The sequence below is a fragment of the Dermacentor albipictus genome, chromosome 2 (assembly GCF_038994185.2).
Source record: "Dermacentor albipictus isolate Rhodes 1998 colony chromosome 2, USDA_Dalb.pri_finalv2, whole genome shotgun sequence".
Classification (NCBI taxonomy): domain Eukaryota; kingdom Metazoa; phylum Arthropoda; class Arachnida; order Ixodida; family Ixodidae; genus Dermacentor; species Dermacentor albipictus.
This window is the reverse complement of record NC_091822.1, coordinates 128,368,096-128,613,711: the sequence shown is the minus strand read 5'-3', so window position 1 is coordinate 128,613,711 and position 245,616 is coordinate 128,368,096. Positions and strand designations below refer to the sequence as shown.

Below are 245,616 nucleotides of genomic sequence, written 5' to 3'. Positions count from 1 at the left end.
ACTTGTTTGTGCAAGGTGGCCGCTTACATTGTTTCTTCTCGTCAAATTCTGGCCAGTGGCCGACTTCGTCAGATCGGTCGTCTTTGGGTGGCATTGCGGCCGCTGGTCCCTGTGCTTTTTTGACTTGAACCTGGAATTCGATGTCCTGACTAGAAGTCCTTCCTGGTCGCTAGTTGGGTAGGCACTTGTTATGCGAGGTAAGGCATTCTGCAATTTCTGCTTTTAAATGAGCCAGCGGTAGTACTTGTCTCCTCCTAAGCTGCTCCTGCACCCTCCTGTACAAGACCCATGCTGTTACTACCAATAAGTCTAGCATAGGCGTAAAAATTCGAAAGTGCCATTTCTTCGACCTCTGATATGTATGCAGTAAAGTCCAAACAGTGAGTGCAGCAGGTCAACACCACCCATGTGCCTGTTATGGACCTTTACTACACTGGGGCAATCAATTTCGCGAAACACCTTGGCGGAGGTAAACCAGCGCTTAGTCTTTTGGACTGGATCTCTCCCAACAAAGCTCGGCAGAAATGTCACTGCGCAGTTATCGTATCAACGCACACACGATAACTCCACGTCATGTATCGCGTTTGTGAGTGCCTCTGAAGCACCACGTCCTTTACATTTCAGTTCCTTTTCGCTTTTCAGGCGGCTGTTTGGTAGACAATTCGCCCTTACCGTACCGATCGTCAAAATTCCATCTTGTGATAGAGTGACCTGCAACTTCGGGCTATTGAACAGATGGCAGCACGTTACCATATTTTGTATTTCAGTTTCATACTGTGCCAAATATGGCACACACCGATTTCGGTTTCTCTGCTGTAGTTGCAGGCAAAATTGAGAAAACTAGTAACTGCCTTGAATTGACGAGACCAAAAAATATGCCAAAATAATTTTTCTATGCTTCTGCAGTCGAAATTTTCAGAGAAAAAAAAACCAATTGCTCGTGTTTGCCCCCTCCAAGTTTCACGTTGCATCCCAAAATCTACTTCACCTCTGTTTTGCGTATCGCTCAAGAGATGGCAGCACTTGCCCATAATAAGTGCGCATAACTATGAGATTTACTCTGATGGTATCACATTCTCAACTGGGAATCTCACACACGCGAAAAAGAATGGTAACTGGTATGTGCCAAATATGGGACGCCATGCAATAGAAGGTTAAAAGCGACGCTTTCCGCTACTCTTTCTATGTTCGTACTATAAGAGATTGAAATACTCTACCACCTGACACTGTCTGTATTTGTTCAAATGATGATTTCTTCCATGCTTTATGAATGTAATTTTGAGTGTTCATTTATATGAGTTGTACCCTCCCTGCTGTAATGCCTTAATGGCGAAGCAGGTACCCAGTGAATAAAATAAAGAAATGTTTCATTGTCATGATTTTCTTTATATTGTGTTATAGCGTAGTTGCACCTTGTTAAGCAGCAATTACGAGCATTATGTGAAATCATGCGTGCAAGAAATGCAATGTTGAAGCAACAAAGCAGTAGTAAGCATGAGTGTCTGCTATGTAAAGAAATCCTGCTCCAAAAAGTGCTTGGCATGTCTCGTTTGTTGCTATACGTTTCAATATGTGCTATACAGATTGCTTTGAACGACATTTCAGTTGCTGTGCAACTTGTGCTGTGCTTGTGTGTCACACATGAACAGACGCCTTCAGCTTTGGAACAATGCATACTGCACAGTAAAATAGGCATCGCAAAGCAATATTCAACTATGCAAGATTGGTTGCCATTCACCTTGGAAATAACCTTTATTTAAAGAAAATTCCCTGGCAAGACAGTATTCAAAAGCACAGTGAACAAAGCAAAGGAGTAACATAATGGCACATGACTATTTGTCACTGCATGTGTATCTGTCATGCTCAACATAGACAAATCATGTGCTTTTCACTACCGCAGTATGCAGCATACTACGATTAGCCACATGTGAGCACACGCAATGTGTTATGTTGAAGTGCACGGCCTATTTACTTCATGAAAAGAAAAATAAAACATGTTCCACCAGCACATGTCTCCGCCTCATTTGCCAGCGAATGCGCCGGCGCACACTTTGCAGGTAGGCAATGCGCAAATTTCTGGGCAGCCGAAACACACCAACTATGGATTCGCGCACCGCACGGCCTCATTGAAACAAAGCTCGAGAAGGCTGTACAGGGTGCGCCTGCGGTGGCACCTGTACTTGAAGCGGCACTTGTGCCTGGGCTGGCCGCTGTGCGCTGTCGTCATGTGCACCGTCATCATCTGGGTCGTCTGGCAGAGGCACGCCTGCTGCAAGGCAGAGGTTATGCAGCGCTGCACAAGCTGCAACAATAGTGGCTGCTTTCTGAGGCGAGTAGTGGAGCACCCGATACATCTGCAGGCATCGGAAGCGGCTCTTGACGACTCCTATGCACCGCTCAACGGCATTTCGCATTGATGCGTGTGCCTCATTATAGCGCCCCTCTGCCGTGAGGCGATTTGGGTGACCAGGCACAGGAGTCATGATCCATGGCGCTAGCCGGTACCCAGAGTCCCCTGTAAAGTGTTGCATGTTAGTGAACGAAATGGATACATTAAGGCGCAATGCAAGAACACAGTCTACGCCAGGGCCCTTTTACAACAGGAGCGGGCCTTGGATTTATTGTTGCAATATCTATCAAACATTGACCTTCCCGGAAAGTTGTAAAGAAAGTTCAACTCATTTTAAAGAAAAGCCCTATTTCACCTGTTGTCTTGGCTGCAAATCTCTATCTCAGGTTAAGTTGGACATGTAATATTTATTTCATACTCGTGGTTTTCTGCTCCGTTCATCCCATTTGCCCCTCCCTAAATGTACATCTTCCACTAAAACTTATTAGCTCTTCTCTCTTCAGAAGTGTTATTTTATAAAACACTTCTAAGGTCTACTCTCGAATATGCTGCCAGTATCTGGGATCCTTGCTCTACCTTTCGTACCTCTTCTCATGAAGGTACCCAAAATCGAGCTACCCATTTGATCCTTTCTAATCACTCCAGCACCACATGTCGCTGCAACAAAAAAAATCACACACATTGCGACACAAAGCAAAATAGCGCAACTTGCACCATTCTACAATATATACTACACCGATCACTAACGTCGATGCCGAAAGTTTCACGCACACGCTTATTCCTTTGTTCCAAGGACAGTGACCAGGGACCAGGTCCCCGAGTCCATTGTCACCAACCCTTTTCCACCATGCTTGAAAACTGCCATTTCGACGTGTTCTGTAGAATTCCACCCCTGCCTGTAGCGCTCCACTTGGCATTCAGTGTATTGAAATTAATAAATAAACAGCATAACATGTCAGCTGTTGTATACATGCTGGTACAAATATCTGCCTTTTAAGAGAGACTTGTTTCTCTCGATAGTCGCTGCAGGTTCATTAGGTACCGCTGCATTCACAACACATTTCTAGCAAATCACGCTTTCTTAAAGTTTGCTAGGATGCAAAACTATTTGACTGTGTATGTTTTACATGTGGAAGAAGCACTGCTACTTCAGGTGCACTTACCAAGCAAGACTTCTCCATGAAGTAACAGCCCACGAGTGAGGCGGCGGCGAAATGTAGAATGCCTCCAGACGAATGAATCGTGGCACGATCCCGGAAACCGTGGGTCAATTTCCAGGATATTCAGCTTCGCGTCGCACACCTCATAAGGGAAAGCAAAGAGAAGGTGTCAGTGCCACTGCAACAAATATGTGGCACAACCTTTTGCTTACAACACTACTTGCCAAACAGTTACTGTTCAGTCAGTGAACACAATTACAGAAAAGGAGATATCAACATACGCAGTAGGCAGTTGAACTAATGATCAGCATGATAACAGTGTCATCTTAACCTACAAATGCAATGTTGGCATGTGTTCACATGCTCATGTATGGCGTGCAGTAAAAACACAATGCGCAAAATAATTCCTTTGGTTTCTTCCGTCCATATTGTATAAGATTCTGCTAAGGAGTGAACCTATGTTTTTTTTTTCAGACAAAGGGCCTATTACAAGCGAAAGAACGCGGAAACAGCATGTGCCGTATTGACAGCTAGAGCAAATGGGTGTCCACACATTCTCATTCTCCCTCACACCATTTTCATTGATGGGATGCTCCTTTTCGCGTTTACAGTCTGTTGGCCACAATGCTTTAGTTTTACGTCGAATAAGAATCACAAGGGCTCGTCTTCTGTTAGGATCGCTCGCAGACGAAGACTCCCTTCACTGCTACGGCGTCTATTCCGGTTTAAGTCGCGCGTAATGTGTTTACATGGTAGCATCGAAAAGGCTATTCAACTGTGATTGGAGAGCACTGAAAAAGTGCGGCCGTGTTCTATGCAAAGATCAAAGTCGTCATTACACATACAACACAAACGCTACTTTCTCTAATAGGAACGCAAGTATTGCCGGCAATTGATGAAAAATAACGAAACGAAGTTTTTTACAACGTGCATTCGCGCAAACACATATCGAAAATATTTGTCAATGAACAATACTCACGACTATGCAGTTGAGGGTGTAATACCCTTTACGGCTCCAGTACGATTCCGTTTCGCCGGGGCCGAGCTTCTTAGGGCGAACGATGGCTATCAGACTCCCGTCCACACATCCTAGAACTCCCGGAATTTTTCCACGGCTAAGAAAGCCTTCCTTGACGGCGGCTTTCTGTTGCGCCGTGGATGGGAATCTAACCCATCCTTTTTCCTTGCCCACAACCGTAATGACCTTGGCGACGGCTGTAATGATCCGGCTGACCGAAGGCTACGACAGTGCAATCGCTTCTTCATTCCCGACGCACTGTTGAAAGCTCCCGGTGGCAAAAAACCGCAGCGCGCACAGCACTTTCATCGTAGTGTCGACACCACGCAATCTTTGAGGTCCGAGATGTCCTTCCAGCTCATCTCAAAGACGTCGCACTATGTCTTTGGAGAGACTAAAATGCCTTCGAAACTCTTCTTCGGCCATGCCGAACGCGTCGCGTCGTTGTCTTTCGGCACTCGCCAGCAGCACAACCAAGGGAGCCGCCATTGCCGTCTCTGTCTCGTCTCGTCTAGGTGCCGGCTCGTCAGCTGGCGCGAGATTAGCCGGCAGCCGCGGTTGCCCTAGCAACACTCGACATCATGCTCGCCCCCGCGCGCGACTCTCAAACGAACCACTTCTCCGCGGTTCCGCTCCTAGCAGGGAACCGGTTCCTTTCCAGAAGAAGGAAGGAAGGAAATCAACTTTATTCAGGTCCTGCAGGCCACGAGAGCTTTGGGCTCTCATGGAGTGGGCGTCTCCCACGACGGAACCGGGAGGTTGAGTTTCCTGGCTGCGTCATGGACCTGCTGGACGGCCCAGAGTTGGAGAGCGAGTTCTTCACTCCGGATTGCCTCTTCAAACTTGCGCTTGTCCTGGTCGTAGTTTACGTGAGCTTGCGAGCACGGCCAGAGTAAATGATGTACGTTAAGGGATGTATTGCAATTGGTGCAATGAGACTTGTCGTAGAGCTCAGGCATGTAATGGTGTAATCTGTTTTGAGTGGGGTATGTGTCTGTCTGTAGCATTCTGAGTGTAACCCCTTGAGCTCGAGTGAGCGTGCGGTGTGGCGTGCTGTACTGTCTGCGTTGTAGGTAGTAGTGCTTAGTGATTTCATTGTATGTAGTGGGCGCGTCCTTATTCTCCGAGTGGTTGGGTGAAGCCGCGCGGTCTGTAAGCGCGCGCGCAGCCTCGTGTGCCGCCTCGTTAAGGTTGGGGACGTCGCCGATCTTTGGTCCTAAGTGTGCCGGGAACCAGTATATGAAGTGGTTCTTAATCTCTTTCTTTGAAACAATCCTGAGAGCCTGTGCGCAGACCGTGCCCTTTTGGAATGCTCTGATAGCGGCTATTGAGTCGCTGTAGATATGAGAAAGATTGTCGTCGGTGAGCGCAACAGCGATCGCAACCTGTTCGGCCTGCTCAGGCTTCCTTGCAATTACCGTGGCTGCATATCTTGTGGATCCACGGCCGTCCACAACCGCCACTGCGAAAGCTTTGTTTCCCGTGTATGCCGCCGCGTCCACAAAAGCTGAGCGTTCACGGTTCGCCAAGGCTTGGTTAAGAAGAAATTGTCCTCTCGCTTGTCGTCTGCCCCTGTTGTTTTCGGGGTGCACGTTTCTGGGTATAGGGCGGACCATGATCTTGGCGCGGATGTCCCGTGGGAGGTCCGCAAAGTCTTTTTCTATGTCTCCTTGCGCAAAGCCTAGCTTCTCTAGGATCGTGCGCCCCGGAGGCGTCGTCGAAAGCCTAGCAAGCTGGGCGCGCTGCTGGGCTTCGGCAATTTCTTCCAGAAGATTGGCAACCTGTGTGACGTCATCAAAATTTGTCGTCCCGCCCACCAGGGATGACGACATCGAAGCGCCGACCAATGGCAACAGCCGAAAGGAACCGGTTCCCAAAGGAACCGCTACAGAATACGGCCCCAGCGTGCTACGCTCTCAAACGGCGGCGCCGACTGGCGACTGCCGCCACTGACGTCACAGCGGCTCCCACCAATCACGGGCAACAGCGGCGTTCGCGCGATACCCTGAGGCGCTGGTGCGCGTTTTCATGAAAAAACAGCCGCTTGCGCTTGTTTCCGCCCTTTTTGAACGTGATATTCGTGTTCAGGGGACTCAAAACTGTAGAATGCCGCAGAGAACTCACTTTTTTCGAAAAGTGTTTCAGCTTCCCTTTAACAGGCCTCTCCCACACTTCTCCAACTACCCCGGTCATGTACTAATTGTGGCCATGTTGTCCATGCAAACTTCCTAATCTCATCCGCCCACTTAACTTTCTGCCGCCCCTGCTACGCTTCCCTTCCCTTGGAATCCAGTCCGTAACCCTTAATGACCATCGGTTATGTTCCCTCCTCATGACATGACCTGTCCATGCCCATTTCTTGTTCTTGATTTCCACTAAGATGTCATTAAGTCGCGTTTGTTCCCTCACCCAATCTGCTCTTTCCTTGTCCTTTAACGTTGCACCCATCATTCTTCTTTCCATAACTCGTTGCGTCGTCCTCAATTTAGGTAGAACCCTTTTCGTAAGCCTCCAAGTTTCTACCCCGTACGTGAGTACTGGTAAGACACAGCTGTTATACCCTTTTTTCTTGAGGGATAATGGCAACCTGCTGTTCATGATCAGAGAAAGCCTGCCAAACGCACCCCAGCCCATTCCTATTCTTCTGATTATTTTAGTCTCATGATCCGGATCCGCGGTCACTACCTGCCCTAAGTAGATGTATTCTCTTACCACTTCCAGTGCCTCGATACCTATCGTAAACAACTGTGCACTTCCGAGGCTGTTATCCGAGAACATCGGGCACTTGTTATCGGGCACCTGTTATCGGGCACTTCCGAGAACGTTATCTAGTGAGGCGAGTCTAGCAGTGCTATTGGAGCAATTAGAGGGCAGTAAATGGGATATGATAGGGCTCAGAGACGATAGGCGGACAAATGAAGCATATGCAGTGCTAAAAAGCGGGCACGTCCTGTGCTACCGGGGCTTAGCGGAGAGACGAGAACTAGGAGTCGGATTCCTTATTAATTAGTCTATAGCTGGTAAAATACAGGAATTCTATAGCATTAACGCGAGGGTGGCAGGCCTTGTTGTGAAACCCAATAAGAGGTACAGATTGAAGGTCGTACAGGACTACGCCCCTACATCCAGTCATGATGATCAGGAAGTCGAAAGCTTCTATGAAGATGTGGAATCGGCGATGGGTAAAGTCAAAACAAAATGCACATTACTGATGGGCGACTTCAATGTCAAGGTAGGCAAGAAGCAGGCAGAAGACGAGTCAGTTGGGGAATATGGCATAGGCACTAGGAATAGCAGGGGAGATTTATTACAGAACAGACTTTACAGAACAGAATAATATGCGGATAATGAATACCTTCTTCCGCAAGTGGGATAGACGGAAGTGGACGTGGATGAGCCGGAATGACGAGACTAGAAATGAAATAGACTTTATACTCTGCGCTAACCCAATCATCATAAATGATGTGGACGTGCTCGGCAATGTGCGCTGCAGTGACCATAGGATGCTAAGGACCCGAATTAGCTTAGACTTGAAGAGGGAACTGAAAAAACTGGTACATAAGCAGCCGATCAATGAGTTAGCGGCAAGAGGGGAAAATAGAGGAATTACGGATGAAGCTACACTACAGGTATTCGGCCTTAACTCAGGAAGAGGACCTTAGTATTGAAACAATGAACGATAGTCTTATGGACATCATTAAGGAGTGTACAATAGAAGTCAGTGGTAACTCCGTGAGACAGGATACTGGTAAACTATCGCAGGATACGAAAGATCTGATGAAGAAACGCCAATGTACGAAAGCCTCTAACTCTACAGCTAGAATAGAACTGGCAGAACTTTCGAAGTTAATCAACAAGCATAAGACTGCTGACGTAAGGTAGTATAATATGAATAGAATTGAACATGCTCTCAGGAACGGAGGAAGCCTAAAAGAAGTGAAGAAGAAACTTGCAATTGGCAAGAATCAGCTGTATGCGTGAAGAGACAACGCCGGCAATATCATTACTAATATGGATGAGATAGTTCAAGTGGCTGAGGAGTTCTATAAAGATTTATACAGTATCAGTGGCACCCACGACGATAATGGAAGAGAGAATGGTCTAGAGGAACTTGAAATCTCACAAGTAACGCCGAAAGAAGTAGAAAGCCTTGGCAGCTATGCAAAGGGGTAAGGCAGCTGGGGAGGATCAGGTAACAGCAGATTTATTGAAGAATGGTGGGCAGATTGTTCAAGAAAAACTGGCCACCCTGTATACGAAATGCCTCATGACGTTGAGCGTACGGGAATCTTGGAAGAACGATAACATAATCCTAATCCATAAGAAAGGGGACGCCAAGAACTTGAAAAATTATAGACCGATCAGCTTACTGTCCTTTACGTATACAAATTATTTACTAAGGTAATCGCAAATAGAATTAGGGACACCTTAGACGTCTGTCAAGCAAAGGACAATGCAGGATTCCGTAAAGGCTACACAACAATAGACCATATTGACACTATGAATCAGGTGATAGAGAAATGTGCGAAATGTGCAATGCCGGGCCGACCCGCGGCGGAAGTGAAGGAGGCGTTAAGCACGACCCATACGCGGGCCGATCCCGAAGGTTGTGCAATGCCGGGCCGACCCGCGGCAAAGGTGAAGCAGGCATTAAGCACTCCCCATACGTGGGTCAATCCCTAACATATTGCAACGCCGGGCCGACCCGCGGCGAAGTGAAGCAGGCGTTAAGCACGACCCATACGCTGGCCGATCCCGAAGGTTGTGCAATGCCGGGGCGACCCACGGCAAAGGTTAAGCAGGCATTAAGCACTCCCCATACGTGGGCGGATCCCAAAGATAGTGCAATGCCGGGCCGATCGGCAGTGGAGGTGAAGCAGGCGTTAAGCACTCCCCATATGTAGGTCGATACCGAAGATAGTGCAATACCGTCCCAAACCGCGGTGAAGCTGAAGTAAGCGTTAAGCAGTACTCCCCGAAGATAGTGTAATGCCGGGCCGACCCGCGGCAAAGGTGAAGCAGGTATTAAGCACTCCCCATGCATGGGCTGATCCCAAAGATAGTGCAATGTCGGGCCGACCCGCGGTGGAGGTGAAGCAGGCGTTAAGCACTCCCCATACGTGGGCCGATCCCGAAGATAGTGCAATGGCGGCCAACCCGTGGCAAAGATGAAGAAGGCGTTAAGCACTACCCATATGTGGGCCGATCCCGAAGATAGTGCAATACCGGCCCGTCCCGCGGCGAAGCTGACGTAGGGGTTAAGCACTGCACATACGTGGGCCGACCTATAAATAGTGCAATGCCTCACCGATCCGCGGCGGAGGAGCAGTTCCCCATTAAGGGGCCCACATACACAGTTTCGCTGGTCATCCTTCTTCACAGAATGGAAGGGCACTCAGATTTCTTTTTCGATGAGGTGTTGCTGTACTGACACTGACGTCAGTAAATGCGCAATAATCAATGGTGCCTAATAAGTTACCTATAAAACGCTGACTAACCTTTAAGATTATTTGTGTCTTGCTCGGGGCACGTATTGCAATTGCAGCACCTGAGCCAGTTGGCCCTTCACCTTTTCTGGTCCGGTGATTCTTTGGGGAGTCACAATGCCTCTTAAGGTATCTCTGAATGGGAGAAACACCCTAATAAGAAATAATGGGGAAAAATTAGTTTCATCATCTATAGTAACACAAGACCGCTAGCACTTCCTGAAATTGTGAATTTGGACTCTACACAAACCAAACCCTGCTACAACATTTGGGGGACACGGGAACTGCTTTCGAATAATTTGTGACTATAATTTACACACTCAGGACTACGAAGTTAGCAGTTTGAGATGTCTCAAACTGACTGAAAATATGTTACTAATGAACAGACTTCAGCATAGGAGATTCCGACATTTTACGAAAGACTACAATGGCATTTTCTTTCCTATCTTTTTGTTCTTATTTCCTCCGTCAAATTGCCACAATTTCCGTTCGTGACGCCAAAATTAATATTCAGACCAATAATGCTTATAGCTTGTCGAGGTTACTAGGAATACTAAGGTTAGTGGCCAGTAACGAAGTATATCTTCTGAAGCTTCGGGAAATGAGCTGGGCGGAGCGAAGTGGAATATCAATTAAATTTGCCACAGTTACTTGAGGGCGAATGTCTCTGAAGCTGGTCCTATAGCTTCAGAACTCGTGTAACTATTGCCATAGCCAGGAAGTAGCGCACTGGGCACGTGACTCGGTAAAATGTGCCGCCAGTGTCATATTGTTCGACCCCCCCCCTCCCCCGCAGCTCACCCATAAGCACCTTAGAACCCGGAGAAGTCGCCAAAAATGAAAATCACAGGTAGGGACTCAGTCTCTGGTCTGCGACGACTAAGCCATCGTACCGTAGTCACACAGTATCCGAGTGTCGTAGCGTATAATGTTCGAGGTTCAGACTCCAACCACCCTGATTAAATTGGTGCCTGTGGCAGTGTGGGCTATACGAGCATAGTTCTGATTTGTGACCCGAAGGACTATGGCTAGAAAATTCTTGGTCAGGAAGGGCGCAGGAATTATTTAATTCATTCAAACATTCAGTCGCTCGTTCATTCAAAGTACCTTAGAAGTTGATAGATACATGGTTTAAGGAAAGGGGGTGTACGGCAAATGTGCGGCAAATGTACAGCAAAAAGAAACTTGACGAATGAAGCTGAAAAGACGACAAACAAAGAAAACTATAAGCAACTATAAAATCAAAATAAACCGTGCGTCTTCAATAACAAGAGCTACAGGCAGTAGCAGTATGAGATGTAATACAGAAATTGCTTTTAAGCGTAGATTGCACGTTATGCATCTAATTGAATGTGACGTGTTTATGTCCAACAAGCAGCGTTGTAGTTGAACTACTAGTCTCACTGAGCAGGGCATGCGTGTTTAGCCATTAGAGCCTTCTTGTCCGGGATAATGTAACGAGTCTATTCCATTGTTATCGGTGACGTTCAAATATTACTGCCAGCGATCAAGAGTCAATGTGGAAGGCCATGCTTTTCTTTAATGAGGGCACCCGTAAGTGATTGCAGAAGTCCAGTACGCGTCATGGCCGCCATGTATTGAACCTGTTGTACTTCTATTAACTTTCTTTAGTGGTTTTGAATGGTACTCCGCTTAAGTTGCTACCTGAATGGCCAGTTTTTATTACCAGACTGGTTAAGCTTTTCAAGTGTTGCATGATAGAAAATCAGTAAAATTGATTGAAAGGAATATTTATATTCTACTGGCCCTGAAAGCGATACACAGAAGGTACAATGCTCAACGAGTCAAGTTATGCACTTCTAAACTTCCCAATTTACAAAAGGAGGAAGTGTAGACCAATCGTCAAATTACAGACCGATTTCTGTTCTCACTGAATCTTCAAAACTTCTTGAAAATGTTATCTATGCAGCACTCAATTTTTTTTCATGAATCACAATGTCATTGCACAATGCGAATACAGCTTTCAAAAAGATATGTCAACTGTGAAAGCTTTTCTGGGCATTAAAGATGGACTAATTACAAAAATCGAACAGAAAACTTTAACGCTTGGCCTGTCTTTGGACCTGAGAAACGCGATTGGTTCGATTGACCACAATATTAAAACTGAAAGATTAGAAAGGTACGGAGTGCGAGGGCTTGCTAATAATTTGAGAAAACGTTGCGTATGCAATAGAAAACAGGTTGTTCAGCTAGGAAGTACTGCGCCTGACATGCTTACGCGAAGCAAGATGTCCCACAAGGTTCAAAGTTTGGTCCATTAATATTTCTAATTTAGGCGAATGATGTTACGGATTCACCAGGTTCCCACAAGATGGCGGTGTACGCAGGGGATACAAATATGCCTTTTTACAGCCAATAATACAACAGAATTGCGGCAATATGTAAATGAATATACAACTTCGTTATCTGACTGGCTCATGAATAACAAACTTCAGCTGAGCGCAACCAAAGCAACGTACAATATATTTAGGGCACTGAATTAAAGAATTGAAGGAATAATGTGAGTAAATTTAACGACTTCCTTATTACCCGCCGTGGTTGCCTAGTGGCTATGGTGTTGGGCTGCTAAGCACGAGGTCGCCGCATCGGATCCCGGCCATGGCGGCCACATTTCGATGAGGGCGAAATGGGAAAACCCGCGATTGCTTAGATTTAGGCGCACGATAAAGAACCTTACGTGGTCCAAGTTGTTCCGGACTCCCCCACTATACGGCGTGCCTCATAATAAGATTGTGGTTTTCACACGTGCAACCCCAGAAATTCTTTATGAATTCTTTATTAAACAGGTCGACCAACAAACGTTCCTGAGAATTATTTTAGTTTGCAATTATCATGGGGTACCCATGTAAATTTCATTCGCCGTTAATTATACATAAAAACACCGGCGTAATCTATAGAATTGCCCACCTGATCCCTCTATGACTGAAAAAGCAGCTGTGTAGCGCACATATTTATTCATAACTTAGCTACCGAATGGTGGTTCAAACCAGAATTAAATTAAACTATTTATTACATGACAGAAATGAGTTATTCTCTCATATGTTAATGACTATGGCGGTTTTCTTATCTAAGAACAGCGCCACTATTCCAAAAACGTTACATGCTGTGTGCGGACAGGGTTTGCCATATATATGCCAATAGTTTTCGAAATCGGAAAGATAAACCAGGGCGCACAATGTGATGAGCGTAACCTCTCCGGATACTTCTTGCGACACAGTGCACAACACGCACCAAAAGCAAGGACCAATTACGGGAAACATACATTTGTGTCTCAGTCCACAAAAATACTGAACAGATTCAGTGATTGTGCATCCTTAATTATTCATAAGACCTTTAAAAATGAACTGATAGCTTGATTATATAGAGAAGACATACACTTTAAAATTGAATAAGTTAGCCTACAAAATACAGAATGCTGGCTCTACCGCAATCGACAGTAGACGTAAGCATGAAATGGCTACCGGGAAAGCAGATTGGTTGGTGGTGATACTAGTCACAATGTTAAAAAAATCAAGAATAGGGCTGACAGATGGTATAACACACTGTGGTATGAAGGGTATAAACAAGGATTAGGTGCCTCAGAAAGGCTGGCCAGCGTTTCTATAGGAAGACCATAAAATTGGTACAGTGCATTCTCGCGACGGCACGCTCCACCACACCCCGCCGCACCAAGCCCAACTGTGCACCGATCCATATGGATGCAATAGTTTCCTGTCGCAGACAGAACCTCACTGCAAGTCGCGTCTCAGTCAAACAGCCACCAGGGGGAGCGCCGGACGCTACCGGCACTGCCAGCGCGCCAGACGCGCCGCGGAACTCACGGACCGCTGGCGTTGAGAAGAGCACTGAGCGCGAAAGATGACCATCAAGGGCATATGCCTCTGTATCTGTCTTTTAAACGTCTCTACTAGAAAGGACGAATTAAATTTCAGCGTCCTGGAAATTGCAGGTTGAGTGATATTGTGAGCAAACATTACAAACTGGGAAACTATATATATATGTATATTTTTACCTTGTTAGGGGAGTAATTAGCATATGTCACGCGGTCTTGACCGGTTACCCAGAATATCTCGTTTCGTCCTCGCAACTTGCCCGGATGTTCTTGTTGAGCGCCCAGATAACGGCTATGGCTTTTGGCTCAAGGACGCTTGAAGGCCACTGGCGATGGGAGCTAAAAGCATTTCATGCTTAAATATGTTTCTGCCACGAAGTGCATATATTTTCTATTCAGTGTCCTCATAATCTAATTTCATTAAATATTATTGTTTTTACATTTTTGCATTTATTTAAATTGTAAATATATTTGAATGCATCTATGTCTTGTTTCGAATTTTATTTCACTTTATTTTGTATTATTTTAGCACGCAATTAAGATATGAAGGATTTTTTTCTTTTTGTTTGCATGCTGTTACTGTATAATGCGATGTATTTAAAGAGGTCATTTAGTGTAATTTTAGCACACCATTAGGATGTGACATGTTTCGTTGTACTAGGATATTGCGGTGTATTGCTCAGTGACATTCAATACACTTGAATGTAACAATAAGAGACATCGTTACGATGATTGCTCACAATAATAAACTCTGTCGTAACTTAGAAAATAGTGCATATGTATGTAATTTGCTGTCAAACCTGCCGTTTTCTGGTGCCGAGAGCTTTGTCAGGCTTTAGTCTCAGCTTACCATCGTTGCAATGAACGAGAAATAAAAATTGAATTCAACACGTGATGCTCGAAGCACATAGTCGGTGCTTCTTGCACCAACCATGGGAACTGGGTACAGCGAGGGAATGCATTGTGGTATATAGGATGAAGGCGATAGCCTTTGTGACACCTTGTGACTGCACTGACAATTGCCGCCGTACTCTACGCGTCCGTGACCTGTCCATAACTAGATGTCTTCAAGAGGAATTGATCATTGACAAGCTGTCATCATCATCAGCAGCAGCAACAGATGTCCAACCCTCGCCACGCCACATTAAGTAAGTACTAGTGCGTGTGCGTCCTTGTGTGTGTTGAAAAAAAAAAGGAAACAGCGATATCAACGAAGCTGTAACGAATTGTGCAAGGAGTTCAAAATGCTGCCCCAGCACGTTACTCTAAGGCTCGTGCGCAATTTTTATTTCCACCAACAGCCTGTGCAGGCGGGGCTTCGTATATTACGGCCGTCGTTCGTCGGCACACGTTTTGACAATTGCGTCTTCTTACGCCGGCGTGCCCTAGTAGGCCGGCGTCACCGTCGCGCCGGTCGACAGCTTTGCTTCCGCGCGATCTGCCGAGGTGTTGGAGCGCCAGAAGACGACGAGCACGCTGAGCGCTGCCACTGCCAACACAGTGACGAAGCCTGCAACGAAGGGCAGCCAGAAATCTGCACCAGTGCCCGGACGTCCATCATGCGCTCCGTCACTGTAGTCGGCCTTAGGAATGCCTCCGCTGCCGCGAAAGTCATTCTCCACACAGGCCGGCTGCCCAGGCTCTCCTGGCTTGTAACCCTTTACGCCTTTGCAACCAGGCAGTCCACCGCCGAGCCGCGAGTCGTAGGGTAACGGGTAAGGCCTCGGCACCGGATCCTGTGCATACGGCGGGTCCCGCCTCTGTGTGGCGTGCGGTGACGGATAGCGCTGCAGCATAGAGCGTAGGCACGGACAGGGTGGACAGTCCGGAGGTCGTCGAGACGGAGTCGGTGTGGGCCGTGGGGAGGTGCGACCGACCGGCGGGCGCCTGTTGTACGGCGGCCTCCCCGAACTTGGGGGAGGCCGTGGGGAGGAGCGACCGACCGGCGGGCGCCTGTTGTACGGCGGCCTCCCCGAACTTGGGGGAGGCCGTGGGGAGGTGCGACCGACCGACGGACGCCTGTTGTACGGCGGCCTCCCCGAACTTGGGGGAGGCCGTGGGGGGGTGCGACCGCCCGGCGAACCGCTGCACAGACCTGTGGCTTTGTCGCACTGAGTGGAGTTCGGGCAGGCACTGCACGTCGGGCCTTCCTGGTAGATGGGCTGCCCTATGTAGTTCCCAGCAGGGGCATAGTTGCAGGTGCATTGCTTCATGTGCGGGTAACGAGCCCCGTCGACATTGTAGTAGACGTAGCCGCAACCCACGTAGCGCGTCTTTGCCCAGATTATCTGGGTGAAGTGGCCTATCTTGACGCCTTCCACGGGAGCGAACTTGGGTACGTTGCGCGGCGGGTAGAGTTTGTACTCTTGCGTGAACCAGCCGTCCATAGCCCAGGTCCAGTTGGATCCCTCATGGTAGTTGGATCGGCCTATCCAGGCCGTGTTTTGACCGGTCTCTTCGAAGCGACTCGTAAAGCGGTCCTTAGCATCATCATGCTTCAGGTCCCCGTCTGGCGTCGTGCAGAGACTGGCGTGAGCCTGCAGAAAAAGGGAGGGGTGTGTTCGAATTTCAATGCTCATCTCATCTACCCCCGCCCACCTTGTCAGGATGATCGTGTTCGTTCGTAAGAAGGAATTTGTGCTTTCCCAGGAAAATAAAGATAAATATAAATTCAGTATAGAACGCAGCTGAAGTATTCGAGATTTTGTACAGCACATTTAGAGTAACTGCGCGCTTGGCGATGAAAACAATGCGTGTGGCCTGACTAACGCTGACTAAGCGCAAGAAGGAATAGCACTGGAATAGAATTGTTACGTTCTGCTAGCCGACTGCACGCCCACACAACAATCACGCTTGCGCCGAGCCCCATAGAAGCCGCTAACGGTGACAAACTGTAGCTGCAAAATACGAGTAGTAGAGACGCACGGTTTCGAACCGTAGTCGCCAGCATAATGGCACCCTCAGCCGCACATGCTGTGGGCGCGAGGGCAAGGAATGGTTGCTTGAGGCACGCTGTCTCGTCACGCACGCAAAGTAGGCGCTGAGCCAGACAGGCCACAAGGTCTGACCCATTTTTCGACGCGCTTGCGCATTGTAGTTCGTACCGACCGTGAAAGTACTTGGTCTGCATGAGCGTATCATTATATACGTTTCGGTGCAAGCCTCGGTGATATAACAACAGCGTCTCTCGGTTCATTCCTGCTGACAGTGACTCGTAGCACTTGGTTCTGGGAATGCATGCTTGTAATGTTGGGCCTGAGTTCGTATTAATCGAGCTAAACATTGTTTATTTTCTTCATAATTTGCTTTGTACACCGATATTTTCAGCACTAAAATAGGTAAAGGAACAAAATAACACGTTCAACTTATTTTGTCGAGTTTTACGAATAGTGAAGACGAAATCACGCTCAAACGTATTTATTAGCTAATTTTTCGTCAGCCGCTCCTGCGACATTCATGCAAATATAAGCAAGCCTTACCCGCCGTGGTTGCTCAGTGGCTATGGTGTTGGGCTGCTGAGCACGAGGTCGCGGGATCGAATCCCGGCCACGGCGGCCGCATTTCGATGGGGGCGAAATGCGAAAACACCCGTGTGCTTAGATTTAGGTGCACGTTAAAGAACCCCAGGTAGTCAAAATTTCCGGAGTCCTCCACTACGGCGTGCCTCATAATCAGAAAGTGGTTTTGGCACGTCAAACCCCAAATATTATTATTAAGCAAGCCTTTTTACCAAACTTCGTGTCGCCGACGACTGCAGATGTCGTCATAAGAAAAATAACTTGAGCGGAAGTTGCGCGTTGTCACGTAGCCGATTACAGAGACTCGAAAACGGATAGAAATATTACAGCATCAGTCGGGACATTTTGACACCGTTGTTCGCTTCAAACGCATGAACTGAAGTGTTAAACGAAAATCGCTTATTTGTTTTGACGTTTCCACCTTGTTTCGAATCATCTTACTGTACTAAACGTGTGAATTAAAATCAAGACGTTCATGAACTCTCGACTTAGTGCACGTTTCACTGACCGAGCAATCGGTAATCTTTTATCACTCCTGTTATAAATGCATTATGCTGCGCGAATCAAGGTGCTACGGAGTGCATTTAATGCTGACACAAGCACAGATTTATTGTTTTATCACAACGGAAATAAATTAAGCCTGCGGAAGCAGGAACAGACAATAAAAAACTTGAAATTCGTAAAACACGACGCATTGTCCGTGCGTTCGTGATGGCGCGTGGCCGCACCTCTCGTGAGAACGTCCGCACGAACCACGCTTGCTTGTCATGTCAAAGAGCGGCTTGACAGCATATCATGTGAGTGAACGCCGCTCCATGACGTCGTGTTACCTTGCCCGAATGTCATATTATCTAATGGGGACTAGATTCGAGAGCAGGTCGCAGTGTTTTGACGTCTTTCATCATGCCAGGCTTGGGAACGGAAATTTCTGTCCAAGTAGCACGACATCATGGAGCAGTGTGCACAGGACAGGTATCTATAGTCGGATACAACTTTAGAAAAAAGGGTAGGCCCCGCCCAGATGACCGAAGCGGCGAAGTCACCGGCCGTCCGGCGCATGACGTCGGTCCAGAGTGCGCGCCCATTGGTGGATGCTCGTGTGCATCCGCCTCGGAGGAGTAAACGCCCCCTTTGTGGAAACTTCACCAGTGACGTCTTGAATTCGTGCTTTTTTGCGATTTGTTTGGAGTAGGATGTAGGAAACATGAATTGCGTGACGACGATTGAATTGCGTGATGCGACGATTTAACGGAGTGCATAAAACCAACAAAACGTGGAGGACACTTTGGCTTCGCCTTTAAGAGCGGAACATGGTAGCATTCAAATATACCTGACTGACTGCTATGTTTGCCGGCAGCTGCATCTTATGTAAACGTTTACGGCGAAACGCTGGCGGCAAACGCTATATGCGCGAAGGCGAGCTTTCTGGTAGAAACGCGGCCTCATGCGTGAGACGATACCGGAGGTTTCGAAGAGCTGCGCGAAAAGGTTTACCTAATTTTCAGGTCCATATTATTGTTTCGCACATTAAATATTCAAGTCTGAGAAGATTTAACACAAGAGACATGCGCTGTCGGTGTTTCGTTCCACGACAATTGTTTGTAGGCTGTGATTCTCAAATTTCGGAGGTATAACTTTGTCAAGAAGATGAGACTAAGTATGTGCAACTTCAGTGATAGAATGGCGTGGCAGTATAATCCACCTATACCGCTTGTCATTTAGCAAGCCGTGGCCCACACATACACTTAAACATATACGGTAATTTTCACTCACAGACAACGACGCCGACGCCGCATTTCCTGCGACACGGGGTCTATAACGTTATCGCGTTAAAGTCAGTCCTTGCTAGCGATACGATACACTCGTACAGCCGTCTATCTTAGCTGGAGCAACGCGGTAAGAACTTATATAAGGAAAATGCCAATAACTCTTACGCTCTACTACGAGACAAATCGAACCAATACGTGGGTAGACTGCGATCGACTTCGACGCTTGCCCATGCAAAGGGATCGAGTACAACCATCAACGAGTTAAGAACGCGTGATAAGTTTCCCGCTGAGCGGCCGCGCTCCATTGCTGCCGCTGCTCCCGATCATGAGGCCTCGTGGGGGAAAGATGAGGAAAGGTGTCGCCGGCACGCTCTTGCGGGTGTTTGAGCACTTCAACGCGCAGCCGTTGTTCTTCGACATGCCTCGAAGCTTTAATTGGCCGCCACACGTGTGCGAAAGGCGTTGCTTATTTCGCGCCCAAAACGTGCATCAAAACACAGAAACACGAGCAATGACGCAGAATACTATGCGGCGGATGGCTGCCTCCTTTTCCTATTTTAAGGTTCGGTTCACCTTGCGCCCTGGAGAAAACTCACTTTCGTTTCCGCAGTTAGTCGTGAGACCGCGTCATATACACGCAGGCACTTTTCTTCATTGTACGTTGGAGCACAATACGCGCACAAGATTACAAATAGCGCTTCTGTTTATTTGCATTCGAATCTCTTTTCATTCCTGCATAGTCATACCACCATATGGCGTAGTGCCCTTGTTCGACTGCTTTTCTAATATTGTTTTCTGTATTGGATGTATTCAACACTGTATAATAGAGTACTGAATAGCAGTATCTCAAGCTGTAAAGCTTCTTTCAGTGTAAGCAAAATTGGTGAGCTAGATGTTCTCGAATATGAACCTTCCGGTAAGCTCCGCGAAATAAATCATGAACATTGACACGCCCAAAAAAAAGAAAGAAGACCAAAGTTTATCAGGAGAAGTATATGCAAAAAAGTGAACAAATTTTTTTTTCGGTGGAAATAAGAACCTATGAAATACATCGCATTTTGGAAAAATATCCGTAAACGCGGAACCGCAAGCATAGTGCAACACTTTACAATCATAAGGTATCGCATACATGTCAGCACGGATACTATAGCAGCAAGACGCATCCGCCTAGTGCTGGAATTGATTTGGCGAAGTCGTTTTCATGAAATTGGTCAGAAATGAATTGCGAATTGATCAAGCGAGAGATAGCTAAAGGTCTACATGTCGTCTGTTTTCCTCAACATGCAGACGATCACTCATTTGGGATGCCGGCACGCAAAGGTTAACGGTGACAAGTTATCTGAAAGGTTACGAGCTGTATGAAGCACAATGTGCCACCGTCGCAGTCATGTAAACGTAGATGATGGCCGCTGGAAAGCGTGGTGTCCTGGTTTGTACCAGTGTCGGTTTCAGATGTTTGATGATAATGACTATTAGTATTTCATTTGCAACGGAGTGGCGGACAGAAAGGTTGCTAGCCTGCTAGACCTAATCGATGTCTGTTACATCTATTGCAGTCTGGCATTTTTCTTACGTCCAATTATCATTCACCTCATTAACATATCATATTCACATTAAAACATATATCTATGTACTGTAAGCCTGTAGCGACCGTGGTGCCTCCACCTCTTCCTTGCGTCTCTTCCACAAATACCCTAAACGTCTCTTAAGTCGACCGCTGAAGAGTTAATGCTCTCGTCAGCTTTGGACTCCGCGGTGATCCCGCAAGGTGAACGTTCCCTACAGTCCTGGTTGGGTGAATATATCGTGGCTCCTACAGTGACCAATTTCAGAGGAACACGATGACGTCACCCAGGCTAAGAATGTAGCAGTATCTCGTAAGAAAAAGTTATTCTCCCTTTCCTCGTTAGCGCCTGAATCAGTCCCGCATTAGCCCGCTTGGCGCGCTCCTCCGTTAAGCCAGTAAGGTTCAAAGTTGGCCCCGTCGTCGCCGCTACAACGCGGAAGTCTAAACGCGACATTGTATTGAAACACTGAGCGCCATAGCCGATACACGGGGCGGGGCGCCTCGGCGTATAGCGAAAGGCGAGACGACGTGATTAACCGGCTTCAGCTTTACGGCCCTCACCTGCGCTACGGTTGCCAACTCGTCGTCCCAAAGCAGCTCCTGCATGTCAGCTGCCGTTGAGAAACCCGGTAGGTTTCCCAGTGCGGTTTGGCTCCGGAAATCGTTGTGCAGCTTCAAGATGAATTCGCGCTCTGTGGCGTTCACACCGGAGGCCTTTATCTTGCACCACATGTTCCGCTGCTTGCACGCCGTGTGCTGCGGGTTCTTCTGGCGGTATGACGGCGGGCAGAACTGAGCCGAGGCAGGCGACTGGATGGCCGCCGTACTCAGCAGTAACAGCAAGCCAACGGCGGTTGCTACCATCTTGCTGCTTCGAACGAGCTCCTGCTTCTCGTCGCTCGCACTCGTGTGGGCGCGAGGTCACCCGCGTTCGGACTGATGATGATAACGATGACCTCATGCAGTCGTACGTATCCACTATTATGTATGATGATGAAGATTATTATTCTTTTCAGATTTTGGCACGTACCCACATCGGGCAATTGACCAAGACGCGGACGATCCATTCACTATAAAGTGTAGAGGTGTTTTTTTTTCCCTCACCAGCGTTTGGAACCGACCGTTAGAGCTGGGCACAGAGTCCCAGCATGAGCGGCGTTCCCCCAGCAAAAGTGCTGGAGAGATTGACAAACTAGAAATAGCTGAAGAGGTTGACGCACTATAGCGTCCCTCTTCTTCACTGCAATTAACCCCGGGAACGAAAAGGGAGCCATCCGGTGATCTAACAGCTCCTCAGTACCAGTGGATCATAGTATGGCTTGAAGCGCTTGACGTTGAGAATGTTTCGTCTATGACGGGGCATATTCGAAGATGGTTCAACGGGTTCGATCACGATGTTGGTCGGGGATGCGCGTTCGACGACACAGTAAGGCCCTTCATACTTGGGCAGTAGCTTTGGAGAGAGACCAGGTACTGCCGAATGAACCGATAGCCACACAAGTGCTCCTGGAAGGAAGGTGGGCGTGGAAGTGGTGTCATCGCAAGTGCTCTTCTGGTGCACTTGGTTATTGGAGGTAAAGGCCTGAGCGAGGTTGTGGCACTCATCAGCATGTCTTGCCGCGGGAAATGGGAGCACATGGTAGAATTGTGTCGATGGTGAGATATGTGCGCCGACCGTACAGCAAGAAAAAGGGTGAAAAGCCGGTTGGTTCTCCGAGTATCGGTGTTGTACGAGTAGGTCAGGAAGGACAGAATGACGTCCCAATTTGTGCGGTCGGAGGCGGCGAACATGGCAAGCATATCGCCAAGCGTAAGGTGGAAGTGTTCCATAATGCCATTAGTTTCAGGACTGTACGCCATGGTTGTACGATAAACAACATGGAATCCTTTAAGAATAGCTTTACTATTTCGGACAAGAAAACACGTCCGCGATCACTGAGCAGTTCCTGAGGTAGCCTATAACGCAGGATGAATCGATGAATAAGGAAGGAGGCAACATCGCTCGCAGTAGCTGCCCGGAGGACGGCAGTTTCTGTTTATCGTGTGGGATGGTCGACTACTACAATGGTCCAGCGGTTTCCAGCCGATGGCAGGGGAAGGAGCCCATATAAGTCGATGCCGACGCGCCCAAAGGGCTGGGTAGGGCAAGGTAAAGGTTCCAGACCGGTTGGCGAAGGATGGGGATTTCCGGCGCTGACAATAGGGGAAAGAGCGAACAAACTAGTGAACGTAGCTGGACGTCCCGCACCAGCAATACCGCTGTAGAAGGCGCTGGGACGTTGTGAAAACTCCCGGGTGTGCAAGCTGTGAATCGGCGGGGAAAGCTGCGCATATCTCAGAACGCAGACTGCGAGGTACTACTAACAGCCACTGGCGCCCGTTGGGGTTATAATTGCGTCGATGAAACAGGTTGTTGCGAATTGCGAAATGGTGAGCTTGAGGACGCAACGTGCGAGGGGTTGGTTGTGCTGATGAACCAGAAAGCAAGTCTATAAGGGAAGCAATCCCATGGCCCTTGCACTGCTCAGAAGCGATAGTCGTAAGGTCGAGCGAAGAAACGGTAAACTGGGATATTAAGCAGCAGACGTTGTCATCAGGTACGGGAGAACACTGGCATCTTTGTGCACTTCGGTATGCACCTCGGTAGGGGCGGTAGGGTAGTAATGGCGGAAAATTGGCGGAGACGTTAGCGAACGACGTAGCTTTTTGGAGGTCTCGTCTCACTCGGACGACTACGAAGTGAGGGGTCCGTTGCTTCTAAGTAGCTGCGTCAGAAGCGATACGATGGCGGTGAAACTGCGAATGAAGCGTTGAAGTAAGAGCAGAGACCTATGAAACTGCGCAATTCTTTGACGGACGTTGGCTTAGGGAATCCGGTTATGGCCCAAAATTTGGCGGGATCGGGGAGTATTTCATCGTTGGACACGACGTAACCTAGAGTTTTCAGCTGCCGAGCTGCGAATCAGAACTTCTCTAAGTTTAGTTGTAGGCGAGCGTTTGTTAAACTCGTCAAAACGCACCGGAGCCGTTGAAGGTGGGTGGTGAAGTCAGGAGCAAAAGCTAGAACGTCATCATGATTGTACAAGCACGTGTGCCTCTTCAAGTCGCGTAGAGCTGTGTCGATGATGCACTCGAGTGTTGCCTGCACATTACAAACTCCAAAAGGCATTACGTCAAAATCGTATAAGCCGTTGGTTGTGACAAACGCTGTCTTCTCTTCGGCCGATCGGCGTCTGCCATGGCTACTTGCCAATACCCGGAGCGCTAATCTAGAGATGAAAAGAGTTAATTCTGCACCTTGTAGACTGTCAATCGCGTCGTCTATGCGCGGGAGAGGATGGACGTCCTTGCGAGTGATCTTGTTGAGGTGCCAGTAGTCCACACAGAACCGCACAGAACCATCTTTCTTCGTAACGACGACGACAGGGGATGACCTTGGACTATCGGTAGGTCAAATCACCTCTCGACGAAGCATGTTGTCGACTTGTTCGTTGATCGCACGACGTTTTGCAGGAGATACATGATACGGAGGTTCCCGCAATAGTGGTAGCGAGCCAGTGTCAATCCGATGAGTAACAGTTGACGTAACAATTGCCTCAGGGAAGATTGTCCTACATCGAAAGAAGAACGAAATTCTAAGAGGCACAAAAGCTTCTTAACTTCTTAACGGATAGAGAGGCGAAAATCACGGAAGGAGATCTGACGTCTGAGAAAGCGCCTATTAGCAGTGCATGCACACGGCAGGGATCGGTTATATCGCCTATACTCTTTAACCTAGCTATGATTGGTCTTCCTAGCAAATTAAAAAGAAACGAAGGACTTAACCACACAATCTATGGAGACGACACCACTATATAGATAAACGATGGCAGTGATGGATCGATTGAGCAAAGACTAAAAGAAGCTGTTGAAACAGTCGAGAAATACCTAGAAGGCACCGGTCTAACATGTTTGGCCGAAAAATCTGAGCTGTTGCTGTACAGACCAACGTTAAAGGGGAGACCTCCCCATAAGTACAACACACAAACCTACAAAGACATACAACTCATGACGCAAGATGGACAACCCATACCCAAAGTCGAGAAGATAAAGGTGTTGGGAATGACCATGGAAGCCAAGGGCACCAACAGAGAAACCCTTCGCAAAATCGAAGCCAAAGTTTCTCAGAAGATGCGATTGATCAAGAGAATAACCAACAGGCGCGAGTGAACGAAAGAAGCAAGCGTCACGAGAATCATCTAGGCGTTCGTCATAAGTCAGATCACTTATGTGGTGGAATACCACGGATTGGGCGCCGCAGAAAAGAAGAAGCTAGACGGCCTGATTTGGAGGATATATAAACAAGCGATTAGACTCATGCTAAGCACGAGCACGACGAAACTCCTAGAGCTGGGACTGCACAACACGCTAGAGGAACGCTAGAGGAACGCTACAGGAACGTGTTTGTAACGCTGCACGTTACAAACACAAAGGCAGCTTTGTCGCAGCAGTACTTAACCACAACAGACAATGCTGCACAAGCTTGACTATCAACACGACATGCATCGAAACGGCGGAGGAAGCGGCTATAGCGTTAGCCATAGCACAAACCAACGCATACTATATAGTCCGCGATTCCCAGACGGCAGTACTCAACTTCGCGAACGGCCGGATCTCAGCTGAGGCGCTAAACAAACTCATAAAAGGCAAACCAACAAGGGAAGACAGGTGCGTCCCAATCCTATGGATACCACCCCACACCAACGACTCAACGGCAGAGAACAACGCTAACGCGGCGGCACACAACGTAGCGCTCGAGGACTAACTTTCCAAGCTGCGATGAACATAGACCCCTCGACAGGGCTCTCCGAAGTAAGGGAATGGGAAGACATATTGACCAGGTTCAACTATATCACCAACCATTACAAGATGCAAAGATGTACTTATCCACCACCCCATCCCCAACTCACTAGATCGCAAGCTGTCCAGTGGCAACAACTACAAACCAAATCCTACAAGAGCCCGATACTAATGCACACTATTTATTAAGACATATACACAACAGATAGATGCAGAGTGTGTGGCACCAGAGCCACGCTGCAACACATGCTATGGGAATGCCAGCAACTAATAAAGGACAATGCGAGCGAAGCCTCCATCGACAGCCTCCGCGCGCGATGTCTAGCCCCGCTGCTCAGCTCGAACTTGGAGACCAACTCTGGGAAGTCCAGCAGGCCAAGGAAGCCGCCGAGAGGCAAGAACTCTTGGCCGTAACCTAGGCGGGTGCCCCAGCCCACTAATTTGGGGGACGCGAATCCTTCTGATTCGAAATAATGTTTTCTCACTCACTCACTCACTCACTCACTCGCTCGCTCACTCGCTCACTCACTCGCTCACTCACTCACTCACTCACTCGCTCGCTCGCTCGCTCGCTCACTCACTCACTCACTCACTCACTCACTCACTCACTCACTCACTCACTCACTCACTCACTCACTCACTCACTCACTCACTCACTCACTCACTCACTCACTCACTCACTCACTCACTCACTCACTCACTCACTCACTCACAAAAGTTGAGACCGCTGGACCGGTGTGAGGTCATCGGCAGTAGAAGAACCGGACACATCACTGGGCGATAGGTCACACGTAGGAACAGCACTAAGCGCCCTCGAACTACTGCAGCAATGGCCATTGCGCACGTCCATAACTTGCATGTCCTGGATCACTTCGACATTGCCAAGAAATTCCCCTCGGAGCAGCATCACAGGGTATGGGAACGGATTTCAAACGAAAATGGTGCTGAAGCCCTGTATGACGTCGACTGTCGCAAAAGGTAGCAGCAGACCTTTCCAAGTGAGAAAGCAGTCAGATGGAGACAGTAACGCAACAGCGTCTGAGATTCCGCTGCAGTACGTGGGCACGACCGCTGACGCGTTCTGAGGAACTTAGGAGTCGACTTGGACAAGTAGTTTCCACGAAAAAGAAATATAGGCGAGCGACAAATCTAACGGCGGCGACAGTTCTATTTCGGCCAGTGCACAATGAATAACGGCATTGCGGCACGAGCGAAAATCCCAGCCGAGGATAACGTCATGAGAGCACGAGGAAGGGATTATGAATTATATGGCGCACGGAATGTCAGCAATAACAACCCGAGCAGTGCAAACCGCTACAGGGTGAATATTCTGAGCACTGGCTCTGCGGAGGGACAGCCCAGAAAAAGGCGTCGTAACTTCGGAAGCATGCGGGAAAGCTTAGCGTCCATAACACATACGGTGGCACCTGAGTCCACGAGGGCAGCGGTGCGAATACCGTCACCAAACACTTCGATTACGTTCGAGGGACTGCGTTGAGGTCTTTCACAGATTAAATGAATAAATAAAAGCCCATCAAAATAGCTTAAGAAGAGAAACAAACATAAATCACGCATGGTGACTGCTTGAATAAGAATAAAGTAGGACTCGGACTTGGCATGTCGATATTGAACAAAGAAGGAGGATAATATAAAAAAAAAACCGGTTCTTGGCCAATTCCCAAGAGTGGGCAGGTGCCACTAACGTCTAGGCTCTACATCTACATATATCGCAGCCATATCTTCGTGTTGCTAATGAAATTGCACATTTCAAGGCAAACAGTCCTGTGGCAGAAGTCAAGATCCGAGGCCCCCGGAAAGGATTATTGCGGAAGTCAGTGGACATCAAAGCTGGCGAAATGGAGCCTCCAAGAGTCGTTTGCTTCATATTCGAGAATTGATAACAGGGCAAAGATAATTGATCGATTGTCGCAGGCTCATTACAAAAATGACAGAGAAGGGAATGCGTTAGACCGGCTCAGCACATATTGATATGTAGCTGCAGAACGTCGGCATTGCAATCGCGTAAAAGCAACTTCATAATGGCTTTTGACGGGTTCCATTAAATATTTCAGGGGAGCTGTAGGTTTTGGATGTCAAAATTCAATACTGTGGCTTGTCTTGTAGAAGCTTCCTTTAGGCAGAATTTTTCCGTACCTTGCTGAAGAGAAATATGCTATGCAAACGGCAAAATTGAGACTACGGGGCCATCCAGGGAAGTATCGGTTAGAGAAACTGCCATTTAGTTTAAAGATAGTCTACATCTAGCAGGAACAAAAATTAGAGGACTGCCTGTTATTATGGATGGACCAACGAACGAAACATTGGCAGTGTAATCGAGTCTGTTTTCCGAGCAAGCGGTGATCGCACGTATAGAGAATCTGTTAAAGATAACAGATGTCGACGCGTTTTATGGCAGCTGGCGTAGGGCTAGAATGGTGGATTGCCAAGCAGGTTTGCCAAGTGGCTGTAGTGGCGTCTTAGTCCGGGGGGCAGGCTTCCTCGGTTCCAAGAATGAGAAGTGGGGATGACTCGCAAGGCAGTGAGCACCGGCTTTCCAAGAAGCGACGACAACTGTTGTGCCATTACCACAAGCCCGGATTCCGAATCTGCAAGATGCGGAATCTATCCTGCGAGCGCCATAATTCTCCCTTCACAAGACAAGATGCTGCGCCTTCGTGCTGGAGAAGCCTCGGCGAAGCAGCGTGTTTAAACGTGTCCGCGTGAGCCCGACAGCCCGGCGCCGCACCTCCCTTGCCTGGAGGTCACCGCGCGCGCGAACTTTGAACCGGGTGGCCAGCGCGGTCGCTGGTTGGACCCCTCGGACGACCGTCGTGTGCTGACTTTGTATTGGGCCGTTTCAGTGACAATGGTGCTCGGGGATTATAAAAGCAGCACCGCGCTGCCTGAGAAACAGGATCTGCCGACCCCACCGGGAGAGAGTGTCGTCCCGACTGGGGTGAGATGTGTAACGCGTTTTCGCCGGACGTCGTCGTGCGAGAACAGTCGCGTTTGTTGTGAGCACTCGGCCCCAGTGCCGACCCGTTCATGTCCTGTATGATAACCTGTATATAATGTATAAAGTCCCTTTTGTTATTCTCATCGACGCCAGGCTCGGAGTCATCGCTACCAACGCTCTGTCACGAAACGGGTGACGAGCGCTACGGGACCACAAAGCCGTAATCGTGGTGCAGCGGTACAAGTTCGTAACACTGGTGGCACCGGTTGGGTGTCGTAACACTGGTGGCACCGGTTGGAGTTCGTAACACTGGATGGCAGCTACGGGATTGACCGGCATCAGCTACCTCGGCGCGGTGAGTGCCTGAAGTTTACCTCGAACACCAGACTTTCTCTGACACAGGTTATAGTAGCTTAGGGAAGGATTTGGTGTTGCATTGTGATAACCTTGTGTGTTTCAAGCCTAGTAAGAGTGTTTTGAAAACCAGGGGATGCTGAGGGGGTAAACAGGGCAGTGTGTGAAATACTTGCATATGTCTTACTAGTAGTGTTATAGTAGCGTACGGCAGGTATATTCAAAAAGGGTAAACAGCAGGAGGACAGTGTGAACGATGGAGAAGTACAAGGTGAAGGAACTTCTCGAAATTTGTGAGGAGTTGGGCATTGAGTTGGGCTCAACCAAAAGAAAGAATGCGATCCTTGAGGTCATGAGGACTGGGGACGTAACGGCTGAGGAGGCCGCTGAGGCCTGGGCGGATATCAATGAACGACGGGAAAGGGAGGAAAGGAGAGAACAGGAACGTCGCGAAGAGGAGGAAAGGAGAGAACAGCAACAGGAGGAAAAGAGGGAGAAGGAACGTTGCATGGAGGAAAGGAGAGAGATTCGTGAGCACGAGCTTAAAATGAAAGAGTTGGAGACCCGAAATAGCTCGCCAGCGCCTAGTCTCACTTCTAACGTTCCAAGAATACGCGATCAACTTCCACCCTTTGTCGTCGGAGAGGATATGGCCAAATACCTCGTGAAATTTGAGCACGTGTGCGAACGGAATAGCATTGAGCGATCCCTCTGGGCACAGAATCTGTTAGCGTTGCTTCCTGGGGAGGCATCAGACGTAATAACTTGCTTATCGAAAGAGGCGTTTGAGAGCTACAGTGATGTGAAGGAAGCGCTACTGCGGAAGTACAAATTGTCGCCCGAAGCCTTCCGGCAGAGGTTCCGGTACGCAAAAAAGGGTAAGGAGTCGAATGTTGACTTCGCGTTTCGTCTAAAAGCCGACCTGGTGGAATGGCTGAAGGGCGAAGAGGTTTACGACGACCGCGACAAAATTGTCGAATGCATCGCGTTGGAGCAGTTCTACCGTTGCATTGATGAGGATGTCCGGCTCTGGCTGCAAGATAGGCTAAAGGAGGTTAAGCTAAACAAGGCAGCAGAGTTAGCGGAAGAGTATTACACCCGCCGCAGCTTGCACAGCAAGGCAGTGCGTGTAGAAAAAGCAGATAGAAGAGATGTGTTTTCCGGGAAGTCCGACGAACGGAAGCAAATCACGCGTCGCGAGTTTCGGAAAGATGAGTCTCTTACCAAAGAAACTGTAAGGGAAGGACAGAATGCATCTCAGAATGATGACGATGGTCCGAAACAGCGAAACGAAATGACGCGTTCTTTTGAAAAACGGAGACCGTTAACCTGCTACAATTGCAAAAAGCAAGGGCACATCGCTGCAAGCTGCCCAGAGAGAATTGCTTTTGCAACGATACGGGAAACTCACAAGAACATACGTCTATTGGAGCCCTATGTGCAGGAAATTAAGGTAAACGGCAAGAAGTGCCGAGCACTGCGGGACTCTGCAGCAACTATGGACGTTGTTCACCCGTCTTTCGTCTCCTCGAGTGATTTTACGGGAGAGTGCGTTAGGATACGGCAAGTGGCCGAGAAGGAGAGTGTCTGTTTACCGATCGCAACGGTTAGCATTGAAGGAGAATTTGGGAAACTTAACACCGAAGCCGCTGTGTCAGCCGCCCTCCCGGAGCAATTTTCCTACCTCTTCTCAAATAGCTCGGAGCAGCTGCTGAGGGATCAGGGCAAATCATTCTTTGCCGACGTGGCGTACATGGCCCCCACGCGATCCAAAGCGCGCCCGCTGTCGAAGGAACTTGACTTAGCGACGGGAGGCGAAAGGCGGTGCGGCACACGGACCGATCACGGTAACTTGAGTGGCGAGCAGTCACGGGAGAGGCAGAGCTCGGAGGCTGGCCTAGACGAGCGGGTCCTGGAAGTGAGTGGGAGTGACGCGTGCAGTGCTAGCCGCGATATAGACTCGACGCCGCAATTAGGCGACGCGGGCTCCGCACTCGCTCCGGTTTCCGCCAGCCGGCAGGAGCAGGCTGCAGTTGAAAGAAAAAGTCTGATTCGCGAGCAACAGGAAGCTTGTTCATTAGCCGATCTGAGGAAGAGCGTCAAACGGGGAGTGGAAAAAAAGGGGGTTTCATTTGGCAAGGAATCTGGCTTATTGTACCGCCGCTACACGGATAAGCAGGGTCGCAAATATAAGCAGCTTCGGATTCCGCGAAAATATCGCCGGGAAAAATGAATGACCTCATTTGCTTCCTCAGAAGTATGTTTTCGGTCCAAAGCGATTTCAAGGGGACCATTCTATTTGTAATTATTATTGCTGATTAATAATTGTTTCTAGTTTGGTGTGTTGTTGATTTGAAAACTGATTGTTTGAGCCTTGTGTGCTAGATCGTACACCTGCCTCTTGTTGCAGCGGGAGAAAAATGGGATAGCGAATAATTAGGTTGATTTGAATTATGGCTTTGTCTGGTGTTTGACGGGAGACAGAGGGCACTTGTTCGTGTTGGGTGTTGCCTTTTGCCGGTCGATTTTGCAAGCTGCAGAACGACCAAGCGGGACCAGTGGCGAGAAGCAAGGTCTTAGGAACGACCCGAGCGGAGCTGGTCAAGGTGCCTTGGCGACGACGTGGTGAGCAGAGCTCCTGTCCTGGCGAGTCGGACCTGGGCACGTGATGTTACCTGGCGTCCCGACACTGGACGTGAACTTGGACGAGCCGGACGAACGTGCGCGCCTGGCATCCGAGCCACGTGGAGGCAGCTCGTCTTCCCGGCGCCTTATCTGAGGGCGGGGATGCTGTTGTGCCATTACCACAAGCCCGGATTCCGAATCTGCAAGATGCGGAATCTATCCTGCGAGCGCCATAATTCTCCCTTCACAAGACAAGATGCTGCGCCTTCGTGCTGGAGAAGCCTCGGCGAAGCAGCGTGTTTAAACGTGTCCGCGTGAGCCCGACAGCCCGGCGCCGCACCTCCCTTGCCTGGAGGTCACCGCGCGCGCGAACTTTGAACCGGGTGGCCAGCGCGGTCGCTGGTTGGACCCCTCGGACGACCGTCGTGTGCTGACTTTGTATTGGGCCGTTTCAGTGACAATGGTGCTCGGGGATTATAAAAGCAGCACCGCGCTGCCTGAGAAACAGGATCTGCCGACCCCACCGGGAGAGAGTGTCGTCCCGACTGGGGTGAGATGTGTAACGCGTTTTCGCCGGACGTCGTCGTGCGAGAACAGTCGCGTTTGTTGTGAGCACTCGGCCCCAGTGCCGACCCGTTCATGTCCTGTATGATAACCTGTATATAATGTATAAAGTCCCTTTTGTTATTCTCATCGACGCCAGGCTCGGAGTCATCGCTACCAACGCTCTGTCACGAAACGGGTGACGAGCGCTACGGGACCACAAAGCCGTAATCGTGGTGCAGCGGTACAAGTTCGTAACACTGGTGGCACCGGTTGGGTGTCGTAACACTGGTGGCACCGGTTGGAGTTCGTAACACAACGCAGGCACGGACGCTCGCTACAAGAACTCACGCACCTCCACCCCCCACCCCCCTATAGAATGCCGGATGCTTAGCGATGAACGGAGGAAGGAGTGAAAAGTTCGTGTATATATATATATATATATATATATATATATATATATATATATATATATATATATATATATATATATATATATATATATATATATATATATATATCTTGCACTTGAACAAACTTCGTGTGACCTCGAAAAATTGTTCACTGAAGTGATGGTCTTACATAGGATGAGAATTAACAAGACCCCATCGTAGGAGACAGTTCAGTTTCACAGCCGGGGTTCTCTCCCACCACCGGGAATATGGCGTCTCTCGGTGCTGTAACCTTGCTTGGTGTAATTGTCGTATACTTCGCTATCACTACCATCGCTCCGACTTTCCGGCGAAACTGCAGCCTCTCTCTGTTTTTTTTTTCTGTGAGTCCGAGTATAAGCGCTCCTGCGCATAACTGCTGTTGATACTGATTTGGAGTGAATCCGCCTTGGCCATATTTCTGTTAATGAGTGAATTATACAGGGTGGGCCTACTATCATCCACCAATACTTAAAAAAAGAGCAGTGGGGTTACTCGGACAAAACCTATAGTGCATATTGTTTCCAGTACAATGGAGTAGCCACCAGTAATTATTTCGTTCCAGAAATTTAATTCCACCATTGCAATTAATTATATAATTCAATAAGTGCTGTCCTAATTATCGAAGTATCAGTGAGGCACTTGTAGGCACCCCCATGCATCCCCAAATGACATCTAACTGGTCTGTTTTCAGCGAAGTACTAATTGCGTGCATTTTTTTTCCATTAGCAAACAAACATCAAGAATTATGAAAAATACCACGTGACTGCGCTGCCACCCGAATCATAAAGCAGTGCCCTCAAATAAGCAGTTTAAACGCAACTGCTTTGCAGGTCCCAAGCCCGAAGAGACAGCGCCTCACCTTGATAATGATACGGAAGGAGCACGAACAGCTGCTTTCTCGGCTTCGCAGCCATTCCATCCTCTCATTTTTACGTCACACTTATCATCCGTATCTCAAGGCCGACTAATCACATTCATAGCAAAAGACCCTTGATAACGGTGCCGAAGCGCCGCTCTGACCACGCACGATACGCAAAACGCAGTCTAATAGGCATGCCATGTTTCAAAATCCCGGCGTTGCTCGCACCACATCGACAGAGTGCGCGCGCAGCTATATTTCGCGTCAGAAGCTTGCTTCCGACCAAAGTAGTATAAAGTGACAGTTTTAGCTTTCATTAGAGTGCATACGTGCTGCAAAAAGGGGTTCGTGGCATCAAATAAAAGCGAGATAAACATACCGGGCAGCGACCCACCTGCTGAGAAAAAGCAACACCGATGCGTTCAAGAAAGTAAATAACAACTAGCATTTATTTATTTATTTATTTATTTATTTATTTATTTATTGTAATACCCTCAGGGCCAAAAAGGCATTACAGAGTAGGTGTGTACGCTGCGTTTATAGAGTTGTAATAACAGAAACAACATCGTTATATATGAAATAAGATAAAAAAATATAATTGATTGAGCAGGTTATTCTAACAGAGGTCAATAATAGAGACCTTCAATGACAATATTGTAAGCAACGCTTTTGGACAAGTATAACAGGAAACGGAATTAAAAAATACCAGCGCTAGGTTAATCTGAGCAGTTGTTCAACAACAGCGGCCTTGAATAACTCTGCATCTTCAATGCTGGCGATGGTGCTGGGAAAGTGGTTCCATTCTGAACTGGTATTAGGCATAAATGAATCCTGGAACAGGTTATTATGACAAAAAGGAATGGCCACTTTATACTGGTGATCAGTGCCGGATGACAAATACGATGGTTGCGATAAAAGTTCGCGTTTGAATGGCTGATTCAAGGAAAGATTAGTTGAATTGACAATCGGGACGCCTGCACAAGAAACAAACAAAAGATACATCAGATTTCAGTGTACCTTTATTATCTGTGAATTCGTAAGCGCCGTTGAAGATCAGGTGCTGCCTAGAGGACGCGTTCGAATAGGTCTCCTGCAGTTACGCAGTGTACTGAGTACGCTTCATCACATCTTCATTGGCTTTCTTGATGACGGACGGTCGAATTCTACGGTAGACATTTGTTGTCCTTGCCTTGAGCTAATCTGACATCTGTCTCGACCATGTAAGCACGATCTTTCGCATAATCTCAAAGAAAGAAATCAAGTGGAGAGAGGTCAGGCGACCTAGCCGGCCAATTTACAGGCCCGTGCTTTCCAGCCTATTGCGTAGGACAAGCCACATCCAGCCAGTTTCGTGCTCGGCTGCTGGTGTGTGCTGGTGCTCCATTTTGCTGATACCACAGAAGTGGATGACGCTACAGCGGGACTTCGCTGAGAAACTCATCCACCACTTCTTCAAGGATTTCCTCCATGTAACGTTGTCCAGTCAGCGTGTGATCGAAGGAGATGGGACTGATTATAGCACCGGCGTAAATTCCGCACCCGACAATGAACGACCACAGGTATACTGGCGCCGATTGCGCTTTACCCAGTGTGAATTGTAATCACACCAATAGGGTGCATTATGCAAATTTACCTGGGCGTTTCTGTGAATAATAATATTTGGGGTTTTACGTGCCAAAACCACTTTCTGATTATGAGGCACGCCGTAGTGGAGGACTCCGGAAATTTTGACCACCTGGGGTTCTTTAAGGTACACCTAAATCTAAGTACACGGGTGTTTTCGCATTTCGCCCCCATCGAAATGCGGCCGCCGTGGCCGGGATTCGATCCCGCGACCTCGTGCTCAGCAGCCCAACACCATAGCCACTGAGTAACCACGGCGGGTGTTTCTGTGAAAATTGGCTTCATCAGTGCAGGTGATGTTGCTCAAAGAAGCCGGCGACTCACCTTCTTTTGTGAGGACACAATTCAAGAAATCTAGACGATTATGCAGGTCAAAAACATGGGCAGCCACTATCTTCCAAGCATTGGTGCTGGTTAAGGTGGTACGGGTGAAAGACCGTTGTTTTGAATCCTCCGAACTGATGACTTGAAGATTGGTACGTGGGCAGTCACGTCATGCACGCTGGCATGAGGAATAGAGGCCATAAATGCTATAAATTCGTGCGTGGCTGGGACTCAAAGATTGAGTCCTCCGCCGATGTTTCTGGCAGCTGCCGGTTTTTCTCACGTTTTCATAATTTCATATGATAGTCCATGCATTTGGTCTACCGCCACACTTTCATGACTGATATATATTTGCAGCCTTCCTCTTATTGCCATTCGTAGCTCCCAAGGCAAAGATAATGTTTTCCTTCTGCTCATTAGACATATCATAAGAAGCCAACAAACACTGACACCGAATACAACATAGGGGATATTACTTTGCTTACTTGTGCTCTGCTCGTTAGAGAAAGACACGGCGACTGGAACGAAACAAAACGCACCTTTAAAGCTTTGTCAATTCGCTTTTGTGGTGATAGGCTTTGCGGCAAAAAAAGAAAAACCATCCGTGCGCTTCATCTACACTAAGACAACAGCGTGTTTCCAACTAACACCAGACGCGACGTGTTACTTGGGTGGAGGCGCGGCAGATAAGGCACTAGCTCGATCACGATGTTTTACAGCAAAGCTGTATACGGCTAGCCGATTCGTCCGTCCGTGCCTCTGTCGCCTGTAAGCCGAAAACTCCTCCGGTGCAACCCCATGAGAATGCACTAAAAAAAAGGGAAAATGAGGCGCGCGATTGGGTGCGCCTGTAGTGACGTCGTTGCTCACCGTCGCAGGCGAGAGGGCGCGCAGCAGTTTTTTCCGGCTCCGAAATGGGTAGGCTATGCGTCATACGTACTCCTGAGGAGCAGGCAGCTTTCGATCAGTAACGTCGCGAGCAGAACCGGGAACGAGCTCGTCTACGCCGTCCCGATGCTGCAGCCCGGGCACAACAGGCTGGTGCAGCCGAGCGCAAGCAGCAACTGCGTACCGAGGATCCGGCAGCCTACAAAGCCGTCGTTAAATGAGCCATCGGGACTAATCCAGTGATAAACACCACCGCTACACGTATCACCTTCGCTGGACAACCATCTGTACGGAGTGCTTGGGCGGTGATTTTTTTCCCTTATTTCTTTTATTTCGTTCTGGCCAACTCAGAAGGAGCTTGTTCGAGGGCGCTGCTTCATGATGCGAGTGGCAGCGCAGTCACGTAGTATTAGCCATATTTCGGAGGGTGCACTTATCAGTTGGAAAAAATCTGTACGCAGTTAGTACGTTGCTGAAAATACCGCAGTTGGATGTCCCTTGGCTGAGCATACAAATTCCACATTCACACTTTGATAATTATGATAGCACGTCCCGACTTAGATAATTATTTACAATTACCTAATTAAACTTCCGTAACGAGAAAACTACTGGTAGCTACTCCACTGTACTGGGAACAATATGCACTAAGTTTTCTTCGAGTAACACATTGCTTTTTTTTAAGCTTGTTGCATGGTAGGTAATTGGGACACCCTGTATATATTTATGATCTCTGCATGCAAGTGACGATGTTTCCATTGCTAACAAATGTTGTAAATTATTAGAAGTGTTTTTAATGAGTCGTTAGCTTTGCTTACTGGAAAGAGAAGCGACACTGAGACACATATCATTCACTGACAAAACAGACAAAATAATCTGCCGAAGGGGTCACTAAAATCTACAGATTTTTTTTCAAGGTCAAAAAAGAAGCAAAGCTATTTGAAACGAGGTGAACATACAGCAACATATTCATTCGCTAGGCATAAGCTATCCCCACCTTTAGAAATAATTGTTAATTGGCTACCGCCTTGTCATTAAAGATATGATAAACTTTGTGCTGTGTATATATTTAAGCGTATTGTTTATGTGCATGCTGTTTGCAGTGGAAATTGAAAACAATGTTGAAGTGAGAAAATATGGATGAGGCAGCCACTGCTGGTACTCCTAATGCGCTTGTTTTCCTGTTGACAGGATTCGAAGAAATAAAGCAAAGTATGAATTACAACCCGTGCACGTCCGCGCCAACAGTGATGCAGTAAGCTATCGGCCACAATAAAAGTATAAGTGAAAAGGTTAGACAAGTCAAAAGAAACCTCAAATGACACGGGGGACAAAACTCTAGCAATGACACGTTGGGGGGGGGGGGGGGGGAGGGAGGGGCAGGCTTCGGCATCGCCGCAGGGGACTCAGCCTTCCCCTCCCCCCCCCCCTGGAAAACTACGGAGGGGGCTCGGGCCCCGGAACCCGTCGTAGTCGGCGCCTATGGCTGCACAGATGCACGAGGCGTGGCACAGTGTATGTTTGCTATCGTTTGCAAAGCGCGGACGCTCTCCTATTGTTTACATATGAAGATCACCCCTCCGGACCTGGTTTCCCTGTTCGGAGGCTTTCTTCCTTGAGCGGGACACTCCACCAGAATCTGCAAGATCCTGCGTTCCGAGTGGAACCACCAAGCGCGACTCTACAGCCAGTACCTTTCGGTATAACTTCAGAGCGATGCAGGGCGTCCCACAGCTAATTGTCGGCATCGCGAGTACTTTCGGTTGGCGGACCCGACAACTGAATTCCTATGGCAGCAACAACTACGCAGATTACGAGAACAACAGCCACAAAAGAAGCGGTCGGCCCCGCAGAACCTCGTCCATGTTCCAGAATCTGTTGCTTGCCTGAAAATATTCGAGAGGTCCTATCTTTTGGGTCGAAGTTTGCTGTCCAAACCAAAAGGCCCATCAGCGAACTTCTGTCCTACGTTCGAGATGTCTCAAAGCTTGTCCCAGACCACGAGATAGGCCGTGTCGTATCGGAAGGTGTCGATGTACTACAAAGGTGCAAGCAACCGAAGCCGAAGATTTGGGTGAATCGGGTGGCCTCTTCACTCGTTGATAATTCGCTGTGTGTAATTCCTGCCGATAAAGAAGGCGGCTTTTCTGTTACCTGCTCAAGACTTTAACGCCAAGGCTCTAGAAGCTATCACTTCCACGTTTAACTGTCATAGGGAGGTGTCGCTGGCTAAGGTAAAGGCTGTGACAAAGCGTATGTGCAACAGACTTAATCTACAAAAATTAACCAAGGCCTTTGAAAACAGCAAGCGAGATCATCTACAAGTTTTCTTCAGTGCCAAAACGCATAAACCCGGTGTCCCGTTACGGGTTGTTGTGTCAGAAATTGATATTTGGCAAAAGCCGTTGGGGGTGTTTCTACAACAAAAGTTGGGCCTTCGGCCTGTCAGCGACCCTTTCCTCGTTAGGAGCTCAGATACTGTGATTGATTTTTTGAAATCACATTCTGACCGTGTTCTTCAGGCGTTTCCTATCGATGTAAAGGCTCTTTATTATTCTTTGCCGCATAGAAGCGTACTGTTCTGAGTTGAGCAATCTATTGCTTGGTACGGTGCTGTTTCCTTCCAGAGTGAGGCCGGCATGTCTTGCAGTCAGTTTTTAAAGCTTTTACAGCGTTATCCTAATTCCACCTTCATCACTTGGGATAACTAATGTTTTTTGCAGAAGAGCGGTGTTTGTTTTGGCTCTTGCATTGCTCCCATTCTTAGTGACTTGTTTTTATCCTGTTTAGACCATGCATTTCATTACAAGTGCAAGGCACTGCAGTTTTTTAAATACTCAGATACGTTGATCACTTTTTAATTTTCATTGACTGTTCTTCTCATGCCTTCATTCTGTCTCTCCCCTCTTATTCCTCTTCCCACATCACTGCCCATCCCTTCCCATGTCTTCCCCCTCCTAACCGTTAATCCCCTCCCAAAAAATATGCATCCCGAACACCACCCCTCCCGTAGAGCAGCGCGAGCCTCCGCGCTCTGGCGTCAGTACGAACGGCAGGCCACCGTGACTTACGTAGATGCTGCCCCGTTCCGCCGCTACCCAGCACATGCCCTTGCCGTCACTGACAATTCTCTCTGACCCACTCTTACTGCCTCAGTCTACACTTCTACCTCTGTCGAGGCGGAGGAGGCAGCTATTGCCCTTGCCATATCACGCAAACCTCCGCGAAGTACATCTTCAGCGACTCCAAACCTGCGGTCTACAACTGCGCGGTTGGACGGGTGGCACACCCGGCCATCGGAATCTTGCGTTCCGATACCGTTCCCTCTCGCCCCATCCAAATCATCTGGGTGCCCGCTCACGCGGCCCATCCTGGTAACGAGGCGGCCAATTCCATCGCTCGAGATTCGACTGACCGAGCAAGCCCGCCCCCACCGGGGATGAATACGCGCGACGCGCTCCTCACGTACCGCGATATCACGCAGCACTATCGCCTCTCTCGTCTCACCTTCCCCCCTCCGCACCAATCCCTTTCCCAACCCCACCAACACTTATGGCGCCACCTTCAGGCCCATACCTACCTTACTCCTGCACGTCTTGCCCTCTTCCACCCCGGGACGCACTCGCCGGCTTGCCGCTTATGTGACGGCTCCCGCGCCGATTACGATCACGTCCTATTCTCCTGCGCGGCACACTTGCCCCCTGCCTCTTGGCGCCTAAGCAATCCGCAGCAGTGGGAGGCTGCTTTGTCCAGCATCGAGCCGGATATCCAACTCCGGCTGGTGAACTGGGCGGAGGACGTCGCGACTAGGCATGGCCTTGACGCCACAACCGGCAGCCTGAAGGCCGCCCACAACGCTGCTTTTTAATTTTTTAATTTCTTTTTGCTTTTGGTCTTCTCATCAACAAAAGTTTTTCACCACCACCACCACCACCTTCATTCTGGAAACTAAGAAAGCATTACAAACGTTTCATAAGTGCTTAGTTCCCCTTCAAACTACTCATGAGATGCCGGTAGATAGGTCTCTGTTTTCTTGATCTTCGCCTGGGCTTTCAGGACAGCCACACGTGTTGGTCGTATGAGCCGAGAGCCAACAAGCCACTTCTACCGTATACGTCCGCACATTCTAAGCTTGTTAAGCCGGCCATTATCACTTTGTGCTTCAAGAATGCCCTTAGCAAGTCTTGCTGTCATGTAGCGGACGTAAGCTTTGAAAAGCAAACTTGACGTTTGTCCTTGGCTGGACATCCTAGGGTGGTGCTAGTGTCTGTCGCGGAACGCATTTTAAGAGAAGCGCGTTCCAGCACGCAGAAGTCAGTTGCCGATGCCCCTCCTGTCATACGCCCTAAAGTAAATGTCATACCTTACATGCACGGGATATCCCACAACTTGAAAAAGATTGCCCAAAGGGCGAATGTAAGAGTTGTTTTTTCTGCTCCCGACAAGCTCGGCAGGCTTTGCAGGATGACGGATCCAAATGCCGCCCTTGCCATAAGTGCAGAAAGCATCACCGAAAAAAGTTTGTCGAGTGTGTACACCGGGTGGTGTACAACCTCCCGCTTTCATGTGGGAAGCAATATATCGGACAAACTGGGCGTTGCCTCAACGATCGGCTCCGCGAACCCAGCAACAATGTAAAAAATGGCTCCGGTGGTTTCTTGGCGATTCATTGTGGCGATCATGGCTGCAAACCTCTTGAGGACCAATGCACGATTGTTTCCCGTGGCAGCACGCAGTTCATCCGTGAAATATCTGAAGCGCAGATGATCGGAAAATTGCGTGATAAGTGTGTTAGCTTCCCTTCTCTGGCTCTCACCAAAAAAGAACTAAGTTTCTTGGAAGCGGCATCACATGACTCGTAACTATGTTACATGAATGCGCAGTTCATTTTCATGTAGCCCATGCGCGGTCTACACTGCTTCACATGTATAAAATCGGTTTCGGTGGTGCAATAAACTTAGTTAACAGTTTGTGCTTGGTGTGTCGTCCTCTCTCACGTCCGTGTCGTTTTTTGTTGCGCAATATCATTTGACTAATAGATATTTGTTGATACTTGCTCATTTACAGAAGGCTACACGTGGGTCGCCATTTCTGAACTTTAGAAGAAAATGACTCAGACTTTGCAGGGCAGCGTCCAGAATAGATCGGTGTAAAGAGGAAAGTTTGACATACCACCCCAGAGCTCAGGTTGCGTCGGAGGGGGGCGGGGGGGGGGGGTAAGAGAAAGAGAGAGGAAGTTACTTAATGAAAGCGCAGAAATTTTACTTTATTAAGTCTAATAAACTTGCAATGGAGAAAGGGATTGGGGACAGAAGGGCCCTAGGAGGAATGTACAGGCTAGAGATAAAATAACGGTATGTAGAGGTGAGACAAACACGATCATGTTGATGTAAGTAGATTAGATCTAGAGTTAAGCCAATTAAGATAACTTATTGAAGGACTGAGAAAGGACATTTAGTACTTGACGTTGCTTTGCAGAGGGAGAAGGCAAAGCACACGGTACGTTTCCTAGGTGTAGTGGTTCACGGAAAGCAAAGCCCTTTCTACTCAGTCATAATAAGTCATACTTTTTCGTCTCTGTAAACTGCAGTATAAATTTGATGCATCTTGGTGTACGGGCGGTTCAGTGTGGCCTATCCTCAGACCGTAGTTCCATGCGCGTGAAGTACAGCATGCACAGATCGTGCTCGCCTCGTACACTGAGAGAAATGTTGGTTTGTATATGAGTATTAAGTGTCCCGCGGACACTATTATAACTAAGTTTGCCGCCATCGTGTCTATTTCATAGACATCTGGAGCTTCTGGATGCCTCTATTGGTGGCGGGAACATAACGTAGTCTCCATCTGTTGGAAACGCCTCACTTGCGTAGTATGAGAGACGACGCAGCGCGCTTCTCCTAGGTTTGTTGGCTGTCGGCGCTGAATGAAAAAACAACGCGGGAGCCCCCCTGGGCATTTCTGTAAGTACTCTCGAAACTACAGACGTTTTTGCTGCCAAAATAATAGTCTTGGCCAAACAGAAAGCACAGAATGGTTTACAGACGCCATCCCTTTGCCGAATACATACAGTGAACGCCCACTGCGCGTGGTCCCCGCGATAGAGACTCCCGAACCGGCTTCTTGCGTGGAAGGTTTAGGCAGTCACTGAAAGCAAACTATGTGAAATATGCCCTTATATATAACCAAACGGTTATATATAACCGTATAACCAAACGTACGCTCATTGGGGAATATATATCCAGCCAAGGCCGGGATTGGTTCCTGTCTAATTCATATAGTTCGTTTAGAATGTAGCGACAAGACCCGGCCTCTGCAAAGGTAAAGTGATCGGTAATTTTGTGAAAGCTTGAATGGGTTAAAGATCCTTCCTCAAAATTTGGATGTCCGTATGTTAATTTGTCGCCAAAGAATGTTAGCGTTCAAGTCGCGGCCATATTTCAGATGGCGATAACATTTCTCGCAGTGAGAAAGAAAGTGCTTGATTTGGTTTTGTATCGCCAGCGCAAATAAAGATGTCCTCGACTACTACATGATGCAAGCAGGAGATAAAATTACGTAGACACTACAGTATACAAAACAAAAGTATCAATAGTATCCTACTATTTGCGTAGTGTTCATTCTGCGTGCCACAGAAAGGTCGCCTTCTACTGAGTGCTGAAGATAGTGCAATGATGAAGAGTCGAGAAGGAAAGCGGCGATAATGGTGGTTCAGTCTAACCGTAATGGCGGAACACCAGAACATCGGGCACACACATGACGACAGCAGCTCTGATTCAGTACGCTTTGTTCATTTCCGAGAGCGTTCATGTGTTGCACATGTATCCATGCCAGAAGTGTAAGAAAAAAAAAAGCACTGCACGTTAACAATCGTTCCTACCGACCGCTTTACACCAGCCGCCAAGCAGAACTGTCCCAGCAATTTTACTTCGGCTGGCTTAGTCACCTTCTCCGGCGGGGTGAGGCTTGGCTCGTGGGCAAATTTTGGGCCAAGACCAAGTCTTCTTTTATGCTCTTCTGGTAGAGTCTCATCGCCAAGAACCAACACTTTTGCTTCGGGCATCTTCTTCTTTTGTGGTTTTTGAAGGGTAGACCAAGCGGTGTTCCATTTCCACTCGGCTATATCATAGAATGTCTTACGCCACTCCAGGAAATCCCTTATGCTCTTGCAGAATGGATAAATCAAGCCCGATACCTCCAAGATTGTATTCGTACAGCCTGCTGGCAGGAAAAAGACAAAGGCAAGAGCAGAAGGAATTTCCTGGAATGGCGTAAAACATCCTATATAGTCGAGTGGATGTGGAACACCGCTTGGCCGACCCTTCCAAAACCACAAAAGAAGATGCTCGAAGCAAACCAAAGCCCGAAGCAAAAGTGTTGGTTCTTGGCGATGAGACTTTACCAGAAGAGCACAGAAGAACCCTTGGTCTTGGCCCAAAATTTGTCCACGAGCCAAGCCTCATCCCACCGGAGCAAGTGATTATGGCTAGGAGAGTCACCAACCGGGGGACCGAAGAAAGAAAGACCACGCATCATAGCAGAGTGTGTTGATGTGCTGGGAAGATCAGGAGAGAGGCGCTCGAAGAATAAGACTGTAAACGATTGTGCGTAGAATATGCTGCGAGTAGTAACCTTCACATTTTGACCTCTGATAAGGAAGGTTTCTTTGTTGTAGTGCCAGAGAGTATCTTCTGCAAAACAGCGTTAGATGCAATAGGAAAGAACTTCAGAGCAGTAGATCTGAAGCCCGCTAAAGTTAAGGAGCGCGCAGTGTCGCTGCTCCACAGCCACAACCTTGAGCAGCTAGCTTCATTAGTAAAAAAGGCAAAAAGTTTTAATTTGGAGAGTTTCTTCGCAGCAAAGACCCGCAAGCCTGACAATACATTTCGAGCAATGGTCGCGGAAAATGATAAGTGGCAGTGGGTTGTCTCGGGTTACTTACAAAGGCATTTGCAATCATTGGTGATCAGAGATCCTTTTGTGGTAAAAAACTCGGATGATCTCATCAGCTTCCTCGATCAATCTAATCCTGGTGATCGTAATATTTCTAGCATCGATGTTCAAGATCCATACTACAAAATTCCACATGACGATCTAATGACAAGTGTTATACTTAGTGTCACCGAGGACAATGATGAGCTCAAATTTTCTAGCAGCTGTGGGGTATGTGTTAGTAGTTTTCTCGAAATTCTCTCTTTTTACTTAGCTTCATCTGTTGTTGAATGGAAAGGAAATTTATACTGACAATAATCTGGCATTTGCATTGGCTCCAAGGTTGCTCCGATACTAACATTTTTCTAGGTAGGGTTGATAGAAACATAAAAATTAACCTAGATGACCGAGCAATCAAAGTGCTAAGGTAGGTTGATGATTTTCTGACCTTTGTGAAGAGTACTAATTTTCAAAAAAAATGTTCATGATGTACTTCAAGTATTGCACAAATGTGGCTCAGGGTTATACTTTACACATGAAGTGCCAGATAAGAACGAGCTACAATTTTTAGCTACAAGGCTTAAACTGATACTAACTGATAAGCATGTGTGCTGGATGTGTTGCCCAAGGTCAGAAAAACCAATTTTAAATTTTCACTCCGCACATTCGAAAGTGGTAAAAACTGGCATTACTTTTTCGGTTCTATTTTCCTCACTTTCGAAAACGTGCTTTCACCAGACTTCTGAGAGTTTCCTAAAACAACCGGAGCGATCGAGAGCGGCAGGTTTTCGAGGGAATACTATCCGCATGACCGTACAGAAGCTTGTAAAGCGTGTAAAATTAGGAGCAAACACAATAATGAACAATCCAGAGCCTGCCGACAAGAAGAAAAAACGGGTTGCAATTCCATATGTAGATAAGCTATGACGCAGCCTCAGGAAGGTAGCAGGCAGGTTTGGTATAAAGGTTGTTTTGTTCTGCCCCTAAAAAGATGATAAAAATCTGCGGTAGGATTGATAGGAAGTTGGCCCAGGCTGCCTCCACTCATGCTGGGAAAGGCTGCATTGTTAAGCACACGTCCCTCCTTGTGCACTGTAGAATGGGAGTTGTCTTCGATCTTACTTTTTCCTGCGGACACGTCTATATCGGCCAAACAGATCGTTGCCTGAAAATTAGATTTTCTGAGCATAGGCGCTCGCTAACGGGTAATGCCTATTCACATGTCGCGCGGCATTGCTCTCAGCGCGGGTGCATTCCAATCTATAAAAACACCACAATACTTTCCGCATAAACAAAGACATACCCCTATAGACCAACCAGACAGTTTTGCTACGTATGCGGCACGCAAGGACACCGCTCGGATGTCTGCCCAACGCCGGGAGCGAGAACCTGCAGGCAGTGCGGAGCAAACAACCCAATTGAAGGACACCAGTGCCAACCAAAATGCCTGGTATGTGGAGGCGAACACGCCGCCGGTACCAGGGACTGTCGGATGCGCCTCAAGAATATGGACGAGCTGCGAGGACGAGCCCCGCAGAAAAGCCGAGGGCGGAGCCGGAGCCGTAGGCGCCGTCCCAGGTGGCTGAGCTCGGAAGGAGAGCAGAGCCGCTCGCGGAGCCGGGGCCGCAGCCAAACGCGGAGCCGGGACCGGAGCCAGTCCAGGGACAGCTCCTTCCCACCGCTGAGGCCACCACCTGCAGCCCAAGGGCAGTGGAAACAGCAGCCAAAACCACCACAAGAACAACAACAACAACAAAAGAAGGGCGGAGTTAAGGTAAGCTGGGGGGCAGGCCCTCCCAAATCACTGTTTCCGCACTCGGATAATAACAATAACGACAACGAACTTAAACAACTAAGGGAAGAAAATAAGGCTCTAAGGCGAGAACTAGAGCAGAGTACGAAGAAAACAGAACAACTAGAGGAGAGAATCAAAGAACTAATCAGGGAACTGCGAGAGCAAAGGGTGGGTAGCCTGCCGCGACAGCAGACTCCACCTTTAGCTATGGAGCAACAGCCACAGCAGCCGGAAAAGGGAACCGTAGAAATGCAAATGCAATCCTTTATGCAAAAAATGCAGGAGCAAATGAATTTGATACAACAAAAAATCGCAATGCAAGATCAAAGTTTTCGCAACTACATAAAAAATCAAAATACGCAAAAGATAACAAATGAGGCTAGAGATAGACTCTATCACGAAAAAAGATTCGGCACCGAAAACCAAAGTATAACAACAACCAACGATAAACCAACATGGCTAGACACAACACATTAGATATATGGCACTGGAACTGCAGAGGCTACCGCAAAAAGCAAGGCCCGCTGCAGCAATTCATAAATTCACAGTTAAATCCTCCTGACATAATCGCGCTGCAGGAGACAAACACCGTGCCGACACTCAAGGGATACACGTGCCAAGAAAAAGATCGCACAGCCACCTTAATTAGTAAAAATCTAGTCGCCATAGCACACGATGAAATTCCGGACACGCGGATAGAACACATCGTGACAGAGATAATTCCAAAGAAAAAGGGAAAACAAAAAAGCACTTTTATCATAAACTTATACAGTCCACCACGACAAAATGATGGGGATTTTCAGAAACTTTTCATAGGAGCCAGCAAGCTAGCGAAATCCAACACTCTGCTTATAATGGGCGACTTTAATGCCAGGGGACAGAGCTGGGGATATAAAAAAGACACTAAGAAGGGTACGCAAGTTAGCGACGCAGCAGAAATCACAACCTGCACCCTCTTAACGGACGCAAACCAACCAACGCGCCTAGGCAACAGCGTTAGTCCCGACACATGCCCAGACCTGACATACGTCAGGGGAGCTAGGCAAGCCACGTGGGAGAACCTGCTGGAGAACCTGGGTAGCGACCATTTCATTATAAGAACGCAAGTGTCAGCAGAGAACGTCAAGCGCAAGATAGGAACAGCCAAAATAACGGACTGGAACGCTTTTCGCAAAGAATGCAAGCACATGGAGGGTGGGATAACTTCCATAGAAGAATGGTGCAAACAACTTAAGGAAATACAACAACATTACACCCAGGAGGTCGAAAGGTCAGAGCAAACACCGGAGGTGGACTCGCGACTCCTCAGGTTATGGGAGGCAAGGCGTGGACTAACCAAACGGTGGAAAAAAACAACGGCTAAATAAGAAGCTAAAGAAGAAGATAGCAGAGGTTACCAAGGAGGCAGAGGAATACGCAGCCCAACTCACACGACAAAGTTGGCAAAAGTTTAGCGACTCGCTGAATAGAACCCTCAGCACCGCAAAGACCTGGCGTATCCTCAAGGCTCTAATGGACCCAACCAAGACCAAGTCAGAAAGTAACAAGGCCATCCAAAGACTAGTACACCAATTTGAAGGGACAGAAGAAGAGCTACTAGAAAAAGTCCGTGTAAAGTGCTACGGACAAGATAAACCCGAAGCGTACACGGAGAGATACCGAGGCGAAGAAAACCCCGACCTAGACAGACCCATCACCAAAGAGGAAGTTTTCGCAGCAGTTAAGGCATCGACCCGGAACACAGCAGCAGGCGCGGACAAGATTAGAAACGCCCTAATCCGAAACCTAAGTGATGAGGCGGTCATACAGCTGACGAACTTCCTCAATACACATTGGGAAGCGGGGACACTGCCAGAGGAATGGAAACATGCAGAAGTAGTTATGATCCCCAAGCCAGGGAAAAAGCTACTAGTAGAAAACCTACGGCCGATATCACTCACTTCGTGCCTTGGCAAGTTGTACGAGCGAATCGTGACAAGGAGGCTACAACAATACATGGAAGATGAAGATCTGTATCCCCACAGTATGTTCGGCTTTCGCACCAAATTATCAACCCAAGACGTCCTACTACAAATTAAAGAGGGGGTTCTAAGCAACATCCCCTACAACGGCGAAAACATAATAATGGCACTCGATGTCAAAGGGGCGTTCGACAACGTCAGCCACGCGTCCATCCTCAAGGGACTGGATGATCTCAACAGCGGAAGAAGAATCCACGGCTACGTGACAGCGTTCCTATCAAACAGAACAGCCACGGTGGGGTTAGGAGACCTGCGGACAGACAAGTTCCACACGCCTAACAAAGGAACCCCGCAGGGATCCGTGATCTCACCGATCCTTTTCAACATTGCCATGATAGGGATAGCCCGGAAGCTGGAAGAAATCGACGGCATACATCACGCCATTTATGCCGACGATATCACCATCTGGACTAACCAAGGCTCGCTCAGCCAAAAAGAAGAACGACTACAAGCCGCAGCAACATGCGTGGAAGAATGTGTTAGGGAAAGAGGCCTCGCCTGCTCCACGGAGAAATCAGAGCTCCTGAGAGTCAGAAGAGGAAAACGCTCGGAAGAGCAAATCAGCGTCACCCTACAAGGACAAAAGATACCAGAAAAAGAAACCGTCAGGATTCTGGGAATGTGGGTGCAGAGCAATCAACGCTGCACACACACCATAAACCTACTCAAGCAAGCGACGGCACAGGTGGCACGTATGATCACCCGCGTCTCGCAAAAAAGAAGCGGCATGAAGGAGGATGATACAGTCAAGCTGGTTAAGAGCCTCATAATCAGCCGGATTACGTACGCCCTCCCATATTACAACACAAACAAAGGCGAACGGGATCAGGCCGACGCCATCATAAGGAAAGCATTCAAAACAGCGCTTCACCTGCCGGCCAACACCTCGACAGAGAAGCTCCTGGCCCTCGGACTCCACAACACGTTCGAGGAGCTCAGAGAAGCACAATTAGGGTCGCAGCTACTCAGACTCCAGCAGACTACCACGGGCAGAAAGCTCCTAAAAAAACTGGGGCACAAAGAAATTGAAAGGCAAGAACAAAGAACGGCAAACCTACCCGATGTGTATCGCAGCACCATCAAGGTAGGGTCCCTACCAAGAAACATGGACCCAAATTTACACACAGCCAGGCGGAACGCTAGGGCAGAATATGTGGAAAAATACCTAGCAACAAAAGCGAACACGGTATACACGGACGCCGCGGTGTATCCTCGAGAACGACGGGAAACACAACAAAGAGTTGTCGCGGCAGTAATAGACTCGGACTATAGGGAAATTGCTTGCGCGTCGGCACGGGATTGTACGGTAACCGAGGGAGAGGAAATGGCTGTTGCTCTAGCAGCTGTGGAGGGCTACCGCACAAATAGATCCCTTATAATTCTAACCGACTGCAAGGAAGCATGCCGAAACTACATTAATGGCAGAATCGGTCAAAAAGCGCTCCAAATCTTCCTCCGCGCTGGCCAACAGAATAAACGCATGAGACACACCATCTTTTGGGTACCTGGGCACACTGAGATTGAGGGCAACCAAAGGGTTGATAGGATCGCTCGCGAGCATGCAAACCGAGCGGACCTAAATAGAGATCCTGAGGATTTCATCACGGTGATCCCAACGTACTCTGACATACTAAATTACCATAGAGGGACGAGAATCAGATATCCCCCGCCCCACAATACACTCACTCAACAACAGGCAGTTTACTGGCGACAGCTGCAGACAGGAACTTTCCCAAATTTACATATACTATGCAAAATGTTCCCAAGTCAATACAGGGACACATGCCCGTGGTGTGGTGCAATACCCACACTTTATCACATCACATGGGAGTGCAATACAAATAAGGAATTCCACAAAATAGATAATCCGAGTGCGGAGCAGTGGGAGAGCGTGCTCTCCAGCGGCGACCCTAGCCTCCAACGGAAGCTGGTGGATCATGCCCGACGAGCAGCCACGCTCAGTGGTGCCCTGGAATAGGGGCGCCAACCATGCAGGCCGGAGATCTTCATCAACCAATAGAAGATCAAGACATCCGGCACGACCGCTGAATTACTCTTTCTAGAGTAATAAAGTTTACTTCCTCCTCCTCCTCCTCCGCACATAGAAATCAGACCAGAAGGGAGATTAGTGAGGCCTACTATATCAGGAAAAAAGTGTCGCGTTGTGTAAGCATGTCATCGTTAAATTTGTAAATTTGTATGACAGTGAATTTGAATTTTTAAGCCGCCTCATAGTGTAGCATTAGAATACAGGATTTTGCGTTTATGCCTGCGCACTGATAATGACGCCATCGATGGGAGAGCACGTGGCTATGGGTTGTGTACATAAGTTTGTGTATGCTTTCGTATAAAGTTAGTTGGAGTTCAGCGCTGTCCCGTGTGTTCCTGCCTTCTGCCTTCGTCATATCGCGCTGCCCCTTCAATATGGTCTTCTGTATTCAAACCGGTATTATACGTAGCTACACGGTCGCTGAATGAGCCTAACGACGCTTGCGGACTAACATTCTCGAGGCTTGCGAGTGGAATGAAAGTGGGCATTGAGAAGCACGTGTTGATGATGAAGAATTGTCAACTATAGGCCACTGTAGAATTCCTGGCATACTAGAAACTGCTTGTGCCTGCATAATACGCAGGTTGATTAAACCACCGGAGGAAGTAACAAGCTATCTAACAGGGACAATTCAAAACAGCAAGCGACAATTTATGTATCGTGGTTTTAGTATGGTGGTTTAGTGTTTAGCCTTCCAGGGCCTAATGAAAAGCTGTGTGTGTGTGTGCGTGTGCGTGTGCGTGTGTGCGTGCGCGCGAGTGTGTGTGTGTGTGCGTGCGTGTGCGTGTGTGTGTGTGTGTGTGTGCGTGTGTGTGTGTGTGTGTGTGTGTGTGTGTGTGTGTGTGTGTGTGTGTGTGTGTGTGTGTGTGTGTGTGTGCGTGTGTGTGTGTGTGTGTGTGTGGCTGCGAATATGCGGAGCGCCTCTTATAGAAAAATAGTTACGTGAGAACAGACAAGCCGAAATGAAAAGTAGCGCGGATATATCGCATACCTGCCTGTGCGTTCGGTGTTCGGAGCGGTACAACAAGGTGGAGGGCAGACGTAGCGGGGAGTGTCAATCGGCTGTTTCAATATTTATTAGAATGAAACAAAAGTAATCGGGTCTAACTTAGATTGTGATCGGTAAAGAATTTAGACTGCGACACACTTGGCAGCAAAGAAGACCTTCTTGGATCAGTGATGAAACTGGCCTCGTTACGCGTCGACCAGATTACTCTGTTACTGATACGCTGCAACTAATCTTACAAATTTCGGAGCATATGCGGTATATACGTTCAATTAGCTTCGTTATCACTTCACTGAAACGCGGCGAGCGACGTTAGGACGTTGTATACTCTGAGCGCGTGTTTTTATGATCCCATTCGTGCGGCAACATCGAGTCGTGGTTCTGCGTGTGTGTCACATATACACGCAAGCGTGTATCGCAGCGCTTAAACGGCTGCATTAACAAGAAAAACGAACAATATACATAAGACATAGAGAAGGGCTCTCGTAATGTAACATCCAAGTAGGCTAACAGTCTTTTAATTACACATGCAAGTCTATGTAATACCCAAGCGAAGATTAAGTACATCGCGCAAGACTAGCTGCGCACGGCGCATGCCGGTTCGCTTTGGGACAAAGGGACGCCTCATCCCCGGACAGCCTTTGGAAACTGGCCGCGCTGACCTAGAACGCCGCCGTCGACTGCTGGGTCTCCATCCCTCCGGGTGCCGCCTGCTCTTGCGGTTGGTCTCCCTTTTTCTGCGCGAAAGCAATGTAGAGGCAGCACGTCAGCGCCATCGCCCCCACGACTAAGCCTGCAATCAAGGGTAGCCAGATGGACGGCTTGTCTTCCTCCGCAGAGCTTCCGGAACTGCTGCTGCTTTCCGGGCTGTCCCCACTTTGCCCGCCTGTGTCTCCACCTCCGCCGCCACCTCCGCCGCCACCTCCGCCGCCAGGCTGAGTCGTCGCTGGATGAGGCTTTGGCTGCGGATGGGGAACATCGTCAGCCGGGGGAGGCGGTGGAGGCGGTGGCCGAGGAGCGCGCCCCGCGCCGCCGCACAGACCCGTGGCCTGGTTGCAGCGAGCTTTGGCCGGGCAGGCGCTGCACGTGGGGCCCTCCTCGTAGATGGGCAGCTTCGCCCTCACGTTGACAACGTTTCCGGTCGGGCCGTAGTTGCAGGCGTACAACTCCATGTACGGGGGAGTGGCGCTCGGGTCGGCGAAGCTGTAGTTGACGTAGCCGCAGCCGACGTGGTGAGTCTTGGCCCAGATGATCTGGGTGAAGTGCTTCGTCTGCCGCGCCGTGTAAGGGTTGAACGCGCGGACGTCTCTCGGGGAGTAGTACTGGTACTCGTTGAACCACGAGTCGAGGATGAACGTCCAGTTGGGCGTCGGAGGAGACCAGTGTCGCCCCGCCCAGGCTAGGTTCTGGCCGGTCAGGTTGAAGCGCGACGTAGAGCGGTCGAGGTGGTCGTCGTGGTAGATCGCGGCGCCGGGCTCTGTACACTGGTTGGAGTGTGCCTGTCGCACGCATAAAAAAACAGGAAAAGAAGATTCGATGTACTTGTAAGCACATTGTCCTATCTTGAAAATATTCTCGGTATGTCCTGTCGCGTTCAATATGAGCTGCAACACCGTGCCTGTGGTCGAAGGGGCTTCAGTAGAGCACGGCGGCGTCGACGCATAGGAAAAATTGGGCAACACGGTTTGAAATACTGGCAATTACTAAATAGATTTTTCGTGCGCTAACTCTCGGAGCACCTTCGACGACAGGCACCTTGTTGCAGCTCATATTAAACGCGACTGTACGTGTTGCGAGGACAATGTTTAACACCGGGAAGTCCAAACACAGTTGCACGTGAAAAAAAAAATACAACAACTTGTTCACCGTTATTAGTGACTATGAAAAGAACGTTCGTATAAAAAATATGAAATTTTATTCAGGTAACCACCTAACAGATATAGTCAGTTAATTATTAATTGGTTTGCTGAGCCAACCACACCTGAAAGCTCGTTCAAGCGTGTCAGCAACCTTAATATACACTATATGGTTCCGCTGCACCCTCTTCCTCCATGCACTTGCCTCCTCGCGTTCTCTTCGCTATCGCCGTCTTTCCCCTTCCGATGCGCTCGGCGTTGGCTTTTATCCTTAGCTGTGTTCGTTAGCTCGGTTACGAGGGGCAACGCCGACACTAAAAAAAAAAAAAAAGTGCATCCCACGCCTGCGGGAATCGATGCAAACGAAGCTTTCTGTGCTGTTTGCTTTGATTGACGATAATTTGCGCTGACGTGCACAATAAATATGAAATTTATTCAGCGTTCTGTACAAAATGAGATTGGTGAATTGATGGTAAACGTTACTTTGTGTGCGGCACTGTTGTTAGTCTACGTAGTGCACGGAACACACAGCGTTGTTGCGCGTCATTTTTCATAACCTCCGAGATAGTTACCATTGTCACTGCCTCACGTGGCACATGGCATCATGGCCGAAGTGTTACACGTAATTGAATTACGGGCTGTGCGTTCCGAAACCACAATCAGTTTATCAGGCGCGCCGTAGTGACGGACTCCAGATTAAGTTTGACCCCCTGGAGTTGTTTAACATGCACCTTTGACGTACACGAACGTTTTTTCTGATTCGCCCCCGCCGAAATGCGGCTGCCGTGGTAGGAATCGAACCGACCACCTCGAGCAACGCCAAAGCCGTAAAGCTACAGCGGTGGGCGCAGACTTGTTGATTTGATGTGCGGCCGCTTCCGTGGTGTCAAGACGCTACGGTGCTTTAATGTGGCTTTGCGTGTGTACACGCCCTCCGTCCGTCGTCCGCAATACAAATTTGCACGGCGCTTATTTTTCGGAAGTGGTAGAAACGTACCGCACTGTCCCTTGAACTTAAATCTATTCGGTCTGTCGGCAACCGGCTGTCGTTTCCTTTCCTTCTTGCGTCGCTTTTTCCCTATCCTGGCCTCGCCGCACGCATGCAAGCTGTGATCGAAGAGTTGCAAGGCACCGTTTCGTAACTGCGTGAGTTCTACCCCATTCTTCGCCTCCACTCCCTACCTGCTCTCTACCTTTCTATCTACTTCCCCTCTGAACTGTTGCACGTTTGTACAAAGGCGAGCGATGCATTTTCTGCAATGCTATTGCGGGAGATCGCGGATAATTACGCTGTCAGGAGGGTTCTGTGGTGACGCCCAGGGAGCTCCAGGGAGCATTGTGCACATATGACGCTATGGAGAGGTCCAAAAGGGTTTCTGGCATCACCTTTCGCCTCTGCCGCGCTCTTATTATGTATACACACGCTCTGAGCCCCCTTCCGACGCAGCGTGCAAGACAGCAGCAGCAATGGAAAAATCGAAGGAAGAGGGAAGCTTCCTTTCAAAAGGTATCCGGTCAGCAGGGATATTATTTTACAAGCAAGGTATGTATAGACGCCAGCGGAATAAGTTTTCGGCGTCGGTTACACCAAATGTTTCTTACATAAAAGCAGCTCCGGGCCTTCGTGTTCAGATGGCGAGCCATTATTTCTGGCTGAAATATCTAGTTTGGACAAAGCAGCAGGAATAAGGTCGCGTACGTGGCTGGCTCAGTGCGTATCGCATGATCAGATCTTTAGATCACACGGGTGAGATTTCGTTTGAAATGCGATGCAATGCATGAATTTTGCGTTCCAAGACAAAAGGCGATGAAAACCGACGGTATACGGTACTTCAGGGAGAACGTTGCACAGATTTATATAAAAAGCTCGCTTACGACGCGCCGATGTGCACATCTGCTGGCGTACTGTTTTCTTCTGCGGTCCGTAATGCTCAGTTAGATTAAATATTGTTACAGCACTCAACGAGGCTGATGTCACAGGGCCTTCGAAATTTCCGCAAGAAAACACTCATGATCGATATTGCGCTTTACTTTACGACGTGTTTCTGTCAGCGTCCTTATTAAAGCCTTTATTTGAGAAGCCAACTACGGCAGTTCAGCTCTAGGAACAATGCAATTTTTAAGACGAGGTGGCCTGCTTTTTAGAAACTGCAAGGTCGATGAAAACGGCACGTCTGCTTGACTGTTCATCTTTGCGTGAGCTTGAGTGATCGAGGGAAAGCCAGAGAGGGGTGCACTCTAATAGGGACAAAGTTCATAAACGTGTTCATTTTCCCACTATAAATTCAACAGGCGCTTTAAGTTAAGGTATCTCACCTTGACCTTAACTAATGGCAATAGCCGCGAGAATTAGAATGCTCGGAATGTGTTGATCAGGCCTAGAGCGCACTAAAATTACTTAAGTGCAGTATTTGCAGATGCGAATCATACGTAATCGGCGGCGTCATGCGTCGCTCGGCGGCATGTTTAACAAGCCGTCCGGTGTTTAAGGCGAACGTACACAAGTTTATTAACGTCTGCGCTAAAATCAGTTAAGAAGATATAAACACAACGTGGAAGCGCTTCCGGCTCTTGCCTTTACTTAAGAGCGCATCAGTTTCATTTACAGTGCGAAAAATGCGTTCTTGTATTATTGGGACATCCACGTTTAATGTACAGAGTGTGCTATGAATGTTCCCATGTTATGACGGCGGATCTCATAGCAACACCTATAGCTACCGATGCTGATGCAGCGGCCCCGCTCTCATCTGGAAAATCCTAACTGTAACTGATACTGGCCGGAAGCGCCTCGTGATCCTTTACTGCGCGCGATGTCGAGCTTGCTTCTGTCCCTGCTTTCTCTCTCTTCTCGTTTTTACTTTTCTTGCTGAGCATGGTTTGCGACTGGAGCGTGAATCTTTCCAGGCCATGTCACGTGGTGACGAGCGTGAGATCTGTCTGTCCGCATCACCCAGCTTTCTTCCTTTTTTGTTTCTATGCCGCAACGAACAGAGTTTCACGTTTCGGTGGTTCGTACTGCGTTACGACGCGTTTCGCCGGCGTGCATGCGACGCTAAGTGAGGCGCGACGCCACGTGACATGTCTGGTCGGCATCCCAAGGACAACGCCGGCTGACCGACCTGTACTGGATACCATGATACCAGGAATATCGTAGCTCGCCCGACTGATGGGCTCTACATGCCGCCGGCTACGCGGATCACGGAAATAAATGTCCCTCACCCTTATGTTCGCTTGCTTTTTCAGGTTCATTTATACAATTTGATTGGTTGCTTTTATTTCTCTCTTTCAATCTTTTTTTGTGTTCTTTTCCGCTCTCAGCTGCCGCTGAGTTGCGAGCACCTGCAGCCTATGATAAAGCTAACATTTCATTGTCAACCACTCCTACCTTGGCTTTCAAAGAGCAGCGATCAGTAGTATTTATTTATTTATTTATTTATTTATTTATTTATTTATTTATTTATTTATTCGGTTAGTCTTCTTTGATATTTCACACACTTTCCGGGGCTATCTATCTGTCTATCTGTGTCTCTGACCGCTTTCCCTCAAAGCTGCGTCTTTGGGTAGTCCATGGTCGAATGTGTAGCACATTGAGTTACTGTGCTGAGGGAGCAGGGTTCGAGACCAACCTTTCTAACAATTTGGGTCACTGGGTATGTAGCGCTGTGTTTGTGCCGTTGTTCACTGACAAAAAAAAAAATTGGCAGTAGCTTAGCTCGGCTATGCCAGGATATACGTAGCGAAAGCTAAGGCATAGCATGGTTAGCCTTGGTTAACCTTGATTGCAAGTCCAGGTTAGTCTGGTTGTCTAGCTAGGTTGCGGCGTTTAGCCAGTCATTCGGCGCGCTGTTCATCTGTTTCCTGGGCGATTCGTTTCCTCTTCATCTCGTTCCGATATCGATTCCAGGCCTCCTCCTGCTTATCAGAATTGTCGCCGTCCATACTGCCGCCTCAACTGTGGTTGCGGCACACGCGAGCTGTCCTTTTCAATCCTTCGACATGTTATCAGTCATGCGACGCAGTTGGCGAAGCGAGCGGAGGCGAGCGCTACGACGAGGAACGCGTGTGACGTCATACCAAACAGCGCCATACCAAACCAAACCATACCATACCAAACCGCCCGACTGCCGGAACATGGACGAGCGTGTGCAATATTATACGGAGATTGTCGAAAATTATCGGCTACGCAGGAGACTGGTGCCACCACCGGATAAAAGTCTAAACAATAGAGAGGCAGTCGCATGGCGGCGCCTGCAAGCTGGGAACTTCGTAAACCCGGTCTGGGCATACCATGTTATGCATGACAGAGAAACCGATAAGTGCAAACACTGTGGGGCGAGAGGGACCCTCGATCACATAATCTGGGAATGCGCTAGCTCACCAGGGGCTAAAGCAAACATAAATTGTAGAGAGGCCTGGGAAGCCCTGCTGCGGAGCGAGGACCCTACTCCACAGCAACACGCCATCCGCCTGGCGGAAGAAGCCGCGAAGAGTCAAGACCTCTTTGCTTGCTTCTAATCGCGGAGGTTCCGGCCCCCGTCCCCAAGGCCTGTGTGCCGGGGACGGGGAGTAGGGGCCTCCTTATCCGGCGGTACAATAAAGTTGCTATCATCATCATCATCGGCGGCGGAAAGGCGCGGCGCAGTGGTAGAACACCTGTGGCTCGGTGCTACTAGTGGCGCGTGCGCAGTAGTGACTAGGGAGCCAGAGAGAGAGAAATATCCGCAGCGAGGCACGCGTTGTGATTTCATGTGCCTCCTCGGAGCACCGACACGGTGAACTCGCAAGTTCGCGGCCAGTAAAGCTTTCGCTTTAAAGACTTTGAACTATGTCTAGTGTTAGGCGTAACCGAACGCGTACGTCATATATATTCAGGCACACTTCTCTAATTATATATTTACACACGCGCCAAACGAGGGCTTCGTGATGGCGCCGCCAGGTGGCACAGCGTGTCAAGACAAGAAGCGCGAAAGGAGAGCCAGGCTTCCTGTATACGCGCGCCATACATGACAAGCTTCGGCGGTGTTGCTACGGTGTGTCATCAGACTGCTTCAGTGCTAATCCCATTAACGTCAGACTCCATCGCGAGATGGCTTCTGCTGGAATTTTAACTGCGTCAACATTCTTCGTACGCTGCACGGACTTCCCAGAGGCTATGTATGCCATGTATGCAACCGTTTTTCCACCAACCTGTGTCACTGTGTAGTTCATGGTCAAGTGGTTAGAGCATCGAGCTGGCTGCTGCGCTGAGGGTTCGAAACCAACCGTCGTACCAACTTGAGTCACTGAGTATGCCGCAATGTGTGCACATGTGCCGTTATTCAACGAACTTTTTTTTCCCGCAGACATGGGTTACTGTATATAGATGTGGGATTGGGTACTAGCGATCTTCAATGAAACTCTTTGACACCGACTTGGAGAAGCGGGTGCGTGCCAATCGGTCTGCCCTGGCTCTGAATTAACCACTTTGATGCCAACTAGGGTCACTGGGTATATGCCAGTAGGTGCGTGGCGCTCTACTACAATGACAAAGAAATTACGGAGAAACCATTTCCCGATGACTGTCGACGGTATGCTGCGATCTGCATTCAAGCACTGTGGCGACACGCCGTATTGCTGAAGTTACGTTTATTTAAAATCTGTAGTAGTCTTTCTGAGACTTTTTTTGCTTCGGCTATGTACGGCATACACTGACTCTAGCATCGATCCACTTCGAAATGGCACTCGCTTTCCAAGGTCTCCATACAACGTGAAGGCATGACTGAAATGATGACGATGGTATAACGACGGCAGCGTCAGGACAGCGGAATGAGGACACTGGTATAACGACATGCGTTAGCTATCTTTGAATACCTCACGCACTTTCCAAAGGCTATGTATGTATGTATGTATGTATGTATGTATGTATGTATGTATGTATGTATGTATGTATGTATGTATGTATGTATGTATGTATGTATGTATGTATGTGTGTGTATGTATGTATGTATGTATGTATGTATGTATGTATGTATGTATGTATGTATGTATGTATGTATGTATGTATGTATGTATGTATGTATGTATGTATGTATGTATGTATGTATGTATGTATGTATGTATGTATGTATGTATGTATGTGTACCAACATTCTATACCAGGCATCTGTATAGAAGATTCCGAAATAAAAGCTGATCTATGGCTAACGGAACTATCAATCTATTTAGATGCAAATGAGTTACAGCTACAAAGAAGTAAAACAAAATACGTAAACGTCAGAGGTCGAAACTCGCAGATAAATAATTGTCTGAACCTGAGTTTTCCCGATGCAGTGCTCGAAAGGACGAGCAGTTTAAAGTTCCTAGTTGTGTTTTTTCAGGAATATTTATCGTGGAATGACCACACATCCCACCTTAAAAACAAGCTACCTCGAACAACTGGCGCACTATGAAAAATAAGCTCTTTTATTTCAAACAAACTAAAACCGGTTATATGTCATGATTTAACTCAGTCCCATTTACGATACCCCTTACTGAGCTGGGACTCCACAACAACCGATTTAAGTAAACTGGAGCTCTGACAAAAGAGCTGTTAGTGTTCTTGAACGCATCCGCTCCAATGAGACCACATCTCCATATAAATTTAGGTATAATTTAGTTACATATAATTTTCGTTATACAGAGAATATCTTATTTATGCAAATTAAAGAAAACTAGGAAAATTTTGAGTCTGTCGTGAAACGACCACAGACGGAAACTTTCGTGTACTCAGCTACCTAAGATTAGAGGTACCTTAGATTAGAACTAATTAGAACTTAACTACCTAAAATTAGAATTATGGCATGCAAAGCTTGAGGTATAAAATTCCTAGAACAAGAAACTGTTACACTTAATAAAACATTCCTCTTCAGTAATATGTAAAAAACCAAATTGATTAGATAACTGAAAATAGTTCGTTGGTGTGATGTGCGAATTTCATGCAAATTCTGTGTTTTTACGTTGGACATGCTTATTCCTGCCAGTTTGAACACAATCAATGCTGTAGCGTTTTGATATGTAAGGCGTAGTAATTAACTATATCTGCTTTTCTTTCCTGAATCCTATGCTTGCTCCCGAATACGTACTTTTCCAAACAGTTACGTTAAAAACTGGAATAGGTGTACTTCAAATATGGTGCCATTACGATTTTTCATTCTTCACCCAAACTGTGTTGCTTAAGTGTGTGCTCATGCTGTTTTTCTAGTTGTACATCGTTGTGCTTGATTTTCCTCGATCGCAGTGTATCATTTTTTTTCGTCCATCATGCCTTGTGGAACCCTTGTTGTCCAAATCCAACCCTTCCTTTTTTACCTTTTCACTTTATTCTTTTCCGCTGTCCTAATGTTTGCTTTGCTAGAACACAGATTCTGCAGCGGTCAGGTCCTCAGAGAGGCGCATGCTAGCACCTTTATACTCCGTTCGCTACATAGCAGTCAACGCTGCGCAGGCTAGGGAGGCTTCTTGCAGTTCGTTCGAAATTGGATATAGTTCCATCTATTTTGACCGCAAATGTGCGCAACTGTTCTTTATACGGAGGCTCAGTATAGAATGAAACAAGTTTTAATCCTTCGAAACAAAAACACTGTGGTACACGGCTGCTGATGCGTTTCTTACATCTTTTTATTTTACGTTATTCTTTGCAGGTTCTTTATTTGCAAGCCCTCGCGAGGAGCCTCAAGTGCATGCTCGCGCGAGCGAACGCTGCTGGCGCTGTTACGTTTCACCTGCTGAGGCTGGCGATCTTCGGAAAAGCGACAGTCCCCAACCTAACGGTGCTACCATGTCTACTGCGGCGACTCGCTTTGAAAACAACAGTACGTCAGTCCCCAGCCCATTGGCGCCACAATGTCTGCTGCGACGACTCGCTTTCTAGGGACCACAATGCGCCGCGTCCTCAACCAAACGACGCCGGGATGTATACACGCAGTCGGCGGACTGCGTGTATACATTATATATTGTTATACTGCGTGTTATAGGTATTGTTAGTGGATTCGTCGCTACCGTCACGGTTTGTTTGAAGCGGTGGAACACCTGGAAGAAGGGCTTTTGCGACGCCGTCTCACGGGTCTTAGAAGTCGTCAGTCAACGGACAGACGTAACGGCCACTGATTGCAGGGTGAACTCTGGGATAAAGAGGCGCCTGCTCACGTCAAGACCTCTGTCCGCGAGAACCCTCTCATCTTGGTGTGGTCAATGCAACCTGTGCGGAAGTGAGTGCATAAACCCTCCCCCTCAAAGGCGGGTCGGCTACGATGACTTTGGACGCTGCGTTTGGTCGAACGGCCGTTTTCCCTCACCTAAACATCTAGGGAGGACAGAGTGTTTATAATCAGCCGTGGCGTGGCTGCTGATAGCGCATTCTTCTTTAAGTCATGTTAGACTGATTAACTGTAACGTTCTCATGTAGATACTGTAAATAAATCCCGTATTCCTCGTTCTCGATGAGAACAAGTCTCTCCCTTCAACAACGTCCTCAGCGTGGATAAGTTGGACGACAGCATGGGCCAGCTACCATCTATTCCATGCGCGACCCCAAGCATTACAGCGCGCAACGAAGCATGGGTGGAACGCGCGGAGTGATAACAGGGGCGGCACCGGGGGGGGGGGGGGGGGTAGGGGGTCGGTGCACGGGGGCCGCCTCCCCCCCGATATATTTGCCTACCTCTCCTCCGCCCCCCCCCTAAGAAAGTCGGAAAGCTCACCCAAGGTAGACGAAATGAAACAAAATATCAATTTGGATGTCTTTTAATCTGGAGGCAGCGCTGCTTACAATGGACGGCCTTGTTTGAGCATGACAATTTGTTATAGAAAATTTCTCGTCACAAACAATTACTCTCGTGCTCGTGATAGAGTGGATGCTTGAAATACAGCGCGAACTGCCGCGATAAGATAAACATGGTTCCAACGGTTCTAAACAGATTTAAAAATGGGCTAGACTTTTTCGTTGTTCGGTATGCTTGCGTGGCCCGGAAAGTTCGTGCCTTGGATGTAATGGCCGCTTTTTCAGGTGCCTTCCGCTCACAGGCCTCTTCGGCAGAGAACACTCTGCAGAGATCGCATAAGCACGAGTGCTGTGTAACTGAAGGCAGCATACGTATACCGCACGAGATACAGGTGTCGTCTATATGCGGCGCATAAGCGGCAGAACGCGAGCACAGCAAACAGCGTCGGCTCGAAACCATAGATGTTCACATATGGAGCCGGTTTCAATACCTTTTCATGCGAACTCCGCTCGGCTTCTGGGCAGAGTTTCACCTTGGCCATGCGGAGGTCCCAGTCACGTCACTGAAGTACAGTATAACCTAACCCAGAACGCAGACAACGCAGAGCTAACAACGTTGCCGCTAATGTATATCTTCACATGGAGCGGCCGCTCTAAGCTACTCACAAATCGCGTCACGCGGTTAAGCGGCAACAGCCCACAGCTTCAAGAGCGTAGCAGGTTTTCGCTTGGACATCAGCTTCCACTTGTACAGCCGATGACAAAAAAAAAGAAGAAATGAAGCCTTTTTGCTGCGGGTATTCGTCAGGTTATTCAGAAAAGAATCTTCTTTGATGGCTGCGGCGCCTTTACATGTGTGCATTTCACATGCCTGCTACAGTAGCTCTGTAGCAGCATGCATCGTGAGTACAGCCTCGGCCACGCGCTTTGACTGTTGTCCAAGACCACACGTACGCTTGCGGACGCGCAAACGCATGCGCAGACAGAGCGGCATGGCTCGTACGCGTCGAAGCGCGGCGTGATCTCGGGGAACAGGTCCTCTCTGTTATCGTGTGCTTCGGTTGCCTCGCGTCGGCGCGCCTAGCTACGCAGTTACGTCATTTCTTTCTCTATGGTTACGTCGCGGAACATGGTTCAACTCTCACTGAGCAGATTTATATCATGCAAGAAAGTGCTTCTACTTTCCTTTTTGAGTTGATCTGACAGCTATAAAAATATAACAATTACGTTCATAGATATTGAAGCATCTTTAAATACTGTCCATAACAAAATACGAAGCGGCGCCTGCCAAGGCGTCTGTGTGTGAGTCCAGTGAGCTGAGCGCGCGCTTTCGCGCGTCTTTGTGGATACAAACCGCCATTACTCACGAGGCGCGGCAGGCGCTAGGCGCGCGTACGCGAGCTTGCGCGCGTCCGCAAGCGTACGTGTGGTCTCAGCTTTTGAGCCTGCTTCATCCCAAAAGCTGCCGCCATTCTACAATTACTGTAAGAGGCGCGTCGCCACTCATTCAGCAAAGGAGAGGCGTCGCGACCGTGGCGAAGGGTTTGCCAAGTTAAACACAACAGGGCCCGTGGCGGTCCAGACACATCCTGCCGACAAAAAAACCTGTCGGCGCAGAGTCAAAATGATATCATTTCATTTTTATTTCCTTAGCAGAAGCACTGCTGTCTGAATATGCTAAATTTTAGTTTATATCTTACTGCGTTGCTGGAATAGCTTATTCACACTGATGTCTAGAAGGCCCAGTCAAGCTGTTCTTAAAAGTTTTTAGCCATCGACCAATTGGTATCCGCATCGCAGCCTTGTTGTGCTCTCGAATGAGTGTGTCGACCAACGCACGATCGCCTTGGCTACGGTGAAGCAGTGTGTGCCCTCGGAGTGCGGTGGGATGCGTGTCTGTTATGCGTACCGGTATTCCTTAATAAAAGGTGTCGTGTCGCATTTTGCAACAATACATAGGTATGTATACCCCCGGTGCCCCATCATCTTCCGAGGCTCAACATCGTGGAGGAGTGACTATAGTTGCGCCTCGCCTTCCGTTTATGTGCAGACGGAGTATGACGCAGGGCAATGGCCAGTTCGCAATTAAGGGGCCCATATACACAGCTTCGCTGATCATCGATTTTCACAGAGTGGAATGGCACTGAATCTTTTTGACATCTTTCCATTGTTAAATGACGCAAAGAAGGCACACCAAATAACTACAAATTCCAGTTAGTTCAATTTAAAAGAAATAAAAATAAGAAACACGTTTCAATATAGTAGGATAAATAGAGGGAGAAAAAGCTTTCGGCTGAGCATTGATTGACATCTATTGAACATGCGCAGCATCGATATCTATTACGTTGCACTTACCTAAGGAGGACGCCGTGCATGTTTATTGAAGTTTTGAGCGACTGAGGGAAAGGTAGGCGCCATATAACAAGATTGATCTCGCACTTTCGATCGATTAATTTGAACACTTAAAAGATAAGAGAGGAAAGTGGGAGGGATTTAAACATAGCCAAACTACAACGCATAAGTTCCCCGCCTCCCTGCCCACCGGAAGGAACCCTCTTGTCGTGGCTGCCCCCACAGTAAAAAAAATGGCCAGGCTTAGCTCGGTTACGCCAAGAATGCGTTGCATATTGCGCGGCCGCGCAATATGCGGCCGCGCGCGACCGCGCCAGTTGGGGCCCAGCTTTTCCTCCGTGACGTCACGCGCCGGCGCAGCGCCCCTAGCGGGAGGAGCGGGTGTCAGGTGGTGAAACCACGCGAGTTGGGGCCCAGCTTTTCCTCCGGCTGTCATGACGTCACGTCACGTGGTTGCGCTCAAGGTCAATGGTGGCTGCCCGGCCGCGCCCAAGGGCTGAACTGAGTGATTGCAATATGCAAAGCATAAAAAAAATAACCTTGGCGCAGCTCCTGAGTGATACCCTTTCTTGACCGAACTTCTTGCGTAACTTCCACAGCATTGACTGCTATGTATGGAACGGAGTGTGCATCCTGATGTTTTTGGTATTTTGTAAGAAATCTGAAGAATTTGGGAATAAGAGAACGTATGTATGTATGTATGTATGTATGTATGTATGTATGTATGTATGTATGTATGTATGTATGTATGTATGTATGTATGTATGTGTAGATGGGGGACTTACTAGGTTCCGCTTTTCATCCATTTGGAGCTCCGGGTATGTGCCACTAGGCGTGCGCCGCTTTTCAATGAACGCCTCTGACGCAAACTTGGGTAACCAGTTGTGTGCCACTGGGAAATGTGCCTTAAATTTCCCCCCGATGCTCATCGAAATAAAACCCACGCTACAAGGGTTCCTCAAGGACAGCAACCCGACGCTTTAGCAGCCTGCGCCACCAGTGCACTGGCTATGTGCCGCTATTCAATGAACCTCACAACCTTGGATCACGGAGTGTGTACCACTGAGTGTGCGGCAAGCGAGGGAAGGATTCTCATCAGCAGGTACCTGTGCGCCACGCTTCTCGTCTCGGAGGTCACGCGCGGGCTTCCCGGCCGTGCCACTAGATGGCGCAGCGTGTCTTGAAAAGAAACGCGACAGAGGCGCCCCGGTTGCCGCATGACGCGTTTCTCAGCTTTCTAACGCACCGGCGGGACGTCCATTGCGGAGGCCACCCGCAGGCTTCGCGGCAGCGGCGCAAGATGGCGCCGACTGTTCTTCGGGAAGCACGAACGAGGAATTCCGCGGCAGTACGCGCCTCATACACTCGTTTTTACGGTGAGCATATATGTTGTGTCGCTTATATTGATTCGCTGCTTAAGACATCACCGTTGACAGGTATCGTGAGATATGTCCCGGAGAATTTTTCTTTATGCTTTATGTATTTAAGCGTACCACTATAACCGTTGTATGTGCTGCTCACGACAGGAAACGGGGCATTACACGACATCACATGTGCAATCTGCGTTCACGAGATTCACATAAGTAAACCGAATTACAGGCTCCTATAAAAACAAATAAACAAACAGTGTCATTGGCCGGGCAACTTCTCTGGAACAATGTGCATGCCGCAGCCCTATTAGACGGCGCCTGTTCTTGCAACCGTTTGAAACTTGAAGTTCTTTGCGTGTATATACAGGATACCGAGTGTTAATTAAACGATCCCCGCCGAGCGCCCACGTACCTGCGCCACGTCGGCCATCTCGTCGTCCCAGCGCAGTCGGTACATGTCGGCGGCCGTCGCGAATCCCCGCAGGCGGCCCTGCGCGACTTGGCTCCGGTACCTGTTGTGCAGCTGCAGGATGAGCGAGCGATCGGCCGCGCTCACGCCCCTGTTGCGAATTTTGCACCTCGGGTTCGGAGGCTTGCACAGCGTGTGCGTCGGTCTCGTACGGCGCAGCTCCGGAGTGCACTGGGCTTGGGCTACTGGGTGCTGGGGCTCTGGGTCTCGGGGCTCTGGGTCTGGGGGCAGTGAATGATCTTGGGGTACTGGGGCTGTGGGCACTGGCGTTCGGGGTACTGAAGAAAGAAAATAATTTACGACTACTTGATTTCCGCGCCAAATTAGGAAAAGAAATCTGGGATTTTACGACTTGCCAAAACTGCGATCTGATCATGAGGCACGCCGTAAAGAAGGGGAGGGGGGTCTTCGGAATAATTTTAACCAGGGCATGTTTGTCGTGCCCCCAATGCACGGTTAACGAGTGTTTTTTTTTTGTTCGTTTGTAGTTTTTTTGTCGCTGCAGGGCATTGAACCTGCTACCCCGTACTTAGCCGCGCAAAGACATAACCGCTAACCCAGTGTGGCGGGTGGAACCAAACTAAGTTACCGTAGAAGCTCCGGCCACCGCGGGGCCACGAAAACAGTCAAAATAGTCACAAAACTTTCAGTGGCGATTAAGCGGTAAATTCGAGACATATATGTTAGCGTTACGTCGCACCTTTTTTGAGCTATTGGATCCACGATATAAATCGCATTCACCACATAGCAAAGTGTTCTTCAGCAGAAGCTCACTCGACACGCGTTCTGCCTCTTCGAGGAACGAAGTGCAACTATACGTACGCGTATATATCCGTTGGCTACTTTGACCACCTCGCCTCGTACACGTACACTTTTATGCGAAGCATACTAGTCGCACAACCACGCTCTTCCTTGCTGCGCCGCGCGCGGCCGCGTAGCTACCATGTGACGTCATAACAGCTGCAAAAGCGGAGGCTCAACTCGTGCGCTCGCTTGCGGCCGCGTAGCTACATAGCCGGGTCTCAGCTCGTGCGCTCGCCTGCATGAGTTGTTTCTTCGTCTAGCCGAACCAAATATAGCCAAGCAACAGCAGTTCACCAGGCTAAACAGTGGTTCAACAACTAAAATAAAGGCTAGTATGCTTCGCATCCTGGGCTTAACCTTAGCTAAGCCACAGCCATTTTTTCTTACTGATTTCTAAGTACATCTTGTGTACTTGGCCGGTCGTGAATCAGCACAATTTCTCGACACTTGCCGAGTTGTTCAGCCTCAGGCTCCATTAGTATGCAACGCAGTCAAGTTATCAAGTTATACCGTTTGAAAAAGCAACTGTGCCTGTGCGGACACCATCAAAATGAGTGACTTCCCGGCGAGCAGGTGAGCGAATTCCGAGGCGGCGGCGCCACCCCATCTTTCGTTTTTTTTTGTCTTTTTTTTTCGTCGCTTCTAGTTTTTAAAATCTCCTTTCGCGGTAACAGTGGCATTTCTGGAATTGTGCAATCACAATTTGCTCGGTTCAACACAGGAACACAATCCCAACGCGGTTCAACTTGTGTTGCTCTTGAGTGTTAGTTCCTTCAAAAAACCGGGCCTCTCCGCATGAGGGCAATCGACTCTTTAAGCTACGTGAGGTAAACATTATAGCGGAGATGTACTACAACCATAAATTAAATCGAAAGGGGCTAGTATACTTTGTTGCATCTCCACGCTCGCGTACATGTGTTAAGATTCTTGCTTGTGTTAATTCTTGCACAAAGCATGAAGTTTGGATGGCACGATGCTTAGAAAGTACCTACGGAGCGACTGCCCATGTGATTCTCATTTGATTGCGCCTAACATGTTTTCTGATCAGTTATTTCTTCTTCGCGTTTCAATTCGTGCTGATGCTGCGTGTACGTTCACGAAGAGAAACAGATTGACTTCGGATTTTTTTTTCTTTTTTGCAAAATAAGTGCACAAATTGAAATATGAGTACTTAACATATAGCGTAGTGGGGAAAGTAGTCCTGACAGCACGCAAAATTCGTAGCACGTGTGCGCATGTACCTTTCTCCTTATCATGTTCCTTTATCACTTCTCCGCCTCCACTTTCCTTCTCCCCTGTCTAGAGTTATCAGAGCGGGCTAACCCAGGCTTCACCTTCCCGGTAATTGCGAATGGGCGAGTAGTAAATTTTGAGACCGAATCGAATATGAACCGAATAGTGCTAGAAGCGAAGGGAATCGAATATCAAAAATACTGTTCCCGGGGGACCGGAGGAGACGTCGAACGAGCTCTACAGGAGGCTCTGGATGTTACAGAGTCTTTCTTGGAAGGTACGGGTTAGGCACTCTCGCCTGGAAAGTGGGAACTCCTGCTGTACATACAGGCTAGACGAGGTGCTAGGGGACTCACCCCACTCGATCAGGTGCCAATTAGTGTTCGTACGAGAGATGGGCACACCATCCCTAGAGTACACTCTATCAAAATCCTGGGGTTTTCAATAGACTCAAATGGCTGCAACACTAAGACTACAGCGCATCTCACCACGAATACGGAGAACATTCTTAGATTAATTATGAGAGTGTCCAACAAGAAAGGCGGCGTAGGCGAGGATACACTCCTTAAGGCTCACCATGCTTTCCTCATGAGCCATGTCATTTACATAATCACGGCCCTCTCAATTGGACCAAAACGGAAAGAGATAAATTAGAAACGGTCATGCGCAAAAGAGCCAAAACGGCGCTCGGCGTGCCAACCACGGCTAGCGCAGAGAAACTCATGACGTTGGCAGTACAGAACACAATTTCGGAGTTAATAGAAGCCCAAAGATCGGCACAAATTATTAGATTATGCAACTCCAAAGCAGGCAGAAGACTGCTAGATGCGGCAGGCCTCCTTCCTAGCTTCGATCAGGGAGATACCACGCAACTTGATATTCAAACAAGGAACTCCTGTATTGTAGACCCTTTTCCAAGAAATGTCCACCCCAACACAATAAAGGTCGAAGGTTAGCGAGGGCTAGAGCTTTCTTAAAGAACATATCCGGAACGGAGACCTTTTTTGACGCGGCGCGACACGCCAGTGCCAGCCAGTTTTCCGTAGTAATAGTCAATCACAGGGAAGAACTCCTCTCGGCAGCCTCGCTGAATACCTCCTCGGTCGACGGGGGGGTGGAACAGGCTGCTATAGCTCTCGCATTACTTGACACAAAACGCACTACGGTGTACACGGACTCCCGAGCAGCCGTTAGAGCGTTCGCATTGGGATTGATAGCCAAAGAAGCAGCCAGGATTCTGAACGGCAAACCCACCTCTGACATTATTTATCACATAGCCTGGTTCCCAGCTCACACGGGACCAGACGTATTACCGGCTCACCTGAACCCCAATGAGATAGCCCATGACCTTCCGCGAGGTTTCATATGCCGCGACAGGATGGTGTCTCGGGTGAGTTCGGGAGAGCTCGTCCATAGTGATTCTCTAGTTACTTTTCACAACATCACATTTTGTTACAGAGGGCATAGGCAGAGTTTTCCCTTCCCCCATCATAGGCCCAACAGACCACAAGCTAGCACGATCCGCATGCTCCAGACGGAGTCCTACCCCTCTGGGAGCTTTCCGAATATGCTCCACCCGGACATTGATCCACTCTGCCCAGATTGTGGCACTGAATTTTGCTCATTAAGTCACATGCTCCTGCAGTACCCTGTGTTACAGGATTTTAACCGAGAAGACAGGACGAAGGCCATCACAGACCCGAAACAAGACGTCTAGCTCCTAGCTGTCCAGAGGGCCCGTGAATGAGCAGAGAGGCATGGCCTCTCTGTTCCGACATGGGACTAGCCAACAGCTGGGCAGGGACCTGCCTAGCAGGCCCCCTGCTAGGCAGGTGGCTAGGCTAGCAGGGGGCCCCCTAGCAGGCCCCCTGCTAGGCAGGGCCTGCTAGGCAGGGGACCTGCCTAGCAGGCCCCCTGCCTAGCTCCTCAGGACCCCAATAAAGTCGTTAACTACTACTACTACTACTGCTACTACTACTACTACTACTACTACTACTACTACTACTACTACTACTACTACTACTACTACTACTACTACTACTGCTGCTGCTGCTGCTACTACTACTACTACTACTACTATTACTATAACTACTACTACTACTACTACTACTACTACTACTACTACTACTACTACTACTACTACTACTACTACTACTACTACTACTTTTCGTTCTCGAATGAAGGGAAAGCAGTTTCCACCATTATTATAAAACGGTGTTCACAGCCTGGTGGTGATTAGCATGGTAACAAATTTTTGCCATTACACAGCGCGTTATCGAGCGTTCTTTATTAAACCCACTCCTAGCAGAGTGCGAATGATCGCAGTTTATAACAAAAGTATGGCTCCCTGAGTGATGCAGTAGTAAGCTATACACTACGCAGTTACTGCTAGTCTCCACTACGTAATGTGGAAGGTGCAGGTTCGGTTCCTAAACTTGCAGCGAGTTATCCTTCCGGCCACTTCAATTTTCCTTTATTTTACTGTTTCTACATTTCATCTATAACTATTTCAAATAATTTTTTTTATAATTTGCCTGGCTTCACTGTTTTGTTGTGATAAACAAAAGGCAGAGCCTCTCTATCCTCTTATTCTGCGTAACTTGGAGTACTTTATGTTTGCTGTGGCCGTTCTCACAAAAATTTAAACGCCTTTGCTCAATTTTTTCATTGTGCGATTTCTGAAGTCTCCGCGCTCATATTTCCCGATTTAGCAGACTTCCGCATAACTCATCGTATCGAAGTGAAACTCCTCTTGGTACATATGCACCTTTGAAAATGGTTGCCGTCGCAATGGCGTCTCCCTTAACGGCGCTGCGTGCAATCACGCCGCGAAGAGAAATTTTGCCAAGACGATAATTGAAAAATTTCATGTACACCACAATAATTTATAGCGTTATTCTATGATTAGTTTATTTCTTTTTGTGTGTGTATCGCAATCGTATCACTGCTTTCATTGTTTGCTGTATTCATAAACTCGACGTGTTTACTGTGTTTGATGTAGAAGTTTGTGCACTGTGGCAGCTATGCACGGGTAACTAATGCCCAGTCAGACTAGAGGCCTTCTGTCTAAGTTCCATTTTGTCTTTGAAAAGAAAATGAACACTTCAAACTTGAAAAAGTGCACTGCTGTAAAAAAACGAAATGACTGAACAGGTATGCAGTGTTGTTCTGTAGATTTTTCTCGTGAAATATTGCTTAGGGGCTTCTACTTGTGTACCTTTTATTGGGGCAGCCGGTATAGTGGCAGGCTGCTCGAAGTTTTGTACCATAGCCATGTCAAGTACAAGCAAAATTGATGTACGGTCAGAAATGTAGGACATATTTCGCAAGAGACGCCTAGTGTGTTCCCTTGGTGGGCGTCCGCTGGGTACCACAATTAAAAAAAACCGATTCTCTATAAAAACAAAGCTCCGAATCACGATTTTACTGATATGTTAAAAAGTACAAATTTAAGAACAATCTCGGAAAGTTTTAACTCTGTGGTAATAAAACTCTAGCTTCCTGGTAAGTTTAATGATTTCTGTGGGACCTGAAAAAACAACCAAACAAAATTTGAAAAAAAAATATAAATTATGCAGTTTTACGTGCCAAAACCACGAACTGATTATGAGGCACGTGGTAGTAGGGGACACCAGAAATTTTGATCATCTGGGGTTCGTTAACGTGCACCTAAATCTAAGTGCAGGGTGTTTTCGCATATCGCTCCCATATATGGGCGGCCGCCGTGGCCGGGGTTCGATTCCGCGACATCGTGGTTAGCAGCCCAACACCATAGCCACTAAGAAACCGTGGCGAGTAATAACCAAACAAGCTTAGGAACCTATAGTGAGCATGACGTCAACCTGTAGTCACGATGTCTAGGGGAAGAAAAAGAAAAAAGGAAATGCGAATATTTCTTTCAACGTAGTGTTTCCACAGCAATTTAGAGGTGTGCGAATATTTAATAAAAATTGGGATGACGAACAGAATAGTCACTATTCGTGAATGTGAAAGTTTTTGAATAATTTTCGAATATTTGAGGATCAAGTGAGTGCGATCAAGAACACCAGCTGAGAGAGGCCATAGTCGGCATAAGACCAACAAAAAAAGAAAGAAAAAGAAAGGTTCGCGCGACAGCATCGCTTACATGCAGGGTCCATGCTTTTGAAATGACACCACGATAACCATCTTTAAAAGTAGCTGCACCACCGTGATGACATGATTAATTATAAAAGCCAGCATCATCGTCAGCATCATTTATTGAAACCTTAAAGGGCCCCTTTTCGGGATATTGCATAACAAAGAAACATATATAAAGAATACAGGTCGCTGCCAGAATACTTCTAATAGTGCCGAAGTGAAAAGGAAAGTTTACATAATTATAAAAAATATATAAGCACAAAAATTTACATACGATAGTGCACTTACATAAAATTCAACGGGTAACTGGATGCTAACTGTTTACAAAGTGACAGATTGTGCTCACTGACAATGAATTGCGATAGTTCATCTCATCCTTTACCAGCGACAGGCATAAAGCACTAAACGCTGAATACTTGAAGTGTTGACAAGGATATGCGACGTACAGGGTCGGGGTAAAACTGTGTGACGTAAAGAAAAGTGGTTATAGTAAAGCTCGTGGCAACACGTATTCGCGCTATTTCTCGACGGCTTGGTAAATAAAACGGTGCGGTATCGGATTGCGTCTAGTGGGTTAGCTATTGCGCTACGGGGACCAAACAACTGAACTACATTCCAGTTTCGTGCGGATAAACGTTTAATAAGCTAACATCCACAGATTATTGGACAGAAGGAAATTGTTTGAGATAGTGAAATCACTGATTTCCATGGGAGCCGAGTTGCCGAATGTGATCAGTTCACGAAAAATCTCTTGTGACGCTTACGCCAAAGTTGAACCTGTGTTGACGGCGTTCAACTGACTGGATAAAATATGTGGACGTGAATGGCGCTTACGTGACACATGCACGCATTTACATTTTGTTAAGTTGCAATGAGACACTGTTATTCTATTTCTGCATTAGTCGTCCTGAACCATTCCTTGACCTTGGGCAGAAGATGTGCGGCGATAAAGGACGCTTTCGTCGGCAAAGCGACGGATTTAAGATTTAATGACATCAGAAATGTCGCTAATATAGATGAAAAGAACAGAAGAGAGACCGAAAATGGAAGCCCCTGTGGAACACCCGAAATGACTTAATTCGCCTCTGGTCTCGCAGAATGATAGCTCACGATACAGTTGCGCATTAAAAACGATCAGTAAATAACACCCAATCAAGGATAATATTAACGGAGGTCAATGTGAGGCTGAGGAGTTTTTAGTCATAAGATGTTGACGTGTCATGTATTTCAAAGGAACAGCGCAGTACGCCCATGCAACATATCGCTTTACGCGACACCTATACACGGTTCTAATCGGTGGGCCGTCCCGCGCATCAGTCCTCATGGGTTCGTCCTCGCGTTACCCGGCCGTCGTGCCACCGGTCGGGTCCGAAGGCGCGGTGCTCGACTGGGCTACGTATCTCTGGCGGAGGAAGTAAACACCCGCGCCCGCTAGCGCCAGCCCGAATACAACGGCGGCCACTACGAGAAGCCACGACAGCCAAGACGTGCCTTGCTCGCCCGACGACCCGCCGCCGCCGGAGCACAGGCCCGTCGACTGGTCGCACCGGGTGGAGGACGGGCAGGCGCTGCACGTGGCGCCGCTCTGGTACACGGGCAGCGTCACCACGTTTCCGGACGCGTAGTAGTTGCACGTGTACTTGCGCGTGTGCGGAAGGTGCGTGCCCGTGGCGACGAAGTAGGCGTAGCCGCAGCCCAGGTAGCGAGTCTTGGCCCAGACGACCTGGGTGAAGTGGCCCGTTGCCTTGCGCGTCGGCCTTCTCGGGAAACCGGAGACGAGGCTCGACGGGTAGTCCGCGTACTCGTTGAACCAGTTCTCGATGATCAGCTTCCAGTTGGGTCCCGTAGGGGCGTTCGTCGCGAACTGCAGTCCCAAGTTCTGGCCCGTGACGTCGAAGCGCGTCGTGAAGCGGTCATCGTGCTTGTCGTGGCTCAAGCGACCGCCGGGCGGGATGCAGAGGCTTGCGTGGGCCTGTCGCGATACGGAAACGGCGCCACACACTCGCTACTGCTTATGTGATATGGAACCTCTTTTAATGCGTGAGCATTAGGAATGTCAAAGCGAAAAAGAAAACCAGTAACGTGGTAGCGGTAGAGTGGAATAGGAGAGCGCGTACGTGTGTATGTGTATATGCACACGCACACTTTACATATATATATATATATATATATATATATATATATATATATATATATATATATATATATATATATATATATATATATATATATATATATCACAAGAGCCAAGAATCAAAGAAACCAAGGACAACACAGGGTAAATTGCTTGTACTTACTAATTCAATTAAATAAATGATAAATTAATGAAAATGAGAGTGGATGAAACAGAGTGGACAACTTGCCGCAGCTGGTGAACGATCCCACGTCTTCGCATTACGCGTGCGATGCACTACCAATTCAGCTACTTCGGCGCCGTTTTCCCATTCACTTTCTGCGTTATTTGTGTGTTATTACTAGAACTAACCCTGGGTGTGTTAGCCAGCGCCACCAGTCACAAATATTGGTGGCAGATGTGGAATACCCCCGAAAGTGGATGGGAAAACGGCATCGTGGATGGCGTCGTACCAATAGAGGGCGTTCGTTTAGCTGCACGAAATTTTTTAAATTAGAAAAATATAAATCACGGTGACGTTATGATTACCATTCGAGTGTACGGATTGGCAGTCTCTAGATACAGAGAAATGTGCGCAATTACGTGCGTAATTAGTGACGTTACGTTACTTAACTTTCTAATTATGAACAATAGGGGGCTACAGCTAATGAGTACTTCGAGGCCCGTCCTCGACACTACCTATCCCAACGATTGAATATTGAACAGCGGATTTCATGAGGAAGCTACGCGAACAATTAGTTCCCCTTGGCAGGTTCCTTGAAACCGAAACTGGCTGGAAAAACAGCGTCTAAGTCGTCAATGTCAACCCCCCCCCCACCCCGTCTTTCGTCACGTCTCCGAGGTCACCGCCGGTCCCGCTTGCGTTATCTCCTAGCTGTCCACGGCGTTCGCCTAGCGCTTCAATGCCGGCGGGCCACCAAATTTACTTCATCATTCCGTTGGGCCCTTGACACGCCGTTTCGTCGGTGGAAGTGGACACGTGGCGCCCAACGGAATGACGAAGTAAATTTGGCGGAATGCCGGCGTTGAAGCGCTAGGCCAACGCCGCCGACAGCTAGGAGATAACGCAAGCTGCTCGCTGGCGGGACTGGCGGTAACCTCGGAGACGTGACGAAATGCGAGGGGGGTGGTGAGGTGGCATCGACCACCCAGACTCTCTTTTTCCAGCCAGTTTCGGTTTGAAAAGACCGCCAAGGGGCACTAATTGTTCGCGTAGCTCCCACATGAAATCCGCTATTTAAAATTTAATCGTTTGGATAGGTAGTGTTGAGGACGGGCCCCAAAGTACTCATTTTCTGTAGCCACCTATTGTTGATAAGTAGAAAGTGAAGTACCGTAACCTCGCTAGTTTCTCTTTATCTGTGCACTTGAATGGTAAACATAACGTTACCGTGGTTTACATATTATACAATTTAAAAATTTGGTGCACTAAAAACACACACACACACTATATATATATATATATATATATATATATATATATATATATATATATATACACACACCTGGAGGTACACATGTTTGGGTGTGTACATACGCACATGCACGCACGTACACACACTTAGCTCCTCAAAGAAGCACGACGTGTGTAAAGTGAGCTTCTGAATTGTGCTCTGCAACGTAGTCAGCATGGTTTAAGTCATGAATCCGGGACCTGAAATACGTCCGAGGTAAGGCTGACGCATTTCTCTCGCATTTACCGCTGAGTAGTCACTGAATCTTTTCCCTTATCTAGTTTTCGCCGCACTGTTTCCGATGCGTACCGTAAGAGAAACACCTAAGCCTTTAATAATGCTGGCAAATACACGTGGGTATGCCGACCTCGAATAAGTTCTCACGTCTGCAACAGGCGCTATTTAGAGGTGACTTTTGGAAATTAAGAGGAGTCTCTTCGTGTATAGCACTATTCACGTGTGTAGCCACGAATGACAGCAGTAGTCTTCGCATCTGTGTAGTCGAAACAACGCTGTTTTATCTGGAACATACGCGGAACAAGGTTTCGGTGCTGTGGTACAACGTGAGACCTATGACCGGCTCATTCGTCGTCGTGCGCTGCAAGTTGCAGCACCGTGCCAGAACTTTTCACAACGTGAAAGCTTTCAGACCTACCCGAGACCAACAAAAAACCCTCTGCCCGCCACCAGCCGGCGGGTGTGTGTCAAGATCAACCCTTCATTTCAGCATGTGGTGCTGTGGTACGGAGCTCGGAAGCCAGCTACAAGTGGTGCAATCTATAGCCGCATCAGAATGGTTAGAGATAATTGGCCATAGGATAATGAGGAAAATGGACCTTTCTTATCTTCCTTTTAAGACTAATCACAGCGCATTCACCTTGACTTTGTTTTTAGCCAACAAGGGGCAAACAAAGGGCCCTATATTGTAAAACTATTCCAATCTCTTTTTACTCCAATCGCCTGACGTAACATTTACGTAATCACTGACGCAAGCATCAGGTGGTGATCCAGAGCGTTGTTCGAACAGGCCAATAAAACGCCCTCCACGTTTATAGGAGGTGACTTTCGTTTGCTTTCAAGCCAATAGCATTTCCTACGTTGACAGTTTTTTTTTAATGTTGTTCGCTGACCAGACGAGAGCACGAAGTGGAGAGAGTTTTGGCGGGCTGGTCTAGCACAGTAAAAGTAGATAACTGCGTGAGGAGGATAAGGGATGAGGAATGAGGCCAATCGCCGGCCTCGGCGATTGGTCCCCTTCTCTTTGCTTAGTTTTCCATGACGTGACAGTATAACGTTGTCGAGCCCTTTTGCGACGTACACGACATCGCTCTGCCATCTTTTCTTAGCCTATGATCCGTTTTAGCCGACGCTCTGCCGTGATTTTCTATCATACCAGTCACGGAAAACTAAGCAAAGAGAAGGGGACCAATCGCCGGCCTCGGCGATTGGTCCCCTTCTCTTTGCTTAGTTTTCCGTGACTGGTATGATAGAAAATCACGGCAGAGCGTCGGCTAAAACGGATCATAGGCTAAGAAAAGATGGCAGAGCGATGTCGTGTACGTCGCAAAAGGGCTCGACAATGTTATACTGTCACGGAAAAAATTTTGTTATGTAAAATAAATCCATTCAGTAACCAGTGCCAGAGCGTTCGGCGGGCAACAATCTTCTAAGCATTTCGAAACGGGTCAGCCTCCAACTATTATGAAAAACAAAATCAATTTGTTCGGCACAGTGATGCATCTTTAGTGCGTGCCCGTCACCTTACGGTGCTGAGCTTCCGCGGTTTTCTGACGCAGAGTGACAGAAAGGCGAAGTGGGCGCAGTCCGAAAACTTTTCACCAAATAGCAGATGGCTGATGGGGAAAAAAGTGTAGAATTGGAAATCTTTATTTTTCTTTTGTTTGTGCAATCGCCCATAATCAGCGTGCACGCGCCATATCAGATGAGGGGTATATTTTCTTGACTTCGCGTGACCGACACGCGAAGAGGGGGTGGCCTAAGCAATTTTTGACCAGTCGTGGACGGCTAATTGCAGAAATTTAATAGAAAAGTTTGGAATCACTTTACGTTAGAGCGTCCAAGAGCAACATAGGCAGTGCCTTTCACCGTTTTGATGAAAACGATGTTGAAGTAGGCTATCTATGCAAGGGAAAGTAAATCCTCATGTTGACCTGTTGACCACGCTGGCGCCGCTAAGCGACATGCAGTAAGCTTTCCCGATTACTCTTGTAGGAATCGCCCTTCCAACACTCCGCGTGTTGTATCGGACATGACGGGCGTTCCCTTTGTGCAGGAGTGGAAAAAACTTACAAGTAGTACGCTCCGGTCACATTCCTAAACATCTGGCGACGTTGTAACAGGGAGTCGTAAATGTGTAATGAATAATGGTTCAAGCGGTTCTTTAAATATTTCTCTTAAGGTATACATTCGACCGGGCGCTTTCCTGGCGCTTTGGCGGAGCGTGCTACAATTCAGCCGGTCAAAACGGAGTCCTCGCATAACGCTCGTACGGAGCATGCCAAGCACTGCGCTCCAGCTCAGAGAACTCGGAGGTGCTTTAACGTAGGTCCTCCTGAGCCGGCTTTGCGTTCCGAGTGGGCAATCGAGACCCGACCGAATTCCGGTCTCGTGGCTGGCGTGGCGTCTGCAGCACGGCAGCAGCTATGTGTCTGCACTCCCTCCTTTTTACAAGCTTTGCATCTACGTCTATAATGTCTGTCTACAACAGAAGCAGCGCTAACGTGTTGCCGCTTCCAACTTCCTATTCATGGGTCGAGCGGCTCCCCGTTCGGCTACTTGCAGGTTTTCTCTCGCACCGATCTGAAACTGAGGCGCCATCGCGGACACGGAAATTCCGCCATATTATCAAGTTCCTCTATATATTTGCGTTTTCGGCCAATCAGAGCTGGCGTAACTATCTTGCGAGCGAATCAGAGCTAACAATTAACGGTGGGTTTGAAAGTGTGGCATCCTTTAGAGTGTCCACAGTAGGAATCCCAGGCAATACTAGTATTTGCAATACTAGTCAGAATGTTCCATTAAAAAATCCTGCCACAGAGACTCCATGGCAATGCCAAGAAGCGACCAGTTTCCAAACAGTTCTAGCAAAGCGAACAGCAAGGAGAAGCAGCCAATTGAAATGATCACCTGCGCCACGTCGGCCATCTCGTCGTCCCAGATCAGCTCCTGCATGTCGGTTGCCGCCGGAAATCCCGGTAGTCGGCCCTGCGCGACCTGGCTGCGGTAGTCGTTGTGGATCTTCAGAATGAGGGTGCGCTCGGCCGCGCTCACGCCGCTAGTGACCACCTTGCACCAAGATGCGGGATGCTGGCAGGCGGTGTGAGTCGGTCTCTTGCGGTACTCGGGGCGGCAGACGGCCAGGACGGGCGTGGACGCGGACATCCACGCTGCCACCACCAGCAGGAGGGAAGCGGTGGCCGAGGTCGCCATGGTTCGTGGCGGAGCTCTTTTTTGGTTAGGCGATTTATCGTGCTCGTTCGGGCGTCACAGCTGCGCCGAACCTAACGTTGCACGCCCCGCTCGCAGCTTCGACCGTTTTCTTTGTGGGAGCACGCGCGGGAGCGTCTCGTGCTTGTTTTGTCCTTCTCCGGATAATGATAATGATCATGATGATCCCAGACAGTAGCACGTACCATGGATGGATGGAAACAACTTTATTCTGAATCCGGCAAATTTGACGACCCGGGCTCAGGTCTCCCATGAGGGGACTTCGAGGCCTTGCCTCGTCGCCGCCTCTCGGGCTTGCTGGACAGCCCACTCTTGTGTCTTGAGGTTGGAGCTGCGCAGAGCGGCGGCCCACTTCGACGCAAGAGCCTCCGGAGCTACTGCCATTGTAGCTGATGTAAACCGACACTCCCACAACATGTGTGACAGCGTCGCTCTAGTTTCCTGACATAAATTGCAAAGAGCAATCGGGTATTGCGCGGGGAAAATGTGCTGCAATCGCACCGGACTGGGGAAGGTTTGTGTTTGCAATTGTCGCCAGATGACTGCATGGCGACGTTTCAGCATGGGGTGAGGTGGGGGCAGCAACTGCCTGCCTAGCTGGTAGTGCTTGGTGATGTCATTGTACCTGACCAGGTGTTCTCGCGTGTTTTGAGCCAGCAGTTCTGAACTCGAAGAGGCGGTCTCCGTTTCTGCGCGGCGGGTCAGTTCTCGCGCAGAGCGGTGTGCTACCTCGTTCAAGTTAATGAGGCCCTCATCGTTGGGGGTGGCGACGTGCGCTGGAAACCATATGATGGCGGTGTTATCGAAGTGCTGTCGACCAGCTTTCCATAGAATCAGGAGAGCTTCGGAGGAAATGCGCCCCCGCGTGTAGTTGCGAACAGCGGATTGTGAGTCGCTAAAAACTACCTCGCAGAGGGGGTCGGTAAGCGCAAGCGCAATTGCTACCTGTTCTGCTGTTTCGGGGTGTTCTGTTGCGACACTACACGCGTGCGTAAGCCGGGAGCTAACGTCTACGACTACCGCCGTGAACCGGTGCTCTCGTGTGTATTCTGCGGCGTCTACATAGCGGGCAGTCCTCTTTCCACCCAAGGAGCGCAGCAGTGCCTTGGCACGGGCCTGGCGTCGGCCCCGATTAAATTCGGGGTGCATGTTTCGAGGTATAGGGGCGACAATCAGCGTGTCGCTGAGGTCAGGTGGAAAGACCTGTTTCTGACCGTGTTGGACGTGGTAGTTGAAGCCGAGTTTCTGCAGGATGTAGCGGCCCGTGGCTGTCATAGACATGCGTTCGAGTTGAGAGGTTCTTTGCGCATCCACAATTTCATCAAGCGTGTTGTATACCCCCAGCTGTAGCAGACGAGCAGTGCTTGTGGACTCCGGTAGGCCAAGGGCGATCTTGTAAGTCTTGCGTATAAGGGTGTTGATTTTCTCCCTTTCAGTGACATTCCAGTTGTGGAAGGCAGCCATATAAGTGATGTGACTGATTGCGAAAGAGTGTATGAGGCGCATGACACTGTCCTCCTTCATGCCCGTGTGCTTGTTTGTAATGCGTTTGATCAGGGGGGTAGCCGCTGTAACCTTGCCTTCGATTTTGCGAATAGCTTCTATGTTTGACCCGTTGACTGTTATATGCATGCCTAGGATGCGTATCTTCGGGACTCGGGGAATGCAGGAGCCGTCTTGCGTATAGAGGATTATGTCGTCACATTGGCGCGATTCGGCTGTAGGCTTGGGCCGGCGGCGCGAGCGGTAGACGAGCAGCTCCGATTTCAGAGGAGATAGTCGGAGACCTGTGTCTTGGAGGTAGGTTTCGACTGCAGCGACCGCTGCTTGTAAGGTGCATTCTATCTGACCATCACTGCCCTTGTTGACCCACAGGGTGATGTCATCTGCGTACAAGGCGTGATGGAGGCCATCGATCTCGTCGAGGTAGGCCGGGAGTCCCAACATCACGAGGTTGAAAAGGAGCGGGGATATGACCGATCCTTGAGGAGTGCCGGTGCTTCCTAGTGCATGTTCGTCGGATGTCATGCTGCCGACCGCGAGGGTGACTGTGCGGCGCGACAGGAAGTCTCTGACGTAGCACGTACCACAACGAGGAATTGGATAAGTGGGTTGGACAAAATAAAAAAGAAGTGGGGTAGGGGACTATAACAGTGTAATAATAACAATGATGATGATGATGATGACAATAATAGTAATAATAATAATAATAATAGAGTGAGAAACGACTTTATTAATCTAAGGGATAAGAGGCAAGGAAGGCTCAGCTACGTAGGCTGTATTACGACTTTGAGGTAGTCCCGTAGCACTCGCCACCCGTTTCGTGACAGAGCGTTGGTAGCGAAGACTTCGAGTCAGGCGTCGGTGAGAATAACGAAAGGGACTTTATACACTATATACAGGTCATTATACAGGACATGATCGGATCAGCACGGGGGCCGAGAGCTCACAGCAAACGCGACTGTTCCCGCACGGCGACGTCCGGCGAGACTGCAACGCGTGACACATCTCACTCCACTCGAGAGCGGCACTCGGCTCCCGGTGGGTCGGTGGATCCGGTTCTCCCGGCGGCGGCGTCGGGGCTTATAAAGCCCCGAGAAACCATTGTCACTCAAACGGCCCAATACAAAGCCAGCACTCGACGGTCGTCGAAGAGGTCCAACCAGCGACCGCGCTGGCCACCCGGTTCAAAGTTGTCGAGCGCGGTGACCTCCAGGCAAAAGGAAATAGAGCGCCGGGCTGTCTAGCACTTTGTTGCACGTTTGGACATGTCGCTTGCCGATGCTTCTCCTCAGGACGCCGCTGCCTGACGGCTCAGCATCTTGGCTTGTCAAGGGAGAGTTTAGGGCGCTGTGCCTTTCGGCGCAGCCCCGGGTTTGTCCAAAGGGCGTTCGCAGAATAAATTCTGCATCTTGTAGATTCGGAATCCGGGCTGGTGGTAATGGCACAACAGCTGCCAGGCTGTGCTTCTCGATGACGTCTTCAGCTCGTACCAGGACCCGTGTCTGGATGTCTCGGTCGGTGCTGGAAGTTAGAAATTGTGGACTTAATTATGCTGTATTGGTGTTTACCGGGCAGTGTGATGACGATGGTGTCATCAACCATTGTGGCCAATTAAGAGACTTAGATGGGCTAGTTGGTTGCTGGCTTGATCGAACATGGTTATAACGTTGTGTCTTGAGGACAGGACACAGAAAGAATGCACACGGGGTGGCGACTGCCCTGTGTGCATTCTTTCTGTGCCCTGTCCTCAAAACGAGCCGTTATAACCAAGTTCCATCAAAGCATTGTGGCGCAGCAATCTGTTTCCCACTTGAAAAATTCAAGTCATTTTCACTCGATTATTCGTTTGGAGGATACTTGTCTCAAACGCGGCATCGCCATAGAGCTGGTCCAGAGCTTTCCCACTTGTGCGAATTCTGTGGGGGCGCTGATACTATTGGTCTTTTAACGCGAGAGCGTTAACGGCCCTGTGGCGCAGGAAATCCGGCGTCGGCGTCCCGCATCCAGCGTCGACCGTTGTTTCGAACCACGTATGTTCAACGACGCAGGCCCTCCACGTGCAGCGGGAAGTTAGTGAAATAACTGAATTTATGTACGTAAGATATGTTAGAAAAATCGTGAGGTACGACTTAAACAGAACTTACCGGCATGATAGCGTCAAACTGTAATTTGAATATACGAGAAAACATAAGTCTGTTACGCGGAAACTTAAAACACAAACCCCTTTTCCGGCATTTCTACCAATCTTAGAGCGGCCATGGCCTCCGAGATTTGCGCACGCCGGCGCGCGCAAATCTCAAAGCTCATAAAGCGGCGCGCCCGGTTCCTTTCAACACCTCTACATGACGCTCGCCTCCGCCGCATCACTGCGCACGCAAGAGGTCGCGTTTCTACCAGAAAGCTCGCCTTCGTGCATAGCGTTCGCCGCCAGCGTTTCCCCGGTAAACATTACGGTTACATAAGCTGCAGCTGCCGAGAAGCGTGAGAAACGGTCAGGTATCTTTGAATGCTATCCCGTTCCACTCTTAAAGGCGAAGCTGAGGCGTCCTCCAATTTTTTTAATGCGATTGGCACACTTTCGGAATTTCACTGAATTTCCTGTCCGTCATCGGTATCTAACAGCTTTCACTCCTACTCGGCTCGCTAGTAGATAGTCTATCGAGTTGGTGTACTGAGGGAACAGAGTTCGAAACCAACGGTTGGCCCAGCGTAGTTGGCTGTGTATGTGACACTGGGCGTGCGCCGCTGTTCAACGAACCTCTTTGACGCCAACTTGAGCCACTGGGTAAGAGCTGTGCCACTGTATATGCGCCACTCTTCAATGACAAGAAGGAAAAAAAATCCTCCAAAAATTCTCCGTCGCTCGGCTCAATCGTAATTAGATACTCAAACAATCGCTATGAGTATATACTCGGACGCGCGCCACGCACGGATTTCGAGGCGGCGCCGGTAGATGTCGCGGCGTGTCCAGAAGAAAACGCGTCAGAGCATCCCACCTGCAGTAGACGCCTCATACGGGACGCGTTTCGGGGGCGGCAGTACAGTGTGTCGCTGCAATGCTTCGATGATAATAGCATTACCGTCGGCAGTTATCGTGAGATCGTTTCGGCCAGAGCTTTTCTCATTCTTTCGAGCTAGCTCACCTTTGAGCAGGAATATTTTAGAAGCACCGTGTGGGCAACTTGCGTTGATTTTTTTTTTCATTTGTCACGGTATTTCTCAGCGAACCTCCTCTTTTGGAAGCAGTCAAAGGGATGCGTGCTCAGCCGCCGAGAAAACCTAATCTTCTTGCTTCGCGATGACTCTTCTTTTTGCGACTTTCTTAGTAGGGTAAGTTATTTTTTTTTATTCCTTTGACTTCTCCACCCAATGATTTTGTTGTTTTCTAGACAGAACCAGATGGGGTTCCTCTTAATCTCTTCCGTTGATATCCGCCAGCATCGGTCAGCATGTCAATTATGGAACATACCGACAAACGGGGATTTACTAGAAGTTTGGCAGCACAGACAAAGTGCATTATATGAACGAACTTGCTCTCTAAAACATGCCTCAAATTCCGCCACATTTGTCACATTTATAAAGAGTGAATTTTTTTTTTTTATAATCACGATTGCTCATTGTGTACGAGAAGCCTGCTGAACGATATATATATATATATATATATATATATATATATATATATATATATATATATATATATATATATATATATATATATCGTTAAGCAAGGTGTTGTGCAATACAAACATGTACGAGAAGAGCACAAGGAAGGACGCGCGACTCGCGACTGGATTTGATTCAGAAGGACGCACATATTTATAACTTAATATTTGTAAAACCTTCGCCTACGCACATGCTAGAAATCCGCTTTCGTTCGGATAAAATCTGATCGACGTGTCACTCACACAATAATCACCCTTGTTGTTTATGAAGGAAGCCTCGGCAAGCCCGTGTACCATATGGTCACGAGTGCGTCTCAAAATTTTTGTTCGTGCCAGCTAAGGCCGACACGGATGATCACGTGCAGCCAAAAGGCATGCGCTGCAGTGCAAGGGCGGAATAGGCCCTTAACCTTCTGATCTCTATCGAAAGCTGGTGCTCTCTTAGTCGTTCATTTATACATCGGCCCGTTTGACCGAGGCCTTTCCAGAGGTCAGGGAGATTTCGTATACAACCGCAGTCGAGCATCCGACGAACTGAGAGAAGCGAGTCTTATGTAGTCCCGCACGTTCCTTTCTCCGGACGCAATCCGGGGACACAGTGAGGCCAGCTTGCGTGGGGCGGAAAGTACCACCGACAACGCGTAACGATTGTTCTTCACGTCGTGAGACACCCTACGAATATAGCGGAGAGCCGCCGGTCGGATATATTTTTTTTAAATTTCCTGACCATGACCTTCCTGGAATGCTCTAGCTTTTAATCTCTGCAGGAACTTCTGCGCCACAGCGACCCCGACTGAAGTAGGGAAACCAGCTTTCAACGATCTACTTGCCTCGTTGTTCAGGCTGGCATGTACCAGGTGAACACATGACTTGTCGAAGGCTCCTTTCAAACAGAACATACCAATGATCCGTTTTACCGTCTTGGAATGTGCATAATCATACAACAGGTTTTTTCGGGCTCGTGGCGTGTACATCCAGCACGTGTGATGTGAGTGAGTGAGTGAATAAACTTTTACTGGGTCCAGAAAAACGCGATAAATCGCGCACCCGGCTAATCTGGTGTTAAAGTCAGGTTACAATCTAAAAACTGAATTGTATTCTGGTCAAACCATTTCAGTCATGCATTTCGATTTATCGCGAAGATAATGTCCCCTGGTTTCGGCTATCCAGCTCAAGGGTTAGATTCTGCCATGTGCCACCGGAGATCATTACTTAATTTACTCATTCTTCGCAGAAACACTCGCTATAACTCCTTGTTTGAGGTAACCGACAAAGTAGTGCAAATAAGCACGCCTCTGTGAAACATGAGAACACCCATGTAAGCCATGAACTTATAATGTATGGCTTATGATCATTTTTAAGGCACATTAACCTCTTAATGTGAAAGCGCGTTACAATCAGCTGATTGTCTAATTTTAATTTATTCTCCGTGATTCGACTGTTCGGTACTGTGCATGTTAATGCGCATTCTTAGCCAGTTCTGCATAACGTGCATGTGCCGCTGCGGGACAAGAGGGAGAGAGGAAGAGGATAAATGAAAAGCAAGGGGATTAGCCGGGACTGAGCCCGGTTGGCTACCCTAAAGTGGGGGAAGTGAAAAGGGGAGGGAAAAATTAAGAGAACGTATAGAATCCTTAAATATATCTGGATTTGTGTCGTACATCTGTCCGCACCAGCTTATCATATCCCCGTTTTTTTTTCTTGTTCATACATCGACGTCACCCTCGTGACATCGCTGCGTGCGTGTCTGACACAATGCATACACCTGATTTGGTGTTTGTCTTTTGAGGTATTTTGTTTTAGTTGTAGTGTATAAACATAAACGAAAAAAAATTGCCTGGTATTTAAGGTCTCACCTTTGTCCTGGATAAACATATAGAATGATATGCGCGAGATTTCATGCTGCAACGGATGAACGCACATGCACTTGTATTTAAAATCAAATCCTAGGGGTTTTTTTTTCTTAAATGCCAATCCCAATTACCTGATTATGAAGCATGTCGTGGCAGGAGGCATTTGGAATAACATTTAACCACCTGGTTATTCTTCAACGGGCACCTAATACACGATGCACGAGCGGCCCTTTTTTCTTTCTTTTTTTTTTCTTGCACTTCGTCCACATTCCGGAATGCGCCCGCCGCGACCCAGTCCGGACCCGCGACCTCGAACTCGGCACCGCAGTGTCACAGCTGCTGTGCTGCCGTGGCAGGTTTACCGAAATTGTACGCACCGTCATTAGTTGTACAAGATTTATTGACAAAAAAATAAAAAATAAAATAAAGCTTCGCTTCACGTGGCATTCAGAATGTTCATTGGATCTGAATAACTTTCCTTTCTTTTTTTTTCTATTGTTCTGCCCAACTAATTTAAGGACCCGTTCCGAGTAGCCCGCAGGCACCTTTGTAGGATAAAAACACTCTTTCAGTGATGAGCATGAAAACATTTTTATAGGAACGTGGGATCCAAAGCACGTCTATAGGTTAGCTGGGAAAAGTGAGGCGCATTCATGGCCACCCTAGAAGCTTCGCATCCTTGACTAAAACCAAGAGCGAGTCCAGTGTTGATTTCTTGTACGTTATCGAAATCCTCCGTATCGTTAAATTCGTCATCTTCTCAGCGCTCATGGGCTTTAATTGTCAACGTAGGAACATTGTGTAATGTCCAGCATCCGAGGTGATGTCTATCACGCACCCCCCCCCCCCCCCCCCTCGAGGTATTGTAAAACAAATATACATAGACAACTTCAACAACACGGCGAAATATTGTCAGTGTCAAGGGGCGGTATCCTCGGACAATTACTGTCGATGGATGACTATGGCGCCGGACGACGTATCGGCGTGTGTACGGGCGACAGCATTTTCGGCACAACGCAATACAGTCCGTATTAGCACGGTGCCATAACGCTGTCGCCCGCAGGCGCCTGCGCATCTGGCGCCGGACCCGCCGCGGTAGCCGAGTGCATGACCGGCGCTTCGAAAACGTGATCTTGTTTCTAGTTGCCTTCATAACAGAGTGGCGTAGATGCAGTTAACTGTAGAGACTCCTGCTATAATTCCACGCTCACCTGGTGCCTCTTCCGTGCAACAAAGTATGTACTAGCGCGGCAACGACTGTTTAGACTGTATCGTCGTTCTGCCTTTCGAATCTACTTTTTATAGTTTGATGACCCATTTGGAGGGAAACAGCACTTCGAGGGAGCGCTCTCAGCTTCGTTGTCCCCTCGTAATCTTGTGAACCGCAGCAGTAATGTGAGGCAAGGCCGTTTCACACAGCCTTGAAATGCTCACGTTGTGGCCTGTTCCCTGCTGAGAACTGTGTTTCAGGCTTGCAAGCAAAGTAAAACTGGTAGGCGATCTTGTTAGTATGAAAACCGTGCAGGCCCTTACAGTTTGAACGAGCCAGTTTCGGACAAGCTTCGAGCTTTCGCTTCTGCTCTATACGAGGCCATGCGCCTCCTTGCTTGAAGCCGTGCCGAATACTTTTGCCACTTCGAATACCGGCAATTGGAAACCCCGAACCCCATCTTCCGCGAAGTTTTATGCCATCTTTCATGACGCAAGAAGTGCGTTGCTCCAGGGTGCATGTTGTCCTTGTTATGATACAGGGCTGGGTCCCAGATATGGGTGTGCGTGTTCACTGCTTCTGTTCTTAGAATTTTTTCCTTCTCCGTCTTGTTAGGAAGGAGCCACCGTACGTCTCATGCTACCCTGGATAATGGTCTGGCTTGGGTCTTTAATAAAGCGTTATCCATGCAACTGGGTAACTGTAGCAGAAGACCCAGCAAGCCCTGGAAATATTACTAGAAACGGTACTAGCATCAACTGATTTTTTCCGTTTCATCACTGAGGAATTACAGTGTAATTAAGTGCCTTGTAAAGGAAGACAGCGCTGCAATTAGAGTAGAGCGATATTGCTTATCTGTCGACTGTGTGTGAAGAGGCGTGGAACTGTCATCCTAAGAAGCTATAAGAAAATACACAAGTATTCAAGTATATCATACAACTCTTCCATTTCTTCAATATAAGCAAGTTCATGAAAGCCCGATTGACGAAATATTGAAATGTTGTTACGCAGAGGGCCTTGCAGAGGGCCTTGCAGAGGACCATTGCAGAGGGCCTTAAGGCCCTCTGCAATGGTCACTAAGCTACAATTGCAAAATAAGCCACAAAATACAAAAAAAGTCACAATTGTTGCTTATTTTTTCTGCTGTTCATGAAAATGGGTGACAATAAATAGGAACAAATTGGGTGCGTTCAGTATTTTTCAGAGTACTTCTAGAGCTCTTGAAATGATTGCCGTGAAGAAAAAAAAAACGTGTTTACACAGGGAAGATTTGGAAGGCAGAGTTGCAAATAGATAAAATAAGACTCGCATAAAGCGGTTGCCCGAAACATTTTCTTTGTTGTTTTTCTCATTTTTTCTTTGTCTATAACACCACGTGCCCACGTGTCCCAAGTACCCGTCTTTTAACTTCAGCGCATTCTTCTCAGCCTTGCCGTTGCAAGAGAAAAGACGTAGGCAGAAGCGCTTCTTAAGAATGCAGTTACTTCAATAGGAGAAATAGGGGCAAAAGAAACGCGAGCCGCGTGAAAAGCAAAGCCACACAAACAGTCAATGCAGAAGCAGTGCTTTTTACTGCATCCGCACAGTGGTTTTCTGCTGATAACCACGAATCGTAACGTCTCCGAGTAACTGGAAAACTTCCTTCGGCACCGGAACCAGTCGCGCGTGAAGAGCCAAGGGCTGCAGGATTCGTTGCTGCAGCACGTGGCTAGTCTTAGTCAACACTGTATGTTTTTTTTTTAAATTTATGGTATAGCAGGACAAAGGACACGTGGCCTGAAAGGAAGAACGCCAGGGCACACTCCTTTTTTTCTTTTTGTGTGCTGTTCTCTCTCTTTTGTGCTAAAAAAGCAAGCCTGTGCATTTTCTGCACCCGTGTTATTCATTCTCGCGGCCGATTAAAGAGACGCGTTCAATAAGGTAATGTCTCTTTTGCTGTAGTAAGCGAACCCTGACATTACGAGAGTGATGTGCGTTTTCCGCCGGATGCTCGAGCTTTCAGGCAAAGTGGCACTACGACCGGAGAATTAATGTTTGCGTTTTCGGTCCCGAGCGTGACGTCGTTACGATGGCCTCATCGTGTCCTCCCCAAATGCGTTGCCTTATTCCAGATAGCGAAATGAATGTACCCTTTGCAACGTTATCGCTCGATAAAACGCGGTATGGAACAATGCGGTGATCAATACGTATTTATTCTTCTTTCACTATACATCTTTTCTTTTTCTTTCACACGGTAAGCATGCGGCTTGTGGTATGGCATATCAACTTGAATTGTGAACTTGTGGTTTATGTGTCACGATCTGTTAACTACTCGTGAAAACTCATTCTTGGGTAGGCCTTCTGCAGGCCCTTTGGTCAGGTGACGACGCAGTCTCTGCACGTGGTTTGTCTTTCGCGTTCGATTAGCCTCTGACGCCTCTTCAACATGCACAGCTTCAACATGCATCAGCAGTACTTATACAAGCCGCCTACTGCTTCGCTTGCGATGTTACCAACTAAGGAAACTGCTACGCCAAGCGGCGCAGAAAGGCACAACGACGTCGACGAGAGAATCGTGATTTGGTCCGGCGAGAGACACTCCGGCGCGAAGCAGAACGCCTTCGCTGCCATTCGCATTCGTCAAGTTTGCTTGCGTCGCCACTCAACTGGCTGCCCAAGTCACTACGGAGCAGGACCGAAATGCTCGTACATTCGCCGAAGCGACTTTGCAGCAGGGGGGTATTCTGCAGGAGTCCACCTAGTGGACTGTCCATTTCGGCCACTGCTGATTGGCTAGAGCCGCTCACCGCCTCCTCTCACGTACAGCTGCATCCAATCAGCAGCGGCCGAAATGGACAGTCCACTGCTGATTGGCTGGAACCGCTCACCTCCTCCTCTCTCGTACAGCTGCATCCAATCAGCAGAGGCCGAAATGGACAGTCCACTAGGTGGACTCTTACAGAATACCAATACCATGGGGGGGGGGGTATTTTGTAAGAATCCACCTATTGGGCTGTCCATTTCGTCCTCTGCTGATTGGCTAGAGCCGCTCACCTCCTCCCCCCTCGTACAGCTGCATCCAATCAGCAGCGGTCGAAATGGACAGTCCACTAGGTGGGCTCTTACAGAATACCGCAGGACGCCGCTCGCCAACATGACGCCGCTTGCGAAGCAAACCCGCAACACGGTTGCCGACCCGCACATCGTGCGCCTTTCGCTGCAGCGGAGCGTGAGCTCCCCCAAGCAAACATGCAACAGCGTCTGTGAAAAGACGTTTCTCTTTCGTGTTCTGCCGATTCCTACGTAATAAGGGTCAACCATTCCTACTTTTTTTTTTACTGACTCGCAATGGTGTGGCGTATATCTGGGATCTGGCTATCTTGTAACCCTTTCCAGAAAAAAGTAAGGGTCGGTTGAGTAATTTGTAGACGTCGTATGAGGATGACAATGGTATCAAATAAGAGCGGGCCAGGCTGAGCACCCGCAGGAATAGTCCGCAACGAAGTATGTAAATATAAAATGAGTACAATTAATCGTAAACGTTTGTAGAGTGCGCGACACTTTATAACAAGCGTCATATTTAACCAGTATGCGCTAATTTTCACACAGAGTTCTTTCATCCGCCGCTGCGCCCCGCGTTCGCTCTCATCTTTCGCTGGGCTCGTTCGCTCGGTTACGAAGACGCTGACGCTCGCCGCATGAACGGGTGCTTGTAACCTGCGCTTTAAAAAAAGACTAGAAAGAAAGTCAGTATGTTGAGTCGCGCGAGCAATCCGATAAGTCAGGCTGTTTATCGTACAGAGGAGGCGACGGGCTATCACTCAGTTGTCGAGAGGACCTCTTCAGCAAAAAACGCACAGCAATGTCGTGTCTGTATGCTCCGTGTTCGTCGTCGTCGCGCAAGGACGGCCACGTGCACACGATAGCGGACGCGTGCAGGCACACAGACGTACGCACCGTGAGTGCACACGCACATACATAGACGCGCGCTCACAGAGACGCGTACACGCACGCACAACCGCGCGGAGACACTCGCAGTCACTTTAAGCGCGACCACGACACGTGCGCAGGCGGCACGGGCGGCATATCGCTTTACACGACACGTATACACGGTTCTAATCGGTGGGCCGTCCCGCGCATCGGTCCTCATGGGTTCGTCCTCGCGTTACCCGGCCGTCGTGCCACCGGTCGGGTCCGAAGGCGTGGTGCTCGAGTGGGCTACGTATCTCTGGCCGAGGAAGTAAACACCCGCGCCCGCTAGCGGCAGCCTGAATACAACGGCGGCCACTACGAGGAGCCACGACAGCCAAGACGTGCCTTGCTGGCCCGATGACCCGTGGGCGGCGCTATGGTGGCTAACGGCGCAGTGAGGCGACAGCGACGACTGGCAGTCGCACAGACCCGTCGACTGGTCGCACCGGGTGGAGGACGGGCAGGCGCTGCACGTGGCGCCGCTCTGGTACACGGGCCACGTCACCACGTTTCCGGACGCGTAGTAGTTGCACGTGTACTTGCGCGTGTGGGGAAGGTGCGTGCCCGTGGCGACGAAGTAGGCGTAGCCGCAGCCCAGGTAGCGACTCTTCGCCCAGACGACCTGGGTGAAGTGGCCCGTTGCCTTGCGCGTCGGCATTGTCGGGAAACCTGAGACGAGGCCCGGCGGGTAGTCCGCGGACTCGTTGAACCAGCTGTCGATGATCGGCTTCCAGTTGGGTCCCGTAGGGGCGTTCGTCGCGAACTGCAGTCCCAAGTTCTGGCCCGTGACGTCGAAGCGCGTCGTGAAGCGGTCCTCGTGCTTGTCGTGGCTCAAGCTACCGCCGGGCGGCACGCAGAGGCTTGCGTGGGCCTGTCGCGACACGGAAACGGCGCCACATACTTGCTACTGCTTATGTGATATGGAACCTCTTTTAATGCGTGAGCATAGGAATGTCAAAGTGGAAAAGAAAACCAGTAACGTGGTAGTGGTAGAGTGGATTAGGAGAGCGCGTATGTGTGTATATATGCACATGCACACAAACACTATATATATACATATAAATATATATATATATCACAAGAAGCCAACATTCAAAGAAACCAAGGCCAACACCGGGTAAATTCCTTGTACTTACTAATTGAATTAAAGAAAGAAATGATAAATTAACGGAAATGACAATGGACGAAAACACAACTTGCCACTGGTGGGGAAAGATCCGACGTCTTCGTAATACGCGTGCGATGCTCTACCAAATAAGCTGCCGCAGCGCCGTTTTCTCATCCACTTTCTGCGTTACTTGTGTGTTATTACTAGAACTAACCCTGGGTGTGTTAGGCAGCGCCACCAGTCACAAACATTGGTGGCAGATGTGGAATACCCCCGAAAGTGGATGGGAAACCGGCATAGTGGATGGCGTCGTATATACAGGGCGTATTTTCTTAGCTGCATGAAATTTTTTAAATTAGAAAAATATAAATCACGCTAACGTTATGTTTACCATTCGAGTGTACGGATTGGCAGTCTCTAGATACAGAGAAATGTCCGCAATTACGTGCGTAATTAGTGACGTTACGGTACTTAACTTTCCAATTATCAACAATAGGGGGCTACAGCAAATGTGTACTACGGGGCCCGTCCTCGACACTACCTATCCCAACGAATAAATATTGAATAGCGGATTTCATGAGGAAGCTACGCGAACAATTAATTCCCCTTGGCAGGTTCCTTGAAACCGAAACTGGCTGGAAAAACAGCGTCTAAGTCGTCAATGTCAACCCCCCCCCCCCACCCCGACTTTCGTCACGTCTCCGAGGTTACCGCCGGTCCCACTTGCGTTATCTCCTAGCTGTCCGCGGCGTTGGCCTAGCGCTTTCATGCCGGCGGGCCGCCATATTTACTTCGTCATTCAGTTGGGCCCTTGAAACGCCGTTTCATCGGTGGAAGCGGACATGTGGCGTCCAACGGAATGACGAAGTAAATTTGGCGGACTGCCGGCGTTGAAGCGCTAGGCCAACGCCGCAGACAGCTAGGAGATAACGCAAGCTGCTCGCTGGCGGGACCGGCGGTGACCTCGGCCGTTTCATCGGTGGAAGTGGACACGTGGCGTCCAACGGAATGACGAAGTAAATTTGGCGGACTGCCGGCGTTGAAGCGCTAGGCCAACGCCGCAGACAGCTAGGAGATAACGCAAGCTGCTCGCTGGCGGGACCGGCGGTGACCTCGGCCGTTTCATCGGTGGAAGTGGACACGTGGCGTCCAACGGAATGACGAAGTAAATTTGGCGGACTGCCGGCGTTGAAGCGCTAGGCCAACGCCGCAGACAGCTAGGAGATAACGCAAGCTGCTCGCTGGCGGGACCGGCGGTGACCTCGGCCGTTTCATCGGTGGAAGTGGACACGTGGCGTCCAACGGAATGACGAAGTAAATTTGGCGGACTGCCGGCGTTGAAGCGCTAGGCCAACGCCGCAGACAGCTAGGAGATAACGCAAGCTGCTCGCTGGCGGGACCGGCGGTGACCTCGGCCGTTTCATCGGTGGAAGTGGACACGTGGCGTCCAACGGAATGACGAAGTAAATTTGGCGGACTGCCGGCGTTGAAGCGCTAGGCCAACGCCGCAGACAGCTAGGAGATAACGCAAGCTGCTCGCTGGCGGGACCGGCGGTGACCTCGGAGACGTGACGAAGGGTGAGGGGGCTGAGGTGGCATCTGCTACCCAACGCTTTTTTTCCAGGCAGTTTCGGTTTCAAAAAAGACCGCCAAGGGGCACTAATTGTTCGCATAGCTCCCGCATGAAATCCGCTATTTAAAATTTAATCGTTTGGATAGATAGTGTTGAGGACGGGCCCCAAAGTACTCATTTGCTGTAGCCACCTATTGTTGACAATTAGAAAGTGTAGTACCGTAACCTCGCTAGTTTCTCTGTATCTAGAATCTGTACACTTGAATGGTAAACGTAACGTTACCGTGGTTTACATACTCTATAATTTAAAATTTTGGTGCAGCTAAAAAAATACACACACACTATATGTGTGTATATATATATATATATATATATATATATATATATATATATATATATATATATATATATATATATATATATATATACACCTGTAGGTACACATGTTTGGGTGTGTACATACGCACATGCACGCACGTACACACACTTAGCTCCTCAAAGAAGCACGACGTGTGTAAAGTGAGCTTCTGAATTGTGCTCTGCAACGTAGTCAGCACGGTTTAAGTCATGGATCCGGGACCTGAAATACGTCCGAGGTAAGGCTGACGCATTTCTCTCGCATTTACCGCTAAGCAGTCACTGAATCTTTTCCCTTATCTAGTTTTCACCGCACTGTTTCCGATGCGTGCCGTAAGAGAAACACCTAAGGTTAATAATGCTGGCAAATACACGGGGGTAAGCCGACCTCGAATCAATTCTCACGTCTGCAACAGGCGCTATTTAGAGGTGACTTTTGGAAATTAAGAGGAGTCTCTCCGTGTACAGCACTATTCACGTGTGTAGCCACGAATGACAGCAGTAGTCTTCGCATCTGTGTAGTCGAAACAACGCTGTTTTATCTGGAACATACGGGGAACAAAGTTTAAGGGCTGTGGTACAACGTGAGACCTATGACCGGCTCATTCGTCGTCGTGCGCTACAAGTTGCAGCACCGTGCCAGAAGTTTTCACAACGTGAAAGCTTTCAGAGCTACCCGAGACCAACAAAAAACCCTCTGCCCGCCACCAGCCGGCGGGTGTGTCAAGATCAACCCTTCATTTCAGCATGTGGTGCTGTGGTACCGAGCTCGGAAGCCAGCTACAAGTGGCGCAATCTATAGCCGCATCAGAATGGTTAGAGATAATTGACCATAGGATAATGAGGAAAATGGACCTTTCTGATCTTCATCTTAAGACTAATCACAGCGCATTGACCTTGACTTTGTTTTTAGCCATCAAGGCGCAAACAAAGGGCCCTATAATGTAAAACTATTCCAATCTCTTTTTACTCCTATCTCCTAACGTAAAATTCACGTAATCACTGACGCAAGCATCAGGTGGTGACCCACAGCGTTGTTTGAACAGGCCAATACAACGCCCTCCACGTTTATAGGAGCTGACTTTCGTTTGCTTTCAAGCCAATAGCATTTCCTACGTTGACAGTTTTTTTTTAATGTTGTTCGCTGACCAGAGGAGAGCACGAAGAAGTGGAGAGGGTTTTGGCGGGCTGGTCCAGCACAGTAAAAGTAGATAACTGCATGAGGAGGAAAAGGGATGAGGAAGGAGGCCAATCGCTGGCCTCGGCGATTGGTCCCCTCCTCTTTGCTTAGTTTTCCGTGACTGGTATGACAGAAAATCACGGCAGAGCGTCGGCCAAAACGGATCATCGGCTAAGAAAAGTTGGCAGAGCGATGTCGTGTACGTCGCAAAAGGGCTCGACAACGTTGTACTGTCACGGAAAAAATTTTGTTATGTAAAATAAATCCATTCAGTAACCAGTGCCAGAGCGTTCGGCGGGCAACAATCTTCTAAGCATTTCGAAACGGGTCAGCCTCCAGCTATTATGAAAAACAAAATTAGTTTCGTTCGGCATATTGATGCATCTTTAATGAGTGCCCGTCACATTACGGTGCTGAGCTTCCGCGGTTTTCTGACGCAGAGTGGCAGAAAGGCGAAGCGGGTGCAGCCCGAAAACTTTCTATCAAATAGCAGAGGTCTGATGGTGAAAAAAGGTGTAGAATTGGAAATAATTCATTTTCTTTTGTTTGGTGCAATCGCCCCTAATGAGCGTGCACACGCCATATCAGATGAGGGGTATATTTCCCTGACTTCGCGTACGTGGCCGACACGCGAAGTGGGGGGGGCCCGGACAATTTTTGACCAATCGTAGAGGGCTAATTGCAGAAATGAAACAGAAATGTTTGGAATCGCTTTACGTTATAGCGTCTAGGAGCAACATCGACAGCGCCTTCTACCGTTTTGATGGAAACGACGTTGAAGTGGGATATCTATGCAGGGGAAAGTAAATCCTCGTGTTGGGCCACGCTGGCGCCGTTAAGCCACATGTAGTAAGCCTTCTAGATAACCATTGCAGACATCGTCCTTCCAACGCTCCGCGTGTTGTTTCGGACACCGCATCGTGCCACGCGCGTTCCCATCGCGCGCGAGTGGAAGAAATTTACACAAGTAGAACGCTCTGGTGACATTCCTAAACATCTGGTGCCCCCTTGTACCGGAAGTCGTAAATGTGTTATAAACGATGCTTCAAGCGGTCCTTTGCATATTTCTCTTAAGGTACGTTCGACCGGTCCCTCTCCTAGCGCTTTGGCCGAGCGGGTTACAATTCAGCCGGTCAAAATGGAGCCCTCGCATGACATTCGCACGGACCATGCAAAGCACTGCGCTCCAGCTCAGAGAAATTGGGGGTGCTTTAACGAAGGTCCTCTTGAGCCGGCTTTGCGCCGGGAATGGGCGGTCGAGATCCGAGAGAATTCCGGTCTCGTGGCTGCCGCAACTTACGTGGCTGGGGTGGCGTCTGCTACACGGCAGGAGCTATGCATCTGCACTCCCTCTCTTTTACAAGCTTTGCTTCTGTGTCTATAATGTTTGTTTACAACATAAGCAGCGCTAACGTGTTTCCAATTCCAACCTCCTATTCATGGGTCGAGCGGCTCCCCGTTCGCCTGCATCCAGATTTTAATTCGCACCGATCTGAAACAAGGGCGCCATCGTGGACACCGAAATTCCGCCATATTGTCAAATTCCTCTATATATTTGCGTTTTCGGCCAATCAGAGAAGGCGTAATCGGCCATCTTGCGAGCAAACCAGAGCTGACAATTAACGGTGGATTTGAAAATGCGGGAGCTTTTAGAGTGTCCACAATAGGATCCCAGGCAATACTACAGTCCTTGCAATACTAGTCAAAATGTTCCATTAAAAAACCGCGCACAGCGATTCCACGACAATGCCAACGGAGTGGCCAGTTTCCACAGAGTTCTAGCAAAGCGAACAGCAAGGAGAAGCAGCCAATTGAAATGATCACCTGCGCCACGTCGGCCATCTCGTCGTCCCAGATCAGCTCCTGCATGTCGGTTGCCGCCGGAAATCCCGGTAGTCGGCCCTGCGCGACCTGGCTGCGGTAGTCGTTGTGGATCTTCAGAATGAGGGTGCGCTCGGCCGCGCTCACGCCGCTAGCGACCACCTTGCACCAAGATGCGGGATGCTGGCAGGCGGTGTGAGTCGGTCTCTTGCGGTACTCGGGGCGGCACACGGTCAGGACGGGCGCGAACGCGGACATCCACGCTGCCACCACCAGCAGGAGGGAAGCGGCGGCCGAGGTCACCATGGTTCGTGGCGGAGCTCTTTTTTGGTTAGGCGATTTATCGTGCTGGTTCGGGCGTCACAGCTGCGCCGAACCTAACGTTGCACGCCCCGCTCGCAGCTTCGACCGTTTTCTTTGTGGGAGCACGCGCGGGAGCGTCTCGTGCTTGTTTTGTCCTTCTCCGGACAATGATAATGATCATGATGATCCCAGACAGTAGCACATACCACAACGAGGAATTGGAGAAGTGGGTTGGACAAAATGAAAAAGAAGTGGGGTGGGGGACTATAATAATAATAATAACAATAATAATAATAATAATAATAATAATAATAATAATAATAATAATAATAATAATAATAATAATAATAATAATAATAATAGAGTGAGAAACGACTTTATTAATCGAAGGGCTAAGAGGTAAGGAAAGCTCAGCTACGTAGGCTGCCAGGCTGTGTTCTGGATGACGTCTTCAGCTCGTGCCAGGACCCGTGTCTGGATGTCTAGGTCGGTGCTGGAAGTTAGTAATTTTGGACTTAATTATGTTATATTGGTGTTTACCGGGTAGTGTGATGACGGTGGTGTCATCAACCATTGTGGCTAATTAAGAGACTTAGATGGGCTAGTTGGTTGCTGTCTTGATTGAACATGGTTATAACGCTGTGTCTTGAGGACAGGACACAGAAAGAATGCACACGGGGTGGAGACTCCCCTGGGTGCATTCTTTCTGTGCCCTGTCCTCAAAACGCGCTGTTATAACCATGCTCCACCAAAGCATTGTGGCGCAACAATCTGTTTCCCACTTGATAAATTGAAGTCATTTTCACTCGATTAATGTTTTGGAGGATACTTGTCTCAAACGCGGCATCGCCATAGAGCTGGTCCAGTGCTTTCCCACTTGTGCGAATTCTGTGGGGGCGCTGATACTATTGATCTTTAACGCGATAGCGTTAACGGCCCTGTGGCGCAGGAAATCCGGCGTCGCCGTCCCGCATCCAGCGTCGACCGTTGTTTCGAACCACCCATGCCCAACCACGCAGGCCCTCCTTGTGCCGTGGGAAGTTACTGAAATAATTGAATTTATGTATGTAAGATATGTTAGAAAATTCGTAAGGTACGACTTAAAGGGACACTAAAGGTTACTATTAAGTCAACGTGTACTGTTGAAATACCATCACAGAAACCTCGAAACGCTTGTTTCGTGGCAAGGAGAGACTTATTTTAAGAGAAAATGCGTTCTGAAGCGTCCGCGTACCTCTAGCGCAGTTCAAATCGCCCGCCCTCCGATCGAGGAGAATTGACATCATGGTCTCATAATGACGTTGCGCCATCGGTGAGTAGAACGGCGTCCGCAGACGGCGCTACGGCTTTTCTGCGCAAAACGCAAACGCGCGGCCAGAAACAGAGCCAAGACAGAGCCGACAGCAGAGCGAAAGCGGGAGTATGGTGGCTAGCGGAAGGAGAAACTAATTAAGGTAAGGGCCGGTTGGGTAATTTGTAGACGTCGTATGAGGATGACAATGGTATCAAATAAGAGCGGGCCAGGCTGAGAACCCCTAGCAATAGTCAGCAACGAAGTATGTAAATATAGAATAAGTATAATTAGTCGTAAACGTTTGTAGAGTGCGCGACACTTTATAACAAGCGTCATATTTAACCAGTATGCGCTAATTTTCACACAGACTTCTTTCATCCGCCGCTGCGCTCAGCGTTCGCTCTCAGCTTTCGCTGGGCTCGTTCGCTCGGTTACGAAGACGCTGACGCTCGCCGCATGAACGGGCGCTTATAACTTGCGCTTTAAAAAAGACTAGAAAGAAAGTCAGTATGTTGAGTCGCGCGAGCAATCCGATAAGTCAGGCTGTTTATCGTACAGAGGAGGCGACGGGCTATCACTCAGTTGTCGAGAGGACCTCTTCAACAAAAAACGCGTAGCAATCTCGTGTCGAAGAGGGCGGCAGGAAGTTAGGTGGGCGGATGAGATTAAGAAGTTTGCAGGGACTACATGACCACAATTAGTACATGACCGGGGTGGTTTGAGAAGTATGGGAGAGGCCTTTGCCCTGCAGTGGGCGTAACCAGACTGATGATGATGATGATGAATCTCGTGTCTGTATGCTCCGCGTTCGTCGTCGTCGCACAAGGACGGCCACTCGCACGCGCACTCGATAGCGGACGTGCACGTGCAGGCACACAGACGTACACGCACCGTGAGTGCACACGCACATACATAGACGCACCACGCTCACAGAGACGCGTACACGCACGCACAACCACGCGGAGACACTCGCACTCAGTTTAAGCGCGACCAGGACACGTGCGCAGGCGGCACGGGGACGCACGCCGCATTCCAAAACTGGATCCGCGAACGCTTTCGACTTCCTGGGAAATTTCGCGCGCGCGTAAAGTGAGTGACCGCGCCAGTTATTCCGACGAAGACGCGCCTCCTCTCCCGCGCGGCGATGCCATTTTGCCGTCCACTGTGTAGTGGTAATGGACGGGAGGTCGTTGTGAGGCTCCGCCACACGTTCCTGCGACGGCTTCCCCGAAGCGACGCACTTTTCTTGTCGAGGAAGCGCGGGAAGGAGAACCTTTTTTACGACGCTGGGAGTTGGTATTCGCTGTTTAAAATAGGGCTGCAAGGATTGCCAAGAATGGACGGTTTGCAAAAATACTGTTGCGCATGCGCGAACACGGCTCTCACGAGCGCCCTCTACATGGTTAGGTACGAGGAGCAGACGAACAACCAACGCAGCTATAGCGCGCCTTGAGACGACGGTTCGTGGTGGTTTTGATCGCGGTATTTTCGTGAAAAGGACGGCTCGTTGTGTTGCGCATTGTGCACAAAGTGTTTCACTAGCAAACGGAGCACGAGTTTATTTCGGTTTCTATCCGAGAAGAGCTATCCGGCGAGGAAAGCAGCATGGATAAGCGACGGCCGGAGATGCCACCACAGTACACAACTTGCTCGCTCCTCGCAGAGCCGGTTGTCATCGCGCTATTTGCTGCTGCTGAATTGTCACATGCCAGTGCTACGAGGTTATATCGGCCTGCAAGCTTCGAGACACCCTTAAACGCAGCAGCATGTTGCCGGAATAGGGAAAGTTCAAGATAAACGAGGACGGACAGCGCTTGCGAACGCGCCGTGGTGTCACTCAGTTGTCGCTAACATGTTATTATACTAAATATTGTAAAGTGATGTCGAAAGTGCGCCTCATATGACAATCAGAGCCTAGTACTACGCCACTAAAGTGATCGAAACACACCATTCGAGGGCAGTTGGTGCGACCGATGGGCGGTGCGGAGCGACCAGCGGGCGACGGAGTTCGGCTGGTTTGCTCTTTTCTGCCGACGGTGTACAGATAGCCAAATGTATTTCTCATTTAGCCTTTTAATATTGATGCATGAGTTAAAGAGCTAGAAAAAAACTATGCGTTCACTTCCTAGCAGAAGCTTCTTCGTAACCGGCGACACACACGGCCAGCGAGCGAGGCCTACCGTCTTCATCGATGGCAATTAGGCGCGTCGCTTGAGACACTCCCGTATTTGCCGCGCGCGAAAAAAGGACCGTCGTAACAAGTCAAACAGCTCCGTGAAGCTTTGCTTTGTTCCAGATGGGCCATATTAGTAGGATAAACTCTCCTAAGCGGAACATCACGCTCGGCGCGCTGACTTTGTCGGCAGCCGCCGATCGCTCGAGCCGGCAGGCCTAGCTGCCGGTTGTCGAAACAGCAGCAGCCGACGGCGCTTGTAATGGAAACGGAGCGGGCTATAAAGTATTTATTTTCGTGAGTATTTTAGCGTCTGGGCGATTACGTCGCGGTTAAATGAACGCAGGGCTGGTTCTCTCTGTACTCTGTCGGCAGCAAAGAGCAACTTTAAGGCTAGCCGCCTCGCACGGTGGTCGCTGCGCGCGGCCACTCAGCGAAACCAAGAGCGGACACTCGGCGACACATCAACAGCGTGTTTCGACGACGCGCACTCTGCTCTTTGTTGAAGGAGTGTATTTCGCTCGCATCAGTCCTGTGCTGGCTTCAGCAGCCCCAAATATACGATATTTTTAACGTGATCTTCCTTCAGTGCCGAGCCTCAATGAACCTGCAGCGAGTAGTGGCAGTTATATATAAAGCAGATATTGCCACACGCGATCAGTTTAAGTGGTACGCTTGGATAAGTCGGAGGTCTATGACATGTACGGGAACTGGAACGGAGTGACGGCGTCTTCAATTATTTTTTGGCGCCATGAACACACGGGGTTGCCGCGGCAGAGGCCAGGCAGCAGCCGAAAAACGAAACTCGCTCTCTAACCACATACTCTCGCACGCAGAGCACTGCAGCTTTGCCTGTTGTGCGCCAGATGGCGCTCACTATTTTGCAAACCGTCAATTCTGAAATGGCTAAATCGGTTCTGCGTCGAACAAAAAAAAAAAGCAGCATTACGGGGTTTTACGTGCGAGAACCTAATCTCATTATGAGGCACTCGGTAGTCGTCAACTCTGGATGAATCCTGAATAATTCTGGTTCTTGAAAGCGCACCTAAATCGAAGTACGTCAGCGTTTTCTCGTTTCGTTTTTTTTTTTTGCAAGTGGCTGCCGCAGCGGGGATCGAACCAGTGACCTGGATCTCATCAGCGCGACCGTGCCGAAGGTTCCGTGTGATGTAAGCGTGCCGCTTTAAATTTAAATTTAACACGCCTTAAATTGCGAGTTATTTGTGATCCTTACAGCACAAACACTTAGCATCGCGTAGTGTCTTTAAGTATTCTACCACTTCAATTGCAGAATCATATGTTGATTGCAGTAGTCAGTGTAGAAGCACGGCCACAACATACGGCAAATTACTCTAATAGCAGGGGTGCTGCCGCTGCGTAGCGTCTTGATTCCAGAAATCCTTGATCCGTGGAGGTTAAAAACAAGTCCAGAGTAAAATACAGCTACAGCTGTATGGCAAGCCGCTTCTTGCAAGCGGCTTCCCATTGCCCCGATTCACCCTGTGGACAGCCTGCTGGTAATGTAGTCCGCGTGTAGGCCATGCCGGATCACCGGGACGTTATCGAGGTGCAAGGGAAAACATATTAGGCCGATATTGAACAGGAGAGGGGTTAACAGTGCGAGCCGGTGGGTGGCCGCACCCACCCTGCAAAAAAGGGTTTTGTGGCTTGGTCCCTGACCTTACCAGGAAGGGGACCAAGGGAATCTGAGAGGAAATCTCTGATTTAGTAATACGTCCTAGTCCCACCGCCCAATACGTGTTAAGCCTCTGTAAGAATTATGTATGCTTGACGTTATGGGGAGTTGCACGTCGCTGTCACACACGCCTCTTTTTTCAGCTGAAAGAGGATGTCCTGTGTCGAGAGGTGTGAGCGGAATCGATCATCGATGTTGGAAGGTTCTCCGAGTCCTCCCGGAATGCTTGTTGCCGGTTGAGAACGATGTGCTCTAGGAGCTTTCCCACGCACGAAGTGATGGAGATGGGCCATAGGTTCTCAATGGCTGGACTTGCCTGGCTTGGGATGAGCGGTAAGCTCTAGTAGCGAGAGGTTGTCAAGATTGCAAGGAATGGAGATACTACAGCTCTCAAAAGCCAAAAAAGTACCGTGTGCAAAGGTCGCTGGAGAAGAAAATGGCAACAGTTCTTTTTGTTAGGATGACAAGGGAGTTCTGGTGGATTACTTTCAGTAGCCTCAGAGGTCTGACCATGGCGGCGGTCAGACCTGTGACGCAGCAGAGGGTGCTAACTCTGGGTCCGGACAGGCCGCCATTGGAATCTGAGCCTGGCATCGTTTAACGCTAGAACGTTATATAGTGAGGCGAGTCTAGCAGTGCTACTGGAGGAATTAGCGGGAATGGGATAAATAAGGCTCAGTGAGGTTAGGAGGACAAAAGAAGCATATACAGTGCAAAAAAGCGGGCACGCCTTGTGCTACCGGGGCTTAGCGGAGAGACGATAATTAGGAGTCGGATTCCTGATTAATAAGGATATAGTTGGGAACATACAGGAATTCTATAGCATTAAAGAGAGGGCGGCAGGTCTTGTTGGGAAACTTAAGAGGTACAAATTGACGGTCGTACAGGTCTACGCCCCTACATCCAGTCATGATGACTAGGAAGTCGAAAGCTTCTATGAAGACGTGGAATCGGCGATGGGTAAAGTCAAAACAAAATACACTACACTGATGGGCGACTTCAATGCCAAGGTAGGCAAGAAGCACGCTGGAGACAAGTCAGTGGGGGAATATGGCATAGGTTCTAGCAATAGCAGGGGAGAGTTATTAGTAGAGCCTTAATCCACAAGAAAGGGGACGCCAAGGACTTGAAAAATTATAGACCGATCATCTTACTGTCAGTTACCTACAAAGTATTTACTAAGGTAATCGCAAATAAAACAAGGAACACCTTAGAGGTCTGTCAACCAAAAGACCAAGCAGGATTTCGTAAAGGCTGCTCAACAATAAACCATATTCACACTATCAACCAGGCGATAGAGAAATGTGCGGAATATAACCATCCCTTATGATATGCTTGATATATGATGATATAACTTTCATCGATTACGAGAAAGCGTTTGATTCAGTCGAAACCTCAGCAGTCATGGAGGCATTTCGAAATCAGGGTGTAGACGAGCCATATGCAAAAATACTGAAATATATCTACAGCGGCTCCACAGCCGCCACCGTAGTCCTTCATAAAGAAAGCAACAAAATCCCAATAAAGAAAGGTGTCAGGCCGAGTTATACAATCTCTCCAATGCTCAAACAAACTCGAATTAATGACATCTTAGTTGAAATCAAGAAAAACGAAATGGGCATGGGCAGGACACGTAATGAGGAGGGAAGATAACCGATGGTTATTAAGGGTTACGGACTGGATTCCAAGAGAAGCGTAGCAGGGGGCGGCAGACAGCTAGGTGTGCGGATGAGATTAAGAAGTTTGCAGTGATAACATGGCCACAATTAGCACATGACCGGGGTAGTTGGAGAGCTATGGGGGAGGCCTTTGCCCTGCAGTGGGCGTAGCCAGGCCGATGATGATGATGACTTTCAATAGGGTGCAACGATAAATTCAGAATATCGTTATGTAGTAAGTCGTGCAGAGATAAAAAGACGGTGTGGAGAGAAGAGGAAGATGAAGTGAAGCTGGCAACGATGAACGGTATCACCCTGGCCAGCGTGTTATAGCGCTGCACACTCTCTCTGTATATATATGCACTGTATAAGTATGCTTCTCTGTAGCATTTGGTGGAGGAACGGGGTATCGATCCCCGTACCTCTTATTGTGCTTTACGGGACTTTGTTGACGAAGTTCAGGAAAGCTCTCAAAAGGTGTTATCCAGTTTCGTGACACTGCTTCGTTACACGCCGCGGGAGGAACCGTGGCAAAAGTAAGCTCTTTATTCTTGCAGGTGATGCTCCATACACCCTATTCTTCCATCCTGGCTCCTTCTGACCCTCATCTTTTGCCGAATCTCACAAAAAGAAACACCTACGGGGACAAATATTTTGAGTGCTCTGGAGGCAGCTAATGAAATGGGTGGTTGCACTTGCAGACGAAATAATCTTATTGGAAAGGACTTCTGGACAGACGTTGCAAGTGCATTAACTTTCTTAAGGAACATGTGGCAGATTATAGTGTGGCAGTAACAGCTTCCCAGCTAAATGTTTTTCTAGGTAAGGCTCAGTACTTATCAGCACCCCCTCGTAAGAGGGTTCCGGATTAATATTGGCACACTTCCAGTTCTAGGTTAATTTTGACAACCTAGGACATTTTTAACGTCCTAGGTTTTAACATTTTAACGTCCTAATCATACGAGCATTTTTGTACTTATTCCCCATCGAAAGGAGGCCTCTTCGGCCGAGAATGCTCAGTGATCGAATGCGACCTATAGTGCTCAGCAGCGCATCACCATAGCCACTTTCGGCGTCGTACTCTACGTAGTCTACACCGTACGCTACACCAATATGCCATAAATATACGAACATATATATGCAAGATAACATATAAGCAGACGCGGTGGGCATAGCGAAAGAATACGGGGGAGGGGGGGGGCTCCGGGGCCCGAGCCCCCTCCGGAGTATTCAGTAAGATACCCCCGGCGATGTCGAAGTCTACCGCCTCCCCGCCATAAAATGAGAATACTACAGTTTTGTCACCCGCATCTATTGAAGTTTCGTTTGCTTTGCTTCTACCTTTTCACTTAAAAGTTTTATTGTGGTTAATAGCTTACTGTGTCATTGTTGGCGCGGACGTGCATGGACATTAATTAATACTTTCGCTTTATTTCTGCAAATCCTGACAGTAGGAGGACAAGCACATTAGGAGCACCAGCTGTCTCGTCCGTATTTTCTCACTTCAACATTGCTCTAAATTTCCACTGTAAACACCATACACATATACGATATATTGAAATATATACAGAGGGGAAAGTTTATTATATTTTTGAAAGAGACGGAGGTAGCCCATTAGTAAGTATTTGTGAACTTGTGGATAGTCTTTGCCTAGAGAATGAATATGTTGCTGTATGTTCACCTCACTTCTAATTGCTTTGCAGGCTTTCTTGACCCTGAAAAAGAAAAACACCTTTAGCCTTCAATGATCCCTTCGGCACAGTATTTTATCAAGGACGTGTGAAATGCACGTGAATAATGTTTGTCTTAGTATTGTTTCTTTTTCCAGTAAGCAATGCTAACGACTAATGAAAAACAAGCTTCTAACAGTTTACGAAATGTATTAGGGATGGAAACATCATCATTTGCATGCAGAGGTCATAAATATATACAGGTTGTCCCAAGTACCTATCAAGCACGAAGCTTAAAATAATAAACAACAATGTATTACTCGAACAAAACCTAGTGCTTATTGTTTCCAGTACAGTGGAGTAGCTACCATTAATGATTTAGTTACTGAGATTTAATTCGGTAATTGTAATTAATTGTTCAACTCGAGGCGTACTATCTTAATGATCAAAGCGTCAATGAGGCATTCGAAGGGCCATCTAACTGCGGTGTTTTCAGCGATGTACTAATTGCGTACAAATTTTTTCCGACTGATAAGTAAACCCCGCGAAATATGAACAATACCACGTGAGTGCGCGCCCACCCGCACCATAAAGCAGCACCCCCGAACAAGCTACCTCCGAGTTAGCCAGAACGAAATCAAGGAAATAAAGAAAAACCTCGTGATCGAGCTAGTTCCTTATCTGCCGCGCCCTGGCCGAAGTAAAACGTCGCGTTTGGTGTTAGCTGGAGACAAGCTATGATGGCTGCTGTCTTAGCCTAGATAAAGTGCACGGATGTTTCCTTCTTTTTTTGCCACAGAAGCTATCGCCACAGAAGTGCATAGAGAACGTCAGTGCAAATATTTAAAGCCGCGTTTTGTTTTGTCCCAGTCGCCATGTCTTTCTCTAATGAGCAGAAGGAAAACATTATCTTTGCCTTGGGAGGTAGGAATAACAACAAGAGGAAGGCTGCAAATATATATCAGTCATGGAAGTGTGGCGGTAGACCAAACACGCCAACTATCATCAGAAATTATAAAAACCTGAGACAAACCGGCAGCTTCAAGAAACAGCGGCGGAGGACTCCATCTTTGAGTGCTAGCGTACGCAAGGACGTTCTAGTATTTATTTCATAAAACCCTCATGTTAGCGTGCGGGACGTGGCCGCCCAGGTACGAATTTCCGTGCCATTTATTTGGAGGATTCTAAATCAGTCGGCCTTTCACCCGTACCACCGTAACCTGCACCATTGCTTAGGAGATGGGGACCTGCAGAATCGCGTAGATTTCTCGAATTGGGTCCTCACAAAAGCCCATGAGTTACCGGACTTGTTGAGGAACATGATGTGCACAGATGAAGCCAAATTTTGAGAAACGGCCAGGTAAGCTTGCATAATGCGCACTATTGGAGTGACTCCAGCCCACACTGGGTAAAGCGCACTCGGCATCAGTACCTGTGGTTGTTCAATGTGTGGTTCCCAATTTACGCCGGTGCTATAATCGGTCTCAGCTTCTTCGATCACACACTGACCGGACAGCGTTATATGGATGAAATCCTTGAAGGAGTGAGCGGTGGATGAGTTTCTCAGCGAAGTCCCGCTGTCACGTCTTCCACTTCTGGGGTATCAGCAAGATGGGGCGCCAGCACGCAGCAGCAGCAGAACACGAAAGTGGCAGGATGCGACTTTTCGTGTGCAATAGGTTGAAAGGCACGGGCCAGTAAACTGGCTGGCTAGGTCACCTGACTTCTCTCCGCTCGATTTCTTTCTTTTGGGTTATGTTAGCACTATCGAGGCGGGAGACGGATAATAAGTGTGACGTAGAAATGAGAGGATGGAATGGCTGTGAAGCCGCGAAACCAGCTATTGGTGCTCCTTCCGTACCGGAGGCAAAGGAGTTTTCCTTTTTCATTCAAGTACCCAAAAGGCCCATACGGGCATCACATAGGGATGTTACGATAAATTAGTGATTTATACAGTATACGCATTTAAACAGATAATGCATGTTAAAATAAAAACACAAGCGGAAAAACAGGAAAACAAAAAAAAGACACTAACAGCAATACAACGAAACGTCTTAAATGTCGAACATACCTATAGAATTAAAATGGGTGTTACACAACATGAATATAACTTGGTCCCTTCATGCAAGGAAAAATTCTTGAAAAGAGGCACACATACCAGCAGATACTGCATGAATCAATGAAAATCACAACCAGAGAAGCTTTTATGCAGTATAAGTGATTCTAGGCTAACCTAGAACACTACCATGTGCGCTAAGACATCAAAATATGGTGAGAAAAGAAAAAGTAAAGTAAGAGTATAAAATAAGAAAAAGCGCGCAATCACAGAGTGATGATTATAAAATATGAGCAACAGAATACTACGTTAGTACTTTAAAATAGTGTTCTACTTTTGGTAGGAAATCATCATGACTTAGAGCTGATTCGATTTCATTTGGTGATATATTCCGTGATATATCGCGAGAAAGTGGGGCGAGTGACTCAAGAAGATAGTGCGCGTAAGAAAGGGCTGCACTTTAACGGGATGATCAAGGCGCGGGAAGATACGATGGGCGGGCCTGATGTGGCGTGCGCTGAAAGACGACCCGCAGTGATATAGCTTGTGAAAATGGGAAAGAAGTCCTATCAGAGTTCGATTTTCTAGCGAGGGGAGATTTAGAAATATTTTAATGTTAGTGATGCTAGGAGTTCGTGAGTAATTTTTCGTGATGAAGCGGGCTGCTTTGTTTTGGAATGACTCGAGCATGTTTGTGAGGTACGACTGGTGCGGATTCCAAATAAAGGACGCGTACTCCATTTTCGAACGAACCAGTGTCGTATAGGCTAACAATTTAGTGGTATTCTTCGCCGAGTAAAGGTTACGCTTTCAATCAGCTTATTTGAGGGCACTGCTTTATGATGCAGGTGGGAGCGTAGTCGCGTGGAATTGTTCATATTTCGTTGCGTTTCTTTACCAGTCGGAAAAAATTTGTACGCGATTACAGCGTCGCCGAAAACACCGCAGTTAGGCGTCCTTTGGCTGTGCCTACAAATGCCTCACTGATACCTTGATGATTAGGACAGTACTCCTCGATTCATCTTAAAACTTTTTGTGCGCAAACAAACAGGGACGAAGAATAGGGGCAACACAAGGACGAGCGCTTTCTAACAACTGGTGACCAATTGTTAGAAAGCGCTCGTCCTTGTGTTGCCTCTATTCTTCGTCCCTGCTTGTTTGCGCACAAAAAGTTTTAAGATGAATCTGTTCCAACTAGGCCGACTCGCAGTTATGCTTCAGTTGTACTCCTCGAATTACATAAGTAATATTTATCTAAATAAATCTCAGTAATCAAAAAGTTATTGGCGGTTGCTCCACTATACTGGAAACAATATGCACTAGGTTTTCTTCGAATAACGCAATTGGCTCTTTTTTAAAGTCTTGGTGCATGATAGTCGGGTCACCCTGTATAATTCACTCAGTAACCGAAATGAGACAAAACCGGATTCACTCGAAATCGGAATCAACAGCAGTCATGCTAGCAGTGCTTATACTCTGGCTCATAGCAAAAGAGAAGAATAAAGAGCGAGAGACAGAGGCTGCAGTTTCGCCGGAAAGGCGAAGCAGTTTTTACGATCGCGAAGTATACGACAATTACAGGAAGGAAGATTACACCACCGAGAGACGCCAGATGGTTGGTGGTGTGAGAGGACTGAGGCTGTAAAATTGAACTGTCTCCTACTATGAGGTCTTGTAAATTCTCATATAAGGCCGTCATTTCAGCGAACGATTGTTCGAGGTCACGCGACGTTCTCTTGAAGTGCGACATATATATATATATATATATATATATATATGTGTGTGTGTGTGTGTTGGGGGGGAGGGGTTCGGAAAGCTGGTCCCCCCCCCCCCCCCCCAGGACAATGAAAACTTTCCGCCTATGGCAATGGGTATGGAAATGCTGATATAATGCCACTACACGACAACCGCCTCCTCACTGGCTCTTGGTTCTTTGTCTGGAAATAAAGGCAATAGAAAGAAAACTAGTTCGCTTCGGACGTAAGGACATCTGTTAGCAAGCTTCTGTTGGTAGCTCGGCACACAAATGTGAACCGAATAAAAGCACCGAGTGAATTGCATTTACGGAAGCACGATCGTTAAGATTTGCCTTAAATAACACAAAATGGCACACTGTAGCCACTTCGTCACATTCAATAATAATAAAAAAAAGCACTGATGATTCAAAGCTTTCTGCTTCTATATAAAAGTAAGTCACAATTCTCAATCATATAAACAAGCCACCTATATTTATTAGGGGGATTTACCGTATACGCCATATTCTGTAAAACAAACAAAAAAATGCGCGAAAGGGTTCCATATAAACGCATGCAGCCCTGTGTGATGCAGGTACTGCACCAATGAGTTAGCACATTCCTTGTCCGTTACGCAACGGTGGTAATTTCATAGAGAACATTCTGCTTTAGTTTGGTCTCCCTGAGCATCTTGTGATTAACGAATTCGAGCCACTATCTGCGCACTCTTCGAATTCCTGAGTCACAAGGGTTTCGATTTCGTGGCTGTGAATTTCGGACGCGAATAGTATTTACGTACACTTACGTCTTATGTGTACATTCTCATCCTCACCACTCATACCACGATATTTCTGTTCTTCCCTTTCATTTTTATTCAGTGAATGGAGCAGTTATACCTTCCTGGCTACCCCTCTGCATTTCGTCGAATTGACATCATAAGAGAGAGAAAAAAAAAAAAAATTCCACCGCGTCAAGACCACCAAAATGAGTAATGGCAAAAGAATACATGAATATATAAACATTGAATGCCGTCCAAGTTTTATCCATAATAACTAATGCTTCTATTTATTTATTTATTTATTTATTTATTTATTACTGCTGCGTGCGCCAGAAATGCCTAATTGCATCGTGTCTTACCCTGGCCCCTGCACGCCTGTTCTACACCTTACGTCAAGTTGAGGGGAAGGGACGGCAGCCCGTCGTGAATTCTAACGTATACGCCGTGGGAAGAGAGAGAGAGAGAGAAAGAAAGAAAGCTTATTGTGCGGGAAACATATCGCCTGTTAGCACAACCTTGATGATGCTAAAAATAAGGCCTGCAGACTTTCACGCACAGAAAACAGACTATATACAGTCTTTCGGAGAATTCCTAATCCTTTCCAAATAGGAGTGATATTTCACGGTCAAGCCACATGTAGAGTTGCTCTGTCAATAAAGTAAAAAGTGATTGCGATTGATATGATTTCGTTCGAACAGTGCAACATATGCCAGTCGCTCCCCAGAGACACAGTATAGACTGGACATCGGAACGTCCCAGTTTTGTTCCTTAGCTTATATTGTTTGATCAGTGACGGTTTCTTTGCCATTCCCGGAGTTCCTGATCTATGGCAGCCGCCACGCGCTTTACACACGATAAATATTGTCCATTCCAATCACATCTGACGAAGATGAGATAACTAGTATGCCCTCCCGAAAGTATTTTCGGATAGCGTCTTTACAGTGTTGATCCTTTACAGTGTTGTGTATCAGCAAATGAAGCCTTGAGGCCGGATGTGCGATTGTTTTATCTCTTTCACGATAAGTTACACATCTTCCAAAACATTTTAGGCCTCTTGATATGACATGCGCCGCTAGACGCTAGGCAATTAGGATAACTAATTATTCAACTTGCTTGTCTTCAAATCGAAAGCATTCTTCGTTTCTCTTTAGTTTTTTTTTTGTTTGTTTGGTTGTATGTGTCGACTAGTTTGACAAAACCCCATAAAGCGATGAAATAGGGGATTCATTTTCACCGGTAGGCGCAAACAGTGTTTGTGCCTGTGACAATATTGCACAGATTGCTCACACATCTTCTAACTTGGCTCCGAGTATCGAGTAGTCACGTGGTCAGTCGTGCGTTAAGGGTGATGTAGTTAGGACTTCGTAAGTCAAACATGCGTAAGAGTTAGAGTGCACAACGACGGGGAGTACCGATTCTATGAAGAAAAAGAAAGATCTTGGACAAGACAAATATCTTTGTCCTGCTCAACCTGCTTTGTAAGCAATGATGACACACAGGTGGCGAAAAAGAGCTGTCGAATCCCAGTAGCGAGGAAATGTAGAAGGGTTGACTAGAGACAGATCAATAAGGAAATCGCCGAAAAGAATTGAGCTCGATGCGGTCAGACTTATTACGCAACCGGAGGCAGCGGGAGACGCATTTACGCCGCGCACTGGCACGAGGAAGCGCGCCGTCGTTTTTTTATTTCCGGTTCCAACTTCCAGTCGCGGACCCTCGCGAACCCTTCGAGGCCGTGCCGGGAAAAGGCCACGTGGTCGGCGCCATGCGTCGGCGTCGGAATCTCCTTGCACGTTTCCGAAGCCGTGCGCCCGAAGCGAACCCGAAGCACTGGGGTAGCGCCCCCATCGCAACTGGCGGCGGCTCTCGGAGTTCGCCACCGGTCGATATATCGAGAGAGGAGGGAGAAAATAAAAAATAAGGGCTCGCCGGGACTTTCGTTTTTTATCCATCCACGCCCTCTTCCCCAATTGCTTCTCTCGTTCTCTTCTTTTCTGCTTAGCGCTCGTTCGGTACGTTTCGTTGCGAGATGGTTCAACGTAAATTCCTTTCCTCCTCTCGGTCATTGCGTATGCGTATCGTTCTCGCGTCTACCGGCTCTCAAAGAAAGAATGAAAGAAACAAGAACTCTGAGGGGAGAGAACACTGTAGGAGGCAGGGTCCGGCGAGAGACCGGTTAAAAGGCATTCTCTCCTCCTCTGGCTTCCATTTATAGTCCGTTCTTTCCATCTGCGGGTCCAGAAAAGAAAAGCCCGTCGCCGAACGGACGCGCACGAGGGCCGCTCTCTCCTCCTCGTTTCTGGCGGTGGCAAGTGAGAGAGAAAGAGAGAGAGATAGAGGTTGCGTGGAAAGGAGGGCGAGAAGGAGCGGCCGAGGAAGTGAAAAACCCAAATAAATATGGCGGCAGCCGCCGCGAACGAGCAGCCGGCGCCGCCGCATCGTACTAGCGCGCGCTTACCGAGAAGCGTCGCCGCCGTCGGTTCCGGAAGGCGGTAGCGCGGCTGCGGGAGCATAAAGACAAGGCGGCAAGGAACTTCGGAGGGGGTTGCTCTCCGGTGAGGACTCGCGTCGTCTACAGCGCACGAGTGCCGAGAGTGCGGCGAGGGCCTGCCATCGTCGTCGTTGTGCGCCGGTTGCAGTTGCGGAGGAGTGCGCTAGAACAACGCACGCGCGTGCACTTCGAAGGTGTGGGCAGTGGTGTGAGCCCGGCGTGTTTGCAGTAACACACATCGCCGAGGACCCATCCGTCGCAGAGTACTGCCTGCTTTTTCGTCTGCTACGCGCGGTGCTGAGCTGCTGCCGCCGCCGCCGCCGCTGCTTCGGCGCCCAGTTCTGCTACCTCGGTGGTTGCCCACATCGGCGGCCGAGAGAAGCGAGCGATCGTTGTGGAACCCCGACTGTTGCTCCATTTGCGGCTCGCGCAAGCGTGTGCGGCGGGCGTCGGGGAAAGGTTGTTGCCTCGAGGAAGGAAGCAAGGGACTCGCTCGTCCCTCGTTAGTGTCCACGCATGGGAGCGAGGACAGCGACCACTGCACAATACTCGGCGACTACCCCTGCTGCGTGTCTGGCGCGGCTACTCGGTGCCGGTGCGTGGGAGAAGAACTGAACAAGCGAGCGCTCCGCTGATCTGAAGAGGAAGGATGCTCGGTCGCGAGTAGAGCGAGCACGTGGTGTCCGCCGTTGTGTGTCCCTCTCCGTTGGCACCGAAGAGGCCGGGCCGAGACTCGGGTTGACATTTTGGAGAGCGCCCAAGAGAACGCCGGCCCGAACCACTCCATCGACGCGGCCTCCTCGTTTGCGGCCTTTTCAGGTGAGAGAATTATGGCGCAAACCAGGGTTTTTGAACCGCATTCTCGCTTCTTCTGCTTCGCTGGCTGCTCTTTCGTGGTAGCGCGCGCCGGCGCGGCGTGTCTGTCTGCGTGTTCCTTTCTTTCTCCGCCTCTCGCATCATCAGCGGTGCGTTTAGCGAGAGCGCGGCGCCCCGTGCGCTTTCGTTCGTTATTCCTTTCGTCGCTTTTGTTCATTCATTCTCCGTAGCGGTAGAGCAATATTAACGACGTGTCAAATGAACGTGCATTCCTCTCTTTTCGCGCCATGCTCCGTTCAAATTTCCTAGACATTTTGTCCAGCACTCATGACAGTCGGTACGTTAGGCGGAAGCGCTTTCGTTCTTGACGCTTTATGAGAACGTGGCTCTTGGCTAGGAACGATGATTTCCCTATCAGGAGTGAGATGAACGGAGACGCCTTCTTCGTTGCGCGATGGGACATTTTGACGAGCGACCAGCCTCCGTCGAGTCGCGGGCGCATCAATATGCGCGAGTAATGCTGAGCGGCTATACCCTTGTAAACGCGGTAGCAGGCTCAAGGGGTTCATTTAGAAACCCAAATGAGCCACTTTCACCTATCTGCAGTGGACATAGACGAAATTTGCATATCGACGTGCTTACACACGTTCATTTGTACTGGAGCTCGTCAGTTCCATGCGATGGCCGGTACGTTTTGTTTCACGCCGAATAATAGAAGCAGCTATGGAAATGCACCGGGTGCTTTGTTATAGCCCCTGCCACCGACAGTCCATTTGTGGTAAGCAAGGGGAGAGGTTGAATGAATGAATGAATGAATGTTTTAATGCAGTTGAAGTATATATATATATATATATATATATATATATATATATATATATATATATATACAACGTAACGATTTCGTCGTAGTTGGCAGCATCAACTACCTACGGCGTGTAAAGGAAGAAGCAATCTTTCTCAGAAAAGCGCCCGAATTCTCGGAGCTCCTAACAGAGCTCGAGAGGGTCCACGTGGCCGGCCTGCCCTAGAGCGAAATGCGTCATTCAACCAACATCGTTGAAGAGTGAGTGAGGCGGCATTTCAAACATTTTGAGTGATGTGTATCGGCATTCGAATCATCTGTCCTCATCCGTTTAAATCGAATTGAAATCACAAAATAGTACTGATCATTAAGCCCAACTATCAGCCTTCACTCGAGCCTGAAATATTGATTCCTCGGGCCCAACCCTTAAATGTTGTTGAACGTCAACCCTGAGCGTCGTCGGGGACATATAAGACCGCCTGAACGCAGTACTGGCATCCTGAATGTTTCTGGTTGTCACTGTCCTAGTTCGGCTTCGCGTTCTTTGAAGGCCAGCAATCGTATGCTGAGAAACGCTTGAGCCACTTGCCCTTGTGGCGCTTCACAGAAGTGCTGCAAGCTGTGTGTACTGCCGAACATTAATGTCGACCAAGTTCTTCATGAACATGTTCGCGCTGCATGTCCAGTTACATAGACCCAACACAGTTCCGAAGTCACGCACCCATTACGGTCAGAGTTTACATGCGCTACTGCGCCAAGGAATGTTGCAATACACTGTAGCCTCGTCAGCCACCGTTGGCGTGTCTTATGGTAAGGGGTACGGGTTGTCAACCGTCGAGAACTTGGCGGGACACTGTCGAGTTTTGGGTAAATGTCCCGAGTACCGGCTTGGCTCAGTCGAAACGGCCAAATGTCCCGACTTTTCTTTCTGTTTTTTCTACCGAATAACAATCAATACACCATCAAAATTAATCGAATTACATTCCGGAGTATTACGTGCCAAAACCAAGGTCTAATTACGAGGCACGCCGTAGTGGGGGCTCCGGGTTGACCCTCTGGGTTTCTTTAAACGGGCCCCCAGTGCACGAGACACGCATTATCTTTTTCTTTATTTGGGGGGGAAGGCGGGGGGGGGGGGGGGTCATCTCACACCCACCAAAATGCGGCCGGCGCGGCCGGGAGGGTTTGGTCCCGCGACCTCGTGCTCAGCAGCACACCACCATAGCCGCTAAGCCACAACGGTTAGTACGCCAAATTTCCTTTTTGTAATGCCTGGCAACTGTAGTTGCCCCTTTTTCTTTTTTTTTGTCTTCTGTTGCATTGTCATGAATGTAAGGCGGTTTCGTGTTTGCCGTGGTTCTAGTTCTGTTGTAGGCCCTAACCGTTCATAGTACATACGCCTGTATTGGTGGTCGCGTTAACCAGGTAACTGATCCATCTTTCTCGTCGTAAATCGCGACATGGCCGGAGTAAAAAAAAATGTAATAATATCATTGTTGCAAGTACAAAGTGGCGGCTCCTGGCACTGGTAGGCTCGGTCGTCGCCAGCCGCCTGTATAATGCAACGATTACAATGCATAAGGGCTTGCATACATAAATGCATGCGCCTTGTTTCACTCTGACTGCTCGTGGCAGTAGCGTAAAAATGGCTGCTTTCCTGTACCAGTCGTGAACGACGCAAACCTTTCTTGCGTCCTGCGCCAGCAACCTTTGTTCGTTAGGTTAGGGAGGCAAAAAATGCAAACGTGTACTTCATGAGCGAAGTAGCCGTAACTGCGTCGATATTTGGCGTCTTTATTCTCCCAGTTATTGTTGAGTCCAAGTTAACGATATGTGCTTTACCACTACACGCGCGCTATCCACACCGATACAGTGTCGTCCCAAGAGTCATCAATCGTCTGGAGTGGCCAGAAAGTTCTCCTAGCAGCGTTCCAATCATGCTGATGCACAGTGCCGTCACGAACCATTGATGATTCGTCGGAAGCATTCCACTGACGCTATATATTTGCCCGGTATAACTGTTTTACCCTAGTTCCTGTGCTGTGGATAACTGGCCTTGCACCGGAGCGTTAGCCTTCTGCTGACCTTTTCGATGTGAAGACTGCGTGCGTGAATCGAGAGGTATACCTTGTCTTGCGTAGCTGAACTGGCCATACAATAAGGGGCGGTCGGTTAGTATGGTAATGCTTGGGTTTGTCTTGGAAACGCGACTAAAAGTTACCGCGTCGCGTTATAACAGTAGTATATGCGCGGTAGCCTTGATTAAATAAACTCAGTGGACATGACTGCATTCTTTTTTTGTTTTAGTGTATGCAAGCTTCGTTGCTACTGCTAGCCGATGGTACGTGGATCGTCTGAAACAAAATCGATTGACAAATTGTGTTGGATGTTGCTGTTCTTTCATTTGTGAGAGCGAAGATGAAGCTCCGCTTTTCACGCTTTCTGTGCAGAGCGTTTTGTAAAATGGCCTTTCGGGGATGGTTAAACAGATTTTCTAATCGTCAGTCGTGTTCGGCAGTTTGAGAGCTTCAGTACTCCTGTAATGTTCTAGAACTTTCTGTGTTTGCATCCTTAACGCACAACCTGGTCGACTGGTTCTAGCCGCAAACTACAAAAAAAAAAGACCATTAAAGACCATCTTGATTCATTAGTGTTAGCCTTCATAATTTATGAATCTATATGTTCGAAAGATTGAAACTTTGCTTGGTGCTTGTTGCTATTATGTAATGTCATGCCGCTGTTACTCGGCAGTGGTTGTTACAGTAAAAGCCTGGCTTGTTACACAAATTGAGGTATGCAGAAGGAGCAGGAAAACTAGACACCGTTTTTCAATCGCAGCGATTATTCGGAAATGAAGTGAAACCACTGTGAAACTGCACAGAACCGTGATGCCATCAAGAACCTAAATCCTAGAAAACTGAAGTCCTAAATGTATGATAATGTGATGGTATATATACCACCATACATATCAGTCAGTGACAACAAGCTAAACGTGACCGAAATCTTAGAACTGCGCCGTCATGTTTGTAATCTAAAACAAGTATTCTCGAAAGCACTCGCTCACCCTAAACCCTCTGAGCTGTTCGAGTGGCTCAGGCATAAAAGGGAAGAATCTCTACAGCGCAACTCCCGACGCACTAGCAACCTAACCACGGTCGATAGAACCATTACTGATCGCGCTGTCTGTAGCTAACTCGCATTTCAGCGGGGTAAGCAGAAATGTCACCATGCTTTCCCGATTCCCGGAAAACGTCGCCACCAGGCACGTATAGACGACTGCGTTGTCTGGCCTTACTGAATGGTCAACACGGGAAAGTAAAGCGTTGAGCGTATTAATGGAAGCGCCAGACAATTAAACTAATAAGCAGTGATTAATTGGGCACACTCATCTGCGGTGAATGCTTTATTTATTGTAGCGCACGAAGAGACCGGAAGCTCGGGGGAGGGGGGGAGGTGTATATGCTGAGCGCTGTCGCGACAGGCTTCCACGAAAACGGTGGAACACGAGAACTGACCTTTTATAGGAAAGTTCGTTCTGATCACGGTGTCGTCGACTGCTGCAGTCATATTTGTGCGCCGTTGGTCGGCAAATTTCATCGCCGGCGTTAACGGCGCGCTTAGCGACGTCAACGATGTTGACCATTGGGTCAAGTGTGAGGATTAAACGAGTGGTATGATTATAGTCGTGGGCATGTAGTACACAATCAAAACGGCGCAATAAGAGCACACAGACAAGACGGAACAACACGAGTGTTCGCTGGCAGCTGACGCCTCCCGGGAAACGATGAAATTATTAAATCACAATTTCAGGTCTTAAACGAGTGTTTCAGGTAACAACATCGCGGCCCACATGCCGTAGACAACTACTCTTCCCCTTGTATAAGTGTCTAGTTTAAGGCCCGCGTTTCTTTTCAATGGTGTCGAAGGACGGAAGGAATTCAATGAGGTTCGGCGAAGCGTCCCATTTTCCAGGCACAATAGCTCTTTCTTCGAACAAATTTGCTTTTATTATTATCATTTTATCTAGGTGCAGACGTAATCGGCGCGGTTTCACGAAGACTACAGCTGTACGTTGCTTTTCTTTGTGTGTGTTTGATAACCGCAGTCGATTCCAGCAGGAAAATCCCGGAGATCGAGTTGTATCTCGAGCCCTATGCCAAACGTGGTGCCATACAATTCCTTCAATGGAGAGACGGTTCAGACTGCTTTGAAATATCGCGGGCTTGTAGCTATCGTTAAGATGCTGCGCTTGTGTAGGCTTCGACGCGAACGAATTCAGACAAGGGACTCAGTAAAGCGAAAAAAAAAGAAATGAGAGAGAGAGAGAGAGAGAGAGAAAAGAACCGTTCGCGTTGGAACGGGAGGCGAAAGATTTCTCGATGAATGATCCGTGATAAACGCGTGGCAGCTTTTTCACGCTCGCAGCACCTGCGCTCTGCGCAGCCCTATACGCGTTTCCAAGAATCTTTCGTTTCGAACTATGGAAGACGCGGCAATCCGGCCGCAGGATCGGGAGTTCGTCCTTTCTTTCTCGTCTTTCTTTTTCTTCGCACCTTTTCTTTCTCGCAGCTGCGTGACTCATGCGTGCGTGTTCGAGAGTACGTAGTGCACATGCCGGGCCCAGGAGCGCGTTCCAACAACCCGCACCTGGACGCCTCGGTTCGCGGGCTCGTTCAGATTCGAACGGGCATTGCATTCGAAGCTCGGCCGGTTGTTCGGTCAATGCCTGTTTAAAAAAAATTAAATTATGGGGTTTTACGTGCCAAAGCCACTTTCTGATTATGAGGCACGCCGTAGTGGGGGACTCCGGAAATTTCGACCACCTGGGGTTCTTTAACGTGCACCTAAATCTAAGTACACGGGTGTTTTCGCCCCCATCGAAATGCGGCCGCCGTGGCCGGGATTCGATCCCGCGACCTCGTGCTCAGCAGCCCAACACCATAGCCATTGAGCAACCACGGCGGATAATGCTTGTTTCCGGCGAAGGGGCCCGGCGAGGACAACCGGAGGGGTGCGCGTGGCATTTGGAGAACGTCTTTTTATGCTATTCTGGATTTCGGCTAGGAGGACGTGCGTCGGGGCGATTTCCGGGAATCACGCGGGCGGAGCAGTCCTTCTTCGCAGTATCCTTAGCCGCGTGTCGAACGAACCCGGGAGCGCGTTTCGAATGGATGGGCTTTACTCTAACCACTGAATTCGCTTGCCCGCTCGACGTTCTGGCTGCCTGACGAGAGGGAGGGGACGTGTTCGCGCGATTTCTTTGGGGTCCGATTTAAGCGCAATCTTAGCTTCACAAGTGTGCGGCACCGTTCAAAGAAGAATGGGCCGTATGGTTTAGAAAGAGCGCTAGGTAACATTTCACCTCCCTTTGCGCTGCCGCGGTAGCGACGGCTCGCTCCGTATGATGTTAAGTTGTTGAGCACCGGGATTATAATTCCGACTATGGAGGTCGTGTATTCCGATAAATCTACCACGCAGAAACACACAAAAAAAAGAAACGTAAAAGAAAGAAATAAGAAAAAGCTGCTCTTGTACTTAACCCTGCAGGCCGTTCAAGTTCAGCTGTTCACTACGGCGCCTATCGCGGCCCAGGCGTTACCTTGGGGAGGTAAAAATATATCTGTCTGTTCGTGTTCCGTCCCGTCCCGCCCGTCTGTTGTATTGTAGTTATCCTATTGCATCGTTTTGTGTATGTCCTGCATTGCGTGGGCCTCGGGCAAACGACTGGAAAACGTTTTACGTGTCATAGCTCATATAATTCCTCTGGACAGAGCAAGGCGTCAGTCCCCCTGTTGTACGGGATGGCTATTATCAGCGCTTTCACAGCTGCATCGTGTGAGAAAAGAATACGGATCCAGAAAAAAACTTTTTCTTTTTTTAAATATATGCTTATTCTCTTCAGCGATTGATTGAAACAAGCGGGACGTCGCCTTTGCTGCGACTACGATCCACAGGTGTGCGTGGCGGACGAGAACGTCAAAATGCACGGTTTAACGAGCCCAAGCTCTTGTAGTTACGGGTTACTATCAGGACGTAGAATTTCAAATAAAGGAAAGGCGCCTTTCAATGATGGTCAGGCAAATTATCAAGGTTGTCTGCACTGTGTGCGGGTGCACACAATGCATTTTGCGAGAACGTTGTACGGTGCTGCCCGAGTTGCAGCGTGAAACCGTCCGGGTAGATTGACGGCGACCACCCGTATGGTTTGACGAACTGCAATCGTCGGACTGGGTTAACGAAGGCCGAGACTGTACTGCCGACTGAGCTACGCTGGAAAACGTGACTCGATATGTTGCTTCGAGTATGCCGGCCGCTGACTGGCAGTTTCACGAGGAAGCTTGAGCCGTAGTTAACGTGAGCGCAATATTTAAATTTGGTCTTCCGCATGTGTTTACTCGAATATTCGAATAACGTTATAGTCGAACGTGGTTGTTGAGTTAGCCATCCCCGGCTCAAGCGAATTCGCGTCGCCGCTCTCTCTTCGTCAGTAAGAAACGCAGAAATAAATACAACTGTCTCTTACGTTTCGTAAGTAGGCAAAACGGTGGCGATATCAGGTTCCGAGCGTCGAATGTTCTTTTCTTATTATTATTGCACGTCTCGTCACGTTGGAAAGTTGAGTCTCCAGTAACGATTGCCGGTGTCGAAATAGTTTAGTAGAAAATTTCACACGCACTTCCCGTTGCTAACGTGGGCACTTCGCGAGACAAGCCGAATGCATTTTGGTTGTTGGCGCCTTCGCGGAGAAAAAAAAAGGAGAGGCTGAGGAACTCATTTGCTTGCTTTCCGCAGACCCGCCGATCAGCCGTGGCAAGCGCGGGCGATGGTGAACGGGGATGACACCTAAAGTGCCTCGCAGGCACACTGAGGAAAACTGCCTCTGCGAACTTCTTTTTACAGCTGCGACGCCACGGCCACTTCTCGTTTCTTCGCACAACGCGGACCCTTCTCCGCATTAGAAACACCACGAGTGGTCGCGGTTAGCGGTCTAGCGCGAAACAAGACAGAACGATGAGTCAAAAACGAGGACAAACGCTTCTCTCTCTCTCTCTTTTAAGGTCGTTGTTCTTGCTATACAATGAGCAGTAGTTGAGCTATGCAGCCGCGGTCGCCTTGACCTATAGATTACAGCGGGTAACGACAAAAAAAAAAGTACTATGAGTTCTTCACTAAATCCGATTGGCCGTGGCCTGTATAGATAGTTTGCAGGCTTCGATAGTAGCGCGTGCATGCACTGTCGCAATCTACGCCAGCCGACCTCGGTACGGCGTGTAGTAGTCGAGCTCAGTATGATCTACATGTACTGCGACGTAGTAGGCTACACAACGCGTGATAATGCGGGGCGTCGAGAGATATAGGGTCATCTGGAGCGATAGCACTCTGCCGAGCGCGAAGTCGCGTGTTCGAATCTCAGAGCCGCAGCGGCCGCGTACCGACGGGAGTGTAATGCAAAAACGCCTGCGCAGAAAGATATATATATATATATATATATATATATATATATATATATATATATATATATATATATATATATATATATATATATATATATATATATATATATATATATATATATATATATATATATATATATACACACACACACAACGTAACTATTTCGTCTTAGTTGGCAGCATCAACTACCTACGACACGTAAATATATATATATATATATACGAGGGCAGTTTTTTTTTCAACCTCCGATAGGCTATAAATAAAAGACAAGTTCATGTAAAACAATAATTTTATTACCAAAAGATTAGTACAGTTACGGTTATTTTTCGACATAGTCGCCGAAGAGTTGAGGCATTTGTCATATCTGTGGACAAGCTTTGCAATACCCTCTTCAAAAAAAGTTGCCGCCAATGAATTCAAGTAGTCCTTGACGTTGGTTTGAAGGTCGCCATTGGTTTGAAAGCGCTTCCCACCAAGCCACTTCTTCAGTCCAGGAAAAAGATGAAAGTCACAGGGTGCTAAGTCTGGACTGTATGGCGGATGATCGAAAATGTCCCATCCAAATTGTTCGAGAAGCCGTTGAGTTGCTCCAGCAGTGTGTGGACGGGCATTGTCATGGATCAGAACAACTCCAGCGGTCAGCTTTCCTCTTCGTTTGTTCTGAATGGCTCTACGCAGAACTCTTAAAGTTTCACAATAAACAGCTGCAGTGATTGTGGTTCCGGGATCCATAAACTCCACAAGCAACACACCTTGTTGATCCCAAAACACAGTAGCCATGGTCTTTCTGTTGTTGAAGGTTTTTTGAATTTCTTTGGTTTGTTTGGTGAGTTTGAATGCATCCATTGTTGTGATTGTCGTTTTGTTTCCGGTGTGTCGTATTGAATCCAGGTTTCATCCCCAGTCACGATTGATTTCAAAAGGTTGTCTCCTTCATCCTGATAACGCTCAAGGAACTCCAAAGCTGACGCCATTCGTCGAGTTTTGTGGCCATCCGTCAACATTTTTGGGACCCAACGTGCACAAAGATTTTTGTAGCGTAACTGTTCAGTAACAATAGAGTACAAAACAGACCTTGAAACTTCTGGAAATTCCGTAGATAAAGCAGTAATGGTGAATCTGCGGTTTTCTTTAACCGTTCTGTCAACTCGTTGAACCATGGTCATCTGAAACGACAGATTTGCGTCCTTGGCCCCCTTCATCATGCCCATCATTACGTCCATCTTTAAAATTTCGACACCATTCACGCACAACACCATCACTCATGAAGTTTTCCCCATACACTCAACTCATTGTCCGATGGATTTCTGCAGCACCATAGCCTTCAGCCTGTAGAAAACGAATAACACTTCGCAATTCACACTTGGCGGGAGCAACGATAATAGCAGCCATGTTTACACAGCTGTAGCACAATGCCGACTGACGCCTGAATGTCAACAATGGCGAAGTGTGTAGCGCGAGAGCTGCGCAGTTGCCTACAGCGCATGTCCGCTTTCTGCTGCCCGCGTAGCGCCTGCACGGAGCGATCGGAGGTTGAAAAAAAAACGGCCCTCGTATATATATATATATATATATATATATATATAGCACAAGTCTACTCGCTGATACGAATTGTTCGATGAGGCTGACACCGCTTACGCGCTGGATATCAAGGATGTGTAATTCACTAATAGACCACATTTCACTGTTCATATTTAAAGCTACTTGTTCTGGCGCAAATCTCGAAATACACGCATTGAAGCCAGTGATTTCACAACCCGCACGAACTTGGAATAAGTTCGTAAACTATATAGCACCAGTTTTCTGATGAGCGCTGTGAAAGTTGCGGTAAAGCACTGTTGTTCTACTTACCTTTTTTTTTTTAGCAAGACGTCTTTTTATGCATTGAACGGCAAAAAGTTACTGGAACACCAACGCATTTCGTCGCGACCTTTGGCGACGCGCATATTGATACTGATGTCGTCCTAAGAGCTCGTTCGAAGCTGACATGACTCGCGAACTCGCCGCTGCAATTCGCAAATTGTGTTATGAGCCGTAGCGTAATCAGCTTAAATTTTAATTAGTGAGTGCTCGTTAATTAGGGGAATATTCATTTTCATTTCTCGTGCGGATAATGTCCGCCCCCATACAGTGATCAGCTCAAGGAATAAAATACTGCTACACGCCATGGGTGACAAAAAGAAAAGAAAAAGAAAGACTATCCGTAGGCTTTTACATCTTGTACTGGCCGTATACAGATGTGTCCAAGAGCCGCTTCGTTCTCTACGGAATTCAGCAATGACGCAACAAACGGTATACCTATTACAAGTATCGTCACTGCAACGAGAAGCTGCCTCGAAGCACGTTCTTTTTTTTTTTGTACTTCCTTTCTTTTTATGCGCTGTCTAAATGAGCACGCCCGCAGTCCGAAAACAGGCCCGCGCGTCGTCTCCACGCTAGTCAGTATTATTATCGTCACCATTCAAAAAGTAAAAGCACAAACTCAAAGTTCAAATCTTACTATTACTATTCATAATTTACCTTACTCAAGTTTAAGTATATCCTTTTTTTTAACATTCCTATCGACACAAGGCTTACTATAGTATTGATCAATACTTCATCTCATGTATTCATAGTTTATTTTACATCTTGGATTATTTGTTTTCCTTTCTTTCTTTCGAGTTATTTATTTATTAACCAAATTATTTTATTTTATGTATTGAGTCATATTACCACCCGATTCGTGGCCTATCCCCCTCAGTGGGTTTGTGCCATTGCCTGAGGCTTCATCATCATCATCATCATATTCTTCACCAAGCAGACGAGGCAGATTGGGCGCGGTATGTGTGGCCACTCTGATTGAAAAGGGTCGGTCGCTTTGCAAGAGACGGCCGTAAGGCACCGTCAGTTTGCTACGAAATCCACGACAACGCCACCGATACAAACTCCTGCACATCTCCGACCTCCACAAGACGAAAAACGAAGGGGAAGAAAGGAAAAAAAAAAAATAAAGCTGCGTGTGTTCACTCGAGCGTACAAGTATGTTCTCAGACGCAAAACCGGTGCAATCCCGCTAATGTCTGTGCTAGAACAGCGACGTGCCGGTTTACATGGGGTGCCTGTGTATATACGCGTCTGCGATCGCATACTTTGCATGCGATGCTAGGCCCCGGCGCACGTATACAAGCAGCTATGCGCGTTATCTTAACCACCCCTTGCGTTGCTGCCTGCATGGTGCATTGGGTTTCGTCAGATGTAGTCGTTTTTCGTTTACTTTTCTTTTTCTTTAAAGCGCACCGGAGAGCGCACTTCGTGTTCGCCTGAAAAATATGCAGTGTTTCGCGGACCGTCGTGTATAGGCTTCTTCCATTTTTTAAAAATGTTCCTTTATTGTGCGCGCAATGCGGCTATCAGGCAGGATGTGATAAAGGGCGAAGCTACTGGACTGCAGCAAAAGAGGCCGGAGGGGGAGGGGGGACATATTACTGGAACAGTAATTAATTAGTATTCCCCCCCCCCCCTTCTGCATGCTACTTAGGAGAGCAAACCATTTAAGCCCATTCTTGTCTCACATTCTACCAATCCGTCTGCCAGTGAACTAGGAAGAGAGAGGAGTTCGGGAAGGGAAGGCAACAATGCCTAAATAACGATGGTTTCCGCCATCTCTGAATTTAGTCCCACCCGAAAAAATGGAAGGTAGTTCCTTGAGGCACGAACTTCGGCTACTGCCTTAATTTCCCTAGACGGCTAGAGCCCGCGGTAGAAGCTGTTGTTCACTAGCTGCACGCAACGAAAGAAAAAGGGGAGGAAAACCGCCAATGAAACGCGACAAATGTCGAGCGTCGACGCGGTTTGCTTGTGGTTGGGGCCTTGCTTGGATACAAACAGAAGATAACCGCACTTTCGTGCGGGGCTTGTTGCTTGAATGCATCTACGTACAGGCGGCGTCTCGATCGAAACCAGCGTTGTTACGGCCGACCGGATATTATACATATATCTCAATGGAGAAGCGACAGCCGAAGCTTTTCGGCCTGCATGCTCGTTTCCAACTCCTGGCGGCGCTTGGCCAGCGCTTACCAAGCTGGTTTTCCGCTGAGACTGCGAGTTCAGTACACGGAATTTGTTTCACGTCGAAAGCTCTATGATATGCCTTACAAGTGGTGTGTACCTTACAAGTGCGGTGTACCCGACAGTTCCGCATCGATCCAACGAGACCTCGGCCCTTTCGACCTTCGTTGTCGTGACACAGCCTGCCTGAGCACGCCTCGCACTGCGCTCTCATTAGGATTCAATCCCACGCGTGACCGTGAATCGTACCTGTGACCTTTAAGAGAGTTCAGCGGTAGAAGGCACTGCCCGTGAAGCGGCAATGTATACATTGCTGAGATCTGTGTGGCGCGGTGGCGTGCACAATAAATTTTAAAATACAGAGAGAGAGAGAGAGAGAGAGAGAGAGAGAGAGGGGAGAGAGAGAGGGCGATGTCAGTTATGTGGTATTGGAACTCGGCGCGTGGTGTACACCTTGCATCGCGCAGAATTTCGAAATGAAGAGAGAGAGGAAGAAATTGCAGAGGCAAAGCTATAGGGTTGCCGTCCCTGTGCATGTCGCATTCGTTTGTAGTGCATAGCGGTGTACGCAGGCTTGTGTGTGCGCGTGTCTTCTCGATTTTGCTTTTATCCTTTTTTTCCCCATCTCCGTGCCCGCCTCTCATTTGGGGGAGACTGCTCAGCCGGCCAGGCAGGCATGCCGACGGGGGACATTCCAGTAGTTCCAGTAGTCCCCGCCCGAGCGCGCCGTCCGTCTTGACGCCTCCGTCTACCTGCGCGTGCAGTCCCGGACGGGATCTTCGCTTTCCTCGTTGGTATTCCGGACACGCGGCCAAAGAGCGACTGTGCGCGGCGCCGGCGAAGACGTGTGTTACGCGGGGTCGCCTTTCGCTTTCCGCTCGGCCGGTGCCAATCCTACCCCTACATCTCCCCTCTCACTCCATCCTCGCCGTCTCGTCAGGTATTCGCGCTGAACACGGCACTGCCCGGACGTGCTCAAGAAGCGTCGCGCTATACAGCGTTGCGACCGTATACGAGCCTAAACTTGACGCCGTATTGCGCCCTTATCGCTGGGAAAGTTTTTTTATTCGTGTACCTTAAATGCCCTCTTGCAGGCATTACATAGGGGGTTACATAACATTACATAACATATTACGGTGAATAAATAGTGAAAACGAGGTCCATTTGCGGAGAACAGGACTTGATAGGACGTGCTGATAAATACACTGCAAACACTGAGAACATACTGGAAAAAGTAGAACTAAAATGGTAGTGGCAACAATAGAAAATAATACATTTCTAAGCACTCGGCGCAATACAATTCTACAATACAAAACAATTCACGAAGGAGCACGTTTTTTTTTTATATGTGGAGATAGCAGCACTTGCTGGCTTTAAGCGTATTATTTGTTTATTCCTTTCTAAAGGTAACGCAGGAAGGAGTAGTTGCAACTTATGGTTAACTCTAGGGGCCGACGTCATGTTATACGTATAACTATCGGCGCCTGTCGCCGCAGCTACATGGATGTGTTCACCATTCGCTGTTTATTTGCGGTCCTTTAAGGTGGAAACAATTTTATTTAAAATGACCAGATCTCGTTATCGTTTAGGCGTCGCCGTGGTAAGGGTGCACACGCGGTGGCATCGGTAACAATGCTAAAATGTTTATTTACGGAATCAGTACATGCGGACCAGTAGCTTGGCGGAAAAATCGCGCGGCTTTGCACTCGTCCGCGTATAGGTAGGCTGGTATAGCGTAGGGAGCAGAATGCGGGCTCGTCGCTCTTTCTTTGTGCGCTGCATAAATAAAAGAGACAAGAGGTCGGCATTAGATGTACGAACAAACGAAAACAAAGCAGGGAGACAGAAGCGCACGTTTACGCAGCCAGCAGATGGCAGCGAGAGAGAGAGAGAGAGAGAGAGAGAGAGGGGAAAGGCAGGGAGGTTAACCAGAGAAAAAATCCGGTTTGCTACCCTACGCTGGGGAGAGAGGGGAAGGGGAGGTAAAGTGGCAACAAAGTAGAGATAAGGAAAGAAAGGAGCATAGACACACAATCACGATCGGTCACTGTCACCGCATACTGTCACCGCACCAGATGGCAGCGAAATTTGTGAAGGTGTATAAGGTTTAGATGAACTATTATATTTATTATGACTACATTTTGATGCTAGCGAGATTTCTGTGGAGGTGATGTACAGACAGGCGTCACATTTAGAAAAAGAAGTAAATATTGCAAGCGAACCTCGTTATAACTAACGCGCTTCTAACACGAAAGTGCTTTCGTTATTTGACGAAACATCCAAGTGGATATATCGTCAATTGATTCCTAACGGAAGAGCGCAGACAGATTTGCAGCGCTTCGTCTTGTCTCGTCTGTCTTTGTCATTGTGTTTTTGTCTGCGGTGCTCTGTAGAGCGTGATTTTGTTATATCCGTTAAATTGTTATATCCGTATTATCGGGTTTCGACTCCGTATATGGAGCTCGTTGCAGGCGTTCTCTTATACAGTTAAAACTCGATTTAACGATGTGATGACCACGCTGGAATTATTTCGTTGAATCGGGAAGTTCGTAAAATCGAGAAACGAGTTGTTCCTTCCTTTGAAATCTAAAATTGTAACGTAGCGACACGCAAAGGCTAAGGAGGCATTGTATTTGCGGCAAATACAGCCAGCCATCTGTCGCATTATACCATGAAATAACGAAAGCAACCACCGTCGCCCCAACCGAGGCAGCGTTCAGTCGGCTGTTCCGTACATGGCGCGGCTTGCAGCCTTGTCAAAATAAGGCTAGGAATGGGACCACATCACCGCTTTTTTTACTCATTTATTTCAGGAAAAACTTCGTTAAATCGAGTTCGGCCAAGTTTGTTTGGTTAATTCGGGTTGATAATAACACTAAACCCTATGGGTACCTGCCGGGGAGTGTAAATTTCTTCGTCAGATCGGGAACTTCGTAAAATAAGATTTCGTTAGATCGAGTTTTAACTGTAGTGGAGTCGTCGGAAATAAGCGCCGCCTTCTTTTGAGCAGTGAGAACTTAAGCAGCTTATGAGCGTGCTTTGGGTGGTGCGAGACGCCGTGTGAAAATTCTGCAGAAGAATGGAGGTTTTCGCGCAGTAACGTAGCATAACCAACGCACATTAAATGCACTTCGCTTGCCTCACCGGAACGGCCCCGTTATATAGCATACGTTAACTTGTAATATGCATCAAAAGACGGCGCGCTGCGTTATTATTTCACATAAGAAACGTCTGCTCTGCTACTGCTGCGATGTGTTGGCAGTGGCCTCTACGGTGCGATGCGGTACTTCGAACATGGACGTCTTTAAAATAAAGTTGATCCCTCTTTGCGACTCGCATGTATCTTTCATGCGAGTGATCATGATCCCTCTTTCGACTCCGACACTCGCATGTATCGATGGTTCAGTACCCGCGATTCAAATGAGCAATCATTTACCGCATATATGGGGCCTAAGAGAACTATATACGAGTGCGAAATTCGGTCTGTGCGCAGTACGTGTTATGTTCCTGAAAGCCCGAAGCTTAACATTTCGGTACGCTTGCCTGTCTGGTTGGGCTAACTAATTACGACCTAATAACGTCAACCGAAACGTGAGAATGATTAAATCGTAAGTTTGGATACAGCTTGGCTCCGTCTTCAGGGTTTAAACGAACGGCATTGCAGCAGAGTGCAGCTTTATGGAAAGTAACGAATTGACTTTCTCATTAATTATCAAGATATTTCGTAAAGCTGCACTCCGCCGCGATCGATCCCGATTTTGTGGAGACGTCACTTCGTTCTAAATTAGCGGCGACTCACATCACGTTCGACGTGACTGCAGTCGTCATGTGACATGCTGCGGGCAATGTCTAAAAGGCGCGCTGCACTTCGAACCCCTACTCGATATTTCACCTGCGGGACATTCTGGGCACGTGGAGGAGCACCGCCTGCGCGTTGCCTGCAACCGAGGTGCTTCTAGTTTCTCTGACACAGGACTTAACGAACGTGTACGTGTGTGTTTATAGATGTGCGTGCATTCTTCTGCGTTGTCGCGTGCTGATATATATATATATATATATATATATATATATATATTTATATATATATATATATATATATATATATATATATATATATATATATATGTATATATATATATATATATATATATATATATATATATATATATATATATATATATATATATATATATATATAGATAGATAGATAGATAGATAGATAGAGAGAGAGAGAGAGAGAGAGAGAGAGAGAGAGAGAGAGAGAGAGAGAGAGAGAGAGAGAGAGAGAGAGAGAGAGAGAGAGAGAGGCTTTAATGATATGCTGGAGATGTTCGTCTGGCTGTTCGCTTGGCATGCTTTTGCAGGTGCTGGGCGACGATTATGATATGTGCAGTGGTGCAGCGATAAACAGATAACAGTACAAAGAGACACATGCACACATATACACTATAGAGATATTTTAAGTGTCGTCAAGCCTCGTGGCCCGTAAGAATGTCAGCAGCGCTTTCGTGGCGCGTAACGAGCAGGCGGCGTTCTTTCCACGGGCCAAGAATGTACTGTATAGTGCTAAGCTCGACTCCTTGAAGGTGCTGTGACGCCTTCAGAGACTCTCTCTATCTGACACGCAGTGGTAGCAGTCGCACAGAACATGTTTCAGGTCTTCGGGGAAATTACATTCAGAGCACATTAGGGAGTCCCTTAGTTGAATCTTGCAGTTGAAGTAGTTCCTGTAGGTTGAAGTGCTCGTTCAGTCTGATGCGGTGTGGGAATGTTTGGTCTGGTCTATTGAGGCCTCGCGGCATGTAGAAGTAACGCGATGGATGAGTTTTGTAAAGGGGTCCGTATACTGATGGCTTGCACTAAAGGGATCGCTGGAAACGCCAAGCGTGAATAGGCCAGAACGTGCTTCGATACGTAACCACACTTGATGGGTCCGCTGGAACAATTAGAGGAGGAGCCGACAGAAGCAGCATTTACTTTCCATTTGCTTGGGCGTGCCGTCAGCGTCCTTCTCGTTCATCACTTTGCGCCAGAAGCGTTTGTCGCTGAGCGACGCACTGCTGCTTGTTTTGCTTGTGACTACGACGCCAATTTACGCACGAAAAAAAAAAAAAAACCACGCTGCGCTTGTACGACTCGGGAGCGTTGGACTGGGCGTGCGTTTGGGGGGCCGCATCCAGCGCCTCGTTTTCCTACATCCATCAGCACACGTGAGCAACTCGCAAATAACTACGGAGTCGATGACCTTCGAGGTTCTCATTTAGGCTCGGTCGAAAGGACTTTTGCGTCGCTGCTACAGGTAAAACTCGGGGGCTACTGCGTTGTTTGGACTGGTGACCTGAATAAACCTTTTAATTATGCAACAGCGACTCTTTGGTCTAATTGAAGAAAGGGTTGCGAGGGTGGAAGGCTTGATCTTGTAGTTTCGAAGTAGAAGGCTCGCTGCGAGAAGGATATGCACAACCGCGCTTCGTGAGTCCTCGTGCCTGACAAAATCCAGTAGCTATATACTGCGTGGCTATATACGACGCTATACGCTCGCAATGACGCCCTGGTGCTGAAGTCACTCCCCGTATACCTAGGCATGTCGCCCTAGAATGAGAGAATGTAGTAAAGCTAATTCACTCGAACCTTCTATACATACACTCTTATTCCAGCCTACCTCCCCGTGATTTGGCGTGTCGTCGACTTCGTCGTCTGCCTCCCCTAATAAGAAGCTGTCGCGAACTCTAGCCACCATGTCGGTCATGCGATCACTTTCGCGATGTTTCCCCGAGACTCGCCACCCGAACGCGTCGGCGTATGCGGCTGCCAGCGTTTCTGAGCTGTAAGGTCATTCGCGCAGTGCTAGTAACGCTTTTGGCAGTCTACTTCGGTGCGGAGCCGAGTCGCGCGAAATCTTGCGAAGCGGATGGCATTACCGAGAGTGATCTCATGAGAATATCGCCCACGAATTAACAGTTACGAACTACGTCACCGCGGCTGATGGCCGTTACGGGCACCTTGTTACGGGGCGGGTTTGTGGGCGAAAATCGCTGCGCGTTTCGTACCGCGATGGGCTGTTTCGTCTTGTCGGATCATCAAATCTTCGCTTACAGCGATTCGCACAGTGCCTGGGATGTGCAAGGTACTTTTATTTGCTGAGTTAGGGTGGGGGCGGGGGTAGTGGAAAGGAGGGGGGGGGCTTTGTGGCCTCCTTGCTCTTTCGCCTTTGACGTCGTTCTTCGTTGCTTAGTAGATGTGGCGATGGATTCAGTTCATATTGGTCCAAAAAGCGTGTCGAATGACGGAGGCTAGCAATTGGTGGTCCGGGTGCCGGGCAGCTGTATTCAGCCAATCAGTTTGCCGGGTGGGAGTATATTGGAACGTTGTACACAGTGGAGGCGCTGCGGAGGGACAAACGTCTACGCCAACATTGTGAGGGACGTGGTACGTATGGTGGAGTTATCCAATAATAATTTTAAACATCCGAAGGTTTTCGCTTCATCGTACACTAAAGCTGCGCCAAACGCCGACCGTGTCGGAATGCACCCGCCACGCGCGCGCGAATCAAAACTGGCGATGTCGCGAGGCTGAGCAGCAGATCGAGCGCCACAGCCAGCGAACCAACACGAGGCGCTTATTGCGCAACCGACGACATGTTACAAACGACCGAGACACGGCCAGAAAATGCTCCTCGTCGTGTTTTGCAGCACTCTTGCTGGTCGTGGTGCAACGATGACCACGTGCGGCGGTGACGATGTGCGTGTCTCCTCGCGCTGATTTGTTTGAGCGCCACTCGTTTCACTGTATGCGGTCAATCGTTGCCAGGATTTCACCAGTAGTGTCTTCGATTCACACTTCCCGGTCCAGTTGCGTGTTGCTTGCCACTGCGACGCGAGTGACGGCACTGTTCCGGCACACGGAGCTGACGCAACGCGTGCATTGACGGCGGGCGATTAGTGTGTAAGCCTCGAATAAATGATCGAATTTCTATCGGCAACGCCGTCGAGACAGCGCGAGTGAATGGACGCTAATGGAGCCGAGTGACATGCCGCGGTCGTCCCCGGACAATCATTTATGTCGCTGAGGCGACGAAGACACGGATTGCTGCTGTTTTCCGCCTCCAAGGCCAGTATGCCGTCGCTATAGCGTATACCCGTTCGCATACTTGTGAAATCAAGATAGACATCACGCCAGGTGTTGAGTGCACGTGCCGGTGCGGGGTGAAACCGCGGAAGAAAAGAAGAAATGCAAAGATTGAGCTGGTCGATGTAAAGAACTTTTTTTTTTTTTGCGAGCTTGTTTACGCAGGACTGTCGCGATGCCGTCCACGTCCTCGGACGGCGTTGAAATTGAAGGGTGGAGGAGACGCGGATCGCCATAACATCACCCGAACCTGCTCCGCTTATCTCTGTACATAGCCTCTGCTTGCGAGTTAGGTACTCGCAGAAGGTCATAATGTGCTGAATTCCTTTAACAACGCGCAGAAACGTTTAACCCTGTAGAAACACATGCGGTGAACGTTTCAACGCTACTGTTAGGAAATGGGGTGTGTACAACTGGTACCGTCACGGTGCGAATATATATATATATATATATATATATATATATATATATATATATATATATATATATATATATATATATATATATATTGACACGTGTACTTATCTTTATCGGGCGACCACGTTTCACAACTGTAATCGCACAGCGAGGCACGCGCCTGCACGTATCCGACGTTTCTGGAAAGTTATCGATGCTTCTACCCGGCTCTCTGTTGTCGCCGAACCTTGTGTTATCTGATTTCATTGCGTAACGCGAATGGTGTAGAACTTTGTGGAAGGCACGCGGGTCCGAACGATTAGTCTGGAACATTCGACGACTGCTCTATAAAAGCCGACGCGCTTGACCCGCTGATCTGATTTTCGACGATCGCCGAGCGTGTTCGCCGCTATCGTTGCGCTATAAGTGTAGCCTGTTTTGTGGGCACAGGTTCGCCCAATAAAAGTTAGTTTTCTTGTTCACAGCATTGCTACTGTCTTATTCAACGTCACCACCACGTGACATCTGGTGGAGGTGCTTGTGCGTTCATGTACCGAACGCCCCCGCAAAGCCGCGACCCAAGCCCGAAGCCTGAGGACAGAACCAACATCGCCGAAGACCAGCGTGCTAGCCGCAGACTGCAAGGACTGCCCCCAGAGCACGGACTTCTTCCTGAGACGACAAAGAAGATCGTGGTCAAGACAACCCCAATGGCTGCCCCAGCGTCCCCTGTTATCCTACAACAACCTCGGGACCCACCAACCTTCCATGGAGCAGCGACTGAAGACCCGGAATCATGGCTGGAGACCTACGAACGAATCGCAACATTCAACAACTGGGACTCCGACGAGAAGCTGCGGCATGTCTACTTCGCCTTAGAAGACACCGCCAGAACTTGGTTTGAGAACAGGGAATCGACCTTGACAACGTGGGACCTGTTCCGTAGCGGCTTCCTACGCACCTTTACAAGCGTCGTGCGTAAGGAAAGGGCTGAAGCTATGCTGGACGCCCGAGTGCAGCTACCAAACGAGAACGTTGCCATTTTTACGGAAGAAATGAGCCGTTTGTTCCGCCACGCCGACCCGGATATGGCCGAGGAGAAGAAAGTCCGCCTACTGATGCGTGGGGTAAAGGAGGAACTTTTCGCCGGGATGGTAAGAAGCCCACCGAAGACCGTCGAAGAGTTTCTTTGTGAGGCGACGAACATTGAGAAGACACTCGAAATGCGGAACCGGCAATTCAACCGCCGTACAAGCTCTACCCACTACGCAGGAATTCAATCACTGGCCACGGACGATCTGCGCGAGACCATCAGGGCCATTGTGCGCGAAGAACTGCGGAAGGTCTTGCCTTCGTCGCAGCCTCAAGTGGCCTCGATCGCCGACATCGTAAAAGAAGAGGTGCACCGATCGCTTGGAGTTCCTCAAGTGCAACCAGAACCGCCGCAGCCTCAGCCGCAAGCGATGAGCTACGCCGCCGTCACCCGCCGTCAAGGTCCCCTTCCACGACCGCGCCAGGACCCCGTAACGCCGCAATTCCGTCGACCACCACCGCCGCCGCCAGCACGCCCACCCGTCGCCCAGCACAGCTACCCGAGGAAGACAGACGTTTGGCGTGCTCCTGACCACCGCCCGCTCTGCTACCACTGCGGAGAAGCAGGTCACGTCTACCGACGATGCCCGTACCGAGAGATGGGACTGCGAGGTTTCGCCGTCAACGCGCCGCGTCCACAGCTTGGAGAGCGCCCACGTGACATCGCCGATTACCTCGCCGTCACTCAGTGGAGCCCTCGACGACCGTCCCGTTCGCCGTCACCAGGCCGCTACCTGTCGCCGCAGCGCCGACCGTACACCGGCCCAGCCCGGGGCCGCTCTGCGAGCCCATATCCGGAAAACTAAAACCAGCAACCGATGGAGGTGCGGTTGCTGTTCGTCGAACTGACGAAGATCCTCCGCCGCCGACGAAGACGACGAAGAAACCATCTCGACGACCTAGTGACGACACGCCGCCGTCCCGAAGAAGTCGGGAAGCCAAGACTACACCGACGAAAGACGACTTGACGACGCAACGTTCCAGCTTCAGTTCAACACGACGCAGCCGTGATCCGACGCCAAGACCCAACTGCAACGCAAGACAAAGAACAACCGACCTCGGCGTGCTTCTCGACGGCCACGCAGTCACTGCCTTAGTCGACACAGGGGCCGATTACTCCGTAATGAGTGGACACATCGCCGCCCAGTTGAAGAAAGTTCAGACCGCATGGGAAGGCTCTCAGATTCGCACCGCTGGAGGACACCTCATCACGCCGACTGGGATCTGCACGGCAAGAATAACCATTCATGACCGGACTTACCCTGCCACCTTCGTTATCCTCCAACAGTGTTCACGAGACGTCATTCTCGGTATGGACTTCCTCAACCAACACGGCGCAGTCATCGACCTGAAGTCGAAGTCAATAACACTGTCGGAAGATCATGCGATACCGCCGGAGAGCCCTCGTAGTCACCCCGCCTTGAGTGTGCTCGAAGATCAAGTGAGCATCCCGCCTCGCTGCAGCATTGTTATTTCGGTCAGCACCGAAACACCCGCTGACGTAGAAGGCGTTATCGAAGGCGACCAACGTCTACTGCTAGACCGTGAAATTTGCGTCGCAAGAGGGATCGCTCGACTGCATGAAGGGAAAACTGAAGTGTTGCTGACAAACTTCAGCCAAGAGTTCAAGCACATCAACAAGGGCACGACGATCGCGTACATCGAGGAAATTCTGGAAACAAGTAATGCGTTTGTCCTCTCGGATTCCGCCGCATCTACCCCGACGACTATGGTTCCCGAACCAGACTACGACATTAATCCAAATCTCCCTATGATTAAGCAACAGGAGCTCAGAAGTCTGCTCCAACGATACAAAGGCTGCTTTTCGACGTCATCGAGGATTCGACAAACACCAGTCGCCAAGCATCGCATAATCACCGAGGAGTGCGCTCGACCACTCCGTCAGAGCCCTTACCGCGTTTCGCCTCGAGAACGCGAAGCTATAAGAGAACAAGTCGACGAAATGCTGCGCGACGACCTCATCCAGCCGTCGAAAAGCCCGTGGGCATCCCCTGTTGTCCTGGTGAAGAAAAAGGACGGAACCCTGCGTTTCTGCGTCGATTATCGTCGTCTGAACAAGATCACAACGAAGGACGTATACCCCCTCCCACGGATAGACGACGCATTGGATCGGCTCTGCAACGCCAAATACTTCTCGTCCATGGACCTCAAGTCTGGCTATTGGCAAATAGAAGTCGACGAAAGAGATCGCGAAAAGACCGCCTTCATCACCCCAGACGGCCTCTACGAGTTCAAGGTTATGCCATTCGGACTGTGCTCGGCGCCTGCAACGTTCCAGCGCGTGATGGACACGGTTTTAGCAGGATTGAAGTGGCAGACCTGTCTCGTATACTTGGATGACGTCGTCGTCTTCGCCGGAAATTTCGACGTTCACCTTAGGCGGCTTGCAACAGTACTAGAGGCCATCAGGTCATCAGGACTTACTCTGAAGCCGGAAAAGTGCCGCTTCGCTTACGAGGAGCTTCTATTTTTAGGCCACGTCATCAGCAAATCTGGAGTCCGCCCCGACCCGCAGAAGACAGCTGCCATAGCAAAGTTCCCGCAGCCCATCGACAAGAAGGCAGTGCGTAGATTTCTTGGCATGTGTGCCTACTACAGGCGATTTGTCAAGAACTTTTCACGCATCGCTGAGCCGCTGACGCAGCTAACTAAATGTGACGTCGAGTTCAAGTGGGAAAAGCCGCAGGCCGACGCATTTCAAGAACTCAAACGACGCATGCAGTCGCCGCCCGTACTTGCGCACTTCGACGAGCACGCCGATACCGAAATCCACACTGACGCCAGTAGCCTAGGCCTCGGTGCCGTCCTAGTCCAGAGAAAAGATGGACATGAACACGTGATAGCTTACGCTAGCCGGTCGTTGTCAAAAGCGGAAGGCAATTATTCTACAACCGAAAAGGAATGCCTCGCCATCGTTTGGGCTACAGCGAAATTTCGCCCTTACCTATATGGCAGGCCATTCAAAGTCGTCAGCGACCACCACGCCTTGTGTTGGCTAGCGAATTTAAAGGATCCCTCTGGACGGCTGGCACGGTGGAGCCTCAGACTACAAGAATACGACATCACTGTAACATACAAGTCCGGACGAAAACACTCAGACGCCGATTGCCTATCACGTGCCCCCATTGACCCGCCGCCGCAAGATGACGAGGATGACGACGCCTTCCTTGGAATAATAAGCGCGGAAGACTTCGCCGAACAACAACGAGCGGACCCGGAGCTTAAAGGCCTCGTCGATTATTTGGAAGGGCACACCGACGTTGTCCCCAGGGCATTTAAGCGCGGATTATCTTCCTTCACGCTTCAAGACAGTCTACTCGTGAAGAAGAACTTCTCACCAGTCCGCGCCAATTACCTTCTTGTTGTCCCGTCAGGACTTCGTCCAGAAGTATTGCACGCCCTACATGACGATCCGACCGCTGGACACCTCGGATTTTCCCGGACACTATCGAGGATACAAGAAAAAGTATTATTGGCCGCGCCTGACCGCCGACGTCGCCCGTTATGTCAGAACATGCCGAGACTGTCAGCGACGCAAGACACCGCCGACAAGGCCAGCCGGGTTACTACAGCCAATCGAGCCTCCTTGCCGACCATTTCAGCTGATCGGGATGGACTTGCTGGGACCATTTCCGACGTCAATAACCGGAAATAAGTGGATCGTCGTGGCGACGGACTACCTCACCCGCTTCGCTGAAACAAAAGCACTGCCGAAAGGTAGCGCAGCCGAAGTGGCGAAATTCTTTGTCGAAAACATCCTGCTGCGACATGGCGCCCCAGAAGTCCTCATCACCGACCGAGGCACGGCCTTTACAGCGGAGCTCACCCAAGCCATTCTGAAATACAGTCAGACGAGGCACAGGAGGACAACGGCCTACCACCCGCAGACGAATGGTCTTACGGAGCGGCTGAATAAGACCCTCGCCGACATGCTAGCGATGTACGTCGACGTCGAACACAAGACCTGGGATGCCGTCCTGCCGTACGTAACATTCGCTTATAACACGGCGGTACAAGAAACAACACAGATCACGCCATTCAAGCTGGTCTACGGCAGGAATCCGACGACGACGCTCGACGCCATGCTGCCGCACGTCACTGACGAGGAGAACCTTGACGTCCGTACCTACCTCCAGCGCGCCGAAGAAGCCCGACAGCTCGCCCGCCTGCGGATCAAGAACCAGCAGAGGACCGACAGCCGACACTACAACCTCCGACGACGCTTCGTCGAGTACCAGCCCGGTGACCGTGTTTGGGTTTGGACCCCTATACGCCGACGAGGACTGAGCGAGAAGCTTTTGCGTCGCTATTTCGGACCGTACAAGATCATCCGACGTATTGGCGCACTGGACTATGAGGTCGTGCCAGACGGTATTTCGCTATCACAGCGGCGCCGCTCACGACCTGAAATAGTCCACGTTGTGCGACTCAAGCCCTACTACCAGCGTTAATGAACTTTGGGGCTTCGCGACTTTGTTTCTTTTTGTTGTTGCTTATGTTTAATAAGTGTCCTTTTGTGTTTCGCTCTCTTATCTTTGTAGCATCGGGACGATGCTTTTTAAGAGGGGGGTATTGACACGTGTACTTATCTTTATCGGGCGACCACGTTTCACAACTGTAATCGCACAGCGAGGCACGCGCCTGCATGTATCCGACGTTTCTGGAAAGTTATCGATGCTTCTACCCGGCTCTCTGTTGTCGCCGAACCTTGTGTTATCTGATTTCATTGCGTAACGCGAATGGTGTAGAACTTTGTGGAAGGCACGCGGGTCCGAACGATTAGTCTGGAACATTCGACGACTGCTCTATAAAAGCCGACGCGCTTGACCCGCTGATCTGATTTTCGACGATCGCCGAGCGTGTTCGCCGCTATCGTTGCGCTATAAGTGTAGCCTGTTTTGTGGGCACAGGTTCGCCCAATAAAAGTTAGTTTTCTTGTTCACAGCATTGCTACTGTCTTATTCAACGTCACCACCACGTGACAATATATATATATATATATATATATATATATACCGGCTATAAGCAGCATTACCATGATATTTGACCGTGGGCGAGATCCCAATTTCGAAATGAGTTTTAGTGCCTGCTATGGCATCATTTCGCATTCACACTAAACCTTACTAACCCTTACAAAAGAAACGCTGCGCGAAGTGTACCGCATCAAAACGACTTCTGGCACGCTTTTACATTGCAAACGCCGCCAGGCCAAGTGTACCGTGGCTTGTTATTGCACATTCCTGGAGTGGTACGCGTGTTTGCTTTTGCGCGCCGGCGGCGTAAACGAAAATAAATGCTACCTCTGTTTCTTTTGACGAACGCCGGTTTGTGAAGCGCAACACGCGACGCGTGAGAGGAAAGGACCAAGGCCGTGCCGTTTCCGGCGTTCGCCAACGCAATCGGGAAGAGCGGAAGGAAACGCGTTGCGCGGTGGTTCTGTGCCGCAACGGACGTGTCTGACGGAACACGTGCGACCGAGGGTGCGTGTGTGTGTGTGTTGCTCTCGCGGAGTTGAGATATAAAGCGGCTTGCGTACGCAAAAAATAGGGGCCACGGTACTGCGCATGCGTGGTACCGTGGCCCCTAGTTCTTGCGTACGCAAGCCGCTTGCGTCCCCTAAACTAAAACTCTCTAGTGTGTCGAGTTTAACTAATGGCAGAGAGACGAAGGAAGACGTGGGAGAGTTCCGTCGTTGCTGTGGTGCTCGAGGCAATGCGATCGCTGCCGTTCAAAAAATAGTGTGCCGGTTAATGGTGGTATATGTAACTGCTGTGTGCCTGCGTTCATTGTACCGAGGACCCACCGGCGCGTTTTGCTTATACGGCAATACAGCGGGCCCGGAGCTCCACATCTTCCAGATCATTTTTGTCGATGCTAACCGAAGACAGGTGGCGGCGCCTACACTAACTTTTCGCAATGTCATGGCATGATGGAGTATATAGTCACATTTATCAGTTTCTGGCTGAGTCTTAGTAAACTGTAAATAATGATATCAATAAATAAATAAATAAATAAATAAATAAATAAATAAATAAATAAATAAATAAATAAATAAATAAATAAATAAATAAATAAATCAGCCATTTATTTACCGCACCCAGGAACAACCATAAGGTTCGAGTGCTGCCGTACGCATACACTGCAGAAAAAAGAGAGCGCTGCCAGGGGAATATAAGTAAGAAAAAAAATCATTAAAGAGAAAAATTTTGAACAGGAAAGTCCACATAAAAGCCGCTATAATAACTAAAATAATAATGAAAAGAATAAAGACGATTTATCCAAGTCTGAAGGTAAAGTATAGGACTATACGGCCCGAATCTTGAAGTATTAGGCTCGGCGTAAATGACGTGTAAATTTGATTTCTCCTCCTCATGAAATTTGTCATTTAGGACGAAAGCCTGGCGCGGGAGCGCTCAATCTTAGAGGCAATGGCGCAGTTATTTTTGACGTGCAAGTATTTGTGTTGTGTCCTCTTGAGCAACACGGCAAATGACACCCAAGCTGACACTGAATGGGTCACTCTTGCACAGCTTGGAGCCACCACACAAAACGTAAAAGTGTTCCACGTTACTCAATGCTCACGAGGAAAGTTGCGACGTATGTACGTGCACGTGAATTTCCCAAGTTCCACTCCACCCGTCTCAAATGATGGATCTCGAAACACACACACACACGCACGCCTTGCATCACGGACGTACAACTTTTTCCTTTTGTAATGCTTTTTCTCCCCTCTTTTCTGCCCGTATAGCGTTCCTTATTTCATTTGTCGACGCGATGTGCAAGTACTTTGGTTCATACCAGCGGTCATTTATTTGTAGCTTTGCTTTGCATACGATGCAATGGAGTCGCGGATCTTCGGCGTGTGCCTTGTGGTGGGGGTACTGGGTATAGTACCTCTGACTGCCTTGCGCAAACAGCGGGTGTGCGTGAGGCTCCCTTTTCCGGCATCTGGCCAGTTAATTTTTTTTCTGCTTCTTCGGCGCTCGCACCGCGTCTTCGGCTGCTTTTCATCGCCAAGCTTGTGACAGCTATGGCCGTATGCGTCCCAGAGGTGCCGGCATCTGTGTAAAGGTAAGCTCCTGCCTTGTTTCTAAGCAGAACGCCCAGCTTCACTTTTTTTAATGAAGAATGCGCGCCTGCTTTCTGTTTTCTTTATGTTCCTCCGCTGCATTCACTCTAAAGTAGGAACGGCCGAGTGGATTTCGCGTTGCCGAAAGCCATCCTCTGTCTTCCCTCTGGCCTTTATAAAAAGGCGATGGCATGTATTAGCGAGCGTATCAGTCGGCGTTCAATCCGAGCGTTCGACCCAAACAAACGAGACAGTTCGCCGACAAATCAGTCACTCATCCCCGTTCATTTGCTCGCCCTCACTTGCTCGCTGAAACACCATTCATTCATTCAAATAACTTTATTCAGTGCCCTGCGATTTTGTGGGGTGCGCCACCAGCAAACACCGGACAGATTTTTTTTTTTCACTCGCCGCGTCATTTAAATTACTATGGCAGTGCGTAGCTGGGCGTGTGCGGGGGGGGGGGGGGGAGGGGGCGATCGAGGCAGTCGTGCACCATGCTTTGGACGATTGTAAAAGAGCCCCAAGTGGTTAAAATTAATCCCCTGCTCCTCATTACGGCGTACCTCGTGACTTCAATTTGCAGTTTCAGAACGTTAAATTCATTCGTAGCGTTTCTATCGCGATCTGAAACTCCTGGAATGCAGGCGCGGCTTAAGTTTTGCGCTAAGCTCTTGCGTACAGCTTCTCGTATTGGCGCGTCGCAGCGTTCGGGTGATTAAATTCTAAATCCGCGGGCGGTGCAACGATGTTGCCTGCTGGCCATTTCGGTGTTGCGATAAGTTTTCTCGGAACAATTAGTTCTGAAGCATTGGGAAAAAAAAGCAAGAAAATGAAACATACTCGCACTTCCGAGTTATTCCCTTCATTGTTGACTGTGTATTACAGGGTTTTCGGGGAACGCTTTCAAAAATGTTTAAAGGGTGCCTGTGGCAGGCAGCACAATTTATGTTTACGAACTAGTCTATTCGAAGAGGCGTACATTACGTGCTAAAAAAAATTGAAATGGAGAATCGACTAATTTAAAAAATTAACAAATTAGTTTTTAAGCTAATTACTATATGGCCCATATTGCAATTTACAAATTCTAGCCGGGGAGTTCGCAAGTGGCATCCACTTATTACGAATGCACAGGATGACACCAGTTTCGAGATATTTATTCCCGAACTTTGCGAAGAAATTCATTGGCGTTCCACTTAATGCCTTAACAGAACGTCGTGTTATGCATTGAAGCAAGCAAAAAAATGTAACTGGAACGCCAGTGCGTTTATCCGCTACGCATTTCTCCTCTAATGTCTCCATTTGCAGGGGTCTTAGCGACGCCTTCGTCAATTTGCGCGCCCTTTTCTTCATTGACGGCTTCGACAATATTGACACGTGTACTTGTTTATCTTTTTCGGCTGACCGCTTTTGACCGTCTAAGAAATGTTATCGCTCAGCGCGAGACGCGCCCGCATGTATCGGAAGTTTCCGGAATGTTATCAATGGTTCTGTCCGTTGTCACCGAGTCCTGTGTAATCTGATTGTGTGCGCGGCGTGAAATGTGTAGCGCTTTCTGGAAGACACGCGGGCACCAGCGATTACTCGGAACACTCGATGACTCATGTACAAAAGCAGACGCGCTTGACCCACCGATCTGATTTTCGACGATCGCCGACTGTGTTCGCCGCGGTCGTTGTGCTTTGAGCGAATATAGCCTGTTTCTCTGGGCACAGGTTCGCCCAATAAAGGCTTATGGTTTCTTCGACTGGTCGCTTCCATCCCCCGAAGCAGAGTCGGGCAGATCCGGCGTTCCCCGAGCTCAGAGGTAGAGGACGAGCGCGCAAGCCGAACGTGCGACTCGCTCTCGCAGGAGGCAATGGCAGATGCTAAACCACGTGACTGCTACCAACGTCCGATGTTTCGCTTATCGAAAGCTCCCGGCGCTGCCGCGAAAACCGGCGGACGCGCCGGCGGGACGAGCGTTCGTCATAGAATAAAGAACAACTTTAGAGAAGGGAAACTGTACCTTTGGCAGTGGTTCGAAAATAAGCAGCGGCAGCGCATGGAACTAACTTTCGGGGACGCCAGATGACGTTGCTCAATCCGGAAGCGGAAGTGCAAACTTTTTTTTTTTAGCGCAAAATTCAATATGGCCGTTTTTTGCCGGTCGCGTACGCTGGTACGTGCCGTGCTTGCCCTGCAGGCTATGCGGCATGCCTCAATGCCTTCGCTGCCGCTTAGCTGGTGCGTTCTAATTGCCAAGAGCCTCTACTGACGCCCATACAAACAAGCCACAAGTGAGTGAACAGAACGCGCGACTTTATTGGCAGAAGACAAGCAGTGTACATCCTCGTGCAATAGCAGAAATAAAATTTGCATGTCGAGATACGCTGGAATCATTGACGCGAGCTCGTAAACGGCTCACCGTCGTCGTCGCACGTGGTGGTCAGGTTAACGAGCAAGAACCAGCAGCGGAAACATATTGGACAGAGTGTGCCACTTATTTGCAGCGACAGTCGCCGTTAAAAATGCCCAAATTGCATTGCGAAGCAATCGGGAGACGCAGGCATCTGCTGCCGCAGCCTACACAGCGACATGGGCTACCCCAGATTTTAGCCGTTCACTCCTTTCCAACCTGCACGTTTCTTTTCTTTCGGGGGCCGCTAATGTGTGGCTCACACTTGGTGTCTCACATTGTCTCGCTATGGACAAGTCGCTTTCGTGGGCATCGCCTCCATCAGCTACTTTTGCGGGCCTTTCCACCCATGTAGCTATCAACTTCATACGCATCGGACTCTGTAAGCACGTATGCTGGTCTCCGTTCATGCCTAATCGCGGCCGAGAAAGGCCAGAGGCACAATATGCCCATTGCTGCAGCAGGAAAGCGCGAACGGGGAGCACGAATCACGGTGCATGAAAATTGGGAGTCTATGTCGCTGTGCAGGCTGCAGGAGCGAATGCTTACTTCGAGAAACTGCTTCCCAGTGCAACCGACCAGGCCGCAATATTCTAAAAACATAACAGTGCGACCATAACCAAGTGACATAACAGCAAAATTAAACAGCAATCAGTCACCGCATGAGGTTCAGACAATACGTTATACATTGGCGACGAACTATATGGCAACAGTGAGCATTCACATACACGGGTCTCTTAGGGTACATTGAGCTGCCTACCTACAGGCGTAGTGCCCGACTTCGTCGCACGTGGTGGTCTACTAACGAGCAACAACCAGCAGCAGAAACAGATTGGACAGAGTGTCCCACCTGTTTGCGGCGACAGTCGCTGTTAAAGATGAGCAATTTGCAGTGCAAAGCAGTCGGGTGACGCAGGCATCTGCTGCCGCAGCCTACACAGTGACATGGACTACCCATCATTTTAGCATTGACACCTTTCCAGCCTGCATGTTTCTTTCTTTTGGAGGCCGCTAATGTGTGGCTCACACTTGGTGTCCCCCATTGTCTCAATATGGACAAGTCGCTTTCGTGGGCATCACCTTCATCAGCCACTTTTGCGGGCCTTTCCACCCAACTTCATACAGGTCCGACCATGTAAGCACTTATGCTGGTCTCCGTTCATGCCTAATCGCGGCCGAGAAAGGCCAGAGGCACAATTTGCCCATGGCTGCAGCAGGAAAGGGTGAACGGGGAGCACGAATCACGGTGTGCGTAAATTGGGAGTCTATGTCACTGTGCAGACTGCAGGATCAAATTCTTACTTCGAGAGGCTGCTTCCCAGTTCAACCGATCAGGCCGCAATATTCGAAAAATATAACACTGCGACCATAATCAAGTGACATAACAGCAAAATTAAACAGCAATCAGTCACCGCATGAGGTTCAGACAATACATCATACATTGGCGACGAACCATATGGCAACAGTGAGCATTCACATACACGGGTCTCTTAGGGTACATTGAGCTGCCTACCTACAGGCGTAGTGCCCGACTTCGTCGCACGTGGTGGTCTACTAACGAGCAACAACCAGCAGCAGAAACAGATTGGACAGAGTGTCCCACCTGTTTGCGGCGACAGTCGCTGTTAAAGATGAGCAACTTGCAGTGCAAAGCAGTCGGGTGACGCAGGCATCTGCTGCCGCAGCCTACACAGCGACATGGACTACCCATCATTTTAGCATTGACTCCTTTCCAGCCTGCATGTTTCTTTTCTTTTGGAGGCCGCTAATGTGTGGCTCACACTTGGTGTCCCACATTGTCTCAATATGGACAAGTCGCTTTCGTGGGCATCACCTTCATCGGCCACTTTTGCGGGCCTTTCCACCCAACCTCATACACGTCCGACCATGTAAGCACTTATGCTGGTCTCCGTTCATGCCTAATCGCGGCCGAGAAAGGCCAGAGGCACAATTTGCCCATGGCTGCAGCAGGAAAGGGTGAACGGGGAGCACGAATCACGGTGTGCGTAAATTGGGAGTCTATGTCGCTGTGCAGACTGCAGGATCAAATTCTTACTTCGAGAGGCTGCTTCCCAGTGCAACCGACCAGGCAGCAATATTCGAAAAACATAAAACTGCGACCGTAACCAAGTGACATAACAGCAAAATTAAACGGCAATCAGTCACCGCTTGAGGTTGACAATACATTATACATTGGCTACGAACCATCTTACAGGCATAATGCTTGCCTTTGTCACATGTGGTGGTCTGGTAACGAGCGACAACCTGCGGTACAAACAGATTGGACAGAGCCTTGCACCTGTTTGAACCAACAGTTGCCGTTGAAGATGAGCAACTTCCATTGCGAAGCAATCAGGTGACGCAGGCATCTGCTGCCGCAACCAACACAGCGACATGGACTACCCGGCATTTTAGCGTTAACTCCTTTCCAACCTGCACATTTATTTTCTTTCGGGGGCCGCTATGTGTGGCTCACACTTTGTGTCCCACTTTGTCGCAATGTGGACAAGTCGCTTTTGTGGGCATCACCTTCGGCAGCCATTCTTGCGGGCCTTTCCACCCATACGGCTATCAACTTCATACACTTCGAACCATGTAAGCACATATGCTGGTCTCCGTTTTGAGCAAATCATGGCCGAGGTAGGCCACAAGCACAATTTGCCCATGGCTGCAGCAGGCCAGAACGAACGGGGCGCACCAGTTATGGTGTGTGTATACTGGGAGTCTATGTCGCTTTGCGGACTGCAGGAGCAAATGCTTACCTCGAGGGACTGCTTACCAATGCAACTGACCAGGCCCCCACATCTGTAACACAGTTACCACAACCAAGTGTGGCAGCAAAACCAGATTCTGCAATCAATCACTTCACTGTAGCTTGCACAAAGACCCAGGCTATCAAGGAAGAGGAGCAATCATCAACGAGACTAGGAATATGGAAAATGAGAAAGCTTGCATTCAAGAGAGAAGCCACTCTGCTCTGCAAGCATTGAAGGCTAAAAACACCAAGAAAAGTAAAATGGTGCATAGCACATGTGCATAGGTTAATGCAAGACGCATGCCGATGCTGCATCAGCTATTTCAGGAGAGTAATTGCGCATGACAACATACACTAGAAGATACTGCTACAGATATGTTAGGCTGCTAGACAGTGACTGGTATTAAGTATCAGCGAAATATCCAAATATAAAGGTTGACCTTTATATTTGGATGAGGATGAATAACCTCTAACAAAAATGGGCAATGAGAAAGCTTGCATTTATAGAAGAAAAATTACACTTCGCACAAACGGAATTAACATGGCTTGGAAGCTGATTAAGGACGAACTGATGAAACTCAATCTTTTGGCCAGCGTCGTCCGTGCTTGGTCAGATGTTGCAGGTGCATCTGAAGACGAAGAATTTCTAGAAAGTCCTTTTTGAGTTACTTGGATGACTCAGCCAAATGTCCGTGCTGGTGGAATGGTGGCTGAAGCTCTTTGCAGTCTTAACACAGTCCTTTGCAGACTTGATATCTCATCCATATTCTTGTGCATATGCTTCTTTGTTCTTGGTGTAAAAGCCTTGCAAATTCGGCTCCAGCCCCTTCCTGTTGGTGCAGATAGGAGCTCCTGTGATGACCAAGATGTGCTTGGCATAGACTCTGTTGGGGCAAAACGGTGACACGTGAGATATAGCACAGATTAGCCAAATTTATGTGGGTTTTATATGTTCGAACCAATTATACTGAACCATATATATGAACAAACATTCATATCTGCTGCAAACGGCAAGCCAATACAGCATAGATCAAACATATTTATTTCTGAACCATATGTTGTTTACCTTGTAGTAGTAGCCAATGTCCACACAATGACCTTGTCGTAGCAGGCAGCAGCTTCTGTTTAGTGCGTGGAGTGTGTTGCTTTATACTGGTGCCGTCCTCATTACTGCATGTCTGGAACAGAAATTTTGACTGAATCAGAAATTGAAAAAGCAAAGTTTTGCAATATGAAATGCAAAAAGGTGTGACATATATGTTGTAATGATTTGCGACTACGGAACACATGCAAATGTACACTGCCTATTCTAGGGTGCTTAAGCAGCATGTTAAATAAATATTGCTATTGCCCATAAAATTGATGTCTGCCTAACTACAATGCATGTCAACAGCGCAAGTACTATTAAGATCACAAATGAGAACATTTGTGGGTTCATTTATGCTCTAGAAGTGATCACACTGCTAGTTACTCAAGCAAATGCATGAAAGTCATGAAGCTATTAGAACTGATGCATTATTTTTCTCCACGAACGTGATGCACCGCTTCACTACTGCAAAAATAAATGCCCTACGGTAAACCAATCTGAACAGCAAGAACATTTGGAACCAACAAGTACGAAATATGGGTATCATGCTTGCAACTGTTTAATACATTAAATTCTGTACTTTCACTTCATTTTACCAAAGGATTATTCGGTTTTGTGGACGAAAGACGTTGCCGGCCGACTCGAAAAAATGTTTAATCTGTATATTGATAAGGCTACTCAGTCACCTACAACCACGGCTACAATAACATGAAAAATGAGACGCGCGTTCCGATATCGCTCTTTCTTTCCTGGTTGTGTGTGTAAACCAAACGACAGCCTCGCAAGTAAAGGTTTATTTAGGAAACAGCAACTGAGATCCTCACTGCCCATATGTAATGCAGGATCTAGTTCGTTAACTTGTGCCCGCCTGGAAGGTAATGAGACAGATATTATATAACGATTGAAGCAGCAGTGTTAAACGACTCACCGTTATTGCCGTTGTCAGCCGCAGCAAAATCCAGCTCCCGTTTCGATGCAGACCTGTTCCGAATGGCTCACGACCGAAACCCAACTGCCGGGCTTACATGTCCGCTTGCAAACACGTAACTTCACCCCAAGTTACATAGAAGCGCAAGAAACTAGTTTTAGAAACAAAGAAGCAACCAGTCTTGAGTGTACGAACGAATGAATCCGTGCCGCCGTGCACTCGGAAATACCGGTAAAAATTTTAAATCCAGGCCAGAGGTCACGTGAAAGATCGATGATGCTGAACGCTATTTGCGTTCATAATGGCGAAGAAACAATAAACTTACTAACAAAGAGTACAATATCTAATTAGCAATGATAATTTTGCCCTGTTTTTATGTAAAAGAAAATGCTTCGGTAATTGTAAGAGAAAGTTTGTAAGATAAAATTGCGCTTATTACGACGCCTCTACCGGGAAATGTTGGAACTAACGAACGAATCCCGAGGTGATGCTACTAGGTCGGCTTTGTTAGCAGCGGCGCGCGGTCGATTTTTTCGCCCTCTGTGGCCATTAGTTGAACTTGAGAGTGTACGGGGCCTGCGTTCGTCGCAGTGGCCCAGGTTGCCTAGGTTAAAGCCCCTCCATCCGCGCGCCACCGCCGCTCTCTTAAGTACCGCCAACCGCCTTTTCCCCTCACACCAAATCCGGTTCCGGCATTTCCGCTTCCGGCGTTTCCGGTTCCGGCGTTTACGCTTCCTGGAGTTGCGCCGCGAGAATTTCCACTGTGATTGCAGACGATGGTGAGACGCCCGTATTTAGCAACCGGTGCTAATTTGAGTAGCTCGCTCTAGCCATTCCACCAAGCGTCATTCGTGTGCATCACGATGATCAGATAACCCTGAACAATAATCTTCAAAACCTTCTTTCTTGGTGCAATCGTTGGAACATGGAGGTAAATGCTAACAAAACAGTTTACATGAAGATAACTAAAAAAATAAATAGCCTATCTTTTCCTTACGCTCTCGGATCTGAACCATTAACCGAGGTTAGGGAATACAAATATCTTGGCGTCACAATAACTCATAACCTGCACTGGAACATTCATATTTCTAACGTATGTGACTCAGCCTTTCGTAAACTCTGTCTTCTACGTCATAAACTAAAACAAGCTCCCGCTGAAACTAAACTTTTAGCCTACACATCAATAATAAGGCCAAAACTGGAGTATGCCTGCATAGTGTGGGACCCTTACACGAAAACGAACATTGAAGCACTAGAAAGAGTACAGCGTAAAGCAATCAGATTTATTTTTTCGAAATACCGTATGACTGATTCCCCGACAGCAATAATGAGACAACATGGCATTCAGACATTGGAAATACGAAGAAAAATACAACGGCTGAAATTTCTTTTTCTTCTTAAAAATAATCTCCTCGCCCTCACTCCTGAGCCTTATGTAACGCCAATGACAGCACGCCGAACACGTCATCGTCATGCTGACTCTCTAACTCCCTATAATGCCAGAACTAACATTTTTAAATATTCTTTTTTCCCACGCACTATAACCGATTGGAATAATTTACCTCAGTCGCTACTAAACAGTACTGATTCCATTGACCGTTTGAACTACTGATTTCATAGTAATAACTGAAATTGATCTTTGTGTTGCATTCCTTCTCATTGCTTAAAATTGTACTGACGGTTCATTTGTACATTTATTCTTCACTTTTGTTTTGGGAATTGTTTGGTTACAAGACCGAGTGTTCTTTTTACCCATTTGGTTCTCGCAGCTGGTGGACTCCATTGCTATTGCGCACACTAATTTGGTCCTTTTGTTCTTACGTCTGCAAATGCAATTATTCTGTATTTTGTATGCCCCTCCTGCCTGGGCCTCAATGAGGCCTGCAGTATTGTATAAATAAATAATAAATAAATAAATCTACGTGCTTATTTGCGTACGCTGCGCCCGCACGCTTTGCCTGTCGTCCCCTTTCTCTGACAAAGTGCGGAAAGCCATGAGCTGGGGCACAACACATGAACATAATTCGCCGTACACATCTGCTCGCGTCACAACACTAACACAATTCGCCGTACACCTTTGCACGCGTTACAACACGCGCGCACGCACCAATTCACTGCACACCTCCGCGCATATCGCACAAGAAAAGCACACTTGCTTTCACCATGTCACTGAATGCCTTCCACGCAAATTTGAACTTGTTATATTTCATAGCTTCACGTCATTGCAGTTCTTCACGCAGTGCACGCACTTGGGACGTTCGTTACCTTCGATCTGCCGTACGAGACAAGATCAACCTCAGAATCAACAGCATAAACTCTATGCGTCTGCCGTACAAATTGGCGTCGCGAACTCCTTCACTAAAGTCCCTCCATACGTGCTGGCTGAAGGGGATGTATGCTTCAAAACAAGAATTCAAAGGGGACAAGCTGTTGTATTCCGCTGAAGTAGTAGTTTGCGGTCGCTGTTTTCCAAATGCACGAAAAACGGGAGCGGTCTCCAAGCACCCAGGCACTGCATTCCACTGTACGTTGTCTCTCGAGGCACAACCCGTCGCAGGTTGACGCGAAGCAGCGAACACGACCAGATCGCCGATTACAATAGGCGGCGGTTCTTGGATGGAATCGCATTAACAGTTTCAACCGCAGCTGGTGCAATTAAAGCCTCTCCGTAGACGCGAAAGTAAACAACGCTAAAAACATAGCGTCACTTGCACTCGGAACAGGAAGCTGAAGCTACGTAAGTTCCGCTTGACGCCGGAAGCTGAGGGGGTGAGTGGGAGAGGAGCGTGAAGGAGGAGGGTAGGTTGGCGGTACTTAGCTTGGTCGGCGGTGGCGCGTGGATGTAGGGGCTTTAGCCTAGGTTACGGTGGGCCGTCGCCAACAGCAGCGACGCGGCTCTGCGATGACGTTTCAATTTCGACGACTGCTCCGACGACAGGGCTCGGAGCGCCTCAGAGCGCTCCAAGACGGAGGAGAGCAATCGAGAAGAACCAGCCGAACGCAGGGCGGGCACCCTCTTTCAACCAGCCGAAGACAGCGTCGCTCGCGAGAGCGCTCAGAAACGACCAGTCGAAGATGGCATTAGTTTCGGCTTTCACAGTTCTGCTACTGTGTTCTCGACCGTCACTTGCACGTGACGACAACGTCGGTCGTCATTTACGAACAAATCTCGTCGACCTCAGCCCTGAGGCCCGCTACGCATTCGTCATCCGTCACACCCGCTGGTGTGCCGCAACAGGCGGCATGTGATTTGAGCCATCACGCGCCTGCGCACAGGACCATTACACTCGTCGAGCGCGTCGTTAGTGCAGTCGCTGACCGCAGCCCTTGTGCGGCTGACGAGGCCAGTGGCGGCACCACTATGTGCAACCGCTGCAAAGCAACAAGTTGGCCATCGGGGACGCCTAAAATACTTTCTTTGTGTAGGCAACTTCTTCGCAGTGGTCTTCGCCGTAGAGGCGCTTACCACACATTTGTGCGATAGCAGTTCGGCTGCGACATAATGGAATCCTTCGCTGTACAGGTGATTTCGTTGTACTGGCGTTAATTGGGGAGGGGTGGATATCGATTGCACAGCCGAGCAAGCGTGATTTTTTTTTTTTGCAACGTATTGTACGTTTGTTGGCTTTACACCTCCCTATGAACACCAGTTTGGGTTGGATAAATTACACCTACTATGGCATAGTGAGCTCTCTCAAAGGTGGCCTCGAAGTAGAGGAGCCCTCTGCATTGATTGTACTGCCCGAAAATGAAGTTCTACCTGCCGTGACTACGGTGGCTGTGGCTAAGTAGTTAACGGGATTAAGAATTGCAAAAGCATTCCTCGGCTACCGTTAGCTAAGCGACATCCACAAAGAGAGTGCAGAAAGAAAAAAAAAGAAAGGTTGCGGAATGGAAGCACAATTGAGAAGACGCGGTAAATCGAAATAAGAAAAAAAAATCTAGCTTAGAAACAAAGTGAAAGAACGAGAAACGTCTGGCGTGAAGTGCGCACTATAGCAACAATCGATTCGCTGGAGTAGAGAGGAAGAAACCTGAAACCCCTCTCCTGTCTTCATGTGTGCTGTCGGGCGCCGCTGTAGTGTGTACTTCACCTCAACAACACTGGGCAATGCAGTGAACGCTACGGACCGCTTCGACAAACTAGAAAAGAGAACCAAAAGAAAGGCTCCTCCATCGTGCGCCGCTCATCGACCTTCGTGCGACGCGGACTGAATGGGAGCCTCCCGGAAGGAATTTGTTGTGCGCGAAGCTGTTCTTACGAAGCAGTCGAAATCCTGATTTCCGAACAGCTGTTGAATTTCTTGTTATTGCCGATTCTGTAAACTTACTTTTGTGATGTTCTCCGTATAAACCATGTATTCATATGTGTTTACGAGTTCCCTGCTTGTTATTCGCTCTCCTACTTTATGTTCTTTTTTGTTAGCTGTATACGAAAAGTGAATTGTATTAACTAAAACAATCCGTGGATACCCAAGCATTTCTTATGAGTTGTGAATGCGAAAGCATTAATGCCCAATTGAACGGCGCTGAACGGTCATTCGGGTTTTGCGCTGCGAGTTATGCACCATAACGGTACGTGGTGCCCGAACCAGCGAACGGTGGCGGCCTGCTGTGCCAACGCCGCATGCCACCGACGTGGGGATGTCCGTCGGGCGACGCATCGCGGTTATGACCTCTCCCCTCATGCAACACCTGACGCGCGAGGAAGCAGGTGTTCCCTTTCGTCCCCTCTGCCAGCGGCTCCTAGATAGCGGAAGGCCTGTGCACTTCAATCCATGACGTCATGCTACCTTGCCCGACTGCCATAGAATCTAATGCGGATGCTCTCGAGTAGGCTGCGGCGATTTCGACGTCGCCGCTTTCGTCACGCTGGGTTTCACAGAGGAAATTTTGGTCCAAGTAACATGACGTAATAAATCAGAGTACGCAGGCCTGCTATCTAGGGGGCGTTAGCTATGCTCCGTCAAAGAGCGCTCATGCCGACGGCGAGAGCGAGGGTGACGTGGCGTCGCGCCGATGCCCTCTCCACTCACGGAACACCTGGTCCTCGCGCAACGCCTGGCTATCTGTCCGCTCGTGTCCCCTTTAGCGCTCGCTTCTCCTTAAGGACGCAGCTACTGACGCGGCGTTGCAGCCAGTGGAAATGCGAGTTTAAATGCCGTTTTGCTGCGACAGACGACAGATGCCGCATTTTTTGCTCAGTCGGCCATTTCGCGCTTTCGCATCAAAATCTTTGCGTGTCTGCATGCTGTGTGTGCGCCTGACACCTTGGAACCGTCATAGAGCTTGCCACAATACTTACTGGAGGGAACTGTGGTGCTGCGATAGTTCAGCCGCCAAAGGAATGGGAGTACATGGATATGTCTTATATTCGTGCTTGTGCCATGAGGATTTCTTCTGTTTTTTTTTATTACGCTTTATCTGATTTCACTGACCCAAAGGCCAGTGCAATACTTTCCTAAATGCAGAAGAAAATAAAACTCTACGAACACGCATGATCGCTGGTATTTGCAGCGGTTTCACTTGTGCATGCGTCCGTGACGTAATAGTTTCCATATCGGACTTCTCTGCTAGAGGAGGCCTTGCTCCAGAGCGTGGCTGAAGAGGACCAGCGTCGGGCAATTCGCCTCGCCGTTGAGGCCGTGAAGACTCACTGTCCTCGACGCGCGGGGACTGTTTCGTCCTCCCCCGCTACCTGCCTGTAGGTGAAAAAGTGGGCACCTTAGCTCGATGGAATGATAAAGTTTTCAATCAATCAATCAATCAATCAATCAATCAATCAATCAATCAATCAATCAATCAATCAATCAATCAATCTGTGATAGAGGTCTTATATTCGGATCTTGTCGTCTGGCAATTTTAATACAGTATTTCTTAAAATTTATTTATAACGCAGTCACGTTTTGACGAAGTCACGTTTGACATTTCTCATCTTGCTCTTTCTTTCCTCTTTCCTCCCTTCCTTCCTATCTTCCTTTCTTATGTTTCTGTCTCCTCCTTTCTGAAGAGTAGGCAGGCGTTGCGCTCCTTCCGGTGACAGTTTCCAACCTGCTCCTCGCTTTCCCTCTCCTTTAATATGTATATGTGTTTTCAAAACAATAATAATTGGGCTCTCTTCAGTAAAGGAGGGCATCAACGAATGACGCGTCTCTCTGTCTTCTGTGCGCTACGTGGGCAAACGCAACTGCTCCAAACAAGGCAACATTTAACATCACATCATGACTGTCGTATGCCATCGACATCACCGCCAAATATCGTCAATGAGCGCAATCAGTACAGATAGATCCGCTTACATCGATTGGCACAGTGCGTGGCATCTGCATATTTTCTTCCCCTCTCTCACGCAGAATGAAAAGCTGGAACATTGCAGCTCGTGGTTGACAAAGCTGCACGTAAAACGCGCAACTTATCTAAAACAAACAAGCAGACAAACAAACAAACAAACAAACAAACAAACAAACAAGCAAATGAATAAGTAAATAAAACGATGCCTACTCAATGAGGCAAACTCCCGAACGTCGATGTTATACCGGTGTTTCAGCGAACACTTTCAAATTTTTAAAATGTTCCCGGTGGTAGATAGCACAATTCTAGACCATGAGCTCGTCTATTCGAAGAGGCGGATATTACTTGTACAAATAAATTGAAATGCATGATCGACTAATAAACAAAAACTCACTAATCGAGTGTTTACCTAGTTATCTTACGGCTCATATTGCAACTCACAAATTCTAGCCGGCGATTTCCCAAGGTGGATTCACTTGGAACGAATGCTCAGCATCGCACTGGTTTCGAAATATTAATTCACGGACTTTGCGGAGAAATGCATTGGCGTTCCAGTTACTTTTGTGGCTCAGGGCATAAAACGACGTTTTGTTAAGAAAATAAGCGGAACGACAGTGCATTTTTACCGCAAGCTTGACGGCGCATATCTCGTAGAATGCGTAAATAGTGTCATCCACAGGATTCTTTTCAAGTGGACGTGCCTTGCAGACTCACCCTCTAGAATTTGTAAATTGTAATATGTGCCTTAAGGTGATTAGGTAAGAACTTAATTAGTGAGTTCTTGCTAATTAGTCGATGATGCATTTCATTTTTTTTTTGTTCGAGTAATGTCCGCGTCTTCGAGTAGACCGGCTCATGGACTAGAATTCTGCTATCTGTCGTAGGCAATCTTAAAAATTTTGTTCGAAAGCGTTCGCTGAAACACCCTGTGTACAGCGCGCGCGACGTTAAGTTGGGTTAGGTGTCCGCCCTGTTTTCGTTCTCTCTCGGTTCCTCGTCGAGAGAGCAAAGCGGACGTGCTCGGTGAATTTCTGCATCGAAGTCTCGAGACGAACTGCGTGAAGCGCCTAATTGAAAACTGCACTGACGCAATGCCCACGCATCGCTCGATGGAGACGAGGAAAACCGGCCGTCGTGGCTTTCGTCGTGGCTTTCACATTTATTCTCAGCCACGCCACGATATTGCGAGCGTACGCTCGAGGAGGGGACGAAATGAACGTGGACGAAAGGAGCGTGGGGCACCGACCAACACTGCATGCGCGCGCTGTCATTAGAAGCGACAAGCCCGCGCACGGAATGCAGCGGCAGCGGCGTCGCAAATTCGCAAGAAAAAGAAAGACAACAAATTATTGAGATGACACGTGCCGCTTCGCTCGATGTTGAAACAGGTAGAGCGCACGCCACCTGGTTCACCAGCTCGCCGAGAGTTGTCACGGGGCACTTTGTCCGGCGAATGTTGCGAATACGTTTCGTAACTGTATACGAACATCCTACTTACACAAAAAAAGAAATGGCCGCGCTCTCTTTGTTTTTTCATTCTTTAATGCCGTTATCAAGCGGTCGGGCGTGACAGTTGGTCTCCCGCATATGCGGGTTCTCGTCTCATCTTATAGATAACTTTCGAAGCGCTGCATTTCAAGCTCTTGACTGACGACGCGGTGTCGACAAGTTACGCTCCGTTCCACCTGTATACGAGTTAGTATCCGTCATTTCGCGCGTTTATTTATTGTACTTGCCAGGACATTGGGTGCGCGCGATTTCGACGTCGTCAGTTTCTGTCCCTGCGTAGTGGTTTACCCGCATAACAAAACTGGCCGCAGTCTTCGACGACGGCCATCAGTGCCTTCGCGCGCTTCCCTGCGCGTGCTTGCGTGCGTGCGGGAAAGCTTCCTTGCAGGCGCATCCTGCGACGTGCACCCATCGGTGAGCTCTGTCGGAAACGATGGCGTCTTTCCGCGACGACGCGAAGGTATACGGCCAGGTCGAGATTGCGTGTCGTCCGGAGTCGTCACGTGCGGGAAATCCGTACACCTGTTCCGGTAGAAAGGACTTTGGCCCGCAGGATGACTTCTGCGGAGCGCTTGATTGGTGCTTTGTTTGTGTTAGAAAAGCGTGTCGGCAAGAATAGTATCGGGAGAAGTAACAACACCGAAAGCACGATTAACCGATTGACTTATCCGCATCAAACTGTGGATAAGTTGAACTGTTAGCGCGGCGGACGGGTGACTATATAGAATGCCTGATGAGCGGAAATATTCCCGTATATATGGCATCGCAACGGGCGCTCGCACATTTCGAATCGCACTCGGCGCTATCATTTTCTTGCCCCCAATATGGCAACCTGGTAACTCTAGCCGAGCATTACATCATTGATGACAGGTGAGTTAAGCGAACTTGTAGCATATCTCTTTCAACGCCACTGTCTAACCCAGTCGCCACACCTCTTTAACGGGGATAGAGATGAAGTTCCTCGGTAGCTTATAATGGCACTGCACTGTTTTGTATCTGGTATTGGGTCTGTTTGTACTTATAGGTAGGTTTTGACGCTATCTGTTACATGCATGTTATGATGACCCTTTTGCCTTGTCTACAGACTGTCTGTTCTGTACACATATAGTCAGCATACACAGGGCGTCCGACGTAACTTGAGCCAAAATAAAAAAAAAGAAATGTCCAAGTGCCGCTTAGCTCAACAGAACGAAGGTAACGCGTTTTGCCGTCGCCTAGAACAAGTCAGACAATTTCTTTCGTATTTCTCCTCATTACATAATGAGTGATCATTCATTAACCAACTTCATTAAGTACTGTATTCAGAACGAAGTATCGGGTGGGAAAATTGTAGACTATTCTGAAAAATTGCCGATCCAGCATTCGGTTGCTCTTTAAGCGCTACATAACTATTGTTTTTTTTTGTGCCCGAAGGAAAGTCCGCAAAACACAAGAGCACAAACACGACCGTACGACTAGTCGAGCGGCACATTTACTGCGCACGTAGTCGACGTGATTTCCGATGGGGTACTTGCTTAACGCCGTCGTCAGATGGGATATTTTTCTCGCAGTCTCACGTTCTGGCCAAGTTCTGAAAGCTAAACTATAGGCCATGGACCCGCTGTTTCACAAGTATTAAAAAGATAGGACTGCAACGAATATTTTGCGATCGAAATGAATCCAACAAAAGCTAGTATTGGGTACATAAACGACGCTATTCCACCAACGTTTACATGTTACCTTTAGCGAACGCTGAGGTAACGCATCGGGAAATTTTACGACTTTCCCTATACGTTTCTTCAGTCGCTCGCGGGAGGCGATTGCTCCGAAAATTGTTGCCCTTTCGAGGCAGCTACGCTATAGCACGGCGTGGAATCACGCCATCTCTCTATATACATAGGAGCTTCGCGTTAATGACGGAAAACAGAAGCCGCGCTATGTATGCATTTCTCAATGTTGTCGTGACATCGAGCAATGTAAACATTGCGCGTACGCGATCGTACGCACACATAGTGCCGAAGACGCTTGACGTAATCAACAAAGGCAGAACGCGTTGCTACCGTTCTTATCGGTCGACGGCATGCGCTTCGTTGCTCTAAAAGCGTGCAGCACTGTGGAAACGGCAATCGCTGTCAGAAAGTCGGTGGTCCGAACGTCAGAAACATTGACTCGTGTAACGAAATGCTTTGCGATTGGCCGGTCCCCTACAAATATGTTTTGATAATCAGCAACCTTCTGTGTAGACGTCCTCGAGATCCTAGACTCCGTTGCTTAGCTATACGTTTCTTTTCTATCTTTTTTTTTGTTTAGTTTATGCATAACCTGTAGGCGTCCTGCAAGCAGCGGCTGATTAGAAGTGCACTGCGATAAATCCAGCAGAGTGCCCGTGGACAGTGTGTATATTTGCAAAATCGTTTATAGGCATTCTTTCTGCACATTCCATCAGCTTTGTAGACAAATTTGTAGAGAATAATGTTTGGTAAGAGTGTGTTTAGGTGTATTTTGCTTCAAGCCGTCGTGAATGTCCATAGAATAACAGGTTGACCTGGTGTATACTGGACGCAGGCCAATGAAAAACCTCAACCACCTTGTAGAGTGACAATTCGACAGCTTTTAGCCACCTTTAAATTGCATTGCCTTTCTGTGCACAGTTTTTTTTTCTTTATTTATAGACAGTACGTATATATTTAGCAAGGGTCAGTCGATCAAAAATAACTGTAAAGGTCTGTAATTCGTTGTAGTGCAGCTTATAGAAAGTTCACGAAGGGACTTAAACGCACAGACCGCTCCCTGTGGACAGTGTATTACGCATAGACAGCGTGTAGAAAGCGAATATGGAGATCGTATATTGTTTGCCAGCAGTTCTCTCTGGATTTTTTTAAATAGATGAGCGAAGTAAATTCGTGCAGGGTTGAAGCGCGAACGGCTTCGTGGGAGTGGCCGCAGATTGTGCGGCATCTTATTGTGCGACAGTTTTTTCAATGTTTTTCAGTATTTTAGACTGAGCACGCACGTGCGAAAATGAATTTAAGTAGTATGAGGTTGTCAGCATAGCCTTCAACTACACACTGTTGCCTTCTTATATACTTGCCTTTTGTATATTAGCAAGAATAGGTAGCCTAAATACAATTGTTATTTAGTGTTCTTCCTTCGGTATGTGGTGGTTCACAGATTCTCAAACGCTCTTAGAACCTCAGGCCATGTGTCGATCAAGATGTGTACCACCGTAAGTCACCAGGCTTTTTATAGTTATTCTAGAGATACTTTCTCAGTAAACCTAGACATTCTGCGTAGACAAGGAAAATTAATGTTCGCGGAGGTGGTGGTTGTTATAATCTCGGGCCATTTAGGACGAGAACGCGGGTGACTTTCCTTTCTTTTTTTATTTCTTTTTTGAAGTCTGCTCAGATCTCAGGATATATGTAGCTCGCCGCCATACAGTATGTATACAGCCGGTCGAGGCCGTCCAAATGTGGGACTTGCCGGGCTGTTGTCTATTATCAGCCGATACTTCGACCCCGCCGAACTTTTCTTCGATTCCGCACAAAGAACGCTGCGCGCAACTAAATTAAGGGTGAGAGACGCGCCCATGTACTTCCGGTTTGCTAGACGTTTATTCGCGGATATCGATCTCTCTCTGAGATGCTTGTTACGTCAAAGCTTACGTGGCCTGCCCTCCCCCTTCCCCTTTAATTCCCCTCCTCCTGCGCTTGCCGAGCTTTTCTGTTGTTGGCGCCAGGAGAGTTGTTTTTAGAATGCTTTCCGTCTCCCCCTCGCGTGGCTTTGTGAGCTATGCATGCGGTGCCGACCGCGCACGTTCGCACGCAGAAAAAGATTTGCGAATCGACCGGCGCTATACGTGCATTTCGAATGCCAAGGAGAGTCTGTGGACCCCATTTCCGGTGCCTACATATCGAGTACATCCTTTCTTAGTCGCCGGTGCGTTCACGGATCGCGCGCTCGAGTGGTTCCGTGTAATGGCGGAAATTTGCCACGTGCGCCCGCTGCGACCTATTATTACGGATCGCAGGACAGAGAGAGAATAAACATTTATTTCATAAAGCGAGTAGAAAATTTCCTCGATGAGTGGGGCCCTCAGTCCAAGGCTCCATTGCCATGCGCGACTTCGCGAGCCCGCTGGATCAGCCGTTGCTGTTCCTGCTGGCTTGTGCTGAGCAGCGCAGACTCCCAAGAGGAAAGGGTAGGGTTGGGTATAGGAGGAACACCTGAAGGGTTAGGGCATTCCCATATGGAGTGATACACCGTGGGTTTGGCCCCACAGTGGGGACAATAGGAAGGGTACAGGGTGGGATGAAAGATATGTAGCATGTGGAGACAAGGAAATGAATTGGTCTGCAGTTGCCGCCAGACAGCGGCATCTGCTCTATTAAGCGAAGGATGAGGAGGGGGATAGTTATGGCGACTTAATGTCATTATTTACTCATAGCTTCAAAGCCTAACGGCTGTCTTGATATTCACCTGTGCCAAAATGTGACGCATTGTGTTTATATACACTGATGTAGTATCTCCAATTCGCTTCTTTGTCTTTTTTTTTCTTGCCTCCCTTTTTGTTTTATAAAGGTGCTTATAGTATGTCTCACGCGCGAAAGTATCCCTGCCCTTTCCGAAAGTTCCTGTAAGGTGAACCTGTACTAAATAGGCCAAGAGCAAGTCCTACTCAACTGCAATAATATCTGCAGGCAACAAATATGGTATTTTTGGCGTCACCTGCGAGCTCGGAGAAGGGGAGAGAAGGGTAGAAAAAAAAAAAGATGGGGGGGGGGGGGATTATTACCACAATACGACCATCTTACTATTTACCTAGCGCATTACGATACCGATGCATTTCATTTTGCATTCTTCGTTTCTTACCATAATCCGTACCGCCGAGGACCCGCTTTCTCTGCGAGAACGGTGGCGTATTTTCCGCCTCACAGTTTGATTACTGCTCTTAAGTACAGACACGTTACCCAGAGGGGTCTACCCCTCCCTCCCTCCCCTAGAAATTAAGCGGCATAACACCACCTCCGCCATCACTCCTCACACACATTCTTAAAGACCCGCCAAATCAATCTTGAGACTTGACATCTATCCGGCGGTTAACATTTTGCTGCCTTTTTAACTCCTGTTGGATGGCGGTAGTTACCAGAATCAGCTGAGGCGTAAAGGCCAGTTTTCTCATCGATTCGGCACCGCACGGTTAACTAGAGATACGTTCACGTCACTACCTATTGCCATGGTCGCGCGCATCGCTGTTGCTTCGCTAGTTCAACCTTTATTTTAAATCTGATCCAGGGACGAGAAAAGGGATTCAGTTGGTCTGTATGGTAGTGGAACGAATTGCGGCCGGAGAAAACGCCAGTCGCGTTTAACAGTTCATACTGCTTCATTATTTCCTCGAGTGACGGCTCGCCGCGACGCTGGCAGATCCTCGGAAGCGTATACCCATGATATGGGTTAAATAAGGGGGAAAATAATATAATGCGACGCAGCGTCCATCATCAAACCCTGCAATAATCGTTAAGACCCATAAGCAATATGAATGTCACCCGTTGCCTCGTCTAGTTTTTCGCTCATTGTACAGCACTTTTCGTGCGAAATTCGTAACTGGAAAGAAGGGTCGCAAGGAGTTGAGAAATTAGGCGATCTACTGCGGGAGAAAGCCGGGACAACAGCCAGCAGGGAGGAAAAGCAAAAAGTAACAAATTTAACCGTTGTTTGGGAAAACATTTACGGATCAACTTCTTCTTACTTAAAAAGGGAGTAGAGAAAACGCCACTGGAAGTGGAGAATAATTTCGTGTGTTTTGAATGACGCTTCTACAGTTATCGGTCGAGCCGCCTCACGGGCCACTTCTCTGCTGTGCTCATGTGGGTGTTTTTCTAACCTTCCGCTGTGGGCCCAGTACATCTAGAACCGCAGCGTCCTGCGCTCTACGCGGTTGTACGGTACTGGTGACCATGCATCATTACGCAGCTTCCCATATAAGAAAACGAGTCGGTTTTGACACTGAACTTGGTGGAGCAGTAAATGAGGGATCCAAAAGATCTGTGATTGCTCCGCAAATATACATTTCTCCATAATTCTTCCAGAGATAATTCGAAAAACGCAGCCAGAAATCTTTATTTTACACTTTCGCTTGTTTACTTGTTCTTGGCAGTGCTTCTTCCTGCGCTTCTTTCCTGCGCGAGTCCATTTGATGTGGTTCCTTGTTTCTCGCAGGTGTATCTGTGGGATACACCTAATTTCATTTATCTTTTGCGGGTTTACGCGTCTCTATGGTGAACAGCGGGCATCCTTCACATTTGTACTAGTAAAGGTACCGCCCCCCTCACTTGCATAGAAAGGTTGCCTTAGGTTGCCCCCCCCCCCCCCCCCTCCTTTCGAATAAGAAAAGAACTCCTGCTTAAGCATGCTGCATGAGTATGAAGGGAATATGAACAGGAACAGCTGGAAATTGTGCATCGGTAGACTAATTTATTGACAGTATTCGAATCGTCATTTTCTTTAAATGAATGGGCCGAATGCTTCTTGTGATCGTACCTATGTCTCGACCCTCCTTACATATTCTTTCTTTTCTTCTCATATCTGTTTGCAAAGTAGTCAGGGTGTAAATTGTCGCCTGTACGTTTTACCAATACTTGTTGGGTCAAACAAAATGAATCGTTACAATGTATACAGCCACATCGCTAAAATTATGGGGGTTTACGTGCCAAAGCCACGATTTGATTATGAGGCACGCCGTAGTGGGGGACCGCAGAAGTTTGGACCACGTAGGGTTCTTTAACGTGCAGCTAAATCTAAGTGCACGGGTGTTTTCGCATTTTGCCTCCATCGAAATGCGGCCGCCGTGGCCGGGAGTCGATCCCGCGACCTCGTAGATAGCATCCCAATACCATAGCCACTAAGCAACAACGGCGGATCACAGAACATCGCACGGTAAATATGGAGAAAGGGTCAGACACACACACACACACACAGACACACGCACGCACACACACACACACACACACACACACACACACACACACACACACACACACACACACACACACACGCACACACACGCACGCACGCACACACGCACGCACACACACACACACACACACTCTCTCTCTCTCTCTAAACACAAAAGGCATATTGTGGCTGCTTCCTGGATGCCCTTGCAGAACGATATGGATATTTCAGCATATACCTATGATCCAGCCCTAGCGTGCTGCTGGCAATTGCAGAGAAAACTGTGGCGCTTTGTGTGTCCACACAAAGCTATGCGTTATATGCGAGTATATACACATACAAAGGCTACGCGTTGTTTTCGTCTCCTGAATAGATGCGAATGCCGCACCTACTGTGATCACAATACGATAAGCCGCTCTGCGCTGTGGTGACTCCCGAGTGGACACAATGCTACTGCATTTAGTATCGGCCGAGTTCATATCGCTGTCATTGTGGGTAATTCTTGCAGAATCTTGCACGCTGAGTGAAATTGTAATCTTTGTTGTAGCGACTGTGCCTTGATGGAAGGAATTTACATATATAAAGGTAATAAAACATTCTATACAGAAGGCCTATACCAAATTTGAAGGCGCAAGCGAGTAAAGCCTATAGATGCTGACGTCTTCTTATCACCAGCGTTTTTCTTGCCACCACTGCTGTGTTTGTGACCCCACACATACAGAATAGGCAAGGGAGCGATAATTGTACATTGCTAGGAGAGGCGTTCGCCCTGTATTTTCATGCATTGGAGGTAAAGTCAGCTGGTGATGGGGATGACACACGGAATCTGCGCGCCAGAAATCAGGAAAAGGAAAGGCAAAAGGGGAGATGTATTATTTCTAGTTCATGTTCAACTTTGGTAACATTTTTGTAAGTGAGGTGATGAAAACGTTTGACGCCCAACCTTAGGTAACTGTACGGATCATGTCAGATCAAATCATTTTTATTTCTCAACAAAAAAAACAAAAACAGATTCTGGAGAAGTTCGTTGCAAAGAACTCGATGTTGAACGCGAGTTTTCTAGATCTAGTCTTACCGATACTAACAGTTACGTAGAGCGATGACAAGGACTGTGCGACGATGAAAAGACATTATAAGGTTCGCTCGGGCTTTCAGGCAATATAATTTATGTGATTGCGCTTCCCTGATTGCTCTTTGCGTCATTACAAGTTCCGCAAGCAATCAAAAGTTTGTTAGCTAATGATGCGTTACATGCTCGCTCATTTCATCGCACACATAGAAATGCGTTCGTTCCCTTTTGAGCAATGCGGAGGGAGAGTGGCATTGTACGGAGGGGGTCAGACGATGCGCATTCTAAAGGAGAGAAAGCAAATATTGCAAAAGAAATCAAACACCCTCAATCATCGTGCCATATACGCAGTGCATATTGCATAGAGTGTAGTGTAATATGATATAAACGGTACAGTATAATACAAAGTATACACGTATTCCATCATATATATATATATATATATATATATATATATATATATATATATATATATATATATATATATATATATATATATATATATATATATATATAGGTCGCCCGACCTCTCCTTGATCCAGACAATTAAGATATGTGCTTTTTAGCCGTTCGCCAATAGAAGCTGTACTCTAAGGTGTTTACGCTTCACCACATACGTGCGTTTCCGTACGCCGCAGTTGAGTGTACAAGAATTCTAGGTCACTCTAACCTTAGCGTGACACATTACCGAAGAAAGAAAGAAAGAAAGAAAGAAAGAAAGAAAGAAAGAAAGAAAGAAAGAAAGAAAGAAGGCATACGAACGTAGCGGCCGCGACAGAACAACATAGGTCGCCGCGCGCACTTTTCGCTTCGACTGCGGTTCCCTTGGTAGTCGCGTCCGGCAGCGCGAAGGCGTCGGCAGGTTTTCTTTTTCTTCTTTTTTTTTTCAAGGTGGCTTCGCGAGATCAACAATGACGCCTCGCGCGCCTTCCCTCCTCCATAGCACGCCAAGCATTGTCTACCGCACGGCGCTCTCACGACAACGAAGCAGGCGTGGCGTCGACTATATATATATATATATATATATATATATATATATATATATATATATACTTCGTCTCAAATTCTAGCATCGCACGGGCTTTGTGCAAAAACAGTGTAAAACACACAAACAAGGAAGACTGTAACATCGGTAATGCTCGCCACAAGAGAGAAAGAGTGTGTGTGTCACAAGAAAGAATGACTGGAGACTGCAAAAGGGCACAACACGACTCTGCATGCGCACATCGGCAGGCTTCCTCGATCGAGCCACCATTTTTTTTTCTTATTTTCGTTCCCAGTCCGCGAGAGTCGACGAGCCTGGGGTGATGTAGCGGTAATGCACTTTTAACGTCCCTTGCATTGCCGGCGCCACGTCGGGAAGAAGAAGCGCGGGGCAGGGTTTTTTTTTCATTTTTTTTTCTTTTTAGCGGCCGAACCACGTGCGCGCAGTGCAGTGCGACAGACGAGTGTGCCTCGCTGTCCTGGGCGAGAGGAGGAGGAGGAGACCTGGCGACGGCGACCACCGACGAGTGCCTTTTCTCGTCTGTGAGTTCCCGTCGCACTTGTCCTTCATCTTGTCCTTCAACTCGGCTTCTCGCCCCCCCCTCCTCGCGGTCTTGTGATGGTTTTCGCGTGCGCGTAAAATCGTTGACGGTTGTGTGTTGGGAGGCAGCAAGAGGGCCTTCTCGAGACGCAGGCAGTGTGTTCTCGCTTCTTTGGTCGCTCATTTTGAAACGTGCGTATGACCTCTGCTACGCTGATGGCCTCCGTGCAATAATATCAGAGGGGCCGAGCGAGAGGACGCAGTCGCAACACGAACGACGTCCGTTTGCGGCGATGAGACGGGTTTGAGCTTTGTTGCGGTGTACCACCGTCACAAACAGTGTGAGTGCCTTGTTCTTCTTGTCTGTTTGGACGCTTCCTCGTTCTGTTGTAGCCTCTTGCGTGTGCTTCGCTTTGGCGTTTGGCTTACTCAAAGGAAGTCGCCAGTGGAGTGCTTGGAATCGCGTGGCGAAATAAATCCAGCGCACTTCATATTTCTAGCGCCCGCTCGCTTCCGGCAGGTTAAGTCTCTACGTGGCATACACGCCTCGTGCGTATGACCTAACAAGGTGAATGGTTTTTCTGCGTGCGGGACCGTAAAGTCCGGTGTAGAGTTACGTTACGGTGTTGCAGCAGTCCGTGAAAATGGCAACGGAAGGTAACTTCCAAACAGGCGAAAGCTCTATGTCGGAGCGTGACTTGTGAATGGGGAGAAGAGAAAGTAAGAGAAGTCGTTCGGAGCGTCGGCCTCTTGTCTGCTTCTGTCCTTTACAATGGCGCAGTCTACAACGAACCTGCCTTACGGCGCTCCGGCTTTAAGTGTGTCCTCACGGTTCTGCGGTGTGCCAGATCCCCCCGATGCCCAAGAATGCCGCCCACGCTTCCTCGGTTATGGAGCCCGCCATCCTAACACCGTCGCATGCACCCATCGCAACGCGCACGGGGACGGCGTCCAAGCCTCCTCGGCGGCTTTAGGGCAAAACTGTACCGGTAACCTCGTCCAAGCCATAGCCAAACTGGCACAACAGCTCCAGGTTATGACGAGCGCCTTCGCATCCGTCAGCGGTTGCGTCCTGCCTGGGAACGCCGTCCACGCTTCCCTTGGCGAGGACATCCTCCCAGGCACTACTTCGACCTTCAAGCCAGCTAGGTATGCCATGGATGTTTCTTTGGTGGTAGAATCGGCTGCCGCGTCTGCCACAATGACCGCACTGTCCGTGGACGCCGCCCCTGCTTCCTCGGGCAGCTGGACAGACAGCCTGGCGCAGATGAGATGCTGTGACTTCTTGCAGCAGCCGGCTTTCGTGGAAATAGCGGCGTTTCGCGGCTTTCAAGACGCGGCCGCCATCCTTTGGGTTCGCATTATCAATGCCTTGGGTGATCGTCATGCTTGGCCAGACCACAAAAGACGGCTGGTTGCAGCTAAACGACTTGGCCGTGCCGCCAAGCATGACACAATTACGAAGCCGTCAAGCAGTGGTCCTGGCTTGAATGGAGTGCAGCTCGGATAGCTGCTTTCGGCCGGCTTCCTTATGGCCGCGGTGAATGCGACCAGCGCGATTCTGCGCGCGGCGCTCCTGGGAGCTACAGCTTCGATGCTGCGGAAAGTGTGACCTGCAGCCCTCCGACGGAGAGGTCCACCGCAGACGTCCTGCGAAGCCAGCCTTCGCGGCTGCGGTCTCTAACACTTCGTCGGTAACAGACATCACACATTCGTTACCACGGGGTGCAAATGGGATTGGGCGCTCGGGCTGCGGGCATGTGGGCTGAAGTAAAACTAAAAGAAGGCGGTGGCTGTGCCGGTCTTTTCAGCTACTGCCGCCCGGTTCATGGCCGATATCCCGTAAGGTGTTGATCGAGCCATATACGTATTCACCAAACCAAACCCCTTGTCTGCTTGTGTCCGTTAATATATATATATATATATATATATATATATATATATATATATATATATATATATATATATATATATATATATATATATATATATATATATATACCTCTTCCTTCATTCTACTTCCATGATTTTCAGGTACAGGTACTTACGCACTGCAGCCGCGCACTCATTTTCTTCCATGTTCCCGAGTTTTAAAAATAATCTTGCTCTGCGCACTTCTCGGACTTCGAAAGATGCCCAGCCCATGTCAACCTGCACTGCCTCAATCGTGATTTTTCCGTGGGCTCCCAAAGCCAACCAGTCTAACCTCGACAATGTATCCAATTTTAAGCACAGTGGCATTTGAAAACGTTAGCGCTTGCACCATTACTCCTTGCCTGATTTCGCGCACCCCCTCATATTTATTGTGGCCGCCAAAGTCCTCTGTTTCATAATGCTGCATTCCGCTTACCTTAAGATTATCTTCGCGGGTGCTTGAGTAAGTATTTACTTAGTTTATGTATACGCCGAGGTAGTTATTTTGCTTGACTGGAACAAAACATGTCTTACAAGTGCCACCCGGTGGTCAAAAGAACACACACGTATATCTAGCAGTGAAAAAATAAATCTTTGCAAGCAACCTCGCCGATATCCATGCAAGCAAGTAAAAGCTGACCGACAATTGAGCTTGCGCTCATGCCGTGTAGTTTTTGCTTTTCGTACGTGTTATGTGCGCAACCCGCAGTACTAATCGTAGTTTGAAAACGGGCTTCAAGACTTAACGACATGGTGGAGAATATTTATTTGATGCAGCATTTATGAAATATTCTCCCTTACCGATGTGTTTTTTTTTACTCTATCCTGAAGCGAGTATCGGGCACCGGCGCGCACATATATCGGTAAGTATGACGTTTATCGTAGAAGAAAAAAAAAAAGAAAAGAAGCTCTTCGATGGTTGTCACTGTCCCCTAGACGAGTGCTCGCCGCCCAGAGCCCACATTAAGTAAATACAAGTGTGACCTTATCGTTTTTATCTTTGTTCATAGAGCGATAGATTCTTTTACCGCCTTATAAGGGCATTCAGTTCTACATCAAAAACGGCTCGAGCTGTCGGCTAACAGGCCCGTACACCATCCGATCCACAACGCAAGGCTCGTTCCTTGCCACGCATCTCTTTCACGTCAGACCTCAAGCGCGTTCGAGTTCGCACGGTGTGCTTCCACGCTGCCGCCGGCAGCTAGTTCAAAAGATGAGCACCTGCTCGGCCGAGTGGCCGATGTCCCTCAGCGCCGGCTTGCACACCTCGCTGATGAGACGCGGAGGCCCGCAGCACAGCACCATCGTGTCGACGCCAGGAGGCGGCAGCCGCGCGGCCAGTATCTCCGCGGTCAGTCGGCCCTGGAGGAAGTTGGCCGGCGCGCCAGTCGCCGGCAGCTTGCTCAGCACGTGCCAGATGCTGAAGTTGCCGCTGAAGAGCTGCGCGTAACCGTCGAGCTCTTCGCGGGCGATGATGTCGTCCTGCGTGGAGTTGACGTCCACCATGACGACGTCGGTGCGATCCAGCGGGTCGGCGAACATGTGCCGCAGCAGCTGCAGCATCGGGGTGATGCCCGACCCGGCCGCGATCAGTCCCAGCCGGACCGCCGGCGGCAGCCGGCGGTAGGGGTCGCGCACCAGCGCGAAGCGGCCGCGCCCTTCGTACACGAACCGGCCCTTGGGTCCCTGCACCTGGATCTCGTCTCCGGGCGCGAGCTGGTCCAGGTACTGCGACATGACTCCGCCGCCGGGAACTGCCGCCGAGGCGTCGCCCACGTACACCTTGACGATCAGGTCGAAGGTGCCGCGCTTGTCGCAGAGGCTGACCGGCGTGTAGGGGCGCACGACCGCGCGGCCGCCCTGGTGCGCGTGCAGGTACACGTGCTCGCCGGGGCGGAGGCCGAGCCGCTGCGACGGGTCGGGCAGCGAGAACCGCAGCAGGCGCACGTTGTGCGTCAGCAGCATCCGGTCCTGCAGCGCGACCGTGTAGTAGGCGCCCTGGTCCGCGAGCAGCACGTCGCCGGCGAGCAGCAGGCGCAGCCGGCGGGCCAGCACCACCAGAACGGCCAGCGCCCCGGCTGCGGTCGCGGCGCCGGCTACGACCAGGAGCAGCCGTCGCCGGCCCCACGGGAGCGAGAAGGCGGGCATCGCGGCCATGTCTCCGGTATACGACGGATGCCGTAACTCCTTCCGAATGTCGCGAAGCTATTCAATGACGGCGGCGGAGCACCAACGATGGCGCAGGCGGTCAAGCACGAGCGCTCGTTTGCTCGCTCGCTTGCTCCTCGTTTCGTGGCGCTTACCCACTACGATTGGCCAAGGGGCCAGCGGTTATAAAGGCCGTGGGGGAGAGAAAGAAAAGTAACAGAGAAAATAATAATCAGGAAACAACACTAACTTGAGTGAGACTGAATTAATAAAAGGATAATAATTATGTATAAATGGCAAATTGGGCAGTATACTAGAATGATCTGGAGCAGTCGTGTCGCGGTCAGCGGCAGCCTCGCTTGCTTCCTACATTATGGCGCGCACCCACTGCCGGGGATCGGCCAAGAAACCGGTGGTTAAACGGGGGGGGGGGGGAGCATTTCTGTTCGTATATATATATATATATATATATATATATATATATATATATATATATATATATATATATATATATATATATATATATATATATACGATTACGCAAACGCTTGTGCCGTACTTGCACTGTAGAAAGGACCTGCATGTTTTCGTATAGCGCACAATGGCCTTTGTCGCTCTTACGCAGTTCGCGCGTTCCAAAAACAGAACGTGTTTTGGAAGCCAGGCACTATGAATCACGTATTGCCTTGTTGCGCACTTACGCTTCAGAGTGACATAACAGCGTATCCTTTGTCCACCGCGGGCTGCTATAGGACGCTTGAACGTTTTGTTCGCAGAGGACCGCTGAGGGAAGAGTGTGCCGCCGTTGTGTATACCACAGTGTTACGCAAAGCCCGTGAGTGATGCACTCAACCGCACGCGAAAGACATCCCGCTGACTGAGTCTCGTCGGTTCCATCGCAGATGGCGCTGCGCTCGCTTGCCGGGTATAGTTCGCCGCATACGCCACCAACGGAGCAACGCGCTGGGAAACTATTGCTGAGGTTAGCCTCCTGCCTTCAATGTTAAGGACAGCGCAAGGGAAGCAGTAATTTGATCTACGGTAGAGATAGCAGCAGTAAATGTCGCGTGAAAGACATCGCGCCCGTGTTGTCGTCCTAAATTGGTACGCGTTTTCCGTTCCTGCGTTAGAAATCTGTTTTCTCCTTTGAAAGATTGGTGGCGCAGGGAGAATTTAAACATGTTAATGAAGCAAGCTTTATGTTTGTAATAACTTAGTTTTGTGTGTCAAATATTTAGCTACTAACATACGCCAGAAACGTATAAAAAAACAACTACCTTAGACAAGCATGTGCCACCACCCGTATTTAAACTCATGCTCATGTGATAATGATTATCATTGTCATCACCATCGAGACAGGCGAATTGTGAGCATTCGGTGGAGAACATGAAAAAGAAGACGACAACGGAAATCTGTAAAATACAAAGAAAAGCTGCCTGAGGAAGCCATTCGACGCTGGCACGGATGCGCCCAGCACCGGTGAGATTTTAAAGGGCTTCTTTTAAAATCGGGAAGCAGCGTGAAGATGCCAAGCAGATAGATAGACACCGAGTAGCTGAATTAGATTGAGAATGCTAATTGCATTAAACAAGAGCAGTGCGACTTCACCACCATATTTCAAAAAAAAGAAAGAAAAAAGAAAACCACGGCATTTCTCATGCTGGTCGTTACGTTATACTAGAAGGTACCCTCAAAAATGATCAATGGAGACTATAGCAGCTATGTCCGCCCGGCTTCTCTTTCACTGCATGGAGCATATAGTTTTTGTTTCTCTTTTTGATTGTTAACAGAATGTTTAATAACATCCGTGGCATGTAGCGCAATTCTGCTATTCCCGCTAGATTTCTCTTTGCACGAGAAATCCGAATGAATGTTTGAATATTGACAAAGTTTCGCGAATTAATTTTTTAACTAAGTACTTTACGGCACATATTGCAGTTTTTGAATTGTTGCCGTTAACTCCGAAAGTCAAATCCACTCGGAAAGAATTCTAGGACCATATAATTTTAGGAATATGCGTTTCTAAAGTTTCCAACGAGATGCATCGGTGTTCAAATAATTTTTGGACTTGAGTGCACAGAAAGGCACTTTGTTAAAGAAAGTGAATGGAAGAACAGCGCATTTTTACCCCAAGTTTAAGAACGCTCATCGAAAAACTGGCAGTAGATTTAATATATATTCCAAGTGGATCTGCCTTTTGAAATCGCTGGCTTCAATGCGTATATTGCGATATGCTCGCCAATGTAATTAGCTAAATGTTGATTTGTGAAATTTCGGTAATATATAAATTATGCCAGAAACGCTGGCATAAGATAGTTCACAATAAGTGTTAACAATAAGTGGAGTGGTTCACTGGAGTTCACAATATGTGTGAACACAAGTCGTCAATAAGGTATTATTATTATTATTATTATTATTATTATTATTATTATTATTATTATGCGTTTTCATTTGCATTGTAACGAAGGTCCGCCTCTTCGAGTGATGCAGTTCCATGGGTAGATTTGTTGTATATGCCCTGGGTGATTCATAAAAATTGTGCTAACGTTAAACTAAATAACCCCATGACTTTGCCCTGCAGTGGGCGTAGCCAAGCTGATGATGATGATGATGATGATGATCAGTGTAGCACCGAGTGGCCATACGAGACGCGCTCAGTTATACTCCGTTTCAGACATCGTGCTACGCTGTAGAGGCCACAGAGGCTTATTGCAGTGGCGTAATCCGCACTTAGAAATAGGTCGATGTTGATGTTCTCGATCGCAATTGTGCGAAACTGTTCTTTATATAGGCTCAGTATCGAATGAAAAAAAGTTTTAATCCTTGGAAACAAACTGTGGCATACGGCTGCCTAATGCATTGTTTTAGACCAGTTTGTTTGTCGTTGCGTTTCTCTTCGTTTTTTTTTTGTTGGCCGCCCGTCGCTGCAACCTCGCGTGCACGGTCGCGCGAGCAAACGCCGTCGGCTCGCTGCGAAGCATGGACGGAACGCGCGGATCGATACATTTTCGTCACTGAACTTCTTGCGCAGCTTCCACAGCGTTGCACCTGATTTCTGAAACGGAGTATAGCTGCACGCAAGACTTGAATCAAACTATTCCGAGCTCTACGGTCAGAAAAATCTATAATATGATTTCTTCCTTACAATATAATGAATTCCGTTGAAATTGCTTCAACGCATGCTTAAGGAGAGCATATTTGTGCTTCAGCATGGATTTGGACATCAAGTTTGGCACTGAACACTTTCCTGAAAGTAACGACTGCATTGAACTCATTTGCGACGAAATTCAGGTTTCGCGTAGTCTTGGGGCCGCGCGTTCGTGTCACGCTGTGCGATGAACACGTTTTTATTCTTCCGTAATGCGTTTGACGTCGTGTCTGTGCACGACAAGCACCTTGGCATTGAAAATAGCGCGATTGTCTCGTGACGTAAAACAGACCCGACAGGGCGCGGTGACGGCGACAGCGAAAATGTATTAAAAAAAAGCAGCAGCTTCGCCTGAAAGCCGAGGCATCGATAGCGTCAGCAAATTAGTAGACAGCTATACGAACGAAGTATAGTAGTTTTATCGGCTATATAAATTTGTAAACATAGGCATGCTAAATAAACTAAAAAGCATGGTGCCAGGCGCGCACAAGAAAACATGAACGCATGCCACTCGATGACCGAGGAAACTCGCTTTCAAAACGCTGGAGTGAGGAAGTGCGGCAGCAGCAGCGAGCGAATCGACCTTCGTGCTGCGTCTCGCATCAACGCGAAATAAGCATCGAAAACACATCGAACGGGCGGACTTTGTCCCCGTCGAAGATGGTTTTCGAAGCATAGTGGCCCGGGCAAGCTCGCGCGGCCGTCTGGGCCGCCTTGAGTAGACGCCCCCCCCCCCCCCCCCCCCCCACTATTCCCCCGGAGCCTTGCCCGTGACGGAAGACAGCGCGCTTCCTCCCCATTATCCTCGTTTGCGTGCGCGAGAGTGAGCCGGGATCGCTGGCTCACCCTCGCAAGCTTTCGGTCGCACAGACACCACAGGGCGCGCGGCCACTATTTCGACGCCCTTGGACTTCATACGGAACCTCTCAGTGACGCCCATGGCGACGGCAGAAATGCACTTGTAGTCTGCACATGATTGCTATCGCAATAAAACAAAATAGCCCGCTTTTGTGAGGTAAAAAGATGTCTCACGTGGAAAAAGGGAAGAATTTTCCACCATGTCCCTAACTTATTAACCTTATTATTCGCAATTTTATAGCACTGCGCCACAATGAGTATAAACAAGCGGCGCCGTTCTTTTAGTGGCTATGTCAGCATGCCGCATCGGGTTACTGGACGCCAACATCGACCTGACGTTATCGCATAAATAAGCGCTGACGTTATCACGTAGCCGCCGCGAAAAGGAAGCAACTAAAGCAGAATCGCACGTCTCGCGCTTTAAAGACCCCTCTACTAGGCATAAGGGGTGGTTCACTTAAAGAAAGAAAAAAAAATCAATATTGCTGTTCGCTTTCTTACTGTGCGTGATGCAGCTAAATCATTGGCCGCGGTATCGTATGTAAAGGAGTACCAGTCCCTGGCTGTTCAAAGAAATGGACGATGCAAAAGTAGCACTACGGGCGCAAGGACGGGTTACGTTTAATGAATGACCCATTAGAGTAAGTATACGCGATGGTGGCAAAGTGCTTTCTGTGCGACTGACTGTACGCTGTGGTAAAACTCCGGGAACAATGGTAACTCATAGCAATGAAACGGGGCAACGTGAAAAGGGGCTCTGATACCAGAGCTTGCTTATGAAGAAGTCACGCTGATATCGTCGGAAATTATGCGTTAACGAACACGTTTTTCAGTCAGCTTTATACGGGGTACAGTATGTGTGAACTGAGCGTCAACACTAATTGGAACAGGTCGAGGAGGCGAGGGTGCCCGAATTTGTGGTTGTAAAGGGGAAAACGACCGTTGCCTCGTCGCATAAAATAGCTAGTGAATGACTTGCGATTGTAAGTGCATGTCTATTTTTGCTCACGGTACAGCTGACGCACATGCTCTTGCTGGTCGATCGCTTCCTCAGATGCGCGTTGACGAACTTGAGTTTGCAATATGCAGGCAGTATTCGCGCCTTGGCGAATCATATGTGTTTCTGGCGCCGCGACTTTGAGCTGACACCTAGCGTGCACCCAGCGAATAAAGACTGTTGCCTCTGAGAGTTTGGTTCCCACCTCTGCATGTTGTGCAACTTTCTCATTTTTTTTCTTGTTTTTTTTTGCGTGATCACTCAGGCGACACATATGGGGCTTCAGGCAAGAGGCTTCACGAATCAGTAAAAAAAAAAGTGCCTTGTAATCGCAATTGAAATGCATATAGTCCGTTCAGCACTTAGCCTCGTGGGAGTCTGGAGGACGGGGTGTTTTAAATGATAGCAACAATACAATAAACGTACTCGGTGGAATAAAATGAATGCAGTTGCAGCCCCTAGGTCGTGTAGCTGTTTCCCATTAAAGTGTGCTATGTATTTGCGTTTGTTAATCACCAGGCGACTTCACGCTGATTGCACGACTTCCAAAGAACGAAAAAGAAAAGCAAGTCAGAAAAAAAAACAGCGATTTAGTGACCGCGAGCTTGCTTATTTGATTTCCACACGAGGTAATACTCGCTCTCGTGTTTCGTCAAATCGCTGATCCTTCGATTGGTCGATGTATCAGCATGAGCTCACATGAGGTAAGAACTTGGTGGCCAGAATGGCTGCTGCGTACGGAGGCCTACGCTCGATGAGAAACGTGAGAGCCTTTGCCGAACTGCGCCGCGGAAAATATTTTTTTGTTGCGCCAAGTTTCGTCGTAAACAACATTCCTGCGCGCCGCTCATGCCGTTCTTCAGCTTTTCTTCCCCTAACACGCACTTCATCGGTATAGTAGGCCATAGGAAAAGTTCGCAATAGGCTGATACTTACTTAAGCTGTGCGTCGAAATTTAGTGTAGTCGACGTATAGGCCTAACAATTGGTTTACATTTAGGAGGTACTATGGATGAGCATATATTGCGCTCGTAATCGGCGCACCTTTTTGGAGAGCAGCTACTAGACGTCCGTTCCTGGGTTGAGCGTAGGCGTCCACCGCACGAACGCGCTCCTGCCACCCACTACTCGCGCATTCGTCGTCGTCGTCGTCGTCTTCCACAGCTGGCTCCAATGCCGCTCGTCATGCCAACATTCCCGTACTGCGGCTACCTCTGCCAACGCGCTGACGGCATTGGCCCACTGCCAGTCGGATTAGGACTTGCTGATATGACAGTGCAGCGTAATAATTATCATCCTGCTTTAGACAAACAAGTCCTCTGCAGGGCGAACGTCACCGTCCTGAGACTGTGAATTCGTTAACCTCGTCTCACTACCGATTTCCCTACCACCTTTGGTTGCATTTCCCTTCGCTCGGTGCCCATTCTGCTATACGACACCGTCGGCTAAATATGTCCTGCGTGTTACGTGACCTATCCAGCTCCAGTACGACCTCCTGTGTAGTCATCCGCTATGTAATGCCAGCGAAGTGCATTTGCTATCTAATACATACTGTTATGCACATACACATAAAGTTCGCGTACAAAATTTCGCACGCTATAAATGTTCACACAGTATAAATGTTCACCCTTGCTCGATTGGGGCTGGTTTTATTGTTTTTGATATTATGCGAAGCATATTACGAGAGCTCAACCCAGCTCCTCAGGCGCGGCGGTGTCGCCTTCAATACCACGTGACACCGTGACGTCACGACAGAGGAGAAGTGGCTTTGGCTCAACTCTTGCAAGATGGGCTGGGTGGGAATCGAACCAGGGTCTCCGGAGTGTGAGACGGAGACGCTACCACTGAGCCACGAGTGCGATGCTTCAAAGCGGTACAAAAGCACCTCTAGTGAATGCGGTGTTGCCTTAGAAACGAGCTGTTTCTAAGGCTCAGGCGTGCGTCGCTTGCTCAGGCGCACATTTCGTTGCCGCGCCGAACGCTGCGTTGCTCGACGCTCACCGCGTCCAATGCGGGGCGCGTAGTCGCTGCGCCGTAGCCCATTGTCTTACACCCCTTGGCGGGTCGACGGGAACGCTGTCGCGTTCCACTCTTGAAGGCGAAGCAGAGTAACGCATGAGTTGTTTCTTCGTATAGCCGAACCAAATATAGCCAAGCAACAGCAGTTCACCAGGGTAAACAGTGGTTCAACAACTAAAATAAAGGCTAGTATGCTTCGCATCCTGGGCTTAACCTTACCTAAGCCACAGCCATTTTTTTTATCACCATGGTCATGATTAGTCGGCAGTATGATTATCCATATCCGCCAGGATAACAACACTCGTGTTTTGCATGCAAAACGACCACATGCATGGCTATAATAGTGAGGAATACAATAATGGCAATGGGTATTACGGCGCTCAAGTGTATTGCTTGTACCTCCTCGGACAATAAAGGAATTAACGCGAGGCTGCAAATTGGAGGAACAGTTAAGACACAGCAAACACATCTAAATTCGCTAACACGTTTTCGCATAGTCCGCCATCAGTGTTCTTTTCTTTATTTCTTTTTGTTCGGGAAATAGCTTGAGGGCTACGCTTTGATTCCGGCAGGTTTCTCAGAATGATGGCATCGCCTAAAGTCAAGAGGCAAACGGAGGGAGCTCGCGTTCGCGTGCTCGCGCGCGCGCACATACAGTGATGGGTTGTACGATCTCAATTACGATGTGTTCATAGAAAATTCAAGTACATATAGGGGCACGGCAAATAGCGACCCTATAGTCTGTAAGCCTTTTTTTTTTCGCAAGAATTGTGCACTACGCACTCTTGCAAGGGCCTAGACCAAAAAGAGTAACATAACAGGACGACCGACGCCATAGAGAGACGAGCGAGGGTCCTCCATGTCTCATGTCCTCCTGTTGTTACTGCTTTGCGTTGCGTACGCGCCCTAGGAGCATTATGGAATATCGGCTGCCCCAATCTGTCACACTTTTCGGCCATTGCCTCTTGTCGCTTATTCTGCGCGTTCTCGTCCCCATTCGCGCTAATGGGCTGACTTTTCTAGGTATTTACGTGCGAACAAACCCAAACCGCCACCCTTGTAGTCCCGCCCAAGATATGTGCGGAAGACAGTCTGAGCTCTTTTTGCAAACCAGTTGGGTGAGAACGCGCATCAAGTGTCCAGGCTGTCCCGAACTACCTTGGCTCTCTGCCAACCTGTTAACTTCAAGATTTGTAAAGATCCCGCGGGCATGACAAGAAAAGGGGTAATAGCATGTATTTCGTTAAGCTTTGCACTGAACACACACATTATGTGCAATGCATACGCGCATTCTTAAAGGTGATCTATAAAAAAGATGATTAGTAACGACAGTAGAAACTGACTTTAAAGCTTTTTTTTCCGCAACCAGAATCTGTTTCTTGTAAAATTTGACGCAACATTCATATAATCGTACAACGAGCGGAAACATTGCATGTAAACCTTGCGCAAAATTCCGGAGGGTTGGCAGGTATTGCCATACTGTCGCCGATCCTCTTGTGCCAGCCACGTCCTTCGGCACCGGCCATATGCCACCTTGAGTACGCCAGTTATCCTCAGATCATCGAAGTTATAAGTAGCTCTCTGTTCGGGCTTACAATTCCTGCGCGCTTGCTCCGAAATGCGCGGGAGCCAGTGGCCCGCTCCGGCAGTTACCAAATTTGCAGAACGTTTTACTCTCTCGTCAATAGATCAGGGAAAACTCGGATTGCGCGTGCTGCAGCCACTCAACCGCTTCCGCGTGCAATTACAAATTTGTGGCATCCACATTGATCCTCCCTCCGCCGAAACATATCGATAGGGTTGAAGTACAAAACAAAACAAAACAAAACAAGCAAACAAGCAAGCAAACAAACAGAGTATATTGGATGCGAGTCAAATGAACCTCAGGGGGTCAAAACTACTCCGAAACTCCCCACTATGTCGTGCCTCGTAATCACGTTATACTTTTAGAACGTAAAACACCGCACTGTATTTAAGCCCCTACACACACTCCCTCCCCCTGCTCAGCCAGCGCAGGCTTCCGCTTGCAGCTATGCAACTTTGTATGTGATACCTACACTGAGGATTTCATCCCCGTCTCTGAGCGACGCCCCGTTCAGTCTAATTAAAATAAATCTCGATGAAACACAGGGTTCGTACACCTTCTTGGAATGTTCAAAGACCCTAGAATTTAGAAAAGTAGATTCAAAGGCTTTTAAAACTCTTTGAAAGTGATTGTGCTTCTTTAATTTATTGAAAATTAGGGCTTTGGTGCGTTGTTTGAACATCCATGTAAGAAACTCCGCAGAGGGGATATGTCATGGACGCTGTCTATCTGAAAAGAATTCTGTATATAGTAGATTCTGGTTTATTCGATCTTTCAGTTAATCATATCTTAATCTAAGGTGCCGGTCTTCGCCCACACATTGCTATAAGACCGTGCTTTCGTTATACCGATCCAAAAATTATTCTTCTCCGTATAATTCGAGCTTGGCTGGTCATAATTCACACACGTCGTCGCCTGTCGAAAATGGCTGTTTTCAGCCTGCCCCTTGTAACCCGCCGTGGTTGCTCAGTGGCTATGGTGTTAGGCTGCTGAGCACGAGGTCGCGGGATCGAATCCCGGCCACGGCGGCTGCATTTCGATGGGGGCGAAATGCGAAAACACCCGTGTACTTAGATTTAGGTGCACGTTAAAGAACCCCAGGTGGTCGAAATTTCCGGAGTCCCTTGCTACGGCGTGCCTCATAATCAGAAAGTGGTTTTGGCACGTAAAACCCCATAATTATATTATATTATCAGCCTGCCCCAGGGAAATTTTGAAGTGAGTACGGTAGCCCACAATTAATTATTACAGTATTCATACCTGATTCTAACGTGCGAATTTTCCCACAATAAAATCCGTCCGAAAATTTCTTGGGTGGTGTCTCTTTGATACGAAAGCAAAGCCCTTTGGCATTGCGCTGCTAATCCGAGGGCACGGGATCAAATCGTAGCCACGCTGGCCGCAATTCGATGGGGGCGAAATGCAAGAATGGCCGTGTGCCGTGCATTGGGTGTAGGTTACAAAACACACCATGTGGTCGAAATTATTCCCCGAGTCTCGCACTACGCCGTGCCTCATAACGGTATTTCCATTTTGGCACGCGAATGCCCACATATTTCTTTTTTTTAAAACTAAAAGCCTACATCGCGTTCGCGGCGTTCGCAACAGCCTACCCGTCAGACAGCCTAGCCACCGTCATCGCTATTGCCATCGCAAGATGGCGACCATGGATAGAACCATAGAGTTTCCTACAAAAATTACTAAAGGGAACTCTGGCGCTAGTGTCTACGGGAGCTGCAATGGGAGCGGTTGTCCCAGCATGGGAATTATGGGAAGTACATGGATTTGCCTAAAGTTCGCCCTTTTGGCTTCAAACGGCTTTGTGACTTTGTAAACTCGTCCTTTTCAACAGTGTATTGCGTAATAAATAATTAAATAAACATCATTAAAATTGCCCCACGGCGGGATTCGAACACAGGGACTCTAGCACAGAAGCCTGATATTGAAACCATTAAAGCATGGACGCAGGTATCGACGAGCGAATGAAACGCCCTTTTCAATTTATCGCGGGCATTCCAGTGCCTTGAGACGCTTGGCGCGTTTCGGTTTGGCCACCTGGAGAAGCTCAATCGTTGCAATTATTAGCAATTGTACGCGTTCCCGGCATCTTCTGCACTCTGAAGAATATAGATTGCGCTGAATTATACGACAATAAGATTTATATAGCGTAGTATACAAAGCGACAAGAACGTTTGAATCCATAAGCACGGAGATAAGACAAATCCATGTACTTCCCATCATTCCCATGGTAGGACAACGACTGCAGCGCCAGAGTTCCCTCTAGTAATTTTTGTAGGAAACTCTATAGATAGAACGAGTTCTTGCACAGCATGGCAACGACGATGCGCCGCTCTGAGTGTGGTCAGGAAATCGCATTCAAACCGCAAGTTATTTTGCGTGTTAAGCTGGCGGCAACAAGTCACGTCATGTGTTCTTGGCTTTCCGGAGAATGGCATGCATCACAGGACAAAGTAGCGAAGCGGATAGTCTAGGCATGGGCCGCCATGCCGTTTGCAATTCATGCGGAGCCGTTTGAGAAATGCAGTAGTATCACATGCTCTATTAACCGCACGGAGGGCGACAGGTAGTGGCTCTTCGTAGACAGCATTAAAGTGCTGCCTTAGAGCGGTGAGGATGGACATTAAGTATAAGTTTCCCTTCTGTGAAAGTTGTGGTGTCGTCGCACCAACAGCGTCTCAGAAGCGCCCTCAGCGTTTCGGCAAAAGCTATATAAGCGTGCGCGCTCTGGAATGATGATGATGACAGTATGTACTTATTGAGGGATGACTCGAAGGTTTATAATGGGGAATAGGAAGAGGAGGGGGGACGCGCGTTCACAGCCGTCCTAGGAGCAGCGCGTCCTTGACGAAGGCCAAGATAATAAAATTGGCAGTGGCTTAGCTCGGCTATGCCAGGATATACGTGGCGAAAGCTAAGGCATAGCATGGTTAGCCTTGGTTAATCTTGATTGCAAGTCCAGGTTAGTCTGGTTGTCTAGGTATGTTGCGGCGTTTAGCCAGCCAACCTACCAGTGGTGATGCGCGCACGTTCTAGGCCACGTTATCGCTATTTCGTGAAACGCAAGTGACTCAGCCCGACTCGGCTGGCTGAGAAACGGTCGAATATCACCGATAGCGTTGCGGGCAAGGTAAATGTACCTGGTAGCGAAGCTTCCATAGGAGCCCATACGTTCAAAACATGGCCGTTCATCGGCGGTTCATGGGGCTTAGCGCCATCTGTATGTGGTGGGAACACTTCCGGCGGAAGAAAAAATAATGTGACGCCATGTCCGTTAAAAGCAGAAGTGACGTCATTGTGTTTTCATAGGCGCGAAATTTGTTTTGTTGTCCTGCCTTTGGAGCTATATATTCAGGTGCCCCGCCATTCGACTTGGTGGGCGTTTCGAGCTTTCAGCGTGGAAAGCGATGCAGGAAAAGGCCAGCCGTACGGTTGACGGATTCGCATCCGTGCACAGAACATACTTTCTTTGGAGGCCGACGAAAACTTTAGGTGTAGAGCGCTGATCTGTCGGATGCCAAGCCCGTCGGCCAGCGCAGTCGCACGAAAACAACTACACAATTGTCTGACGGTCGTACCTCACTACTTTTGACTGAACAGATTAAGAAGCGATGAAGCTACCCGCGTCACCAACTTCAGACAAACTTCGACAAGCAAGAAAGCACAAACTGTGAGGGGGGCGCATTTCAACAGGTGAACTTTACGAGTGCGCTTCTCTGTCCATTTCAAGACGTGCATTGCATTGCGAGGGATAGTGGCGTCCACGCTCCCTCTAACGATGGGCGCTGAAAAGAAATGCATTTATTAATAATAATAAAATTAGGTAAACTTGTATTTTCTTAACTCCTCACGAATATATAAAATTGACTAGGAATATTATTTTCGTTTAATGAATCTAACTGTGTCTCCCTTGAATTAAAAAACGCGTTTTTCTTTCCCAATGTTTGTTCCCTCCAAACATAGTCGCGCTTCAATCGCTGCTCCCATAACCCCCCATGCTGATGTCGGTGACAATCTGTACTGAAGCGCTTTTCGCCCGAAGCTTCGCGACCTATTTGAATCGAACTTGTTGCGGGCGCCAGAGATAACCACTAGCGCGACGCAAGCGCCGGCGCTGCCATCTCTTGTTCATTTCGCTGGTTGCTCGCACCGCGGGAGGAAACTTCAAGGCGCCGCCTTGCGTACATATCTTTTTATAAATTAGAAAGAGGCCGTTGTCATAACGTTTCATTGTGCGAAAAGGCATTAATCTTGATTACAATACGAATGCAGCAGTGAAAAGTGGACAACATTGCCGAAAGTTTACTATGTTCAACCAATATTATTTTGTATAAACGCGTTCTTTTAAAGAATGATGGCCCCAAACACAAATGCCAACACTACCTGAGAGCCATGCAAATACTATGAGCACGCGTTATGAGCAAAAGATTTTCGTGGCGCCAAACGACGGGGAAAATGTGGCGATACGCATTCCTCTCGGCTGCCATTGCATATGGCTGCTCATTAGCATAATTCGCGCGGCTCGTCGGAGCAAAAATTATGGCGGAAAATCTCAGCAATGGCGGCCCAGCGCAACGTCACGCATCGTCAAAATGACGTTTCCGAAACAGCCCTTCCTGTGACGCTCCCCACGAGATATTCCTTCAGCCAATCAGCGAGCTGGCATGGCGCATATCTTGGATCGCCACCACATATTCGCGCAATTGTAGATGCATTGCACTGGCTTTTGCACGCTACCGCTCACATTCTTTTTGAAGCGCTAACATCACAATATATCTGCCAAGGACCACAAAAATGTATTAGTCCATAAAATTTGCATCTCCACGTCACGTTTCGTCATCTTGATGAAAACGCAAAATTGCATTTTGCAATACTTCCGCTTCCCGGCACAAATTTCAAAACACGTGACCTCTCGACAGCCAATCAGAGAGTAAACATGGCGGATAATGGCGGCCGTGCAGCCGCCATGCGTGTCCAGAATAGAGCCCCTGCTTGCTATACACCTGAAGCGACTCCATCCCTATCCCCCGACCTCGGCCAATCAGACATGGACAACGCAGAATCACCCAGGCAGACTCAACCTCTTCGGAGAAGCACAAGAGAACGTAGGCAACCCGAGCGTTGGGGTTACAATTTAAAAAAAAAGTGTGTGTGTGTGGGGGGGGGGGGGGTGAGGGAGTGTAGATTCATCGCACCAACAGCGTCCCAGAAGCGCCGCTAGCGTCTCGGAAACGCCGCCAGCGTTTTGGCGAAAGCTATAAAAGCGCGCGCGCTCTGGAATAAAAGGCATTCCTTCCTTGGCTCCAGTGTGCGTCTGCCTAAGGTAAACTTCAATGTGGGATTTTCACTTATGCCACAATCGGAGACATGCTACGTTTTTCTTGCTAAAACGAACGGGTGTTCCTTCGTTTTATACTTTGTTTAGGAGTTATGTTGTCATTTTTTCGTGTGGTTTCTACTTTGAACCCACAGACAGTGGGTGCGCATTTGATACGTGGACGTGTTTGTAATGGGGAAAATACTACCTACTGTATCAGCGGTGTGCCATGCTGACTTTTCTTTCTTTTGTTGATTTTGACCCGCTGGATAATTCCACCAGTTTCATCGGTCCCGGCAGTTCGGATTTAAGGAATGCAACAATATTTTAGTTTGAAACTGCCGGTAAACGATTGCAATGAGGCGTGTCCACAGCCATTAACGACAGTGCTATTTAGAGAGAGTTAAGAGAGAAAGAGAGAGATAATTGTAAAAGAAAGGCAGGCAGGTTAGCGAGGACGGAGCCCGGTTGGCTATTCTACATTGGGGGAAACAGGGTTATTTCAATCACCGTTGCCAGTGTGGAGCTAGACAAAGCCAGATCAAGCAGCGGAACTTTGCCACCGTTTTGTTTTTCTGCTAGATGGCTCACGCTGCAGCCGCCATGGCTCCAATCTTGAGCCTTAGGCAACAGAAATGCTTGGCGGAACGTTTCAACCATTTGTCATTAACACAAGTACATTTGGCTGAAGTCGAACACTAGTAACCACCATGCCAGAAGGTGATTGCCGTAATCACAATAGGAAAGTCAACTTATAAACGCAACCTGACGATCTTGATGCGCGCGTCCGACTCAACAGGTGCTTGACCGCAAGAAATTACGGCTAAGAACTTTTTTTCAGTCTATGCGTACGAATGAGGTTTGTTTACCCTCCTTGAATTTGGCCCTTCGGCATCCTTGAAATCCTTGGATTTTGAGTCGAATGTCTTGCACGAACCCTGCGAACGTCATCGCGCTGACCGTTTAGCTCGCTGCTGCCATTCCTTCATCACCATTTGCATAACAAGAGACGGAATGTACTCAATCGAACTCCGTAGACTGCGACCATACGGGAAAACTGGCTCCCCTTAAAAGTGCCTGTCGGTTTCGACGTCACCGGGCATGCAATAAAAAAGGCAGGAGGAGGGTCAATGCTTCGAGGATAGCTCCTAGGAACGCGGAGTCCTGATAGCTCTGTCTTGAGCGGCAAATTTGATAACGCGTGCGCATCGAGCAACAGTTACGTTGCTCGCGGTTGAATATGTCTCTCTCTATGTCTTCGTGTGATGTGACACTGCAGTTTCTGACCTGCTCAACCTAGCCCTTCTTCACATTTCTCTACAATTTCCACTGTATTTAGTGATGCTTTGCATCGATGAGGCATTAGGCTGGTTCCGAGATCTGTGGTCTTATGGTGTGTGGTCGGCCGGTTCTTCTTTCTGCATTACCTGATGTTGTGATTTTAATGGCGCAGCAGTAGGTTTGCTTTAAAAATATCGCAACATCGTGAAATCTAAAGGCCGAAAGCCTACAGATAATAAAACCAAACATCGCAATACCAGTGGAAGACGCCATCGATGCAGAACATGACACGATGCTGGCTCCAAGTATATATGTTCGATCTTACCGAATTTAGCTGCACGCTCAGAAGGCCTATAAATGACTATGCGTATGGTAAGGTTGTGATGAGGACTCCCTCAGAACCTAACTTTTGACAGGCTGGAATTCGGTCTTAAATTAATTCACTATCTGATTTTCCTTTTCGCTGTGCCCGTTTTCTTCCGCTTATGCTATCCCATTCCCCTGTAGTAGCGGCCGTTTCGTTGTCTTTCGAAATCCACGTTTAACATTGCGAACTCCCGCCATTTATTTATAGCTACATGAGCGAGAGCACTTTTATTATAATGTGTTCCCCCTCGCTCCCACTGTGTTACCTGCACTGAAATTCTCGTCTTCCAGATATCTTGAGGCCCAGACCACAACGTGTGTATACTTCTAGTAGACTAACTAGTGTGGAGCGATGTGCTGAGTTCGCAGCTGAGATAACAGCCAACTTCGGAAATTCTTACGTCCCGCAGAGAATGATTCAATTAGCATATTCTAACCTGAGAAGCGAAGCTTTTTGCACCGTAGCGACTACCTGTCTGCCAGTGAAGCCAGCAAGACGTGGAGGCCTCCACCACGTGACCACGTGACCCACGTGACCGCGCATTATACTGTCTTCAAGACTGGCTCCCTTTGCTTGGACAATGTATCAAGGGTCGGCGCACCGGTTGTAACCGGGCCGATCAACTCCTCGTCATCGTGGCGCCTAACTATTCCTAAGTGTATCATACCAACATGACCGAACGTGCACACTCGTCGCAAAGCATGCTTGACTTATAAAAGAGGGAAAAATAAGAAAATAGTCCTCAAGGCGCTCTAGATACCTTAGATCCTCAGACCGAACCCCACGGCTGGTTTCACCGTTAAACACACGTAAGACGCCGTGATAACACAGTTGCCAGTGTTCTCGGCGAGGCCTCTGCGTTATGGAACAGGTACAGAGAAATGGGCGTATGGCGATCGCGTGTCCTCCTGCTGAACGGAGGAAGGTCTGAAACGCTAGTAGGCGTCCCTGGCAGCCCGGATGGTGCCAGGTTCCCGCTAGATCTCACGTTGCTCTCACGGGAGGTGGAGGGGAGCAGATCAGGTAGGAGAAGGAGCGCGAGCGACGATTTCCGCGCAGTCACGTGACTACAGCGGCGCTTCTAGAAGGCACGTTTGGTTCGCCCTGATCGCCTGCGAATGCCAGCGTGAGAACGAAGAGGAGACTCTGTCACAATCGCTGTGTTTCCACACCACACTGTAGATTCGGACCTAGCAGAGGACCTAGCAGGACGGAAAGATTCTGATTCACCTTCCAGTTTTCGCTTCGAGGTAGGACGGCTTCGTTCTCTCTTCGCTGATGTCATAACAACCGTTGCATGGGGACTTGGCCACCACAAAGAAGGCCCAATTATATAATAGATGGTGCTGTGTGCGATCCTCGCTCCGTTCAACGTCTCGAGGGTGGGCAAGCATGGCTACACCTTCATTTAGGGCACTTTTTTGTTTCTGGAGTGGTGCCAAAATCGTAGCTGCGTTCAACTGTTTTACACGCCATCATAGCACAGTCGTAGTGGCGGTGGACATTCTGCTTTAGGTGGGCTTTGCGTAGAAGTCTGGGTGGCTATTTACTTAGTGGGAACAAGTGGGGTTCAAGTGTTTGCGGAAGCTTTTATTTATTATTATTATTATTATTATTATTATTTGTGCCCAAAGGTATGGCTCGATACAGGGCGACAGATGAGAAACACGAGCATATTTTGTTTTTTGTGCTTTCATCCATCAAGTCGTGCTCGGAAGCATCCCTCCTTTTCGCTATCACATATTTAAGAGAGCGCCCTGCTTGCAACCGCCGTAGACACTAGTGCTACAGTTGACACTGGTGAACATGCGCTTTCTCTGCTTCGTTTGCTTCCAACGATATTTCTGTGCGTTACATCTTCACTCTACGATTTACGTTAAAGAAAAAAAAATGCGGGGGAACGTTTTGTTCTGTTTTCTCATATGAAGACAGAATTTCTCGTGGGTTTCAGGTGGGCTATCACATTATACAAAACGAGGACTGGCACGTATAGGGTAAATCTAGCGCTTTTATTTTTATAGCCATAGGAACTCAATGAAAGTTCGACGCGCGCTCACAAGCTCGGCGCCGTCGTTGTCGTACTGTTAGACTATGGAGGGCGCCTGCGCGTCTCCAGCGCGTGAAGTTAAAGGGTCTCCGAACACGCTGAGTACGTTTGGCTAAAAAAAAAAAAAAAAAAAAAGAAGAGGAACGATGAGGCAAAATGCACGCACCCTCAATGCTACGCTCAATCGTCTTGATGGCGGAGTAAGGCCAGCATCTTGTCTTCCGCTGCCAGCATGCGGGTTGTGCGCACGCAGATCTTATAAGTACTCTAGCGTTCCTGCCGAACTGCTGTCGGTACTTCTGGCCTGGAATGCAAGCGTCAAGCTAATGTCGTCTAATGTTCCATCCGGTGCTCACTAACGCCGACGGCTTCCTGTCGCTCTAATCTGCCGCGCGATCGTGTAGCGTAGACTTATTGTACACGGCTCCCGCAGGCTGCGGGAGCCGCATGCAGTCACTCTACTGCACAGCGACGCCCACAGTGTCACTGGCGGCGCTCGTTCCGCCAGCGTCGTTCCGCCGGCGGCGCTCGTCGCCAGCAGCTGCCTGGACGTTGTTCTTTGTGGCCATAAAGTTGCGTAGAGTAATGACTGGAGGGAAACTGGCGCTGCGATCGTTCAGCCACCACGTGAATGATGGGGTGAACGCATGGATTTGACTGATCTTCGTGCTTGTGGCTTCGGACGTCCTAGTGGCTTCGTTTATTGCGCTTTATCTGCGGCCATTGGCCTAAACTTCAAAGCAATACAGTAAACTCTCAGTTGTACGAACGTCGGTTTATCGAATATTTCAAAATAACGAACTTTTTAAAAATGCCCGGCAGTTTTCTTATAGATTCCATGCAAAAATGTTTCACTTAAACAAATTTCGGAACAGTCAATATTTCAGTTTAACGAACTCGCTCAGAGGACAAAGGCTGGCACTGCACTGCACTGCAGGGGGCAACCGATGCCCGCCCTCATCAAACCGCCGCTCCAGCGGCAATGTAACGTCGCTGGCGCTTCAGCGCCCCTGGGGCAAAGCGGCGGCGCGGAAAACGAACGGCAACGAGGCATGGCCTGCGAGATTGCCTGCACAAAAATGAGCAAGCATGTAATCTCGGAGGCCATGAACACCATAACACCTCTGGCGCTTACAACGCCGCCAGAGCAAAGCGGCGATCTGCCACACCACAAACCACGTCGTGTGTGTTTTTTTCCGACCGGCTAGTCGTGGCATGGTCGTCGTCTCTTTTTTTTCTAGTCTCGTCGGTTCCGCGTGTGCGCACAAACGACCCACGTTGTGTGTTTTTCATTGATATGTACAAATTCCATTTTACACGTTTCTAAAACTACGGGTGCCATGTCTTGTGCTCCATCAATTGCACTTCAAACTTTTGACTCTGTATACCATGTCTTATGTTGGTCTAGTGAATATTCAGTTTAGTAAACTTTCAGTTAAGTTAACTATTTCCTTCGGTCCCTTGAAGTTCACTCAAGTGAGAGTTCACTGTATATAGTTTCTTTTTAAATATAGAAGGCAATAAGACTCTTCGTACATGCATTATCACTGCTAACAGCAGCGGTTCAGCTTGTCCATGGGTCCGTGGCCTAATGGTTTCGATATGGGGCTTCTGGCCCTCAGTAGGCCCCGTGTTCGAATCCAGCGTCGGACAACTTTAATAACGTTTGTTGAAATGTTTATAACGCAGCACTTTCTCGAAAATGATCAGTTTGGACAGTCACCCAACCGGTTCAAAGCCACAACGAGACAAAGTTCAAGCAAATCCGTGCACTAACCATCACTTCCGTGCTTCCTGAACCGCCCTGCTTGCAACTCCCGTAGACAATAGCGCCCACAGTTGCCTCTAGTGATCATTGTACGAAACTCTGTGCTTCTGCTCAGCAGCAGTGGCCCTGCGTGTGGCGGCGCCACGAACATGTCGCACCCGCGCACGAGCAGCGGCAGCGTCCCAGCGCGGCCGTGCTACCGACCAAAGGAGTTCAAGCGCGCAGCGCTAAACATTGCTAATTCGCTGCCAACCTTTCGACCGTCGGGCGAACCTGCCAAGTGTTTCGGTGCATTCTTGCATCAGCGAGATGCGTTCCACATCGGCAACTGCAAATATTAAGCCTAAGATCCTATCGTTCACCATTCTCACTATCTCTTTCGGGTCAATTCTAGGTTACGAGGATTAGGCTTTGCTTAGCCCTTCGGGCGGAGCATTGTTTCACCGAGCGGCATCCAATGCAATGACAATCAAGCCGCGACCAATGCTTCGCCTTCTTTCGGCCGAAACTGTCAAACTTGTTTGTTTGTTTGTTTGTTTGCTTATTTATTTACTTATTTATTCATTTATTTATCTTTCTTTGTTTTAGCCCCCGCAGGTGTACACCAACAGTATATAACTTGCCAAGCGTAGCACTGTTTCTGGTCTAAAATATTGCAGTCAACTGTTGGTCGCCATTGTCTGTCCGCTTCAGCTGTGTGGAGCTTAACTCCGCAGCAGCAGTCTTTCCATAATTTCTTTATTTTAGATGCTCACTTTTGTGTCTTTCCGTCCCTTGTTCCGCATGAGAAGCTTCCAAATAAGCGTCGTCGTTCTGGCTTACGCGAACTTGAATACTTCGATACGTGAACTTGAATACAAATTGAAGGACTACCCTGCCTCTGCATAAGGTTTTTATGATTTTGGACCGAATCTTTAAACGAGGACGTAGCTTTCAAAGTGCTGAATTGTGCGAACATGGGGAGCTCGATGAATGCTGTTCTTCATATTCTGTTCTAGTCTGTGGCTTTAGGTGACGTCCTATTGTACTTGTTTTTTTTTAAATCTGGATTTTGAACTTCCAGTTCCTTTTTAATGCCCCGGAGCACGAATGTCATGGTTGAGAAAGAAACAATGAAAAATGCAAGCAGCACTGTAGATAAATAAAATAAGAGATCTCACAAGTGTGAAACATTTACACATGTCACTGCTTTGGAATGAAAATGAAATGCGACAACACGATATTATTATCACCGACCAAAAGCTGCATACCGTGGTGACGTCTGTAGTTGTGGTCGGAATACTGCGGGCCGCTTACAGGGTTTTATTTCTTTTTTTCGTTATTTGCAGGATGGAGGACAAAATACCAGTTCCCAGCTGGAAAAAAGCGCTCAAGCCTGTCCTGGCCACTGCAACTCCCTTGGTCCTGCTTCCTATACCGCTCAGCATAGGAACGGACGTAAGTGCTGGCATTCTGCCCCTCGGGACAATGTCCATCTTCTTAAAGTCGTTTGGCACAATTCCCTCTGTATTCAGAATGAGGGAACTGCTTGTGAGCAGAATTTCAACTGCCCTTCGCAATGGATGTAGAAATTTTCAAGCTATTGTTTTTTTTGTCTTTCTTTGGGTAATTGGAAATAATGAAGTTTCTTTTTTTTTTTTGGCCGCACGAGAACGCCACTGCGAGTGCGAGCTGTCACTGTTCCGTGACTACGTTCGTGGGTGCCTCAGTATTGTGTCTCTTCGCCGACAGCACACGCGGCCATGTTGAACGGCCTTACCTTTATTGTCTCTATAGCGAAAGACCGTAATCGTCTGAGACCAGTTTATTTCGTGAAACATTCAATTCTTTATTGCATAGATATTAAAAATAAGACAGAAGTTCACACCGCAAGGTGAAGGCATGGATTTGTTAGAAGTGATGGAACAAGGAGTGTTGCTTGACCCGGCGCTTGGAGAAGAGCGCTTGCCTTTGTCAGGACAGCAACTGCTACCCTGCTGCCTTGACCAAAACACCGTCCCCTTGTCGAAGTGTTAACTCTAGCGACGTTCCTTCTTCGACGGTTTGTATAAGTTCTATTACTTGCGGGTGTTTCGATGCTAATTTTTGTGTCAGATCAGTCTATTTCCGTCGTACTGTGAATCAACCAGTTAGCTTAGGCAGAACAACTCACTGATATGGACAAGGGATGTCCTACCGTGCTCTATATATAGCCCGAAAGCAGGAGCTTCTAGTGAAGGCGTTCACACATCTGTTTATAGCGTTTGCGCGTTGCGGAGATAAGCAGCAGTAATAGCGCTGCAAGCTGCGCGGTTCAAGATGCCGGACTTGAGCACTTCAGCGAACCGCGGAGTTTATCCTAACAACGTCGAAATAAGATTTCTCACCTACTGCTGCTTCGTTTTGTCGCAGATTACTCACGTAGATAGCACAGTGAGGAGCGCATCGTTGAACAGTTTAAAGCACTTGGCACCATTACTTGCCTGGTTCGTTCATACAAAATAAAACACATCTAGGGGTGTTCGAGCGGTGAAATTCCTGAACCAAATCGAATACGAGAAACGGCCTCCAAATATCTAATCGAATGTCGAATATTTTCTCATTTCTAATTAACTTTGCGCGCATCCTGTTTCTTGAATTACGTGGCGATTGTAGATTCATTCGAGATACCATATATGTAATACCGTTCGCAAGTGGACGTTCAGGCAACTGAGGAGCTTGTTAATAGCAACTGCTTTCAGTTGTGTTAGCCACCACAAGAATGCCAGTAATGCAGCGATAAAACAGCACGTCACCATGCTCCGCTGTTCGTTGAAGGAAGGAAGTTTGACAACTACAGCACGTGCAGTGTCTTAAAGAGATGCAAACATAGCGAGACTTGCCAAATTATGAATTGAAACAAACAACGAGAGGCATTCTCACTGAATGACTGGAAATTATTTAGCGGAATTTATCTGCCCCGTGCGTCCGCTCTGGAGCTAGTACCTCTGCGCAGCAACCACAGGTCTCGCATGCAGCGGAATTATTCCGTATGGTCCTCGTTTCCTTTGTTCACTCTGCATCGCAACTGAAATATACGAAAAACAAAAACGAACATCCGAAAACTTAGAATACGAACTCTCGAATCGAATATGAATCAAATAGCAGAAACTATTTCATTCGTATTCGAAATTTCGAATAGGTTGGTGAGACAAGAAGCTATGCCGAGTGCACATCATATTGACCGCAAATAAATACGGGGCCAGCGGAAGAGAACACAAAAACAACACGGGCGGTAACTTACTGCCCGTGTTGTTTTTGTGTTCTCTTCCGCTGTCCCCGTCTTTATCTTGTCAAGAATGGCGAGTTGCGCAACAAGATTGCCACCTTGCCACCCGATTACGACAAGGGGTGCAAGACGCGCACCTCTCCCTCTCCGTCGCTGCAGCTGGGAGGCGTTCAAAGAAGCGGCCTTTGCGTTGGAATCCGCCGCCTTCCTCCAGCCCCTTCGACATTGTGACGGGACGAGTTCGGTGTGTGGACAATGATTCCAGAGTTCCCCAACGCGGAGCTGATTTGACACACCTGGACAAGCTGCCGTGGGGACGACGTATTTTGAAGCGTCTCACGCTTCGGCCTAGCACGGAACAACGAGCGACCCTCGTTCGGCGCCGATAGTTTCCCGGAACGGCACCCCGCGCGGTTGCCTCTGTGTACAGAGCGCGGTTGCCTTTGTGTACGTAAACTGATCTTCAGAGCAGCTGCGAGTTGGTGATGTGTAAACGAACAGTCGCCGCGTCGTAGGACCGGCGGGTCGAGTGTATAAAAACTGTGGTTGTGCGAATGCTGAGGACACACTTCTCTTGAGCAGTCATGTTAGACTGAGTCACTTCTCTCATACAGTCATGTTGGACTGTTACTCTTTTTCTCAAGCAGTCATGTTAGACTGACTTAGTTTCTGTAAATAAACCCTTTTTCCTCGTTCTCGATGAGAAGCAGTTCTTCACTTCATCAACGATCTCAGCGTAAATAAGTTGGACGACGGCATGGGCCAGCTACCTTCGAATTCATGCCGTACTCCAATCTTGGCAAAGGACCACGGACGAAGGGATTGAGCCCCCAATCCTGACAACTGGCTGACAGCGGTGAGATGGACTTTGCGACATGGTGCTGTATCTACGGTGAGTGCTTGGTTTTTGCTTTGACTCTCTAGGCTTCATTTTGTGGTTGTTCTGTTTAGAACAGTAGGGAAGCTAGATTGTTGTGTGTTAGCTAGGTTGTGTTTTCCTAGCTAGATTTAGAGAGCAGAATCAAGGCAGTAAAGCAGCAGTCATGGAGTTAAGGACACTGCTGAGAGACGAGTTGTTGATTGTTGGTGAGGAACTGGGCCTAGAGGTACGCAAGGAAATGCTCAAATCGGAATTATTGGAGCTAATTTCCAATCAGGCCAGTGAGCAAGATATTGAAATGGGATTGGAACTTCTCAAAAAGAGAGAGAAACGGGAAAGAGAAAGAGAAGAACGGGACAGAGAAAAACAAGAGAGAGAGGAACGCGATAAAGATCGCGAGTTAAGAAAAATGCAACTTGAACTTGAAAACAGACGTTTGGAGTTGTCTCAAGGAAGTGAAGGCGCTCTGGGTCGATCAAGTGAGGCAGAATCGTACCGCATGGACAGGCTATTAAAGCCATTTGAGGTCGGGACCGACATAGGCTTGTTCCTATGCAATTTTGAAAGGACTTGCGAAAAGATGAACTTCGGTCCGAGTACATGGCCACAGCGGTTGCTGTCTATGTTGCCGTGTGAGGCGGCGGAAGTAATCGCCAGATTGAGTGTGCAGGATGCATATGATTATGCGAAAGTTAAGGCTAGTCTCCTGAAGAAATACCGCCTTTCAGCCGAAGCTTTTCGGCAAAGGTTTAGGAGCACAGGCAAGAAAGATAGCGAGGGCTATCCGGAGTTTGCGTATAGCTTAAAGGCCAACCTAGTCGAGTGGCTTAAAAGCGCGGAAGCGTACGACAGCAGAGACATGATCATTGAATGCATGTGTCTAGAGCAGTTTTACAAAACCATCCCCCAAGCTGTGAAACTGTGGGTGCAAGACAGAGGTAATGTAAACACTGTGGAAAGGGCGGCTGAATTAGCCGAAGAGTACGCAACCCGTAGAAAATTGAACGCCGAGGAGGGAAACTGGGACGGTCGAAATGGACCGCGGAAACCATTTCCGTTCAAAAAGGGTGCGCAAACTAGACGATCCGAGCCTGTAGACATGGCGGAAAAGCCCGCAGAAAAGAGCGAGGAGAAACTTAACGGAGAAACCGCACAAAAAGAACAGAAAAGAAAATTGGAATCTGTTAGACCAATTCGCTGTTACAAATGCCACAAACTGGGACATATAGCTGTAAACTGCGAGAAGTCTAGCGTAGTTTTTTCCTACGTGGAGGAAAAGGATGAGAATATGGAACTTTTAAGTCCATATCTCCACGACCTGCAAGTTAATGGAAAACCATGCCGAGTGCTAAGGGACAGTGCCGCCACGCTGGACATTGTCCATCCGTCTTACGTGATGGTAGATGACTTCACCGGAGAAGTAGCATGGATAAAACAGGTTGTAGAAGAACACAGCGTGTGTCTGCCCATGGCCAAAGTCAAAATCAGTGGACCATTCGGGGAGCTAGAGACTGAGGCTGCAGTTTCCAAATTTTTGTCACTGCAGTATCCCTACATCTTTTCGAATCGTTCGAATCAGTTACTGCGTGACAGAGGGCTCAAACTGGGAGAGGGCATAGTACAGGCATTGACCCGAGGCCAAGCTCGTAAGATCGCGGCGCTTTCGGCTGAAAATGCTCAAGCTCCTCCAGCGGAAGCAGAAAAGGGCATAACTTCAATACCCGAATCCGAGCTAGGCCCGAGGGACAAAAGAACAGTTGAGGAGAGCCTGCCAGCTGACCAGCTCAATGAGAGCGTAGCACTAGAGTGTCAGAGTTCTAGCCTGCAGGAAGAGCAAGCAGACGCGCTCACAAGCGAGACAGGGTCGTTATTATCACCGGCCTCAAAGAACTTCGATCAACTCTTACGCGTGGATAGAGAGTCACTGGCAGCTGAGCAAAAGAATGATGAGAGCTTAGCTAAATTACGTGACACAGCTAAAGAAGGCATTGCTAGGCACAACGTAACGATACATGAGAGAGGAGGATTGTTGTATCGGCATTACAGAGATCGAAAGGGTAGGATTTTAGATCAGTTAGTCATACCTACTAAGTATAGGGAGGACCTTTTGAGTCTTTGTCATGGAAATGGGTGGTCCGGCCACCTAGGCATAAACAAATCAAAGGAAAGATTGCTTATGGAATACTACTGGCCTGGCTGTTTCAAAGATGTAGAAAACTTTGTAAGATCATGCGACGCCTGCCAGCGTTCTGGTAAACCAGGAGAGACTTGGAAAGCTCCAGTGAAGGTAGTGCCCTTAATAACAGAGCCTTTCAGACGGCTTGTAATAGACACGGTAGGGCCTCTTCCAAAAACAAAATCAGGCTACAGGTACTTGTTTACCATGCTGTGTCCGGCTACCAAGTTTCCAGAAGCAATCCCTTTGAAAGAGCTCAGCTCCACTGAAGTAGTAGACGCGCTTTTGACAGTGTTTGCACGAGTTGGGTTTCCAGCCGAAATTCAGGCAGATCAAGGGTCAGTATTCACGAGCGCACTGACTTCCACATTCTTGCAAAAGTGCGGGGTAAAGTTAATACACAGTTCTGTCTATCACCCTCAGTCAAACAGTGTAGAGAGGTGGCATTCGGTGCTTAAGCGAGTTTTGCGTGCGCTCTGTTACGAGCACAAGGAGGACTGGGAGAACTGTCTGCCGGCAACTTTGTTTGCTTTGCGAACGGTTCCACATGAGGCGACAGGGTTCTCACCAGCAGAACTAGTGTATGGGAGGACACTCCGGTCTCCACTGAGAATGTTAAGAGAGATGTGGGAGGAAAGAGGGGAGAGTCCAACCGTGGTTGAATACGTGCTAAATTTACTGGAGCGGCTAAGCGCAACCCAAGAACTAGTCGGAAAGAACATGGCACTAGCTCAAAAGAACGCCAAATTCTATTACGACAAGAATGCGAGGCTTCGTACGTTTGAAGCCGGCTTAACGATGAAAGCGGAAAAGTGTAGGTTCGGTTGTTCACAGGTTACTTATCTGGGCCATGTTGTAGGTCAGGACAGGAGACGGCCGGCTGAGCTGAAAATAGCTACGATTGGAGAATTTTCTCAGCCGCGCCCGAAAACGGACCTGCGTTCATTTTTGGGACTTGTGGGGTGCTATCAACGGCACATTCCGAATTACTTGCAATTGGCAAGTCCACTAACAGACGCCCTCCGAAAGGGAGCACCGAGTAACGTACACTGGGATAAGGACAAAGAGAACGCTTTCCAAAGTTTGAAAACGCTATTGGTTTCTCGCCCTGTGCTTCGCGCGCCAGACTACACAAAGGAATTCATAGTTCAATGCGACGCAAGCGACAGAGGTATGGGCGTGGTACTTAGTCAGGTCGGCGACGATAACGAGGAGCATCCTATCCTCTACGCCAGCCGTAAACTAAATGTAAGAGAGGAAGCCTACAGCGCTTCAGAGAAGGAATGCGCTTGTTTGGTTTGGGCCGCCCAGAAGTTGTCGTGTTACTTGTACGGAGCGAAGTTCATCTTCGAGACCGACCACTGTCCTCTGACGTGGCTCAATCAAATGTCACACAAAAACGGCCGCTTGCTCCGATGGAGCCTCACTCTCCAAGAGTACAACTTCTCCGTTAGATATAAGAAGGGAAAGTTGCATAGCAATGCGGATGGTTTGAGCAGGCTAATTTGAATTCTGCGTTTGAGGGTCCCGCCTAAATTTTGGGGTTACTAGTGTTAGCTTTTCTTTAGGCGAAGAAAATCCCCTCTCATTTAGCAGAATTCCCTCCATGATTGCTGAATTGGTCAGCAGGAATTTGCTTCAGAAATTGGCATAGTGAAATGTAGCATTTTTTTTTGTTTCTGCACTTATGTTGTTGTTGTTTTTTTTTTTTTTTTTTTGAAGCCTAGCGTGTCTAAAGTGAGAGCCAATGCACGTCATCTCGGCGCAGAGCCGTGTTGTGGGGTTCATTTTGCAGTTGCCTATCCTTGTTGGATGTTTTGGGGCGGTGACATCAATGCACAAGTGGTCGCTGCGAGCCAAGACATCAATCCCCCCCTGACCAGCAGCCGTTCTCTTCCTGCCTAGCGGTTGTCAGCGCTAGACAGTCGAGACTTTCCGGCCCATGGAGGCGCTGTCAAGAATGGCGAGTTGCGCAACAAGATTGCCACCTTGCCACCCGATTACGACAAGGGGTGCAAGACGCGCACCTCTCCCTCTCCGTCGCTGCAGCTGGGAGGCGTTCAAAGAAGCGGCCTTTGCGTTGGAATCCGCCGCCTTCCTCCAGCCCCTTCGACATTGTGACGGGACGAGTTCGGTGTGTGGACAATGATTCCAGAGTTCCCCAACGCGGAGCTGATTTGACACACCTGGACAAGCTGCCGTGGGGACGACGTATTTTGAAGCGTTTCACGCTTCGGCCTAGCACGGAACAACGAGCGACCCTCGTTCGGCGCCGATAGTTTCCCGGAACGGCACCCCGCGCGGTTGCCTCTGTGTACAGAGCGCGGTTGCCTTTGTGTACGTAAACTGATCTTCAGAGCAGCTGCGAGTTGGTGATGTGTAAACGAACAGTCGCCGCGTCGTAGGACCGGCGGGTCGAGTGCATAAAAACTGTGGTTGTGCGAATGCTGAGGACACACTTCTCTTGAGCAGTCATGTTAGACTGAGTCACTTCTCTCATACAGTCATGTTGGACTGTTACTCTTTTTCTCAAGCAGTCATGTTAGACTGACTTAGTTTCTGTAAATAAACCCTTTTTCCTCGTTCTCGATGAGAAGCAGTTCTTCACTTCATCAACGATCTCAGCGTAAATAAGTTGGACGACGGCATGGGCCAGCTACCTTCGAATTCATGCCGTACTCCAATCTTGGCAAAGGACCACGGACGAAGGGATTGAGCCCCCAATCCTGACAATCTGCGGTCAATATGATATGCAGTAAACACCAACTAATCCAAACCGAAGTCCTTCCATGCCTAGATTTTCATTGCAGTATATAACAACAAAAATGCGTTTTTTTTTGCGCCCAATTTCAACGCGAACGACGCAGTAGTAGACGCGCGCAATCTCTCCTTTTCGATTGAAAACGCACGCAGGTTAACTGTGTGGTGGTGCCCGCGCCCGCGTGGACGCCTCTATATACTCAGAAGCGTTTTGTCACTCAAGCTCAACATCGCGAGCAAAAGTTTGCTCTTCACTGCGCAGCCCAGCCTGCTTAATTGCGCGCAGATGTGCGCAAGAGCATACAGCTGGCCGCGCCCACGTAACCTCGAACCGCGCAGCTTTGTGCTTCGTATTGGGATCGCATTCACAAAAGTGTCACGTGAGAGAACGGCCTCGTTAGTCAGCATTTGGGTGCCCGCCCACTATACCGATAACAACCGGCGTGGTGACGCGACTATTATGCCCCCGGCGATGTCCAATGCGGGTTAGTGCTTGAGGAAGGTCTGCGAAAAGCGACTTTGAACTTTAATACTCGCATATGCGGAAGAATCCTGACTCGAAGCGTTGCTCTCGTAGCTTACTCGGGGGACGAGGAAGTTTTAGCGGAAGCCACTGATTAGCGCTTGGCCAGGCAGAACGCACGCGCGTAGTGCAGCAAACGGTGGCGCAACGCGTCCTCTAAACGTCTTACATCCGCAACGCCCTTTGCGTTTGCATAATTTGATCGCGTGCCGGTGGCCCCCTTGCACTTAGTTTCAACACGTGGGCGGCTGTCGACACGAAAAGCATAATCTAGTTATTGGTCGTGCGCTTCCCGAAGGCGAAGCGTAAGGGTAAAAAATGCACGATATCTTAATGGCATTCTTTCGTGTCGCTGCTTTTCCGTTTCTTGGAAATATTGAGAAAAGGCATCAAAGGCAATGCATGTATGGCCGCGTCGTACGTGCTGTGTGACACACATTAGGTTTAGAATGGATATCTCTGCTTAGGAAACACCCCGTAAGCCTTGAAAGTCAAGGTGAGCGTAGTAAGAGGTAAGATAGCTGAAAACGAAGCATAAATCGGCATACTTATAGCTTCCTCTTTTTTTCTTTTAACTGAAGATTGTTAGTATGATAGTAGCAGGGACACAAAAATGTCGTAATTTTCGTCTTTGTCTAACTTGTCGTTTAGTCATCTTTCTGCCTCGCTACTGACGTCAGTATACGCGCGTCAAGTTGTGCTTACAAGGAAGTTTTAGCTCAGACCCACCTCCGATGCCGACTTTTCAAGTATCCACGTAAAACGCTCAAACGATATTCGTACACAACCACTGGGCTGATTTTAACGAAATTTGTTGCATTTCTGAGAGAACGTTTAATTCCGGTGACTGTTGGAAGCGCTATCGTGACTTACAGCCCGAACTGTGTAAAAGGAACTTTAAAAAATTTGTAAGCTTGAAAAAGAAAAATGGAAGCACGATATTTACAAATTCGTAGTTCTGCTCTAGCAACAGATATCGCAGTTTTGTAAGCTCTATCTGTTAGAGCACCCAAAGCGGACGATTAGAGTACCCAAAACGGACAAATTTGATTAATGAATTTATACCTTACATGAATTCATTACATCGTTTACAAGTGTTTTGCTAATGCCCGAATTACATATTAGTGGTCTATTTGAGAGCAATGCCTAATACATTAACTTTATCCGCGTTAGATTTAGTATCAGATTCAAGTGACAGAATTGTGGTACCATTTTTCACTGCCGAGTTACAGGATTGTAGACATGATAGTCTTGTTCTCTGAAAACTTGCGGTTTTTAACAAGTCTTAGTACAATATTGACTACCTCAATCGAAAATCACTACCAACAATCACTAGATTAAATCTTTTTCTTTAGAATGCAAAAACAAAGCCTCATCAAATTTGTTGTAGTGGTTCTCGAACCTCCTTTCCCATGCATTTAAATAGAAGCCCCCGTGCTAAAGCTTCCTCTTAACAAATAAATGAATCACACTCGTGCTTTACTTTCCCGATTCATTCTACCCGTGCGGCAGCGCGATTATGCGATGCGATAACGCAATAAGCAGTGCGAAGGACAAGCGATATGTTGGGAATCTCGTGGCCTGCATAATTGGGCAGAAGACTGCGTAGCCGCTACGTCACGGATTATTCGGCTTACGCCCCCCCCCCCTCCCCCGGGCGCCTTCGTTTCATGCGTGATAAGTCTCATCAGCCATGAATCACAAGGGGGGCTAATAAGTCTTGGCCTTGCGCAGCAAAAAAAATTTAGCTAACAAGCTGTCACTGTCACGCTGTTGTATACACATGCTCCCAGGAAGTGAATGCACTTGCAGCATCTGTCCTTCAGCTACTTAAGACCTTGCAAATAAAATCCTTCCTTGACTAGTGCAACAGTGCACTGATTTTCAGCATTAGTTACCTCCAGAACACTCGCAAATCGTTGTCAGTTTGGGCATTTTTCCAAATAGAGCGAAAAAATGGCTGTCAAAGCCATTTTGGACGAGTAAAGTGGATGGGACGTTGGGACATCAAAGCCTAAGGAGAGCAGTCCTGCAATATTTCACCTGCACTGTGTGGCGAGGCATTGCCATGCGACAGGCTGGAACCTTTGGACATCTTGCCTCGACGTTTATTTTTAGTTGTCTTGCCTCAGATTCGTTGATAAAGCACAGTAGCATTCTGCATTAATCGTTGAAGCCTGTTGGAAGACCAGTAGAAGCCCCCTTCTGATCCACAAGAACTGTTCCCATTGGCTTCTGCAGCGGCCTTTGCAAACGTGACTTCTTTGGCCTGGGAGAATCACTGTGCCTCTATTCTCTAGGCTGCTAGTTTTTCTAGGGATGACAACAGTAGGTCTATGTCTTATAACCAGTTACGAGTCTTCCGGTAAATCTGACTGAATTTTTCCAAAATGTTCCCAAACAGTCACTCTCTCCACGTTTCCTCTTTTGTTCAGTTGTCAAAAGTTTAGAGATCTACTTTGCTGCAGATTTCTGATTTACAGGTCACCGTGGATAATGGTACGAACTCTCTCACGTGATATTCTCAGATATGTAACAATACTTTTGTCCGGCATTCGGCTGTCCTTCATGTCATGAAGGGTTTTTGCATTTGCAGGCTAGGGTCATAAACAGGCGCTCCACTATGTTTGTCATTTTCAACCCAGTAACGGCCAGTTTTAAGCTTGACAACCCAGCATTCAACAATAGCGATGGCACTGTCGCCCAAAGTGTGCGACAAATTGGTCAACACGCTCTTTTATTTACAGCTACCTAGCTGAGTGTATGCTTGGTAACGCTGAATACTTAACAGCAGCCCTTCGTATATATCCCCTGTCTGAAGCAGTGATGATATACGTCGTCGCGAGTCAGCTTCTGAGAGCTAGCGAATGTTGCCTAGGTACCCAGTATTATGGGGGGACCGTGTTCTTGCGCTATGATTTTTTGATATTGGGAACAAGGTCATGATTTCGGCTCCCTGGTGTGGGGGTAGCTGTATTGTGAAGGAACAAGAACGCAAAAGTCGCCGTGCCATGCGGTTTAAGTTCACGTTCAAGACCCCACGTGGTCAAAAGTAATTCGGCAGAAAGCGTATCTCGCAGACAAGGCCGCTCTTAAGAGCCCACTAACCATGACAAAATGATACAGCCTGTAGGAATAGTCGGCCTATGTACATCAGTTAGAGTTCTCCGAGGTTCAGTACCAATAATGAATGGATATTATAATTCGCTGTGTTGTAGGAGCACAATCGCTCGGAACATTTCCAGAAATTTCTGTACCGTGAACATGGAACCGTTGTTCGAACATGGAGCACTTTGCTAATTGAATTCAAGTCATTCCACAAATGCGGTGCCAGAAATGCGAGCAAGTGATCTGAATCAGCAGTTGACAGCGAATTAGTCAAGTGGGTGGAGGATCATCCGATTCGGTGACGTAGGTGCGACGTGATTGCGACTGCCTGGTCTGAATTCTTACTTACGCTCCCATGTGAATCGCGTTTCACCAACAAATATACGTGCGCCCGTTTATTCCGTGTAGACAAACCAGCGCCGTTGTCTCTGGTTTTTGTTTCTCTGCAGTGTCATGACTTCACTGCAATGTTTCCCACAATAAGAATAGTACATTCATGGTTTTTTACACCATTAACAGGCTGTGATAAATTATGCCACCTTAGAACGCTATCGACACATAATAAGGAAGTCTGTACTCTATTGCGGCGTTGTCAGTAAGGCCGTATATCGTAATTTTACCGGCCGCATGCAGTAGCGCCGGCCCCGGTTTAGGGAAAGCTGCGCAGACTGTGCAAGCGACAGTACCTGGTCTCTAGTCTTGCCGTCTAAACTTGTGCCATGTCTCTTCAGCTGTTGTGTAACGATCATTAACATTAACCGTGGCCGTGCATTGCAGGCGTCATGGGTTGCCTTCGTGACGCTCTGGATGGGAATCTACTACGTCGTGGAGCCAGTGCCTCTATCGGTGACGTCACTACTACCGATAGTCCTACTACCGTTCCTGGGGATACTGTCAACCGAAGAAGTGGCTTCCTTTTATCTCAACGTGAGTGCATGCATGCCCCCGAACATATTCCACGGAGACCTTCACAGTTATATAATATATTATATAATAATAACATATGTAATATAATATATATTATATAATTCTTCATATTATATAATATATAGGACCATGGGCGCTCGTCCTGTGCTTTCACTCCGTCGTCACTTTATGTAACTTGGTCACAGAAAGCAATCCGATGAGGAATAATATCTCAGCGCGCTTTTGAAGAATGCATTGCCACAAGATGGCGCCACGAGCGCTGCTGATATCGTGTTACGTCATCAGTGATTCCTGTGTGGCTTGAGTGTTCACGGTATGCTTTAACTCTGGGTGAAATGAAATTAAAGACAAACTAATTTGACACCTTGAAGTCATGAACGCGGTTATAGCCAAGAGCCAACTCCAAAACACGTTGTTTATTTCAGCGACATTTTAGTGGTTATTCCTGATTATTAGAGCTCTTACTTCAAAAGCCCGACTTACCATTGCGTCGAAAAGCGACAGCGGGCGTCGAAATCAGTGTTGACGAAAAGTACTTCTGTGCTTTGGACACCGCGTTAAGGACTCATTCATAAGATTGGTTCGTCAGATACGATTCGGCCAGTTTATCCAATTGCTTGGAACCGATGGTTGCACCCGCCAATCACGGCCCGTTAGGATAATACGTGCGACCCTTGCATGCCCTGCACGGAAGAGGCAGCTGTGCCATCGTTAGCCAAACCAGCGATGCTTAAGGCGAAGCTGAGCATCCAGGATCTGTACCACGTTTTGTAACAATCTAAAACCGAAGTTGAAAGCTAAAGCTCGCTACTCAAAGTGCAGTTACATCAACAAAGGCGCCCCTCCCAAGTGGTTTGGTCCACCATGTCACAATGTGGTCAGCTCAGTCTACAGCAGAGTCTCGAGCGCCCCAGAAGTTCCTCGTACTTTCCACCAATCCCCTATTAAAATGAAGGTTCAATAGCGCGCAATGTCCTTTCGCTGCGGCCACTGTCTGTTCCTGATCTCTTTCGTAACCCGCCGCGTACAGAACACCGGGCTGCTGTTCATGGCTTCGCTGATGATCTCCACAGCCATCGAGTCTAGCGACCTGCACGAGCGGCTCGCCTTCAAGTGCCTCCTCACCGTCGGCACCAGCGAGGGAAGGTCGGTGAGAAGTGCACCTCTCAAGTGTTGCATGCCAATGCTTAGAGGAATACTGCATACCATAGCTAAATGATTGGAAAAAAAGAAAACAAAAACTAGTAAAATAACCTTTAAAACATTTAAAAAAATTATTTTAGTAGAAAAGGCTGTCTATTACTGGAGAAAGGCAAGGACGTATATTCCGACTCTTGAGTATATTGCCGAAACGCTGGAAGAGGGGAGCCGCTGCTTCAATGGCAGGTCTCCAAATAAAAAAAAATGTATCCCCTGTATCTACCATTTCGCTGCGGGAGCCGCTGTCGAAACTTGCAACGTTGAGTTTCTGACTCCTTTAGACTGGGATGCAGTCCCCGTTTACCGACAAACTATTAACTATAGGTCCGAGTGGACGCGTCAAGGTCCGTGACGTCATGACGAGTCAGTACCGCGGAGCTTAACAGTGGTGTCGCCACCTGGCTTTTGTCTTTGTGTGTTTTTTGGTTTACCAAGTCTCTTGTAACGATAAGAGCGCCCGTTGCTCTATTTCCGAAGCGTAATTTGCTAAAGCGTTGGTACTGAATGTTCTCCTTTATAGTGTTTCTGAAAGTAAACCTCCGACAGCATTACCTACTGATGTTGTCCGATGGATCTGTAGTACGACTACGGCGGCATGAGAGAAAGGAACATCAAGCGGCTGTGACTGGTTTAGCTTTCGTCAAGGCAACCTTGTTATCCTTGGCGTGTTTGTCCTTTTGCGTGGACAGCGCAGTGACTTATCGAGCATTGCTGCAGAGGAATGGCAACCTACGTGAGTGTTGCCATGTGATGTTGTCATACCGACGGCAGTTAAACTTGGCAATGCTACTCTGACAAAGGTGCCATGAGAAGTACAGGTCTATTCCCGTTATTGGGCAGTTCTTTCCGCTCTTATCGCCTCTCAGAGACCTCCAGCTTTCCGTTTTACTCTGAGAAAATGCCTGCAGAGTAAGGAGGGTCACCTTATAGAATAACTATTTGGTCCCAGCGGCAGGTCGCGGCGTTTTTGACGGTAATACCAACATGAAATATCGTATGTATAGAAGCGTTTACTAACCAGGCTACTGGAACTATGCAAGGTTTGCTAAAATTTCTTGTGCGGGGATTAGTTTTTTATTACAGCGAAGCTGTTTAAGCGGGCCCTGTGCCGTCGTTGTCACAGTTCGCTAAAACTGTCATCATCAACTTTGGCTCTAGCGTCGTAGCCTTTTTCCACAGCTGGCTCGTTGGAACCCCTCGGTGCTACCGCGCGAACGCGCTCGTGCCACTGCTCTCGCGTTCCTCGTCGCCTTCCTTCACAGCTGGCTCCGTTGCCGCTCGTCATTCCAGCGTAGAACTTCTCCGTCGTCGTAATGCCGCGTTTAGGGGCGTATGAGCCATTGATTGTCTTACGTGACGGACATGTGTAATTTTGAAGCAATTTAATTTTGAAAAATCGCAAGTGGCAGTGGCGGGCGGATGCCACTAACCGCGCCGCCGGGCAAACTCGAGACGTCGAACGGAAGCGACAACGGCAGACTGCGGGCATACCGTCACTGACGTCGTTCTCTCCGTCGCAGCCGAACGTGTGTAACCTCATTAAGAAATTCAAAGACGTAACCAGTAATTGAGAAAGACTGTAATGAACCGTCCGGATTTGCCCAGTTCTAAACACTGCTGCCGCACATTTCAACTTCGCTGGTTAACTGTCTGTACGGAGTGCACGGACTTGCCACTTGGTTTTTCTGTGGGCTGTTTACGCCTTATTTCTGATGTGATGTCATGCGCTTTATCACGCGCATGCTGTCGAGGACTGCTTGCGCAAAAAAAGAAGAAAAAATTACCGACGATTACGTTACTTCCTAATGCGAAATTTGAGCGCAGCAAATAAGCTGTTTCACCTTTTCGATAGATTGAGGCAAAGAAATCGAGCAACACATGTATGCGCTATCACAGAATTTTTTTTTATTTTTCACACGTATTCCTTTAACAAAGACTCCACTAACAGTTGCATGCATGAAGAACACAATCTGAATTGACACAAGTCCGAGTTGGGAAACGCACACCGGAGATTCTCACGGCACGTATCCGGAAGCGGTTTCACGTCATTTTGGAACCAGAGCCGATCACACACTGAACACAAACTTCCAAACGGATTGTCTGTAAACTGTCGACGGAAAGCATTTGTTGCACCCTGACTGTTCGCGAGCCTTTGTTTGCGTTTGGCCTCGGCCTCGGCCGCGCCAACGGTAGAGTCTTCTCGGCGGCGGCGATGAGCTTCTGCTTCAGCCTCGCTTACTGCTGGTTGCTCTCGACGGCGGCGATGAGCCTCCGCTTCGGCGGCGCGAACGGCAGGGTCTTCTCGGCGGCGGCGCTTAGCCTCTGCTTCGGCGACGCGTACTCCTGGATCATCTCGACGGCGGCGACGGTAAGCTTCTGCTTCGGCGGCACGCACCTCTGGATTCTGACGGCGACGGCGCTGGGCCTCTGCTCTGGCAGCTCGTTTAGCAGCAGCAGCAGCAGACGGAGGACTTCCATCGGTCGTCTCGCTCATGGCTCAGAAAGAACTGGCAGATAATTTCGCAGTGGCGAACGGCAGCGGCAATTTCGGCTCGGGTGGTGCACATATACAGATCCGCCGCCACCGATCTGGCTCTCTGATTGCCACCGCACAGGGCGAACGGCAGCGGCAATTTCGGCTCGGGCGGTGCACATATACAGATCCGCCGCCACCGATCTGGCTCTCTGATTGCCACCGCACAGGGGTTGCATTGGAGGAGGAGCGAAGAAAGGAATTAAGTTCGAGCCGGCGCTTTGACAACCGGAGACTCGCAGGAAGAGGGGGGCGGCGTGTACACCCAGCGGCAAACGATGGGGGCAGAAGCGCGCGCAGCAAGCGGACAACACGATAAAGGGAGGAGGGAAGAGATAGAAGCGACTGACTGATGCCGCTGACGCCGATAGTGAGTCAACCCCAGCTGCGGAGTTGGTTTCAGGGACAACGCCGCCGATGCCGACACAAACAATATGATACCCTCGCTTCCGCAGCGCTAAGAACCAGGTCTAGCCGTGGGAAGGTGGTCACGTATTCGTCGACGTGCCGGGGCCTACGTGAAATAACCGGCGCGTCGGCAACTGAAGAGCACCATATCCGCCACACAAGAACAGGGGGGGGGGGGGGGGGACCCTTTCCTCCTCTTTCTGCATGGCGGCGACGGTGTTCTATGCAGCCACGTTATCTTGACTCTCTAGCGGCGTCAGCGGCATCCAGCGGTATCAGTCGGTCGCTGCTAGCGCTGGGGGGATGAAAGGGGGGCGGAGCTGGTTACGAGGCCGACGACAACGCCGACGACGACGCGAAACCCAGGAACGGACGCCAAAGAGCTGCGCTCTAAAAGAAAACTAAGACATGCGCAGATTTGTAATCTGGTTGCGTTGTTGGGCTCCTGCGGAAGGCGGTTCCGACGCGTAGCACCCGCGACGCCTTACTTACGGTGCTAACGATCGCCTAAAGTATAAAAATAACCGACAAACAATAAGAACGCGCAATCGTCGACGATCAGGTAATTTCAGTCTCACATGCAGCCTGCGTTTAAGCGGAAGCATGCTCATCGATTTTTAAGGCTCGTCGTCCATAAGCATTACGGATGCGTGCTTGTTTTCTCGATAGAGGCGCCTTCGAGAATGCTAACGCAGGTCCGCATAAAGCCGCTGTGTTCTTTCTTCCTTTTCTTCAATTCACATTCTTTAATGACCCGTCTCGGCAGCCCAGGGGCAATGGCGTCGCGCTGCTGAGCTCGAGGTTGCGGTTCCGATCCCGGCCGCGGCGTCCTCATTCTGATGGGGGAGCGGGAAATGTAAAAACCCTTGTGTACCGTGCATTAGGTGCTGCTTAAAAACCCTCAGACGGTGAGAATTAACGCGAAGTCCTCCACTGTGACGTGCCTGGCGATCCAATTGTGGTATTGGCTCGTAAAAGACAAGAATTTGCAGCTCCTGAAAATTTTTCTTTCTTTTCTTTTTTTACACAGCAAACTCGTTACTACAAGCGCGCTATAGCAAGCTGCTTGTTCGAATATCTTTTAGTGAACTGCCGGCGAAACGTAATAACGAGAGCGCCGTTCTGGTGCTTACGTTTGAAGAATCGTCAGTGGAACAGTAGGATGGCAGCTTTCTCCGTGGCCTTCCCATGTTGCATTTTATTGCCCATTTTTCGAAATTGGGACATCTTTCTGAGTAGGCGCTTTTCCTCCAAAGACTTTTGACTTCAGTGATGTTCCAACTATAAATCCATTCGATGTGCTTCGTGCGAAAAGAAAGAAAGGAACAAAGTCAGCGTCGACCAAATGTCGACGCTGTAGAAGCCAATGTCGACGCACATGGTTCAAATGATTCTATAATTAAATGTCCATCGTATCCTTCGATTCTGTCCCTTTCTGTTTCATTTTTATGTTCAGTTTTCAATAATTTCATGCCTTATTCGTATCGTAGTTCACGCACAATGGCGTCGACCTTGTCTTCTTTAGCGTAGACACGGCTGACCTTTTTATTTTTTTTAACCACTTCGTTACCGCAGATAGCGCACTCTATTGTCAATGCGGCTCATTCTCAATTGTGTTGGCGCTAATTTCGCCAGCACCGCTAAATTTACTTATTCTGCGACTAGTTCTCGCATATTGCGGGCACAGGTGTGACGCCGCCTTCCAGACACCAATGCCTAGCGCGAGCCCTGCATATTCAAAGTAAATTTGCTCCATTTCCCCCCACGGTGGCTTTTTGTCAGCATGGCGGTGTCTACGGTGGTGCACCCTTTACAGGGTCATAAGGCAATGTGTAATTTTCGACTATATTGGCTCTAATTGCGCCCGTACCGTTAATTTTACATACTCTGTGACTAATTGTCGGATTTCGTCTCGTTGATACCTGTATTTTAATGTCATTTGCGACTCGCTACGACGCTCCGGAGGCTCGAAAGAACCGCCTTTTTTTTCTGGAAGTGGTTACAAGATACCCAAGACCCAGATGCGTCAAACCCGTGCGAAGTCAGCTAAGACGTTGTCTTAAAAAATGCATCTGCGACGTTCTGTTACATAAAAGCTGGCTTTACGACTACCGACGATCTTGTGCGGAACATCTCCTGCCGCAGTCGCTTAGGCGTCTTCCGAAACAATTGGTTTCTACCTTCCTCGTACGCAAGCGATTAAGTGCTTCAGTTTTGGTCACTTGTAGAAGGGACCCTCATCCTGTCTAGCGGTGTAAATAAAATAGGTTTCTAGAATACTGAAAGAGAGACTATTGCTGTTTTCATTTCGGCCAGCTTTAGAACGCAAGCCATACAAGTTCTATGACTCATCGGTGGGCCTGATTTCTGAACGCGTACCAAAAGTGCTAAATAAACTGTTACCGTTAGCAGAGCTTTAACAGGCCAGAACATATGGAAAACGAAAGAGTGGTGGCTATGTCACCTTGATGTACCCGCACTAGCGTTCCTTGACGTTAAACATTTGACAGTGCCACATTTGGTCTAGCAAGCTGCTCACCGATAAAGACAGATTATACTGCATTATAGAGATGGAGCGAAAAAAACGGAAAGGGAAGGAGGCTACCAAGTTGCATCTGTCTTGATACCCTACACTGGAAATAAAAAGGAAAGACATCGCTTTAATTTGTGAAGCTCGAGACTCAGCCTGGGAAGTTATTATAAACGTTTTGACGCTGCAACGGCTCGCTTACGAAAAGCCACTTTGAAGTCTGTGACATCATACAGGCGTGGCAGTGTTGAGACTCCGGCGCAGAACTAAAAGAAAAGAATAAAAAAACAGTATACTTTGCTTTAAAGTTTAGCGTTTTCAGCAGTCGGCATCTTACCGTCAAAGGAATAAAAAATAGATTTCCCAAATAATATTTTACCAGTGTGAATTGAGTTACTCTTCCGACGACTGGGTGTCCCAGTTTAAACTCGATTGGTCAAGGCGCATCTCGTGCACAGTTATACGCTATCGCATCCCCCCGTTATTCCCCGTTTAGTCTGCCGGCAGCCTCGCACAGCGAGGCTTAGACGCAGGGTCAATATTGCTTATTGGAGAGTGCGCCGGCCCGTGGCGCCGTAGTGGCAGTGCGGCGCCTGTCTGCGAGCCCGTGTGGCGGTCCATCTGAGATATTGCACTGCCACGGCACAACGCACCCGCGCGCCCGGCGCACCGACTTCTTGCATCGTGGCCATCGCCCATATTTCGGCCGCCTTAGTATGCCACGCGTCAGCGCGCTTCGTTTTCCTTCATGCAGCCAATGGCGTCCGCAGTGGCATTTACTTGTTTATTGGATCTTGTAGCGATGCCTCCGTCGACTCGCCGGCAGCTCTGCTCCTCTATCTTTTTTTGTTATCTTCAATTTATTTGGCTCGGAGCGCTACGTCTTTCCTCGTTCTTAGAAAGAGAAAAAACACTGGGAAATGTTTTTTTTTTTTTGGCCACGTGGCGCTGTGGACTTTTCTTTCGAAGCGTAAGAAGATAGATGCAGAGCTTACTGCAATCTCCTGATGGCTCACTTTATTTCTTTACGTTGATATATCACGCTCCCCCCTCACCCTGATCTTTCTTTTGTCTGTAAACTTGGTATGTTTCAGTTTTATTGGTGTTAGTGTGAATTCTGTATGGATAAATATGTTTCGTTGGTTTGTTACATGTCTGTTAGAATAGTTGGTACTAATGTGGCCTATTTTCCCGCTTCTCTGCTGCTATTAACCAGCAGCAGCAAAGACAACGGCACAACTGAGACTCAAGATTCGCTGACGTCAGAGCTCTTGACAAGTTGGCCGCAATATGAATTGGAATGCGGGATTTTCAAGCAACAAATACTCGCTGTCTGTAGGCTTGAACGGGTCATGCTAATATGCTACACGTGGGTTTCTTATTAAACATTTAATTTCATCAAGAACACTTAGGCGAAAAGTTATGATGCCGAAATATGGGCTGCCTGGAAGGAAGTCTAATCAGTCAGCACAGAATGTACTCATTGAAGACTCAGTATTCTTAACTCTTTGCTGCTGGTAATATTTACGAACGGGTAGTGAATACCACTATATATATTTAAAGCGGCAGGACGATGTGTTCAGCATAGCCAATTGTGTACACAGGTTCCGTAAATTATGCTTTGTGGAATATACTGCTAGAAACGCAGACAGGTCCTACGCGAAGCTTTTTATTTCTTTATTCGAGGTTTTCCTTCATTATATATACAAAATGAACAAAAGATATAATAAGCCTGTAGTGGTGGCGGCTGCTTATTTTCCCACACTAATCATCACAATAGTGAAAATTCTGTAGAGTAAAAGGAAACGCCACTGTTTCAGACATTCTAGAGTGCAGATTGCTAAGGAGAGTTAACCAGCTAACCATATAGCCTTCACGCTAGAACACGTGAAGACTACAGGCGAGGAGAAAGTGCATCGCACGCTATGCTTATTCCAGACTTTCACCCGTGCACTGAGTTGCCAACAGGTATACGATTTGGCGATGTGGTCCGAGACGAACGGGTGCACGCATTGGGAAAATAAGTAGGCGACATAATGCGCAGTAGGGAAATACAACACAACTTCTTCATCACTTGATCACACACGGCGCACGATTGCTTCAGCAGCTTACTCGTCCCGTATCGGAAGCATTGTGGCGTGCGAATAAAAATGTGCTGCTTTAGAGGCAGAGTTAAGGAAACAACAACCACCGTACGGACAGGTGGTTTCGACTTGTGGAGTATTAGCGCCAATACTTCCGAGTAGCTGAACACATCGTCCTGCGAATAAAGTCATACAGAGATGCCAAGACACCGTATTCAAAGAGTCACACCGAAGCTGAATATTGCAAAGCACACAGTGTCCCTTTCCTTTCTTGGTCCGGCGACGGTTTTTTGCCGCTTTATCAATGCTGTCAGGTTTATGGCTCTGTGCAAGGTGCGCCTACCGTGTCGAAAATTTCTTGAATGTTATCGCCCATTAGAAAACGAGATTGCCTTGCCTAATCTGATTGCGTGCGCGACTAGAGCATCGTCGTAAATTATTGATTGTAAGCGAACACCAGCGATTACTCTTGAACGCATACGTACAGATACATGGTGGAGTGAGCTTGGAATCGGCGACCGATGAACCTGCGCATCTCCACTGTTGTGATTCGTGCACTGGCTGCTCTTATGGGGCAAGTGTTCGTTTAATAAAGAGTTAGCTCACAGTCGTGGCTGTACTTGGTTCTTATCACCACCACAACAGGACACACGATTAAGAAGCACGTAGACGGGTAGAGTCGATCGGTCGACGTGCATAATCCTATGTAAGTACTTGGGAAGTTCGCGCGCGTTACATATATGTGCCACTTCTCATTTTGTGAATTTATCCCTTCTTATCCTCACTTTTCCGCAGTTTTATGTTTGTTTGTTTTTTGACAAGTCCTCGAGGAGATGAGCTTCTTTTCTTGTTCTTCTTTTGCGCAACAGGATCCTGCTGGGACTCATGTCGATCACGGTGTTCATGTCCATGTGGATGCCCAACACGGCCGTGGCCACCATCATGGGGCCCTTGGCCATCGCCCTCGCAGCCAAAGTGGTCGTGCCATCCTACCACCAGGTGCCAACGAACGAGTGTAAGTCCCGCTACAACTGCATTGCACGTATGTGTGTGTGTGTGTGTGTGTGTGTGTGTGTGTGTGTGTGTGTGTGTGTGTGTGTGTGTGTGTGTGTGTGTGTGTGTGTGTGTGTGTGTGTGTGTGTGTGTGTCTGTGTGTCTGCTATATTTTTCCTCAAGTTCTTTGCGCATCTACGCTCGCAGACGCTTTCGTGTGTGTCTATGTTTGTCTTTGCCATGTATCCACGACAGAACGTGCGGTGCTTGAAGTGCGTGGGAGCGCTTGTTCCACACCGCAGGTTCGTGATCCAAGTTCTCACGTTATTCATTGAAGGGGGCAGTATGTGTATCCCAGATCAGAGCCTACGAGGGTTAAAAGTGCGCGAGAAAGACGTAGACGAGAAAGGGAGAAACGACAACGTTAAGATAGAACCACACCGACTCGGCTCTCAGTTTTGACGACCTGTGAGGGTCAATATATTGTTGGCGACTTCAGCGTGAGTGTGCATCACGTGGGCGTCTTCAGCGTGTGCCTAAATGTCAGGACGTGGGCGTTCTCTCCCTGTACGCACCGGGGCCGTCACTGCCGGTACTCGAGCCCGCAATTTCGTGTGTGCAGCGAAGCTCCTTCAGGCGCTGAGCCACGATGGTGAGTCCCGCTAACGGGCTGCCCGCACCGAACGTGAGGTGTGGGGGACGAGTTAAACACACTTGTACGCCGATGGAAGGAGGAGGAGCCTAGCGCTCTGCGTCCATCTTATGTTTGTGGCCGCGTGTTTTTACCACGATCTGCTGAGTCGTTAGGTAAAATCAAGGTAACAAGCCCAGGTATTTTAGTTTTCTTAGGGTTCACGTTAAACGCTTCTTCCCCCAAAAATTGTAGACGCGCTGTTAACAAGCTTTGGCCCGGGGGTAACTCCGACGCGGCCCATTAAAATGCGTATAAAACGCGGAAATGCTTTGACCAGCCAGCCCGTAAAATCATTTGAGTGAATGTGTGTGTGTGTGTGTGTGTGTGTTTTCTTTTATTTGAGAGGGAAAGTTCAATTCTATTTTCTGTAGAAAGCAGAATTTTAAATTAGTATTTGAAAGCCTTCGCCTAAATTGCCAAAAATCGGTAGGTTTAAAAAAAAGCAGCAAGTTCACAAATCCGTAACTCTGCTGCCAAAACAGATGTCGCAGGGATGTATATTGGATCCGTATAGATCGTATAAAGCATACAGACTTGATCAATCAAGTAAAAAGAAATGAAAATAAATGCTTGGGCATTGCGTGGCAAAACTGCGGTTTGATTATTGGGCGCGCCGTAGTTGGACCCTCCGGATTGGTTTCGACCACCTGGGGTTCTTTAACGTGCACCCAATGCACGGTACGCGGTAGTTTATTGCACTAACGCTACTAACGTGTATTTTGTTGTTCTCCTTTTCATTGTTATCGCCAGCCGTTTTTGATGGTCTTGTTACTGACCCTGCAGGCTTCAAGCAAAATGGCGACGCAGGTGGTGATCATTTTGAAGTTGGGATCGGTGCAGATCCAAGGTGGGTAACTCTGCAGTAACACAATTGGTTCAACTAATCACAATAAATAAACCAGTCCGCAGAAACATTCCGTCCAATATCATCCTGTTCTTGTTTGTTTCTTCTTTTTTTTTATCCTAGCACCATAAACAAAGACGATGCTAAGGAACATTAAAAAAAGTTGCCAATTTAGCTTGGCAGAAAAGTTTTCGAAATAGTTCTCACGTGCAAGTAATCGTAAAGAATTGCATGTTTGTTTCGCTAAACTTATTCCTTAACAGCCGAAGGTTTGGTATCGCAATGTTGTCGAGCACTGCAAGCAAGCTATAATTATGCGCTTATTTGCTGTGCGGCTGGAATAACATATTTTAGTGCCTCGGTGCTGAACCCATTTGGCCGCAATTCTGCTTCCCTATTCCATCTTACTATATCCCTATGGTTGGGCGTCAATGCCTTTGTTGCACAGTTAACAAGCTTTCCTATTCCATAATTCTACAACATTGAAACTGTATTGGCAACATGGAAGGCTGAGAAAATTGATAAAGCTTTATGATTAAGTACCAGTGCTTGAGGGCGCTGAGAACAGCGAAAGCAAAAATGAATGCGCCCAACACGCGTGCTGACTGCATAGCAGTTGTTAGCGCTCGTTTTGTGTACAGGTGAGCCTTTACTCTCTTTTCTCCACGTCCATTAGCACTGGTATCTAGACGGGTTCACATTTGCAGTTTCTTGTATTGTGTTTCGTTGTTCTCGTTTTTCTTGTCATTGCATTTATCTTCCTTCAATTCTACTCGACGTAGGACGATCTGTGCCACTTCTTTCTTTTTTTCTTGGTTTCATCAGCGGAGCCTTAATAAAGAAGAACCACGATCTCCTCAAGAAGATCCTGCTGCTTTCAATTGCATACTCGTCAAACATCGGTGGCACGGGATCCATAATAGGCTCGTCGACGAACATACTGTTCAAGGGCATTATCGACGAGTAAGTAAACAATTCGCATGTGTCTATTGATTGCCACGAACACAGATGGACGACGTATGGTAGATGAGCAATATGTTATCTCCGACATCACAGACTTGAGCAGTGCCGCTGTTTTTTATCCGCCATGTGACGCAGGCTGTAGCAAAAGAAATGAGGTCATCGATCTCTCGGTTGCTTTCGAGATGCAAAAAGCAATAGTGAAAAAAAAAGTGTAATGGTCAAGGGTGAAGCCTGCTCCTCGGGTACCGCGCCGGTAGACTGCTTAATGTTGTGGAGAGTTTGTGTACGTTGGCGCGTCGCTCTGCTGCTACCCCTTACAGTACGACAAGCAAGTAATATTCTCACAACCTAGACTGGTAAATTCCGTCCGCCTACCCTTACTGTGCCTTACTTTAAGCCTTACTTTGAGCCTTACTTTGAGCCTTACTTTGAGCCTTACTTTGAAGGCACGCTTTGTGGGCCAGAATACAAGTAACAACAAAAGTCGGGTCGCGATGCCGTGTTGTAGTTCCGGCAACAGCTCCTTGTGGCGTCGCAGAGGGCAGGGAGGATCGTATTCCTGTAAACACTTTGGCTCAGACGCGGCGCGATGTGTCGCAGAGGCATGGCGTAACGTCACTTCATATATTAACCGGTCGCCGCGCCGCCCGGCTTCGGTCGTACTCGGAGGGTTGTTAAAGTGGCTCGTTCTCGAGAAAGTAATATAATATTATTGGATCCATTCAATGCTGGCGAGTTTCACAGGACGTATTCTTGTCTTGTCATTAGGTTTTCTGGTCCGTATTAAAGAGGCTTTGAAACACTTGTTGAACATAGTAAAACAAAACAAAAAAAAACATTGCCTATTTGTTAATGAGGCGCTTGTGAACATGTGAGCCAAATGTTATTCAGGGTGTCTACCAACCGGGAAAACCGGGACAACCGGGAATTCTAAGGGATGTTGAATAGTCTGGAAATACTTAGTGACAACTCGGGGAATTTGTGCTTCTATCAGGGAAAATTAGCTGTGCTTTTATTGAAAAGGAACGAAAGTTGCGGTAATGCTGGCTCGAGTAACAAACAGGAGTCGTAACGAATCTATTTTGACGCCCTGTCATCGGCTGAACGAGTTGCCAGTGTACATTCAACGAACGGCTTTCCGGACGCCTGATAATTCGGACAGCTTCGCGGTACCCCATAAAGTCAATGTATAAGAACGTGTAAAATTTTGGACGCAAGAACCCTTCACCGTCCTATTTTCCGGACTTCTTGCCGTGACCGCATCTCCGAAATGGCATTAATCAAACAAAGCCCCCACCGCGACCATTTTGATTACCCCGCCGCCTCGAATGGCACTCTCTTACGCAGAGCCGCTTGCAGCCGTAGCCACCATCACCACCAGCTGCTTCGACGTTTGTTGTTAAGCTTCTAGCCGTTTGATGCCGCGTTTATCGTTGGAAGAATTCGCCACTGTCAGCAATGCGACTCCGCCTTTGTGGTCCTCGCTATTAGCTTAGAAGCTCGGAAAGCATGGCGCGTTGCATAACACAGTTTCCTGGAAGTTATCTTTCCCCTAACACAGTAATGTTACGAAGTGAAGCATGCTCAAAAGTATTGCGGTGGGGCATAACAAGAGTGGGAAGGGGCAATTATCACGGGATGCAGTATGTATTCCTTAATTATGCACGCGTACACTCACCATATCCTGTCACAGTACGAGCACCGATATGCCTAATAAGTGTACGGGCAGGCATTCAGAGCTTTTTCGGATGTGCTTCTGGTGATTTGAGCCTTCAAGGACAGTAAAAGACATCCATTCATATTGTCGAACTGCCCGATTTTTCGGATGTTTTCGCGACCTCTAGGGAGTACTAAAAATTCTACGTTGATTGTACAACTGACCAAGAGGATGGTTCATATGGTTCGTGAAGCGAACGTGCGTCGGAAGGAGGACGAGAACAGAAAGGACCTACGCATTGATGAATGAACGGGAAAGGAACCGTGCCGCAACTTCCTTAAGGAGCTTGATCTAAAGACAAAGGTAATTTGCTGACGCCGAGGTGCAGGTGTCCCTCATCCAACCCAAAATAAACTCTCGAGCAGTTAACCGCAACATTGAGGCGTTGTGCGCGGCCTGGGAGTGTGTCTGGACAGTTGAAGTTGACTCAACAGCTGTTTAGAGAGAATCTCAATCGTGACAAAGTTCGGGCCTCATACCACTGAGCTTGCTATCACATGATAAAAATAGCTCGTATTCGAAAATATTTGCTTCTGTATGCGTCTCCTTTTTATTCCTTTTTTAGAATGTCCGACTTGATTTGAAATTTTTTTCGAGGACATTTTATTTGCTGTGCATTTTACTAACCCCTACCTTCTATTCTCTTTTTGAATAACATAAACACTATTCCTTAGTATACAAATTGGATTAGGTTGTTTTCTTTAATTTTTTTATATGCTTATTAGAGAGTGACAGCATCGGACGATCTGGTTTCAGCCCGTCTTGACATAATACATAGTTCTGCATCACTCAAATAATCTTGCAAAGGCACTCAGGGAAAACCTGGAAAACTCAGGGAATTTAGAAATGTCAACTTGGCAGACACCCCGCATCTCCAACCAATCTACTTTGCCGGTAGCCATTTCATTTTTAGCTAGATCTGCTCTCGGTTACGGGAGAGCCAGCATTTTTATATATGCTCAGCATCGAATGAAACAAGTTTTAATCCTTAGAAACAAACACACCGAAGTATACAACTGCTAATGCGTTGTTTTACATAATTTTTATTTTTGTGGTTCTTTTCATGTTGTTTATTTTCAAGCCGTCGCGAAGAGCTTCACGTGCAAGCTCGCGCGAGCCAGCGCTGTTGGCGCGCAGCGACGCATGTATGGAACGCGCCTAGTGATAACTTTTCTCGACCGAACTTGTTGCGTAGCTTCCACATCGTTGACTGCTATGTATGCATGGAGGGAGGAAAAAAAGGGGGAGGGAGCATCCTGCAACGCGATTCAGGCCGAAATCTGGCGGGCCAGTGGTTGCACAACACGTGATCCCACGTCAGAGTGCGCGGTTGGTTTTAATTTTCCCGCTCTGCACGCAGAGTCACGGAAGGCAGCTGAACAAGCGTGCACCGAATAAAAAGTACTGGCATACCTACTGGGCAGGGGCGTAGCCAGGGGGGGGGCTTATGGGGCTTCAGCCCCCCCCGAAATTTTTTCGTGCTGTCCATGCACCGCCGACCAAAGCGACCCCCGACGCCGGAAATGACACTGGATTTTGTCTAGAGTGTCTTTTTGACGCTCGAAAAGGCATTTAACCGCGAAGATTGCGAACTCGGGCTGGATTTCGTGGCAACGCCCGTACACCAGCAGTCACATAACGCCAAGCAGTGCCATCCGAGCACAAAGTTTCAAGGGCGCTTTGATAGTGAGCTGGCTCGCCGCGGCATCTCACTGAGGCCACGGAATCTATGGAGCGCATGGATATCAATCGCGAAACTTTATGGGTATAAATCTCATAAGCTCTTGATGTGAAACGTGCATTGACATTTCCAAAGATGTCCTTTAAATTTTGAATTGGGGAACTTTGTGGGTTTAATGTTGTTATAAACATTTGACGCCAAAGGTCCATTGACTTTTCTAAAGTCTTACATCGGAACATACAACGAGACAAGCCAAACGACGAGTTGACAAAGCACGCAGCGAGGTCCAATGAGACGATGCGTTGGGGTGGTTCATTTGTGCCGTCATGTCACATAAAAAAATATCAACATTGTTTTTCACCTACGCCAGAACATCCATGTCAAGACACTAAAGCCAGCCAAAGTAACTACGTTCTTATTTATTTTTTCTACTTTGACTTTTATTCGCCGAGGACACATTAAGCCTCTTCAATTTTTTGTTGTTCTCGCTACCCTACCCGCGGGCTGCGAGAGCGAGCCAGAGCGCATATGTTTTTCTCGTATGGCCCCGACCACCGCGCGGTGCACTTCGGTGGGCGTTCGGTTTGCTCTGGCCGAGTGGATTTTCACCTGACAGAGTTTTGGAAGCTTTCTGGCTAGCAGACGAGAAAAAAAAAGAATGGTCGCTCGCCGCCATCACTGTGGGGACTCGAAGGATTGCACCGCGTTCCTTGAGCAGAACCTTTCCGGAAAGTCTTGTTTCGCCGGTGTAGGATATTGAGCAGTATGCGTATGGTTCTCAGTGGGCCAAGCGTCTCATGTTTTCTTCTGTATTAATTCCGTAGCCCCATTAGGTGCCCGATGTAGGCATTCGATTCTGGCCAACATACTTTCCTATGCGTTTTTTTTTTCATTTCGGTGCCTCCGCTCCACAGAAAAAAAAAATACATTGTTGCGGCGCAGCGAATTGTCGCATGGTGAAAGTTCGATTTTTATACTTCTTTTGCGGAAAGTAATGGGCGACGGGACGCTTCAGTTGCTGGATACGTTTATTATATTATTGCGAAATCAATTATATGGGCAATCCAGGCGCATTCCTGTCGTCGCCGTCGCCCTCATGTTTCGTATAAAGTCCATGGGTGATAAAATCGTGACCACGCGCTGCATGCTGTATGTGCGAGTGAAAGCGTATAGGCGGGGAGGTGGAATGGGTGAGCCTACGATGGTGGCTCAGTCTTGTGTGCGCAAAGGAGAAAAGCGGGGAGCAAGCGCGCCGCCTTCCGTCGCGCGCAATACATCGGGGGGAGTGGATGGAATGGGGGCGGAATCTAGGATTCTGTGAATGTATGATTGTGCAACATGTTTATTTGCCTTGTTTGACGCATTATATACAGTTACTTTTTCTTACATACATAGACTCATTGGAGACTTATACGTATACTTAAATATCTTGTTGCGAGGTTTTGTGTATACATGCAGTGAACTTTGTTTCCAGTGACACTTTTTTGTCCTTTATCAAGCCGTATTTTCGCATTTGTGTATCCCATTGTATCTTTGCATTTCTGATGTACGAGGGCGAGTCAAATGAAAGTGAGCCTACCCTAACCGCGCAATAATGCTTCGGTTCATTATCTGCGAGGCATGCGCGTAGGAGATCGGCATGTCTCATTTACAAAAGTGACACGCAGGTGTGAAGATAAATGTTCTTTAATGCTCTCATACACTGGGTTGAATATGGTTGCGTCACATAATGGACACTTCAAAAGTTGAACAGCTCGGTGTCGCGAAGTTTTTGACAGCTAAAGGTGTTTCCAAAACAGAAATTAATCGCCGTATGGCTGCCGTTTACGTTGAACACGGCATTTCATTGACCACTGTTAAGCGTTGGAGCAAACGGTTTAAAGGACGTCGTAAAGACATTCCAAGACCGGGCCAAAACCATAGTGCAATCACCCCCCACACAATTTCAAAGGTTCATGAGCTGATGAAACAAGATCGGAGGATAAGCATCGATGAACTGGCAGACGGTCTGAACATCAGTCACGGTTCGGTTCACGCCATAATTCGTGAGCTTCTCGGTTATCGGCTCTTTGGTGCGCAATGGATCCCCAAGATTTTGATCCATCGCGAGAAGACGGAGAAGTTTCGCGCTGCCTTGACTCATCTGATCGGGTATCACAATGAGGATGACGACTTTTTGTTTGCAATTGTGATCGGGGACGAATCTTCGTGCCACTACTACGAGCCTGAAACACGACGGCAAAGCTTACAGTGGAAACATTCGAATTTACCACGCCTAAAGAACGCAAAGGCCATCATTTCCACTGGAAAGGTGTTCTTGACTTTTTTTCGGTCGTCAGGGTCCATTACTGATAGAATTTGCTAAATCTTGAGATGCTATCAATTGTTTCCGATATTGTGAAACGCCAGAACGGCAGCGTGTCGCAATCAAGAACGAACAGCGTGGAAAATTGACGAATGGGGTCATCTTTTTCCACGACAATGCCTGTCCCCACGTCGCTTATTTGCTTAATACAAAACTGGCAAAGTTCAAGTGGGAAACGCTGCAGCATCCGCCATACAGCTCAGACCTGTCACCTTGCGACTTCTACATTTTGGGGCAACCGAAAAAACAGCTCAAGGGAACCAGATACAGACTTTTTGAAGCAGCAACCCAAGGAGTTTTATAAGACGGAAATCACGCGGCTCGTTAGTCAATGGGACAAATGGCTAAATTCTCATGAAGACTACTTTTAAATAATGTACCCCGTTGTTGGCTCACATTCATTTGACTTGCCCTCGTATATCTTGCAGAATTCCTGCTTTTTATACGTGCCCTCTGTTGCGACTCTAATTTCGGTGCAATTACTCACGATACACGACCGGTGACAGCTGCTCCTGCGTAATACATTAAAAGAAATTACAGCGTCATTGAGATTTTTCACTGGTCATTGCATATATACAAGAATGTAAGCAAGGTTCTTGAATGACAAAGTTTCATTAACATATTTTTCCTCAACTTGTTCAGTTCATTGCCTTTTAATTTTTCATATCAGCGGCATGCACTGCTTTCCTGTTTTCCAACTGATATAGTTCTAAAGTTCGTGTGATATTTTCTTTACTTAATAAATAGACAAAAATATGGAAGCATTGATATCAGTTATTTTGGGCAAAATTCTTGGCACATACGAGTATATTCTTTTATGAAAAAATACATATTTTATTGTTTTGTCTGTGCGTAGGGTTCAAGAATTCGTTTGCAGCATCTTTGGCAATGACAATGCAGTTATTATTTGTGGATTTGATCCCTTGACAAATTGTTTAACAAGCTTTAGCTCGGGCCCAATCCGATCCGGCCGATTCAAATACTTGTAAAACGCAGAAACGCTTTTCTTAGATAATCCTGCTAATCGCTTTTATTGAAATTGGTTGCATTCAAGAGAGAAAGTTAAATCCTAGTTCTGTTGGAAACAACTTCGATTTAGGGCCTGAATTTTGTTTAAAATATTTTAAAATAGAAGCAAAAATATTTTTGTTAAAAAAATAGAAGCACGACGTTTAGAAATTCATAGCTATGCATGAAGAACAGACATTGTGGTTCTGTAAACGGCATCTATTATAACAGTCAAAGCGGACAAGTTTCCTATGTCAATTTGTATCTTACGTGAATTGGTTACGTTGTGTACAAGGGTTCTGCACAAGTCGTATTTCTACAATACTAAATTTTTTTGAGATTGATGTGTACCACATCTATTTTGTCCGCTGTAGATGTACTATTAGGCGTACTTCACAGAATTGTGATATCATTTTTCATTGTTGAGTCACGGAGTGTATATTTATATTTCGTTTATACTTAGTTTCGTTTTCTGAAAATTTTTGATTTGGCCAATTTTTAATAAATACTTGACCACCTAAATGAAAAATTCGAAACCAGTAGTCACTAGAATTAAACTTTTTCTTTTAAATGCAACAAACCTCCTCAAAGTTGCAGGGAAAAACGAATTCCCCTTCTACATGTATTTAAATAGGAGCACCCGAGCTAAAGAACAAAATTTCTGGCTATGCAACTGGCCCCATATATATATATATATATATATATATATATATATATATATATATATATATATATATATATATATATATATATATATGGGGCCAGTGGCGTAGCCCCCCCCGAACAAAATTTCTGGCTACGCCACTGCTACTGGGAACCAAACGTCTCAGCAAATCTCGATTCTTGCTCCGCGATCTCGGCGTCAAGAAGTCACGTGCTGGGCCACCACTGTGGCTTCACGCAGCCTTCGCTTGCCAAGGCTGGCTGGGTGACACAATGCTCCCTCCTATATAATGGTGTATAGCAATGCATGCTTTCCCTGTGGCGCACCACTCGTCGCACCGTCGAGATCATTGTAGCGTGCACGACCGCGTTCGCGCACTTTCTTCGTTCGACGCCGTGGTGCACGTTCGACGCCGTGGTGCCCCCTATGCATGTTCGCGGCGTCCATACGGTTGTGCGTAATCCGCGTTCACTAAGGGCAGCGTCACTGTAACATTTAAAGCGAAAGCTTTCCTGGCCGCGAACTTGCGATTTCGCCGTGGCGGTGCGCTGAGGAGGCAAATGGCGCCACAACGCGCGCATCGCCGCGGATAGTTCTCACTCTGTCGCTCCCTAGTCATTACTGCGCATGCGCCACTAGTAGCACCGAGCCGCCGGTGTTCCGCCGCTACGCAGCGCCGCGCCTTTCCGCGCCCGCTGTTTGGTATGACGTCACACCGTGTTACTCGTCGTTGCGCTCGCCTTCGCGCGCTTCGCCAGCTGCGTCGCATGTCTGATAACATGTCGGAGGATTGAAAAAGAGAGCTCGCGTGCGCCGCAACCACAGTTGATGTGGCAGTATGGACGGCGACAGTTGTGATAAGCAGGAGTAGGCCTGGAATCGAGATCGGAACGAGATAAAGAGGAAACGAATCGCCCAGGAAACAGACGAACAGCGCACCGAACGACCGGCTAAACGCCGCAACATAGCTAAACAACCAGCCTAACCTGGACTTGCAATCAAGATTAACCAAGGCTAACCATGTTATGCCTTAGCTTTCGCTACGTATATCCTGGCATAGCCGAGCTAAGTCACTGCCAATTCTTTTCTTGTCTGTTTGGCTGGCAAGAGGTGAGGAGTACCCAACAAGTGGAAAAGGCTTCGTTTGGGCCGAGCTGGCGCAGTGAAAGTAGATAAACGGATGAGGAGGGGGGTGGCGGCATCAGCGATTGGCCCGCTTCCGCTTGCGGTAGCTGGTCGAAAATCGCGATGGCATCTAACGGAATGTTAAAAATGCCCGTAGAACGTATCCTCAGCGAAGAAAGGTTGGCAGAACGATGTCGTATACGTGTCGAGAGGCCTCGACAAAGTTATACTACTGCGTAAAACATTTTATACTGAAAGGAATTCATTCTCCCCGCTAGCTCCTCGTAGCCTGTGCCAGCGCCAACAGGGGCAGACTTCAACTATTTTTTCGCAAGAAAGAGTATCTTGCTACTCTGAAAAAAAAAAAATCTGTTTTATTCGTCTTCTTAACGCATGTATAGTGCGTAGACTCCACCTTGACGTGGTGGGATTTCACAGTTTTGTGACATTGCGTGTCAGAAAAGGGAAGTGGGCGCAGCCTGAAAACATTTAACGAATAGTGGTGGGCTGATGGCTAAAAAGGTGCGGAATAGGAAATAATTATTTTCTTTTTGTTCAGTTTAATCATCCATAATCAGTGTCTATACGCCATATTACATGGACAGTTCTCGCGGTTTTTGTGACGTCGCGTGACATACAGGCTGGAAGGATAAATGCAGAAATGGCATAAAAACAGTTTGGAATAGCTTTACTTTATGACGCACTAGGTATCTCTGAACGACACAATCTCAGAAAGGATCACGTGACGACAGATGAGGACGCTGGCTTAACGCACAAGAAATTACTTTAGCGCTCATTTAGTCGGCCAGTACCCCATCGTGGTGTGAAAGAGAAAGCATTCACAGGCAACCGGATACAAGTTCTGAAAGAGCTGTAGAAAAAAGCCGGCAGATCCCACGCCCTCTGGGAGTCGATGTTATGCGGAGCATTGTGCAGGGAGCCTACCAAGTTAACGAGAACGACCATGAATAACACCAAGATGTAGGCGGCTGTTTCGTGACCTACATGACACATGGCATGACATTCATGTCATGACCTATCATTTATATTCGCCATACACTCTTGTCATAGTATGCCAATTTGGGCACATGCTAAGTTAACGAAACGACCATGAGAGCGCCAAGACGTAGGCGGCTGTATTTTATTTATTTATTTATACATACTGCAGCGCAATTTGCGCTATAGCAGGAGTGGGTTAAGAAAATGTACAGAAAATGCATGGGAATATACAGCGGTAAACACAAGTGAACACTATTAAAGAGCACAGATGAAAAGGAAAATACACAAAAATACAAGTGAACACTTTTACAGAAGAGCACTGGTGAAAGAATACACAAGTTATACAAATGTTATACAAATGCTGCCAGGCATACCCATGCCTGATTATGCCCATACCCATACTCATAATTATGCATCTGGGATGGCGGTTGCAAAAATTTGGGATGAACATGAGCGAATGGATCCAGGTAATGAATTCCAGTCTTCGATTGAGCGGGGAAAGAAGCTGAATTTGAACATGTTAGTACGTGCGTAGTAGGGTATTAAGTTTAGGTCATGATGTCTTCTTGTTGATGATCCCGGCGTGAAGTTAATGTAATTATCATTTGAGAGCCTAACTGAAGAATTGACAATGGAGTGCAAGAATTTTAATGAGTCGACACGGCGACGCGAAGAGAGCGTGTTTAGGTTCAAGGAAGAAAGTGCTAAAGAGGGCGAAAAGTCTCGATCGTAACGATTACATATAAATCGCACAGCTTTTTTCTGTATAGCCTCTAGTTTATTAATTTCTAACTGCTTATGCGGGCTCCAAACTACAGATGCATAATCAAGAACAGGGCGGATTAGAGATTTATACATTAGTACCTTTGTGTCTTTAGGAGATCGGGTTAGCGTTCGTCTTAAGTAACCTAATTTTTTTAGTGCTTTACTGCATATGTAGTCAATGTGTTTGGACCATGACATGTTATCCGTAAAAATGACACCAAGATACTTATACTCAGAAACCTTATCTACTGTACGGCCATTGGACGAGTAACTGAAAAGGGAGGGGGAAGATTTGTTGCAGAAAGACATCAGAACGGTTTTATTGAAATTAATGTTCATTTGCCAAGTGTTACACCAATCGCAAAACCTAGAAAACGACTCCTGAAGGCGATAATGATCATTAGAAGATTTAATCACTTCATATAAAACGCAGTCATCAGCATAGAGACGGATGTTAGAAGAGCAGTGAAGTGGCAAATCGTTTATGTATAATAAAAAAAGAAGAGGCCCAAGGACGGAGCCTTGGGGCACACCTGATGTCACATCAACAGTAGCGGAGTCAGTCGAACTGTAAGAGACGAACTGGGAGCGAAATGAGAGAAAGCTTAAAATCCAGTTAACCAAATGAGGGTTATTCAGTACAGCATTAAGTTTAGCAATAAGTTTAGAATGTAAAACGGTGTCAAATGCCTTCGAGAAATCTATAAAAATTGCATCGACCTGGTTGCCTGCGTCAAGGTTAAATGAAATGTCATGCGTGAACTCAACTAGCTGCGTTAGCGTACTAAAACCGCGCCTAAACCCATGTTGCTTGTTAGACAATAAATTATTTGATTCCAGAAAGAGCGTGATGTGCTTATGAATGATGTGTTCCAACATTTTGCATGACTGTGACGTCAGTGAAATTGGTCTGTAATTCGACAAGCACTGCTTATCTCCAGATTTATAAAGAGGGAGCACTTTGGCTAACTTCCATGAAGAAGGTACAGTAGAGGATGATAAGGACTTTCTGAATATGATGGACAGATATTTTGATGACCACAACGAATAACGAATCGTGACCTACGTGACGCACATGCCATGATATTCTTGTCGTGATCCATAATTTATGTTCGTCATACTCTCTTATCATACTATGCCAATTTTCGTACATTCCAAGTTAATGAAACGACCATGAGAACACCAAGACGCAGGCGTCTAGATAGATACTGTCAATCTGGCATATGTTCGCCAAGAAGTGCTTTACATATAAAATCGTTACACGCACGTACGCCTACATAAAGAGTTTAGTGATATTTGTATAATCGGCTGCATGTTCAATTGCTGCCACTGACGCTTTGTTTTAAAGCCTTATCTCTCCTGGACGAGCTCCGCAGCCCTGTCACGCGAAAAGTGTGAAGCCTCATATCTGCATAAAAATGCGTAATTTGCAAAGTTAACGCATTTATTCGTTATTACAGGGTAAATGTAGATGATTGCTAGTCTTTATGCGATACGAAGCAATTTAAAACCCTTTCAGGCGCCACTTGCAATTATGCATAGAAAAAAATCTTTTTATATATAAACATTCTTTTTGGGACCTAAGAAACACAAAACCATCGAATTCTTGAAAGTTATCATGAAACTTTATTATTTGCAACATCGTACACAATTGTGTACACAGCGCCTCGGTGGTCACAAAATTCACTTGTGGAATGGAAAGAAGCAATTTCTCTCTTTCGTCAGGCACAGTGGCACGGCGCATTTCATGCAGAATATCCGGGCGCCTCGTGTGCACTTCTCGAGCTTGCACCTAATTCGCACCTTCTGGTCGCGGGATTCGGGCCAATGGCCAAAGGAGTCGTAGTGTGCGTCGGTGCAAGGAAGCGATATTCTTGCTTTTTTGCCCTATCTTTGGTTGTGGTGCTTGTATCTCTGCAAGAGAAGGCCTTGCACGCTTTTTTTCGGGTAGTACCGACTTAATTAATGTTTCGGCAGCTTGCAAGCGAAAATTCATCAAATATAGGTGTTTAGCTCTAGGCAGCGTTTGATTGTCGCGGTGGTAGTCCAGCAAAGAATTGCAGGTACCCAGGTTCACAAAAGGAAAAAACACTCTCAGTGTCCACTTCTTCAGCTTGCGTTTCCCCTGCAGCAGCATCTTCCTCTTCTGTGAGGTTGGTGAACGCAGCTGCAACGCAGGCGTCGGTCGCTTCACACGTGGCTTCTTCTTCGTCAATTTCCCCGACGTCTGAAACATTTATCAGCAAGGAGCTCAAGAAGCCTTTCAGCTGTCTTTTGGGTTTTCTTATGCTTGTTCGCACTGTAGAAAGAAGAACGACGAATGGCGAAAAACCCTGGAAAGAAAATCAAAGCAACTCTCAGCGTTCTTCATTTCTGCATCTACCAAGGCGCTTTGTACACAATCGTGTACACATGCGCGTGCGAGCGTTAGCGTTCGGTCATCTCCTCAAAATGGATGAAATTATCACTCCTCGGTACTTCATATGATGCACAAGCGCGTCTAATTTTTTTCGCTTGCCACAATAAAAAAAAAAGCGGCTCTAAAAAAATTAGAACTTGACTCACCGCTCTTTGCTGCTCCAGCGTCCGCCATTTCTTGTTTTGATATGAACATCTTCACCGAAATGCGACAGATGGTGCCCAAAATGCACATGGTTGTCAGTTTAAAGTTTGGGAATGCGCTAAAGCCAACCTAATAGAAAATTGCGCGCCCTAAACCTGAAAAAAAAAACACCAGTACAATGTACACAATTGTGTACAAGGCGCCTTAAAGAAACGAAGATACCCATAGAGATGCATAGGGCTTCCCAGAAAATGCATGGGGAAGCTTATAGTAGGGGTGGGCCAACTGAAATTTGTTGGTGGGCCAACTGGAAATTTGGGGGTAGGCCAACTTGAAATTAGAACATGAGCCAACTGAAATCTGGGGGTGGGCAAATTGAATTTTAGGGGTGAAATTTAAGTGAAATTTAAGTGAAATTAGGAGGTGAGCCAACCTGAGATTTCAGGGCGGACCAATTTAAATTTGGAAGTGGGGCAACTTAAATTTTGGGTGGGCCAACTTTAAATGTTTGGGTATTTTGAATTTTAGGTAAACGTAAATTTGGGGGTACGTCAACTTGAAGTTTGGGAGTGGGGCAACTTGATATTTTTGGGTGGCCCGTTGTCCATTTGAATGCGGCTGAGCATCCTTCGAGTTAAGAACATATCGCGGGCAAGCGAGCGCGTTGAGACGCTTGGCGCGCTTTCACTGGGCCTTACCGAGGCGCAGTCAGAACGAATGCGAGAGCTTGCGTGTACAAGGAACGTGCGCATAACACAAGTTTGCGAGAGCGCAGGGTAACGGCATGGTGGCCACGCTCTCGCCCTTCACACAACGCCTCACGCGCCACTGCGGCAGCTCACCGCCATATATAAGTTGGCCCAACCCCCAGAGTTCAACTTGGCCCTTTCGCAAAGTTGGCCTGCCCCCCAAATTTTAGTTGGCCCCCGTCCGAATTCCACGTTGGCCCAACCTGAGGCCCCTTTAGACCGTTCTGCTCCGTCGGGGCGGGCTCGTGCCTGGCGTTCCGGCCTAATTGGTACGATTGCATTGAAGGTGCCGGATGCGGCGAGAAAACCTGACGATTCTCTAGTAGAGCCTTAGCATTCTTTGCCAACGGAAAGGCCATGGGTAAACGCCCATAAGCTAAGAAAAGCAAGTAAGCAAAACCAAGCAAAGGCGAAGTCACAGCCGAGCCAAACAATGCTTACGCATTAATACACAATTATGATAAATCCTGTAGCTTTTTGAATAGCCATTTCTTCTTTTTTTCCAGGCTTTTTCCGCATTCCACGGAGCTCACATCAGCCACTTGGATGTTGTACAATGTTCCTCCTATGATTGTTTGCACCGCCATCGGCTGGATGTACCTCTCGTTTGTCATCAAACTTAGCAGGTAATTGAAACATCTTACTTTTCATTTACACATATTTATGGTAAGGATAATTTGACATGGGATCACGAAACACAAGACCGGTTCATCCCTTTCAGTACCACGCAGCTGAAGTACTCGCAGTTCCAGCACATTTCATGTCACACGTTGTGCGTTCGTTAGTTCGTGCAAACTTTTTGCCACACACCGAGCCGACGTTTCGTTGATGGAAGGAAAAAATAAAAAAAAAACTGGAAAAAGAGCATTCAAAAAGGTGATTGAACAATCGTTTCCGGAGTTGCAGGCTGCATTTAGTCGCCAGCATGAAAATTAAGAGGTCGTGATTGCTTGGCGAACTACTCTGTTGGTTCGCGACCTTAATTACATGCGAAAATCTGCATATAGGAAAATAAAAAAAACAGCTATAATCATAAACGATTGAGCAATGTAGTCTCAGAAAACTAGTGGCAGTGCTGAAGCTATGTAGGTTGCACGATCTTCGTGTGCCGTTTGAGTATGGCTTAGCATTAAGCTAGAAAACTTGCTGGCTGTTCCCCGACTCTACCGTGTGTATTGGACAGCGCCGTTCCTCAACTTATGGATTGACACTGCGCTTCCAAAACGTTCGTTCTTAGGCAGGTGTAGCGTAGAGGGGAGAAATATTTAAGCTAACCGTGCTCATTGTCTATAACCAATCTATAAGATCTCTAACCCATGAAAACCTAGGGTTGATGTGCTTTAGGATAGGAGGCCTATCAAAATGCTTGCGTTAGCTAGCGTAGCGGCCTCCATACGAGGAGCCTACTGAAACTGCGTTCTTGGCTTCGAGCTGCGCTTGTAACCTTTCGCTGTCACGTCTCGGGCCGTCCGTGTTTCAGGAGAAAGGAGCACTGCCTCGACGGCAAGACCGACATCCGGCGGGAAATCCAGCAACAGTACCAGAGGCTGGGCTCCATAAGCTTCGCCGAGTACACCGTGCTCATCATACTCTCTGCTGTGATACTAGTGCTGTTCTTTTACAAGCCGCACTTCATGACGGGCTGGGGTGATCTCATCAAGTACGGAAGGTGAGTACTTCTATCCCATGCTGCCCTATTCTTTGTTGTTTGTTTTCGTAGTGTAGTGCGATTAGGAGAGTTAAAACCTGGCCACAGCGTAATGTGACCGAGTTGAGCACGAGCAGTGTGTCAGCCGACCACAGTGAGTACGAAGTCACACGCTAGGTCAGACAAATGCATCATAGGGGACGAGCACGCGGTGGGAACTGCTTAAACTTCCGAGCTATGGTGCAAACTAGCAAACCCTTTCTCTTGTAGTCGCCCTCAGCCACAAGTGCATCTGGCTTTTGTCTTTTAGACATGCAACTTCCACGGATACGAGGGACAGCACGTTGCGTGAAGTAATTAGTGGCTTGCGGGTTAACCGTTAGTTCGCACATTGTGCAATTTTTACATTAAACGTGAAGCTATCCGTGAACATGGGGTTCACGGTAGTTTCTGATGTTTCGACACGTACTCAGAAAATGAAGGCGCTATCCTCTGTGACTGGCGAAAGCCTAATGCCGAAGCTAAGAAAACATAGTTAGGGACCAGCGCAATGGCCGTGATCAGCCATGTTATCCTAGGCTGGTGCGGTGACAACTACAGTTCACATGTCTACAATGATCTGCCGCGAATCTGCCTTGCCTACTTTCGTATCTCCTGCCTTTTCTCGCCTGTCTCCCACATTGTCTTCCCTCAGCGGTCATTGTGCGCGTGGCAAAGGCTTGAGAAGCGTTGCCGTGTATCGCCCATCACACTTATCTAAGGACGGCACCTTTACTTTATTACAGTCTATCGTTGTTAATTCGGTAAATTTAATAGATATTAAAGCCTTTGCAACTGGGGTGAGGGGGCAAGAAAAAATGGGAAAGGTTTAGTTGTAATAGAGTTTCGTTCTTATGTACTTGCTCATACGGTAAATCAAAACGGGAGGAAGGCGGCAGACACGCTGAGGGTGGTGTCGGAATCGGCCGGGACATGTTGGTTTGATACATCCCTCGATTTTTGACCTTTACTTCACTTTTGTTCCCATTTGTTTTCTTTCAAATACCAATTGTAAACATAATATAAACGCGCCACTATAAATGACAGCATTTCCTCTCTTCTGCAGTTTCCTTAGCTTCAGTGAGTGGTCCATTCTTTCGGGAAGCTTGTTCATACGGTTCCGTCTCTAATTTCCCTTAGCAAAATCAAGTCTTCCAGCCCGGCGCTGGCCATCTGCTTCCTGCTGTTTGTTCTGCCCAAGAACCCGCGCAACTTGCACTGCAGTGAGCCGCTGGTCTCCTTCAAGGAATTTTCCGCCAAGATGCCCTGGGGCATCGTCATACTCTTCGGTGGATGCCTATCCATTGCCGAGGCTTCTCAGGTATGCCTCCGTGTATATTGCCGGCATGGACCGTTTGACCGTGTTTTCACGAAGGGAGCGATGCGCTGCAATCATTGGAGCTATTTTACTTGACGAACCGTTCAACGAACTAAATATGAATAAGGGATGAAGCGATTTATTGGAATGTTAATTGATTCAGCCTTATACGCCCACGTGAAACTCGACAGTTGAAAGCACAAGGGACACTGAAAGAAAACGCAAACAGGCAGTGACTCGGAACAAAAGGTTACATATAGGAGGAACAGCGGCTGTATATTCTAAACAACTGGCGAATTTGCGCTGCTTGCAGGAAACAAAACAGAAGCAATCACATATACGAGCATGGCTTGCGTTTTCTATGAAATGAATTTGTGGGTTTATAAGCCTCCGCAAACGGCACAGCGCATGAGTTACAGGGGCTGCCATATTGTCGAGCGCTCCGGATTAACTTGGCCACCTGAGGTTCTTTAACGTGCAAAGAAAGCGCGCGATACGCGAGCGTTTTTTTTTTTTTAGCATTGTGGACCACTAGCATTGAGTGAATGTCAACGAAGCTACTGTGTGCCGCAGCGTTCCGGCCTGTCGGCCATCGTGATAAACACGCTGAACGGGCTTCGAGACCTTCCCCCGGGGCTGGTGCTGGTGCTGCTGTGCTTCAGTGGCTGCTTCCTCACTGAAGTGGTCAGCACCTACGTGGTCACCGGAATCCTCACTCCCATCATCAGCGAACTGGTCAGTGAAATCGCGATCTTCGTTACCTGTTTACGTTTATTTAATTATTTTCATTATTAAGCGATGACTTGCGCGCGACATTTCGTGTTCTGTCGTGTGTAACGTGGGTTTTGCTTTCAGTACGTTTTTATCGCGTGGCAAGGGACCGAAACTGTATGTGTGTTCTTGTGACGGCCGAATAGCTAAAGGAGTGTGCCAGTTGTAATGTTGGATAAGCGTATAAGAAATTGCGAGGATCTACTTCCGTCTGGGAAAGAAAGAACAGGCTGCCTGCGGACGTTGTATTGCGATAGCAATTACAGGGTCACTCCAGGCGCATTTCTGCCGTCGCTGTTGCCATGATGTTCCGTATAAACTCCAAGGGTGATAACATCGGCTGCGTGCGCCGTATACAGTGTATGTGTGAGTGAAAGCGTCCAAGGGTCAGCCGACGATGGCGGCTCAGTCTCGGGTAAGGAGGAATGCGGGGAGGAAGCGCGCCGTCTTCCGTCGCGCGCAATGCACCAAGGGGAGGGGAGGTAGGGGGGTGCGTTCTACTCCAGCGTCTGCTGCGTATGGCGTGGCCGCACACGCCCTATCTTTAAAGCGATCTGGAATGGGGACAGAGTCTAGGTGGACCGATTGCCGATATGGCCCGTGTGCGCTACGTTCTTGCCGCTTACCTTGCGTTGAAGCGAGAGACAGCACAAATGTCAATTCGCTGGATCCTGCTGCCGCGTTTCCTCTCTCCAGCGTTTTGACGCGACAGCGTTAAGGAGCCCGTCTCGCAGAAAAATCCGGCGTCCTGCGTCGGACGTCGCATTGGCAAAATATTTTCGAACCACGTATGCCTAGATCTTCCATATGATGCAAAGAATTCACTGAATTTAAATTGTCGAGCTAGAATCCACAGAAAAATTGTAAACTACAATTTACACACAACCTACAGACTTGATAGCGCTCGGATTGTAATTTGACCATACGAGAAAACATAATTCTGTTACGCGAAAATTCAAAGGAACCCCTTCACACACCGGCCGCGGCGCCCGCCATTTTGCGCGCGCCGGTGCGATGGGCGTCTCGGGGGCCATGGAGCGGCGCGCCCGGTTCCTTGCATTAACTCCTGCTCGCGCTCGCCACCGCCGCATCGTAAACCGCATCGCGGCCCAAGGAAGAGGCTGTGGTTCAACCACAAAGCTCGCTTTCGTGCATAGCGTTCGCGGCAAGCGTTTCCATGTAAACACTACGGTTACATACGATCCAGTTGCCGCGAAGCGTGAGAAGCAGCAGGGATCTTTGAATGCTGCGTCCTCCAATTTTATTTTTTGACAGCGAGTTTCCACGGTCATCGAATGAGCAGCATTCACGTTTGCTTGTGTGCACGTCACACCATGCCTGTTAATTTTAGTTAGTAAGCGAATGCTTACAAGTTTGCACGGCCGATAAAACTACTATCCTTACGTCACATAGCGCTCTAATAATTTGCTATCGCAATCGATGCTTCACGTTTACGGCGAAACTGTGACTTTTTTGTCCTGTTGCACGAACTTCTGCTCCATGCTGTACTGACGCCACGCTTTACGCGCAAGTGGTGAAGAGCAACACAGCTGGGTCCTTGTTCATACTTTTGGCTTCGCTGCTGCAAGCAAAAACGTTTTTATGCGAAGCATATTAATAGAGTACAACCCAGCTCCTCAGGCACGGCGGTGTCGCCTTCAATACCACGTGACACCGTGACGTCACGACAGAGAAGAAACGGGGCTCCAACTCGCGCCGTCGCTCGCGGCGTCGCGGGGGTATATAAGCAGCTGCGCTTGCCTCTGCTAGACACTCACGAGGTGAGATGTCTCCTGGAGACAGAGCTGCACGTTGGAATTAGAAGCGAAGGTTGCGGCGTGCTACAGAGACTGTTTCTAGGTTGCTTTGCTACGGCGCAGCGACTACGCGCCCGGTGAGCGGTGAGCGTCGAGCAACGCAGCGTTCGGCGCGACAACGAAATGTGCGCCTGAGCAGGCGCCGCACGCCTGAGCCGACGCCGACGACACCGGCTTTTCTGCGACACGAGCTCCTTAACGCTGTCGCGTTAAAATAAAGGCTAGTATGCTTCGCATCCTGGGCTTAACCTTAGCTAAGCCACAGCCAGTTTTTTTGTCACACACACTGCGAAGCTCACCGCAAGCCCCATATTTTGAAATACGATGCGTCGGCTGGCTAGATTGCGGAAGTGAGGGGCGGTCCCTCGGTTTATTGTCACTCGCGTCGCAGTATCGAGACATAATAATGAACTTTTTACGGGAGGTATGCGGATCGTAACATGTCTAAGCGGAGAGTACGAGGGGCTGTGTCTGCAAACTCTTCCACTCACCCATTCGACAATGTCAGCCTAACTTGTCGAACGAGTGCGATTGCAATAGAGTGAGAAAGCCTTCCTACAAAGGCCTATTCAATAAACAAGCAAGTAAATAAGAAATCTGCGTTTCGAAGCCATGCTCAGTCGGTTTCATAATTTTCTTCACGTGTCAAATAAGCACATCATTCTCAACTCAGGTAAGACAGTAAGCCGTAAGCTACAGCATCGCTTAGTTGTTCGAACTTCTCAAGTTACGTTTCGGTGTGCACGCGGATTAAAAAGACGTGCTCCGAAACTTGTATGACTTAAAGATTGCTGATAGCAAGTCCAGACCGCTGCGCATAACAAACACGACCTAAAACGCAATAGCATTAGGATTGCCGAGGCGTGGTTTATGCGCACAACTGTGACCGTCCCTGAATGCGATCCACGTCGGCGCTCACGCCGCGGGGCCAGTGTAACATCGCGTTCGGAGCGACTTTCTCGCGAACACAGGGGTCCCTAGTCAAAGTTCGCGCCATTTTAGCAACGACGTCTATGTGACGCCGCACGTACCAGTTGTAACGCCGTCGCTAAACGGAGCTGCGAAAAAAACAACAACAAAAAAAGGTAACGAATTTGCAGAGGGAGAACAGGAAGAGGAAAGCGTTCTTGCAAAACTGAAATTTTTAAAGCTGCCAAAGCGCCAGTCTTAAAAAAGGTCCTAGGAGTTACTTCCTAGCGTCACATCATTTGCTACCTTATTGTAACGGCAGTTCGTAAGGATAGATTTTTATAACAATAGAGTTAATAACATAACTGAGTAAACAAGGTAGTCACTGTTACTAATAGGTCTCAGCTACCAATTAGAAACGCAGCTAGCACCACCTAATACACGTGTTCTCACCTCGGCTGCATATATCGGATCAGCTGTGGCGTATTTCGCACTGGGTCCGATATATGTATTATAGAATAGAAACTTCAAATCCGCTGATGCTAACTGCGTTCGGAAATGGTAGCTGAGACCCATTAGTAAGAGTGACTACCTTATTTAGTCAGTGATGTTACTAACTCTATCGTTGCCAACTGCAGTTCTACTAAGGTAGCAAATGGTGTGATGCGTACTAGGTAGTAACTAGTACGGGCTTTATTTTTAAGAAAGTGCGAGTTTTCGCGGGAGAGCTATCGATCTTACTCATCGGCACACCAGAGTCTGGAGCGATTTCGCCCTGTCGACAGTCTCGGAGGCCGTCGATTCAACGTCCAGATGACGAGAGTCGCCGCGCGGTGGCGCCACTTTTCTGTTCTCAGGCTATGCTTTAAATGTGTTGCGACAGTGGTCTTCGCCACAATGAAACCCGGCGGTACAGTGAAACACGCTTGTGCTGAAATGAAAGTGCCTTGTACGGCGACCGCGGAGATAATGTGGCATGGCTATAGCAAAGGCTGTTAAGAGGAAGCTTTAGCTCGGGCCCAACTCTGACGCGGCCTATTCAAATGCATGTAAAGCGCAAAAACGCTTTTCCTGAAATAACCTTTGGACCGAATTTAATGAAATTCGTTGCATTTAAGAGAAAAAGGTAAATTCTAATGACTGTGGGAAGCGGAATTTCGATTTGGGGCTTGAATTTTATGAAAAGGGTTGTTAAAGGTTTGAAAGTTTGAAAAAAATACACGCATTAAGTTTATAAGTTAATAGATCTGCATCAAAAACAGATATCACGGTTCTGTAAACGGCATCCATTAGATCATTCAAAGCGGACAAATTCAATATGTCAATTTATATCTTACGTGACAAGGGTTCTGCAAAAGCTGTATTTCAATATTACTCAATTTCTTTTAGATTCATGTGTAACATAGCAATTTTGTCCGCTTTAAACGTATCATCAGATGCGATTCAGATAATTGTGCTATCATTTGTGCTTGCTGAGTTAGAGAGTTGTAAACTTCATAGTCTGACTTTCTAAAAATTTTCTATTTTCGCCAGTTCTTAATAAAAAGTTGACGATCTAAATCGAAAATTGGAAACCAACAGTCGCTAGCTTTTAAGTTTTTCTTTTAAATTCAAGAAACCTGGTCAGATTAGGTTTCAGAGATAACTGCTGGACCGATTTAATGAAGTGTCTTGCATTCGAGAGAAAAAGTTAAATTCTAGTGACTGTTGGAAGCGGAATTTAGATTTAGGGCGTGAAATTTTTAATAAGGTTTTAAAAACTTCGAAAGTTTGAAGGAAATAGAAGCACGAAGTTTACAAGTTTACAGCTCTGCATCAAGAACACATATCGCGGTTTTGTAAACGGAATTGATTCGATCATTCAAAGCGGACAAATTCGCTAAGCCAAGTTACATTATAAGTGAATTTGTTAGGTTGTGTACAAGAGTTTTGAAAAAAATCTGTATTTCCATACTACTGTTTTTTTTTAGATTCCTGTGTAACATATCAATTTTTTCCGCTTTAGATGTACTATCACATTCAATTCACAGAATTGTGATATGATTGTTCATTGCTGAGTTCCAGCGTTGTAAACCTAATAGTTTTGTTTTCTGAAAATTATCATATTTTGCCAAGTTTTAATAAGAAGTTGACGATCTAAATCGAAAATTGGAAACGAACAGTCGCTAGCTTTCAAGTTTTTCTTTTAAATTCAAGAAAGCTGGTCATGTTCGGCGCAGTGGTTGCCGAGAAAAACGAATTCTTTTACATGTACAGTATAGCCTGGTTATAACGAAGTCGGCGGGAATCGGAAATCACTTCGCTATATCCGCTATTTCGTAATATGTGGACTATGAAAAACATGCATACATGGGAATGGGAAATTGAAATCCCTTCGTTATAACCGCTATTTCGCTATAAGTGGCTTCGTTATAACCGGGCTAGACTGTATTTAGATAGGAGCACCCGAGCTAAAGCTTCCTCTTAAGAGTACTTCAGCCAATTTTTGTGCCGTCCGTCGTGATTATAACGTTCCCTTGGTCGGACAAAGCCGCCACGAGAGAAAACAGTTAATTATGGGTGTTCAAATTGCGAAATTTTAGAATCGAATGCAGTAACGACCACCATGTACCGAATTGATGTTCTTTTTTTTTGTAATTGTCTATTTGCAATAGCGGAGACAGAACGAAGCTGAAGGCCTGACAAAGGCGCCTCTGCTCTTAACGCAGTTCGACACGCAGGTCGACGAACAAAAGCACGCAATAATAGCATGGCGATCAAAACTGGCAAGTAAATGCGCTAAAAAGGAATTCACAATTGCTATACTGCTCTTCTATACAACACTATGGAAACTATATACACTATATATATGCAAGCTATTGTACTATATGTTCAAAACGAAAACACCAATAATCACAACAGTGACAAGAAATAAACATAGAAAAGCAGGCTATAATCAGCAGACTATCTATCAAAGCAGACTTGGTAGCATCAATTGCTCACACAAAATTGGTGTATCATGAGGTTGTTAGGCGATTTAACAATGCAGGTTAGATGCAGCAAACATATCGCGGCAGGCGAAGAAAGCTATTCGCTTTAGAGTTCTTGCGCTAGATAAAAATCTGATACAGGAGTAACGTCGTTTGAATGTTGCGAAAGGAAACGTTCTTGACAAGTGTTCTCCTTTCTTTCGCAACAGGCCGTGGCCACACGCGTGCACCCGCTGTACTACTTGATGCCCGTCAAAGCGTGCTGCCTGTTCGCCTTCATGCTGCCCATCGCCACCGGAGCCAACGCCATCCTGTGCGACATGGGAAGGCTAAGGACCATAGACATGGTAAGTAATGCGGGGGCGCCTTAGACTACTTATGGCGTGGGTTGGCTGCTTAAAAGGTCACGAAAGATCGGCGTTAGGTCATTTGGAAGTGGTAAAGTAGTCTCACAAAAAACACCATTGTCATTAATTAGACGCGAAAACGTTGATTATAAGTGCGGAAAATGAAGTCGAAGGCACTCTTAATTTTTTTTGCGCGAAATCTCGGGGCTTGTGCGTCGACGTGACGTGGACATGGATTTCACAGCATTCCTTTCTTTTTTTCGTATTCCGGCCATTTTGAAACACGAGAGCTTCCGGTAACTTGCTAGGAGGCAGCCTTTCGCTCCATTCAAATACCATGTAGTCATTTGCCGATAGAGAATTAGCTAGATGCATATAGAATTTATGACGTTACGGTGATGTGCAGGAATTTCTTGGCGACGTCCCCAGCCGTCTTTCGATGTTCTGCGTCCCTTTCTTCGTTGTCCATGTAGCTGCTCGCATGCTGCATCGTATGCAGAGAGGCGAGAATGCAGGACGGCTGTCGGCGCCTGTCCTTGGCCTTGATCACCGCCAGGCGGCATCGAATCTTTATGTTCACAACATATAGTTAAGGTGGCGCATCGAATTAAGATGGTGCGCCATAAATTAAATGCGATACATGTTACCATCGCATCTGGGTTAACTAACGCAAATGGTGCATGCCGACCAGGATGCCCCAACTATCATGCTGCAAGATTTAAGATTATGCGAATGCCACGTAGTTGGACAGAACCAAGATCAGTTTGTTTGCAGTCTCTTGAGGATACTCGGATTCTTTTTTGCATTCCCCCTAAATACATAATTATTTTTAATTAATTAATGAGCTTCTCATATATTATAGTTAGATGAAAAGCATCAATGAGAAAATTGCAGAGCAACACGAAAAACTGGCGATACAGCTTTCTCTTGCTCCATACGTGCTACATAAAAGTGTTTTTTCGAGCGTGAGAGGATCCCGCGAATACACGCAAAATTGGCGCGCGACGGGACACTCGAGACACTTTCCGCATATTTGCGGGCTTCTTTCGCGTGCGATTTGGTTGCAATAAACATTATTATTATTATTATTATTATTATTATTATTATTATTATTATTATTATTATTATTATTATTATTATTACTTGATATGAAAACACACATAAAATGCAAAGAGATGGAAATAGGGACGGAGCAGGCTAGCAACTGCCACCGAGAGGGGCGCAAGGCCTCCCTATTCTTTATTAAGGAGGAAATAGAAAAGAGAGTTAAAGGTACAAAGAAGGGACGTAAAGACAAAAAAAAAAAAACAGCGAGATAGCAGGCCACAGACACTAAACGACGAGAAATGGAGTGTGCAAGTGGGAACAAAACGTGCGCGCAGGAACTAAAACAACAACAACAACAGCAACAACAAAAACACTCAGGTCGCACGACTACGTTAGAATAAAATATACAAGAACAAAATTAACAAATAGCGCACTACTACAAGAGAGAGGAGAGTGCAGTGTCAGGGTCACCCGCCCAAGTCACTAGAGCGCAGGACACAAAGTGGGGCCTTGACGGCCTTTCTTTTGTCATCACTATTAAACCCAGCGGAACAGCCTAGAGGGAACTAATAGATCTCGGCGTGAATGCGTTTTCTGAATCCCGTATACGGGACTTACTTTTTTACCGGGCGGCTTGGGTACAGTGCAAATGCTAGGCGCATGACAGATGGACACGACGAGAACTAGTTTCTACTCTGATATAAATAAACAAATAAATAAATAAATGCTTCTCCTCGTCGCGTCTGACGGTGTGTTGTGTCTCGCATTTGCGCTGGACTCATGCACAATGCAAACTCTATAAGTTCCCTATTGAAAATAACTTTATGCCCCATATTCAATGATCAGATATGAACACATGTGCCCGCGTATAAAAAAACTCTCATGTTTCCATAAACCTATAAGGCGTGTCCCATGTGTTCTTTGTATGCACCATATGAACATATGTGGGTCCCATATAACAAACCGTATGTTCCGATATATCATATCGGGCATGCCCTACGTGATATATAAAAACAAGTCGTTTTTTAGTGCGATCCTAATATGTTTATGTAATGAGTGGCGGGGTAATAGCCCAAGTTTTCTTTTTTTTCTCTATAGTGTGTCCCGTATGCCCAGTGGCAACGTATGGGTTCTTATATGGGAGCCCCAAATGTCCGTTGGAGTTATTTGATATGAGGTATATGGGTTTTTTTGACAGGGTATCCCAATCCCTGGCACTTCTACGCTTCCGTTACCCTTCTTTCTACCCGCCGTGCTTGCTTAGTGGCTGCGGTGTCGGGCTGCTAAGCACGAGTTCGCGGGATCAAATCTCGGCCACGGCAGCCGCATTTCGACGGGGGCGAAAAACACCCCTGCACTTAAATTTAGGTGCACGTTAAAGAACCCCGTGTGGTCCAAATTATTCCGGAGTCCCCCACTATACGGTGCGCTTCATAAAGAGATCGTGGTTTCGGCACACAAAGCCTCATTATTTATGTATGTTTTTTACCCTTCTTTTTCTTTCCGCAGATGAAGATGGGTTTCCTGATGAACGTGGCGTGCGTGCTGGTGCAACTGGCCGCCATCCACACGATCGGGCCGCTCGTGTTCGATATCTACCGCTTTCCCTCCTGGGCCGCCAAGGACTTCGGTCTCGTCCCCCTTTCCGGCAACGACACCCTGGTAGAGGCGACCGTCGCGTCGCTGTTCAACGTCACCCTGCCGGACGGGATGGTGTCGACCACGACGGCGGCGACGCCGATGGTCGCGACGTGACGTCACGGGACAGAAGAGATCGTCGCGGACTGTTCCTATAGCTCCGGCGCATGCGCGCTGCTGTTCAGGCCCGACAAGTGCGCCCGTGGCCTGTCTCTGTTGCGCTGCGCCGCGTGACGCGTTTGACGTTGCGACGGCCCCCACCGAAATGGCGCCCAGTGGGGTATGCGATGACGTCTGGTGTCTCTGTGTTTAGCGTGCAGGAAACAGTCGGCGTTTAGTTTGCTTCGGGCCTTACACGTGTGTGTGTGTACGTTGCGTTGGTGGACGTCGTCGGAGGGAGAGGGGAGGGGGGGAGGCGTAAGCAATTTCGCGTGGCCATGATTGCCTGAGGTCAAGGAACTGCAGTGAACTACAGAGGACCAGTGATAGAAATCAGTGTTTCTTTTTTGTTCGTCCTCTTTTTTTTTGCTTTTCGTCGTATTTTCCGTACAGTGGCCAATATGGTGCTCGTTATGTTCACTCGTGGGCATTTTTCAATATTTTATCGAAGATCTGAATGCTGGTTTGAGCACGTAAAACGGAGAATCGCGCCTTTCCCGCATGACGGTGTGACGGAACTGTGGTTAGAACATTAATGGAAAAGAATACGTCAAGTTAGATTGTTTGTTTAAGCCGAGGACATCCCTAATAGGTCTTTTCTTACCAGCAGCCGAGGTCTGCAGTCACAGAAGACGACGTAGCAGATCTGAACAGTGTGTTTAAAGGCTAGCCATTGATTACTGAAAGGGCATTACAAACTGCTTCAGATCAAAGTAAAGCGTGAAAAAGCAACACTTATGTTTTCCTCGTTGTTGAAATGTCATGCAAAGAGAGATAAACAGATGAGCGCAGAGACAGTGAGGTTCCGCCGGAAGATGGCTAGGTCATTGAAGATGTGATAGTGTGGCATTCACGTCGTCGACGTCTCAATTCGTAAACGCTGGGCCTTTCTCCGCTAAATATTCATCCGTCTTCCGCCATACGAATTCTAACAGGGTTTCTAAATGTTAATGAAACCGTTCAGCCAGATCTGTCGCCTTTGTGGACTGTTCCCTTATCTATTGAAAATTCTATTCGGCACTGCTTGAAACAAATGAAGCCGCTTGTATACAGGGACTGTCTTCAAGAATTTTATTTGAACTTAAAAAACTGTCCCTATGTCCTCACTCGGCGTTTTGGTAGCTACACCTTTCATCCAAGTGATACGAAACCGCACGCTTATTTAAGAGGACAGCGATATTTTGATCGCAAGCCCTCTTCTCAAAAAACTCCTCTGAACGTCTACTCCCTGCATTCTCGCGCTGAAAAAAACCTATAGTCTTGATGCACTGCGTTGTGTGGAACGATCACAAAGCTTAGATCAAATGCTATGTGCAGCCACGGACAAAACCGAGCCATACTTTAAGGGGCTGCTCATGTGAAAATATACAGAAGGAAAACATTGCTACACATGCGAAACACCCAACACCAGCGAAACAAGTTTCTCGCCGAGAATATAGTATGAGGCTGCGAGGGAGACAAGCAGATCACATTTTGGTTTTTCTGAGCTCGTCTTCGAGCATGTCTCCTAATACACATAGGAGTTTTTTTCTTTTTCTTTTTTGTGAACTCTCTATCTGAACTGAAATAATGCACCAAGTGTCACCGTGGTTCAATGCGATGATGACGCACGTGTTGTTAGTCATGGTTATGTAAAGATTCGGTTTACGGAACTGCAGAGTGCTCGTGTGCGAGAACAGCTCGTCGACATTTTTTTTTTATGCTACAGTTAGGCCTTTCTTACTGCGATGAACGCTGAACTACGTTTACTACAGCTCCGTTGTCTTGACGCGAAAGAGGTGCGCATGTGGTCGACTGATCGTCCATGGCGCCCTGCCCGTGCCACGTGTACATACAGTAACATACCTACTCTCTATGGGCACAGTTTTTGTGCTTTTCGCATTGCTGCGTTTGTATGAGACTTCTATACTCGTGTACATTTACAGACGTGGTTGTTGTATCGGGGTTCCTACGCCCCGGCTCGTCATAATAAACGAAGGAACCAAAGAAGGAAATTTGACTTCTCGCCTTTGCTTGTTGTCACTCTGTTTTTGTGCGCCTCCCTGCAGTTGTTGATTCACTTTGTAGGCTGAAAGTGACTGACTGATTGGATGGCTGATTGATTGGCTGATTGATTGAGTGAGTGCACCGGATAAGCTCCACAGGAAGTTCATGGACGTGCTAAGTCTTTCATTGATTCATTGTGTTTAAACAATATACTGTGAAAGGGAAGAGCAGAAGAAGTGACAGAAGAAGTGAGCAGAACAAGCGAGCGAGCACTCACCTGCGTTCTTTTTACAAGCGTCAAATAAAAAAGACGTTCTATACATTGACTCCGTTTCCTGGTTTCGAGCAGATTGATTCAGTGCGTGAGTGAGAGTGCTGAAGTTATGCATACATAAGTTATTCAAGACACGTGGAAGTTCTCAGCAGAAAGTGCATTGACGTTTAGTGCACAGTTATGTGCCTGCCCTTGCCGGTGTTTGGACTTGCGGGAGCATTTAGGCCAAGAATCCGTCAGCCACACGGATGAGTGAATTCGGGAGTAGAAGCGAAAGGAAAGGGGTTTATCTTGAGTTTTTTTACACACTGAAACAACTAGTCAGGTTTTAGTCAGGACACTTATGTCTGCAGATGTCGGGACACGTCAGCATTCCTCTCACTGCACCAAAGGTCCGCTTTTAAAACGTTCTTCTTCTCTAGTTCCCTGCGCAAGGGAATTCGATGACCTGGTAGTGACCGATCAGAGGAGTTGTACAGTTCACAGAACTCCGCCTCTGACATCCAACCTTCGAAGCAAGGACGAGGCAATTTGGAAACAGATTTCATTCACGCTCCATCCATGAAACAGTTCACGCTCCTCCCACGAATGTCGCCGACTGGGTTCCCTTTCTCTCTGCGACGGTCTTGTCAGGGTAAGGTGAATGCTCTTCACGCTCGCTAGCACTGACACGGAGGCTGGCGGATGCTGTCGCTTCAAAGCGAGCCTCTTTGTTTGCTCGTCACAGTCGGTGTCGGGCGCCGTCGCCATCTAGGCGGGCGCTGAGGAGGGCTGCCCCGGGGGAAGCACCCAAAGAATGCGCACTATTGGGACGCAACATCGACTGTTCTTAGGCAACTGCGGGAGAGGAGTCCCGCTGCTGTACACGCCTCACATTCGTTTCGACGGTGGCTATACGTCGCGTCGCTTTATTGATTCAATTCTAACCGTATTGCCGTCGACAGGCGTCGTGGAGGTGGGTTCTGCCGAATTCATTTTGAAAGTTGGGCGTTGATTTCCTGCGTACTAAGGCGTGCAGTGAGTTGTGAATATTGAAACCCACTAATAATGTCTTATGCAATGACCTGCTATCGAAAAGTAGGTTGTCGAAAAGTCCGTTTCTGTGTAAGCGCTCAGTCTTTCATGGTTACTTGCTCATGCAGTTATCAAATATTGTGTTTGTTCTACTCAACTGTACAGCTGAGCCTTACAAAAACGCTAACGCGTTAGGGGATGCAGTAATTCGTTGGAAGGTACGACTGCTGGCTTCAGAGACACATTTGGGCTTTTTTGAAGGAAAACTGAGTTTAAAGAGTAAGAAAAAATGGCTGTGGCTTAGGTAAGGTTAAGCCCAGAATGCGAAGCATACTAGCCTTTATTTTAGTTGTTGAAC

General features: G+C 48.0%; 5 protein-coding genes and 2 long non-coding RNA genes across 9 annotated transcripts; 1 reads left to right on the top strand and 6 right to left on the bottom strand.

Moving 5' to 3' along the window:
• Positions 1 to 1,733: 1,733 nt before the first annotated feature.
• Positions 1,734 to 5,016, bottom strand: LOC135897388 (uncharacterized). Its single transcript, XR_010563032.2, has 3 exons — positions 4,490 to 5,016; positions 3,514 to 3,652; positions 1,734 to 2,515 (listed from the first exon to the last, which is right to left on the bottom strand). It is a non-coding gene; the product is annotated as an uncharacterized lncRNA (long non-coding RNA).
• A 10,077-nt stretch (positions 5,017 to 15,093) lies between these two features.
• LOC135897399 (uncharacterized) lies at positions 15,094 to 21,666 on the bottom strand. The gene is made up of 2 exons (XM_065426014.1): positions 21,283 to 21,666; positions 15,094 to 16,404 (listed from the first exon to the last, which is right to left on the bottom strand). The coding sequence occupies exons 1-2, from the start codon at positions 21,583 to 21,585 to the stop codon at positions 15,253 to 15,255; spliced, it is 1,455 nt and encodes a 484-aa protein (XP_065282086.1). The 5' UTR covers positions 21,586 to 21,666; the 3' UTR covers positions 15,094 to 15,252.
• Positions 21,667 to 51,445: 29,779 nt separating this feature from the next.
• Positions 51,446 to 79,085, bottom strand: LOC135897379 (uncharacterized). Its single transcript, XM_065425987.1, has 4 exons — positions 78,639 to 79,085; positions 73,395 to 73,875; positions 65,691 to 66,025; positions 51,446 to 52,463 (listed from the first exon to the last, which is right to left on the bottom strand). The coding sequence occupies exons 1-4, from the start codon at positions 78,939 to 78,941 to the stop codon at positions 51,627 to 51,629; spliced, it is 1,956 nt and encodes a 651-aa protein (XP_065282059.1). The 5' UTR covers positions 78,942 to 79,085; the 3' UTR covers positions 51,446 to 51,626.
• An 11,586-nt stretch (positions 79,086 to 90,671) lies between these two features.
• Positions 90,672 to 97,626, bottom strand: LOC135897371 (venom allergen 5-like). The gene is made up of 2 exons (XM_065425976.1): positions 97,181 to 97,626; positions 90,672 to 92,009 (listed from the first exon to the last, which is right to left on the bottom strand). Exons 1-2 carry the CDS (start codon positions 97,481 to 97,483, stop codon positions 91,332 to 91,334), a joined length of 981 nt encoding a protein of 326 aa, XP_065282048.1. The 5' UTR covers positions 97,484 to 97,626; the 3' UTR covers positions 90,672 to 91,331.
• A 15,339-nt stretch (positions 97,627 to 112,965) lies between these two features.
• Positions 112,966 to 243,983, top strand: LOC135897381 (Na(+)/dicarboxylate cotransporter 3-like). 3 transcript variants are annotated; one of them, XM_065425991.2, is made up of 13 exons: positions 112,966 to 113,848; positions 191,145 to 191,253; positions 203,288 to 203,437; positions 204,468 to 204,583; positions 213,062 to 213,207; positions 214,663 to 214,726; positions 215,549 to 215,686; positions 229,829 to 229,948; positions 230,806 to 230,991; positions 232,150 to 232,330; positions 232,901 to 233,062; positions 239,003 to 239,140; positions 241,697 to 243,983. In XM_065425991.2, the coding sequence occupies exons 2-13, from the start codon at positions 191,146 to 191,148 to the stop codon at positions 241,940 to 241,942; spliced, it is 1,755 nt and encodes a 584-aa protein (XP_065282063.2). In that variant the 5' UTR covers positions 112,966 to 113,848; position 191,145; the 3' UTR covers positions 241,943 to 243,983. The 3 variants fall into 3 exon arrangements, with proteins under 3 accessions (XP_065282063.2, XP_065282061.2, XP_070390071.1); XM_065425989.2 differs by having other exon boundaries at positions 112,968 to 113,848; positions 230,803 to 230,991; XM_070533970.1 differs by lacking the exon at positions 112,966 to 113,848 and adding an exon at positions 187,103 to 187,251 and having other exon boundaries at positions 230,803 to 230,991.
• Positions 147,349 to 149,225, bottom strand: LOC135897403 (uncharacterized). The gene is made up of 3 exons (XR_010563034.2): positions 149,024 to 149,225; positions 148,075 to 148,186; positions 147,349 to 147,892 (listed from the first exon to the last, which is right to left on the bottom strand). It is a non-coding gene; the product is annotated as an uncharacterized lncRNA (long non-coding RNA).
• LOC135897383 (NADH-cytochrome b5 reductase 3-like) lies at positions 169,012 to 171,128 on the bottom strand. Its single transcript, XM_065425993.2, has 2 exons — positions 171,114 to 171,128; positions 169,012 to 170,570 (listed from the first exon to the last, which is right to left on the bottom strand). Exon 2 carries the CDS (start codon positions 170,419 to 170,421, stop codon positions 169,471 to 169,473), a length of 951 nt encoding a protein of 316 aa, XP_065282065.1. The 5' UTR covers positions 170,422 to 170,570; positions 171,114 to 171,128; the 3' UTR covers positions 169,012 to 169,470.
• Positions 243,984 to 245,616: the final 1,633 nt, after the last annotated feature.

Excerpts from the sequence above, each read along its gene's own strand:
- LOC135897379 (XM_065425987.1), bottom strand. The coding sequence starts at position 78,941 with ATGGCGACCTCGGCCACCGCTTCCCTCCTGCTGGTGGTGGCAGCGTGG. Across the intron at positions 66,026-73,394 it reads CGGGTCGTCGGGCGAGCAAG|TACCCCGAACGCCAGTGCCC; the intron begins GCACGTCTTGGC and ends TTCTTTCTTCAG. Across the intron at positions 52,464-65,690 it reads AGATGGCCGACGTGGCGCAG|GCACACTCCAACCAGTGTAC; the intron begins GTACGTGGGCGC and ends TGCGTGCGACAG.
- LOC135897399 (XM_065426014.1), bottom strand. The coding sequence starts at position 21,585 with ATGGTAGCAACCGCCGTTGGCTTGCTGTTACTGCTGAGTACGGCGGCC. Across the intron at positions 16,405-21,282 it reads AGTTGGCAACCGTAGCGCAG|GCTCACGCCAGTCTCTGCAC; the intron begins GTGAGGGCCGTA and ends CTTTTTCTGCAG.
- LOC135897383 (XM_065425993.2), bottom strand. The coding sequence starts at position 170,421 with ATGGCCGCGATGCCCGCCTTCTCGCTCCCGTGGGGCCGGCGACGGCTG.
- LOC135897371 (XM_065425976.1), bottom strand. The coding sequence starts at position 97,483 with ATGGTGACCTCGGCCGCCGCTTCCCTCCTGCTGGTGGTGGCAGCGTGG. Across the intron at positions 92,010-97,180 it reads AGATGGCCGACGTGGCGCAG|GCCCACGCAAGCCTCTGCGT; the intron begins GTGATCATTTCA and ends GTGTCGCGACAG.
- LOC135897381 (XM_065425989.2), top strand. The coding sequence starts at position 191,146 with ATGGAGGACAAAATACCAGTTCCCAGCTGGAAAAAAGCGCTCAAGCCT. Across the intron at positions 214,727-215,548 it reads GGGATCGGTGCAGATCCAAG|CGGAGCCTTAATAAAGAAGA; the intron begins GTGGGTAACTCT and ends TGGTTTCATCAG. Across the intron at positions 230,992-232,149 it reads GATCTCATCAAGTACGGAAG|CAAAATCAAGTCTTCCAGCC; the intron begins GTGAGTACTTCT and ends AATTTCCCTTAG.